Here is a 288,358-nt window from a genome sequence, read left to right on the forward strand (position 1 = left end):
GCCGAAATCTTTTAATGAAAATTTTCAACTTTTTTGAAGCCAAAATCTTTTCATGAAAATGTTCAACTTTTTTGAAGCCGAAATCTTTTCATGAAAATGTTACATTTTTTTGAAGCCGAAATACTTCATGAAAATTTTCAACTTTTTTGAAGCCGAAATCTTTTCATGAAAATGTTTAACTTTTTTGAAGCCGAAATCTTTTCATGAAAATTTTCAACTTTTTGAAACCAAAATCTTTTCATGAAAATTTTCAACTTTTTTGAAGCAGAAATCTTTTCATGAAAATGTTCAACTTTTTTGAAGCCGAAATCTTTTCATGAAAATTTTCAACTTTTTTGAAGCAGAAATCTTTTCATGAAAATGTTCCATTTTTTTGAAGCCGAAATCTTTTCATGAAAATGTTCCATTTTTTTGGAGCCGAAATACTTCATGAAAATTTTCAAATTTTTTGAAAGCCGAAATCTTTTCATGAATATGTTCAACTTTTTTGAAGCCGAAATCTTTTCATGAGAATGTTACATTTTTTTGAAGCCGAAATACTTCATGAAAATTTTCAACTTTTTTGAAGCCGAAATCTTTTCATGAAAATGTTACATTTTTTTGAAGCCGAAATACTTCATGAAAATTTTCAACTTTTTTGAAGCCGAAATCTTTTCATGAATATGTTCAACTTTTTTGAAGCCGAAATCTTTTCATGAGAATGTTACATTTTTTTGAAGCCGAAATACTTCATGAAAATTTTCAACTTTTTTGAAGCCGAAATCTGTTCATGAAAATTTTCAACTTTTTGAAACCAAAATCTTTTCATGAAAATTTTCAACTTTTTTGAAGCCAAAATCTTTTCATGAAAATGTTCAACTTTTTTGAAGCCGAAATCTTTTCATGAAAATTTTCATCTTTTTGAAAACCGAAATCTTTTCATGACAATTTTCAACTTTTTTGAAGCTTAAATCTTTTCATGAAAATGGTCAACTTTTTTGAAGCCGAAATCTTTTCATGAAAATTTTCTACTTTTTGAAGCCGAAATCTTTTCATGAAAATCTTCAACTTTTTTGAAGCAGAAATCTTTTCATGAAAATCTTCGACTTTTTTGAAGCCGAAATACTTGATGAAAATATTCAACTTTTTTGAAGTCTAAATCTTTTCATGAAAATTTTCAACTTTTTTGAAGCAGAAATCTTTTCATAAAAATTTTCAACTTTTTTGAAGCCGAAATCTTTTCATGAAAATTTCCAACTTTTTTGAAGCCGAAATAGTTCATGAAAATTTTAGACTTTTTTGAAGCCGAAATACTTCATGAAAATTTTCAACTTTTTTGAGACCTAAATCTTTTCATGAAAATTTTCAACTTTTTTGAAGCCGAAATCTTTTCATGAAAATGGTCAACTTTTTTGAAGCCGAAATCTTTTCATGAAAATTTTCAACTTTTTGAAGCCGAAATCTTTTCATGAAAATTTTCAACTTTTTTGAAGCAGAAATCTTTTCATGAAAATGTTCAACTTTTTTGAAGCCAAAATACTTCATGAAAATTTTCAACTTTTTTGAAGCCGAAATCTTTTCATGAAAATGTTCAACTTTTTTGAAGCCGAGATCTTTTCATGAAAATTTTCAATTTTTTGAAACCTAAATCTTTTCATGAAAATTTTCAACTTTTTTGATGCCGAAATAGTTCATGAAAATTTTCGACTTTTTTGAAGCCGAAATACTTCATGAAAATTTTCAACTTTTTTGAAACCAAAATCTTTTCATGTAATTTTTCAACTTTTTTGAAGCAGAAATCTTTTCATGAAAATTTTCAACCTTTTTGAAGCCGAAATCTTTTCATGAAAATGGTCAACTTTTTTGAAGCCGAAATCTTTTCATGAAAATGTTCAACTTTTTTGAAACCTAAATCTTTTCATGAAAATTTTCAACTTTTTTGATGCCGAAATAGTTCATGAAAATTTTCGACTTTTTTGAAGCCGAAATACTTCATGAAAATATACAACTTTTTTGAAACCTAAATCTTTTCATGAAAATTTTCAACTTTTTTGATGCCGAAATAGTTCATGAAAGTTTTCAACCTTTTTGAAGACGAGATCTTTTCATGAAAATTTTCAACTTTTTGAAACCGAAATCTTTTCATGAAAATTTTCAACTTTTTGAAGCCGAAATCTTTTCATGAAAATGTTCAACTTTTTGAAGCCGAAATCTTTTCATGAAAATTTTCAACTTTTTTGAAGCAGAAATCTTTTCATGAAAATCCTAGACTTTTTTGAAGTCGAAATCTTTTCATGTAAATTTTCAACTTTTTTGAAGCAGAAATCTTTTCATGAAAATGTTCCATTTTTTTGAAGCCGAAATAATTCATGAAAATTTTTTGACTTTTTTGAAGCCGAAATCTTTTCATGTAATTTTTCAACTTTTTTGAAGCAGAAATCTTTTCATGAAAATGTTCAACTTTTTTGAAGCCGAAATCTTTTCATGAAAATTTTCAACTTTTTGAAACCAAAATCTTTTCATGTAATTTTTCAACTTTTTTGAAGCAGAAATCTTTTCATGAAAATGGTCAACTTTTTTGAAGCCGAAATCTTTTCATGAAAATGTTCAACTTTTTTGAAGCCGAGATCTTTTCATGAAAATTTTCAACTTTTTTGAAGCCGAAATCTTTTCATGAAAATGTTCAAGTTTTTTGAAGCCGAAATCTTTTCATGAAAATGTTCCATTTTTTTGAAGCCGAAATACTTCATGAAAATGTTCAACTTTTTTGAAGCCGAAATCTTTTCATGAAAATGGTCAACTTTTTGAAGCCGATATCTTTTCATGAAAATTTTCAACTTTTTTAAAGCCGAAATCTTTTCATGAAAATTTTAAAGTTTTTTGAAGCCGAAATCTTTTCATGAAAATTTTCAACTTTTTTGAAGCCGAAATCTTTTAATGAAAATTTTCAACTTTTTTGAAGCCAAAATCTTTTCATGAAAATGTTCAACTTTTTTGAAGCCGAAATCTTTTCATGAAAATGTTACATTTTTTTGAAGCCGAAATACTTCATGAAAATTTTCAACTTTTTTGAAGCCGAAATCTTTTCATGAAAATGTTTAACTTTTTTGAAGCCGAAATCTTTTCATGAAAATTTTCAACTTTTTGAAACCAAAATCTTTTCATGAAAATTTTCAACTTTTTTGAAGCAGAAATCTTTTCATGAAAATGTTCAACTTTTTTGAAGCCAAAATCTTTTCATGAAAATTTTCAACTTTTTTGAAGCAGAAATCTTTTCATGAAAATGTTCAACTTTTTTGAAGCCGAGATCTTTTCATGAAAATTTTCAACTTTTTGAAACCGAAATCTTTTCATGAAAATGTTACATTTTTTTGAAGCCGAAATCTTTTCATGAAAATTTTCAACTTTTTTGAATCCGAAATCTTTTCATGAAAATGTTTAACTTTTTTGAAGCCGAAATCTTTTCATGAAAATTTTCAACTTTTTGAAACCAAAATCTTTTCATGAAAATTTTCAACTTTTTTGAAGCAGAAATCTTTTCATGAAAATGTTCAACTTTTTTGAAGCCGAAATCTTTTCATGAAAATTTTCAACTTTTTTGAAGCAGAAATCTTTTCATGAAAATGTTCCATTTTTTTGGAGCCGAAATACTTCATGAAAATTTTCAACTTTTTTGAAGCCGAAATCTTTACATGAAAATGTTACATTTTTTTGAAGCCGAAATACTTCATGAAAATTTTCAAATTTTTTGAAAGCCGAAATCTTTTCATGAATATGTTCAACTTTTTTGAAGCCGAAATCTTTTCTTGAGAATGTTACATTTTTTTGAAGCCGAAATACTTCATGAAAATTTTCAACTTTTTTGAAGCCGAAATCTTTTCATGAAAATGTTACATTTTTTTGAAGCCGAAATACTTCATGAAAATTTTCAACTTTTTTGAAGCCGAAATCTTTTCATGAATATGTTCAACTTTTTTGAAGCCGAAATCTTTTCATGAGAATGTTACATTTTTTTGAAGCCGAAATACTTCATGAAAATTTTCAACTTTTTTGAAGCCGAAATCTGTTCATGAAAATTTTCAACTTTTTGAAACCAAAATCTTTTCATGAAAATTTTCAACTTTTTTGAAGCCAAAATCTTTTCATGAAAATGTTCAACTTTTTTGAAGCCGAAATCTTTTCATGAAAATTTTCATCTTTTTGAAAACCGAAATCTTTTCATGACAATTTTCAACTTTTTTGAAGCTTAAATCTTTTCATGAAAATGGTCAACTTTTTTGAAGCCGAAATCTTTTCATGAAAATTTTCTACTTTTTGAAGCCGAAATCTTTTCATGAAAATCTTCAACTTTTTTGAAGCAGAAATCTTTTCATGAAAATCTTCGACTTTTTTGAAGCCGAAATACTTGATGAAAATATTCAACTTTTTTGAAGTCTAAATCTTTTCATGAAAATTTTCAACTTTTTTGAAGCAGAAATCTTTTCATAAAAATTTTCAACTTTTTTGAAGCCGAAATCTTTTCATGAAAATTTCCAACTTTTTTGAAGCCGAAATAGTTCATGAAAATTTTAGACTTTTTTGAAGCCGAAATACTTCATGAAAATTTTCAACTTTTTTGAGACCTAAATCTTTTCATGAAAATTTTCAACTTTTTTGAAGCCGAAATCTTTTCATGAAAATGGTCAACTTTTTTGAAGCCGAAATCTTTTCATGAAAATTTTCAACTTTTTGAAGCCGAAATCTTTTCATGAAAATTTTCAACTTTTTTGAAGCAGAAATCTTTTCATGAAAATGTTCAACTTTTTTGAAGCCAAAATACTTCATGAAAATTTTCAACTTTTTTGAAGCCGAAATCTTTTCATGAAAATGTTCAACTTTTTTGAAGCCGAGATCTTTTCATGAAAATTTTCAACTTTTTTGAAACCAAAATACTTCATGAAAATTTTCGACTTTTTTGAAGCCGAAATACTTCATGAAAGTTTTTGACTTTATTGAAGCCGTAATCTTTTAAGGTAAATTTTCAACTTTTTTCAAGCCGAAATACTTCATGAAAATGTTCAACTTTTTTGAAGCCGAAATCTTTTCATGAAAATCTTCGACTTTTTTGAAGTCGAAATAGTTCATGAAAGTTTTCAACCTTTTTGAAGCCGAAATCTTTTCATGAAAATGTTCAACTTTTTTGAAGCCGAAATCTTTTCATGAAAATCTTCGACTTTTTTGAAGTCGAAATAGTTCATGAAAGTTTTCAACCTTTTTGAAGCCGAAATCTTTTCATGAAAATGTTCAACTTTTTTGAAGCCGAAATCTTTTCATGAAAATTTTCAACTTTTTGAAACCGTAATCTTTTCATGAAAATTTTCAACTTTTTTGAAGCCGAAATCTTTTCATGAAAATGGTCATCTTTTTTGAAGCCGAAATCTTTTCATGAAAATTTTCAACTTTTTGAAGCCGAAATCTTTTCATGAAAATTTTCAACTTTTATGAAGCAGAAATCTTTTCATGAAAATGTTCAACTTTTTTGAAGCAGAAATCTTTTCATGAAAATCTTCGCCTTTTTGCAGCCGAAATACTTCATGAAAATGTTCAACTTTTTTGAAGCCGAAAACTTTTCATGAAAATCTTCGACTTTTTTGAAGTCGAAATAATTCATGAAAGTTTTCAACCTTTTTGAAGCTGAAATCTTTTCATGAAAATTTTCAACTTTTTGAAACCAAAATCTTTTCATGAAAATTTTCAACTTTTTTGAAGCCGAAATCTTTTAATGAAAATTTTCAACTTTTTGAAACCGAAATCTTTTCATGAAAATTTTCAACTTTTTTGAAGCCGAAATCTTTTCATGAAAATGGTCAACTTTTTTGAAGCCGAAATCTTTTCATGAAAAATTTCAACTTTTTGAAGCCGAAATCTTTTCATGAAAATTTTCAACTTTTTTGAAGCAGAAATCTTTTCATGAAAATCTTAGACTTTTTTGAAGTCGAAATCTTTTCATGTAAATTTTCAACTTTTTTGAAGCAGAAATCTTTTCATGAAAATCTTCGACTTTTTTGAAGCCGAAATCTTTTCATGAAAGTTTTCATCCTTTTTGAAGCCGAAATACTTTATGAAAATTTCTACTTTTTTTAAAGCCAAAATCCTGTCATGAAAATTTTCAACTTTTTTGAAGAGAAATCTTTTCATGAAAATCTTCAACTTTTTTGAAGTCGAAATCTTTTCATGAAAATGTTCAACTTTTTTGAAGCAGAAATCTTTTCATGAAAATCTTCGACTTTTTTGCAGCCGAAATACTTCATGAAAATTTTTACTTTTTTGAAGCCGAAATCTTTTCATGAAAATCTTCGACTTTTTTGAAGTCGAAATAGTTCATGAAAGTTTTCAACCTTTTTGAAGCTGAAATCTTTTCATGAAAATTTTCAACTTTTTGAAGTAGAAATCTTTTCATGAAAATTTTCAACTTTTTTGAAGCCGAAATACTTCATGAAAGTTTTTGACTTTATTGAAGCCGAAATCTTTTAATGTAAATTTTCAACTTTTTTCAAGCCGAAATACTTCATGAAAATTTTCAACTTTTTTGAAGCCGAAATCTTTTCATGAAAATTTTCAACTTTTTTGAAGCCGAAATCTTTTCATGAAAATCTTCGACTTTTTTGAAGCTGAAATCGTTTCATGAAAATGGTCAACTTTTTTGAAGCCGAAATCTTTTCATGAAAATTTTCAACTTTTTGAAGCCGAAATCTTTTCATGAAAATTTTCAACTATTTTGAAGCCGAAATCTTTTCATGAAAATTTTCAACTTTTTTGAAGCAGAAATCTTTTCATGAAAATCTTCAACTTTTTTGCAGCCGAAATACTTCATGAAAATGTTCAACTTTTTTGAAGCCGAAAACTTTTCATGAAAATGTTCAACTTTTTTGAAGCCGAAATCTTTTCATGAAAATGGTCAACTTTTTTGAAGCCGAAATCTTTTCATGAAAATTTTCAACTTTTTGAAGCCGAAATCTTTTCATGAAAATTTTCAACTTTTTTGAAGCAGAAATCTTTTCATGAAAATCTTAGACTTTTTTGAATAGAAATCTTTTCATGTAAATTTTCAACTTTTTTGAAGCAGAAATCTTTTCATGAAAATCTTCGACTTTTTAGAAGCCGAAATAGTTCATGAAAGTTTTCAACCTTTTTGAAGCCGAAATACTTTATGAAAATTTCTACTTTTTTTAAAGCCAAAATCCTGTCATGAAAATTTTCAACTTTTTTGAAGCAGAAATCTTTTCATGAAAATGTTCAACTTTTTTGAAGCCGAAATCTTTTCATGAAAATCTTCGACTTTTTTGAAGTCGAAATAGTTCATGAAAGTTTTCAACCTTTTTGAAGCTGAAATCTTTTCATGAAAATTTTCAACTTTTTGAAGTAGAAATCTTTTCATGAAAATTTTCAACTTTTTTGAAGCCGAAATACTTCATGAAAGTTTTTGACTTTATTGAAGCCGAAATCTTTTCATGAAAATTTTCAACTTTTTTGAAGCAGAAATCTTTTCATGAAAATCTTCGACTTTTTAGAAGCCGAAATAGTTCATGAAAGTTTTCAACCTTTTTGAAGCCGAAATACTTTATGAAAATTTCTACTTTTTTTAAAGCCAAAATCCTGTCATGAAAATTTTCAACTTTTTTGAAGCCGAAATCTTTTCATGAAAATGTTCAACTTTTTTGAAGCCGAAATCTTTTCATGAAAATCTTCGACTTTTTTGAAGTCGAAATCTTTTCATGAAAATCTTCGACTTTTTTGAAGTCGAAATAGTTCATGAAAATTTTCAACTTTTTGAAACCGAAATCTTTTCATGTAAATTTTCAACTTTTTTGAAGCAGAAATCTTTTCATGAAAATCTTCGACTTTTTTGCAGCCGAAATACTTCATGAAAATTTTTACTTTTTTGAAGCCGAAATCTTTTCATGAAAATCTACGACTTTTTTGAAGTCGAAATAGTTCATGAAAGTTTTCAACCTTTTTGAAGCTGAAATCTTTTCATGAAAATTTTCAACTTTTTGAAGTAGAAATCTTTTCATGAAAATTTTCAACTTTTTTGAAGCCGAAATACTTCATGAAAGTTTTTGATTTTATTGTAGCCGAAATCTTTTAATGTAAATTTTCAACTTTTTTCAAGCCGAAATCTTTTCATGAAAATTTTCAACTTTTTTGAAGCAGAAATCTTTTCATGAAAATCTTAGACTTTTTTGAAGTCGAAATCTTTTCATGTAAATTTTCAACTTTTTTGAAGCAGAAATCTTTTCATGAAAATCTTCGACTTTTTAGAAGCCGAAATAGTTCATGAAAGTTTTCAACCTTTTTGAAGCCGAAATACTTTATGAAAATTTCTACTTTTTTTAAAGCCAAAATCCTGTCATGAAAATTTTCAACTTTTTTGAAGCCGAAATCTTTTCATGAAAATCTTCGACTTTTTTGAAGTCGAAATCTTTTCATGAAAATCTTCGACTTTTTTGAAGTCGAAATAGTTCATGAAAGTTTTCAACCTTTTTGAAGCCGAAATACTTTATGAAAATTTCTACTTTTTTTAAAGCCAAAATCCTGTCATGAAAATTTTCAACTTTTTTGAAGCCGAAATCTTTTCATGAAAATCTTCGACTTTTTTGAAGTCGAAATCTTTTCATGAAAATCTTCGACTTTTTTGAAGTCGAAATAGTTCATGAAAGTTTTCAACCTTTTTGAAGCTGAAATCTTTTCATGAAAATTTTCAACTTTTTGAAACCGAAATCTTTTCATGAAAATTTTCAACTTTTTTGCAGCCGAAATACTTCATGAAAATGTTCAACTTTTTTGAAGCCGAAAACTTTTCATGAAAATGTTCAACTTTTTTGAAGCCGAAATCTTTTCATGAAAATTTTCAACTTTTTTGAAGCAGAAATCTTTTCATGAAAATCTTAGACTTTTTTGAAGTCGAAATCTTTTCATGTAAATTTTCAACTTTTTTGAAGCAGAAATCTTTTCATGAAAATCTTCGACTTTTTTGCAGCCGAAATACTTCATGAAAATTTTTACTTTTTTGAAGCCGAAATCTTTTCATGAAAATCTACGACTTTTTTGAAGTCGAAATCTTTTCATGAAAATCTTTGACTTTTTTGAAGTCGAAATAGTTCATGAAAGTTTTCAACCTTTTTGAAGCTGAAATCGTTTCATGAAAATGGTCAACTTTTTTGAAGCAGAAATCTTTTCATGAAAATCTTCAACTTTTTTGCAGCCGAAATACTTCATGAAAATTTTCAACTTTTTTGAAGCCGAAAACTTTTCATGAAAATGTTCAACTTTTTTGAAGCCGAAATCTTTTCATGAAAATGGCCAACTTTTTTGAAGCCGAAATCTTTTCATGAAAATTTTCAACTTTTTTGAAGCAGAAATCTTTTCATGAAAATCTTAGACTTTTTTGAAGTCGAAATCTTTTCATGTAAATTTTCAACTTTTTTGAAGCAGAAATCTTTTCATGAAAATCTTCGACTTTTTAGAAGCCGAAATAGTTCATGAAAGTTTTCAACCTTTTTGAAGCCGAAATACTTTATGAAAATTTCTACTTTTTTTAAAGCCAAAATCCTGTCATGAAAATTTTCAACTTTTTTGAAGCAGAAATCTTTTCATGAAAATCTTCAACTTTTTTGAAGCCGAAATCTTTTCATGAAAATGTTCAACTTTTTTGAAGCCGAAATCTTTTCATGAAAATCTTCGACTTTTTTGAAGTCGAAATCTTTTCATGAAAATCTTCGACTTTTTTGAAGTCGAAATAGTTCATGAAAGTTTTCAACCTTTTTGAAGCTAAAATCTTTTCATGAAAATTTTCAACTTTTTGAAACCGAAATCTTTTCATGAAAATGTTCAACTTTTTTGAAGCCGAAAACTTTTCATGAAAATGGTCAACTTTTTTGAAGCCGAAATCTTTTCATGAAAATCTTAGACTTTTTTGAAGTCGAAATCTTTTCATGTAAATTTTCAACTTTTTTGAAGCCGAAATCTTTTCATGAAAATCTTCGACTTTTTTGAAGCCGAAATCTTTTCATGAAAGTTTTCATCCTTTTTGAAGCCGAAATACTTTATGAAAATTTCTACTTTTTTTAAAGCCAAAATCCTGTCATGAAAATTTTCAACTTTTTTGAAGAGAAATCTTTTCATGAAAATCTTCAACTTTTTTGAAGCCGAAATCTTTTCATGAAAATGTTCAACTTTTTTGAAGCCGAAAACTTTTCATGAAAATCTTCGACTTTTTTGAAGTCGAAATAGTTCATGAAAATCTTAGACTTTTTTGAAGCAGAAATCTTTTCATGAAAATTTTAAACTTTTTTGAAGCCGAAATCTTTTCATGAAAATGTTCAACTTTTTTGAAGCAGAAATCTTTTCATGAAAATCTTCAACTTTTTTGCAGCCGAAATACTTCATGAAAATGTTCAACTTTTTTGAAGCCGAAAACTTTTCATGAAAATGTTCAACTTTTTTGAAGCCGAAATCTTTTCATGAAAATGGTCAACTTTTTTGAAGCCGAAATCTTTTCATGAAAATTTTCAACTTTTTGAAGCCGAAATCTTTTCATGAAAATTTTCAACTTTTTTGAAGCAGAAATCTTTTCATGAAAATCTTAGACTTTTTTGAAGTCGAAATCTTTTCATGTAAATTTTCAACTTTTTTGAAGCAGAAATCTTTTCATGAAAATCTTCGACTTTTTTGAAGTCGAAATAGTTCATGAAAGTTTTCAACCTTTTTGAAGCTGAAATCTTTTCATGAAAATTTTCAACTTTTTGAAGTAGAAATCTTTTCATGAAAATTTTCAACTTTTTTGAAGCCGAAATACTTCATGAAAGTTTTTGACTTTATTGAAGCCGAAATCTTTTAATGTAAATTTTCAACTTTTTTCAAGCCGAAATACTTCATGAAAATTTTCAACTTTTTTGAAGCCGAAATCTTTTCATGAAAATTTTAAACTTTTTTGAAGCCGAAATCTTTTCATGAAAATGTTCAACTTTTTTGAAGCCGAAATCTTTTCATGAAAATCTTCGACTTTTTTGAAGTCGAAATAGTTCATGAAAGTTTTCAACCTTTTTGAAGCTGAAATCGTTTCATGAAAATGGTCAACTTTTTTGAAGCCGAAATCTTTTCATGAAAATTTTCAACTTTTTTGAAGCCGAAATCTTTTCATGAAAATTTTCAACTATTTTGAAGCCGAAATCTTTTCATGAAAATTTTCAACTTTTTTGAAGCAGAAATCTTTTCATGAAAATCTTCAACTTTTTTGCAGCCGAAATACTTCATGAAAATGTTCAACTTTTTTGAAGCCGAAAACTTTTCATGAAAATGTTCAACTTTTTTGAAGCCGAAATCTTTTCATGAAAATGGTGAACTTTTTTGAAGCCGAAATCTTTTCATGAAAATTTTCAACTTTTTGAAGCCGAAATCTTTTCATGAAAATTTTCAACTTTTTTGAAGCAGAAATCTTTTCATGAAAATCTTAGACTTTTTTGAAGTCGAAATCTTTTCATGTAAATTTTCAACTTTTTTGAAGCAGAAATCTTTTCATGAAAATCTTCGACTTTTTAGAAGCCGAAATAGTTCATGAAAGTTTTCAACCTTTTTGAAGCCGAAATACTTTATGAAAATTTCTACTTTTTTTAAAGCAAAAATCCTGTCATGAAAATTTTCAACTTTTTTGAAGCAGAAATCTTTTCATGAAAATGTTCAACTTTTTTGAATCCGAAATCTTTTCATGAAAATCTTCGACTTTTTTGAAGTCGAAATAGTTCATGAAAGTTTTCAACCTTTTTGAAGCTGAAATCTTTTCATGAAAATTTTCAACTTTTTGAAGTAGAAATCTTTTCATGAAAATTTTCAACTTTTTTGAAGCCGAAATACTTCATGAAAGTTTTTGACTTTATTGAAGCCGAAATCTTTTAATGTAAATTTTCAACTTTTTTCAAGCCGAAATACTTCATGAAAATTTTCAACTTTTTTGAAGCCGAAATCTTTTCATGAAAATTTTCAACTTTTTTGAAGCAGAAATCTTTTCATGAAAATCTTCGACTTTTTAGAAGCCGAAATAGTTCATGAAAGTTTTCAACCTTTTTGAAGCCGAAATACTTTATGAAAATTTCTACTTTTTTTAAAGCCAAAATCCTGTCATGAAAATTTTCAACTTTTTTGAAGCCGAAATCTTTTCATGAAAATGTTCAACTTTTTTGAAGCCGAAATCTTTTCATGAAAATCTTCGACTTTTTTGAAGTCGAAATCTTTTCATGAAAATCTTCGACTTTTTTGAAGTCGAAATAGTTCATGAAAGTTTTCAACCTTTTTGAAGCTGAAATCTTTTCATGAAAATTTTCAACTTTTTGAAACCGAAATCTTTTCATGAAAATTTTCAACTTTTTTGCAGCCGAAATACTTCATGAAAATGTTCAACTTTTTTGAAGCCGAAAACTTTTCATGAAAATGTTCAACTTTTTTGAAGCCGAAATCTTTTCATGAAAATTTTCAACTTTTTGAAGCCGAAATCTTTTCATGAAAATTTTCAACTTTTTTGAAGCAGAAATCTTTTCATGAAAATCTTAGACTTTTTTGAAGTCGAAATCTTTTCATGTAAATTTTCAACTTTTTTGAAGCAGAAATCTTTTCATGAAAATCTTCGACTTTTTTGCAGCCGAAATACTTCATGAAAATTTTTACTTTTTTGAAGCCGAAATCTTTTCATGAAAATCTACGACTTTTTTGAAGTCGAAATAGTTCATGAAAGTTTTCAACCTTTTTGAAGCTGAAATCTTTTCATGAAAATTTTCAACTTTTTGAAGTAGAAATCTTTTCATGAAAATTTTCAACTTTTTTGAAGCCGAAATACTTCATGAAAGTTTTTGACTTTATTGTAGCCGAAATCTTTTAATGTAAATTTTCAACTTTTTTCAAGCCGAAATACTTCATGAAAATTTTCAACTTTTTTGAAGCCGAAATCTTTTCATGAAAATTTTAAACTTTTTTGAAGCCGAAATCTTTTCATGAAAATGTTCAACTTTTTTGAAGCCGAAATCTTTTCATGAAAATCTTCGACTTTTTTGAAGTCGAAATCTTTTCATGAAAATCTTCGACTTTTTTGAAGTCGAAATAGTTCATGAAAGTTTTCAACTTTTTTGAAGCTGATATCGTTTCATGAAAATGGTCAACTTTTTTGAAGCAGAAATCTTTTCATGAAAATTTTCAACTTTTTGAAGTAGAAATCTTTTCATGTAAATTTTCAACTTTTTTGAAGCCGAAATACTTCATGAAAGTTTTTGACTTTATTGAAGCCGAAATCTTTTAATGTAAATTTTCAACTTTTTTCAAGCCGAAATACTTCATGAAAATTTTCAACTTTTTTGAAGCCGAAATCTTTTCATGAAAATTTTCAACTTTTTTGAAGCAGAAATCTTTTCATGAAAATCTTCAACTTTTTTGCAGCCGAAATACTTCATGAAAATGTTCAACTTTTTTGAAGCCGAAAACTTTTCATGAAAATGTTCAACTTTTTTGAAGCCGAAATCTTTTCATGAAAATGGTCAACTTTTTTGAAGCCGAAATCTTTTCATGAAAATTTTCAACTTTTTGAAGCCGAAATCTTTTCATGAAAATTTTCAACTTTTTTGAAGCAGAAATCTTTTCATGAAAATCTTAGACTTTTTTGAAGTCGAAATCTTTTCATGTAAATTTTCAACTTTTTTGAAGCAGAAATCTTTTCATGAAAATCTTCGACTTTTTAGAAGCCGAAATAGTTCATGAAAGTTTTCAACCTTTTTGAAGCCGAAATACTTTATGAAAATTTCTACTTTTTTTAAAGCCAAAATCCTGTCATGAAAATTTTCAACTTTTTTGAAGCCGAAATCTTTTCATGAAAATCTTCGACTTTTTTGAAGTCGAAATCTTTTCATGAAAATCTTCGACTTTTTTGAAGTCGAAATAGTTCATGAAAGTTTTCAACCTTTTTGAAGCCGAAATACTTTATGAAAATTTCTACTTTTTTTAAAGCCAAAATCCTGTAATGAAAATTTTCAACTTTTTTGAAGCCGAAATCTTTTCATGAAAATTTTCAACTTTTTTGAAGCAGAAATCTTTTCATGAAAATCTTAGACTTTTTTGAAGCCGAAATCTTTTCATGAAAATGTTCAACTTTTTTGAAGCCGAAATCTTTTCATGAAAATGTTCAACTTTTTTGATGCCGAAAACTTTTCATGAAAATTTTCAACTTTTTGAAGCCCAAATCTTTTCATGAAAATTTTCATCTTTTTTGAAACATAAATCTTTTCATGAAAATTTTAGACTTTTTTGTAGTCGAAATACTTCATGAAAATTTTCAACTTTTTTGAAGCAGAAATCTTTTCATGAAAATGTTCAACTTTTTTGAAGCCGAAATCTTTTCATGAAAATTTTCAACTTTTTTGAAGCCGAAATCTTTTCATGAAAATGGTCAACTTTTTTGAAGCCGAAATCTTTTCATGAAAATTTTCTACTTTTTTGAAGCAGAAATCTTTTCATGAAAATCTTCAACTTTTTTGAAACCGAAATCTTTTCATGAAAATTTTCAACTTTTTTGAAGCCGAAATACTTCATGAAAATTTTAGACTTTTTTGAAGTCGAAATACTTCATGAAAATTTTCAACTTTTTTGAAACCTAAATCTTTTTATGAAAATTTTCAACTTTTTTGATGCCGAAATAGTTCATGAAAATTTTCAACTTTTTTGAAGCCGAAATCTTTTGATGAAAATCTTCGACTTTTTTGAAGTCGAAATAGTTCATGAAAGTTTTCAACCTTTTTGAAGCTGAAATCTTTTCATGAAAATTTTCAACTTTTTGAAACCGAAATCTTTTCATGAAAATTTTCAACTTTTTTGAAGCTGAAATCTTTTCATGAAAATGGTCAACTTTTTTGAAGCCGAAATCTTTTCATGAAAATTTTCAACTTTTTTGAAGCAGAAATCTTTTCATGAAAATCTTAGACTTTTTTGAAGTCGAAATCTTTTCATGTAAATTTTCAACTTTTTGAAGCAGAAATCTTTTCATGAAAATGTTCAACTTTTTTGAAGCCGAGATCTTTTCATGAAAATTTTCAACTTTTTGAAACCAAAATCTTTTCATGAAAATTTTCAATTTTTTTGAAGCCGAAATCTTTTCATGAAAATTTTCAACTTTTTTGAAGAAGAAATCTTTTCATGAAAATGTTCAACTTTTTTGAAGCCGAAATCTTTTCATGAAAATGTCCAACTTTTTTGAAGCCAAAATCCTGTCATGAAAATTTTCAACTTTTTTGAAGCAGAAATCTTTTCATGAAAATGGTCAACTTTTTTGAAGCCGAAATCTTTTCATGAAAATCTTCAACATTTTTGAAGCCGAGATCTTTTCATGATAATTTTCAACTTTTTGAAACCGAAATCTTTTCATGAAAATTTTCAACTTTTTTGAAGCCGAAATCTTTTCATGAAAATGGTCAACTTTTTTGAAGCTGAAATCTTTTCATGAAAATGTTCCATTTTTTTGAAGCCGAAATACTTCATGAAAATTTTCAACTTTTTTGAAGCCGAAATCTTTTCATGAAAATTTTCAACTTTTTTGAAACCGAAATCTTTTCATGAAAATTTTCAACTTTTTTGAAGCAGAAATCTTTTCATGAAAATCTTAGACTTTTTTGAAGTCGAAATCTTTTCATGTAAATTTTCAAATTTTTTGAAGCAGAAATCTTTTCATGAAAATTTTCAACTTTTTTTAAGCCGATATCTTTTCATGAAAATTTTCAACTTTTTTGAAGCCAAAATCCTGTCATGAAAATTTTCAACTTTTTTGAAGCAGAAATCTTTTCATGAAAATCTTCGACTTTTTTGAAGCCGAAATACTTGATGAAAATATTCAACTTTTTTGAAGTCTAAATCTTTTCATGAAAATTTACAACTTTTTTGAAGCCGAAATCTTTTCATGAAAATGTTCAACTTTTTTGAAACAGAAATCTTTTCATGAAAATTTTCAACTTTTTTGATGCCGAAATAGTTCATGAAAATTTTCAACTTTTTTGAAGCCGAAATCTTTTCATGAAAATGTTCAACTTTTTTGATGCCGAAATCTTTTTATGAAAATTTTCAACTTTTTGAAGCAGAAATCTTTTCATGAAAATTTTCATCTTTTTGAAACATAAATCTTTTCATGAAAATTTTAGACTTTTTTGTAGTCGAAATACTTCATGAAAATTTTCAACTTTTTTGAAGCCGAAATCTTTTCATGAAAATCTTCGACTTTTTTGAAGTCGAAATAGTTCATGAAAGTTTTCAACCTTTTTGAAGCTGAAATCTTTTTCATGAAAATTTTCAACTTTTTTGAAGCCGAAATCTTTTCATGAAAAGTTTAAACTTTTTGAAACCGAAATCTTTTCATGAAAATTTTCAACTTTTTTGAAGCTGAAATCTTTTCATGAAAATCTTAGACTTTTTTGAAGTCGAAATCTTTTCATGTAAATTTTCAACTTTTTTGAAGCAGAAATCTTTTCATGAAAATTTTCAACTTTTTTGAAGCCGAAATACTTCATGAAAATTTTCAACTTTTTTGAAGCAGAAATCTTTTCATGAAAATGTTCAACTTTTTTGAAACCGAAATCTTTTCATGAAAATGTTCAACTTTTTTGAAGCCGAAATCTTTTCATGAAAATGTTCCATTTTTTTGAAGCCGAAATACTTCATGAAAATTTTCAACTTTTTTGAAGCCGAAATCTTTTCATGAAAATGTTCAACTTTTTTGAAGCCGAAATCTTTTCATGAAAATGTTCAACTTTTTTGATGCCGAAAACTTTTCATGAAAATTTTCAACTTTTTGAAGCCCAAATCTTTTCATGAAAATTTTCATCTTTTTTGAAACATAAATCTTTTCATGAAAATTTTAGACTTTTTTGTAGTCGAAATACTTCATGAAAATTTTCAACTTTTTTGAAGCAGAAATCTTTTCATGAAAATGTTCAACTTTTTTGAAGCCGAAATCTTTTCATGAAAATTTTCAACTTTTTTGAAGCCGAAATCTTTTCATGAAAATGGTCAACTTTTTTGAAGCCGAAATCTTTTCATGAAAATTTTCTACTTTTTTGAAGCAGAAATCTTTTCATGAAAATCTTCAACTTTTTTGAAACCGAAATCTTTTCATGAAAATTTTCAACTTTTTTGAAGCCGAAATCTTTTCATGAAAATGGTCAACTTTTTTGAAGCTGAAATCTTTTCATGAAAATGTTCCATTTTTTTGAAGCCGAAATACTTCATGAAAATTTTCAACTTTTTTGAAGCCGAAATCTTTTCATGAAAATTTTCAACTTTTTTGAAACCGAAATCTTTTCATGAAAATTTTCAACTTTTTTGAAGCAGAAATCTTTTCATGAAAATTTACAACTTTTTTGAAGCCGAAATCTTTTCATGAAAATGTTCAACTTTTTTGAAACAGAAATCTTTTCATGAAAATTTCCAACTTTTTTGATGCCGAAATAGTTCATGAAAATATTCAACTTTTTTGAAACATAAATCTTTTCATGAAAATTTTCTACTTTTTTGAAGCAGAAATCTTTTCATGAAAATCTTCAACTTTTTTGAAACCGAAATCTTTTCATGAAAATTTTCAACTTTTTTGAAGCCGAAATCTTTTCATGAAAATGGTCAACTTTTTTGAAGCTGAAATCTTTTCATGAAAATGTTCCATTTTTTTGAAGCCGAAATACTTCATGAAAATTTTCAACTTTTTTGAAGCCGAAATCTTTTCATGAAAATTTTCAACTTTTTTGAAACCGAAATCTTTTCATGAAAATTTTCAACTTTTTTGAAGCAGAAATCTTTTCATGAAAATCTTAGACTTTTTTGAAGTGGAAATCTTTTCATGTAAATTTTCAAATTTTTTGAAGCAGAAATCTTTTCATGAAAATGTTCAACTTTTTTTAAGCCGATATCTTTTCATGAAAATTTTCAACTTTTTTGAAGCCAAAATCCTGTCATGAAAATTTTCAACTTTTTTGAAGCAGAAATCTTTTCATGAAAATCTTCGACTTTTTTGAAGCCGAAATACTTGATGAAAATATTCAACTTTTTTGAAGTCTAAATCTTTTCATGAAAATTTACAACTTTTTTGAAGCCGAAATCTTTTCATGAAAATGTTCAACTTTTTTGAAACAGAAATCTTTTCATGAAAATTTCCAACTTTTTTGATGCCGAAATAGTTCATGAAAATATTCAACTTTTTTGAAACATAAATCTTTTCATGAAAATTTTAGACTTTTTTGTAGTCGAAATACTTCATGAAAGTTTTCAACCTTTTTGAAGCTGAAATCTTTTTCATGAAAATTTTCAACTTTTTTGAAGCCGAAATCTTTTCATGAAAAGTTTAAACTTTTTGAAACCGAAATCTTTTCATGAAAATTTTCAACTTTTTTGAAGCTGAAATCTTTTCATGAAAATCTTAGACTTTTTTGAAGTCGAAATCTTTTCATGTAAATTTTCAACTTTTTTGAAGCAGAAATCTTTTCATGAAAATTTTCAACTTTTTTGAAGCCGAAATACTTCATGAAAATTTTCAACTTTTTTGAAGCCGAAATCTTTTCATGAAAATGTTCAACTTTTTTGAAACCAAAATCTTTTCATGAAAATTTTCAACTTTTTTGAAACCGAAATCTTTTCATGAAAATTTTCAACTTTTTTGAAGCCGAAATCTTTTCATGAAAATGGTCAACTTTTTTGAAGCCGAAATCTTTTCATGAAAATTTTCTACTTTTTTGAAGCAGAAATCTTTTCATGAAAATGTTCAACTTTTTTGAAGCCGAAATCTTTTCATGAAAATGTTCAACTTTTTTGAAGCCGAAATCTTTTCATGAAAATGTTCAACTTTTTTGATGCCGAAAACTTTTCATGAAAATTTTCAACTTTTTGAAGCCCAAATCTTTTCATGAAAATGTTCAACTTTTTTGAAACCAAAATCTTTTCATGAAAATTTTCAACTTTTTTGAAACCGAAATCTTTTCATGAAAATTTTCAACTTTTTTGAAGCCGAAATCTTTTCATGAAAATGGTCAACTTTTTTGAAGCCGAAATCTTTTCATGAAAATTTTCTACTTTTTTGAAGCAGAAATCTTTTCATGAAAATCTTCAACTTTTTTGAAGCCGAAATCTTTTCATGAAAATGTTCAACTTTTTTGAAGCCGAAATCTTTTCATGAAAATGTTCCATTTTTTTGAAGCCGAAATACTTCATGAAAATTTTCAACTTTTTTGAAGCCGAAATCTTTTCATGAAAATGTTCAACTTTTTTGAAGCCGAAATCTTTTCATGAAAATTTTCAACTTTTTGAAGCCCAAATCTTTTCATGAAAATTTTCATCTTTTTTGAAACATAAATCTTTTCATGAAAATTTTAGACTTTTTTGTAGTCGAAATACTTCATGAAAATTTTCAACTTTTTTAAAGCCGAAATCTTTTCATGAAAATGTTCATCTTTTTTGAAGCATAAATCTTTTCATGAAAATTTTAGACTTTTTTGCAGCCGAAATACTTCATGAAAATTTTCAACTTTTTTGAAGCCGAAATCTTTTCATGAAAATCTTCGACTTTTTTGAAGTCGAAATAGTTCATGAAAGTTTTCAACCTTTTTGAAGCTGAAATCTTTTCATGAAAATTTTCAACTTTTTTGAAGCTGAAATCTTTTCATGAAAATGGTCAACTTTTTTGAAGCCGAAATCTTTTCATGAAAATTTTCAACTTTTTTGAAGTCGAAATCTTTTCATGTAAATTTTCAACTTTTTGAAGCAGAAATCTTTTCATGAAAATTTTCAACTTTTTTGAAGCAGAAATCTTTTCATGAAAATGTTCAAGTTTTTTGAAGCCGAAATCTTTTCATGAAAATCTTAGACTTTTTTGAAGTCGAAATCTTTTCATGTAAATTTTCAACTTTTTGAAGCAGAAATCTTTTCATGAAAATTTTCAACTTTTTTGAAGCAGAAATCTTTTCATGAAAATGTTCAAGTTTTTTGAAGCCGAAATCTTTTCATGAAAATGTTCCATTTTTTTGAAGCCGAAATACTTCATGAAAATTTTCAACTTTTTTGAAGCCGAAATCTTTTCATGAAAATTTTCAACTTTTTTGAAGCCGAAATCTTTTCATGAAAATTTTCAACTTTTTTGAAGCCGAAATCTTTTCATGAAAATGTTCCATTCTTTTGAAGCCGAAATACTTCATGAAAATTTTCAACTTTTTTGAAGCCGAAATCTTTTCATGAAAATTTTCAACTTTTTTGAAGCCGAAATCTTTTCATGAAAATGGTCAACTTTTTTGAAGCTGAAATCTTTTCATGAAAATGTTCCATTTTTTTGAAGCCGAAATACTTCATGAAAATTTTCAACTTTTTTGAAGCCGAAATCTTTTCATGAAAATTTTCAACTTTTTTGAAACCGAAATCTTTTCATGAAAATTTTCAACTTTTTTGAAGCAGAAATCTTTTCATGAAAATCTTAGACTTTTTTGAAGTGGAAATCTTTTCATGTAAATTTTCAAATTTTTTGAAGCAGAAATCTTTTCATGAAAATGTTCAACTTTTTTTAAGCCGATATCTTTTCATGAAAATTTTCAACTTTTTTGAAGCCAAAATCCTGTCATGAAAATTTTCAACTTTTTTGAAGCAGAAATCTTTTCATGAAAATCTTCGACTTTTTTGAAGCCGAAATACTTGATGAAAATATTCAACTTTTTTGAAGTCTAAATCTTTCCATGAAAATTTACAACTTTTTTGAAGCCGAAATCTTTTCATGAAAATGTTCAACTTTTTTGAAACAGAAATCTTTTCATGAAAATTTCCAACTTTTTTGATGCCGAAATAGTTCATGAAAATATTCAACTTTTTTGAAACATAAATCTTTTCATGAAAATTTTAGACTTTTTTGTAGTCGAAATACTTCATGAAAGTTTTCAACCTTTTTGAAGCTGAAATCTTTTTCATGAAAATTTTCAACTTTTTTGAAGCCGAAATCTTTTCATGAAAAGTTTAAACTTTTTGAAACCGAAATCTTTTCATGAAAATTTTCAACTTTTTTGAAGCTGAAATCTTTTCATGAAAATCTTAGACTTTTTTGAAGTCGAAATCTTTTCATGTAAATTTTCAACTTTTTTGAAGCAGAAATCTTTTCATGAAAATTTTCAACTTTTTTGAAGCCGAAATACTTCATGAAAATTTTCAACTTTTTTGAAGCCGAAATCTTTTCATGAAAATGTTCAACTTTTTTGAAACCAAAATCTTTTCATGAAAATTTTCAACTTTTTTGAAACCGAAATCTTTTCATGAAAATTTTCAACTTTTTTGAAGCCGAAATCTTTTCATGAAAATGGTCAACTTTTTTGAAGCCGAAATCTTTTCATGAAAATTTTCTACTTTTTTGAAGCAGAAATCTTTTCATGAAAATGTTCAACTTTTTTGAAGCCGAAATCTTTTCATGAAAATGTTCAACTTTTTTGAAGCCGAAATCTTTTCATGAAAATGTTCAACTTTTTTGATGCCGAAAACTTTTCATGAAAATTTTCAACTTTTTGAAGCCCAAATCTTTTCATGAAAATGTTCAACTTTTTTGAAACCAAAATCTTTTCATGAAAATTTTCAACTTTTTTGAAACCGAAATCTTTTCATGAAAATTTTCAACTTTTTTGAAGCCGAAATCTTTTCATGAAAATGGTCAACTTTTTTGAAGCCGAAATCTTTTCATGAAAATTTTCTACTTTTTTGAAGCAGAAATCTTTTCATGAAAATCTTCAACTTTTTTGAAGCCGAAATCTTTTCATGAAAATGTTCAACTTTTTTGAAGCCGAAATCTTTTCATGAAAATGTTCCATTTTTTTGAAGCCGAAATACTTCATGAAAATTTTCAACTTTTTTGAAGCCGAAATCTTTTCATGAAAATGTTCAACTTTTTTGAAGCCGAAATCTTTTCATGAAAATTTTCAACTTTTTGAAGCCCAAATCTTTTCATGAAAATTTTCATCTTTTTTGAAACATAAATCTTTTCATGAAAATTTTAGACTTTTTTGTAGTCGAAATACTTCATGAAAATTTTCAACTTTTTTAAAGCCGAAATCTTTTCATGAAAATGTTCATCTTTTTTGAAGCATAAATCTTTTCATGAAAATTTTAGACTTTTTTGCAGCCGAAATACTTCATGAAAATTTTCAACTTTTTTGAAGCCGAAATCTTTTCATGAAAATCTTCGACTTTTTTGAAGTCGAAATAGTTCATGAAAGTTTTCAACCTTTTTGAAGCTGAAATCTTTTCATGAAAATTTTCAACTTTTTTGAAGCTGAAATCTTTTCATGAAAATGGTCAACTTTTTTGAAGCCGAAATCTTTTCATGAAAATTTTCAACTTTTTTGAAGTCGAAATCTTTTCATGTAAATTTTCAACTTTTTGAAGCAGAAATCTTTTCATGAAAATTTTCAACTTTTTTGAAGCAGAAATCTTTTCATGAAAATGTTCAAGTTTTTTGAAGCCGAAATCTTTTCATGAAAATCTTAGACTTTTTTGAAGTCGAAATCTTTTCATGTAAATTTTCAACTTTTTGAAGCAGAAATCTTTTCATGAAAATTTTCAACTTTTTTGAAGCAGAAATCTTTTCATGAAAATGTTCAAGTTTTTTGAAGCCGAAATCTTTTCATGAAAATGTTCCATTTTTTTGAAGCCGAAATACTTCATGAAAATTTTCAACTTTTTTGAAGCCGAAATCTTTTCATGAAAATTTTCAACTTTTTTGAAGCCGAAATCTTTTCATGAAAATTTTCAACTTTTTTGAAGCCGAAATCTTTTCATGAAAATGTTCCATTCTTTTGAAGCCGAAATACTTCATGAAAATTTTCAACTTTTTTGAAGCCGAAATCTTTTCATGAAAATTTTCAACTTTTTTGAAGCCGAAATCTTTTCATGAAAATGGTCAACTTTTTTGAAGCTGAAATCTTTTCATGAAAATGTTCCATTTTTTTGAAGCCGAAATACTTCATGAAAATTTTCAACTTTTTTGAAGCCGAAATCTTTTCATGAAAATTTTCAACTTTTTTGAAACCGAAATCTTTTCATGAAAATTTTCAACTTTTTTGAAGCAGAAATCTTTTCATGAAAATCTTAGACTTTTTTGAAGTGGAAATCTTTTCATGTAAATTTTCAAATTTTTTGAAGCAGAAATCTTTTCATGAAAATGTTCAACTTTTTTTAAGCCGATATCTTTTCATGAAAATTTTCAACTTTTTTGAAGCCAAAATCCTGTCATGAAAATCTTCAACTTTTTTGAAGCAGAAATCTTTTCATGAAAATCTTCGACTTTTTTGAAGCCGAAATACTTGATGAAAATATTCAACTTTTTTGAAGTCTAAATCTTTCCATGAAAATTTACAACTTTTTTGAAGCCGAAATCTTTTCATGAAAATGTTCAACTTTTTTGAAACAGAAATCTTTTCATGAAAATTTCCAACTTTTTTGATGCCGAAATAGTTCATGAAAATATTCAACTTTTTTGAAACATAAATCTTTTCATGAAAATTTTAGACTTTTTTGTAGTCGAAATACTTCATGAAAGTTTTCAACCTTTTTGAAGCTGAAATCTTTTTCATGAAAATTTTCAACTTTTTTGAAGCCGAAATCTTTTCATGAAAAGTTTAAACTTTTTGAAACCGAAATCTTTTCATGAAAATTTTCAACTTTTTTGAAGCTGAAATCTTTTCATGAAAATCTTAGACTTTTTTGAAGTCGAAATCTTTTCATGTAAATTTTCAACTTTTTTGAAGCAGAAATCTTTTCATGAAAATTTTCAACTTTTTTGAAGCCGAAATACTTCATGAAAATTTTCAACTTTTTTGAAGCCGAAATCTTTTCATGAAAATGTTCAACTTTTTTGAAACCAAAATCTTTTCATGAAAATTTTCAACTTTTTTGAAACCGAAATCTTTTCATGAAAATTTTCAACTTTTTTGAAGCCGAAATCTTTTCATGAAAATGGTCAACTTTTTTGAAGCCGAAATCTTTTCATGAAAATTTTCTACTTTTTTGAAGCAGAAATCTTTTCATGAAAATGTTCAACTTTTTTGAAGCCGAAATCTTTTCATGAAAATGTTCAACTTTTTTGAAGCCGAAATCTTTTCATGAAAATGTTCAACTTTTTTGATGCCGAAAACTTTTCATGAAAATTTTCAACTTTTTGAAGCCCAAATCTTTTCATGAAAATGTTCAACTTTTTTGAAACCAAAATCTTTTCATGAAAATTTTCAACTTTTTTGAAACCGAAATCTTTTCATGAAAATTTTCAACTTTTTTGAAGCCGAAATCTTTTCATGAAAATGGTCAACTTTTTTGAAGCCGAAATCTTTTCATGAAAATTTTCTACTTTTTTGAAGCAGAAATCTTTTCATGAAAATCTTCAACTTTTTTGAAGCCGAAATCTTTTCATGAAAATGTTCAACTTTTTTGAAGCCGAAATCTTTTCATGAAAATGTTCCATTTTTTTGAAGCCGAAATACTTCATGAAAATTTTCAACTTTTTTGAAGCCGAAATCTTTTCATGAAAATGTTCAACTTTTTTGAAGCCGAAATCTTTTCATGAAAATTTTCAACTTTTTGAAGCCCAAATCTTTTCATGAAAATTTTCATCTTTTTTGAAACATAAATCTTTTCATGAAAATTTTAGACTTTTTTGTAGTCGAAATACTTCATGAAAATTTTCAACTTTTTTAAAGCCGAAATCTTTTCATGAAAATGTTCATCTTTTTTGAAGCATAAATCTTTTCATGAAAATTTTAGACTTTTTTGCAGCCGAAATACTTCATGAAAATTTTCAACTTTTTTGAAGCCGAAATCTTTTCATGAAAATCTTCGACTTTTTTGAAGTCGAAATAGTTCATGAAAGTTTTCAACCTTTTTGAAGCTGAAATCTTTTCATGAAAATTTTCAACTTTTTTGAAGCTGAAATCTTTTCATGAAAATGGTCAACTTTTTTGAAGCCGAAATCTTTTCATGAAAATTTTCAACTTTTTTGAAGTCGAAATCTTTTCATGTAAATTTTCAACTTTTTGAAGCAGAAATCTTTTCATGAAAATTTTCAACTTTTTTGAAGCAGAAATCTTTTCATGAAAATGTTCAAGTTTTTTGAAGCCGAAATCTTTTCATGAAAATCTTAGACTTTTTTGAAGTCGAAATCTTTTCATGTAAATTTTCAACTTTTTGAAGCAGAAATCTTTTCATGAAAATTTTCAACTTTTTTGAAGCAGAAATCTTTTCATGAAAATGTTCAAGTTTTTTGAAGCCGAAATCTTTTCATGAAAATGTTCCATTTTTTTGAAGCCGAAATACTTCATGAAAATTTTCAACTTTTTTGAAGCCGAAATCTTTTCATGAAAATTTTCAACTTTTTTGAAGCCGAAATCTTTTCATGAAAATTTTCAACTTTTTTGAAGCCGAAATCTTTTCATGAAAATGTTCCATTCTTTTGAAGCCGAAATACTTCATGAAAATTTTCAACTTTTTTGAAGCCGAAATCTTTTCATGAAAATTTTCAACTTTTTTGAAGCCGAAATCTTTTCATGAAAATTTTCAACTTTTTTGAAGCAGAAATCTTTTCATGAAAATGTTCAACTTTTTTGAAGCCGAAATCTTTTCATGAAAATGTTGAACTTTTTTGAAGCAGAAATCTTTTAATGAAAATGTTCAACTTTTTGAAGCAAAAATCTTTTCATGAAAATTTTCAACCTTTTTGAAGCTGAAATCTTTTCATGAAAATTTTCAACTTTTTGAAACCGAAATCTTTTCATGAAAATTTTCAACTTTTTTGAAGCAGAAATCTTTTCATGAAAATGTTCAAGTTTTTTGAAGCCGAAATCTTTTCATGAAAATGTTCCATTGTTTTGAAGCCGAAATACTTCATGAAAATTTTAGACTTTTTTGAAGCCGAAATACTTCATGAAAATTTTCAACTTTTTTGAAGCAGAAATCTTTTCATGAAAATCTTAGACTTTTTTGACGTCGAAATCTTTTCATGTAAATTTTCAACTTTTTTAAAGAAGAAATCTTTTCATGAAAATGTTCAACTTTTTTGAAGCCGAAATCCTGTCATGAAAATGTTCAACTTTTTTGAAGCAGAAATCTTTTCATGAAAATCTTCGACTTTTTTGAAGCCGAAATACTTGATGAAAATATTCAACTTTTTTGAAGTCTAAATCTTTTCATGAAAATGTTCAACTTTTTTGATGCCGAAATAGTTCATGAAAATTTTCAACTTTTTTGAAGCCGAAATCTTTTCATGAAAATATTTCATTTTTTTGAAGCTGAAATCTTTTCATGAAAATGTTCAACTTTTTTGAAGCCAAAATCTTTTCATGAAAATGTTACATTTTTTTGAAGCCGAAATACTTCATGAAAATTTTCAACTTTTTTGAAGCCGAAATCTTTTCATGAAAATGTTCAACTTTTTTGAAGCCGAATTCTTTTCATGAAAATTTTCAACCTTTTGACACCAAAATCTTTTCATGTAATTTTTCAACTTTTTTGAAGCCGAAATCTTTTCATGAAAATTTTCAACTTTTTTGAAGCAGAAATCCTGTCATGAAAATTTTCAACTTTTTTGAAGCAGAAATCTTTTCATAAAAATCTTCGACTTTTTTGAAGCCGAAATCTTTTCATGAAAATTTTCAACTTTTTTGAAGTCTAAATCTTTTCATGAAAATTTTCAACTTTTTTGAAGCCGAAATCTTTTCATGAAAATTTTCAACTTTTTGAAGCCGAAATCTTTTCATGAAAATTTTCATCTTTTTTGAAGCATAAATCTTTTCATGAAAATTTTAGACTTTTTTGCAGCCAAAATACTTCATGAAAATTTTCAACTTTTTTGAAGCCGAAATCTTTTCATGAAAATTTTCAACTTTTTGAAACCGAAATCTTTTCATGAAAATTTTCAACTTTTTTGAAGATGAAATCTTTTCATGAAAATGGTCAACTTTTATGAAGCCGAAATCTTTTCATGAAAATGTTCAACTTTTTTGATGCTGAAATCTTTTCATGAAAATGTTCAAGTTTTTTGAAGCCGAAATCTTTTCATGAAAATCTTCGACTTTTTTGAAGTCGAAATAGTTTATGAAAGTTTTCAACCTTTTTGAAGCTGAAATCTTTTCATGAAAATTTTCAACTTTTTGAAACCGAAATCTTTTCATGAAAATTTTCAACTTTTTTGAAGCAGAAATCTTTTCATGAAAATGTTCAACTTTTTTGAAGCAGAAATCTTTTCATGAAAATGTTCAAGTTTTTTGAAGCCGAAATCTTTTCATGAAAATGTTCCATTTTTTTGAAGCCGAAATACTTCATGAAAATTTTAGACTTTTTTGAAGCCGAAATACTTCATGAAAATTTTCAACTTTTTTGATACCTAAATCTTTTCATGAAAATTTTCAACTTTTTTGATGCCGAAATAGTTCATGAAAATTTTCAACTTTTTTGAAGCCGAAATCTTTTCATGAAAATGTTCAACTTTTTTGAAGTCGAAATAGTTCATGAAAGTTTTCAACCTTTTTGAAGCTGAAATCTTTTCATGAAAATTTTCAACTTTTTGAAACCGAAATCTCTTCATGAAAATTTTCAAATTTTTTGAAGCTGAAATCTTTTCATGAAAATGGTCAACTTTTTTGAAGCCGAAATCTTTTCATGAAAATTTTCAACTTTTTTGAAGCCGAAATCTTTTCATGAAAATGTTCAACTTTTTGAAGCCGAAATCTTTTCATGAAAATTTTCAACTTTTTTGAAGCTGAAATCTTTTCATGAAAATGGTCAACTTTTATGAAGCCGAAATCTTTTCATGAAAATGTTCCATTTTTTTGAAGCCGAAATACTTCATGAAAATTTTAGACTTTTTTGAAGCCGAAATACTTCATGAAAATTTTCAACTTTTTTGAAACCTGAATCTTTTCATGAAAATTTTCAACTTTTTTGATGCTGAAATAGTTCATGAAAATTTTCAACTTTTTTTAAGCCGAAATCTTTTCATGAAAATCTTCGACTTTTTTGAAGTCGAAATAGTTCATGAAAGTTTTCAACCTTTTTGAAGCTGAAATCTTTTCATGAAAATTTTCAACTTTTTGAAACCGAAATCTCTTCATGAAAATTTTCAACTTTTTTGAAGCTGAAATTTTTTCATGAAAATGGTCAACTTTTTTGAAGCCGAAATCTTTTCATGAAAATTTTCAACTTTTTGAAACCGAAATCTTTTCATAAAAATTTTCAAATTTTTTGAAGCCGAAATCTTTTCATGAAAATTGTCAACTTTTTTAAGCCGAAATCTTTTCATGTAAATTTTCAACTTTTTTGAAGCAGAAATCTTTTCATGAAAATCTTAGACTTTTTTGAAGTCGAAATCTTTTCATGTAAATTTTCAACTTTTTTGAAGCAGAAATCTTTTCATGAAAATGTTCAACTTTTTTGAAGCAGAAATCTTTTCATGAAAATGTTCAAGTTTTTTGAAGCCGAAATCTTTTCATGAAAATGTTCCATTTTTTTGAAGCCAAAATACTTCATGAAAATTTTAGACTTTTTTGAAGCCGAAATACTTCATGAAAATTTTCAACTTTTTTGATACCTAAATCTTTTCATGAAAATTTTCAACTTTTTTGATGCCGAAATAGTTCATGAAAATTTTCAACTTTTTTGAAGCCGAAATCTTTTCATGAAAATCTTCGACTTTTTTGAAGTCGAAATAGTTCATGAAAGTTTTCAACCTTTTTGAAGCTGAAATCTTTTCATGAAAATTTTCAACTTTTTGAAACCGAAATCTCTTCATGAAAATTTTCAACTTTTTTGAAGCTGAAATCTTTTCATGAAAATGGTCAACTTTTTTGAAGCCGAAATCTTTTCATGAAAATTTTCAACTTTTTGAAACCGAAATCTTTTCATGAAAATTTTCAACTTTTTTGGAGCCGAAATCTTTTCATGAAAATTGTCAACTTTTTTAAGCCGAAATCTTTTCATGTAAATTTTCAACTTTTTTGAAGCAGAAATCTTTTCATGAAAATCTTAGACTTTTTTGAAGTCGAAATCTTTTCATGTAAATTTTCAACTTTTTTGAAGCAGAAATCTTTTCATGAAAATGTTCAACTTTTTTGAAGCAGAAATCTTTTCATGAAAATGTTCAAGTTTTTTGAAGCCGAAATCTTTTCATGAAAATGTTCCATTTTTTTGAAGCCAAAATACTTCATGAAAATTTTAGACTTTTTTGAAGCCGAAATACTTCATGAAAATTTTCAACTTTTTTGATACCTAAATCTTTTCATGAAAATTTTCAACTTTTTTGATGCCGAAATACTTCATGAAAATTTTCAACTTTTTTGAAACCTAAATCTTTTCATGAAAATTTTCAACTTTTTTGAAGCCGAAATCTTTTCATGAAAATGTTCAACTTTTTTGAAGCAGAAATCTTTTCATGAAAATGTTCAACTTTTTTGAAGCCGAAATCTTTTCATGAAAATGTTCAACTTTTTTGAAGCCGAAATCTTTTCATGAAAATGTTCAACTTTTTGAAGCCGAAATCTTTTCATGAAAATTTTCAACGTTTTTGAAGCTGAAATCTTTTCATAAAAATTTTCAACTTTTTTGAAGCCGAAATCTTTTCATGAAAATCTTAGACTTTTTTGAAGTCGAAATCTTTTCATGTAAATTTTCAACTTTTTTGAAGTCGAAATCTTTTCATGTAAATGTTCAACTTTTTTGAAGCTGAAATCTTTTCATGAAAATTTTCAACTTTTTGAAACCGAAATCTTTTCATGAAAATTTTCAACGTTTTTGAAGCTGAAATCTTTTCATGAAAATCTTAGACTTTTTTGAAGTCGAAATCTTTTCATGTAAATTTTCAACTTTTTTGAAGTAGAAATCTTTTCATGAAAATGTTCAACTTTTTTGAAGCAGAAATCTTTTCATGAAAATGTTCCATTTTTTTGAAGCCGAAATACTTCATGAAAATTTTGGACTTTTTTGAAGCCGAAATACTTCATGAAAATTTTCAACTTTTTTGAAACCTAAATCTTTTCATGAAAATTTTCAACTTTTTTGAAGCCGAAATCTTTTCATGAAAATGTTCAACTTTTTTGAAGCCGAAATCTTTTCATGAAAATGTTCCATTTTTTTGAAGCCGAAATCTTTTCATGAAAATGTTCCATTTTTTTGAAGCCCAAATACTTAATAAAAATTTTCAACTTTTTGAAACCAAAATCTTTTCATGAAAATTTTAGACTTTTTTGAAGCCAAAATCCTGTCATGAAAATTTTCAACTTTTTTGAAGCAGAAATCTTTTCATGAAAATCTTCGACTTTTTTGAAGTCGAAATAGTTCATGAAAGTTTTCAACCTTTTTGAAGCTGAAATCTTTTCATGAAAATTTTCAACTTTTTGAAACCAAAATCTTTTCATGAAAATTTTCAACTTTTTTGAAGCCGAAATCTTTTCATGAAAATCTTTGACTTTTTTGAAGTCGAAATAGTTCATGAAAGTTTTCAACCTTTTTGAAGCTGAAATCTTTTCATGAAAATTTTCAACTTTTTGAAACCAAAATCTTTTCATGAAAATTTTCAACTTTTTTGAAGCCGAAATCTTTTCATGAAAATGTTCAACTTTTTTGATGCCGAAATCTTTTCATGTAAATTTTCAACTTTTTTGAAGTAGAAATCTTTTCATGAAAATGGTCCATTTTTTTGAAGCCGAAATACTTCATGAAAATTTTAGACTTTTTTGAAGCCGAAATACTTCATGAAAATTTTCAACTTTTTGAAACCAAAATCTTTTCATGAAAATTTTAGACTTTTTTGAAGCCAAAATCCTGTCATGAAAATTTTCAACTTTTTTGAAGCAGAAATCTTTTCATGAAAATCTTCGACTTTTTTGAAGTCGAAATAGTTCATGAAAGTTTTCAACCTTTTTGAAGCTGAAATCTTTTCATGAAAATTTTCAACTTTTTGAAACCAAAATCTTTTCATGAAAATTTTCAACTTTTTTGAAGCCGAAATCGTTTCATGAAAATCTTTGACTTTTTTGAAGTCGAAATAGTTCATGAAAGTTTTCAACCTTTTTGAAGCTGAAATCTTTTCATGAAAATTTTCAACTTTTTGAAACCAAAATCTTTTCATGAAAATTTTCAACTTTTTTGAAGCCGAAATCTTTTCATGAAAATGTTCAACTTTTTTGATGCCGAAATCTTTTCATGTAAATTTTCAACTTTTTTGAAGTAGAAATCTTTTCATGAAAATGGTCCATTTTTTTGAAGCCGAAATACTTCATGAAAATTTTAGACTTTTTTGAAGCCGAAATACTTCATGAAAATTTTCAACTTTTTTGAAACCTAAATCTTTTCATGAAAGTTTTCAACTTTTTTGATGCCGAAAAAGTTCATGAAAATGTTCAACTTTTTTGAAGCCGAAATCTTTTCATGAAAATTTTCAACTTTTTTGAAGCAGAAATCTTTTCATGAAAATGTTCAACTTTTTTGAAGCCGAAATCTTTTCATGAAAATGTTCAACTTTTTTGAAGCCGAAATCTTTTCATGAAAATGTTCAACTTTTTTGAAGCCGAAATCTTTTCATGAAAAATTTCAACTTTTTTGAAGCAGAAATCTTTTCATGAAAATTTTCAACTTTTTTGAAGTCGAAATCTTTTCATGTAAATTTTCAACTTTTTTGAAGCCGAAATACTTCATGAAAATTTTCAACTTTTTTGAAACCTAAATCTTTTCATGAAAATTTTCAACTTTTTTGAAGTCGAAATAGTTCATGAAAGTTTTCAACCTTTTTGAAGCCAAAATCTTTTCATGAAAATTTTCAACTTTTTTGAAGCAGAAATCTTTCCATGAAAATCTTCAACTTTTTGAAACCAAAATCTTTTCATGAAAATTTTCAACTTTTTGAAACCGAAATCTTTTCATGAAAATTTTCAACTTTTTTGAAGCTGAAATCTTTTCATGAAAATGGTCAACTTTTATGAAGCCGAAATCTTTTCATGAAAATTTTCAACTTTTTTGAAGCCGAGATTTTTTCATGAAAATTTTCAACTTTTTGAAACCGAAATCTTTTCATGAAAATTTTCAACCTTTTTGAAGCTGAAATCTTTTCATGAATATTTTCAACCTTTTTGAAACCAAAATCTTTTCATGATAATTTTCAACTTTTTTGAAGCTGAAATCTTTTCATGAAAATGTTCCATTTTTTTGAAGCCGAAATACTTCATGAAAATTTTAGACTTTTTTGAAGCCGAAATACTTCATGAAAATTTTCAACTTTTTTGAAACCTAAATCTTTTCATGAAAATTTTCAACTTTTTTGATGCTGAAATAGTTCATGAAAATTTTCAACTTTTTTGAATCCGAAATCTTTTCATGAAAATCTTCGACTTTTTTGAAGTCGAAATAGTTCATGAAAGTTTTCAACCTTTTTGAAGCTGAAATCTTTTCATGAAAATTTTCAACTTTTTGAAACCGAAATCTCTTCATGAAAATTTTCAACTTTTTTGAAGCTGAAATTTTTTCATGAAAATGGTCAACTTTTTTGAAGCCGAAATCTTTTCATGAAAATTTTCAACTTTTTGAAACCGAAATCTTTTCATGAAAATTTTCAACTTTTTTGAAGCCGAAATCTTTTCATGAAAATTGTCAACTTTTTTAAGCCGAAATCTTTTCATGTAAATTTTCAACTTTTTTGAAGCAGAAATCTTTTCATGAAAATCTTAGACTTTTTTGAAGTCGAAATCTTTTCATGTAAATTTTCAACTTTTTTGAAGCAGAAATCTTTTCATGAAAATGTTCAACTTTTTTGAAGCAGAAATCTTTTCATGAAAATGTTTAAGTTTTTTGAAGCCGAAATCTTTTCATGAAAATGTTCCATTTTTTTGAAGCCAAAATACTTCATGAAAATTTTCAACTTTTTTGATACCTAAATCTTTTCATGAAAATTTTCAACTTTTTTGATGCCGAAATAGTTCATGAAAATTTTCAACTTTTTTGAAGCCGAAATCTTTTCATGAAAATTTTCAACTTTTTGAAACCGAAATCTCTTCATGAAAATTTTCAACTTTTTTGAAGCTGAAATCTTTTCATGAAAATGGTCAACTTTTTTGAAGCCGAAATCTTTTCATGAAAATTTTCAACTTTTTGAAACCGAAATCTTTTCATGAAAATTTTCAACTTTTTTGAAGCTGAAATCTTTTCATGAAAATGGTCAACTTTTATGAAGCCGAAATCTTTTCATGAAAATGTTCAACTTTTTTGATGCCGAAATCTTTTCATGAAAATCTTCGACTTTTTTGAAGTCGAAATAGTTCATGAAAGTTTTCAACCTTTTTGAAGCTGAAATCTTTTCATGAATATTTTCAACCTTTTTGAAACCAAAATCTTTTCATGATTATTTTCAACTTTTTTGAAGCTGAAATCTTTTCATGAAAATGTTCCATTTTTTTGAAGCCGAAATACTTCATGAAAATTTTAGACTTTTTTGAAGCCGAAATACTTCATGAAAATTTTCAACTTTTTTGAAACCTAAATCTTTTCATGAAAATTTTCAACTTTTTTGATGCTGAAATCTTTTCATGAAAATGGTCAACTTTTTTGAAGCCGAAATCTTTTCATGAAAATCTTAGACTTTTTTGAAGTCGAAATCTTTTCATGTAAATTTTCAACTTTTTTGAAGCTGAAATCTTTTCATGGAAATGTTCAACTTTTTTGATGCCGAAATCTTTTCATGAAAATGTTCAAGTTTTTTGAAGCCGAAATCTTTTCATGAAAATGTTCCATTTTTTTGAAGCCGAAATACTTCATGAAAATTTTAGACTTTTTTGAAGCCGAAATACTTCATGAAAATTTTCAACTTTTTTGAAACCTAAATCTTTTCATGAAAATTTTCAACTTTTTTGATGCCGAAATAGTTCATGAAAATTTTCAACTTTTTTGAAGCCGAAATCTTTTCATGAAAATCTTCGACTTTTTTGAAGTCGAAATAGTTCATGAAAGTTTTCAACCTTTTTGAAGCTGAAATCTTTTCATGAAAATGTTCAACTTTTTTGAACCCGAAATCTTTTCATGAAAATGTTCAACTTTTTTGAAGCCGAAATCTTTTCATGAAAATGTTCCATTTTTTTGAAGCCGAAATACTTAATAAAAATTTTCAACTTTTTGAAACCGAAATCTTTTCATGAAAATTTTCAACGTTTTTGAAGCCGAAATCTTTTCATGAAAATTTTCAACTTTTTTGAAGCAGAAATCTTTTCATGAAAATCTTAGACTTTTTTGACGCCGAGATCTTTTCATGAAAATTTTCAACTTTTTTGAAGAAGAAATCTTTTCATGAAAATGTTCAACTTTTTTGTAGCCGAAATCTTTTCATGAAAATTTTCAACTTTTTTGAAGCCAAAATCCTGTCATGAAAATTTTCAACTTTTTTGAAGCAGAAATCTTTTCATGAAAATCTTCGACTTTTTTGAAGCCGAAATACTTGATGAAAATATTCAACTTTTTTGAAGTCTAAATCTTTTCATGAAAATTTTCAACTTTTTTGAAGCCGAAATCTTTTCATGAAAATTTTCAACTTTTTTGAAGCAGAAATCTTTTCATGAAAATTTTCAACTTTTTTGATGCCGAAATAGTTCATGAAAATTTTCAACTTTTTTGAAGCCGAAATCTTTTCATGAAAATTTTCATCTTTTTTGAAGCATAAATATTTTCATGAAAATTTTAGACTTTTTTGCAGCCGAAATACTTCATGAAAATTTTCAACTTTTTTGAAGCCGAAATCTTTTCATGAAAATCTTTGACTTTTTTGAAGTCGAAATAGTTCATGAAAATTTTCAACCTTTTTGAAGCTGAAATCTTTTCATGAAAATTTTCAACTTTTTTGAAGCAGAAATCTTTTCATGAAAATCTTAGACTTTTTTGAAGTCGAAATCTTTTCATGTAAATTTTCAACTTTTTTGAAGTCGAAATCTTTTCATGAAAATGTTCCATTTTTTTGAAGCCGAAATACTTAATAAAAATTTTCAACTTTTTGAAACCAAAATCTTTCCATGAAAATGTTCAACTTTTTTGAAGCCGAGATCTTTTCATGAAAATTTTCAACTTTTTGAAACCGAAATCTTTTCATGAAAATTTTCAACTTTTTTGAAGCCGAAATCTTTTCATGAAAATGGTCAACTTTTTTGAAGCCGAAATCTTTTCATGAAAATTTTCAACTTTTTGAAGCCGAAATCTTTTCATGAAAATGTTCAACTTTTTTGAAGCAGAAATCTTTTCATGAAAATTTTCAACTTTTTTGAAGCCGAAATCTTTTCATGAAAATGTTCAACTTTTTTGAAGCCGAAATCTTTTCATGAAAATTTTCAACTTTTTGAAGCCGAAATCTTTTCATGAAAATTTTCAACCTTTTTGAAGCTGAAATCTTTTCATGAATATTTTCAACTTTTTGAAACCAAAATCTTTTCATGAAAATTTTCAACTTTTTTGAAGCAGAAATCTTTTCATGAAATTCTTAGACTTTTTTGACGCCGAGATCTTTTCATGAAAATTTTCAACTTTTTTGAAGAAGAAATCTTTTCATGAAAATGTTCAACTTTTTTGTAGCCGAAATCTTTTCATGAAAATTTTCAACTTTTTTGAACCAAAAATCCTGTCATGAAAATTTTCAACTTTTTTGAAGCAGAAATCTTTTCATGAAAATCTTCGACTTTTTTGAAGCCGAAATACTTGATGAAAATATTCAACTTTTTTCAAGTCTAAATGTTTTCATGAAAATTTTCAACTTTTTTGAAGCTGAAATCTTTTCATGAAAATTTTCAACTTTTTTGATGCCGAAATAGTTCATGAAAATTTTCAACTTTTTTGAAGCCGAGATCTTTTCATGAAAATTTTCAACTTTTTCAAGCCGAAATCTTTTCATGAAAATGTTCAACTTTTTTGAAGCAGAAATCTTTTCATGAAAATGTTCAACTTTTTTGAAGCCGAAATCTTTTCATGAAAATGTTCAACTTTTTTGAAGCCGAAATCTTTTCATGAAAATGTTCAACTTTTTGAAGCCGAAATCTTTTCATGAAAATTTTCAACTTTTTTGAAGCCGAAATCTTTTCATGAAAATGTTCCATTTTTTTGAAGCCGAAATCTTTTCATGAAAATTTTCCATTTTTTTGAAGCCCAATACTTAATGAAAATTTTCAACTTTTTGAAACCGAAATCTTTTCATGAAAATTTTCAACTTTTTTGAAGCCGAAATCTTTTCATGAAAATGTTCCATTTTTTTGAAGCAGAAATCTTTTCATGAAAATGTTCAACTTTTTTGAAGCCGAAATCTTTTCATGAAAATTTTCAACTTTTTTGAAGCAGAAATCTTTTCATGAAAATGTTGAACTTTTTTGAAGCAGAAATCTTTTCATGAAAATCTTAGACTTTTTTGAAGTCGAAATCTTTTCATGTAAATTTTCAACTTTTTTGAAGCAGAAATCTTTTCATGAAAATGTTCAACTTTTTTGAAGCCGAAATCTTTTCATGAAAATGTTCCATTTTTTTGAAGCCGAAATCTTTTCATGAAAATGTTCAACTTTTTTGAAGCCGAAATCTTTTCATGAAAATTTTCAACTTTTTTGAAGCAGAAATCTTTTCATGAAAATCTTAGACTTTTTTGAAGTCGAAATCTTTTCATGTAAATTTTCAACTTTTTTGAAGCAGAAATCTTTTCATGAAAATGTTCAACTTTTTTGAAGCCGAAATCTTTTCATGAAAATGTTCCATTTTTTTGAAGCCGAAATACTTCATGAAAATTTTCAACTTTTTTGAAAACTAAATCTTTTCATGAAAATTTTCAACTTTTTTGATGCCGAAATAGTTCATGAAAATTTTCAACTTTTTTGAACCCGAAATCTTTTCATGAAAATTTTCAACTTTTTTGAAGCCGAAATCTTTTCATGAAAATGTTCCATTTTTTTGAAGCCGAAATCTTTTCATGAAAATGTTCAACTTTTTTGAAGCCGAAATCTTTTCATGAAAATTTTCAACTTTTTTGAAGCAGAAATCTTTTCATGAAAATCTTAGACTTTTTTGACACCGAGATCTTTTCATGAAAATTTTCAACTTTTTTGAAGAAGAAATCTTTTCATGAAAATGTTCAACTTTTTTGAAGCCGAAATCTTTTCATGAAAATTTTCAACTTTTTTGAAGCCAAAATCCTGTCATGAAAATTTTCAACTTTTTGAAGCCGAAATCTTTTCATGAAAATGTTCAACTTTTTTGAAGCAGAAATCTTTTCATGAAAATGTTCAACTTTTTTGAAGCCGAAATCTTTTCATGAAAATGTTCAACTTTTTTGAAGCCGAAATCTTTTCATGAAAATGTTCAACTTTTTGAAGCCGAAATCTTTTCATGAAAATTTTCAACTTTTTTGAAGCCGAAATCTTTTCATGAAAATGTTCCATTTTTTTGAAGCCGAAATACTTCATGAAAATTTTGGACTTTTTTGAAGCCGAAATACTTCATGAAAATTTTCAACTTTTTTGAAACCTAAATCTTTTCATGAAAATTTTCAACTTTTTTGAAGCCGAAATCTTTTCATGAAAATGTTCAACTTTTTTGAAGCCGAAATCTTTTCATGAAAATGTTCCATTTTTTTGAAGCCGAAATCTTTTCATGAAAATGTTCCATTTTTTTGAAGCCCAAATACTTAATGAAAATTTTTAACTTTTTGAAACCAAAATCTTTTCATGAAAATTTTCAACTTTTTTGAAGCCGAAATCTTTCCATGAAAATGTTCAACTTTTTTGAAGCCGAGATCTTTTCATGAAAATTTTCAACTTTTTGAAACTGAAATCTTTTCATGAAAATGTTCAACTTTTTTGAAGCAGAAATCTTTTCATGAAAATGTTCAACTTTTTTGAAGCCGAAATCTTTTCATGAAAATGTTCAACTTTTTGAAGCCGAAATCTTTTCATGAAAATGTTCAACTTTTTGAAGCCGAAATCTTTTCATGAAAATGTTCAACTTTTTGAAGCCGAAATCTTTTCATGAAAATGTTCAACTTTTTGAAGCCGAAATCTTTTCATGAAAATTTTCAACTTTTTTGAAGCCGAAATCTTGTCATGAAAATATTCCATTTTTTTGAAGCTGAAATACTTCATGAAAATTTTGGACTTTTTTGAAGCCGAAATACTTCATGAAAATTTTCATCTTTTTTGAAGCCGAAATCTTTTCATGAAAATTTTCAACTTTTTTGAAGCCGAAATCTTTTCATGAAAATGTTCAACTTTTTGAAGCCGAAATCTTTTCATGAAAATGTTCAACTTTTTGAAGCCGAAATCTTTTCATGAAAATTTTCAACTTTTTTGAAGCCGAAATCTTTTCATGAAAATGTTCCATTTTTTTGAAGCCGAAATACTTCATGAAAATTTTGGACTTTTTTGAAGCCGAAATACTTCATGAAAATTTTCAACTTTTTTGAAACCTAAATCTTTTCATGAAAATTTTCAACTTTTTTGAAGCCGAAATCTTTTCATGAAAATGTTCAACTTTTTTGAAACCGAAATCTTTTCATGAAAATGTTCCATTTTTTTGAAGCCGAAATCATTTCATGAAAATGTTCCATTTTTTTGAAGCCCAAATACTTAATAAAAATTTTCAACTTTTTGAAACCAAAATCTTTTCATGAAAATTTTCAACTTTTTTGAAGCCAAAATCCTGTCATGAAAATTTTCAACTTTTTTGAAGCAGAAATCTTTTCATGAAAATCTTCGACTTTTTTGAAGTCGAAATAGTTCATGAAAGTTTTCAACCTTTTTGAAGCTGAAATCTTTTCATGAAAATTTTCAACTTTTTGAAACCGAAATCTTTTCATGAAAATTTTCAACTTTTTTGAAGCCGAAATCTTTTCATGAAAATGTTCAACTTTTTTGATGCCGAAATAGTTCATGAAAATTTTCAACTTTTTGAAACCGAAATCTTTTCATGAAAATTTTCAACTTTTTTGAAGCCGAAATCTTTTCATGAAAATGTTCAACTTTTTTGAAGCAGAAATCTTTTCATGTAAATTTTCAACTTTTTTGAAGTAGAAATCTTTTCATGAAAATGTTCCATTTTTTTGAAGCCGAAATACTTCATGAAAATTTTAGACTTTTTTGAAGCCGAAATACTTCATGAAAATTTTCAACTTTTTTGAAACCTAAATCTTTTCATGAAAATGTTCAACTTTTTTGAAGCCGAAATCTTTTCATGAAAATTTTCAACTTTTTGAAGCCGAAATCTTTTCATGAAAATTGTCAACTTTTTTAAGCCGAAATCTTTTCATGTAAATTTTCAACTTTTTTGAAGCAGAAATCTTTTCATGAAAATCTTAGACTTTTTTGAAGTCGAAATCTTTTCATGTAAATTTTCAACTTTTTTGAAGCAGAAATCTTTTCATGAAAATGTTCAACTTTTTTGAAGCAGAAATCTTTTCATGAAAATGTTTAAGTTTTTTGAAGCCGAAATCTTTTCATGAAAATGTTCCATTTTTTTGAAGCCAAAATACTTCATGAAAATTTTCAACTTTTTTGATACCTAAATCTTTTCATGAAAATTTTCAACTTTTTTGATGCCGAAATAGTTCATGAAAATTTTCAACTTTTTTGAAGCCGAAATCTTTTCATGAAAATTTTCAACTTTTTGAAACCGAAATCTCTTCATGAAAATTTTCAACTTTTTTGAAGCTGAAATCTTTTCATGAAAATGGTCAACTTTTTTGAAGCCGAAATCTTTTCATGAAAATTTTCAACTTTTTGAAACCGAAATCTTTTCATGAAAATTTTCAACTTTTTTGAAGCTGAAATCTTTTCATGAAAATGGTCAACTTTTATGAAGCCGAAATCTTTTCATGAAAATGTTCAACTTTTTTGATGCCGAAATCTTTTCATGAAAATCTTCGACTTTTTTGAAGTCGAAATAGTTCATGAAAGTTTTCAACCTTTTTGAAGCTGAAATCTTTTCATGAATATTTTCAACCTTTTTGAAACCAAAATCTTTTCATGATTATTTTCAACTTTTTTGAAGCTGAAATCTTTTCATGAAAATGTTCCATTTTTTTGAAGCCGAAATACTTCATGAAAATTTTAGACTTTTTTGAAGCCGAAATACTTCATGAAAATTTTCAACTTTTTTGAAACCTAAATCTTTTCATGAAAATTTTCAACTTTTTTGATGCTGAAATCTTTTCATGAAAATGGTCAACTTTTTTGAAGCCGAAATCTTTTCATGAAAATCTTAGACTTTTTTGAAGTCGAAATCTTTTCATGTAAATTTTCAACTTTTTTGAAGCTGAAATCTTTTCATGGAAATGTTCAACTTTTTTGATGCCGAAATCTTTTCATGAAAATGTTCAAGTTTTTTGAAGCCGAAATCTTTTCATGAAAATGTTCCATTTTTTTGAAGCCGAAATACTTCATGAAAATTTTAGACTTTTTTGAAGCCGAAATACTTCATGAAAATTTTCAACTTTTTTGAAACCTAAATCTTTTCATGAAAATTTTCAACTTTTTTGATGCCGAAATAGTTCATGAAAATTTTCAACTTTTTTGAAGCCGAAATCTTTTCATGAAAATCTTCGACTTTTTTGAAGTCGAAATAGTTCATGAAAGTTTTCAACCTTTTTGAAGCTGAAATCTTTTCATGAAAATGTTCAACTTTTTTGAACCCGAAATCTTTTCATGAAAATGTTCAACTTTTTTGAAGCCGAAATCTTTTCATGAAAATGTTCCATTTTTTTGAAGCCGAAATACTTAATAAAAATTTTCAACTTTTTGAAACCGAAATCTTTTCATGAAAATTTTCAACGTTTTTGAAGCCGAAATCTTTTCATGAAAATTTTCAACTTTTTTGAAGCAGAAATCTTTTCATGAAAATCTTAGACTTTTTTGACGCCGAGATCTTTTCATGAAAATTTTCAACTTTTTTGAAGAAGAAATCTTTTCATGAAAATGTTCAACTTTTTTGTAGCCGAAATCTTTTCATGAAAATTTTCAACTTTTTTGAAGCCAAAATCCTGTCATGAAAATTTTCAACTTTTTTGAAGCAGAAATCTTTTCATGAAAATCTTCGACTTTTTTGAAGCCGAAATACTTGATGAAAATATTCAACTTTTTTGAAGTCTAAATCTTTTCATGAAAATTTTCAACTTTTTTGAAGCCGAAATCTTTTCATGAAAATTTTCAACTTTTTTGAAGCAGAAATCTTTTCATGAAAATTTTCAACTTTTTTGATGCCGAAATAGTTCATGAAAATTTTCAACTTTTTTGAAGCCGAAATCTTTTCATGAAAATTTTCATCTTTTTTGAAGCATAAATATTTTCATGAAAATTTTAGACTTTTTTGCAGCCGAAATACTTCATGAAAATTTTCAACTTTTTTGAAGCCGAAATCTTTTCATGAAAATCTTTGACTTTTTTGAAGTCGAAATAGTTCATGAAAATTTTCAACCTTTTTGAAGCTGAAATCTTTTCATGAAAATTTTCAACTTTTTTGAAGCAGAAATCTTTTCATGAAAATCTTAGACTTTTTTGAAGTCGAAATCTTTTCATGTAAATTTTCAACTTTTTTGAAGTCGAAATCTTTTCATGAAAATGTTCCATTTTTTTGAAGCCGAAATACTTAATAAAAATTTTCAACTTTTTGAAACCAAAATCTTTCCATGAAAATGTTCAACTTTTTTGAAGCCGAGATCTTTTCATGAAAATTTTCAACTTTTTGAAACCGAAATCTTTTCATGAAAATTTTCAACTTTTTTGAAGCCGAAATCTTTTCATGAAAATGGTCAACTTTTTTGAAGCCGAAATCTTTTCATGAAAATTTTCAACTTTTTGAAGCCGAAATCTTTTCATGAAAATGTTCAACTTTTTTGAAGCAGAAATCTTTTCATGAAAATTTTCAACTTTTTTGAAGCCGAAATCTTTTCATGAAAATGTTCAACTTTTTTGAAGCCGAAATCTTTTCATGAAAATTTTCAACTTTTTGAAGCCGAAATCTTTTCATGAAAATTTTCAACCTTTTTGAAGCTGAAATCTTTTCATGAATATTTTCAACTTTTTGAAACCAAAATCTTTTCATGAAAATTTTCAACTTTTTTGAAGCAGAAATCTTTTCATGAAATTCTTAGACTTTTTTGACGCCGAGATCTTTTCATGAAAATTTTCAACTTTTTTGAAGAAGAAATCTTTTCATGAAAATGTTCAACTTTTTTGTAGCCGAAATCTTTTCATGAAAATTTTCAACTTTTTTGAAGCCAAAATCCTGTCATGAAAATTTTCAACTTTTTTGAAGCAGAAATCTTTTCATGAAAATCTTCGACTTTTTTGAAGCCGAAATACTTGATGAAAATATTCAACTTTTTTCAAGTCTAAATGTTTTCATGAAAATTTTCAACTTTTTTGAAGCTGAAATCTTTTCATGAAAATTTTCAACTTTTTTGATGCCGAAATAGTTCATGAAAATTTTCAACTTTTTTGAAGCCGAGATCTTTTCATGAAAATTTTCAACTTTTTCAAGCCGAAATCTTTTCATGAAAATGTTCAACTTTTTTGAAGCAGAAATCTTTTCATGAAAATGTTCAACTTTTTTGAAGCCGAAATCTTTTCATGAAAATGTTCAACTTTTTTGAAGCCGAAATCTTTTCATGAAAATGTTCAACTTTTTGAAGCCGAAATCTTTTCATGAAAATTTTCAACTTTTTTGAAGCCGAAATCTTTTCATGAAAATGTTCCATTTTTTTGAAGCCGAAATCTTTTCATGAAAATTTTCCATTTTTTTGAAGCCCAAATACTTAATGAAAATTTTCAACTTTTTGAAACCGAAATCTTTTCATGAAAATTTTCAACTTTTTTGAAGCCGAAATCTTTTCATGAAAATGTTCCATTTTTTTGAAGCAGAAATCTTTTCATGAAAATGTTCAACTTTTTTGAAGCCGAAATCTTTTCATGAAAATTTTCAACTTTTTTGAAGCAGAAATCTTTTCATGAAAATGTTGAACTTTTTTGAAGCAGAAATCTTTTCATGAAAATCTTAGACTTTTTTGAAGTCGAAATCTTTTCATGTAAATTTTCAACTTTTTTGAAGCAGAAATCTTTTCATGAAAATGTTCAACTTTTTTGAAGCCGAAATCTTTTCATGAAAATGTTCCATTTTTTTGAAGCCGAAATCTTTTCATGAAAATGTTCAACTTTTTTGAAGCCGAAATCTTTTCATGAAAATTTTCAACTTTTTTGAAGCAGAAATCTTTTCATGAAAATCTTAGACTTTTTTGAAGTCGAAATCTTTTCATGTAAATTTTCAACTTTTTTGAAGCAGAAATCTTTTCATGAAAATGTTCAACTTTTTTGAAGCCGAAATCTTTTCATGAAAATGTTCCATTTTTTTGAAGCCGAAATACTTCATGAAAATTTTCAACTTTTTTGAAAACTAAATCTTTTCATGAAAATTTTCAACTTTTTTGATGCCGAAATAGTTCATGAAAATTTTCAACTTTTTTGAACCCGAAATCTTTTCATGAAAATTTTCAACTTTTTTGAAGCCGAAATCTTTTCATGAAAATGTTCCATTTTTTTGAAGCCGAAATCTTTTCATGAAAATGTTCAACTTTTTTGAAGCCGAAATCTTTTCATGAAAATTTTCAACTTTTTTGAAGCAGAAATCTTTTCATGAAAATCTTAGACTTTTTTGACACCGAGATCTTTTCATGAAAATTTTCAACTTTTTTGAAGAAGAAATCTTTTCATGAAAATGTTCAACTTTTTTGAAGCCGAAATCTTTTCATGAAAATTTTCAACTTTTTTGAAGCCAAAATCCTGTCATGAAAATTTTCAACTTTTTGAAGCCGAAATCTTTTCATGAAAATGTTCAACTTTTTTGAAGCAGAAATCTTTTCATGAAAATGTTCAACTTTTTTGAAGCCGAAATCTTTTCATGAAAATGTTCAACTTTTTTGAAGCCGAAATCTTTTCATGAAAATGTTCAACTTTTTGAAGCCGAAATCTTTTCATGAAAATTTTCAACTTTTTTGAAGCCGAAATCTTTTCATGAAAATGTTCCATTTTTTTGAAGCCGAAATACTTCATGAAAATTTTGGACTTTTTTGAAGCCGAAATACTTCATGAAAATTTTCAACTTTTTTGAAACCTAAATCTTTTCATGAAAATGTTCCATTTTTTTGAAGCCGAAATCTTTTCATGAAAATGTTCCATTTTTTTGAAGCCCAAATACTTAATGAAAATTTTTAACTTTTTGAAACCAAAATCTTTTCATGAAAATTTTCAACTTTTTTGAAGCCGAAATCTTTCCATGAAAATGTTCAACTTTTTTGAAGCCGAGATCTTTTCATGAAAATTTTCAACTTTTTGAAACTGAAATCTTTTCATGAAAATGTTCAACTTTTTTGAAGCAGAAATCTTTTCATGAAAATGTTCAACTTTTTTGAAGCCGAAATCTTTTCATGAAAATGTTCAACTTTTTGAAGCCGAAATCTTTTCATGAAAATGTTCAACTTTTTGAAGCCGAAATCTTTTCATGAAAATGTTCAACTTTTTGAAGCCGAAATCTTTTCATGAAAATGTTCAACTTTTTGAAGCCGAAATCTTTTCATGAAAATTTTCAACTTTTTTGAAGCCGAAATCTTGTCATGAAAATGTTCCATTTTTTTGAAGCTGAAATACTTCATGAAAATTTTGGACTTTTTTGAAGCCGAAATACTTCATGAAAATTTTCAACTTTTTTGAAGCCGAAATCTTTTCATGAAAATTTTCAACTTTTTTGAAGCCGAAATCTTTTCATGAAAATGTTCAACTTTTTTGAAACCGAAATCTTTTCATGAAAATGTTCCATTTTTTTGAAGCCGAAATCATTTCATGAAAATGTTCCATTTTTTTGAAGCCCAAATACTTAATAAAAATTTTCAACTTTTTGAAACCAAAATCTTTTCATGAAAATTTTCAACTTTTTTGAAGCCAAAATCCTGTCATGAAAATTTTCAACTTTTTTGAAGCAGAAATCTTTTCATGAAAATCTTCGACTTTTTTGAAGTCGAAATAGTTCATGAAAGTTTTCAACCTTTTTGAAGCTGAAATCTTTTCATGAAAATTTTCAACTTTTTGAAACCGAAATCTTTTCATGAAAATTTTCAACTTTTTTGAAGCCGAAATCTTTTCATGAAAATGTTCAACTTTTTTGATGCCGAAATAGTTCATGAAAATTTTCAACTTTTTGAAACCGAAATCTTTTCATGAAAATTTTCAACTTTTTTGAAGCCGAAATCTTTTCATGAAAATGTTCAACTTTTTTGAAGCAGAAATCTTTTCATGTAAATTTTCAACTTTTTTGAAGTAGAAATCTTTTCATGAAAATGTTCCATTTTTTTGAAGCCGAAATACTTCATGAAAATTTTAGACTTTTTTGAAGCCGAAATACTTCATGAAAATTTTCAACTTTTTTGAAACCTAAATCTTTTCATGAAAATGTTCAACTTTTTTGAAGCCGAAATCTTTTCATGAAAATTTTCAACTTTTTGAAGCCGAAATCTTTTCATGAAAAATTTCAACTTTTTTGAAGCAGAAATCTTTTCATGAAAATTTTCAACTTTTTTGAAGCCGAAATAGTTCATGAAATTTTTAGACTTTTTTGAAGCCGAAATCTTTTCATGAAAATTTTCAACTTTTTTGAAACCTAAATCTTTTCATGAAAATTTTCAACTTTTTTGAAGTCGAAATAGTTCATGAAAGTTTTCAACCTTTTTGAAGCCAAAATCCTGTCATGAAAATTTTCAACTTTTTTGAAGCAGAAATCTTTCCATGAAAATTTTCAACTTTTTGAAACCAAAATCTTTTCATGAAAATTTTCAACTTTTTGAAGCCCAAATCTTTTCATGAAAATTTTCATCTTTTTTGAAACATAAATCTTTTCATGAAATTTTAGACTTTTTTGTATTCGAAATACTTCATGAAAATGTTCAACTTTTTTAAAGCCGAAATCTTTTCATGAAAATTTTCATCTTTTTTGAAGCATAAATCTTTTCATGAAAATTTTAGACTTTTTTGAAGCCGAAATCCTGTCGTGAAAATTTTCAACTTTTTTGAAGCAGAAATCTTTTCATGAAAATCTTCGACTTTTTTGAAGCCGAAATCTTTTCATGAAAATTTTCAACTTTTTTGAAGCCGAAATAGTTCATGAAAATTTTCGACTTTTTTGAAGCCGAAATACTTCATGAAAATGTTCAACTTTTTTGAAACCTAAATCTTTTCATGAAAATTTTCAACTTTTTTGATGCCGAAATAGTTCATGAAAATTTTCAACTTTTTTGATGCCGAAGTAGTTCATGAAAATTTTCAACTTTTTTAAAGCCGAAATCTTTTCATGAAAATTTTCATCTTTTTTAAGCATAAATCTTTTCATGAAAATTTTAGACTTTTTTGCAGCCGAAATACTTCATGAAAATCTTCGACTTTTTTGAAGTCGAAATAGTTCATGAAAGTTTTCAACCTTTTTGAAGCCAAAATCCTGTCATGAAAATTTTCAACTTTTTTGAAGCAGAAATCTTTTCATGAAAATCTTCGACTTTTTTGAAGCCTTAATACTTGATGAAAATTTTCAACTTTTTTGAAGCCGAAATCTTTTCATGAAAATTTTCAACTTTTTGAAATCGAAATCTTTTCATGAAAAATTTCAACTTTTTTGAAGCTGAAATCTTTTCATGAAAATGTTCAACTTTTTTGAAGCCGAAATCTTTTCATGAAAATTTTCAACTTTTTTGAAGCAGAAATCTTTTCATGAAAATCTTAGACTTTTTTGAAGTCGAAATCTTTTCATGTAAATTTTCAACTTTTTTGAAGCCGAGATCTTTTCATGAAAATTTTCAAGTTTTTGAAACCGAAATCTTTTCATGAAAATTTTCAACTTTTTTGAAGCCGAAATCTTTTCATGAAAATGGTCAACTTTTTTGAAGCCGAAATCTTTTCATGAAAATTTTCAACTTTTTTGAAGCAGAAATCTTTTCATGAAAATGTTCAACTTTTTTGAAGCCGAAATCTTTTCATGAAAATGTTCAACTTTTTTGAAGCCGAAATCTTTTCATGAAAATGTTCCATTTTTTTGAAGCCGAAATATTTCATGAAAATTTTCATCTTTTTTGAAGCATAAATCTTTTCATGAAAATTTTAGACTTTTTTGCAGCCGAAATACTTCATGAAAATCTTCGACTTTTTTGAAGTCGAAATAGTTCATGAAAGTTTTCAACCTTTTTGAAGCCAAAATCCTGTCATGAAAATTTTCAACTTTTTTGAAGCAGAAATCTTTTCATGAAAATCTTCGACTTTTTTGAAGCCTTAATACTTGATGAAAATATTCAACTTTTTTGAAGCCGAAATCTTTTCATGAAAATTTTAAACTTTTTGAAACCGAAATCTTTTCATGAAAAATTTCAACTTTTTTGAAGCTGAAATCTTTTCATGAAAATGGTCAACTTTTTTGAAGCCGAAATCTTTTCATGAAAATGTTCAACTTTTTTGAAGCAGAAATCTTTTCATGAAAATCTTAGACTTTTTTGAAGTCGAAATCTTTTCATGTAAATTTTCAACTTTTTTGAAGCTGAAATCTTTTCATGAAAATGGTCAACTTTTTTGAAGCATAAATCTTTTCATGAAAATTTTAGACTTTTTTGCAGCCGAAATACTTCATGAAAATCTTCGACTTTTTTGAAGTCGAAATAGTTCATGAAAGTTTTCAACCTTTTTGAAGCCAAAATCCTGTCATGAAAATTTTCAACTTTTTTGAAGCAGAAATCTTTTCATGAAAATCTTCGACTTTTTTGAAGCCTTAATACTTGATGAAAATATTCAACTTTTTTGAAGCCGAAATCTTTTCATGAAAATTTTAAACTTTTTGAAACCGAAATCTTTTCATGAAAAATTTCAACTTTTTTGAAGCTGAAATCTTTTCATGAAAATGGTCAACTTTTTTGAAGCCGAAATCTTTTCATGAAAATGTTCAACTTTTTTGAAGCCGAAATCTTTTCATGAAAATCTTAGACTTTTTTGAAGTCGAAATCTTTTCATGTAAATTTTCAACTTTTATGAAACCAAAATCTTTTCATGAAAATTTTCAACTTTTTTGAAGCAGAAATCTTTTCATGAAAATCTTAGACTTTTTTGAAGTCGAAATCTTTTCATGTAAATTTTCAACTTTTTGAAACCGAAATCTTTTCATGAAAATTTTCAACTTTTTTGAAGCAGAAATCTTTTCATGAAAATTTTCAACTTTTTGAAACCGAAATCTTTTCATGAAAATTTTCAACTTTTTTGAAGCCGAAATCTTTTCATGAAAATGTTCAACTTTTTTGAAGCCGAAATCTTTTCATGAAAATTTTCAACTTTTTGAAGCCGAAATCTTTTCATGAAAAATTTCAACTTTTTTGAAGCAGAAATCTTTTCATGAAAATTTTCAACTTTTTTGAAGCCGAAATACTTCATGAAAATTTTCAACTTTTTTGAAGCAGAAATCTTTTCATGAAAATCTTAGACTTTTTTGAAGTCGAAATCTTTTCATGTAAATTTTTAACTTTTTGAAGCAGAAATCTTTTCATGAAAATGTTCAACTTTTTTGAAGCCGAAATCTTTTCATGAAAATCTTCGACTTTTTTGAAGCTGAAATCTTTTCATGAAAATCGTCAACTTTTTTGAAGCCGAAATCTTTTCATGAAAATTTTCAACTTTTTTGAAGCAGAAATCTTTTCATGAAAATCTTAGACTTTTTTGAAGTCGAAATCTTTTCATGTAAATTTTCAACTTTTTTGAAGCAGAAATCTTTTCATGAAAATGTTGAACTTTTTTGAAGCCGAAATCTTGTCATGAAAATGTTGAACTTTTTTGAAAACGAGATCTTTTCATGAAAATTTTCAACTTTTTTGAAAACGAGATCTTTTCATGAAAATTTTCAACTTTTTTGAAGCCGAAATCTTTTCATGAAAATGGTCAACTTTTTTGAAGCCGAAATCTTTTCATGAAAATGGTCAACTTTTTTGAAGCAGAAATCTTTTCATGAAAATCTTTGACTTTTTTGAAGCCGAAATCTTTTCATGAAAATCTTCGACTTTTTTGGAGTCGAAATAGTTCATGAAAGTTTTCAACCTTTTTGAAGCTGAAATCTTTTCATGAAAATTTTCAACTTTTTTGAAGCCGAAATCTTTTCATGAAAATGTTCAACTTTTTTGAAGCTGAGATCTTTTCATGAAAATTTTCAACTTTTTGAAACCAAAATCTTTTCATGAAAATTTTCAACTTTTTTGAAGCCGAAATCTTTTCATGAAAATGGTCAACTTTTTTGATGAAGAAATCTTTTCATGAAAATTTTCAACTTTTTGAAGCCGAAATCTTTTCATGAAAATTTTCCACTTTTTTGAAGCAGAAATCTTTTCATGAAAATCTTAGACTTTTTTGAAGTCGAAATCTTTTCATGTAAATTTTCAACTTTTTTGAAACCAAAATCTTTTCATGAAAATTTTCAACTTTTTTGAAGCAGAAATCTTTTCATGAAAATCTTAGACTTTTTTGAAGTCGAAATCTTTTCATGTAAATTTTCAACTTTTTTGAAGCAGAAATCTTTTCATGAAAATTTTCAACTTTTTTGAAGCAGAAATCTTTTCATGAAAATTTTCAACTTTTTGAAACCGAAATCTTTTCATGAAAATTTTCAACTTTTTTGAAGCCGAAATCTTTTCATGAAAATGTTCAACTTTTTTGAAGCCGAAATCTTTTCATGAAAATTTTCAACTTTTTGAAGCCGAAATCTTTTCATGAAAAATTTCAACTTTTTTGAAGCAGAAATCTTTTCATGAAAATTTTCAACTTTTTTGAAGCCGAAATAGTTCATGAAATTTTTAGACTTTTTTGAAGCCGAAATACTTCATGAAAATTTTTAACTTTTTTGAAACCTAAATCTTTTCATGAAAATTTTCAACTTTTTTGAAATCGAAATAGTTCATGAAAGTTTTCAACCTTTTTGAAGCCAAAATCCTGTCATGAAAATTTTCAACTTTTTTGAAGCAGAAATCTTTCCATGAAAATTTTCAACTTTTTGAAGCCGAAATCTTTTCATGAAAATTTTCATGAAAATTTTCAACTTTTTTGAAGCAGAAATCTTTTCATGAAAATCTTAGACTTTTTTGAAGTCGAAATCTTTTCATGAAAATTTTCAACTTTTTTGAAGCCGAAATCTTTTCATGAAAATCTTCGACTTTTTTGAAGCAGAAATCTTTTCATGAAAATCTTAGACTTTTTTGAAGTCGAAATCTTTTCATGTAAATTTTCAACTTTTTTGAAGCCGAAATCTTTTCATGAAAATCTTCGACTTTTTTGAAGTCGAAATACTTGATGAAAGTATTCAACTTTTTTGAAGTCTAAATCTTTTCATGAAAATTTTCAACTTTTTTGAAGCAGAAATCTTTTCATGAAAATGTTCCATTTTTTTGCAGCCGAAATACTTCATGAAAATGTTCAACTTTTTTGAAGCAGAAATCTTTTCATGAAAATGTTCCATTTTTTTGCAGCCGAAATACTTCATGAAAATTTTCAACCTTTTTGAAGCCAAAATCCGGTCATTAAAATTTTCAACTTTTTTGAAGCAGAAATCTTTTCATGAAAATTTTCAACTTTTTGAAACCGAAATCTTTTCATGAAAATTTTCAACTTTTTTGAAGCCGAAATCTTTTCATGAAAATGTTCAACTTTTTTGAAGCCGAAATCTTTTCATGAAAATTTTCAACTTTTTGAAGCCGAAATCTTTTCATGAAAAATTTCAACTTTTTTGAAGCAGAAATCTTTTCATGAAAATTTTCAACTTTTTTGAAGACGAAATAGTTCATGAAATTTTTAGACTTTTTTGAAGCCGAAATACTTCATGAAAATTTTCAACTTTTTTGAAACCTAAATCTTTTCATGAAAATTTTCAACTTTTTTGAAGTCGAAATAGTTCATGAAAGTTTTCAACCTTTTTGAAGCCAAAATCCTGTCATGAAAATTTTCAACTTTTTTGAAGCAGAAATCTTTCCATGAAATTTTTCAACTTTTTGAAACCGAAATCTTTTCATGAAAATTTTCAACTTTTTTGAAGCCGAAATCTCTTGATAAAAATGGTCAACTTTTTTGAAGCCGAAATCTTTTCATGAAAATTTTCAACTTTTTGAAGCCGAAATCTTTTCATGAAAATTTTCATGAAAATTTTCAACTTTTTTGAAGCAGAAATCTTTTCATGAAAATGGTCAACTTTTTTGAAGCAGAAATCTTTTCATGAAAATCTTAGACTTTTTTGAAGCCGAAATCTTTTCATGAAAATCTTCGACTTTTTTGGAGTCGAAATAGTTCATGAAAGTTTTCAACCTTTTTGAAGCTGAAATCTTTTCATGAAAATTTTCAACTTTTTTGAAGCCGAAATCTTTTCATGAAAATGTTCAACTTTTTTGAAGCCGAGATCTTTTCATGAAAATGGTCAACTTTTTTGATGCCGAAATCTTTTCATGAAAATTTTCAACTTTTTGAAGCCGAAATCTTTTCATGAAAATTTTCCACTTTTTTGAAGCAGAAATCTTTTCATGAAAATCTTAGACTTTTTTGAAGTCGAAATCTTTTCATGTAAATTTTCAACTTTTTTGAAACCAAAATCTTTTCATGAAAATTTTCAACTTTTTTGAAGCCGAAATCTTTTCATGAAAATCTTAGACTTTTTTGAAGTCGAAATCTTTTCATGTAAATTTTCAACTTTTTTGAAGCAGAAATCTTTTCATGAAAATGTTCAACTTTTTTGAAGCTGAAATCTTTTCATGAAAATCTTCGACTTTTTTGAAGCTGAAATCTTTTCATGAAAATGGTCAACTTTTTTGAAGCCGAAATCTTTTCATGAAAATTTTCAACTTTTTTGAAGCCGAAATCTTTTCATGAAAATGTTGAACTTTTTTGAAGCCGAAATCTTGTCATGAAAATGTTGAACTTTTTTGAAAACGAGATCTTTTCATGAAAATTTTCAACTTTTTTGAAAACGAGATCTTTTCATGAAAATTTTCATCTTTTTTGAAGCCGAAATCTTTTCATGAAAATGTTCAACTTTTTGAAGCCGAAATCTTTTCATGAAAATTTTCATGAAAATTTTCAACTTTTTTGAAGCAGAAATCTTTTCATGAAAATCTTAGACTTTCATAAATTTTTCATAAATCTTTTCATGAAAAATTTCAACTTTTTGAAACCGAAATCTTTTCATGAAAATTTTCAACTTTTTTGAAGCCTAAATCTTTTCATGAAAATGGTCAACTTTTTTGAAGCCGAAATCTTTTCATGAAAATTTTCAACTTTTTGAAGCCGAAATCTTTTCATGAAAATTTTCAACTTTTTTGAAGCAGAAATCTTTTCATGAAAATCTTCGACTTTTTTGAAGCCGAAATACTTGATGAAAATATTCAACTTCTTTGAAGTCTTAATCTTTTCATGAAAATTTTCAACTTTTTTGTAGCCGAAATCTTTTCATGAAAATTTTCAACTTTTTTGAAGCAGAAATCTTTTCATGAAAATTTTTTACTTTTTTGAAGCCGAAATAGTTCATGAAAATTTTAGACTTTTTTGAAGCCGAAATACTTCATGAAAATTTTAGACTTTTTTGTAGTCGAAATAATTCATGAAAATTTTAAACTTTTTTAAAGCCGAAATCTTTTCATGAAAATCTTCAACTTTTTTGAAGTCGAAATAGTTCATGAAAGTTTTCAACCTTTTTGAAGCCTAAATCTTTTCATGAAAATTTTCAACTTTTTGAAACCAAAATCTTTTCATGAAAATTTTCAACTTTTTTGAAGCAGAAATCTTTTCATGAAAATCTTAGACTTTTTTGAAGTCGAAATAGTTCATGAAAATTTTCAACTTTTTTGAAACCTAAATCTTTTCATGAAAATTTTCAACTTTTTTGATGCCGAAATAGTTCATGAAAATTTTCAACTTTTTTGAAGCCGAAATCTTTTCATGAAAATGTTCAACTTTTTTGATGCCGAAATCTTTTCATGAAAATTTTCAACTTTTTGAAGCCCAAATCTTTTCATGAAAATTTTGATCTTTTTTGAAACATAAATCTTTTCATGAAAATTTTAGACTTTTTTGTAGTCGAAATACTTCATGAAAATTTTCAACTTTTTTAAAGCCGAAATCTTTTCATGAAAATTTTCAACTTTTTTGAAGCCGAAATCTTTTCATGAAAATGGTCAACTTTTTTGAAGCAGAAATCTTTTCATGAAAATTTTCAACTTTTTGAAGCCGAAATCTTTTCATGAAAATTTTCAACTTTTTTGAAGCAGAAATCTTTTCATGAAAATCTTCGACTTTTTTGAAGCCGAAATACTTGATGAAAATATTCAACTTCTTTGAAGTCTAAATCTTTTCATGAAAATTTTCAACTTTTTTGTAGCCGAAATCTTTTCATGAAAATTTTCAACTTTTTTGAAGCAGAAATCTTTTCATGAAAATTTTTAACTTTTTTGAAGCCGAAATAGTTCATGAAAATTTTAGACTTTTTTGAAGCCGAAATACTTCATGAAAATTTTAGACTTTTTTGTAGTCGAAATACTTCATGAAAATTTTCAACTTTTTTAAAGCCGAAATCTTTTCATGAAAATCTTCAACTTTTTTGAAGTCGAAATAGTTCATGAAAGTTTTCAACCTTTTTGAAGCCTAAATCTTTTCATGAAAATTTTCAACTTTTTGAAACCAAAATCTTTTCATGAAAATTTTCAACTTTTTTGAAGCCGAAATCTTTTCATGAAAATGGTCAACTTTTTTGAAGCCGAAATCTTTTCATGAAAATGGTCAACTTTTTTGAAGCCGAAATCTTTTCATGAAAATTTTAAACTTTTTGAAGCCGAAATCTTTTCATGAAAATTTTCAACTTTTTTGAAGCAGAAATCTTTTCATGAAAATCTTAGACTTTTTTGAAGTCGAAATCTTTTCATGTAAATTTTCAACTTTTTTGAAACCTAAATCTTTTCATGAAAATTTTCAACTTTTTTGATGCCGAAATAGTTCATGAAAATTTTAGACTTTTTTGAAGCCGAAATACTTCATGAAAATTTTCAACTTTTTTGAAACCGAAATCTTTTCATGAAAATGGTCAACTTTTTTGAAGCCGAAATCTTTTAATGAAAATTTTCAACTTTTTTGAAGCAGAAATCTTTTCATGAAAATCTTAGACTTTTTTGAAGTCGAAATCTTTTCATGTAAATTTTCAACTTTTTTGAAGCCGAAATCTTTTCATGAAAATGTTCAACTTTTTTGAAGCCGAAATCTTTTCATGAAAATGTTCAACTTTTTTGAAGCAGAAATCTTTTCATGAAAATTTTCAACTTTTTGAAACCAAAATCTTTTCATGAAAATTTTCAACTTTTTTGAAGCCGAAATCTTTTCATGAAAATGTTCAACTTTTTTGAAGCCGAAATCTTTTCATGAAAATTTTCAACTTTTTGAAACCAAAATCTTTTCATGAAAATTTTCAACTTTTTTGAAGCAGAAATCTTTTCATGAAAATCTTAGACTTTTTTGAAGTCGAAATAGTTCATGAAAATTTTCAACATTTTTGAAACCTAAATCTTTTCATGAAAATTTTCAACTTTTTTGATGCCGAAATAGTTCATGAAAATTTTCAACTTTTTTGAAGCCGAAATCTTTTCATGAAAATGTTCAACTTTTTTGATGCCGAAATCTTTTCATGAAAATTTTCAACTTTTTGAAGCCCAAATCTTTTCATGAAAATTTTCATCTTTTTTGAAACATAAATCTTTTCATGAAAATTATAGACTTTTTTGTAGTCGAAATAATTCATGAAAATTTTCAACTTTTTTAAAGCCGAAATCTTTTCATGAAAATTTTCAACTTTTTTGAAGCCGAAATACTTGATGAAAATATTCAACTTTTTTTGAAGCAGAAATCTTTTCATGAAAATTTTCAACTTTTTGAAACCGAAATCTTTTCATGAAAATTTTCAACTTTTTTGAAGCCGAAATCTTTTCATGAAAATGGTCAACTTTTTTGAAGCCGAAATCTTTTCATGAAAATTTTCAACTTTTTGAAGGCGAAATATTTTCATGAAAATTTTCATCTTTTTTGAAGCATAAATCTTTTCATGAAAATTTTCAACTTTTTTGCAGCCGAAATAATTTATGAAAATTTTCAACTTTTTTGAAGCCGAAATCTTTTCATGAAAATCTTCGACTTTTTTGAAGTCGAAATAGTTCATGAAAGTTTTCAACTTTTTTGAAGTCGAAATCTTTTCATGAAAATGTTCAACTTTTTTGAAGCCGAAATCTTTTCATGAAAATGTTCCATTTTTTTGCAGCCGAAATACTTCATGAAAATTTTCAACTTTTTTGAAGCAGAAATCTTTTCATGAAAATCTTCGACTCTTTTGAAGCCGAAATACTTGATGAAAATATTCAACTTTTTTGAAGTCTAAATCTTTTCATGAAAATTTTCAACTTTTTTGTAGCCGAAATCTTTTCATGAAAATTTTCAACTTTTTTGAAGCTGAAATCTTTTCATGAAAATTTTCAACTTTTTTGAAGCCGAAATAGTTCATGAAAATTTTAGACTTTTTTGAAGCCGAAATACTTCATGAAAATTTTCAACTTTTTTGAAACCTAAATCTTTTCATGAAAATTTTCAACTTTTTTGATGCCGAAATAGTTCATGAAAATTTTCAACTTTTTTGAAGCCGAAATCTTTTCATGAAAATGTTCAACTTTTTTGAAGCAGAAATCTTTTCATGAAAATCTTAGACTTTTTTGAAGCCGAAATCTTTTCATGAAAATCTTCGACTTTTTTGAAGTCGAAATAGTTCATGAAAATATTCAACTTTTTGAAACCGAAATCTTTTCATGAAAATGGTCAACTTTTTTAAAGCCGAAATCTTTTCATGAAAATGGTCAACTTTTTTGAAGCAGAAATCTTTTCATGAAAATCTTAGACTTTTTTGAAGTCGAAATCTTTTCATGAAAATGTTCAACTTTTTTGAAGCCGAAATCTTTTCATGAAAATTTTCAACTTTTTTGAAGCCGAAAACTTTTCATGAAAATTTTCAACTTTTTTGAAGCCGAAATAGTTCATGAAAATTTTCAACTTTTTTGAAGCAGAAATCTTTTCATGAAAATGGTCAACTTTTTTGAAGCCGAAATCTTTTCATGAAAATTTTCAACTTTTTGAAACCAAAATCTTTTCATGTAAATTTTCAACTTTTTTGAAGCAGAAATCTTTTCATGAAAATGGTCAACTTTTTTGAAGCCGAAATCTTTTCATGAAAATTTTCAACTTTTTTGAAGCCGAAAACTTTTCATGAAAATTTTCAACTTTTTTGAAGCCGAAATAGTTCATGAAAATTTTCAACTTTTTTGAAGCAGAAATCTTTTCATGAAAATGGTCAACTTTTTTGAAGCCGAAATCTTTTCATGAAAATTTTCAACTTTTTGAAACCAAAATCTTTTCATGTAAATTTTCAACTTTTTTGAAGCAGAAATCTTTTCATGAAAATGGTCAACTTTTTTGAAGCAGAAATCTTTTCATGAAAATGTTCAACTTTTTTGAAGCCAAAATCCTGTCATGAAAATTTTCAACTTTTTTGAAGCAGAAATCTTTTTATGAAAATCTTCAACTTTTTTGAAGCCGAAATACTTGATGAAAATGTTCAACTTTTTTGAAGTCTAAATCTTTTCATGAAAATTTTCAACTTTTTGAAACCAAAATCTTTTCATGTAAATTTTCAACTTTTTTGAAGCAGAAATCTTTTCATGAAAATGTTCAACTTTTTTGAAGCCGAAATCTTTTCATGAAAATGTTCAACTTTTTTGAAGCCAAAATCCTGTCATGAAAATTTTCAACTTTTTTGAAGCCGAAATCTTTTCATGAAAATGTTCAACTTTTTTGAAGCAGAAATCTTTTCATGAAAATCTTAGACTTTTTTGAAGCCGAAATCTTTTCATGAAAATCTTCGACTTTTTTGAAGTCGAAATAGTTCATGAAAATATTCAACTTTTTGAAACCGAAATCTTTTCATGAAAATGGTCAACTTTTTTAAAGCCAAAATCTTTTCATGAAAATGGTCAACTTTTTTGAAGCAGAAATCTTTTCATGAAAATCTTAGACTTTTTTGAAGTCGAAATCTTTTCATGTAAATTTTCAACTTTTTTGAAGCCGAAATCTTTTCATGAAAATGTTCAACTTTTTTGAAGCCGAAATCTTGTCATGAAAATTTTCAACTTTTTTGAACCCGAAATCTTTTCATGAAAATGTTCCATTTTTTTGAAGCCGAAATACTTCATGAAAATTTTCAACTTTTTTGAAGCCGAAATCTTTTCATGAAAATGTTCAACTTTTTTGAAGCCGAAATCTTTTCATGAAAATTTTCAACTTTTTTGAAGCCAAAATCCTATCATGAAAATTTTCAACTTTTTTGCAGCAGAAATCTTTTCATGAAAATCTTCGACTTTTTTGAAGCCGAAATACTTGATGAAAATATTCAACTTTTTTGAAGTCGAAATCTTTTCATGAAAATGTTCAGCTTTTTTGAAGCCGAGATCTTTTCATGAAAATTTTCAACTTTTTGAAACCGAAATCTTTTCATGAAAATTTTCAACTTTTTTGAAGCCGAAATCTTTTCATGAAAATGTTCCATTTTTTTGAAGCCGAAATACTTCATGAAAATTTTCAACTTTTTTGAAGCAGAAATCTTTTCATGTAAATTTTCAACTTTTTTGAAGCAGAAATTTTTTCATGAAAATCTTAGACTTTTTTGAAGTCGAAATCTTTTTATGTAAATTTTCAACTTTTTTGAAGTCATAATCTTTTCATGTAAATTTTCAACTTTTTGAAACCAAAATCTTTTCATGAAAATTTTCAACTTTTTTGAAGCAGAAATCTTTTCATGAAAATGTTCAACTTTTTTGAAGCCGAAATCTTTTCATGAAAATGTTCAACTTTTTTGAAGCCGAAATCTATTCATGAAAATGTTACATTTTTTTGAAGCCGAAATACTTCATGAAAATTTTCAACTTTTTGAAAACGAAATCTTTTCATGAAAATGGTCAACCTTTTTGAAGCCGAAATCTTTTCATGAAAATTTTCAACTTTTTTGAAGCAGAAATCTTTTCATGAAAATCTTAGACTTTTTTGAAGTCGAAATCTTTTCATGTAACTTTTCAACTTTTTTGAAGCAGAAATCTTTTCATGAAAATGTTCCACTTTTTTGAAGCCGAAATCTTTTCATGAAAATCTTCGACTTTTTTGAAGCCGAAATACTTCATGAAAATTTTCAACTTTTTTGAAGCCGCAATCTTTTCATGAAAATGTTCAACTTTTTTGAAGCAGAAATCTTTTCATGAAAATCTTCGACTTTTTTGAAGCCGAAATAGTTCATGAAAGTTTTCAACCTTTTTGAAGCCGAAATACTTCATGAAAGTTTTCAACCTTTTTGAATCCGAAATACTTCATGAAAATCTTAAACTTTTTTGAAGCAGAAATCTTTTCATGAAAATGGTCAACTTTTTTGAAGCCAAAATCCTGTCATGAAAATTTTCAACTTTTTTGAAGCAGAAATCTTTTCATGAAAATCTTCGACTTTTTTGAAGCCGAAATACTTGATGAAAATATTCAACTTTTTTGAAGTCTAAATCTTTTCATGAAAATGTTCAACTTTTTTGAAGCCGAGATCTTTTCATGAAAATTTTCAACTTTTTGAAACCGAAATCTTTTCATGAAAATTTTCAACTTTTTTGAAGCCGAAATCTTTTCATGAAAATGGTCAACCTTTTTGAAGCCGAAATCTTTTCATGAAAATTTTCAAGTTTTTGAAGCCGAAATCTTTTCATGAAAATCTTAGACTTTTTTGAAGTCGAAATCTTTTCATGTAAATTTTCAACTTTTTTGATGCCGAAATAGTTCATGAAAATTTTCAACTTTTTTGATGCCGAAATCTTTTCATGAAAATTTTCACCTTTCTGAAGCCCAAATCTTTTCATGAAAATTTTCATCATTTTTGAAACATAAATCTTTTCATGAAAATGTTCAACTTTTTTGAAGCCGAGATCTTTTCATGAAAATTTTCAACTTTTTTAAAACAGAAATCTTTTCATGAAAATTTTCAACTTTTTTGATGCCGAAATAGTTCATGAAAATTTTCAACTTTTTTGATGCCGAATTCTTTTCATGAAAATTTTCAACTTTTTGAAGCCCAAATCTTTTCATGAAAATTTTCATCTTTTTTGAAACATAAATCTTTTCATGAAAATTTTAGACTTTTTTGAAGCAGAAATCTGTTCATGAAAATGGTCAACTTTTTTGAAGCCGTAATCTATTCATGAAAATGTTACATTTTTTTGAAGCTGAAATACTTCATGAAAATTTTCAACTTTTTGAAACCAAAATCTTTTCATGAAAATTTTCAACTTTTTTGAAGCAGAAATCTTTTCATGAAAATCTTCGACTTTTTTGATGCCGAAATCTTTTCATGAAAATTTTCAACTTTTTGAAACCAAAATCTTTTCATGTAAATTTTCAACTTTTTTGAAGCAGAAATCTTTTCATGAAAATGGTCAACTTTTTTGAAGACGAAATCTTTTCATGAAAATGTTCAACTTTTTGAAGCCGAAATCTTTTCATGAAAATGTTCAACTTTTTTGAAGCCGAAATCTTTTCATGAAAATGTTCCATTTTTTTGAAGCCGAAATACTTCATGAAAATTTTCAACTTTTTTGAAGCCGAAATCTTTTCATGAAAATGTTCAACTTTTTTGAAGCCGAAATCTTTTCATGAAAATTTTCAACTTTTTGAAACCAAAATCTTTTCATGAAAATTTTCAACTTTTTTGAAGCCGAAATCTTTTCATGAAAATCTTCGACTTTTTTGAAGCCGAAATACTTCATGAAAATTTTCAACTTTTTTGAAGCCGCAATCTTTTCATGAAAATGTTCAACTTTTTTGAAGCAGAAATCTTTTCATGAAAATCTTCGACTTTTTTGAAGCCGAAATAGTTCATGAAAGTTTTCAACCTTTTTGAAGCCGAAATACTTCATGAAAGTTTTCAACCTTTTTGAATCCGAAATACTTCATGAAAATCTTAAACTTTTTTGAAGCAGAAATCTTTTCATGAAAATTTTCAACTTTTTTGAAGCCGAAATCTTTTCATGAAAATTTTCAACTTTTTGAAACCGAAATCTTTTCATGAAAATTTTCAACTTTTTTGAAGCCGAAATCTTTTCATGAAAATGTTCAACTTTTTTGAAGCCGAAATCTTTTCATGAAAATCTTAGACTGTTTTGAAGTCAAAATTTTTTCATGTAAATTTTCAACTTTTTTAAAGTCGAAATCTTTTCATGTAAATTTTCAACTTTTTTGAAGCAGAAATCTTTTCATGAAAATGTTCAACTTTTTTGAAGCCGAAATCTTTTCATGAAAATGTTACATTTTTTTGAAGCCGAAATACTTCATGAAAATTTTCAACTTTTTTGAAGCCGAAATCTTTTCTTGAAAATTTTCAACTTTTTGAAGCCGAAATCTTTTCATGAAAATTTTCAACTTTTTGAAACCAAAATCTTTTCATGTAAATTTTCAACTTTTTTGAAGCAGAAATCTTTTCATGAAAATGTTCAACTTTTTTGAAGCCGAAATCTTTTCATGAAAATTTTCAACTTTTTGAAGCCGAAATCTTTTCATGAAAATTTTCAACTTTTTGAAACCAAAATCTTTTCATGTAAATTTTCAACTTTTTTGAAGCAGAAATCTTTTCATGAAAATGTTCAACTTTTTTGAAGCCGAAATCTTTTCATGAAAAATTTCTACTTTTTTGAAGCCAAAATCCTGTCATGAAAATTTTCAACTTTTTTGAAGCAGAAATCTTTTCATGAAAATGGTCAACTTTTTTGAAGCCGAAATCTTTTCATGAAAATGTTCAACTTTTTTGAAGCCGTAATCTATTCATGAAAATGTTACATTTTTTTGAAGCCGAAATACTTCATGAAAATTTTCAACTTTTTGAAACCAAAATCTTTTCATGAAAATTTTCAACTTTTTTGAAGCAGAAATCTTTTCATGAAAATCTTCGACTTTTTTGATGCCGAAATCTTTTCATGAAAATTTTCAACTTTTTGAAACCAAAATCTTTTCATGTAAATTTTCAACTTTTTTGAAGCAGAAATCTTTTCATGAAAATGGTCAACTTTTTTGAAGACGAAATCTTTTCATGAAAATGTTCAACTTTTTGAAGCCGAAATCTTTTCATGAAAATGTTCAACTTTTTTGAAGCCGAAATCTTTTCATGAAAATGTTCCATTTTTTTGAAGCCGAAATACTTCATGAAAATTTTCAACCTTTTTGAAGCCGAAATACTTCATGAAAATCTTAAACTTTTTTGAAGCAGAAATCTTTTCATGAAAATCTTCGACTTTTTTGAAGCCGAAATCTTTTCATGAAAATTTTCAACTTTTTGAAACCAAAATCTTTTCATGTAAATTTTCAACTTTTTTGAAGCCGAAATCTTTTCATGAAAATTTTCAACTTTTTTGAAGCCAAAATCCTGTCATGAAAATTTTCAACTTTTTTGAAGTCGAAATCTTTTCATGAAAATGTTCAACTTTTTTGAAGCCGAAATCTTTTCATGAAAATTTTCAACTTTTTTGAAGCCAAAATCCTGTCATGAAAATTTTCAACTTTTTTGAAGCAGAAATCTTTTCATGAAAATCTTCGACTTTTTTGAAGCCGAAATACTTGATGAAAATATTCAACTTTTTTGAAGTCTAAATCTTTTCATGAAAATGTTCAACTTTTTTGAAGCCGAGATCTTTTCATGAAAATTTTCAACTTTTTGAAACCGAAATCTTTTCATGAAAATTTTCAACTTTTTTGAAGCCGAAATCTTTTCATGAAAATCTTAGACTTTTTTGAAGTCGAAATCTTTTCATGTAAATTTTCAACTTTTTTGATGCCGAAATAGTTCATGAAAATTTTCAACTTTTTTGATGCCGAAATCTTTTCATGAAAATTTTCACCTTTCTGAAGCCCAAATCTTTTCATGAAAATTTTCATCATTTTTGAAACATAAATCTTTTCATGAAAATGTTCAACTTTTTTGAAGCCGAGATCTTTTCATGAAAATTTTCAACTTTTTTAAAACAGAAATCTTTTCATGAAAATTTTCAACTTTTTTGAAGCCGAAATCTTTTCATGAAAATTTTCAACTTTTTTGAAGCAGAAATCTTTTCATGAAAATCTTAGACTTTTTTGAAGTCGATATCTTTTCATGTAAATTTTCAAGTTTTTTGAAGCCGAAATCTTTTCATGAAAATTTTCAACTTTTTGAAACCGAAATCTTTTCATGAAAATTTTCAACTTTTTTGAAACCGAAATCTTTTCATGAAAATGGTCAACTTTTTTGAAGCCGAAATCTTTTCATGAAAATTTTCAACTTTTTGAAGCCGAAATCTTTTCATGAAAATGTTCAACTTTTTTGAAGCCGAAATCTTTTCATGAAAATCTTAGACTGTTTTGAAGTCAAAATTTTTTCATGTAAATTTTCAACTTTTTTAAAGTCGAAATCTTTTCATGTAAATTTTCAACTTTTTTAAAGAAGAAATCTTTTCATGAAAATGTTCAACTTTTTTGAAGCCGAAATCTTTTCATGAAAATGTTACATTTTTTTGAAGCCGAAATACTTCATGAAAATTTTCAACTTTTTTGAAGCCGAAATCTTTTCATGAAAATGGTCAACCTTTTTGAAGCCGAAATCTTTTCATGAAAATTTTCAACTTTTTGAAGCCGAAATCTTTTCATGAAAATCTTAGACTTTTTTGAAGTCGAAATCTTTTCATGTAAATTTTCAACTTTTTTGATGCCGAAATAGTTCATGAAAATTTTCAACTTTTTTGATGCCGAAATCTTTTCATGAAAATTTTCACCTTTCTGAAGCCCAAATCTTTTCATGAAAATTTTCATCATTTTTGAAACATAAATCTTTTCATGAAAATGTTCAACTTTTTTGAAGCCGAGATCTTTTCATGAAAATTTTCAACTTTTTTAAAACAGAAATCTTTTCATGAAAATTTTCAACTTTTTTGATGCCGAAATAGTTCATGAAAATTTTCAACTTTTTTGATGCCGAATTCTTTTCATGAAAATTTTCAACTTTTTGAAGCCCAAATCTTTTCATGAAAATTTTCATCTTTTTTGAAACATAAATCTTTTCATGAAAATTTTAGACTTTTTTGAAGCAGAAATCTGTTCATGAAAATGGTCAACTTTTTTGAAGCCGAAATCTTTTCATGAAAATGTTCAACTTTTTTGAAGCCGTAATCTATTCATGAAAATGTTACATTTTTTTGAAGCCGAAATACTTCATGAAAATTTTCAACTTTTTGAAACCAAAATCTTTTCATGAAAATTTTCAACTTTTTTGAAGCAGAAATCTTTTCATGAAAATCTTCGACTTTTTTGATGCCGAAATCTTTTCATGAAAATTTTCAACTTTTTGAAACCAAAATCTTTTCATGTAAATTTTCAACTTTTTTGAAGCAGAAATCTTTTCATGAAAATGGTCAACTTTTTTGAAGACGAAATCTTTTCATGAAAATGTTCAACTTTTTGAAGCCGAAATCTTTTCATGAAAATGTTCAACTTTTTTGAAGCCGAAATCTTTTCATGAAAATGTTCCATTTTTTTGAAGCCGAAATACTTCATGAAAATTTTCAACTTTTTTGAAGCCGAAATCTTTTCATGAAAATGTTCAACTTTTTTGAAGCCGAAATCTTTTCATGAAAATGTTCAACTTTTTGAAACCAAAATCTTTTCATGTAAATTTTCAACTTTTTTGAAGCAGAAATCTTTTCATGAAAATGTTCAACTTTTTTGAAGCCGAAATCTTTTCATGAAAATTTTCTACTTTTTTGAAGCCAAAATCCTGTCATGAAAATTTTCAACTTTTTTGAAGCAGAAATCTTTTCATGAAAATCTTCGACTTTTTTGAAGCCGAAATACTTGATGAAAATATTCAACTTTTTTGAAGTCTAAATCTTTTCATGAAAATTTTCAACTTTTTTGAAGCCGAAATCTTTTCATGAAAATTTTCAACTTTTTTGATGCCGAAATAGTTCATGAAAATTTTCGACTTTTTTGAAGCCGAAAATACTTCATGAAAATTTTCAACTTTTTTGAAACCTAAATCTTTTCATGAAAATTTTCAACTTTTTTGATGCCGAAATAGTTCATGAAAATTTTCAACTTAATTGATGCCGAATTCTTTTCATGAAAATCTTCGACTTTTTTGAAGCCGAAATCTATTCATGAAAATTTTCAACTTTTTGAAACCAAAATCTTTTCATGGAAATTTTCAACTTTTTTGAAGCCGAAATTTTTTCATGAAAATCTTCGACTTTTTTGAAGCCGAAATACTTGATGAAAATATTCAACTTTTTTGAAGTCTAAGTCTTTTCATGAAAATGTTCAACTTTTTTGAAGCCGAGATCTTTTCATGAAAATTTTCAACTTTTTTGAAGCCGAAATCTTTTCATGAAAATGGTCAACCTTTTTGAAGCCGAAATCTTTTCATGAAAATTTTCAACTTTTTGAAGCCGAAATCTTTTCATGAAAATTTTCAACTTTTTTGAAGCAGAAATCTTTTCATGAAAATCTTAGACTTTTTTGAAGTCGAAATCTTTTCATGTAAATTTTCAACTTTTTTGATGCCGAAATAGTTCATGAAAATTTTCAACTTTTTTGAAGCCGAAATCTTTTCATGAAAATGTTCAACTTTTTTGAAGCCGAAATCTTTTCATGAAAATGTTCCATTTTTTTTGAAGCCGAAATACTTCATAAAAATTTTCAACTTTTTTGAAGCCGAAATCTTTTCTTGAAAATTTTCAACTTTTTTGAAGCCGAAATCTTTTCATGAAAATGTTCCATTTTTTTTGAAGCCGAAATACTTCATGAAAATTTTCAACTTTTTTGAAGCAGAAATCTTTTCATGAAAATGTTCAACTTTTTTGAAGCCGAAATCTTTTCATGAAAATGTTCGACTTTTTTGAAGCCGTAATCTATTCATGAAAATGTTACATTTTTTTGAAGCCGAAATACTTCATGAAAATTTTCAACTTTTTGAAACCAAAATCTTTTCATGAAAATTTTCAACTTTTTTGAAGCAGAAATCTTTTCATGAAAATCTTCGACTTTTTTGATGCCGAAATCTTTTCATGAAAATTTTCAACTTTTTGAAACCAAAATCTTTTCATGTAAATTTTCAACTTTTTTGAAGCAGAAATCTTTTCATGAAAATGGTCAACTTTTTTGAAGACGAAATCTTTTCATGAAAATGTTCAACTTTTTGAAGCCGAAATCTTTTCATGAAAATTTTCAACTTTTTTGAAGCAGAAATCTTTTCATGAAATGTTCAACTTTTTTGAAGCCGAAATGTTTTCATGAAAATGTTCAACTTTTTTGAAGCCGAAATCTTTTCATGAAAATGTTCCATTTTTTTGAAGCCGAAATACTTCATGAAAATTTTCAACTTTTTTGATGCCGAAATCTTTTCTTGAAAATTTGCAACTTTTTGAAACCGAAATCTTTTCATGAAAATGGTCAACTTTTTTGAAGCCGAAATCTTTTCATGAAAATTTTCAACTTTTTAAGCCAAAATCTTTTCATGAAAATTTTCAACTTTTTTGAAGCCGAAATCTTTTCATGAAAATATTCAACTTTTTTGAAGTGTAAATCTTTTCATGAAAATCTTCGACTTTTTTGAAGCCGAAATCTTTTCATGAAAATTTTCAACTTTTTGAAACCAAAATCTTTTCATGTAAATTTTCAACTTTTTTGAAGCAGAAATCTTTTCATGAAAGTGGTCAACTTTTTTGAAGCCGAAATCTTTTCATGAAAATGTTCAACTTTTTGAAGCCGAAATCTTTTCATGAAAATTTTCAACTTTTTTGAAGCAGAAATCTTTTCATGAAATGTTCAACTTTTTTGAAGCCGAAATCTTTTCATGAAAATTTTCAACTTTTTTGAAGCAGAAATCTTTTCATGAAATGTTCAACTTTTTTGAAGCCGAAATCTTTTCATGAAAATGTTCAACTTTTTTGAAGCCGAAATCTTTTCATGAAAATGTTCAACTTTTTTGAAGCCGAAATCTTTTCATGAAAATGTTCCATTTTTTTGAAGCCGAAATACTTCATGAAAATTTTCAACTTTTTTGAAGCCGAAATCTTTTCTTGAAAATTTTCAACTTTTTGAAACCGAAATCTTTTCATGAAAATGGTCAACTTTTTTGAAGCCGAAATCTTTTCATGAAAATTTTCAACTTTTTAAGCCGAAATCTTTTCATGAAAATTTTCAACTTTTTTGAAGCAGAAATCTTTTCATGAAAATCTTAGACTTTTTTGAAGTCGAAATCTTTTCATGAAAATTTTCAACTTTTTTGAAGCAGAAATCTTTTCATGAAATGTTCAACTTTTTTGAAGCCGAAATCTTTTCATGAAAATGTTCAACTTTTTTGAAGCCGAAATCTTTTCATGAAAATGTTCAACTTTTTTGAAGCCGAAATCTTTTCATGAAAATGTTCCATTTTTTTGAAGCCGAAATACTTCATGAAAATTTTCAACTTTTTTGAAGCCGAAATCTTTTCTTGAAAATTTGCAACTTTTTGAAACCGAAATCTTTTCATGAAAATGGTCAACTTTTTTGAAGCCGAAATCTTTTCATGAAAATTTTCAACTTTTTAAGCCAAAATCTTTTCATGAAAATTTTCAACTTTTTTGAAGCCGAAATCTTTTCATGAAAATATTCAACTTTTTTGAAGTGTAAATCTTTTCATGAAAATCTTCGACTTTTTTGAAGCCGAAATCTTTTCATGAAAATTTTCAACTTTTTGAAACCAAAATCTTTTCATGTAAATTTTCAACTTTTTTGAAGCAGAAATCTTTTCATGAAAATGGTCAACTTTTTTGAAGCCGAAATCTTTTCATGAAAATGTTCAACTTTTTGAAGCCGAAATCTTTTCATGAAAATTTTCAACTTTTTTGAAGCAGAAATCTTTTCATGAAATGTTCAACTTTTTTGAAGCCGAAATCTTTTCATGAAAATTTTCAACTTTTTTGAAGCAGAAATCTTTTCATGAAATGTTCAACTTTTTTGAAGCCGAAATCTTTTCATGAAAATGTTCAACTTTTTTGAAGCCGAAATCTTTTCATGAAAATTTTCAACTTTTTTGAAGCCGAAATCTTTTCATGAAAATGTTCCATTTTTTTGAAGCCGAAATACTTCATGAAAATTTTCAACTTTTTTGAAGCCGAAATCTTTTCTTGAAAATTTTCAACTTTTTGAAACCGAAATCTTTTCATGAAAATGGTCAACTTTTTTGAAGCCGAAATCTTTTCATGAAAATTTTCAACTTTTTAAGCCGAAATCTTTTCATGAAAATTTTCAACTTTTTTGAAGCAGAAATCTTTTCATGAAAATCTTAGACTTTTTTGAAGTCGAAATCTTTTCATGAAAATTTTCAACTTTTTTGAAGCAGAAATCTTTTCATGAAATGTTCAACTTTTTTGAAGCCGAAATCTTTTCATGAAAATGTTCAACTTTTTTGAAGCCGAAATCTTTTCATGAAAATGTTCAACTTTTTTGAAGCCGAAATCTTTTCATGAAAATGTTCCATTTTTTTGAAGCCGAAATACTTCATGAAAATTTTCAACTTTTTTGAAGCCGAAATCTTTTCTTGAAAATTTTCAACTTTTTGAAACCGAAATCTTTTCATGAAAATGGTCAACTTTTTTGAAGCCGAAATCTTTTCATGAAAATTTTCAACTTTTTAAGCCGAAATCTTTTCATGAAAATTTTCAACTTTTTTGAAGCAGAAATCTTTTCATGAAAATCTTAGACTTTTTTGAAGTCGAAATCTTTTCATGAAAATTTTCAACTTTTTTGAAGCCGAAATCTTTTCATGAAAATCTTCAACTTTTTTTTAGCCGAAATACTTCATGAAAATTTTCAACTTTTTTGAAGCCGAAATCTTTTCATGAAAATTTTCAACTTTTTGAAGCCGAAATCTTTTCATGAAAATTTTCAACTTTTTGAAGCCGAAATCTTTTCATGAAAATTTTCAACTTTTTTGAAGCAGAAATCTTTTCATGAAAATCTTAGACTTTTTTGAAGTCGAAATCTTTTCATGTAAATTTTCAACTTTTTTGATGCCGAAATAGTTCATGAAAATTTTCAACTTTTTTGAAGCCGAAATCTTTTCATGAAAATGTTCAACTTTTTTGAAGCCGAAATCTTTTCATGAAAATGTTCCATTTTTTTTGAAGCCGAAATACTTCATAAAAATTTTCAACTTTTTTGAAGCCGAAATCTTTTCTTGAAAATTTTCAACTTTTTTGAAGCCGAAATCTTTTCATGAAAATGTTCCATTTTTTTTGAAGCCGAAATACTTCATGAAAATTTTCAACTTTTTTGAAGCAGAAATCTTTTCATGAAAATGTTCAACTTTTTTGAAGCCGAAATCTTTTCATGAAAATGTTCGACTTTTTTGAAGCCGTAATCTATTCATGAAAATGTTACATTTTTTTGAAGCCGAAATACTTCATGAAAATTTTCAACTTTTTGAAACCAAAATCTTTTCATGAAAATTTTCAACTTTTTTGAAGCAGAAATCTTTTCATGAAAATCTTCGACTTTTTTGATGCCGAAATCTTTTCATGAAAATTTTCAACTTTTTGAAACCAAAATCTTTTCATGTAAATTTTCAACTTTTTTGAAGCAGAAATCTTTTCATGAAAATGGTCAACTTTTTTGAAGACGAAATCTTTTCATGAAAATGTTCAACTTTTTGAAGCCGAAATCTTTTCATGAAAATTTTCAACTTTTTTGAAGCAGAAATCTTTTCATGAAATGTTCAACTTTTTTGAAGCCGAAATGTTTTCATGAAAATGTTCAACTTTTTTGAAGCCGAAATCTTTTCATGAAAATGTTCCATTTTTTTGAAGCCGAAATACTTCATGAAAATTTTCAACTTTTTTGATGCCGAAATCTTTTCTTGAAAATTTGCAACTTTTTGAAACCGAAATCTTTTCATGAAAATGGTCAACTTTTTTGAAGCCGAAATCTTTTCATGAAAATTTTCAACTTTTTAAGCCAAAATCTTTTCATGAAAATTTTCAACTTTTTTGAAGCCGAAATCTTTTCATGAAAATATTCAACTTTTTTGAAGTGTAAATCTTTTCATGAAAATCTTCGACTTTTTTGAAGCCGAAATCTTTTCATGAAAATTTTCAACTTTTTGAAACCAAAATCTTTTCATGTAAATTTTCAACTTTTTTGAAGCAGAAATCTTTTCATGAAAGTGGTCAACTTTTTTGAAGCCGAAATCTTTTCATGAAAATGTTCAACTTTTTGAAGCCGAAATCTTTTCATGAAAATTTTCAACTTTTTTGAAGCAGAAATCTTTTCATGAAATGTTCAACTTTTTTGAAGCCGAAATCTTTTCATGAAAATTTTCAACTTTTTTGAAGCAGAAATCTTTTCATGAAATGTTCAACTTTTTTGAAGCCGAAATCTTTTCATGAAAATGTTCAACTTTTTTGAAGCCGAAATCTTTTCATGAAAATGTTCAACTTTTTTGAAGCCGAAATCTTTTCATGAAAATGTTCCATTTTTTTGAAGCCGAAATACTTCATGAAAATTTTCAACTTTTTTGAAGCCGAAATCTTTTCTTGAAAATTTTCAACTTTTTGAAACCGAAATCTTTTCATGAAAATGGTCAACTTTTTTGAAGCCGAAATCTTTTCATGAAAATTTTCAACTTTTTAAGCCGAAATCTTTTCATGAAAATTTTCAACTTTTTTGAAGCAGAAATCTTTTCATGAAAATCTTAGACTTTTTTGAAGTCGAAATCTTTTCATGAAAATTTTCAACTTTTTTGAAGCAGAAATCTTTTCATGAAATGTTCAACTTTTTTGAAGCCGAAATCTTTTCATGAAAATGTTCAACTTTTTTGAAGCCGAAATCTTTTCATGAAAATGTTCAACTTTTTTGAAGCCGAAATCTTTTCATGAAAATGTTCCATTTTTTTGAAGCCGAAATACTTCATGAAAATTTTCAACTTTTTTGAAGCCGAAATCTTTTCTTGAAAATTTGCAACTTTTTGAAACCGAAATCTTTTCATGAAAATGGTCAACTTTTTTGAAGCCGAAATCTTTTCATGAAAATTTTCAACTTTTTAAGCCAAAATCTTTTCATGAAAATTTTCAACTTTTTTGAAGCCGAAATCTTTTCATGAAAATATTCAACTTTTTTGAAGTGTAAATCTTTTCATGAAAATCTTCGACTTTTTTGAAGCCGAAATCTTTTCATGAAAATTTTCAACTTTTTGAAACCAAAATCTTTTCATGTAAATTTTCAACTTTTTTGAAGCAGAAATCTTTTCATGAAAATGGTCAACTTTTTTGAAGCCGAAATCTTTTCATGAAAATGTTCAACTTTTTGAAGCCGAAATCTTTTCATGAAAATTTTCAACTTTTTTGAAGCAGAAATCTTTTCATGAAATGTTCAACTTTTTTGAAGCCGAAATCTTTTCATGAAAATTTTCAACTTTTTTGAAGCAGAAATCTTTTCATGAAATGTTCAACTTTTTTGAAGCCGAAATCTTTTCATGAAAATGTTCAACTTTTTTGAAGCCGAAATCTTTTCATGAAAATTTTCAACTTTTTTGAAGCCGAAATCTTTTCATGAAAATGTTCCATTTTTTTGAAGCCGAAATACTTCATGAAAATTTTCAACTTTTTTGAAGCCGAAATCTTTTCTTGAAAATTTTCAACTTTTTGAAACCGAAATCTTTTCATGAAAATGGTCAACTTTTTTGAAGCCGAAATCTTTTCATGAAAATTTTCAACTTTTTAAGCCGAAATCTTTTCATGAAAATTTTCAACTTTTTTGAAGCAGAAATCTTTTCATGAAAATCTTAGACTTTTTTGAAGTCGAAATCTTTTCATGAAAATTTTCAACTTTTTTGAAGCAGAAATCTTTTCATGAAATGTTCAACTTTTTTGAAGCCGAAATCTTTTCATGAAAATGTTCAACTTTTTTGAAGCCGAAATCTTTTCATGAAAATGTTCAACTTTTTTGAAGCCGAAATCTTTTCATGAAAATGTTCCATTTTTTTGAAGCCGAAATACTTCATGAAAATTTTCAACTTTTTTGAAGCCGAAATCTTTTCTTGAAAATTTTCAACTTTTTGAAACCGAAATCTTTTCATGAAAATGGTCAACTTTTTTGAAGCCGAAATCTTTTCATGAAAATTTTCAACTTTTTAAGCCGAAATCTTTTCATGAAAATTTTCAACTTTTTTGAAGCAGAAATCTTTTCATGAAAATCTTAGACTTTTTTGAAGTCGAAATCTTTTCATGAAAATTTTCAACTTTTTTGAAGCCGAAATCTTTTCATGAAAATCTTCAACTTTTTTTTAGCCGAAATACTTCATGAAAATTTTCAACTTTTTTGAAGCCGAAATCTTTTCATGAAAATTTTCAACTTTTTGAAACCAAAATCTTTTCATGAAAATTTTCAACTTTTTTGAAGCCGAAATCTTTTCATGAAAATGTTCAACTTTTTTGAAGCCGAAATCTTTTCATGAAAATGTTCCATTTTTTTGAAGCCGAAATACTTCATGAAAATTTTCAACTTTTTTGAAGCCGAATTCTTTTCTTGAAAATTTTCAACTTTTTGAAACCGAAATCTTTTCATGAAAATTTTCAACTTTTTGAAACCAAAATCTTTTCATGAAAATTTTCAACTTTTTGAAACCAAAATCTTTTCATGAAAATTTTCAACTTTTTTGAAGCCGAAATCTTTTCATGAAAATTTTCAACTTTTTGAAACCAAAATCTTTTCATGTAAATTTTCAACTTTTTTGAAGCCGAAATCTTTTCATGAAAATGGTCAACTTTTTTGAAGCCGAAATCTTTTCATGAAAATGTTCAACTTTTTGAAGCCGAAATCTTTTCATGAAAATTTTCAACTTTTTTGAAGCAGAAATCTTTTCATGAAAATCTTAGACTTTTTTGAAGTCGAAATCTTTTCATGTAAATTTTCAACTTTTTTGAAGCAGAAATCTTTTCATGAAAATCTTCAACTTTTTTTTAGCCGAAATCTCTTCATGAAAATTTTCAACTTTTTTGAAGCCGAAATCTTTTCATGAAAATTTTCAACTTTTTGAGACCAAAATCTTTTCATGAAAATTTTCAACTTTTTTGAAGCCGAAATCTTTTCATGAAAATTTTCAACTTTTTTGAAGCCGAAATCTTTTCATGAAAATTTTCAACTTTTTGAAACCAAAATCTTTTCATGAAAATTTTCAACTTTTTTGAAGCAGAAATCTTTTCATGAAAATCTTCGACTTTTTTGAAGCCGAAATCTATTCATGAAAATTTTCAAGTTTTTGAAACCGAAATCTTTTCATGTAAATTTTCAACTTTTTTGAAGCAGAAATCTTTTAATGAAAATCTTAGACTTTTTTTAAGTTGAAATCTTTTCATGTAAATTTTCAACTTTTTTGAAGCAGAAATCTTTTCATGAAAATGGTCAACTTTTTTGAAGACGAAATCTTTTCATGAAAATCTTAGACTTTTTTGAAGTCGAAATCTTTTCATGAAAATTTTCAACTTTTTTGAAGCAGAAATCTTTTCATGAAATGTTCAACTTTTTTGAAGCCGAAATCTTTTCATGAAAATGTTCAACTTTTTTGAAGCCGAAATCTTTTCATGAAAATGTTCAACTTTTTTGAAGCCGAAATCTTTTCATGAAAATGTTCCATTTTTTTGAAGCCGAAATACTTCATGAAAATTTTCAACTTTTTTGAAGCCGAATTCTTTTCTTGAAAATTTTCAACTTTTTGAAACCGAAATCTTTTCATGAAAATTTTCAACTTTTTTGAAGCCGAAATCTTTTCATGAAAATTTTCAACTTTTTGAAACCAAAATCTTTTCATGAAAATTTTCAACTTTTTTGAAGCCGAAATCTTTTCATGAAAATTTTCAACTTTTTGAAACCAAAATCTTTTCATGTAAATTTTCAACTTTTTTGAAGCAGAAATCTTTTCATGAAAATGGTCAACTTTTTTGAAGCCGAAATCTTTTCATGAAAATGTTCAACTTTTTGAAGCCGAAATCTTTTCATGAAAATTTTCAACTTTTTTGAAGCAGAAATCTTTTCATGAAAATCTTAGACTTTTTTGAAGTCGAAATCTTTTCATGTAAATTTTCAACTTTTTTGAAGCAGAAATCTTTTCATGAAAATCGTCAACTTTTTTTTAGCCGAAATCTCTTCATGAAAATTTTCAACTTTTTTGAAGCCGAAATCTTTTCATGAAAATTTTCAACTTTTTGAAACCAAAATCTTTTCATGAAAATTTTCAACTTTTTTGAAGCCGAAATCTTTTCATGAAAATTTTCAACTTTTTTGAAGCCGAAATCTTTTCATGAAAATTTTCAACTTTTTGAAACCAAAATCTTTTCATGAAAATTTTCAACTTTTTTGAAGCAGAAATCTTTTCATGAAAATCTTCGACTTTTTTGAAGCCGAAATCTATTCATGAAAATTTTCAAGTTTTTGAAACCAAAATCTTTTCATGTAAATTTTCAACTTTTTTGAAGCAGAAATCTTTTAATGAAAATCTTAGACTTTTTTTAAGTTGAAATCTTTTCATGTAAATTTTCAACTTTTTTGAAGCAGAAATCTTTTCATGAAAATTTTCAACTTTTTGAAACCAAAATCTTTTCATGTAAATTTTCAACTTTTTTGAAGCAGAAATCTTTTCATGAAAATGGTCAACTTTTTTGAAGACGAAATCTTTTCATGAAAATGTTCAACTTTTTGAAGCCGAAATCTTTTCATGAAAATCTTAGACTTTTTTGAAGTCGAAATCTTTTCATGTAAATTTTCAACTTTTTTGAAGCAGAAATCTTTTCATGAAATGTTCAACTTTTTTGAAGCCGAAATGTTTTCATGAAAATGTTCAACTTTTTTGAAGCCGAAATCTTTTCATGAAAATGTTCCATTTTTTTGAAGCCGAAATACTTCATGAAAATTTTCAACTTTTTTGAAGCCGAAATCTTTTCTTGAAAATTTGCAACTTTTTGAAACCGAAATCTTTTCATGAAAATGGTCAACTTTTTTGAAGCCGAAATCTTTTCATGAAAATTTTCAACTTTTTAAGCCAAAATCTTTTCATGAAAATTTTCAACTTTTTTGAAGCCGAAATCTTTTCATGAAAATATTCAACTTTTTTGAAGTGTAAATCTTTTCATGAAAATCTTCGACTTTTTTGAAGCCGAAATCTTTTCATGAAAATTTTCAACTTTTTGAAACCAAAATCTTTTCATGTAAATTTTCAACTTTTTTGAAGCAGAAATCTTTTCATGAAAATGGTCAACTTTTTTGAAGCCGAAATCTTTTCATGAAAATTTTCAACTTTTTGAAGCCGAAATCTTTTCATGAAAATTTTCAACTTTTTTGAAGCAGAAATCTTTTCATGAAATGTTCAACTTTTTTGAAGCCGAAATCTTTTCATGAAAATTTTCAACTTTTTTGAAGCAGAAATCTTTTCATGAAATGTTCAACTTTTTTGAAGCCGAAATCTTTTCATGAAAATGTTCAACTTTTTTGAAGCCGAAATCTTTTCATGAAAATGTTCAACTTTTTTGAAGCCGAAATCTTTTCATGAAAATGTTCCATTTTTTTGAAGCCGAAATACTTCATGAAAATTTTCAACTTTTTTGAAGCCGAAATCTTTTCTTGAAAATTTTCAACTTTTTGAAACCGAAATCTTTTCATGAAAATGGTCAACTTTTTTGAAGCCGAAATCTTTTCATGAAAATTTTCAACTTTTTAAGCCGAAATCTTTTCATGAAAATTTTCAACTTTTTTGAAGCAGAAATCTTTTCATGAAAATCTTAGACTTTTTTGAAGTCGAAATCTTTTCATGAAAATTTTCAACTTTTTTGAAGCAGAAATCTTTTCATGAAATGTTCAACTTTTTTGAAGCCGAAATCTTTTCATGAAAATGTTCAACTTTTTTGAAGCCGAAATCTTTTCATGAAAATGTTCAACTTTTTTGAAGCCGAAATCTTTTCATGAAAATGTTCCATTTTTTTGAAGCCGAAATAATTCATGAAAATTTTCAACTTTTTTGAAGCCGAAATCTTTTCTTGAAAATTTTCAACTTTTTGAAACCGAAATCTTTTCATGAAAATGGTCAACTTTTTTGAAGCCGAAATCTTTTCATGAAAATTTTCAACTTTTTAAGCCGAAATCTTTTCATGAAAATTTTCAACTTTTTTGAAGCCGAAATCTTTTCATGAAAATCTTCAACTTTTTTTTAGCCGAAATACTTCATGAAAATTTTCAACTTTTTTGAAGCCGAAATCTTTTCATGAAAATTTTCAACTTTTTGAAACCAAAATCTTTTCATGAAAATTTTCAACTTTTTTGAAGCCGAAATCTTTTCATGAAAATTTTCAACTTTTTGAAACCAAAATCTTTTCATGTAAATTTTCAACTTTTTTGAAGCAGAAATCTTTTCATGAAAATGGTCAACTTTTTTGAAGCCGAAATCTTTTCATGAAAATGTTCAACTTTTTGAAGCCGAAATCTTTTCATGAAAATTTTCAACTTTTTTGAAGCAGAAATCTTTTCATGAAAATCTTAGACTTTTTTGAAGTCGAAATCTTTTCATGTAAATTTTCAACTTTTTTGAAGCAGAAATCTTTTCATGAAAATCTTCAACTTTTTTTTAGCCGAAATCTCTTCATGAAAATTTTCAACTTTTTTGAAGCCGAAATCTTTTCATGAAAATTTTCAACTTTTTGAAACCAAAATCTTTTCATGAAAATTTTCAACTTTTTTGAAGCCGAAATCTTTTCATGAAAATTTTCAACTTTTTTGAAGCCGAAATCTATTCATGAAAATTTTCAACTTTTTTGAAGCCGAAATCTTTTCATGAAAATTTTCAACTTTTTGAAACCAAAATCTTTTCATGAAAATTTTCAACTTTTTTGAAGCCGAAATCTTTTCATGAAAATTTTCAACTTTTTTGAAGCCGAAATCTTTTCATGAAAATTTTCAACTTTTTGAAACCAAAATCTTTTCATGAAAATTTTCAACTTTTTTGAAGCAGAAATCTTTTCATGAAAATCTTCGACTTTTTTGAAGCCGAAATCTATTCATGAAAATTTTCAAGTTTTTGAAACCAAAATCTTTTCATGTAAATTTTCAACTTTTTTGAAGCAGAAATCTTTTAATGAAAATCTTAGACTTTTTTTAAGTCGAAATCTTTTCATGTAAATTTTCAACTTTTTTGAAGCAGAAATCTTTTCATGAAAATCTTCAACTTTTTTTTAGCCGAAATCTTTTCATGAAAATTTTCAACTTTTTTGAAGCAGAAATCTTTTCATGAAAATCTTCAACTTTTTTTTAGCCGAAATCTTTTCATGAAAATTTTCAACTTTTTTGAAGCCGAAATCTTTTCATGAAAATATTCAACTTTTTTGAAGTGTAAATCTTTTCATGAAAATTTTCAACTTTTTTGAAGCCGAAATCTTTTCATGAAAATATTCAACTTTTTTGAAGTGTAAATCTTTTCATGAAAATTTTCAACTTTTTTGAAGCAGAAATCTTTTCATGAAAATGTTCAACTTTTTTGAAGCAGAAATCTTTTCATGAAAATTTTCAACTTTTTGAAACCAAAATCTTTTCATGAAAATTTTCAACTTTTTTGAAGCCGAAATCTTTTCATGAAAATTTTCAACTTTTTGAAACCAAAATCTTTTCATGTAAATTTTCAACTTTTTTGAAGCAGAAATCTTTTCATGAAAATGGTCAACTTTTTTGAAGCCGAAATCTTTTCATGAAAATGTTCAACTTTTTGAAGCCGAAATCTTTTCATGAAAATTTTCAACTTTTTTGAAGCAGAAATCTTTTCATGAAAATCTTAGACTTTTTTGAAGTCGAAATCTTTTCATGTAAATTTTCAACTTTTTTGAAGCAGAAATCTTTTCATGAAAATCTTCAACTTTTTTTTAGCCGAAATCTCTTCATGAAAATTTTCAACTTTTTTGAAGCCGAAATCTTTTCATGAAAATTTTCAACTTTTTGAAACCAAAATCTTTTCATGAAAATTTTCAACTTTTTTGAAGCCGAAATCTTTTCATGAAAATTTTCAACTTTTTTGAAGCCGAAATCTATTCATGAAAATTTTCAACTTTTTTGAAGCCGAAATCTTTTCATGAAAATTTTCAACTTTTTGAAACCAAAATCTTTTCATGAAAATTTTCAACTTTTTTGAAGCCGAAATCTTTTCATGAAAATTTTCAACTTTTTTGAAGCAGAAATCTTTTCATGAAAATCTTCGACTTTTTTGAAGCCGAAATCTATTCATGAAAATTTTCAAGTTTTTGAAACCAAAATCTTTTCATGTAAATTTTCAACTTTTTTGAAGCAGAAATCTTTTAATGAAAATCTTAGACTTTTTTTAAGTCGAAATCTTTTCATGTAAATTTTCAACTTTTTTGAAGCAGAAATCTTTTCATGAAAATCTTCAACTTTTTTTTAGCCGAAATCTTTTCATGAAAATTTTCAACTTTTTTGAAGCAGAAATCTTTTCATGAAAATCTTCAACTTTTTTTTAGCCGAAATCTTTTCATGAAAATTTTCAACTTTTTTGAAGCCGAAATCTTTTCATGAAAATATTCAACTTTTTTGAAGTGTAAATCTTTTCATGAAAATTTTCAACTTTTTTGAAGCCGAAATCTTTTCATGAAAATATTCAACTTTTTTGAAGTGTAAATCTTTTCATGAAAATTTTCAACTTTTTTGAAGCAGAAATCTTTTCATGAAAATGTTCAACTTTTTTGAAGCAGAAATCTTTTCATGAAAATCTTCGACTTTTTTGAAGCCGAAATCTATTCATGAAAATGTTACATTTTTTTGAAGCCGAAATACTTCATGAAAATTTTCAACTTTTTGAAACCAAAATCTTTTCATGAAAATTTTCAACTTTATTGAAGCAGAAATCTTTTCATGAAAATTTTCAACTTTTTGAAACCAAAATCTTTTCATGAAAATTTTCAACTTTTTTGAAGCCGAAATCTTTTCATGAAAATTTTCAACTTTTTTGAAGCCGAAATCTTTTCATGAAAATTTTCAACTTTTTTGAAGCCGAAATCTTTTCATGAAAATGTTCAACTTTTTTGAAGCCGAGATCTTTTCATGTAAATTTTCAACTTTTTGAAACCAAAATCTTTTCATGAAAATTTTCAACTTTTTTGAAGACGAAATCTTTTCATGAAAATTTTCAACTTTTTGAAACCAAAATCTTTTCATGAAAATTTTCAACTTTTTTGAAGCAGAAATTTTTTCATGAAAATGTTACATTTTTTTGAAGCCGAAATACTTCATGAAAATTTTCAACTTTTTTGAAGCCGAAATCTTTTCATGAAAATTTTCAACTTTTTGAAACCAAAATCTTTTCATGAAAATTTTCAACTTTTTTGAAGCCGAAATCTTTTCATGAAAATTTTCAACTTTTTGAAACCAAAATCTTTTCATGTAAATTTTCAACTTTTTTGAAGCAGAAATCTTTTCATGAAAATGGTCAACTTTTTTGAAGCCGAAATCTTTTCATGAAAATGTTCAACTTTTTGAAGCCGAAATCTTTTCATGAAAATTTTCAACTTTTTTGAAGCAGAAATCTTTTCATGAAAATCTTAGACTTTTTTGAAGTCGAAATCTTTTCATGTAAATTTTCAACTTTTTTGAAGCAGAAATCTTTTCATGAAAATCTTCAACTTTTTTTTAGCCGAAATCTCTTCATGAAAATTTTCAACTTTTTTGAAGCCGAAATCTTTTCATGAAAATTTTCAACTTTTTGAAACCAAAATCTTTTCATGAAAATTTTCAACTTTTTTGAAGCCGAGATCTTTTCATGTAAATTTTCAACTTTTTGAAACCAAAATCTTTTCATGAAAATGTTCAACTTTTTTGAAGCAGAAATCTTTTCATGAAAATCTTCGACTTTTTTGAAGCCGAAATCTTTTCATGAAAATTTTCAACTTTTTTGAAGCAGAAATCTTTTCATGAAAATGATCAACTTTTTTGAAGCCGAAATCTTTTCATGAAAATCTTCGACTTTTTTGAAGCCGAAATACTTGATGAAAATATTCAACTTTTTTGAAGTCTAAATCTTTTCAAGAAAATTTTCAACTTTTTTGAAGCAGAAATCATTTCATGAAAATGTTCAACTTTTTTGAAGCCGAAATCTTTTCATGAAAATGTTCAACTTTTTTGAAGCCGAAATCTATTCATGAAAATGTTCAACTTTTTTGAAGCCGAAATCTATTCATGAAAATGTTACATTTTTTTGAAGCCGAAATACTTCATGAAAATTTTCAACTTTTTGAAACCAAAATCTTTTCATGAAAATTTTCAACTTTTTTGAAGCAGAAATCTTTTCATGAAAATCTTCGACTTTTTTGAAGCCGAAATCTTTTCATGAAAATTTTCAACTTTTTGAAACCAAAATCTTTTCATGTAAATTTTCAACTTTTTTGTAGCAGAAATCTTTTCATGAAAATTTTCAACTTTTTGAAACCAAAATCTTTTCATGAAAATTTTCAACTTTTTTGAAGCAGAAATTTTTTCATGAAAATGTTACATTTTTTTGAAGCCGAAATCTTTTCATGAAAATGGTCAACTTTTTTGAAGCCGAAATCTTTTCATGAAAATCTTCAACTTTTTGAAGCAGAAATCTTTTCATGAAAATTTTCAACTTTTTTGAAGACGAAATCTTTTCATGAAAATTTTCAACTTTTTGAAACCAAAATCTTTTCATGTAAATTTTCAACTTTTTTGAAGCAGAAATCTTTTCATGAAAATGGTCAACTTTTTTGAAGACGAAATCTTTTCATGAAAATGTTCAACTTTTTTGAAGCCGAAATCTTTTCATGAAAATGTTCCATTTTTTTGAAGCCGAAATACTTCATGAAAATTTTCAACTTTTTTGAAGCCGAAATCTTTTCTTGAAAATTTGCAACTTTTTGAAACCAAAATCTTTTCATGAAAATGGTCAACTTTTTTGAAGCCGAAATCTTTTCATGAAAATTTTCAACTTTTTAAGCCAAAATCTTTTCATGAAAATTTTCAACTTTTTTGAAGCCGAAATCTTTTCATGAAAATATTCAACTTTTTTGAAGTGTAAATCTTTTCATGAAAATCTTCGACTTTTTTGAAGCCGAAATCTTTTCATGAAAATTTTCAACTTTTTGAAACCAAAATCTTTTCATGTAAATTTTCAACTTTTTTGAAGCAGAAATCTTTTCATGAAAATGGTCAACTTTTTTGAAGCCGAAATCTTTTCATGAAAATGTTCAACTTTTTGAAGCCGAAATCTTTTCATGAAAATTTTCAACTTTTTTGAAGCAGAAATCTTTTCATGAAAATTTTCAACTTTTTTGAAGCAGAAATCTTTTCATGAAATGTTCAACTTTTTTGAAGCCGAAATCTTTTCATGAAAATGTTCAACTTTTTTGAAGCCGAAATCTTTTCATGAAAATGTTCAACTTTTTTGAAGCCGAAATCTTTTCATGAAAATGTTCCATTTTTTTGAAGACGAAATACTTCATGAAAATTTTCAACTTTTTTGAAGCCGAAATCTTTTCATGAAAATTTTCAACTTTTTTGAAGCCGAAATCTTTTCATGAAAATGTTCAACTTTTTTGAAGACGAAATCTTTTCATGAAAATTTTCAACTTTTTGAAACCAAAATCTTTTCATGAAAATTTTCAACTTTTTTGAAGCAGAAATTTTTTCATGAAAATGTTACATTTTTTTGAAGCCGAAATACTTCATGAAAATTTTCAACTTTTTTGAAGCCGAAATCTTTTCATGAAAATTTTCAACTTTTTGAAACCAAAATCTTTTCATGAAAATTTTCAACTTTTTTGAAGCCGAAATCTTTTCATGAAAATTTTCAACTTTTTTGAAGCAGAAATCTTTTCATGAAAATGGTCAACTTTTTTGAAGCCGAAATCTTTTCATGAAAATGTTCAACTTTTTGAAGCCGAAATCTTTTCATGAAAATTTTCAACTTTTTTGAAGCAGAAATCTTTTCATGAAAATCTTAGACTTTTTTGAAGTCGAAATCTTTTCATGTAAATTTTCAACTTTTTTGAAGCAGAAATCTTTTCATGAAAATCTTCAACTTTTTTTTAGCCGAAATCTCTTCATGAAAATTTTCAACTTTTTTGAAGCCGAAATCTTTTCATGAAAATTTTCAACTCTTTGAAACCAAAATCTTTTCATGAAAATTTTCAACTTTTTTGAAGCCGAGATCTTTTCATGTAAATTTTCAACTTTTTGAAACCAAAATCTTTTCATGAAAATGTTCAACTTTTTTGAAGCAGAAATCTTTTCATGAAAATCTTCGACTTTTTTGAAGCCGAAATCTTTTCATGAAAATTTTCAACTTTTTTGAAGCAGAAATCTTTTCATGAAAATGATCAACTTTTTTGAAGCCGAAATCTTTTCATGAAAATCTTCGACTTTTTTGAAGCCGAAATACTTGATGAAAATATTCAACTTTTTTGAAGTCTAAATCTTTTCAAGAAAATTTTCAACTTTTTTGAAGCAGAAATCATTTCATGAAAATGTTCAACTTTTTTGAAGCCGAAATCTTTTCATGAAAATGTTCAACTTTTTTGAAGCCGAAATCTATTCATGAAAATGTTCAACTTTTTTGAAGCCGAAATCTATTCATGAAAATGTTACATTTTTTTGAAGCCGAAATACTTCATGAAAATTTTCAACTTTTTGAAACCAAAATCTTTTCATGAAAATTTTCAACTTTTTTGAAGCAGAAATCTTTTCATGAAAATCTTCGACTTTTTTGAAGCCGAAATCTTTTCATGAAAATTTTCAACTTTTTGAAACCAAAATCTTTTCTTGTAAATTTTCAACTTTTTTGTAGCAGAAATCTTTTCATGAAAATTTTCAACTTTTTGAAACCAAAATCTTTTCATGAAAATTTTCAACTTTTTTGAAGCAGAAATTTTTTCATGAAAATGTTACATTTCTTTGAAGCCGAAATCTTTTCATGAAAATGGTCAACTTTTTTGAAGCCGAAATCTTTTCATGAAAATCTTCAACTTTTTGAAGCAGAAATCTTTTCATGAAAATTTTCAACTTTTTTGAAGACGAAATCTTTTCATGAAAATTTTCAACTTTTTGAAACCAAAATCTTTTCATGTAAATTTTCAACTTTTTTGAAGCAGAAATCTTTTCATGAAAATGGTCAACTTTTTTGAAGACGAAATCTTTTCATGAAAATGTTCAACTTTTTTGAAGCCGAAATCTTTTCATGAAAATGTTCCATTTTTTTGAAGCCGAAATACTTCATGAAAATTTTCAACTTTTTTGAAGCCGAAATCTTTTCTTGAAAATTTGCAACTTTTTGAAACCAAAATCTTTTCATGAAAATGGTCAACTTTTTTGAAGCCGAAATCTTTTCATGAAAATTTTCAACTTTTTAAGCCAAAATCTTTTCATGAAAATTTTCAACTTTTTTGAAGCCGAAATCTTTTCATGAAAATATTCAACTTTTTTGAAGTGTAAATCTTTTCATGAAAATCTTCGACTTTTTTGAAGCCGAAATCTTTTCATGAAAATTTTCAACTTTTTGAAACCAAAATCTTTTCATGTAAATTTTCAACTTTTTTGAAGCAGAAATCTTTTCATGAAAATGGTCAACTTTTTTGAAGCCGAAATCTTTTCATGAAAATGTTCAACTTTTTGAAGCCGAAATCTTTTCATGAAAATTTTCAACTTTTTTGAAGCAGAAATCTTTTCATGAAAATTTTCAACTTTTTTGAAGCAGAAATCTTTTCATGAAATGTTCAACTTTTTTGAAGCCGAAATCTTTTCATGAAAATGTTCAACTTTTTTGAAGCCGAAATCTTTTCATGAAAATGTTCAACTTTTTTGAAGCCGAAATCTTTTCATGAAAATGTTCCATTTTTTTGAAGACGAAATACTTCATGAAAATTTTCAACTTTTTTGAAGCCGAAATCTTTTCTTGAAAATTTTCAACTTTTTGAAACCGAAATCTTTTCATGAAAATGGTCAACTTTTTTGAAGCCGAAATCTTTTCATGAAAATTTTCAACTTTTTAAGCCGAAATCTTTTCATGAAAATTTTCAACTTTTTTGAAGCAGAAATCTTTTCATGAAAATCTTAGACTTTTTTGAAGTCGAAATCTTTTCATGAAAATTTTCAACTTTTTTGAAGCAGAAATCTTTTCATGAAATGTTCAACTTTTTTGAAGCCGAAATCTTTTCATGAAAATGTTCAACTTTTTTGAAGCCGAAATCTTTTCATGAAAATGTTCAACTTTTTTGAAGCCGAAATCTTTTCATGAAAATGGTCAACTTTTTTGAAGCCGAAATCTTTTCATGAAAATGTTCAACTTTTTGAAGCCGAAATCTTTTCATGAAAATTTTCAACTTTTTTGAAGCAGAAATCTTTTCATGAAAATCTTAGACTTTTTTGAAGTCGAAATCTTTTCATGTAAATTTTCAACTTTTTTGAAGCAGAAATCTTTTCATGAAAATCTTCAACTTTTTTTTAGCCGAAATCTCTTCATGAAAATTTTCAACTTTTTTGAAGCCGAAATCTTTTCATGAAAATTTTCAACTTTTTGAAACCAAAATCTTTTCATGAAAATTTTCAACTTTTTTGAAGCCGAAATCTTTTCATGAAAATTTTCAACTTTTTTGAAGCCGAAATCTTTTCATGAAAATTTTCAACTTTTTGAAACCAAAATCTTTTCATGAAAATTTTCAACTTTTTTGAAGCAGAAATCTTTTCATGAAAATCTTCGACTTTTTTGAAGCCGAAATCTTTTCATGAAAATTTTCAAGTTTTTGAAACCAAAATCTATTCATGTAAATTTTCAACTTTTTTGAAGCAGAAATCTTTTCATGAAAATCTTCAACTTTTTTTTAGCCGAAATCTCTTCATGAAAATTTTCAACTTTTTTGAAGCCGAAATCTTTTCATGAAAATTTTCAACTTTTTGAAACCAAAATCTTTTCATGAAAATTTTCAACTTTTTTGAAGCCGAGATCTTTTCATGTAAATTTTCAACTTTTTGAAACCAAAATCTTTTCATGAAAATGTTCAACTTTTTTGAAGCAGAAATCTTTTCATGAAAATCTTCGACTTTTTTGAAGCCGAAATCTTTTCATGAAAATTTTCAACTTTTTTGAAGCAGAAATCTTTTCATGAAAATGATCAACTTTTTTGAAGCCGAAATCTTTTCATGAAAATCTTCGACTTTTTTGAAGCCGAAATACTTGATGAAAATATTCAACTTTTTTGAAGTCTAAATCTTTTCAAGAAAATTTTCAACTTTTTTGAAGCAGAAATCATTTCATGAAAATGTTCAACTTTTTTGAAGCCGAAATCTTTTCATGAAAATGTTCAACTTTTTTGAAGCCGAAATCTATTCATGAAAATGTTCAACTTTTTTGAAGCCGAAATCTATTCATGAAAATGTTACATTTTTTTGAAGCCGAAATACTTCATGAAAATTTTCAACTTTTTGAAACCAAAATCTTTTCATGAAAATTTTCAACTTTTTTGAAGCAGAAATCTTTTCATGAAAATCTTCGACTTTTTTGAAGCCGAAATCTTTTCATGAAAATTTTCAACTTTTTGAAACCAAAATCTTTTCATGTAAATTTTCAACTTTTTTGTAGCAGAAATCTTTTCATGAAAATTTTCAACTTTTTGAAACCAAAATCTTTTCATGAAAATTTTCAACTTTTTTGAAGCAGAAATTTTTTCATGAAAATGTTACATTTTTTTGAAGCCGAAATCTTTTCATGAAAATGGTCAACTTTTTTGAAGCCGAAATCTTTTCATGAAAATCTTCAACTTTTTGAAGCAGAAATCTTTTCATGAAAATTTTCAACTTTTTTGAAGACGAAATCTTTTCATGAAAATTTTCAACTTTTTGAAACCAAAATCTTTTCATGTAAATTTTCAACTTTTTTGAAGCAGAAATCTTTTCATGAAAATGGTCAACTTTTTTGAAGACGAAATCTTTTCATGAAAATGTTCAACTTTTTTGAAGCCGAAATCTTTTCATGAAAATGTTCCATTTTTTTGAAGCCGAAATACTTCATGAAAATTTTCAACTTTTTTGAAGCCGAAATCTTTTCTTGAAAATTTGCAACTTTTTGAAACCAAAATCTTTTCATGAAAATGGTCAACTTTTTTGAAGCCGAAATCTTTTCATGAAAATTTTCAACTTTTTAAGCCAAAATCTTTTCATGAAAATTTTCAACTTTTTTGAAGCCGAAATCTTTTCATGAAAATATTCAACTTTTTTGAAGTGTAAATCTTTTCATGAAAATCTTCGACTTTTTTGAAGCCGAAATCTTTTCATGAAAATTTTCAACTTTTTGAAACCAAAATCTTTTCATGTAAATTTTCAACTTTTTTGAAGCAGAAATCTTTTCATGAAAATGGTCAACTTTTTTGAAGCCGAAATCTTTTCATGAAAATGTTCAACTTTTTGAAGCCGAAATCTTTTCATGAAAATTTTCAACTTTTTTGAAGCAGAAATCTTTTCATGAAAATTTTCAACTTTTTTGAAGCAGAAATCTTTTCATGAAATGTTCAACTTTTTTGAAGCCGAAATCTTTTCATGAAAATGTTCAACTTTTTTGAAGCCGAAATCTTTTCATGAAAATGTTCCATTTTTTTGAAGACGAAATACTTCATGAAAATTTTCAACTTTTTTGAAGCCGAAATCTTTTCTTGAAAATTTTCAACTTTTTGAAACCGAAATCTTTTCATGAAAATGGTCAACTTTTTTGAAGCCGAAATCTTTTCATGAAAATTTTCAACTTTTTAAGCCGAAATCTTTTCATGAAAATTTTCAACTTTTTTGAAGCAGAAATCTTTTCATGAAATGTTCAACTTTTTTGAAGCCGAAATCTTTTCATGAAAATGTTCAACTTTTTTGAAGCCGAAATCTTTTCATGAAAATGTTCAACTTTTTTGAAGCCGAAATCTTTTCATGAAAATGGTCAACTTTTTTGAAGCAGAAATCTTTTCATGAAATGTTCAACTTTTTTGAAGCCGAAATCTTTTCATGAAAATGTTCAACTTTTTTGAAGCCGAAATCTTTTCATGAAAATGGTCAACTTTTTTGAAGCCGAAATCTTTTCATGAAAATGTTCAACTTTTTGAAGCCGAAATCTTTTCATGAAAATTTTCAACTTTTTTGAAGCAGAAATCTTTTAATGAAAATCTTAGACTTTTTTTAAGTCGAAATCTTTTCATGTAAATTTTCAACTTTTTTGAAGCAGAAATCTTTTCATGAAAATCTTCAACTTTTTTTTAGCCGAAATCTTTTCATGAAAATTTTCAACTTTTTTGAAGCCGAAATCTTTTCATGAAAATATTCAACTTTTTTGAAGTGTAAATCTTTTCATGAAAATTTTCAACTTTTTTGAAGCAGAAATCTTTTCATGAAAATGTTCAACTTTTTTGAAGCCGAAATCTTTTCATGAAAATGTTCAACTTTTTTGAAGCCGAAATCTATTCATGAAAATGTTACATTTTTTTGAAGCCGAAATACTTCATGAAAATTTTCAACTTTTTGAAACCAAAATCTTTTCATGAAAATTTTCAACTTTTTTGAAGCAGAAATCTTTTCATGAAAATTTTCAACTTTTTTGAAGCCGAAATCTTTTCATGAAAATTTTCAACTTTTTTGAAGCCGAAATCTTTTCATGAAAATGTTCAACTTTTTTGAAGCCGAGATCTTTTCATGTAAATTTTCAACTTTTTGAAACCAAAATCTTTTCATGAAAATTTTCAACTTTTTTGAAGCAGAAATCTTTTCATGAAAATCTTCGACTTTTTTGAAGCCAAAATCTTTTCATGAAAATTTTCAACTTTTTTGAAGCAGAAATCTTTTCATGAAAATGGTCAACTTTTTTGAAGCCGAAATCTTTTCATGAAAATCTTCGACTTTTTTGAAGCCGAAATACTTGATGAAAATATTCAACTTTTTTGAAGTCTAAATCTTTTCAAGAAAATTTTCAACTTTTTTGAAGCAGAAATCATTTCATGAAAATGTTCAACTTTTTTGAAGCCGAAATCTTTTCATGAAAATGTTCAACTTTTTTGAAGCCGAAATCTATTCATGAAAATGTTACATTTTTTTGAAGCCGAAATACTTCATGAAAATTTTCAACTTTTTGAAACCAAAATCTTTTCATGAAAATTTTCAACTTTTTTGAAGCAGAAATCTTTTCATGAAAATCTTCGACTTTTTTGAAGCCGAAATCTTTTCATGAAAATTTTCAACTTTTTTGAAGCCGAAATCTTTTCATGAAAATGTTCAACTTTTTTGAAGCCGAGATCTTTTCATGTAAATTTTCAACTTTTTGAAACCAAAATCTTTTCATGAAAATTTTCAACTTTTTTGAAGCAGAAATCTTTTCATGAAAATCTTCGACTTTTTTGAAGCCAAAATCTTTTCATGAAAATTTTCAACTTTTTTGAAGCAGAAATCTTTTCATGAAAATGGTCAACTTTTTTGAAGCCGAAATCTTTTCATGAAAATCTTCGACTTTTTTGAAGCCGAAATACTTGATGAAAATATTCAACTTTTTTGAAGTCTAAATCTTTTCAAGAAAATTTTCAACTTTTTTGAAGCAGAAATCATTTCATGAAAATGTTCAACTTTTTTGAAGCCGAAATCTTTTCATGAAAATGTTCAACTTTTTTGAAGCCGAAATCTATTCATGAAAATGTTACATTTTTTTGAAGCCGAAATACTTCATGAAAATTTTCAACTTTTTGAAACCAAAATCTTTTCATGAAAATTTTCAACTTTTTTGAAGCAGAAATCTTTTCATGAAAATCTTCGACTTTTTTGAAGCCGAAATCTTTTCATGAAAATTTTCAACTTTTTGAAACCAAAATCTTTTCATGTAAATTTTCAACTTTTTTGTAGCAGAAATCTTTTCATGAAAATTTTCAACTTTTTGAAACCAAAATCTTTTCATGAAAATTTTCAACTTTTTTGAAGCAGAAATTTTTTCATGAAAATGTTACATTTTTTTGAAGCCGAAATCTTTTCATGAAAATGGTCAACTTTTTTGAAGCCGAAATCTTTTCATGAAAATCTTCAACTTTTTGAAGCCGAAATCTTTTCATGAAAATTTTCAACTTTTTTGAAGACGAAATCTTTTCATGAAAATTTTCAACTTTTTGAAACCAAAATCTTTTCATGTAAATTTTCAACTTTTTTGAAGACGAAATCTTTTCATGAAAATGTTCAACTTTTTGAAGCCGAAATCTTTTCATGAAAATTTTCAACTTTTTTGAAGCAGAAATCTTTTCATGAAAATCTTAGACTTTTTTGAAGTCGAAATCTTTTCATGTAAATTTTCAACTTTTTTGAAGCAGAAATCTTTTCATGAAATGTTCAACTTTTTTGAAGCCGAAATGTTTTCATGAAAATGTTCAACTTTTTTGAAGCCGAAATCTTTTCATGAAAATGTTCCATTTTTTTGAAGCCGAAATACTTCATGAAAATTTTCAACTTTTTTGAAGCCGAAATCTTTTCTTGAAAATTTTCAACTTTTTGAAACCGAAATCTTTTCATGAAAATGGTCAACTTTTTTGAAGTCGAAATCTTTTCATGAAAATTTTCAACTTTTTTGAAGCAGAAATCTTTTCATGAAATGTTCAACTTTTTTGAAGCCGAAATCTTTTCATGAAAATGTTCAACTTTTTTGAAGCCGAAATCTTTTCATGAAAATGTTCAACTTTTTTGAAGCCGAAATCTTTTCATGAAAATGTTCCATTTTTTTGAAGCCGAAATAATTCATGAAAATTTTCAACTTTTTTGAAGCCGAAATCTTTTCTTGAAAATTTTCAACTTTTTGAAACCGAAATCTTTTCATGAAAATGGTCAACTTTTTTGAAGCCGAAATCTTTTCATGAAAATTTTCAACTTTTTAAGCCGAAATCTTTTCATGAAAATTTTCAACTTTTTTGAAGCCGAAATCTTTTCATGAAAATCTTCAACTTTTTTTTAGCCGAAATACTTCATGAAAATTTTCAACTTTTTTGAAGCCGAAATCTTTTCATGAAAATTTTCAACTTTTTGAAACCAAAATCTTTTCATGAAAATTTTCAACTTTTTTGAAGCCAAAATCTTTTCATGAAAATTTTCAACTTTTTGAAACCAAAATCTTTTCATGTAAATTTTCAACTTTTTTGAAGCAGAAATCTTTTCATGAAAATGGTCAACTTTTTTGAAGCCGAAATCTTTTCATGAAAATGTTCAACTTTTTGAAGCCGAAATCTTTTCATGAAAATTTTCAACTTTTTTGAAGCAGAAATCTTTTCATGAAAATCTTCAACTTTTTTTTAGCCGAAATCTCTTCATGAAAATTTTCAACTTTTTTGAAGCCGAAATCTTTTCATGAAAATTTTCAACTTTTTGAAACCAAAATCTTTTCATGAAAATTTTCAACTTTTTTGAAGCCGAAATCTTTTCGTGAAAATTTTCAACTTTTTTGAAGCCGAAATCTTTTCATGAAAATTTTCAACTTTTTGAAACCAAAATCTTTTCATGAAAATTTTCAACTTTTTTGAAGCAGAAATCTTTTCATGAAAATCTTCGACTTTTTTGAAGCCGAAATCTATTCATGAAAATTTTCAAGTTTTTGAAACCAAAATCTTTTCATGTAAATTTTCAACTTTTTTGAAGCAGAAATCTTTTAATGAAAATCTTAGACTTTTTTTAAGTTGAAATCTTTTCATGTAAATTTTCAACTTTTTTGAAGCAGAAATCTTTTCATGAAAATTTTCAACTTTTTTGAAGACGAAATCTTTTCATGAAAATGTTCAACTTTTTTGAAGCAGAAATCTTTTCATGAAAATGGTCAACTTTTTTGAAGACGAAATCTTTTCATGAAAATGTTCAACTTTTTGAAGCCGAAATCTTTTCATGAAAATTTTAAACTTTTTTGAAGCAGAAATCTTTTCATGAAAATCTTAGACTTTTTTGAAGTCGAAATCTTTTCATGTAAATTTTCAACTTTTTTGAAGCAGAAATCTTTTCATGAAATGTTCAACTTTTTTGAAGCCGAAATGTTTTCATGAAAATGTTCAACTTTTTTGAAGCCGAAATCTTTTCATGAAAATGTTCAACTTTTTTGAAGCCGAAATCTTTTCATGAAAATGTTCCATTTTTTTGAAGCCGAAATAATTCATGAAAATTTTCAACTTTTTTGAAGCCGAAATCTTTTCTTGAAAATTTTCAACTTTTTGAAACCGAAATCTTTTCATGAAAATGGTCAACTTTTTTGAAGCCGAAATCTTTTCATGAAAATTTTCAACTTTTTAAGCCGAAATCTTTTCATGAAAATTTTCAACTTTTTTGAAGCCGAAATCTTTTCATGAAAATCTTCAACTTTTTTTTAGCCGAAATACTTCATGAAAATTTTCAACTTTTTTGAAGCCGAAATCTTTTCATGAAAATTTTCAACTTTTTGAAACCAAAATCTTTTCATGAAAATTTTCAACTTTTTTGAAGCCGAAATCTTTTCATGAAAATGTTCAACTTTTTTGAAGCCGAAATCTTTTCATGAAAATGTTCCATTTTTTTGAAGCCGAAATACTTCATGAAAATTTTCAACTTTTTTGAAGCCGAATTCTTTTCTTGAAAATTTTCAACTTTTTGAAACCGAAATCTTTTCATGAAAATTTTCAACTTTTTTGAAGCCGAAATCTTTTCATGAAAATTTTCAACTTTTTGAAACCAAAATCTTTTCATGAAAATTTTCAACTTTTTTGAAGCCGAAATCTTTTCATGAAAATTTTCAACTTTTTGAAACCAAAATCTTTTCATGTAAATTTTCAACTTTTTTGAAGCAGAAATCTTTTCATGAAAATGGTCAACTTTTTTGAAGCCGAAATCTTTTCATGAAAATGTTCAACTTTTTGAAGCCGAAATCTTTTCATGAAAATTTTCAACTTTTTTGAAGCAGAAATCTTTTCATGAAAATCTTAGACTTTTTTGAAGTCGAAATCTTTTCATGTAAATTTTCAACTTTTTTGAAGCAGAAATCTTTTCATGAAAATCTTCAACTTTTTTTTAGCCGAAATCTCTTCATGAAAATTTTCAACTTTTTTGAAGCCGAAATCTTTTCATGAAAATTTTCAACTTTTTGAAACCAAAATCTTTTCATGAAAATTTTCAACTTTTTTGAAGCCGAAATCTTTTCATGAAAATTTTCAACTTTTTTGAAGCCGAAATCTTTTCATGAAAATTTTCAACTTTTTGAAACCAAAATCTTTTCATGAAAATTTTCAACTTTTTTGAAGCAGAAATCTTTTCATGAAAATCTTCGACTTTTTTGAAGCCGAAATCTATTCATGAAAATTTTCAAGTTTTTGAAACCAAAATCTTTTCATGTAAATTTTCAACTTTTTTGAAGCAGAAATCTTTTAATGAAAATCTTAGACTTTTTTTAAGTCGAAATCTTTTCATGTAAATTTTCAACTTTTTTGAAGCAGAAATCTTTTCATGAAAATCTTCAACTTTTTTTTAGCCGAAATCTTTTCATGAAAATTTTCAACTTTTTTGAAGCCGAAATCTTTTCATGAAAATATTCAACTTTTTTGAAGTGTAAATCTTTTCATGAAAATTTTCAACTTTTTTGAAGCAGAAATCTTTTCATGAAAATGTTCAACTTTTTTGAAGCCGAAATCTTTTCATGAAAATGTTCAACTTTTTTGAAGCCGAAATCTATTCATGAAAATGTTACATTTTTTTGAAGCCGAAATACTTCATGAAAATTTTCAACTTTTTGAAACCAAAATCTTTTCATGAAAATTTTCAACTTTTTTGAAGCAGAAATCTTTTCATGAAAATTTTCAACTTTTTGAAACCAAAATCTTTTCATGAAAATTTTCAACCTTTTTGTAGCCGAAATCTTTTCATGAAAATTTTCAACTTTTTTGAAGCCGAAATCTTTTCATGAAAATTTTCAACTTTTTTGAAGCCGAAATCTTTTCATGAAAATGTTCAACTTTTTGAAACCAAAATCTTTTCATGAAAATTTTCAACTTTTTTGAAGCAGAAATTTTTTCATGAAAATGTTACATTTTTTTGAAGCCGAAATACTTCATGAAAATTTTCAACTTTTTTGAAGCCGAAATCTTTTCATGAAAATTTTCAACTTTTTGAAACCAAAATCTTTTCATGAAAATTTTCAACTTTTTTGAAGCCGAAATCTTTTCATGAAAATTTTCAACTTTTTGAAACCAAAATCTTTTCATGTAAATTTTCAACTTTTTTGAAGCAGAAATCTTTTCATGAAAATGGTCAACTTTTTTGAAGCCGAAATCTTTTCATGAAAATGTTCAACTTTTTGAAGCCGAAATCTTTTCATGAAAATTTTCAACTTTTTTGAAGCAGAAATCTTTTCATGAAAATCTTAGACTTTTTTGAAGTCGAAATCTTTTCATGTAAATTTTCAACTTTTTTGAAGCAGAAATCTTTTCATGAAAATTTTCAACTTTTTGAAACCAAAATCTTTTCATGAAAATTTTCAACTTTTTTGAAGCCGAAATCTTTTCATGAAAATTTTCAACTTTTTTGAAGCCGAAATCTTTTCATGAAAATTTTCAACTTTTTGAAACCAAAATCTTTTCATGAAAATGTTCAACTTTTTTGAAGCAGAAATCTTTTCATGAAAATCTTCGACTTTTTTGAAGCCGAAATCTTTTCATGAAAATTTTCAAGTTTTTGAAACCAAAATCTTTTCATGTAAATTTTCAACTTTTTTGAAGCAGAAATCTTTTAATGAAAATCTTAGACTTTTTTTAAGTCGAAATCTTTTCATGTAAATTTTCAACTTTTTTGAAGCAGAAATCTTTTCATGAAAATCTTCAACTTTTTTTTAGCCGAAATCTTTTCATGAAAATTTTCAACTTTTTTGAAGCAGAAATCTTTTCATGAAAATGTTCAACTTTTTTGAAGCCGAAATCTTTTCATGAAAATGTTCAACTTTTTTGAAGCCGAAATCTATTCATGAAAATGTTACATTTTTTTGAAACCAAAATCTTTTCATGAAAATTTTCAACTTTTTTGAAGCAGAAATCTTTTCATGAAAATTTTCAACTTTTTGAAACCAAAATCTTTTCATGAAAATTTTCAACTTTTTTGAAGCCGAAATCTTTTCATGAAAATTTTCAACTTTTTTGAAGCCGAAATCTTTTCATGAAAATTTTCAACTTTTTTGAAGCCGAAATCTTTTCATGAAAATGTTCAACTTTTTTGAAGCCGAGATCTTTTCATGTAAATTTTCAACTTTTTGAAACCAAAATCTTTTCATGAAAATTTTCAACTTTTTTGAAGCAGAAATCTTTTCATGAAAATCTTCGACTTTTTTGAAGCCGAAATCTTTTCATGAAAATTTTCAACTTTTTTGAAGCAGAAATCTTTTCATGAAAATGGTCAACTTTTTTGAAGCCGAAATCTTTTCATGAAAATCTTCGACTTTTTTGAAGCCGAAATACTTGATGAAAATATTCAACTTTTTTGAAGTCTAAATCTTTTCAAGAAAATTTTCAACTTTTTTGAAGCAGAAATCATTTCATGAAAATGTTCAACTTTTTTGAAGCCGAAATCTTTTCATGAAAATGTTCAACTTTTTTGAAGCCGAAATCTATTCATGAAAATGTTACATTTTTTTGAAGCCGAAATACTTCATGAAAATTTTCAACTTTTTGAAACCAAAATCTTTTCATGAAAATTTTCAACTTTTTTGAAGCAGAAATCTTTTCATGAAAATCTTCGACTTTTTTGAAGCCGAAATCTTTTCATGAAAATTTTCAACTTTTTGAAACCAAAATCTTTTCATGTAAATTTTCAACTTTTTTGTAGCAGAAATCTTTTCATGAAAATTTTCAACTTTTTGAAACCAAAATCTTTTCATGAAAATTTTCAACTTTTTTGAAGCAGAAATTTTTTCATGAAAATGTTACATTTTTTTGAAGCCGAAATCTTTTCATGAAAATGGTCAACTTTTTTGAAGCCGAAATCTTTTCATGAAAATCTTCAACTTTTTGAAGCAGAAATCTTTTCATGAAAATTTTCAACTTTTTTGAAGACGAAATCTTTTCATGAAAATTTTCAACTTTTTGAAACCAAAATCTTTTCATGAAAATGTTCAACTTTTTTGAAGCAGAAATTTTTTCATGAAAATGTTACATTTTTTTGAAGCCGAAATACTTCATGAAAATTTTCAACTTTTTGAAACCAAAATCTTTTCATGAAAATTTTCAACTTTTTTGAAGCAGAAATCTTTTCATGAAAATCTTCGACTTTTTTGAAGCAGAAATCTTTTCATGAAAATGGTCAACTTTTTTGAAGCCGAAATCTTTTCATGAAAATGTTCAACTTTTTTGAAGCAGAAATCTTTTCATGAAAATGGTCAACTTTTTTGAAGCCGAAATCTTTTCATGAAAATCTTCGACTTTTTTGAAGCCGAAATACTTGATGAAAATATTCAACTTTTTTGAAGTCTAAATCTTTTCATGAAAATTTTCAACTTTTTTGAAGCAGAAATCTTTTCATGAAAATGTTCAACTTTTTTGAAGCCGAAATCTTTTCATGAAAATGTTCAACTTTTTTGAAGCCGAAATCTATTCATGAAAATGTTACATTTTTTTGAAGCCGAAATACTTCATGAAAATTTTCAACTTTTTGAAACCAAAATCTTTTCATGAAAATTTTCAACTTTTTTGAAGCAGAAATCTTTTCATGAAAATCTTCGACTTTTTTGAAGCCGAAATCTTTTCATGAAAATTTTCAACTTTTTGAAACCAAAATCTTTTCATGTAAATTTTCAACTTTTTTGTAGCAGAAATCTTTTCATGTAAATTTTCAACTTTTTTGAAGCAGAAATCTTTTCATGAAAATGGTCAACTTTTTTGAAGCCGAAATCTTTTCATGAAAATGTTCAACTTTTTTGAAGCAGAAATCTTTTCATGAAAATCTTCGACTTTTTTGAAGCCGAAATCTTTTCATGAAAATTTTCAACTTTTTGAAACCAAAATCTTTTCATGTAAATTTTCAACTTTTTTGAAGCAGAAATCTTTTCATGAATATGGTCAACTTTTTTGAAGCCGAAATCTTTTCATGAAAATGTTCAACTTTTTGAAGCCGAAATCTTTTCATGAAAATTTTCAACTTTTTTGAAGCAGAAATCTTTTCATGAAAATCTTAGACTTTTTTGAAGTCGAAATCTTTTCATGTAAATTTTCAACTTTTTTGAAGCAGAAATCTTTTCATGAAATGTTCAACTTTTTTGAAGCCGAAATCTTTTCATGAAAATCTTCCATTTTTTTGAAGCCGAAATACTTCATGAAAATTTTCAACTTTTTTGAAGCCGAAATCTTTTCATGAAAATTTTCAACTTTTTGAAACCAAAATCTTTTCATGAAAATGTTCAACTTTTTTGAAGCCGAAATCTTTTCATGAAAATGTTCCATTTTTTTGAAGCCGAAATCTTTTCATGAAAATGGTCAACTTTTTTGAAGCCGAAATCTTTTCATGAAAATGTTCCATTTTTTTGAAGCCGAAATCTTTTCATGAAAATGGTCAACTTTTTTGAAGCAGAAATCTTTTCATGAAAATTTTCAACTTTTTGAAGCCGAAATCTTTTCATGAAAATCTTCAACTTTTTTGAAGCAGAAATCTTTTCATGAAAATTTTCAACTTTTTTGAAGACGAAATCTTTTCATGAAAATTTTCAACTTTTTGAAACCAAAATCTTTTCATGAAAATTTTCAACTTTTTTGAAGCAGAAATTTTTTCATGAAAATTTTCAACTTTTTGAAACCAAAATCTTTTCATGAAAATCTTCGACTTTTTTGAAGCAGAAATACTTCATGAAAATTTTCAACTTTTTAGAAGCCGAAATCTTTTCATGAAAATGGTCAACTTTTTTGAAGCAGAAATCTTTTCATGAAAATTTTCAACTTTTTTGAAGCCGAAATCTTTTCATGAAAATGGTCAACTTTTTTGAAGCAGAAATCTTTTCATGAAAATTTTCAACTTTTTGAGGCCGAAATCTTTTCATGAAAATTTTCAACTTTTTTGAAGCAGAAATCTTGTCATGAAAATGTTCAACTTTTTTGAAGCAGAAATCTTTTCATGAAAATTTTCAACTTTTTTGAAGCCGAAATCTTTTCATGAAAATGTTCAACTTTTTGAAACCAAAATCTTTTCATGAAAATTTTCAACTTTTTTGAAGCAGAAATCTTTTCATGAAAATCTTCGACTTTTTTGAAGCAGAAATCTTTTCATGAAAATGGTCAACTTTTTTGAAGCCGAAATCTTTTCATGAAAATCTTCAACTTTTTGAAGCAGAAAACTTTTCATGAAAATTTTCAACTTTTTTGAAGACGAAATCTTTTCATGAAAATTTTCAACTTTTTGAAACCAAAATCTTTTCATGAAAATTTTCAACTTTTTTGAAGCAGAAATTTTTTCATGAAAATGTTACATTTTTTTGAAGCCGAAATCTTTTCATGAAAATGTTCAACTTTTTTGAAGCAGAAATCTTTTCATGAAAATCTTGGACTTTTTTGAAGCCGAAATTCTTGATGAAAATATTCAACTTTTTTGATGCCGAAATAGTTCATGAAAATTTTCAACTTTTTTGAAGCCGAAATCTTTTCATGAAAATTTTCAACTTTTTTGATGCCGAAATAGTTCATGAAAATTTTCGACTTTTTTGAAGTCGAAAATACTTCAAGAAAATGTTCAACTTTTTTGAAACCCAAATCTTTTCATGAAAATTTTCAACTTTTTTGATGCCAAAATAGTTCATGAAAATTTTCAACTTTTTTGAAGCCGAAATCTTTTCATGAAAATGTTCAACTTTTTTGAAACCAAAATCTTTTCATGAAAATTTTCAACTTTTTTGAAGACGAAATCTTTTCATGAAAATGTTCAACTTTTTTGAAGCCGAAATCTTTTCATGAAAATGTTCAACTTTTTGAAGCCGAAATCTTTTCATGAAAATTTTCAACTTTTTTGAAGCAGAAATACTTCATGAAAATTTTCAACTTTTTAGAAGCCGAAATCTTTTCATGAAAATGGTCAACTTTTTTGAAGCAGAAATCTTTTCATGAAAATTTTCAACTTTTTTGAAGCAGAAATCTTGTCATGAAAATGTTCAACTTTTTTGAAGCAGAAATCTTTTCATGAAAATTTTCAACTTTTTTGAAGCCGAAATCTTTTCATGAAAATGTTCAACTTTTTTGAAGCAGAAATCTTTTCATGAAAATGTTCAACTTTTTTGAAGCCGAAATCTTTTCATGAAAATTTTCAACTTTTTTGAAGCAGAAATCTTTTCATGAAAATTTTCAACTTTTTTGAAGCCGAAATCTTTTCATGAAAATGGTCAACTTTTTTGAAGCAGAAATCTTTTCATGAAAATTTTCAACTTTTTTGAAGCAGAAATCTTTTCATGAAAATGTTCAACTTTTTTGAAGCCGAAATCTTTTCATGAAAATGTTCAACTTTTTTGAAGCCGAAATCTTTTCATGAAAATGTTAAACTTTTTGAAGCCGAAATCTTTTCATGAAAATTTTCAACTTTTTTGAAGCAGAAATACTTCATGAAAATTTTCAACTTTTTAGAAGCCGAAATCTTTTCATGAAAATGGTAAACTTTTTTGAAGCAGAAATCTTTTCATGAAAATTTTCAACTTTTTGAAGACGAAAACTTTTCATGAAAATTTTCAACTTTTTTGAAGCAGAAATCTTTTCATGAAAATGTTCAACTCTTTTGAAGCCGAAATCTTTTCATGAAAATGTTCAACTTTTTTGAAGCAGAAATCTTTTCATGAAAATGTTCCATTTTTTTGAAGCCGAAATACTTCATGAAAATTTTCAACTTTTTTGAAGCCGAAATCTTTTCATGAAAATGGTCAACTTTTTTGAAGCAGAAATCTTTTCATGAAAATGTTACATTTTTTTGAAGCCGAAATACTTCATGAAAATTTTCAACTTTTTAGAAGCCGAAATCTTTTCATGAAAATCTTCGACTTTTTTAAAGTCGAAATAGTTCATGAAAGTTTTCAACCTTTTTGAAGCCAAAATCCTGTCATGAAAATTTTCAACTTTTTTGAAGCAGAAATCTTTTCATGAAAATTTTTAACTTTTTGAAACCGAAATCTTTTCATGAAAATTTTCAACTTTTTTGAAGCAGAAATCGTTTCATGAAAATCTTAGACTTTTTTGAAACCGAAATCTTTTCATGAAAATTTTCAACTTTTTTGAAGCAGAAATCTTTTCATGAAAATCTTAGACTTTTTTGAAGTCGAAATCTTTTCATGTAAATTTTCAACTTTTTTGAAGCCGAAATCTTTTCATGAAAATGTTCAACTTTTTTGAAGCCGAAATCTTTTCATGAAAATGTTACATTTTTTTGAAGCCGAAATACTTCATGAAAATTTTCAACTTTTTAGAAGCCGAAATCTTTTCATGAAAATCTTCGACTTTTTTAAAGCAGAAATCTTTTCATGAAAATTTTCAACTTTTTGAAGCCGAAATCTTTTCATGAAAATCTTAGACTTTTTTGAAGCCGAAATACTTCATGAAAATTTTCAACTTTTTTGAAACCTAAATCTTTTCATGAAAATTTTCAACTTTTTTGAAGCCGAAATCTTTTCATGAAAATTTTCAACTTTTTTGATGCCGAAATAGTTCATGAAAATTTTCAACTTTTTTGATGCCGAAATAGTTCATGAAAATTTTCAACTTTTTTGAAGCCGAGATCTTTTCATGAAAATTTTCAACTTTTTTGAAGCCAAAATCCTGTCATGAAAATTTTCAAGTTTTTTGAAGCAGAAATCTTTTCATGAAAATCTTCGACTTTTTTGAAGCTGAAATACTTCATGAAAATTTTCAACTTTTTAGAAGCCGAAATCTTTTCATGAAAATCTTCGACTTTTTCAAAGTCGAAATAGATCATGAAAGTTTTCAACCTTTTTGAAGCCAAAATCCTGTCATGAAAATTTTCAACTTTTTGAAGCAGAAATCTTTTCATGAAAATTTTCAACTTTTTTGAAGTCGAAATCTTTTCATGTAAATTTTCAACTTTTTGAAACCAAAATCTTTTCATGAAAATTTTCAACTTTTTTGAAGCAGAAATTTTTTCATGAAAATGTTACATTTTTTTGAAGCCGAAATCTTTTCATGAAAATGTTCAACTTTTTTGAAGCAGAAATCTTTTCATGAAAATCTTGGACTTTTTTGAAGCCGAAATTCTTGATGAAAATATTCAACTTTTTTGATGCCGAAATAGTTCATGAAAATTTTCAACTTTTTTGAAGCCGAAATCTTTTCATGAAAATTTTCAACTTTTTTGATGCCGAAATAGTTCATGAAAATTTTCGACTTTTTTGAAGCCGAAATCTTTTCATGAAAATTTTCAACTTTTTTGATGCCAAAATAGTTCATGAAAATTTTCAACTTTTTTGAAGCCGAAATCTTTTCATGAAAATGTTCAACTTTTTTGAAACCAAAATCTTTTCATGAAAATTTTCAACTTTTTTGAAGCCGAAATCTTTTCATGAAAATGTTCAACTTTTTTGAAGCCGAAATCTTTTCATGAAAATGTTCAACTTTTTGAAGCCGAAATCTTTTCATGAAAATTTTCAACTTTTTTGAAGCCGAAGTCTTTTCATGAAAATTTTCAACTTTTTGAAACCGAAATCTTTTCATGAAAATTTTCAACTTTTTTGAAGCAGAAATCTTTTCATGAAAATCTTAGACTTTTTTGAAACCGAAATCTTTTCATGAAAATTTTCAACTTTTTTGAAGCAGAAATCTTTTCATGAAAATCTTAGACTTTTTTGAAGTCGAAATCTTTTCATGTAAATTTTCAACTTTTTTGAAGCCGAAATCTTTTCATGAAAATGTTCAACTTTTTTGAAGCCGAAATCTTTTCATGAAAATGTTACATTTTTTTGAAGCCGAAATACTTCATGAAAATTTTCAACTTTTTAGAAGCCGAAATCTTTTCATGAAAATCTTCGACTTTTTTAAAGCAGAAATCTTTTCATGAAAATTTTCAACTTTTTGAAGCCGAAATCTTTTCATGAAAATCTTAGACTTTTTTGAAGCCGAAATACTTCATGAAAATTTTCAACTTTTTTGAAACCTAAATCTTTTCATGAAAATTTTCAACTTTTTTGAAGCCGAAATCTTTTCATGAAAATTTTCAACTTTTTTGATGCCGAAATAGTTCATGAAAATTTTCAACTTTTTTGATGCCGAAATAGTTCATGAAAATTTTCAACTTTTTTGAAGCCGAGATCTTTTCATGAAAATTTTCAACTTTTTTGAAGCCAAAATCCTGTCATGAAAATTTTCAAGTTTTTTGAAGCAGAAATCTTTTCATGAAAATCTTCGACTTTTTTGAAGCTGAAATACTTCATGAAAATTTTCAACTTTTTAGAAGCCGAAATCTTTTCATGAAAATCTTCGACTTTTTCAAAGTCGAAATAGATCATGAAAGTTTTCAACCTTTTTGAAGCCAAAATCCTGTCATGAAAATTTTCAACTTTTTGAAGCAGAAATCTTTTCATGAAAATTTTCAACTTTTTTGAAGTCGAAATCTTTTCATGTAAATTTTCAACTTTTTGAAACCAAAATCTTTTCATGAAAATTTTCAACTTTTTTGAAGCAGAAATTTTTTCATGAAAATGTTACATTTTTTTGAAGCCGAAATCTTTTCATGAAAATGTTCAACTTTTTTGAAGCAGAAATCTTTTCATGAAAATCTTGGACTTTTTTGAAGCCGAAATTCTTGATGAAAATATTCAACTTTTTTGATGCCGAAATAGTTCATGAAAATTTTCAACTTTTTTGAAGCCGAAATCTTTTCATGAAAATTTTCAACTTTTTTGATGCCGAAATAGTTCATGAAAATTTTCGACTTTTTTGAAGCCGAAATCTTTTCATGAAAATTTTCAACTTTTTTGATGCCAAAATAGTTCATGAAAATTTTCAACTTTTTTGAAGCCGAAATCTTTTCATGAAAATGTTCAACTTTTTTGAAACCAAAATCTTTTCATGAAAATTTTCAACTTTTTTGAAGCCGAAATCTTTTCATGAAAATGTTCAACTTTTTTGAAGCCGAAATCTTTTCATGAAAATGTTCAACTTTTTGAAGCCGAAATCTTTTCATGAAAATTTTCAACTTTTTTGAAGCAGAAATACTTCATGAAAATTTTCAACTTTTTAGAAGCCGAAATCTTTTCATGAAAATGGTCAACTTTTTTGAAGCAGAAATCTTTTCATGAAAATTTTCAACTTTTTTGAAGCAGAAATCTTGTCATGAAAATGTTCAACTTTTTTGAAGCAGAAATCTTTTCATGAAAATTTTCAACTTTTTTGAAGCCGAAATCTTTTCATGAAAATGTTCAACTTTTTTGAAGCAGAAATCTTTTCATGAAAATGTTCAACTTTTTTGAAGCCGAAATCTTTTCATGAAAATTTTCAACTTTTTTGAAGCAGAAATCTTTTCATGAAAATTTTCAACTTTTTTGAAGCCGAAATCTTTTCATGAAAATGGTCAACTTTTTTGAAGCAGAAATCTTTTCATGAAAATTTTCAACTTTTTTGAAGCAGAAATCTTTTCATGAAAATGTTCAACTTTTTTGAAGCCGAAATCTTTTCATGAAAATGTTCAACTTTTTTGAAGCCGAAATCTTTTCATGAAAATGTTAAACTTTTTGAAGCCGAAATCTTTTCATGAAAATTTTCAACTTTTTTGAAGCAGAAATACTTCATGAAAATTTTCAACTTTTTAGAAGCCGAAATCTTTTCATGAAAATGGTAAACTTTTTTGAAGCAGAAATCTTTTCATGAAAATTTTCAACTTTTTGAAGACGAAAACTTTTCATGAAAATTTTCAACTTTTTTGAAGCAGAAATCTTTTCATGAAAATGTTCAACTCTTTTGAAGCCGAAATCTTTTCATGAAAATGTTCAACTTTTTTGAAGCAGAAATCTTTTCATGAAAATGTTCCATTTTTTTGAAGCCGAAATACTTCATGAAAATTTTCAACTTTTTTGAAGCCGAAATCTTTTCATGAAAATGGTCAACTTTTTTGAAGCAGAAATCTTTTCATGAAAATGTTACATTTTTTTGAAGCCGAAATACTTCATGAAAATTTTCAACTTTTTAGAAGCCGAAATCTTTTCATGAAAATCTTCGACTTTTTTAAAGTCGAAATAGTTCATGAAAGTTTTCAACCTTTTTGAAGCCAAAATCCTGTCATGAAAATTTTCAACTTTTTTGAAGCAGAAATCTTTTCATGAAAATTTTTAACTTTTTGAAACCGAAATCTTTTCATGAAAATTTTCAACTTTTTTGAAGCAGAAATCGTTTCATGAAAATCTTAGACTTTTTTGAAACCGAAATCTTTTCATGAAAATTTTCAACTTTTTTGAAGCAGAAATCTTTTCATGAAAATCTTAGACTTTTTTGAAGTCGAAATCTTTTCATGTAAATTTTCAACTTTTTTGAAGCCGAAGTCTTTTCATGAAAATTTTCAACTTTTTGAAACCGAAATCTTTTCATGAAAATTTTCAACTTTTTTGAAGCAGAAATCTTTTCATGAAAATCTTAGACTTTTTTGAAACCGAAATCTTTTCATGAAAATTTTCAACTTTTTTGAAGCAGAAATCTTTTCATGAAAATCTTAGACTTTTTTGAAGTCGAAATCTTTTCATGTAAATTTTCAACTTTTTTGAAGCCGAAATCTTTTCATGAATATGTTCAACTTTTTTGAAGCCGAAATCTTTTCATGAAAATGTTACATTTTTTTGAAGCCGAAATACTTCATGAAAATTTTCAACTTTTTAGAAGCCGAAATCTTTTCATGAAAATCTTCGACTTTTTTAAAGCAGAAATCTTTTCATGAAAATTTTCAACTTTTTGAAGCCGAAATCTTTTCATGAAAATCTTAGACTTTTTTGAAGCCGAAATACTTCATGAAAATTTTCAACTTTTTTGAAACCTAAATCTTTTCATGAAAATTTTCAACTTTTTTGAAGCCGAAATCTTTTCATGAAAATTTTCAACTTTTTTGATGCCGAAATAGTTCATGAAAATTTTCAACTTTTTTGATGCCGAAATAGTTCATGAAAATTTTCAACTTTTTTGAAGCCGAGATCTTTTCATGAAAATTTTCAACTTTTTTGAAGCCAAAATCCTGTCATGAAAATTTTCAAGTTTTTTGAAGCAGAAATCTTTTCATGAAAATCTTCGACTTTTTTGAAGCTGAAATACTTCATGAAAATTTTCAACTTTTTAGAAGCCGAAATCTTTTCATGAAAATCTTCGACTTTTTCAAAGTCGAAATAGATCATGAAAGTTTTCAACCTTTTTGAAGCCAAAATCCTGTCATGAAAATTTTCAACTTTTTGAAGCAGAAATCTTTTCATGAAAATTTTCAACTTTTTTGAAGTCGAAATCTTTTCATGTAAATTTTCAACTTTTTTGGAGCAGAAATCTTTTCATGAAAATGTTCAACTTTTTTGAAGCCGAAATCTTTTCATGAAAATGTTCCATTTTTTTGAAGCAGAAATACTTCATGAAAATTTTCAACTTTTTTGAAGTCGAAATCTTTTCATGTAAATTTTCAACTTTTTTGAAGCAGAAATCTTTTCATGAAAATGTTCAACTTTTTTGAAGCCGAAATCTTTTCATGAAAATTTTCAACTTTTTTGAAGCCGAAATCTTTTCATGAAAATCTTAGACTTTTTTGAAGTCGAAATCTTTTCATGAAAATTTTCAACTTTTTAAAACCAATATCTTTTCATGAAAATTTTCAACTTTTTTGAAACATAAATTTTTTCATGAAAATTTTCAACTTTTTTGAAACATAAATTTTTTCATGAAAATTTTCAACTTTTTTGAAACATAAATCTTTTCATGAAAATTTTCAACTTTTTTGAAGCCGAAATCTTTTCATGAAAATCTAAGACTTTTTTGAAGCCGAAATACTTCATGAAAATTTTCAACTTTTTTGAAACCTAAATCTTTTCATGTAAATTTTCAACTTTTTTGATGCCGAAATAGTTCATGAAAATTTTCAACTTTTTTGAACCCGAAATCTTTTCATGAAAATGTTCAACTTTTTTGAACACGAAATCTTTTCATGAAAATTTTCAACTTTTTTGATGCCGAAATAGTTCATGAAAATTTTCAACTTTTTTGAAGCCGAGATCTTTTCATGAAAATTTTCAACTTTTTGAAACCGAAATCTTTTCATGAAAATCTTCGACTTTTTTGAAGCAGAAATCTTTTCATGAAAATGTTCAACTTTTTTGAAGCCAAAATCCTGTCATGAAAATTTTCAACTTTTTTGAAGCAGAAATCTTTTCATGAAAATCTTCGACTTTTCTTGAAGCCGAAATACTTGATGAAAATATTTAACTATTTTGAAGTCTAAATCTTTTCATGAAAATTTTCAACTTTTTTGAAGCCGAAATCTTTTCATGAAAATTTTCAACTTTTTTGAAGCAGAAATCTTTTCATGAAAATTTTCAACTTTTTTGAAGCCGAAATAGTTCATGAAAATTTTAGACTTTTTTGAAGCCGAAATACTTCATGAAAATTTTCAACTTTTTTGAAACCTAAATCTTTTCATGAAAATTTTCAACTTTTTTGATGCCGAAATAGTTCATGAACATTTTCAACTTTTTTGAAACCGAAATCTTTTCATGAAAATTTTCAACTTTTTTGAAGCCGAAATCTTTTCATGAAAATGTTCAATGTTTTTGAAGCCGAATTACTTCATGAAAATTTTCAACTTTTTGAAGCAGAAATCTTTTCATGAAAATCTTAGACTTTTTTGAAGTCGAAATTTTTTCATGTAAATTTTCAACTTTTTTGAAGCCGAAATCTTTTCATGAAAATGGTCAACTTTTTTGAAGCCGAAATCTTTTCATGAAAATTTTCAACTTTTTGAAGCCGAAATTTTTTCATGTAAATTTTCAACTTTTTTGAAACCGAAATCTTTTCATGAAAATGTTCAACTTTTTTGAAGCCGAAATCTTTTCATGAAAATGTTCCATTTTTTTGAAGCAGAAATACTTCATGAAAATTTTCAACTTTTTTGAAGTCGATATCTTTTCATTAAAATATTTTCAACTTTTTTGAAGCAGAAATCTTTTCATGAAAATCTTAGACTTTTTTGAAGTCGAAATTTTTTCATGTAAATTTTCAACTTTTTTGAAGCAGAAATCTTTTCATGAAAATGGTCAACTTTTTTGAAGCCGAAATCTTTTCATGAAAATTTTCAACTTTTTGAAGCCGAAATCTTTTCATGAAAATTTTCAACTTTTTTGAAGCAGAAACCTTTTCATGAAAATCTTAGACTTTTTTGAAGCCGAAATTTTTTCATGTAAATTTTCAACTTTTTTGAAGCAGAAATCTTTTCATGAAAATGTTCAACTTTTTTGAAGCCGAAATCTTTTCATGAAAATTTTCCATTTTTTTGAAGCAGAAATACTTCATGAAAATTTTCAACTTTTTTGAAGTCGAAATCTTTTCATGTAAATTTTCAACTTTTTTGAAGCAGAAATCTTTTCATGAAAATGTTCCATTTTTTTGAAGCCGAAATACTTCATGAAAATTTTCAACTTTTTTGAAGCCGAAATCTTTTCATGTAAAATTTCAACTTTCTTGAAGCAGAAATCATTTCATGAAAATGTTCAACTTTTTTGAAGCAGAAATCTTTTCATGAAAATCTTCGACTTTTTTGAAGCCGAAATAGTTCATGAAAGTTTTCAACCTTTTTGAAGCCGAAATAATTTATGAAAATTTCTACTTTTTTTAAAGCCAAAATCCTGTCATGAAAATTTTCAACTTTTTTGAAGCAGAAATCTTTTCATGAAAATCTTCGACTTTTTTGAAGCTGAAATACTTCATGAAAGTTTTCAACCTTTTTGAAGCTGAAATCTTTTCATGAAAATTTTCAACTTTTTGAAACCAAAATCTTTTCATGAAAATTTTCAACTTTTTTGAAGCCGAAATCTTTTCATGAAAATTTTCAACTTTTTGAAACCAAAATCTTTTCATGAACATTTTCAACTTTTTTGAAGCTGAAATCTTTTCATGAAAATGGTCAACTTTTTTGAAGCCAAAATCTTTTCATGAAAATGTTCAACTTTTTTGAAGCAGAAATCTTTTCATGAAAATCTTCGACTTTTTTGAAGCCGAAATAGTTCATGAAAGTTTTCAACCTTTTTGAAGCCGAAATAATTTATGAAAATTTCTACTTTTTTTAAAGCCAAAATCCTGTCATGAAAATTTTCAACTTTTTTGAAGCAGAAATCTTTTCATGAAAATCTTCGACTTTTTTGAAGCTGAAATACTTCATGAAAGTTTTCAACCTTTTTGAAGCTGAAATCTTTTCATGAAAATTTTCAACTTTTTGAAACCAAAATCTTTTCATGAAAATTTTCAACTTTTTTGAAGCCGAAATCTTTTCATGAAAATTTTCAACTTTTTGAAACCAAAATCTTTTCATGAACATTTTCAACTTTTTTGAAGCTGAAATCTTTTCATGAAAATGGTCAACTTTTTTGAAGCCAAAATCTTTTCATGAAAATGTTCCATTTTTTTGAAGCCGAAATCTTTTCATGAAAATTTTCAACTTTTTTGAAGCCGAAATCTTTTCATGAAAATGTTCAACTTTTTGAAACCAAAATCTTTTCATGAAAATTTTCAACTTTTTGAAACCGAAATCTTTTCATGAAAATTTTCAACTTTTTTGAAGCCGAAATCTTTTCATGAAAATGGTCAACTTTTTTGAAGCCGAAATCTTTTCATGAAAATTTTCAACTTTTTTGAAGCAGAAATCTTTTCATGAAAATGGTCAACTTTTTTGAAGCCGAAATCTTTTCATGAAAATTTTCAACTTTTTGAAGCCGAAATCTTTTCATGAAAATTTTCAACTTTTTTGAAGCAGAAACCTTTTCATGAAAATCTTAGACTTTTTTGAAGCCGAAATTTTTTCATGTAAATTTTCAACTTTTTTGAAGCAGAAATCTTTTCATGAAAATGTTCAACTTTTTTGAAGCCGAAATCTTTTCATGAAAATGTTCCATTTTTTTGAAGCAGAAATACTTCATGAAAATTTTCAACTTTTTTGAAGTCGAAATCTTTTCATGTAAATTTTCAACTTTTTTGAAGCAGAAATCTTTTCATGAAAATGTTCCATTTATTTGAAGCCGAAATACTTCATGAAAATTTTCAACTTTTTTGAAGCCGAAATCTTTTCATGAAAATTTTCAACTTTTTTGAAGCCGAAATCTTTTCATGAAAATTTTCAACTTTTTTGAAGCAGAAACCTTTTCATGAAAATCTTAGACTTTTTTGAAGCCGAAATTTTTTCATGTAAATTTTCAACTTTTTTGAAGCAGAAATCTTTTCATGAAAATGTTCAACTTTTTTGAAGCAGAAATCTTTTCATGAAAATGTTCCATTTTTTTGAAGCAGAAATACTTCATGAAAATTTTCAACTTTTTTGAAGTCGAAATCTTTTCATGTAAATTTTCAACTTTTTTGAAGCAGAAATCTTTTCATGAAAATGTTCCATTTATTTGAAGCCGAAATACTTCATGAAAATTTTCAACTTTTTTGAAGCAGAAATCTTTTCATGAAAATTTTCAACTTTTTTGAAGCAGAAATCTTTTCATGAAAATCTTCGACTTTTTTGAAGCTGAAATACTTCATGAAAGTTTTCAACCTTTTTGAAGAAGAAATCTTTTCATGAAAATTTTCAACTTTTTGAAACCAAAATCTTTTCATGAAAATTTTCAACTTTTTTGAAGCCGAAATCTTTTCATGAAAATTTTCAACTTTTTGAAACCGAAATCTTTTCATGAACATTTTCAACTTTTTTGAAGCTGAAATCTTTTCATGAAAATGGTCAACTTTTTTGAAGTCGAAATCTTTTCATGTAAATTTTCAACTTTTTTGAAGCTGAAATTTTTTCATGAAAATGTTCCATTTTTTTGAAGCCGAAATACTTCATGAAAATTTTCAACTTTTTTGAAGCCGAAATCTTTTCATGAAAATGTTCAACTTTTTTGAAGCCGAAATCTTTTCATGAAAATTTTCAACTTTTTGAAGCAGAAATCTTTTCATGAAAATTTTCAACTTTTTTGAAGTCGAAATCTTTTCATGTAAATTTGCAACTTTTTTGAAGCCGAAATCTTTTCATGAAAATCTTAGACTTTTTTGAAGTCGAAATCTTTTCATGAAAATTTTCAACTTTTTGAAACCAATATCTTTTCATGAAAATTTTCAACTTTTTTGAAACATAAATCTTTTCATGAAAATTTTCAACTTTTTTGAAACATAAATCTTTTTATGAAAATTTTAGACTTTTTTGTAGTCGAAATACTTCATGAAAATTTTCAACTTTTTTAAAGCCGAAATCTTTTCATGAAAATTTTCAACTTTTTTAAAACCGAAATCTTTTCATGAAAATGTTCAACTTTTTTGAAGCCGAAATCTTTTCATGAAAATGGTCAACTTTTTTGAAGCCGAAATCTTTTCATGAAAATTTTCAACTTTTTTGAAGCCGAAATCTTTTCATGAAAATCTTAGAATTTTTTGAAGCCGAAATACTTCATGAAAATTTTCAACTTTTTTGAAACCTAAATCTTTTCATGAAAATTTTCAACTTTTTTGATGCCGAAATAGTTCATGAACATTTTCAACTTTTTTGAACCCGAAATCTTTTCATGAAAATGTTCAACTTTTTTGAAGCCGAAATCTTTTCATGAAAATTTTCAACTTTTTTGATGCCGAAATAGTTCATGAAAATTTTCAACTTTTTTGAAGCCGAGATCTTTTCATGAAAATTTTCAACTTTTTGAAACCGAAATCTTTTCATGAAAATCTTCGACTTTTTTGAAGCAGAAATCTTTTCATGAAAATGTTCAACTTTTTTGAAGCCAAAATCCTGTCATGAAAATTTTCAACTTTTTTGAAGCAGAAATCTTTTCATGAAAATCTTCGACTTTTTTGAAGCCGAAATACTTGATGAAAATATTTAACTATTTTGAAGTCTAAATCTTTTCATGAAAATTTTCAACTTTTTTGAATCCGAAATCTTTTCATGAAAATTTTCAACTTTTTTGAAGCAGAAATCTTTTCATGAAAATTTTCAACTTTTTTGAAGCCGAAATAGTTCATGAAAATTTTAGACTTTTTTGAAGCCGAAATACTTCATGAAAATTTTCAACTTTTTTGAAACCTAAATCTTTTCATGAAAATTTTCAACTTTTTTGATGCCGAAATAGTTCATGAACATTTTCAACTTTTTTGAACCCGAAATCTTTTCATGAAAATTTTCAACTTTTTTGAAGCCGAAATCTTTTCATGAAAATGTTCAATGTTTTTGAAGCCGAATTACTTCATGAAAATTTTCAACTTTTTGAAGCAGAAATCTTTTCATGAAAATCTTAGACTTTTTTGAAGTCGAAATTTTTTCATGTAAATTTTCAACTTTTTTGAAGCCGAAATCTTTTCATGAAAATGGTCAACTTTTTTGAAGCCGAAATCTTTTCATGAAAATTTTCAACTTTTTGAAGCCGAAATTTTTTCATGTAAGTTTTCAACTTTTTTGAAACCGAAATCTTTTCATGAAAATGTTCAACTTTTTTGAAGCCGAAATCTTTTCATGAAAATGTTCCATTTTTTTGAAGCAGAAATACTTCATGAAAATTTTCAACTTTTTTGAAGTCGATATCTTTTCATGTAAATTTTCAACTTTTTTGAAGTCGATATCTTTTCATTAAAATATTTTCAACTTTTTTGAAGCAGAAACCTTTTCATGAAAATCTTAGACTTTTTTGAAGCCGAAATTTTTTCATGTAAATTTTCAACTTTTTTCAAGTCTAAATCTTTTCATGAAAATTTTCAACTTTTTTGAAGCCGAAATCTTTTCATGAAAATTTTCAACTTTTTTGATGCCGAAATAGTTCATGAAAATTTTCGACTTTTTTGAAGCCGAAATACTTCATGAAAATGTTCAACTTTTTTTGAAACCGAAATCTTTTCATGAAAATTTTCAACTTTTTTGATGCGGAAACAGTTCATGAAAATTTTCAACTTTTTTGAAGCCGAAATCTTTTCATGAAAATGTTCAACTTTTTTGATGCCGAAATCTTTTCATGAAAATTTTCAACTTTTTGAAGCCCAAATCTTTTCATGAAAATTTTCAACTTTTTTGAAACATAAATCTTTTCATTAAAATTTTAGACTTTTTTGTAGTCGAAATACTTCATGAAAATTTTCAACTTTTTTAAAGCCGAAATCTTTTCATGAAAATTTTCAACTTTTTTGAAGCCGAAATCTTTTCATGAAGATCTTAGACTTTTTTGAAGTCGAAATCTTTTCATGAAAATTTTCAACTTTTTGAAACCAATATCTTTTCATGAAAATTTTCAACTTTTTTGAAGCAGAAATCTTTTCATGAAAATGTTCAACGTTTTTGAAGCCGAAATCTTTTCATGAAAATCTTCGACTTTTTTGAAGCCGAAATACTTGATGAAAATATTCAACTTTTTTCAAGTCTAAATCTTTTCATGAAAATTTTCAACTTTTTTGAAGCCGAAATCTTTTCATGAAAATTTTCAACTTTTTTGATGCCGAAATAGTTCATGAAAATTTTCGACTTTTTTGAAGCCGAAATACTTCATGAAAATGTTCAACTTTTTTGATGCCGAAATCTTTTCATGAAAATTTTCAACTTTTTGAAGCCCAAATCTTTTCATGAAAATCTTCAACTTTTTTGAAACATAAATCTTTTCATGAAAATTTTCAACTTTTTTGATGCGGAAATATTTCATGAAAATTTTCAACTTTTTTGAAGCCGAAATCTTTTCATGAAAATGTTCAACTTTTTTGATGCCGAAATCTTTTCATGAAAATTTTCAACTTTTTGAAGCCCAAATCTTTTCATGAAAATCTTCAACTTTTTTGAAACATAAATCTTTTCATGAAAACTTTAGACTTTTTTGTAGTCGAAATCTTTTCATGAAAATGGTCAACTTTTTTGAAGCCGAAATCTTTTCATGAAAATTTTCAACTTTTTTGAAACCGAAATCTTTTCATGAAAATTTTCAACTTTTTTGAAGCCGAAATCTTTTCATGAAAATTTTCAACTTTTTGAAACCGAAATCTTTTCATGAACATTTTCAACTTTTTTGAAGCCGAAATCTTTTCATGAAAATGGTCAACTTTTTTGAAGCCGAAATCTTTTCATGAAAATGTTCCATTTTTTTGAAGCCGAAATCTTTTCATGAAAATTTTCAACTTTTTTGAAGCCGAAATCTTTTCATGAAAATGTTCAACTTTTTGAAACCAAAATCTTTTCATGAAAATTTTCAACTTTTTTGAAGCCGAAATCTTTTCATGAAAATGGTCAACTTTGTTGAAGCCGAAATCTTTTCATGAAAATTTTCAACTTTTTTGAAGCAGAAATCTTTTCATGAAAATCTTAGACTTTTTTGAAGTCGAAATCTTTTCATGTAAATTTTCAACTTTTTTGAAGCAGAAATCTTTTCATGAAAATCTTCGACTTTTTTGAAGCCGAAATACTTGATGAAAATATTCAACTTTTTTCAAGTCTAAATCTTTTCATGAAAATTTTCAACTTTTTTGAAGCCGAAATCTTTTCATGAAAATTTTCAACTTTTTTGATGCCGAAATAGTTCATGAAAATTTTCGACTTTTTTGAAGCAGAAATACTTCATGAAAATTTTCAACTTTTTTTGAAACCTAAATCTTTTCATGAAAATTTTCAACTTTTTTGATGCGGAAATATTTCATGAAAATTTTCAACTTTTTTGAAGCCGAAATCTTTTCATGAAAATGTTCAACTTTTTTGATGCCGAAATCTTTTCATGAAAATTTTCAACTTTTTGAAGCCCAAATCTTTTCATGAAAATTTTCAACTTTTTTGAAACAGAAATCTTTTCATGAAAATTTTAGACTTTTTTGAAACAGAAATCTTTTCATGAAAATCTTAGACTTTTTTGAAGTCGAAATCTTTTCATGTAAATTTTCAACTTTTTTGAAGTCGAAATCTTTTCATGTAAATTTTCAACTTTTTTGAAGCAGAAATCTTTTCATGAAAATGTTCAACTTTTTTGAAGCCGAAATCTTTTCATGAAAATGTTCCTTTTTTTTGAAGCCGAAATTCTTCATGAAAATTTTCAACTTTTTGAAGCCGAAATCTTTTCATGAAAATTTTCAACTTTTTTGAAGCAGAAATCTTTTCATGAAAATGGTCAACTTTTTTGAAGCCGAAATCTTTTCATGAAAATTTTCAACTTTTTGAAGCCGAAATCTTTTCATGAAAATTTTCAACTTTTTTGAAGTCGAAATCTTTTCATGAAAATCTTAGAATTTTTTGAAGTCGAAATCTTTTCATGTAAATTTTCAACTTTTTTGAAGCCGAAATCTTTTCATGAAAATTTTAGACTTTTTGAAACCAATATCTTTTTATTTAAATTTTCAACTTTTTTGAAGTCGAAATCTTTTCATGTAAATTTTCAACTTTTTTGAAGCAGAAATCTTTTCATGAAAATGGTCAACTTTTTTGAAGCCGAAATCATTTCATGAAAATTTTAGACTTTTTTGAAGCAGAAATCTTTTCATGAAAATCTTAGACTTTTTTGAAGTCGAAATCTTTTCATGTAAATTTTCAACTTTTTTGAAGCAGAAATCTTTTCATGAAAATCTTAGACTTTTTTGAAGCCGAAATCTTTTCATGAAAATTTTCAACTTTTTGAAGCCGAAATCTTTTCATGAAAATTTTAGACTTTTTTGAAGCAGAAATCTTTTCATGAAAATTTTCAACTTTTTTGAAGCCGAAATCTTTTCATGAAAATTTTCAACTTTTTTGAAGCCGAAATCTTTTCATGAAAATGTTCAACTTTTTTGAAGCCGAAATCTTTTCATGAAAATTTTCAACTTTTTGAAGCCGAAATCTTTTCATGAAAATGTTCAACTTTTTTGAAGCCGAAATCTTTTCATGAAAATTTTCAACTTTTTGAAGCCGAAATCTTTTCATGAAAATGTTCAACTTTTTTGAAGCCGAAATCTTTTCATGAAAATGTTACATTTTTTTGAAGCCGAAATACTTCATGAAAATTTTCAACTTTTTTGAAGCCGAAATCTTTTCATGAAAATGTTCAACTTTTTTGAAGCCGAAATCTTTTCATGAAAATCTTAGACTTTTTTGAAGTCGAAATCTTTTCATGTAAATTTTCAACTTTTTTGAAGCAGAAATCTTTTCATGAAAATTTTCAACTTTTTTGAAGCCGAAATCTTTTCATGAAAATGTTCCATTTTTTTGAAGCCGAAATACTTCATGAAAATTTTAGACTTTTTTGAAGTCGAAATCTTTTCATGTAAATTTTCAACTTTTTTGAAGCCGAAATCTTTTCATGAAAATGTTCAACTTTTTTGAAGCCGAAATCTTTTCATGAAAATCTTAGACTTTTTTGAAGTCGAAATCTTTTCATGTAAATTTTCAACTTTTTTGAAGCAGAAATCTTTTCATGAAAATTTTCAACTTTTTTGAAGCCGAAATCTTTTCATGAAAATGTTCCATTTTTTTGAAGCCGAAATCTTTTCATGAAAATTTTCAACTTTTTGAAGCCGAAATCTTTTCATGAAAATTTTCAACTTTTTTGAAGCAGAAATCTTTTCATGAAAATGTTCCATTTTTTTGAAGACGAAATACTTCATGAAAATTTTCAACTTTTTTGAAGCCGAAATAGTTCATGAAAGTTTTCAACCTTTTTGAAGCCAATATCCTGTCATGAAAATTTTCAACTTTTTTGAAGCAGAAATCTTTTCATGAAAATTTTCAACTTTTTGAAACCGAAATCTTTTCATGAAAATTTTCAACTTTTTTGAAGCCGAAATCTTTTCATGAAAATGGTCAACTTTTTGAAGCCGAAATCTTTTCATGAAAATTTTCAACTTTTTGAAGCCGAAATCTTTTCATGAAAATTTTCAACTTTTTTGCAGCCGAAATCTTTTCATGAAAATCTTAGACTTTTTTGAAGTCGAAATCTTTTCATGAAAATTTTCAACTTTTTTGAAGCCGAAATCTTTTCATGAAAATGGTCAACTTTTTTGAAGCCGAAATCTTTTCATGAAAATTTTCAACTTTTTGAAGCCGAAATCTTTTCATGAAAATTTTCAACTTTTTTGAAGCAGAAATCTTTTCATGAAAATCTTAGACTTTTTTGAAGTCGAAATCTTTACATGTAAATTTTCAACTTTTTTGAAGCCGAAATCTTTTCATGAAAATGTTCAACTTTTTTGAAGCCGAAATCTTTTCATGAAAATTTTCAACTTTTTTGAAGCTGAAATCTTTTCATGAAAATGTTCAACTTTTTTGAAGCTGAGATTTTTTCATGAAAATTTTCAACTTTTTTGAAGCCGAAATCTTTTCATGAAAATGTTCAACTTTTTTGAAGCCGAGATCTTTTCATGAAAATTTTCAACTTTTTGAAACCGAAATCTTTTCATGAAAATTTTCAACTTTTTTGAAGCCGAGATCTTTTCATGAAAATTTTCAACTTTTTGAAACCGATATCTTTTCATGAAAATTTTCAACTTTTTTGAAGCCGAAATCTTTTCATGAAAATGGTCAACTTTTTGAAGCCGAAATCTTTTCATGAAAATTTTCAACTTTTTGAAGCCGAAATCTTTTCATGAAAATGTTCAACTTTTTTGAAGCCGAAATCTTTTCATGAAAATGTTACATTTTTTTGAAGCCGAAATACTTCATGAAAATTTTCAACTTTTTTGAAGCCGAAATCTTTTCATGAAAATGTTCAACTTTTTTGAAGCCGAAATCTTTTCATGAAAATTTTCAACTTTTTGAAAACAAAATCTTTTCATGAAAATTTTCAACTTTTTTGAAGCAGAAATCTTTTCATGAAAATGTTCAAGTTTTTTGAAGCCCAAATCTTTTCATGAAAATGTTCAACTTTTTTGAAACCAAAATCTTTTCATGAAAATGTTCAACTTTTTTGAAGCCGAAATTTTTTCATGAAAATGTTCAACTTTTTTGAAGCCGAGATCTTTTCATGAAAATTTTCAACTTTTTGAAACCGAAATCTTTTCATGAAAATGTTCAACTTTTTTGAAGCCGAAATCTTTTCATGAAAATGGTCAACTTTTTGAAGCCGAAATCTTTTCATGAAAATGTTCAACTTTTTGAAGCCGAAATCTTTTCATGAAAATTTTCAACTTTTTTGAAGCTGAAATCTTTTCATGAAAATGTTCAACTTTTTTGAAGCTGAGATCTTTTCATGAAAATTTTCAACTTTTTTGAAGCCGAAATCTTTTCATGAAAATGTTCAACTTTTTTGAAGCCGAGATCTTTTCATGAAAATTTTCAACTTTTTGAAACCGAAATCTTTTCATGAAAATTTTCAACTTTTTTGAAGCCGAAATCTTTTCATGAAAATGGTCAACTTTTTGAAGCCGAAATCTTTTCATGAAAATTTTCAACTTTTTGAAGCCGAAATCTTTTCATGAAAATTTTCAACTTTTTTGAAGCCGAAATCTTTTCATGAAAATGGTCAACTTTTTTGAAGCCGAAATCTTTTCCTGAAAATTTTCAACTTTTTGAAGCCGAAATCTTTTCATGAAAATGTTCAACTTTTTTGAAGCAGAAATCTTTTCATGAAAATCTTAGACTTTTTTGAAGTCGTAATCTTTTCATGTAAATTTTCAACTTTTTTGAAGCCGAAATCTTTTCATGAAAATGTTCAACTTTTTTGAAGCCGAAATCTTTTCATGAAAATGTTCCATTTTTTTGAAGCCGAAATAGTTCATGAAAATTTTCAACTTTTTTGAAGCCAAAATCTTTTCATGAAAATGTTCAACTTTTTTGAAGCCGAAATCTTTTCATGAAAATGTTACATTTTTTTGAAGCCGAAATACTTCATGAAAATTTTCAACTTTTTTGAAGCCGAAATCTTTTAATGAAAATGTTCAACTTTTTTGAAGCCGAAATCTTTTCATGAAAATTTTCAACCTTTTGAAACCAAAATCTTTTCATGAAAATTTTCAACTTTTTTGAAGCAGAAATCTTTTCATGAAAATGTTCAAGTTTTTTGAAGCCCAAATCTTTTCATGAAAATGTTCAACTTTTTTGAAACCAAAATCTTTTCATGAAAATTTTCCACTTTTTTGAAGCCGAAATCTTTTCATGAAAATGTTCAACTTTTTTGAAGCCGAGATCTTTTCATGAAAATTTTCAACTTTTTGAAACCGAAATCTTTTCATGAAAATTTTCAACTTTTTTGAAGCCGAAATCTTTTCATGAAAATGGTCAACGTTTTTGAAGCCGAAATCTTTTCATGAAAATCTTAGACTTTTTTGAAGTCGAAATCTTTTCATGTAAATTTTCAACTTTTTTGAAGCAGAAATCTTTTCATGAAAATTTTCAACTTTTTTGAAGCCGAAATCTTTTCATGAAAATGTTCCATTTTTTTGAAGCCGAAATACTTCATGAAAATTTTAGACTTTTTTGAAGTCGAAATCTTTTCATGTAAATTTTCAACTTTTTTGAAGCAGAAATCTTTTCATGAAAATGTTCAACTTTTTTGAAGCCGAAATCTTTTCATGAAAATGGTCAACTTTTTTGAAGCTGAAATCTTTTCATGAAAATTTTCAACTTTTTGAAGCCGAAATCTTTTCATGAAAATTTTCAACTTTTTTGAAGGAGAAATCTTTTCATGAAAATGTTCCATTTTTTTGAAGCCGAAATACTTCATGAAAATTTTCAACTTTTTTGAAGCCGAAATAGTTCATGAAAGTTTTCAACTTTTTTGAAGCCGAAATCTTTTCATGAAAATGGTCAACTTTTTGAAGCCGAAATCTTTTCATGAAAATTTTCAACTTTTTTGAAGCCGAAATCTTTTCATGAAAATTTTCAACTTTTTTGAAGCCGAGATCTTTTCATGAAAATTTTCAACTTTTTTGAAGCCGAAACCTTTTCATGAAAATGTTCAACTTTTTTGAAGCCGAGATCTTTTCATGAAAATTTTCAACTTTTTGAAACCGAAATCTTTTCATGAAAATTTTCAACTTTTTTGAAGCCGAAATCTTTTCATGAAAATCTTAGACTTTTTTGAAGTAGAAATCTTTTCATGAAAATTTTCAACTTTTTTGAAGCCGAAATCTTTTCATGAAAATGGTCAACTTTTTTGAAGCCGAAATCTTTTCATGAAAATGGTCAACTTTTTGAAGTCGAAATCTTTTCATGAAAATTTTCAACTTTTTTGAAGCCGAAATCTTTTCATGAAAATTTTCAACTTTTTTGAAGCAGAAATCTTTTCATGAAAATCTTAGACTTTTTTGAAGTCGAAATTTTTTCATGTAAATTTTCAACTTTTTTGAAGCAGAAATCTTTTCATGAAAATGGTCAACTTTTTTGAAGCCGAAATCTTTTCATGAAAATTTTCAACTTTTTGAAGCCGAAATCTTTTCATGAAAATTTTCAACTTTTTTGAAGCAGAAACCTTTTCATGAAAATCTTAGACTTTTTTGAAGCCGAAATTTTTTCATGTAAATTTTCAACTTTTTTGAAGCAGAAATCTTTTCATGAAAATGTTCAACTTTTTTGAAGCCGAAATCTTTTCATGAAAATTTTCCATTTTTTTGAAGCAGAAATACTTCATGAAAATTTTCAACTTTTTTGAAGTCGAAATCTTTTCATGTAAATTTTCAACTTTTTTGAAGCAGAAATCTTTTCATGAAAATGTTCCATTTTTTTGAAGCCGAAATACTTCATGAAAATTTTCAACTTTTTTGAAGCCGAAATCTTTTCATGTAAAATTTCAACTTTCTTGAAGCAGAAATCATTTCATGAAAATGTTCAACTTTTTTGAAGCAGAAATCTTTTCATGAAAATCTTCGACTTTTTTGAAGCCGAAATAGTTCATGAAAGTTTTCAACCTTTTTGAAGCCGAAATAATTTATGAAAATTTCTACTTTTTTTAAAGCCAAAATCCTGTCATGAAAATTTTCAACTTTTTTGAAGCAGAAATCTTTTCATGAAAATCTTCGACTTTTTTGAAGCTGAAATACTTCATGAAAGTTTTCAACCTTTTTGAAGCTGAAATCTTTTCATGAAAATTTTCAACTTTTTGAAACCAAAATCTTTTCATGAAAATTTTCAACTTTTTTGAAGCCGAAATCTTTTCATGAAAATTTTCAACTTTTTGAAACCAAAATCTTTTCATGAACATTTTCAACTTTTTTGAAGCTGAAATCTTTTCATGAAAATGGTCAACTTTTTTGAAGCCAAAATCTTTTCATGAAAATGTTCAACTTTTTTGAAGCAGAAATCTTTTCATGAAAATCTTCGACTTTTTTGAAGCCGAAATAGTTCATGAAAGTTTTCAACCTTTTTGAAGCCGAAATAATTTATGAAAATTTCTACTTTTTTTAAAGCCAAAATCCTGTCATGAAAATTTTCAACTTTTTTGAAGCAGAAATCTTTTCATGAAAATCTTCGACTTTTTTGAAGCTGAAATACTTCATGAAAGTTTTCAACCTTTTTGAAGCTGAAATCTTTTCATGAAAATTTTCAACTTTTTGAAACCAAAATCTTTTCATGAAAATTTTCAACTTTTTTGAAGCCGAAATCTTTTCATGAAAATTTTCAACTTTTTGAAACCAAAATCTTTTCATGAACATTTTCAACTTTTTTGAAGCTGAAATCTTTTCATGAAAATGGTCAACTTTTTTGAAGCCAAAATCTTTTCATGAAAATGTTCCATTTTTTTGAAGCCGAAATCTTTTCATGAAAATTTTCAACTTTTTTGAAGCCGAAATCTTTTCATGAAAATGTTCAACTTTTTGAAACCAAAATCTTTTCATGAAAATTTTCAACTTTTTGAAACCGAAATCTTTTCATGAAAATTTTCAACTTTTTTGAAGCCGAAATCTTTTCATGAAAATGGTCAACTTTTTTGAAGCCGAAATCTTTTCATGAAAATTTTCAACTTTTTTGAAGCAGAAATCTTTTCATGAAAATTTTCAACTTTTTTGAAGCCGAAATCTTTTCATGAAAATGTTCCATTTTTTTGAAGCCGAAATACTTCATGAAAATTTTAGACTTTTTTGAAGTCGAAATCTTTTCATGTAAATTTTCAACTTTTTTGAAGCAGAAATCTTTTCATGAAAATGTTCAACTTTTTTGAAGCCGAAATCTTTTCATGAAAATGGTCAACTTTTTTGAAGCTGAAATCTTTTCATGAAAATTTTCAACTTTTTGAAGCCGAAATCTTTTCATGAAAATTTTCAACTTTTTTGAAGGAGAAATCTTTTCATGAAAATGTTCCATTTTTTTGAAGCCGAAATACTTCATGAAAATTTTCAACTTTTTTGAAGCCGAAATAGTTCATGAAAGTTTTCAACTTTTTTGAAGCCGAAATCTTTTCATGAAAATGTTCAACTTTTTTGAAACCAAAATCTTTTCATGAAAATTTTCCACTTTTTTGAAGCCGAAATCTTTTCATGAAAATGTTCAACTTTTTTGAAGCCGAGATCTTTTCATGAAAATTTTCAACTTTTTGAAACCGAAATCTTTTCATGAAAATTTTCAACTTTTTTGAAGCCGAAATCTTTTCATGAAAATGGTCAACGTTTTTGAAGCCGAAATCTTTTCATGAAAATCTTAGACTTTTTTGAAGTCGAAATCTTTTCATGTAAATTTTCAACTTTTTTGAAGCAGAAATCTTTTCATGAAAATTTTCAACTTTTTTGAAGCCGAAATCTTTTCATGAAAATGTTCCATTTTTTTGAAGCCGAAATACTTCATGAAAATTTTAGACTTTTTTGAAGTCGAAATCTTTTCATGTAAATTTTCAACTTTTTTGAAGCAGAAATCTTTTCATGAAAATTTTCAACTTTTTTGAAGCCGAAATCTTTTCATGAAAATGTTCCATTTTTTTGAAGCCGAAATACTTCATGAAAATTTTAGACTTTTTTGAAGTCGAAATCTTTTCATGTAAATTTTCAACTTTTTTGAAGCCGAAATCTTTTCATGAAAATGTTCCATTTTTTTGAAGCCGAAATACTTCATGAAAATTTTAGACTTTTTTGAAGTCGAAATCTCTTCATGTAAATTTTCAACTTTTTTGAAGCAGAAATCTTTTCATGAAAATGTTCCATTTTTTTGAAGCCGAAATACTTCATTAAAATTTTCAACTTTTTTGAAGCCGAAATCTTTTCATGAAAATGTTACATTTTTTTGAAGCCGAAATACTTAATCAAAATTTTCAACTTTTTTGAAGCCGAAATCTTTTCATGAAAATGTTCAACTTTTTTGAAGCCGAAATCTTTTCATGAAAATGGTCAACTTTTTTGAAGCTGAAATCTTTTCATGAAAATTTTCAACTTTTTGAAGCCGAAATCTTTTCATGAAAATTTTCAACTTTTTTGAAGGAGAAATCTTTTCATGAAAATGTTCCATTTTTTTGAAGCCGAAATACTTCATGAAAATTTTCAACTTTTTTGAAGCCGAAATAGTTCATGAAAGTTTTCAACCTTTTTGAAGCCAATATCCTGTCATGAAAATTTTCAACTTTTTTGAAGCAGAAATCTTTTCATGAAAATTTTCAACTTTTTGAAACCAAAATCTTTTCATGAAAATTTTCAACTTTTTTGAAGCCGAAATCTTTTCATGAAAATGGTCAACTTTTTGAAGCCGAAATCTTTTCATGAAAATGGTCAACTTTTTTGAAGCCGAAATCTTTTCATGAAAATGGTCAACTTTTTGAAGTCGAAATCTTTTCATGAAAATTTTCAACTTTTTGAAGCCGAAATCTTTTCATGAAAATTTTCAACTTTTTTGAAGCAGAAATCTTTTCATGAAAATCTTAGACTTTTTTGAAGTCGAAATCTTTTCATGAAAATTTTCATCTTTTTTGAAGCCGAAATCTTTCATGAAAATGTTCCATTTTTTTGAAGCCGAAATACTTCATGAATATTTTCAACTTTTTTGAAGCCGAAATACTTCATGAAAATTTTCAACTTTTTTGAAGCCGAAATCTTTTCATGAAAATGGTCAACTTTTTTGAAGCTGAAATCTTTTCATGAAAATTTTCAACTTTTTGAAGCCGAAATCTTTTCATGAAAATTTTCAACTTTTTTGAAGGAGAAATCTTTTCATGAAAATGTTCCATTTTTTTGAAGCCGAAATACTTCATGAAAATTTTCAACTTTTTTGAAGCCGAAATAGTTCATGAAAGTTTTCAACTTTTTTGAAGCCGAAATCTTTTCATGAAAATGGTCAACTTTTTGAAGCCGAAATCTTTTCATGAAAATTTTCAACATTTTTGAAGCAGAAATCTTTTCATGAAAATGGTCAACTTTTTGAAGCCGAAATCTTGTCATGAAAATTTTCAACTTTTTGAAACCGAAATCTTTTCATGAAAATTTTCAACTTTTTTGAAGCCGAAATCTTTTCATGAAAATTTTCAACTTTTTTGAAGCCGAGATCTTTTCATGAAAATTTTCAACTTTTTTGAAGCCGAAACCTTTTCATGAAAATGTTCAACTTTTTTGAAGCCGAGATCTTTTCATGAAAATTTTCAACTTTTTGAAACCGAAATCTTTTCATGAAAATTTTCAACTTTTTTGAAGCCGAAATCTTTTCATGAAAATGGTCAACTTTTTGAAGCCGAAATCTTTTCATGAAAATTTTCAACTTTTTGAAGCCGAAATCTTTTCATGAAAATTTTCAACATTTTTGAAGCAGAAATCTTTTCATGAAAATCTTAGACTTTTTTGAAGTAGAAATCTTTTCATGAAAATTTTCAACTTTTTTGAAGCCGAAATCTTTTCATGAAAATGGTCAACTTTTTTGAAGCCGAAATCTTTTCATGAAAATGGTCAACTTTTTGAAGTCGAAATCTTTTCATGAAAATTTTCAACTTTTTTGAAGCCGAAATCTTTTCATGAAAATTTTCAACTTTTTTGAAGCAGAAATCTTTTCATGAAAATCTTAGACTTTTTTGAAGTCGAAATCTTTTCATGAAAATTTTCATCTTTTTTGAAGCCGAAATCTTTTCATGAAAATGTTCCATTTTTTTGAAGCCGAAATACTTCATGAAAATTTTCAACTTTTTTGAAGCCGAAATACTTCATGAAAATTTTCAACTTTTTTGAAGCCGAAATCTTTTCATGAAAATGTTCAACTTTTTTGAAGCAGAAATCTTTTCATGAAAATTTTCAACTTTTTTGAAGCCGAAATCTTTTCATGAAAATGTTCAACTTTTTTGAAGCTGAGATCTTTTCATGAAAATTTTCCACTTTTTTGAAGCCGAAATCTTTTCATGAAAATGTTCAACTTTTTTGAAGCCGAGATCTTTTCATGAAAATTTTCAACTTTTTGAAACCGAAATCTTTTCATGAAAATTTTCAACTTTTTTGAAGCCGAAATCTTTTCATGAAAATGGTCAACGTTTTTGAAGCCGAAATCTTTTCATGAAAATCTTAGACTTTTTTGAAGTCGAAATCTTTTCATGTAAATTTTCAACTTTTTTGAAGCAGAAATCTTTTCATGAAAATTTTCAACTTTTTTGAAGCCGAAATCTTTTCATGAAAATGTTCCATTTTTTTGAGGCCGAAATACTTCATGAAAATTTTAGACTTTTTTGAAGTCGAAATCTTTTCATGTAAATTTTCAACTTTTTTGAAGCAGAAATCTTTTCATGAAAATGTTCCATTTTTTTGAAGCCGAAATACTTCATGAAAATTTTCAACTTTTTTGAAGCCGAAATCTTTTCATGAAAATGTTACATTTTTTTGAAGCCGAAATACTTCATGAAAATTTTCAACTTTTTTGAAGCCGAAATCTTTTCATGAAAATTTTCAACTTTTTTGAAGCCGAAATCTTTTCATGAAAATGGTCAACTTTTTTGAAGCTGAAATCTTTTCATGAAAATTTTCAACTTTTTGAAGCCGAAATCTTTTCATGAAAATTTTCAACTTTTTTGAAGGAGAAATCTTTTCATGAAAATGTTCCATTTTTTTGAAGCCGAAATACTTCATGAAAATTTTCAACTTTTTTGAAGCCGAAATAGTTCATGAAAGTTTTCAACCTTTTTGAAGCCAATATCCTGTCATGAAAATTTTCAACTTTTTTGAAGCAGAAATCTTTTCATGAAAATTTTCAACTTTTTGAAACCGAAATCTTTTCATGAAAATTTTCAACTTTTTTGAAGCCGAAATCTTTTCATGAAAATGGTCAACTTTTTGAAGCCGAAAACTTTTCATGAAAATTTTCAACTTTTTGAAGCCGAAATCTTTTCATGAAAATTTTCAACATTTTTGAAGCAGAAATCTTTTCATGAAAATCTTAGACTTTTTTGAAGCCGAAATCTTTTCATGAAAATTTTCAACCTTTTTGAAGCCGAAATCTTTTCATGAAAATTTTCAACTTTTTTGAAGCAGAAATCTTTTCATGAAAATCTTAGACTTTTTTGAAGTCGAAATCTTTACATGTAAATTTTCAACTTTTTTGAAGCAGAAATCTTTTCATGAAAATGTTCCATTTTTTTGAAGCCGAAATAATTCATGAAAATTTTCAACTTTTTTGAAGCCGAAATACTTCATGAAAATTTTCAACTTTTTTGAAGCCGAAATCTTTTCATGAAAATGTTCAACTTTTTTGAAGCCGAAATCTTTTCATGAAAATTTTCAACTTTTTTGAAGCCGAAATCTTTTCATGAAAATGTTCAACTTTTTTGAAGCTGAGATCTTTTCATGAAAATTTTCAACTTTTTTGAAGCCGAAATCTTTTCATGAAAATGTTCAACTTTTTTGAAGCCGAGATCTTTTCATGAAAATTTTCAACTTTTTGAAACCGAAATCTTTTCATGAAAATTTTCAACTTTTTTGAAGCCGAAATCTTTTCATGAAAATGGTCAACGTTTTTGAAGCCGAAATCTTTTCATGAAAATCTTAGACTTTTTTGAAGTCGAAATCTTTTCATGTAAATTTTCAACTTTTTTGAAGCAGAAATCTTTTCATGAAAATTTTCAACTTTTTTGAAGCCGAAATCTTTTCATGAAAATGTTCCATTTTTTTGAAGCTGAGATCTTTTCATGAAAATTTTCCACTTTTTTGAAGCCGAAATCTTTTCATGAAAATGTTCAACTTTTTTGAAGCCGAGATCTTTTCATGAAAATTTTCAACTTTTTGAAACCGAAATCTTTTCATGAAAATTTTCAACTTTTTTGAAGCCGAAATCTTTTCATGAAAATGGTCAACGTTTTTGAAGCCGAAATCTTTTCATGAAAATCTTAGACTTTTTTGAAGTCGAAATCTTTTCATGTAAATTTTCAACTTTTTTGAAGCAGAAATCTTTTCATGAAAATTTTCAACTTTTTTGAAGCCGAAATCTTTTCATGAAAATGTTCCATTTTTTTGAGGCCGAAATACTTCATGAAAATTTTAGACTTTTTTGAAGTCGAAATCTTTTCATGTAAATTTTCAACTTTTTTGAAGCAGAAATCTTTTCATGAAAATGTTCCATTTTTTTGAAGCCGAAATACTTCATGAAAATTTTCAACTTTTTTGAAGCCGAAATCTTTTCATGAAAATGTTACATTTTTTTGAAGCCGAAATACTTCATGAAAATTTTCAACTTTTTTGAAGCCGAAATCTTTTCATGAAAATTTTCAACTTTTTTGAAGCCGAAATCTTTTCATGAAAATGGTCAACTTTTTTGAAGCTGAAATCTTTTCATGAAAATTTTCAACTTTTTGAAGCCGAAATCTTTTCATGAAAATTTTCAACTTTTTTGAAGGAGAAATCTTTTCATGAAAATGTTCCATTTTTTTGAAGCCGAAATACTTCATGAAAATTTTCAACTTTTTTGAAGCCGAAATAGTTCATGAAAGTTTTCAACCTTTTTGAAGCCAATATCCTGTCATGAAAATTTTCAACTTTTTTGAAGCAGAAATCTTTTCATGAAAATTTTCAACTTTTTGAAACCGAAATCTTTTCATGAAAATTTTCAACTTTTTTGAAGCCGAAATCTTTTCATGAAAATGGTCAACTTTTTGAAGCCGAAATCTTTTCATGAAAATTTTCAACTTTTTGAAGCCGAAATCTTTTCATGAAAATTTTCAACTTTTTGAAGCCAAAATCTTTTCATGAAAATGTTCAACTTTTTTGAAGCCGAAATCTTTTCATGAAAATTTTCAACTTTTTTGAAGCCGAAATCTTTTCATGAAAATGTTCAACTTTTTTGAAGCTGACATCTTTTCATGAAAATTTTCAACTTTTTTGAAGCCGAAATCTTTTCATGAAAATGTTCAACTTTTTTGAAGCCGAAATGTTTTCATGAAAATGTTCCATTTTTTTGAAGCCGAAATAATTCATGAAAATTTTCAACTTTTTTGAAGCCGAAATACTTCATGAAAATTTTCAACTTTTTTGAAGCCGAAATCTTTTCATGAAAATGTTCAACTTTTTTGAAGCCGAAATCTTTTCATGAAAATTTTCAACTTTTTTGAAGCCGAAATCTTTTCATGAAAATGTTCAACTTTTTTGAAGCTGAGATCTTTTCATGAAAATTTTCCACTTTTTTGAAGCCGAAATCTTTTCATGAAAATGTTCAACTTTTTTGAAGCTGAGATCTTTTCATGAAAATTTTCAACTTTTTTGAAGCCGAAATCTTTTCATGAAAATCTTAGACTTTTTTGAAGTCGAAATCTTTTCATGTAAATTTTCAACTTTTTTGAAGTAGAAATCTTTTCATGAAAATCTTAGACTTTTTTGAAGTCTAAATCTTTTCATGTAAATTTTCAACTTTTTTTAAGCAGAAATCTTTTCATGAAAATTTTCAACTTTTTTGAAGCCGAAATAGTTCATGAAAGTTTTCAACCTTTTTGAAGCCGAAATCTTTTCATGAAAATTTTCAACTTTTTGAAGCCGAAATCTTTTCATGAAAATCTTAGACTTTTTTGAAGTCGAAATCTTTTCATGTAAATTTTCAACTTTTTTGAAGCAGAAATCTTTTCATGAAAATCTTAGACTTTTTTGAAGTCTAAATCTTTTCATGTAAATTTTCAACTTTTTTTAAGCAGAAATCTTTTCATGAAAATTTTCAACTTTTTTGAAGCCGAAGTCTTTTCATGAAAATGTTACATTTTTTTGAAGCCGAAATACTTCATGAAAATTTTCAACTTTTTTGAAGCAGAAATCTTTTCATGAAAATCTTAGACTTTTTTGAAGTCGAAATCTTTTCATGTAAATTTTCAACTTTTTTGAAGCAGAAATCTTTTCATGAAAATTTTCAACTTTTTGAAACCGAAATCTTTTCATGAAAATTTTCAACTTTTTTGAAGCCGAAATCTTTTCATGAAAATGGTCAACTTTTTGAAGCCGAAATCTTTTCATGAAAATTTTCAACTTTTTGAAGCCGAAATCTTTTCATGAAAATTTTCAACTTTTTGAAGCCGAAATCTTTTCATGAAAATTTTCAACTTTTTTGAAGCAGAAATCTTTTCATGAAAATCTTAGACTTTTTTGAAGTCGAAATCTTTACATGTAAATTTTCAACTTTTTTGAAGCAGAAATCTTTTCATGAAAATGTTCCATTTTTTTGAAGCCGAAATAATTCATGAAAATTTTCAACTTTTTTGAAGCCGAAATACTTCATGAAAATTTTCAACTTTTTTGAAGCCGAAATCTTTTCATGAAAATGTTCAACTTTTTTGAAGCCGAAATCTTTTCATGAAAATTTTCAACTTTTTTGAAGCCGAAATCTTTTCATGAAAATGTTCAACTTTTTTGAAGCTGAGATCTTTTCATGAAAATTTTCAACTTTTTTGAAGCAGAAATCTTTTCATGAAAATCTTAGACTTTTTTGAAGTCGAAATCTTTACATGTAAATTTTCAACTTTTTTGAAGCAGAAATCTTTTCATGAAAATGTTCCATTTTTTTGAAGCCGAAATAATTCATGAAAATTTTCAACTTTTTTGAAGCCGAAATACTTCATGAAAATTTTCAACTTTTTTGAAGCCGAAATCTTTTCATGAAAATGTTCAACTTTTTTGAAGCCGAAATCTTTTCATGAAAATTTTCAACTTTTTTGAAGCCGAAATCTTTTCATGAAAATGTTCAACTTTTTTGAAGCTGAGATCTTTTCATGAAAATTTTCAACTTTTTTGAAGCCGAAATCTTTTCATGAAAATGTTCAACTTTTTTGAAGCCGAAATGTTTTCATGAAAATTTTCAACTTTTTTGAAGCTGAAATCTTTTCATGAAACTTTTCAACTTTTTTGAAGCCGAAATCTTTTCATGAAAATCTTAGACTTTTTTGAAGTCGAAATCTTTTCATGTAAATTTTCAACTTTTTTGAAGCAGAAATCTTTTCATGAAAATCTTAGACTTTTTTGAAGTCTAAATCTTTTCATGTAAATCTTCAACTTTTTTTAAGCAGAAATCTTTTCATGAAAATTTTCAACTTTTTTGAAGCCGAAATAGTTCATGAAAGTTTTCAACCTTTTTGAAGCCGAAATCTTTTCATGAAAATTTTCAACTTTTTGAAGCCGAAATCTTTTCATGAAAATCTTAGACTTTTTTGAAGTCGAAATCTTTTCATGTAAATTTTCAACTTTTTTGAAGCAGAAATCTTTTCATGAAAATCTTAGACTTTTTTGAAGTCTAAATCTTTTCATGTAAATTTTCAACTTTTTTTAAGCAGAAATCTTTTCATGAAAATGGTCAACTTTTTGAAGCCGAAATCTTTTCATGAAAATTTTCAACTTTTTAAAGCCGAAATCTTTTCATGAAAATTTTCAACTTTTTGAAGCCGAAATCTTTTCATGAAAATTTTCAACTTTTTTGAAGCAGAAATCTTTTCATGAAAATCTGAGACTTTTTTGAAGTCGAAATCTTTACATGTAAATTTTCAACTTTTTTGAAGCAGAAATCTTTTCATGAAAATGTTCCATTTTTTTGAAGCCGAAATAATTCATGAAAATTTTCAACTTTTTTGAAGCCGAAATACTTCATGAAAATTTTCAACTTTTTTGAAGCCGAAATCTTTTCATGAAAATGTTCAACTTTTTTGAAGCCGAAATCTTTTCATGAAAATGTTCAACTTTTTTGAAGCCGAAATGTTTTCATGAAAATTTTCAACTTTTTTGAAGCCGAAATCTTTTCATGAAAATGTTCAACTTTTTTGAAGCTGAGATCTTTTCATGAAAATTTTCAACTTTTTTGAAGCCGAAATCTTTTCATGAAAATGTTCAACTTTTTTGAAGCCGAAATCTTTTCATGAAAATGTTCAACTTTTTTGAAGCCGAAATCTTTTCATGAAAATTTTCGACTTTTTTGAAGCCGAAATAGTTCATGAAAGTTTTCAACCTTTTTGAAGCTGAAATCTTTTCATGAAACTTTTCAACATTTTGAAGCCGAAATCTTTTCATGAAAATTTTCAACTTTTTTGAAGCCGAAATCTTTTCATGAAAATGTTCAACGTTTTTGAAGCCGAAATCTTTTCATGAAAATTTTCAACTTTTTGAAGCCGAAATCTTTTCATGAAAATCTTAGACTTTTTTGAAGTCGAAATCTTTTCATGTAAATTTTCAACTTTTTTGAAGCAGAAATCTTTTCATGAAAATGTTCAACTTTTTTGAAGCCGAAATCCTTTCATGAAAATGTTCCATTTTTTTGAAGCCGAAATACTTCATGAAAATTTTCAACTTTTTTGAAGTCAAAATCTTTTCATGTAAATTTTCAACTTTTTTGAACCCGAAATCTTTTCATGAAAATGTTCAACTTTTTTGAAGCCGAGATCTTTTCATGAAAATTTTCAACTTTTTTGAAGCCGAAATCTTTTCATGAAAATGTTCAACTTTTTTGAAGCAGAAATCTTTTCATGAAAATCTTAGACTTTTTTGAAGTCGAAATCTTTTCATGTAAATTTTCAACTTTTTGAAACCGAAATCTTTTCATGAAAATGGTCAACTTTTTTGAAGCCGAAATCTTTTCATGAAAATTTTCAACTTTTTAAGCCAAAATCTTTTCATGAAAATTTTCAGCTTTTTTGAAGCCGAAATCTTTTCATGAAAATTTTCAACTTTTTTGAAGTCGAAATCTTTTCATGTAAATTTTCAACTTTTTTGAACCCGAAATCTTTTCATGAAAATGTTCAACTTTTTTGAAGCCGAAATCTTTTCATGAAAATGTTCCATTTTTTTGAAGCCGAAATACTTGATGAAAATTTTCAACTTTTTTGAAGCAGAAATCTTTTCATGAAAATCTTAGACTTTTTTGAAGTCGAAATCTTTTCATGTAAATTTTCAACTTTTTTGAAGTAGAAATCTTTTCATGAAAATCTTAGACTTTTTTGAAGTCTAAATCTTTTCATGTAAATTTTCAACTTTTTTTAAGCAGAAATCTTTTCATGAAAATTTTCAACTTTTTTGAAGCCGAAATAGTTCATGAAAGTTTTCAACCTTTTTGAAGCCGAAATCTTTTCATGAAAATTTTCAACTTTTTGAAGCCGAAACCTTTTCATGAAAATCTTAGACTTTTTTGAAGTCGAAATCTTTTCATGTAAATTTTCAACTTTTTTGAAGCAGAAATCTTTTCATGAAAATCTTAGACTTTTTTGAAGTCTAAATCTTTTCATGTAAATTTTCAACTTTTTTTAAGCAGAAATCTTTTCATGAAAATTTTCAACTTTTTTGAAGCCGAAGTCTTTTCATGAAAATGTTACATTTTTTTGAAGCCGAAATACTTCATGAAAATTTTCAACTTTTTTGAAGCAGAAATCTTTTCATGAAAATCTTAGACTTTTTTGAAGTCGAAATCTTTTCATGTAAATTTTCAACTTTTTTGAAGCAGAAATCTTTTCATGAAAATTTTCAACTTTTTGAAACCGAAATCTTTTCATGAAAATTTTCAACTTTTTTGAAGCCGAAATCTTTTCATGAAAATGGTCAACTTTTTGAAGCCGAAATCTTTTCATGAAAATTTTCAACTTTTTGAAGCCGAAATCTTTTCATGAAAATTTTCAACTTTTTGAAGCCGAAATCTTTTCATGAAAATTTTCAACTTTTTTGAAGCAGAAATCTTTTCATGAAAATCTTAGACTTTTTTGAAGTCGAAATCTTTACATGTAAATTTTCAACTTTTTTGAAGCAGAAATCTTTTCATGAAAATGTTCCATTTTTTTGAAGCCGAAATAATTCATGAAAATTTTCAACTTTTTTGAAGCCGAAATAATTCATGAAAATTTTCAACTTTTTTGAAGCCGAAATCTTTTCATGAAAATGTTCAACTTTTTTGAAGCCGAAATCTTTTCATGAAAATTTTCAACTTTTTTGAAGCCGAAATCTTTTCATGAAAATGTTCAACTTTTTTGAAGCTGAGATCTTTTCATGAAAATTTTCAACTTTTTTGAAGCAGAAATCTTTTCATGAAAATCTTAGACTTTTTTGAAGTCGAAATCTTTACATGTAAATTTTCAACTTTTTTGAAGCAGAAATCTTTTCATGAAAATGTTCCATTTTTTTGAAGCCGAAATAATTCATGAAAATTTTCAACTTTTTTGAAGCCGAAATACTTCATGAAAATTTTCAACTTTTTTGAAGCCGAAATCTTTTCATGAAAATGTTCAACTTTTTTGAAGCCGAAATCTTTTCATGAAAATTTTCAACTTTTTTGAAGCCGAAATCTTTTCATGAAAATGTTCAACTTTTTTGAAGCTGAGATCTTTTCATGAAAATTTTCAACTTTTTTGAAGCCGAAATCTTTTCATGAAAATGTTCAACTTTTTTGAAGCCGAAATGTTTTCATGAAAATTTTCAACTTTTTTGAAGCTGAAATCTTTTCATGAAACTTTTCAACTTTTTTGAAGCCGAAATCTTTTCATGAAAATCTTAGACTTTTTTGAAGTCGAAATCTTTTCATGTAAATTTTCAACTTTTTTGAAGCAGAAATCTTTTCATGAAAATCTTAGACTTTTTTGAAGTCTAAATCTTTTCATGTAAATCTTCAACTTTTTTTAAGCAGAAATCTTTTCATGAAAATTTTCAACTTTTTTGAAGCCGAAATAGTTCATGAAAGTTTTCAACCTTTTTGAAGCCGAAATCTTTTCATGAAAATTTTCAACTTTTTGAAGCCGAAATCTTTTCATGAAAATCTTAGACTTTTTTGAAGTCGAAATCTTTTCATGTAAATTTTCAACTTTTTTGAAGCAGAAATCTTTTCATGAAAATCTTAGACTTTTTTGAAGTCTAAATCTTTTCATGTAAATTTTCAACTTTTTTTAAGCAGAAATCTTTTCATGAAAATTTTCAACTTTTTTGAAGCCGAAGTCTTTTCATGAAAATGTTACATTTTTTTGAAGCCGAAATACTTCATGAAAATTTTCAACTTTTTTGAAGCAGAAATCTTTTCATGAAAATCTTAGACTTTTTTGAAGTCGAAATCTTTTCATGTAAATTTTCAACTTTTTTGAAGCAGAAATCTTTTCATGAAAATTTTCAACTTTTTGAAACCGAAATCTTTTCATGAAAATTTTCAACTTTTTTGAAGCCGAAATCTTTTCATGAAAATGGTCAACTTTTTGAAGCCGAAATCTTTTCATGAAAATTTTCAACTTTTTTGAAGCCGAAATCTTTTCATGAAAATTTTCAACTTTTTGAAGCCGAAATCTTTTCATGAAAATTTTCAACTTTTTTGAAGCAGAAATCTTTTCATGAAAATCTGAGACTTTTTTGAAGTCGAAATCTTTACATGTAAATTTTCAACTTTTTTGAAGCAGAAATCTTTTCATGAAAATGTTCCATTTTTTTGAAGCCGAAATAATTCATGAAAATTTTCAACTTTTTTGAAGCCGAAATACTTCATGAAAATTTTCAACTTTTTTGAAGCCGAAATCTTTTCATGAAAATGTTCAACTTTTTTGAAGCCGAAATCTTTTCATGAAAATGTTCAACTTTTTTGAAGCCGAAATGTTTTCATGAAAATTTTCAACTTTTTTGAAGCCGAAATCTTTTCATGAAAATGTTCAACTTTTTTGAAGCTGAGATCTTTTCATGAAAATTTTCAACTTTTTTGAAGCCGAAATCTTTTCATGAAAATGTTCAACTTTTTTGAAGCCGAAATCTTTTCATGAAAATGTTCAACTTTTTTGAAGCCGAAATCTTTTCATGAAAATTTTCGACTTTTTTGAAGCCGAAATAGTTCATGAAAGTTTTCAACCTTTTTGAAGCTGAAATCTTTTCATGAAACTTTTCAACTTTTTTGAAGCCGAAATCTTTTCATGAAAATGGTCAACGTTTTTGAAGCCGAAATCTTTTCATGAAAATTTTCAACTTTTTGAAGCCGAAATCTTTTCATGAAAATCTTAGACTTTTTTGAAGTCGAAATCTTTTCATGTAAATTTTCAACTTTTTTGAAGCAGAAATCTTTTCATGAAAATGTTCAACTTTTTTGAAGCCGAAATCCTTTCATGAAAATGTTCCATTTTTTTGAAGCCGAAATACTTCATGAAAATTTTCAACTTTTTTGAAGTCGAAATCTTTTCATGTAAATTTTCAACTTTTTTGAACCCGAAATCTTTTCATGAAAATGTTCAACTTTTTTGAAGCCGAAATCTTTTCATGAAAATGTTCCATTTTTTTGAAGCCGAAATACTTGATGAAAATTTTCAACTTTTTTGAAGCAGAAATCTTTTCATGAAAATCTTGGACTTTTTTGAAGCCGAAATACTAGATGAAAATATTCAACTTTTTTGAAGTCTAAATCTTTTCATGAAAATTTTCAACTTTTTTGAAGTCGAAATCTTTTCATGAAAATCTTCAACTTTTTTGAAGCCGAAATCTTTTCATGAAAATTTTCAACTTTTTTGAAGCAGAAATCTTTTCATGAAAATTTTCAACTTTTTTGAAGCCAAAATAGTTCATGAAAATTTTAGACTTTTTGAAACCAAAATCTTTTCATGAAAATTTTCAACTTTTTTGAAGCAGAAATCTTTTCATGAAAATCTTCGACTTTTTTGAAGCCGAAATACTTGATTTAAATATTCAACTTTTTTGAAGTCTAAATCTTTTCATGAAAATTTTCAACTTTTTTGAAGCCGAAATCTTTTCATGAAAATGTTCCATTTTTTTGAAGCCGAAATACTTCATGAAAATTTTCAACTTTTTTGAAGTCGAAATCTTTTCATGTAAATTTTCAACTTTTTTGAAGCAGAAATCTTTTCATGAAAATGTTCCATTTTTTTGAAGCCGAAATACTTCATGAAAATTTTCAACTTTTTTGAAGCAGAAATCTTTTCATGAAAATCTTAGACTTTTTTGAAGTCGAAATCTTTTCATGTAAATTTTCAACTTTTTTGAAGCAGAAATCTTTTCATGAAAATGTTCAACTTTTTTGAAGCAGAAATCTTTTCATGAAAATCTTCAACTTTTTTGAAGCCGAAATAGTTGATGAAAGTTTTCAACCTTTTTGAAGCCGAAATACTTCATGAAAATTTTTACCTTTTTTAAAGCTAAAATCCTGTCATGAAAATTTTCAACTTTTTTGAAGCAGAAATCTTTTCATGAAAATGTTCAACTTTTTTGAAGCCGAAATCTTTTCATGAAAATGTTCAACTTTTTGAAACCGAAATCTTTTCATGAAAATGTTCCATTTTTTTGAAGCCGAAATACTTCATGAAAATTTTCAACTTTTTTGAAGCAGAAATCTTTTCATGAAAATTTTCAACTTTTTTGAAACATAAATCATTTCATGAAAATTTTAGACTTTTTTGTAGTCGAAATACTTCATGAAAATTTTCAACTTTTTTAAAGCCGAAATCTTTTCATGAAAATCTTCGACTTTTTTGAAGTCGAAATAGTTCATGAAAGTTTTCAACCTTTTTGAAGCCGAAATCTTTTCATGAAAATTTTCAACTTTTTGAAACCAAAATCTTTTCATGAAAATTTTCAACTTTTTTGAAGCCGAAATCTTTTCATGAAAATTTTCAACTTTTTGAAACCGATATCTTTTCATGAAAATTTTCAACTTTTTTGAAGCTGAAATCTTTTCATGAAAATGGTCAACTTTTTTGAAGCCGAAATCTTTTCATGAAAATGTTCAAGTTTTTTGAAGCCGAGATCTTTTCATGAAAATTTTCAACTTTTTGAAACCGAAATCTTTTCATGAAAATTTTCAACTTTTTTGAAGCCGAAATCTTTTCATGAAAATGTTCCATTTTTTTGAAGCCGAAATACTTCATGAAAATTTTCAACTTTTTTGAAGCAGAAATCTTTTCATGAAAATGTTCAACTTTTTTGAAAACGAGATCTTTTCATGAAAATTTTCAACTTTTTGAAACCAAAATCTTTTCATGAAAATTTTTAACTTTTTGAAGCAGAAATCTTTTCATGAAAATGTTCAACTTTTTTGAAACCAAAATCTTTTCATGAAAATGTTCAACTTTTTTGAAGCCGAAATCTTTTCATGAAAATGTTCCATTTTTTTGAAGCCGAAATACTTCATGAAAATTTTCAACTTTTTTGAAGCAGAAATCTTTTCATGAAAATGTTCAACTTTTTTGAAACAAAAATCTTTTCATGAAAATTTTCAACTTTTTTGAAGCCGAAATACTTCATGAAAATGTTCAAGTTTTTTGAAGCCGAAATCTTTTTATGAAAATTTTCAACTTTTTGAAACCGAAATCTTTTCATGAAAATTTTCAACTTTTTTGAAGCAGAAATCTTTTCATGAAAATTTTAAACTTTTTTGAAGTCGAAATCTTTTCATGTAAATTTTCAACTTTTTTGAAGCAGAAATCTTTTCATGAAAATGTTCAAGTTTTTTGAAGCCGAAATCTTTTCATGAAAATGTTCCATTTTTTTGAAGCCGAAATACTTCATGAAAATTTTCAACTTTTTTGAAGCAGAAATCTTTTCATGAAAATGTTCAACTTTTTTGAAAACAAGATCTTTTCATGAAAATTTTCAACTTTTTGAAACCAAAATCTTTTCATGAAAATTTTTAACTTTTTGAAGCAGAAATCTTTTCATGAAAATGTTCAACTTTTTTGAAACCAAAATCTTTTCATGAAAATGTTCAACTTTTTTGAAGCCGAAATCTTTTCATGAAAATGTTCCATTTTTTTGAAGCCGAAATACTTCATGAAAATTTTCAACTTTTTTGAAGCCGAAATCTTTTCATAAAAATATTCAACTTTTTGAAACCGAAATCTTTTCATGAAAATGGTCAACTTTTTTGAAGCCGAAATCTTTTCATGAAAATTTTCAACTTTTTGAAACCGAAATCTTTTCATGAAAATGTTCAACTTTTTTGAAGCCGAAATCTTTTTATGAAAATGATCAACTTTTTGAAGCCGAAATCTTTTCATGAAAATTTTCAACTTTTTGAAGCCGAAATCTTTTCATGAAAATTTTCAACTTTTTTGAAGCAGAAATCTTTTCATGAAAATGTTCAACTTTTTTGAAGCCGAAATCTTTTCATGAAAATGTTCAACTTTTTGAAACCGAAATCTTTTCATGAAAATGTTCCATTTTTTTGAAGCCGAAATACTTCATGAAAATTTTCAACTTTTTTGAAGCAGAAATCTTTTCATGAAAATTTTCAACTTTTTTGAAACATAAATCATTTCATGAAAATTTTAGACTTTTTTGTAGTCGAAATACTTCATGAAAATTTTCAACTTTTTTAAAGCCGAAATCTTTTCATGAAAATCTTCGACTTTTTTGAAGTCGAAATAGTTCATGAAAGTTTTCAACCTTTTTGAAGCCGAAATCTTTTCATGAAAATTTTCAACTTTTTGAAACCAAAATCTTTTCATGAAAATTTTCAACTTTTTTGAAGCCGAAATCTTTTCATGAAAATTTTCAACTTTTTGAAACCGATATCTTTTCATGAAAATTTTCAACTTTTTTGAAGCTGAAATCTTTTCATGAAAATGGTCAACTTTTTTGAAGCCGAAATCTTTTCATGAAAATGTTCAAGTTTTTTGAAGCCGAGATCTTTTCATGAAAATTTTCAACTTTTTGAAACCGAAATCTTTTCATGAAAATTTTCAACTTTTTTGAAGCCGAAATCTTTTCATGAAAATGTTCCATTTTTTTGAAGCCGAAATACTTCATGAAAATTTTCAACTTTTTTGAAGAAGAAATCTTTTCATGAAAATGTTCAACTTTTTTGAAAACGAGATCTTTTCATGAAAATTTTCAACTTTTTGAAACCAAAATCTTTTCATGAAAATTTTTAACTTTTTGAAGCAGAAATCTTTTCATGAAAATGTTCAACTTTTTTGAAACCAAAATCTTTTCATGAAAATGTTCAACTTTTTTGAAGCCGAAATCTTTTCATGAAAATGTTCCATTTTTTTGAAGCCGAAATACTTCATGAAAATTTTCAACTTTTTTGAAGCAGAAATCTTTTCATGAAAATGTTCAACTTTTTTGAAACAAAAATCTTTTCATGAAAATTTTCAACTTTTTTGAAGCCGAAATACTTCATGAAAATGTTCAAGTTTTTTGAAGCCGAAATCTTTTTATGAAAATTTTCAACTTTTTGAAACCGAAATCTTTTCATGAAAATTTTCAACTTTTTTGAAGCAGAAATCTTTTCATGAAAATTTTAAACTTTTTTGAAGTCGAAATCTTTTCATGTAAATTTTCAACTTTTTTGAAGCAGAAATCTTTTCATGAAAATGTTCAAGTTTTTTGAAGCCGAAATCTTTTCATGAAAATGTTCCATTTTTTTGAAGCCGAAATACTTCATGAAAATTTTCAACTTTTTTGAAGCAGAAATCTTTTCATGAAAATGTTCAACTTTTTTGAAAACAAGATCTTTTCATGAAAATTTTCAACTTTTTGAAACCAAAATCTTTTCATGAAAATTTTTAACTTTTTGAAGCAGAAATCTTTTCATGAAAATGTTCAACTTTTTTGAAACCAAAATCTTTTCATGAAAATGTTCAACTTTTTTGAAGCCGAAATCTTTTCATGAAAATGTTCCATTTTTTTGAAGCCGAAATACTTCATGAAAATTTTCAACTTTTTTGAAGCCGAAATCTTTTCATAAAAATATTCAACTTTTTGAAACCGAAATCTTTTCATGAAAATGGTCAACTTTTTTGAAGCCGAAATCTTTTCATGAAAATTTTCAACTTTTTGAAACCGAAATCTTTTCATGAAAATGTTCAACTTTTTTGAAGCCGAAATCTTTTTATGAAAATGATCAACTTTTTGAAGCCGAAATCTTTTCATGAAAATTTTCAACTTTTTGAAGCCGAAATCTTTTCATGAAAATTTTCAACTTTTTTGAAGCCGAAATCTTTTCATGAAAATCTTCGACTTTTTTGAAGTCGAAATAGTTCATGAAAGTTTTCAACCTTTTTGAAGCTGAAATCTTTTCATGAAAATTTTCAACTTTTTGAAAACAAAATCTTTTCATGAAAATTTTCAACTTTTTTGAAGCCGAAATCTTTTCATGAAAATTTTCAACTTTTTGAAACCGAAATCTTTTCATGAAAATTTTCAACTTTTTTGAAGCCGAAATCTTTTCATGAAAATGGTCAACTTTTTTGAAGCCGAAATCTTTTCATGAAAATGTTCAACTTTTTGAAACCGAAATCTTTTCATGAAAATGGTCAACTTTTTTGAAGCCGAAATCTTTTCATGAAAATGTTCAACTTTTTGAAGCCGAAATACTTCATGAAAATGTTCAACTTTTTTGAAGCCGAGATCTTTTCATGAAAATTTTCAACTTTTTGAAACCGAAATCTTTTCATGAAAATGTTCAACTTTTTAAGCCGAAATCTTTTCATGAAAATTTTCAACTTATTTGAAGCCGAAATCTTTTCATGAAAATTTTCAACTTTTTTGAAATAGATATCTTTTCATGAAAATTTTCAACTTTTTTGAAGCAGAAATCTTTTCATGAAAATCTTAAACTTTTTTGAAGCAGAAATCTTTTCATGTAAATTTTCAACTTTTTTGAAGCAGAAATCTTTTCATGAAAATGTTCAAGTTTTTTGAAGCCGAAATCTTTTCATGAAAATGTTCCATTTTTTTGAAGCCGAAATACTTCATGAAAATTTTCAACTTTTTTGAAGCAGAAATCTTTTCATGAAAATGTTCAACTTTTTTGAAAACGAGATCTTTTCATGAAAACTTTCAACTTTTTGAAACCAAAATCTTTTCATGAAAATGTTCAACTTTTTGAAGCAGAAATCTTTTCATGAAAATGTTCAACTTTTTTGAAGCCGAAATCTTTCCATGAAAATGTTCAACTTTTTTGAAGCCGAAATCTTTTCATGAAAATGTTCCATTTTTTTGAAGCCGAAATACTTCATGAAAATTTTCAACTTTTTTGAAGCAGAAATCTTTTCATGAAAATGTTCAACTTTTTTGAAACAAAAATCTTTTCATGAAAATTTTCAACTTTTTTGAAGCAGAAATCTTTTCATGAAAATGTTCAACTTTTTGAAGCCGAAATCTTTTCATGAAAATTTTCAACTTTTTTGAAGCCGAAATCTTTTCATGAAAATCTTCGACTTTTTTGAAGTCGAAATAGTTCATGAAAGTTTTCAACCTTTTTGAAGCTGAAATCTTTTCATGAAAATTTTCAACTTTTTGAAAACAAAATCTTTTCATGAAAATTTTCAACTTTTTTGAAGCCGAAATCTTTTCATGAAAATTTTCAACTTTTTGAAACCGAAATCTTTTCATGAAAATGGTCAACTTTTTTGAAGCCGAAATCTTTTCATGAAAATGTTCAACTTTTTGAAACCGAAATCTTTTCATGAAAATGGTCAACTTCTTTGAAGCAGAAATCTTTTCATGAAAATGTTCAACTTTTTGAAGCCGAAATACTTCATGAAAATGTTCAACTTTTTTGAAGCCGAGATCTTTTCATGAAAATTTTCAACTTTTTGAAACCGAAATCTTTTCATGAAAATTTTCAACTTATTTGAAGCCGAAATCTTTTCATGAAAATTTTCAACTTATTTGAAGCCGAAATCTTTTCATGAAAATTTTCAACTTTTTTGAAGCAGATATCTTTTCATGAAAATTTTCAACTTTTTTGAAGCAGAAATCTTTTCATGAAAATCTTAAACTTTTTTGAAGTCGAAATCTTTTCATGTAAATTTTCAACTTTTTTGAAGCAGAAATCTTTTCATGAAAATGTTCAAGTTTTTTGAAAACGAGATCTTTTCATGAAAACTTTCAACTTTTTGAAACCAAAATCTTTTCATGAAAATGTTCAACTTTTTGAAGCAGAAATCTTTTCATGAAAATGTTCAACTTTTTTGAAGCCGAAATCTTTCCATGAAAATGTTCAAGTTTTTTGAAGCCGAAATCTTTTCATGAAAATGTTCCATTTTTTTGAAGCCGAAATACTTCATGAAAATTTTCAACTTTTTTGAAGCAGAAATCTTTTCATGAAAATGTTCAACTTTTTTGAAACAAAAATCTTTTCATGATAATTTTCAACTTTTTTGAAGCAGAAATCTTTTCATGAAAATGTTCAACTTTTTTGAAACAAAAATCTTTTCATGAAAATGTTCAACTTTTTTGAAAACGAGATCTTTTCATGAAAATTTTCAACTTTTTGAAACCGAAATCTTTTCATGAAAATCTTGGACTTTTTTGAAGTCGAAATAGTTCATGAAAGTTTTCAACCTTTTTGAAGCTGAAATCTTTTCATGAAAATTTTCAACTTTTTGAAAACAAAATCTTTTCATGAAAATTTTCAACTTTTTTGAAGCCGAAATCTTTTCATGAAAATCTTCGACTTTTTTGAAGTCGAAATAGTTCATGAAAGTTTTCAACCTTTTTGAAGCTGAAATCTTTTCATGAAAATTTTCAACTTTTTGAAAACAAAATCTTTTCATGAAAATTTTCAACTTTTTTGAAGCCGAAATCTTTTCATGAAAATTTTCAACTTTTTGAAACCGAAATCTTTTCATGAAAATTTTCAACTTTTTTGAAGCCGAAATCTTTTCATGAAAATGGTCAACTTTTTTGAAGCCGAAATCTTTTCATGAAAATGTTCAACTTTTTGAAACCGAAATCTTTTCATGAAAATGGTCAACTTTTTTGAAGCCGAAATCTTTTCATGAAAATGTTCAACTTTTTGAAGCCGAAATACTTCATGAAAATGTTCAACTTTTTTGAAGCCGAGATCTTTTCATGAAAATTTTCAACTTTTTGAAACCGAAATCTTTTCATGAAAATGTTCAACTTTTTAAGCCGAAATCTTTTCATGAAAATTTTCAACTTATTTGAAGCCGAAATCTTTTCATGAAAATTTTCAACTTTTTTGAAGCAGATATCTTTTCATGAAAATTTTCAACTTTTTTGAAGCAGAAATCTTTTCATGAAAATCTTAAACTTTTTTGAAGCAGAAATCTTTTCATGTAAATTTTCAACTTTTTTGAAGCAGAAATCTTTTCATGAAAATGTTCAAGTTTTTTGAAGCCGAAATCTTTTCATGAAAATGTTCCATTTTTTTGAAGCCGAAATACTTCATGAAAATTTTCAACTTTTTTGAAGCAGAAATCTTTTCATGAAAATGTTCAACTTTTTTGAAAACGAGATCTTTTCATGAAAACTTTCAACTTTTTGAAACCAAAATCTTTTCATGAAAATGTTCAACTTTTTGAAGCAGAAATCTTTTCATGAAAATGTTCAACTTTTTTGAAGCCGAAATCTTTCCATGAAAATGTTCAACTTTTTTGAAGCCGAAATCTTTTCATGAAAATGTTCCATTTTTTTGAAGCCGAAATACTTCATGAAAATTTTCAACTTTTTTGAAGCAGAAATCTTTTCATGAAAATGTTCAACTTTTTTGAAACAAAAATCTTTTCATGAAAATTTTCAACTTTTTTGAAGCAGAAATCTTTTCATGAAAATGTTCAACTTTTTGAAGCCGAAATCTTTTCATGAAAATTTTCAACTTTTTTGAAGCCGAAATCTTTTCATGAAAATCTTCGACTTTTTTGAAGTCGAAATAGTTCATGAAAGTTTTCAACCTTTTTGAAGCTGAAATCTTTTCATGAAAATTTTCAACTTTTTGAAAACAAAATCTTTTCATGAAAATTTTCAACTTTTTTGAAGCCGAAATCTTTTCATGAAAATTTTCAACTTTTTGAAACCGAAATCTTTTCATGAAAATGGTCAACTTTTTTGAAGCCGAAATCTTTTCATGAAAATGTTCAACTTTTTGAAACCGAAATCTTTTCATGAAAATGGTCAACTTTTTTGAAGCAGAAATCTTTTCATGAAAATGTTCAACTTTTTGAAGCCGAAATACTTCATGAAAATGTTCAACTTTTTTGAAGCCGAGATCTTTTCATGAAAATTTTCAACTTTTTGAAACCGAAATCTTTTCATGAAAATTTTCAACTTATTTGAAGCCGAAATCTTTTCATGAAAATTTTCAACTTATTTGAAGCCGAAATCTTTTCATGAAAATTTTCAACTTTTTTGAAGCAGATATCTTTTCATGAAAATTTTCAACTTTTTTGAAGCAGAAATCTTTTCATGAAAATCTTAAACTTTTTTGAAGTCGAAATCTTTTCATGTAAATTTTCAACTTTTTTGAAGCAGAAATCTTTTCATGAAAATGTTCAAGTTTTTTGAAAACGAGATCTTTTCATGAAAACTTTCAACTTTTTGAAACCAAAATCTTTTCATGAAAATGTTCAACTTTTTGAAGCAGAAATCTTTTCATGAAAATGTTCAACTTTTTTGAAGCCGAAATCTTTCCATGAAAATGTTCAAGTTTTTTGAAGCCGAAATCTTTTCATGAAAATGTTCCATTTTTTTGAAGCCGAAATACTTCATGAAAATTTTCAACTTTTTTGAAGCAGAAATCTTTTCATGAAAATGTTCAACTTTTTTGAAACAAAAATCTTTTCATGAAAATTTTCAACTTTTTTGAAGCAGAAATCTTTTCATGAAAATGTTCAACTTTTTTGAAACAAAAATCTTTTCATGAAAATGTTCAACTTTTTTGAAAACGAGATCTTTTCATGAAAATTTTCAACTTTTTGAAACCGAAATCTTTTCATGAAAATCTTGGACTTTTTTGAAGTCGAAATAGTTCATGAAAGTTTTCAACCTTTTTGAAGCTGAAATCTTTTCATGAAAATTTTCAACTTTTTGAAAACAAAATCTTTTCATGAAAATTTTCAACTTTTTTGAAGCCGAAATCTTTTCATGAAAATTTTCAACTTTTTGAAGCCGAAATCTTTTCATGAAAATGGTCAACTTTTTTGAAGCCGAAATCTTTTCATGAAAATTTTCAACTTTTTTGAAGCAGATCTCTATTCATGAAAATCTTAGACTTTTTTGAAGTCGAAATCTTTTCATGTAAATTTTCAACTTTTTTGAAGCAGAAATCTTTTCATGAAGATGTTCAACTTTTTTGAAGACGAAATACTTCATGAAAATGTTCAACTTTTTTGAAGCCGAGATCTTTTCATGAAAATTTTCAACTTTTTGAAACCGAAATCTTTTCATGAAAATTTTCAACTTTTTGAAGCCGAAATCTTTTCATGAAAATTTTCAACTTTTTTGAAGCAGAAATCTTTTCATGAAAATCTTAGACTTTTTTGAAGTCGAAATCTTTTCATGTAAATTTTCAACTTTTTTGAAGCAGAAATCTTTTCATGAAAATGTTCCATTTTTTTGCAGCCGAAATACTTCATGAAAATTTTCAACTTTTTTGATGCCGAAATCTTTTCATGAAAATCTTCGACTTTTTTGAAGTCGAAATAGTTCATGAAAGTTTTCAACCTTTTTGAAGCCAAAATCCTGTCATGAAAATTTTCAACTTTTTTGAAGCAGAAATCTTTTCATGAAAATTTTCAACTTTTTTGAAGCCGAAATCTTTTCATGAAAATGGTCAACTTTTTTGAAGCCGAAATCTTTTCATGAAAATTTTCAACTTTTTGAAGCCGAAATCTTTTCATGAAAATTTTCATCTTTTTTGAAGCATAAATCTTTTCATGAAAATTTTAGACTTTTTTGCAGCCGAAATACTTCATGAAAATTTTCAACTTTTTTGAAGCCGAAATCTTTTCATGAAAATTTTCAACTTTTTTGAAGCAGATATCTATTCATGAAAATCTTAGACTTTTTTGAAGTCGAAATCTTTTCATGTTAATTTTCAACTTTTTTGAAGCAGAAATCTTTTCATGAAGATATTCAACTTTTTTGAAGACGAAATACTTCATGAAAATGTTCAACTTTTTTGAAGCCGAGATCTTTTCATGAAAATTTTCAACTTTTTGAAACCGAAATCTTTTCATGAAAATGTTCAACTTTTTGAAGCCGAAATCTTTTCATGAAAATTTTCAACTTTTTTGAAGCAGAAATCTTTTCATGAAAATCTTAGACTTTTTTGAAGTCGAAATCTTTTCATGTAAATTTTCAACTTTTTTGAAGCAGAAATCTTTTCATGAAAATGTTCCATTTTTTTGCAGCCGAAATACTTCATGAAAATTTTCAACTTTTTTGAAGCCGAAATCTTTTCATGAAAATCTTCGACTTTTTTGAAGTCGAAATAGTTCATAAAACTTTTCAACCTTTTTGAAGCCAAAATCCTGTCATGAAAATTTTCAACTTTTTTGAAGCAGAAATCTTTTCATGAAAATTTTCAACTTTTTTGAAGCCGAAATCTTTTCATGAAAATGGTCAACTTTTTTGAAGCCGAAATCTTTTCATGAAAATTTTCAACTTTTTTGAAGCATAAATCTTTTCATGAAAATTTTAGACTTTTTTGCAGCCGAAATACTTCATGAAAATTTTCAACTTTTTTGAAGCCGAAATCTTTTCATGAAAATTTTCAACTTTTTTGAAGCAGATATCTATTCATGAAAATCTTAGACTTTTTTGAAGTCGAAATCTTTTCATGTAAATTTTCAACTTTTTTGAAGCAGAAATCTTTTCATGAAGATGTTCAACTTTTTTGAAGACGAAATACTTCATGAAAATGTTCAACTTTTTTGAAGCCGAGATCTTTTCATGAAAATTTTCAACTTTTTGAAACCGAAATCTTTTCATGAAAATGTTCAACTTTTTGAAGCCGAAATCTTTTCATGAAAATTTTCAACTTTTTTGAAGCAGAAATCTTTTCATGAAAATCTTAGACTTTTTTGAAGTCGAAATCTTTTCATGTAAATTTTCAACTTTTTTGAAGCAGAAATCTTTTCATGAAAATGTTCAACTTTTTTGAAGCCGAAATACTTCATGAAAATTTTCAACTTTTTTGAAGCCGAAATCTTTTCATGAAAATCTTCGACTTTTTTGAAGTCGAAATAGTTCATAAAAGTTTTCAACCTTTTTGAAGCCGAAATCTTTTCATGAAAATTTTCAACTTTTTTGAAAACGAGATATTTTCATGAAAATTTTCAACTTTTTGAAGCCGTAATCTTTTCATTAAAATTTTCAACTTTTTTGAAGCAGAAATCTTTTCATGAAAATGTTCAAGTTTTTTGAAGCCGAAATCTTTTCATGAAAATGTTCCATTTTTTTGAAGCCGAAATACTTCATGAAAATTTTCAACTTTTTTGAAGCAGAAATATTTTCATGAAAATGTTCAACTTTTTTGAAAACGAGATCTTTTCATGAAAATTTTCAACTTTTTGAAACCAAAATCTTTTCATGAAAATTTTCAACTTTTTGAAGCAGAAATCTTTTCATGAAAATGTTCAACTTTTTTGAAACCAAAATCTTTTCATGAAAATTTTTAACTTTTTTGAAGCCGAAATCTTTTCATGAAAATGTTCCATTTTTTTGAAGCCGAAATACTTCATGAAAATTTTCAACTTTTTTGAAGCAGAAATCTTTTCATGAAAATGTTCAACTTTTTTGAAGCCGAAATCTTTTCATGAAAATGTTCCATTTTTTTGAAGCCGAAATACTTCATGAAAATTTTCAACTTTTTTGAAGCAGAAATCTTTTCATGAAAATGTTCAACTTTTTTGAAGCCGAAATCTTTTCATGAAAATGTTCCATTTTTTTGAAGCCGAAATACTTCATGAAAATTTTCAACTTTTTTGAAGCCGAAATCTTTTCATGAAAATTTTCAACTTTTTAAGCCGAAATCTTTTCATGAAAATGTTCGACTTTTTTGAAGTCGAAATAGTTCATGAAAGTTTTCAACCTTTTTGAAGCCAAAATCCTGTCATGAAAATTTTCAACTTTTTTGAAGCAGAAATCTTTTCATGAAAATTTTCAACTTTTTTGAAGCCGAAATCTTTTCATGAAAATTTTCAACTTTTTGAAGCCGAAATCTTTTCATGAAAATTTTCATCTTTTTTGAAGCATAAATCTTTTCATGAAAATTTTAGACTTTTTTGAAACCAAAATCTTTTCATGAAAATGTTCAACTTTTTTGAAGCCGAAATCTTTTTATGAAAATGGTCAACTTTTTGAAGCCGAAATCTTTTCATTAAAATTTTCAACTGTTTGAAGCCGAAATCTTTTCATGAAAATTTTCAACTTTTTTGAAGCCGAAATCTTTTCATGAAAATCTTCGACTTTTTTGAAGTCGAAATAGTTCATGAAAGTTTTCAACCTTTTTGAAGCTGAAATCTTTTCATGAAAATTTTCAACTTTTTGAAAACAAAATCTTTTCATGAAAATTTTCAACTTTTTTGAAGCCGAAATCTTTTCATGAAAATTTTCAACTTTTTGAAGCCGAAATCTTTTCATGAAAATGGTCAACTTTTTTGAAGCCGAAATCTTTTCATGAAAATTTTCAACTTTTTTGAAGCAGATCTCTATTCATGAAAATCTTAGACTTTTTTGAAGTCGAAATCTTTTCATGTAAATTTTCAACTTTTTTGAAGCAGAAATCTTTTCATGAAGATGTTCAACTTTTTTGAAGACGAAATACTTCATGAAAATGTTCAACTTTTTTGAAGCCGAGATCTTTTCATGAAAATTTTCAACTTTTTGAAACCGAAATCTTTTCATGAAAATTTTCAACTTTTTGAAGCCGAAATCTTTTCATGAAAATTTTCAACTTTTTTGAAGCAGAAATCTTTTCATGAAAATCTTAGACTTTTTTGAAGTCGAAATCTTTTCATGTAAATTTTCAACTTTTTTGAAGCAGAAATCTTTTCATGAAAATGTTCCATTTTTTTGCAGCCGAAATACTTCATGAAAATTTTCAACTTTTTTGATGCCGAAATCTTTTCATGAAAATCTTCGACTTTTTTGAAGTCGAAATAGTTCATGAAAGTTTTCAACCTTTTTGAAGCCAAAATCCTGTCATGAAAATTTTCAACTTTTTTGAAGCAGAAATCTTTTCATGAAAATTTTCAACTTTTTTGAAGCCGAAATCTTTTCATGAAAATGGTCAACTTTTTTGAAGCCGAAATCTTTTCATGAAAATTTTCAACTTTTTGAAGCCGAAATCTTTTCATGAAAATTTTCATCTTTTTTGAAGCATAAATCTTTTCATGAAAATTTTAGACTTTTTTGCAGCCGAAATACTTCATGAAAATTTTCAACTTTTTTGAAGCCGAAATCTTTTCATGAAAATTTTCAACTTTTTTGAAGCAGATATCTATTCATGAAAATCTTAGACTTTTTTGAAGTCGAAATCTTTTCATGTTAATTTTCAACTTTTTTGAAGCAGAAATCTTTTCATGAAGATATTCAACTTTTTTGAAGACGAAATACTTCATGAAAATGTTCAACTTTTTTGAAGCCGAGATCTTTTCATGAAAATGTTCAACTTTTTGAAACCGAAATCTTTTCATGAAAATGTTCAACTTTTTGAAGCCGAAATCTTTTCATGAAAATTTTCAACTTTTTTGAAGCAGAAATCTTTTCATGAAGATATTCAACTTTTTTGAAGACGAAATACTTCATGAAAATGTTCAACTTTTTTGAAGCCGAGATCTTTTCATGAAAATTTTCAACTTTTTGAAACCGAAATCTTTTCATGAAAATGTTCAACTTTTTGAAGCCGAAATCTTTTCATGAAAATTTTCAACTTTTTTGAAGCAGAAATCTTTTCATGAAAATCTTAGACTTTTTTGAAGTCGAAATCTTTTCATGTAAATTTTCAACTTTTTTGAAGCAGAAATCTTTTCATGAAAATGTTCCATTTTTTTGCAGCCGAAATACTTCATGAAAATTTTCAACTTTTTTGAAGCCGAAATCTTTTCATGAAAATCTTCGACTTTTTTGAAGTCGAAATAGTTCATAAAACTTTTCAACCTTTTTGAAGCCAAAATCCTGTCATGAAAATTTTCAACTTTTTTGAAGCAGAAATCTTTTCATGAAAATTTTCAACTTTTTTGAAGCCGAAATCTTTTCATGAAAATGGTCAACTTTTTTGAAGCCGAAATCTTTTCATGAAAATTTTCAACTTTTTTGAAGCATAAATCTTTTCATGAAAATTTTAGACTTTTTTGCAGCCGAAATACTTCATGAAAATTTTCAACTTTTTTGAAGCCGAAATCTTTTCATGAAAATTTTCAACTTTTTTGAAGCAAATATCTATTCATGAAAATCTTAGACTTTTTTGAAGTCGAAATCTTTTCATGTAAATTTTCAACTTTTTTGAAGCAGAAATCTTTTCATGAAGATGTTCAACTTTTTTGAAGACGAAATACTTCATGAAAATGTTCAACTTTTTTGAAGCCGAGATCTTTTCATGAAAATTTTCAACTTTTTGAAACCGAAATCTTTTCATGAAAATGTTCAACTTTTTGAAGCCGAAATCTTTTCATGAAAATTTTCAACTTTTTTGAAGCAGAAATCTTTTCATGAAAATCTTAGACTTTTTTGAAGTCGAAATCTTTTCATGTAAATTTTCAACTTTTTTGAAGCAGAAATCTTTTCATGAAAATGTTCAACTTTTTTGAAGCCGAAATACTTCATGAAAATTTTCAACTTTTTTGAAGCCGAAATCTTTTCATGAAAATCTTCGACTTTTTTGAAGTCGAAATAGTTCATAAAAGTTTTCAACCTTTTTGAAGCCGAAATCTTTTCATGAAAATTTTCAACTTTTTTGAAAACGAGATATTTTCATGAAAATTTTCAACTTTTTGAAGCCGTAATCTTTTCATTAAAATTTTCAACTTTTTTGAAGCAGAAATCTTTTCATGAAAATCTTCGACTTTTTTGAAGCTGAAATCTTTTCATGAAAATCTTAGACTTTTTTGAAGTCGAAATCTTTTCATGTAAATTTTCAACTTTTTTGAAGTCGAAATCTTTTCATGTAAATTTTCAACTTTTTTGAAGCCGAAATCTTTTCATGAAAATCTTCGACTTTTTTGAATTCGAAATAGTTCATGAAAGTTTTCAACCCTTTTTGAGGCCAAAATCCTGTCATGAAAATTTTCAACTTTTTTGAAGCCGAAATCTTTTCATGAAAATGTTCCATTTTTTTGAAGACGAAATACTTCATGAAAATGTTCAACTTTTTTGAAGCCGAGATCTTTTCATGAAAATTTTCAACTTTTTGATGCCGAAATCTTTTCATGAAAATTTTCAACTTTTTGATGCCGAAATCTTTTCATGAAAATTTTCAACTTTTTTGAAGCAGAAATCTTTTCATGAAAATGTTCAACTTTTTTGAAGCAGAAATCTTTTCATGAAAATCTTAGACTTTTTTGAAGTCGAAATCTTTTCATGTAAATTTTCAACTTTTTTGAAGCCGAAATCTTTTCATGAAAATCTTCGACTTTTTTGAAGTCGAAATAGTTCATGAAAGTTTTCAACCCTTTTTGAGGCCAAAATCCTGTCATGAAAATTTTCAACTTTTTTGAAGCCGAAATCTTTTCATGAAAATGTTCAATTTTTTTGAAGACGAAATACTTCATGAAAATGTTCAACTTTTTTGAAGCCGAGATCTTTTCATGAAAATTTTCAACTTTTTGAAACCGAAATCTTTTCATGAAAATTTTCAACTTTTTGATGCCGAAATCTTTTCATGAAAGTTTTCAACCTTTTTGAAGCAGAAATCTTTTCATGAAAATGTTCCATTTTTTTGCAGCCGAAATACTTCATGAAAATTTTCAACTTTTTTGAAGCCGAAATCTTTTCATGAAAATCTTCGACTTTTTTGAAGTCGAAATAGTTCATGAAAGTTTTCAACCTTTTTGAAGCCGAAATCTTTTCATGAAAATGTTCAACTTTTTGAAGCCGAAATCTTTTCAAGAAAATGTTCCATTTTTTTGCAGCCGAAATACTTCATGAAAATTTTCAACTTTTTTGAAGCCGAAATCTTTTCATGAAAATCTTCGACTTTTTTGAAGTCAAAATAGTTCATGAAAGTTTTCAACCTTTTTGAAGCCGAAATCTTTTCATGAAAATGTTCAACTTTTTGAAGCCGAAATCTTTTCATGAAAATTTTCAACTTTTTTGAAGCAGACATCTTTTCATGAAAATCTTAGACTTTTTTGAAGTCGAAAACTTTTATGTAAATTTTCAACTTTTTTGAAGCAGAAATCTTTTCATGAAAATTTTCAACTTTTTTGAAGCAGAAATCTTTTCATGAAAATCTTAGACTTTTTTGAAGTCTAAATCTTTTCATGAAAATTTTAGACTTTTTTGAAGCCGAAATACTTCATGAAAATTTTCAACTTTTTTGAAGCCGAAGTACTTCATGAAAATTTTCAACTTTTTTGAAACCTAAATCTTTTCATGAAAATTTTCAACTTTTTTGATGCCGAAATAGTTCATGAAAATTTTCAACTTTTTTGAACCCGAAATCTTTTCATGAAAATTTTCAACTTTTTTGAAGTCGAAATCTTTTCATGTTAAATTTTTTTGAAGCCGAAATACTTCACGAAAATTTTCAACTTTTTGAAAACAAAATCTTTTCATGAAAATTTTCAACTTTTTTGAAGCCGAAATCTTTTCATGAAAATGTTCAACTTTTTTGAAGCCGAAATCTTTTCATGAAAATCTTCGACTTTTTTGCAGCCGAAATACTTCATGAAAATTTTCAACTTTTTTGAAGCCGAAATCTTTTCATGAAAATGTTCAACTTTTTTGAAGCCGAAATACTTCATGAAAATATTCAACTTTTTTGAAGTCTAAATCTTTTCATGAAAAGTTTCAACTTTTTTGAAGCCGAAATCTTTTCATGAAAATTTTCAACTTTTTTGATGCCGAAATAGTTAATGAAAATTTTCAACTTTTTTGAAGCTGAAATACTTCATGAAAATTTTCAACTTTTTTGAAACCTAAATCTTTTATGAAAATTTTCAACTTTTTTGAAACCTAAATCTTTTATGAAAATTTTCAACTTTTTTGATGCCGAAATAGTTCATGAAAATTTTCACCTTTTTGAAGCCCAAATCTTTTCATGAAAATTTTCATCTTTTTTGAAACATAAATCTTTTCATGAAAATTTTAGACTTTTTTGTAGTCGAAATACTTCATGAAAATTTTCAACTTTTTTAAAGCCGAAATCTTTTCATGAAAATCTTCGACTTTTTTGAAGTCGAAATAGTTCATGAAAGTTTTCAACCTTTTTGAAGCTGAAATCTTTTCATGAAAATTTTCAACTTTTTGAAACCAAAATCTTTTCATGAAAATTTTCAACTTTTTTGATGCCAAAATCCTGTCATGAAAATGTTCAACTTTTTTGAAGCAGAAATCTTTTCATGAAAATCTTCAACTTTTTTGAAGCCGAAATCTTTTCATGAAAATGTTCCATTTTTTTGAAGCAGAAATACTTCATGAAAATGTTCAACTTTTTTGAAGTCGAAATCTTTTCATGTAAATTTTCAACTTTTTTGAAGCAGAAATCTTTTCTTGAAAATGTTCCATTTTTTTGAAGCCGAGATACTTCATGAAAATTTTCAACTTTTTTGAAGCCGAAATCTTTTCATGAAAATGTTCAACTTTTTTGAAGCCGAAATCTTTTCATGAAAATTTTCAACTTTTTGAAGCCGAAATCTTTTCATGAAAATTTTCAACTTTTTTGAAGCAGAAATACTTTATGAAAATTTCTACTTTTTTTAAAGCCAAAATCCTGTCATGAAAATTTTCAACTTTTTTGAAGCAGAAATCTTTTCATGAAAATCTTCGACTTTTTTGAAGCTGAAATACTTCATGAAAGTTTTCAACCTTTTTGAAGCCGAAATACTTCATGAAAATTTTCAACTTTTTTGAAGCCGAAATACTTCATGAAAATGTTCAACTTTTTTGAAGCCGAAATCTTTTCATGAAAATTTTTAACTTTTTTGAAGCCGAAATCTTTTCATGAAAATGTTCAACTTTTTTGAAGCCGAAATATTTTCATGAAAATCTTAGACTTTTTTGAAGCAGAAATCTTTTCATGAAAATTTTCAACTTTTTTGAAGCCGAAATAGTCCATGAAAATGTTCCATTTTTTTGCAGCCGAAATACTTCATGAAAATTTTCAACTTTTTGAAGCCGAAATCTTTTCATGAAAATTTTCATCTTTTTTGAAGCATAAATCTTTTCATGAAAATTTTAGACTTTTTTGCAGCCGAAAAACTTCATGAAAATTTTCAACTTTTTTGAAGCCGAAATCTTTTCATGAAAATTTTCAACTTTTTTGAAGCCGATATCTATTCATGAAAATCTTAGACTTTTTTGAAGTCGAAATCTTTTCATGTAAATTTTCAACTTTTTTGAAGCCGAAATCTTTTCATGAATATGGTCAACTTTTTTGAAGCCGAAATCTTTTCATGAAAATTTTCAACTTTTTGAAGCCGAAATCTTTTCATGAAAATTTTGAAATTTTTGAAGCCGAAATCTTTTCATGAAAATGTTCAACTTTTTTGAAACCAAAATCTTTTCATGAAAATGTTCAACTTTTTTGAAGCCGAAATCTTTTCATGAAAATGTTCCATTTTTTTGAAGCCAAAATACTTCATGAAAATTTTCAACTTTTTTGAAGCCGAAATCTTTTCATGAAAATTTTCAACTTTTTTGAAACCGAAATCTTTTCATGAAAATGTTCCAATTTTTTGCAGCCGAAATACTTCATGAAAATTTTCAACTTTTTTGAAGCCGAAATCTTTTCATGAAAATCTTCGACTTTTTTGAAGTCGAAATAGTTCATGAAAGTTTTCAACCATTTTTGAACCCAAATCTTTTCATGAAAATTTTCAACTTTTTTGAAGCCGAAATCTTTTCATGAAAATGGTCAACTTTTTTGAAGCCGAAATCTTTTCATGAAAATTTTGAACTTTTTGAAGCCGAAATACTTCATGAAAATGTTCAACTTTTTTGAAGCCGAGATCTTTTCATGAAAATTTTCAACTTTTTGAAACCGAAATCTTTTCATGAAAATTTTCAACTTATTTGAAGCCGAAATCTTTTCATGAAAATTTTCAACTTTTTTGAAGCAGATATCTTTTCATGAAAATTTTCAACTTTTTTGAAGCCGAAATCTTTTCATGAAAATTTTCAACTTTTTGAAACCAAAATCTTTTCATGAAAATTTTCAACTTTTTTGAAGCAGAAATCTTTTCATGAAAATCTTAGACTTTTTTGAAGTCGAAATCTTTTCATGTAAATTTTAAACTTTTTTGAAGACGAAATACTTCATGAAAATGTTCAACTTTTTTGAAGCCGAGATCTTTTCATGAAAATTTCCAATTTTTTAAACCGAAATCTTTTCATGAAAATTTTCAACTTTTTTGAAGCCGAAATCTTTTCATGAAAATGTACACCTTTTTTGAAGCCGAAATCTTTTCATGAAAATGTTCAACTTTTTTGAAGCCGAAATCTTTTCATGAAAATTTTCAACCTTTTGAAACCAAAATCTTTTCATGAAAATGTTCAACTTTTTTGAAGCCGAAATCTTTTCATGAAAATGTTCCATTTTTTTAAAGCCGAAATAATTCATGAAAATTTTCAACTTTTTTGAAGCCGAAATCTTTTCATGAAAATGTTCAACTTTTTTGAAGCCGAAATCTTTTCATGAAAATCTTAGACTTTTTTGAAGTCGAAATCTTTTCATGTAAATTTTAAACTTTTTTGAAGAAGAAATCTTTTCATGAAAATGTTCAACTTTTTTGAAGCCGAAATCTTTTCATGAAAATCTTCGACTTTTTTGAAGCCGAAATACTTGATGAAAATATTCAACTTTTTTGAAGTCTAAATCTTTTCATGAAAATTTTCAACTTTTTTGATGCCGAAATAGTTCATGAAAATTTTCGACTTTTTTGAAGCCGAAATACTTCATGAAAATTTTCAACTTTTTTGAAACCTAAATCTTTTCATGAAAATTTTCAACTTTTTTGATGCCGAAATAGTTCATTAAAATTTTCAAATTTTTTGAAGCCGAAATCTTTTTATGAAAATGTTCAACTTTTTTGATGCCGAAATAGTTCATTAAAATTTTCAAATTTTTTGAAGCCGAAATCTTTTCATGAAAATGTTCAACTTTTTTGATGCAGAAATCTTTTCATGAAAATTTTCAACTTTTTGAAGCCCAAATCTTTTCATGAAAATTTTCACCTTTTTTGAAGCCGAAATCTTTTCATGAAAATGGTCAACTTTTTTGAAGCCGAAATCTTTTCATGAAAATTTTCAACTTTTTGAAACCGAAATCTTTTCATGAAAATTTTCAACTTTTTTGAAGCCGAAATCTTTTCATGAAAATGGTCAACTTTTTTGAAGCCGAAATCTTTTCATGAAAATTTTCAACTTTTTGAAGCCGAAATCTTTTCATGAAAATTTTGAAATTTTTGAAGCCGAAATCTTTTCATGAAAATGTTCAACTTTTTTGAAACCAAAATCTTTTCATGAAAATGTTCAACTTTTTTGAAGCCGAAATCTTTTCATGAAAATGTTCCATTTTTTTGAAGCCAAAATACTTCATGAAAATTTTCAACTTTTTTGAAGCCGAAATCTTTTCATGAAAATTTTCAACTTTTTTGAAACCGAAATCTTTTCATGAAAATGTTCCATTTTTTTGCAGCCGAAATACTTCATGAAAATTTTCAACTTTTTTGAAGCCGAAATCTTTTCATGAAAATCTTCGACTTTTTTGAAGTCGAAATAGTTCATGAAAGTTTTCAACCATTTTTGAACCCAAATCTTTTCATGAAAATTTTCAACTTTTTTGAAGCCGAAATCTTTTCATGAAAATGGTCAACTTTTTTGAAGCCGAAATCTTTTCATGAAAATTTTCAACTTTTTGAAGCCGAAATACTTCATGAAAATGTCCAACTTTTTTGAAACCGAAATCTTTTCATGAAAATTTTCAACTTATTTGAAGCCGAAATCTTTTCATGAAAATTTTCAACTTTTTTGAAGCCGAAATCTTTTCATGAAAATGTTCAAATTTTTTGAAGCAGAAATCTTTTCATGAAAATCTTAAACTTTTTTGAAGCCGAAATCTTTTCATGAAAATGTTCAACTTTTTTGATGCAGAAATCTTTTCATGAAAATTTTCAACTTTTTGAAGCCCAAATCTTTTCATGAAAATTTTCACCTTTTTTGAAGCCGAAATCTTTTCATGAAAATGGTCAACTTTTTTGAAGCCGAAATCTTTTCATGAAAATTTTCAACTTTTTGAAACCGAAATCTTTTCATGAAAATTTTCAACTTTTTTGAAGCCGAAATCTTTTCATGAAAATGTTCAAATTTTTTGAAGCAGAAATCTTTTCATGAAAATCTTAAACTTTTTTGAAGCAGAAATCTTTTCATGAAAATGTTCAAGTTTTTTGATGCCGAAATCTTTTCATGAAAATGTTCCATTTTTTTGAAGCAGATATCTTTTCATGAAAATTTTCAACTTTTTTGAAGCAGAAATCTTTTCATGAAAATGTTCAACTTTTTTGAAAACGAGATCTTTTCATGAAAATATTCAACTTTTTGAAACCGAAATCTTTTCATGAAAATTTTCAACTTTTTGAAGCAGAAATCTTTTCATGAAAATGTTCAACTTTTTTGAAACCAAAATCTTTTCATGAAAATGTTCAACTTTTTTGAAGCCGAAATCTTTCCATGAAAATGTTCCCTTTTTTTGAAGCCGAAATCTTTTCATGAAAATGTTCAACTTTTTTGAACACGAGATCTTTTCATGAAAATTTTCAACTTTTTGAAACCGAAATCTTTTCATGAAAATTTTCAACTTTTTGAAGCAGAAATCTTTTCATGAAAATGTTCAACTTTTTTTGAAACCAAAATCTTTTCATGAAAATGTTCAACTTTTTGAAACCAAAATCTTTGCATGAAAATGGTCAACTCTTTTGAAGCCGAAATCTTTTCATGAAAATTTTCAACTTTTTGAAACCGAAATCTTTTCATGAAAATTTTCAACTTTTTTGAAGCCGAAATCTTTTCATGAAAATCTTCGAGTTTTTTGAAGCCGAAATAATTCATGAAAATTTTCAACTTTTTTGAAGCCGAAATCTTTTCATAAAAATTTTCAACTTTTTGAAACCGAAATCTTTTCATGAAAATGGTCAACTCTTTTGAAGCCGAAATCTTTTCATGAAAATTTTCAACTTTTTGAAGCCGAAATCTTTTCATGAAAATATTCAACTTTTTTGAAGTCTAAATCTTTTCATGAAAATTTTCAACTTTTTTGATGCCGAAATAGTTCATGAAAATTTTCAACTTTTTTGAAGCCGAAATCTTTTCATGAAAATGTTCAACTTTTTTGATGCAGAAATCTTTTCATGAAAATTTTCAACTTTTTGAAGCCCAAATCTTTTCATGAAAATTTTCATCTTTTTTGAAACATAAATCTTTTCATGAAAATTTTAGCCTTTTTTGTAGTCGAAATACTTCATGAAAATTTTCAACTTTTTTAATGCAGAAATCTTTTCATAAAAATTTTCAACTTTTTGAAACCGAAATCTTTTCATGAAAATGGTCAACTCTTTTGAAGCCGAAATCTTTTCATGAAAATTTTCAACTTTTTGAAACCGAAATCTTTTCATGAAAATTTTCAACTTTTTGAAACCGAAATCTTTTCATGAAAATTTTCAACTTTTTTGAAGTCTAAATCTTTTCATGAAAATTTTCAACTTTTTTGAAGCCGAAATAGTTCATGAAAATTTTCAACTTTTTTGAAGCCGAAATCTTTTCATGAAAATGTTCAACTTTTTTGATGCAGAAATCTTTTCATGAAAATTTTCAACTTTTTGAAGCCCAAATCTTTTCATGAAAATTTTCATCTTTTTTGAAACATAAATCTTTTCATGAAAATTTTAGACTTTTTTGTAGTCGAAATACTTCATGAAAATTTTCAACTTTTTTAAAGCAGAAATCTTTTCATGAAAATCTTCGACTTTTTTGAAGTCAAAATAGTTCATGAAAGTTTTCAACCTTTTTGAAGCTGAAATCTTTTCATGAAAATGGTCAACTTTTTTGAAGCCGAAATCTTTTCATGAAAATTTTGAAATTTTTGAAGCCGAAATCTTTTCATGAAAATGTTCAACTTTTTTGAAACCAAAATCTTTTCATGAAAATGTTCAACTTTTTTGAAGCCGAAATCTTTTCATGAAAATGTTCCATTTTTTTGAAGCCGAAATACTTCATGAAAATTTTCAACTTTTTTGAAGCCGAAATCTTTTCATGAAAATTTTCAACTTTTTGAAACCGAAATCTTTTCATGAAAATGTTCCATTTTTTTGAAGCCGAAATACTTCATGAAAATTTTCAACTTTTTTGAAGCCAAAATCCTGTCATGAAAATTTTCAACTTTTTTGAAGCAGAAATCTTTTCATGAAATGTTCAAGTTTTTTGAAGCAGAAATCTTTTCATGAAAATGTTCAACTTTTTTGAAACCAAAATCTTTTCATGAAAATGTTCAACTTTTTTGAAGCCGAAATCTTTTCATGAAAATGTTCCATTTTTTTGAAGCCGAAATACTTCATGAAAATTTTCAACTTTTTTGAAGCAGAAATCTTTTCATGAAAATTTTCAACTTTTTTGAAACAAAAATCTTTTCATGAAAATTTTCAACTTTTTTGAAGCCGAAATCTTTTCATGAAAATGTTCAACTTTTTTGAAAACGAGATCTTTTCATGAAAATTTTCAACTTTTTGAAACCGAAATCTTTTCATGAAAATTTTGAACTTTTTTGAAGCCGAAATCTTTTCATGAAAATGTTCCATTTTTTTGAAGCCGAAATACTTCATGAAAATTTTCAACTTTTTTGAAGCCGAAATCTTTTCATGAAAATTTTCAACTTTTTGAAACCGAAATCTTTTCATGAAAATGTTCCATTTTTTTGAAGCCGAAATACTTCATGAAAATTTTCAACTTTTTTGAAGCCAAAATCCTGTCATGAAAATTTTCAACTTTTTTGAAGCAGAAATCTTTTCATGAAATGTTCAAGTTTTTTGAAGCAGAAATCTTTTCATGAAAATGTTCAACTTTTTTGAAACCAAAATCTTTTCATGAAAATGTTCAACTTTTTTGAAGCCGAAATCTTTTCATGAAAATGTTCCATTTTTTTGAAGCCGAAATACTTCATGAAAATTTTCAACTTTTTTGAAGCAGAAATCTTTTCATGAAAATGTTCAACTTTTTTGAAACCAAAATCTTTTCATGAAAATTTTCAACTTTTTTGAAGCCGAAATCTTTTCATGAAAATGTTCCATTTTTTTGAAGCCGAAATACTTCATGAAAATTTTCAACTTTTTTGAAGCCGAAATCTTTTCATGAAAATTTTCAACTTTTTGAAACCGAAATCTTTTCATGAAAATGGTCAACTTTTTTGAAGCCGAAATCTTTTCATGAAAATGGTCAACTTTTTGAAGCCGAAATCTTTTCATGAAAATTTTCAACTTTTTTGAAGCCGAAATCTTTTCATAAAAATTTTCAACTTTTTGAAACCGAAATCTTTTCATGAAAATTTTCAACTTTTTTGAAGCCGAAATCTTTTCATGAAAATGTTCAACTTTTTTGATGCAGAAATCTTTTCATGAAAATTTTCAACTTTTTGAAGCCCAAATCTTTTCATGAAAATTTTCATCTTTTTTGAAACATAAATCTTTTCATGAAAATTTTAGACTTTTTTGTAGTCGAAATACTTCATGAAAATTTTCAACTTTTTTAAAGCAGAAATCTTTTCATGAAAATCTTCGACTTTTTTGAAGTCAAAATAGTTCATGAAAGTTTTCAACCTTTTTGAAGCCGAAATCTTTTCATGAAAATTTTGAAATTTTTGAAGCCGAAATCTTTTCATGAAAATGTTCAACTTTTTTGAAACCAAAATCTTTTCATGAAAATGTTCAACTTTTTTGAAGCCGAAATCTTTTCATGAAAATGTTCCATTTTTTTGAAGCCGAAATACTTCATGAAAATTTTCAACTTTTTTGAAGCCGAAATCTTTTCATGAAAATTTTCAACTTTTTGAAACCGAAATCTTTTCATGAAAATGTTCCATTTTTTTGAAGCCGAAATACTTCATGAAAATTTTCAACTTTTTTGAAGCCAAAATCCTGTCATGAAAATTTTCAACTTTTTTGAAGCAGAAATCTTTTCATGAAATGTTCAAGTTTTTTGAAGCAGAAATCTTTTCATGAAAATGTTCAACTTTTTTGAAACCAAAATCTTTTCATGAAAATGTTCAACTTTTTTGAAGCCGAAATCTTTTCATGAAAATGTTCCATTTTTTTGAAGCCGAAATACTTCATGAAAATTTTCAACTTTTTTGAAGCAGAAATCTTTTCATGAAAATTTTCAACTTTTTGAAGCAGAAATCTTTTCATGAAAATGTTCAACTTTTTTGAAACCAAAATCTTTTCATGAAAATTTTCAACTTTTTTGAAGCCGAAATCTTTTCATGAAAATGTTCCATTTTTTTGAAGCCGAAATACTTCATGAAAATTTTCAACTTTTTTGAAGCCGAAATCTTTTCATGAAAATTTTCAACTTTTTGAAACCGAAATCTTTTCATGAAAATGGTCAACTTTTTTGAAGCCGAAATCTTTTCATTAAAATGGTCAACTTTTTGAAGCCGAAATCTTTTCATGAAAATTTTCAACTTTTTTGAAGCCGAAATCTTTTCATAAAAATTTTCAACTTTTTGAAACCGAAATCTTTTCATGAAAATGGTCAACTTTTTTGAAGCCGAAATACTTCATGAAAATTTTCAACTTTTTTGAAGCCGAAATCTTCTCATGAAAATCTTCGACTTTTTTAAAGTCGAAATAGTTCATGAAAGTTTTCAACCATTTTTGAAGCCAAAATCCTGTCATGAAAATTTTCAACTTTTTTGAAGCAGAAATATTTTCATGAAAATGTTCAAGTTTTTTGATGCCGAAATCTTTTCATGAAAATGTTCCATTTTTTTGAAGCCGAAATACTTCATGAAAATGTTCAACTTTTTTGAAGCAGAAATCTTTTCATGAAAATGTTCAAATTTTTGAAAACGAGATCTTTTCATGAAAATATTCAACTTTTTGAAACCGAAATCTTTTCATGAAAATTTTCAACTTTTTGAAGCAGAAATCTTTTCATGAAAATGTTCAACTTTTTTGAAACCAAAATCTTTTCATGAAAATGTTCAACTTTTTTGAAGCCGAAATCTTTTCATGAAAATGTTCCATTTTTTTGAAGCCGAAATACTTCATGAAAATCTTAGACTTTTTTGAAGTCGAAATCTTCTCATGAAAATGTTCCATTTTTTTGAAACAAAAATCTTTTCATGAAAATTTTCAACTTTTTTGAAGCCGAAATCTTTTCATGAAAATGTTCAACTTTTTTGAAAACGAGATCTTTTCATGAAAATTTTCAACTTTTTGAAACCGAAATCTTTTCATGAAAATTTTGAACTTTTTGAAGCAGAAATCTTTTCATGAAAATGTTCAACTTTTTTGAAACCAAAATCTTTTCATGAAAATGTTCAACTTTTTTGAAGCCGAAATCTTTTCATGAAAATGTTCCATTTTTTTGAAGCCGAAATCTTTTCATGAAAATTTTCAACTTTTTGAAACCAAAATCTTTTCATGAAAATGTTCAACTTTTTTGAAGCCGAAATCTTTTCATGAAAATGTTCCATTTTTTTGAAGCCGAAATACTTCATGAAAATCTTAGACTTTTTTGAAGTCGAAATCTTTTTATGAAAATGTTCCATTTTTTTGAAGCCGAAATACTTCATGAAAATTTTCAACTTTTTTGAAGCAGAAATCTTTTCATGAAAATGTTCAACTTTTTTGAAACAAAAATCTTTTCATGAAAATTTTCAACTTTTTTGAAGCCGAAATCTTTTCATGAAAATGTTCAACTTTTTTGAAAACGAGATCTTTTCATGAAAATTTTCAACTTTTTGAAGTCGAAATCTTTTCATGAAAATTTTCAACTTTTTGAAGCCGAAATCTTTTCATGAAAATTTTCAACTTTTTGAAGCCGAAATCTTTTCATGAAAATTTTCAACTTTTTGAAGCCGAAATCTTTTCATGAAAATGTTCAACTTTTTTGAAGCAGAAATCTATTCATGAAAATTTTCAACTTTTTGAAACCGAAATCTTTTCATGAAAATTTTCAACTTTTTTGAAGCCGAAATCTTTTCATGAAAATGGTCAACTTTTTTGAAGCCGAAATCTTTTCATGAAAATTTTCAACTTTTTGAAACCGAAATCTTTTCATGAAAATGTTCCATTTTTTTGAAGCCAAAATACTTTATGAAAATTTTCAACTTTTTTGAAGCCGAGATCTTTTCATGAAAATTTTCAACTTTTTGAAACCGAAATCTTTTCATGAAAATTTTCAACTTTTTTGAAGCCGAAATCTTTTCATGAAAATGGTCAACTTTTTTGAAGCCAAAATCTTTTCATGAAAATATTCAACTTTTTGAAACCGAAATCTTTTCATGAAAATTTTCAACTTTTTTGAAGCCGAAATCTTTTCATGAAAATGGTCAACTTTTTTGAAGCCGAAATCTTTTCATGAAAATCTTCGACTTTTTTGAAGTCGAAATAGTTCATGAAAGTTTTCAACTATTTTTGAAGCCAAAATCCTGTCATGAAAATGTTCAACTTTTTTGAAGCAGAAATCTTTTCATGAAAATTTTCAACTTTTTGAAACCGAAATCTTTTCATGAAAATTTTCAACTTTTTTGAAGCCGAAATCTTTTCATGAAAATGGTCAACTTTTTTGAAGCCGAAATCTTTTCATGAAAATTTTCAACTTTTTGAAGCCGAAATCTTTTCATGAAAATTTTGAAATTTTTGAAGCCGAAATCTTTTCATGAAAATGTTCCATTTTTTTGAAGCCAAAATACTTCATGAAAATTTTCAACTTTTTGAAACCGAAATCTTTTCATGAAAATTTTCAACTTTTTTGAAGCCGAAATCTTTTCATGAAAATGATCAACTTTTTTGAAGCCGAAATCTTTTCATGAAAATTTTCAACTTTTTGAAACCGAAATCTTTTCATGAAAATTTTCAACTTTTTTGAAGCCGAAATCTTTTCATGAAAATGGTCAACTTTTTTGAAGCCGAAATCTTTTCATGAAAATTTTCAACTTTTTGAAGCCGAAATCTTTTCATGAAAATTTTCAACTTTTTTGAAGCCGAAATCTTTTCATGAAAATGTTCAACTTTTTTGAAGCCGAAATCTTTTCATGAAAATGTTCAACTTTTTGAAACCGAAATCTTTTCATGAAAATGGTCAACTTTTTTGAAGCCGAAATCTTTTCATGAAAATGTTCAACTTTTTGAAGCCGAAATACTTCATGAAAATGTTCAACTTTTTTGAAGCCGAGATCTTTTCATGAAAATTTTCAACTTTTTGAAACCGAAATCTTTTCATGAAAATTTTCAACTTATTTGAAGCCGAAATCTTTTCATGAAAATTTTCAACTTTTTTGAAGCAGATATCTTTTCATGAAAATGTTCAACTTTTTTGAAGCAGAAATCTTTTCATGAAAATCTTAACATTTTTTGAAGTCGAAATCTTTTCATGTAAATTTTCAACTTTTTTGAAGCAGAAATCTTTTCATGAAAATTTTCAACTTTTTGAAGCATAAATCTTTTCATGAAAATTTTAGACTTTTTTGCAGCCGAAATACTTCATGAAAATGGTCAACTTTTTTGAACCCGAAATCTTTTCATGAAAATGTTCAAGTTTTTTGAAGCCGAGATCTTTTCATGAAAATTTTCAACTTTTTGAAACCGAAATCTTTTCATGAAAATTTTCAACTTTTTTGAAGCCGAAATCTTTTCATGAAAATGTTCAACTTTTTTGAAGCCGAAATCTTTTCATGAAAATGTTCAACTTTTTGAAACCGAAATCTTTTCATGAAAATGGTCAACTTTTTTGAAGCCGAAATCTTTTCATGAAAATGTTCAACTTTTTGAAGCCGAAATACTTCATGAAAATGTTCAACTTTTTTGAAGCCGAGATCTTTTCATGAAAATTTTCAACTTTTTGAAACCGAAATCTTTTCATGAAAATTTTCAACTTATTTGAAGCCGAAATCTTTTCATGAAAATTTTCAACTTTTTTGAAGCAGATATCTTTTCATGAAAATGTTCAACTTTTTTGAAGCAGAAATCTTTTCATGAAAATCTTAACATTTTTTGAAGTCGAAATCTTTTCATGTAAATTTTCAACTTTTTTGAAGCAGAAATCTTTTCATGAAAATTTTCAACTTTTTGAAGCATAAATCTTTTCATGAAAATTTTAGACTTTTTTGCAGCCGAAATACTTCATGAAAATTTTCAACTTTTTTGAAGCCGAAATCTTTTCATGAAAATTTTCAACTTTTTTGAAGCAGATATCTATTCATGAAAATCTTAGACTTTTTTGAAGTCGAAATCTTTTCATGTAAATTTTCAACTTTTTTGAAACCGAAATCTTTTCATGAAAATTTTCAACTTGTTGAAGCAGAAATCTTTTCATGAAAATTTTCAACTTGTTGAAGCAGAAATCTTTTCATGAAAATGTTCAACTTTTTTGAAGCAGAAATCTTTTCATGAAAATGTTCAACTTTTTTGAAACCAAAATCTTTTCATGAAAATGTTCAACTTTTTTGAAGCCGAAATCTTTTCATGAAAATTTTCAACTTTTTGAAACCGAAATCTTTTCATGAAAATTTTCAACTTTTTTGAAGCCGAAATCTTTTTATGAAAATGGTCAACTTTTTGAAGCCGAAATCTTTTCATGAAAATTTTCAACTTTTTGAAGCCGAAATCTTTTCTTGAAAATTTTCAACTTTTTTGAAGCCGAAATCTTTTCATGAAAATCTTCGACTTTTTTGAAGTCGAAATAGTTCATGAAAGTTTTCAACCTTTTTGAAGCTGAAATCTTTTCATGAAAATTTTCAACTTTTTGAAAACAAAATCTTTTCATGAAAATTTTCAACTTTTTTGAAGCCGAAATCTTTTCATGAAAATTTTCAACTTTTTGAAACCGAAATCTTTTCATGAAAATTTTCAACTTTTTTGAAGCTGAAATCTTTTCATGAAAATGGTCAACTTTTTTGAAGCCGAAATACTTCATGAAAATTTTCAACATTTTTGAAGCCGAAATCTTTTCATGAAAATTTTCACCTTTTTTGAAGCAGATCTCTATTCATGAAAATCTTAGACTTTTTTGAATTCGAAATCTTTTCATGTAAATTTTCAACTTTTTTGAAGCCGAGATCTTTTCATGTAAATTTTCAACTTTTTGAAACCGAAATCTTTTCATGAAAATTTTCAACTTTTTGAAGCCGAAATCTTTTCATGAAAATTTTCAACTTTTTGAAGCCGAAATCTTTTCATGAAAATTTTCAACTTTTTTGAAGCAGAAATCTTTTCATGAAAATCTTAGACTTTTTTGAAGTCGAAATCTTTTCATGTAAATTTTCAACTTTTTTGAAGCAGAAATCTTTTCATGAAAATGTTCCATTTTTTTGATGCCGAAATCTTTACATGAAAATCTTCGACTTTTTTGAAGTCGAAATAGTTCATGAAAGTTTTCAACCTTTTTGAAGCCAAAATCCTGTCATGAAAATTTTCAACTTTTTTGAAGCAGAAATCTTTTCATGAAAATTTTCAACTTTTTTGAAGCCGAAATCTTTTCATGAAAATGGTCAACTTTTTTGAAGCCGAAATCTTTTCATGAAAATTTTCAACTTTTTTGAAGCCGAAATCTTTTCATGAAAATTTTCATCTTTTTTGAAGCATAAATCTTTTCATGAAAATTTTAGACTTTTTTGCAGCCGAAATACTTCATGAAAATTTTCAACTTTTTTGAAACCGAAATCTTTTCATGAAAATTTTCAACTTTTTTGAAGCAGATATCTATTCATGAAAATCTTAGACTTTTTTGAAGTCGAAATCTTTTCATGTAAATTTTCAACTTTTTTGAAGCAGAAATCTTTTCATGAAGATATTCAACTTTTTTGAAGACGAAATACTTCATGAAAATGTTAAACTTTTTTGAAGCCGAGATCTTTTCATGAAAATTTTCAACTTTTTGAAACCGAAATCTTTTCATGAAAATGTTCAACTTTTTGAAGCCGAAATCTTTTCATGAAAATTTTCAACTTTTTTGAAGCAGAAATCTTTTCATGAAAATCTTAGACTTTTTTGAAGTCGAAATCTTTTCATGTAAATTTTCAACTTTTTTGAAGCAGAAATCTTTTCATGAAAATGTTCCATTTTTTTGCAGCCGAAATACTTCATGAAAATTTTCAACTTTTTTGAAGCCGAAATCTTTTCATGAAAATCTTCGACTTTTTTGAAGTCGAAATAGTTCATAAAAGTTTTCAACCTTTTTGAAGCCGAAATCTTTTCATGAAAATTTTCAACTTTTTGAAGCCGAAATCTTTTCATGAAAATTTTCAACTTTTTGAAGCCGAAATCTTTTCATGAAAATTTTCAACTTTTTTGAAGCATAAATCTTTTCATGAAAATTTTAGACTTTTTTGCAGCCGAAATACTTCATGAAAATTTTCAACTTTTTTGAAGCCGAATTCTTTTCATGAAAATTTTCAACTTTTTTGAAGCAGATATCTATTCATGAAAATCTTAGACTTTTTTGAAGTCGAAATCTTTTCATGAAAATTTTCAACTTTTTGAAACCGAAATCTTTTCATGAAAATGTTCAACTTTTTAAAGCCGAAATCTTTTCATGAAAATTTTCAACTTTTTTGAAGCAGAAATCTTTTCATGAAAATCTTAGACTTTTTTGAAGTCGAAATCTTTTCATGTAAATTTTCAACTTTTTTGAAGCAGAAATCTTTTCATGAAAATGTTCCATTTTTTTGCAGCCGAAATACTTCATGAAAATTTTCAACTTTTTTGAAGCCGAAGTACTTCATGAAAATTTTCAACTTTTTTGAAACCTAAATCTTTTCATGAAAATTTTCAACTTTTTTAAAGCAGAAATCTTTTCATGAAAATCTTAGACTTTTTTGAAGTCTAAATCTTTTCATGTAAATTTTCAACTTTTTTGAAGCAGAAATCTTTTCATGAAAATCTTTGACTTTTTTGAAGCCGAAATACTTGATGAAAATATTCAACTTTTTTGAAGTCTAAATCTTTTCATGAAAATTTTCAACTTTTTTGAAGCCGAAATCTTTTCATGAAAATTTTCAACTTTTTTGAAGCAGAAATCTTTTCATGAAAATCTTAGACTTTTTTGAAGTCGAAATCTTTTCATGTAAATTTTCAACTTTTTTGAAGCAGAAATCTTTTCATGAAAATGTTCCATTTTTTTGATGCCGAAATCTTTACATGAAAATCTTCGACTTTTTTGAAGTCGAAATAGTTCATGAAAGTTTTCAACCTTTTTGAAGCCAAAATCCTGTCATGAAAATTTTCAACTTTTTTGAAGCAGAAATCTTTTCATGAAAATTTTCAACTTTTTTGAAGCCGAAATCTTTTCATGAAAATGGTCAACTTTTTTGAAGCCGAAATCTTTTCATGAAAATTTTCAACTTTTTTGAAGCCGAAATCTTTTCATGAAAATTTTCATCTTTTTTGAAGCATAAATCTTTTCATGAAAATTTTAGACTTTTTTGCAGCCGAAATACTTCATGAAAATTTTCAACTTTTTTGAAACCGAAATCTTTTCATGAAAATTTTCAACTTTTTTGAAGCAGATATCTATTCATGAAAATCTTAGACTTTTTTGAAGTCGAAATCTTTTCATGTAAATTTTCAACTTTTTTGAAGCAGAAATCTTTTCATGAAGATATTCAACTTTTTTGAAGACGAAATACTTCATGAAAATGTTAAACTTTTTTGAAGCCGAGATCTTTTCATGAAAATTTTCAACTTTTTGAAACCGAAATCTTTTCATGAAAATGTTCAACTTTTTGAAGCCGAAATCTTTTCATGAAAATTTTCAACTTTTTTGAAGCAGAAATCTTTTCATGAAAATCTTAGACTTTTTTGAAGTCGAAATCTTTTCATGTAAATTTTCAACTTTTTTGAAGCAGAAATCTTTTCATGAAAATGTTCCATTTTTTTGCAGCCGAAATACTTCATGAAAATTTTCAACTTTTTTGAAGCCGAAATCTTTTCATGAAAATCTTCGACTTTTTTGAAGTCGAAATAGTTCATAAAAGTTTTCAACCTTTTTGAAGCCGAAATCTTTTCATGAAAATTTTCAACTTTTTGAAGCCGAAATCTTTTCATGAAAATTTTCAACTTTTTGAAGCCGAAATCTTTTCATGAAAATTTTCAACTTTTTTGAAGCAGAAATCTTTTCATGAAAATCTTAGACTTTTTTGAAGTCGAAATCTTTTCATGTAAATTTTCAACTTTTTTGAAGCAGAAATCTTTTCATGAAAATGTTCCATTTTTTTGCAGCCGAAATACTTCATGAAAATTTTCAACTTTTTTGATGCCGAAATCTTTTCATGAAAATCTTCGACTTTTTTGAAGTCGAAATAGTTCATGAAAGTTTTCAACCTTTTTGAAGCCAAAATCCTGTCATGAAAATTTTCAACTTTTTTGAAGCAGAAATCTTTTCATGAAAATGGTCAACTTTTTTGAAGCCGAAATCTTTTCATGAAAATTTTCAACTTTTTTGAAGCATAAATCTTTTCATGAAAATTTTAGACTTTTTTGCAGCCGAAATACTTCATGAAAATTTTCAACTTTTTTGAAGCCGAATTCTTTTCATGAAAATTTTCAACTTTTTTGAAGCAGATATCTATTCATGAAAATCTTAGACTTTTTTGAAGTCGAAATCTTTTCATGAAAATTTTCAACTTTTTGAAACCGAAATCTTTTCATGAAAATGTTCAACTTTTTAAAGCCGAAATCTTTTCATGAAAATTTTCAACTTTTTTGAAGCAGAAATCTTTTCATGAAAATCTTAGACTTTTTTGAAGTCGAAATCTTTTCATGTAAATTTTCAACTTTTTTGAAGCAGAAATCTTTTCATGAAAATGTTCCATTTTTTTGCAGCCGAAATACTTCATGAAAATTTTCAACTTTTTTGAAGCCGAAGTACTTCATGAAAATTTTCAACTTTTTTGAAACCTAAATCTTTTCATGAAAATTTTCAACTTTTTTAAAGCAGAAATCTTTTCATGAAAATCTTAGACTTTTTTGAAGTCTAAATCTTTTCATGTAAATTTTCAACTTTTTTGAAGCAGAAATCTTTTCATGAAAATCTTTGACTTTTTTGAAGCCGAAATACTTGATGAAAATATTCAACTTTTTTGAAGTCTAAATCTTTTCATGAAAATTTTCAACTTTTTTGAAGCCGAAATCTTTTCATGAAAATTTTCAACTTTTTTGAAGCCGAAATCTTTTCATGAAAATCTTAGACTTTTTTGAAGTCGAAATCTTTTCATGTAAATTTTCAACTTTTTTGAAGCAGAAATCTTTTCATGAAAATGTTCAACTTTTTTGAAGCAGAAATCTTTTCATGAAAATCTTAGACTTTTTTGAAGTCGAAATCTTTTCATGTAAATTTTCAACTTTTTTGAAGCCGAAATCTTTTCATGAAAATCTTCGACTTTTTTGAAGTCGAAATAGTTCATGAAAGTTTTCAACCCTTTTTGAGGCCAAAATCCTGTCATGAAAATTTTCAACTTTTTTGAAGCCGAAATCTTTTCATGAAAATGTTCCATTTTTTTGAAGACGAAATACTTCATGAAAATGTTCAACTTTTTTGAAGCCGAGATCTTTTCATGAAAATTTTCAACTTTTTGAAACCTTAATCTTTTCAAGAAAATTTTCAACTTTTTGATGCCGAAATCTTTTCATGAAAATTTTCAACTTTTTTGAAGCAGAAATCTTTTCATGAAAATCTTAGACTTTTTTGAAGTCGAAATCTTTTCATGTAAATTTTCAACTTTTTTGAAGCAGAAATCTTTTCATGAAAATGTTCAACTTTTTTGAAGCAGAAATCTTTTCATGAAAATCTTAGACTTTTTTGAAGTCGAAATCTTTTCATGTAAATTTTCAACTTTTTTGAAGCCGAAATCTTTTCATGAAAATCTTCTACTTTTTTGAAGTCGAAATAGTTCATGAAAGTTTTCAACCCTTTTTGAGGCCAAAATCCTGTCATGAAAATTTTCAACTTTTTTGAAGCCGAAATGTTTTCATGAAAATGTTCCATTTTTTTGAAGACGAAATACTTCATGAAAATGTTCAACTTTTTTGAAGCCGAGATCTTTTCATGAAAATTTTCAACTTTTTGAAACCGAAATCTTTTCATGAAAATTTTCAATTTTTTGATGCCGAAATCTTTTCATGAAAATTTTCAACTTTTTTGAAGCAGAAATCTTTTCATGAAAATGTTCCATTTTTTTGCAGCCGAAATACTTCATGAAAATTTTCGACTTTTTTGAAGCAGAAATCTTTTCATGAAAATCTTCGACTTTTTTGAAGTCGAAATAGTTCATGAAAGTTTTCAACCTTTTTGAAGCCGAAATCTTTTCATGAAAATGTTCAACTTTTTGAAGCCGAAATCTTTTCATGAAAATTTTCAACTTTTTTGAAGCAGATATCTTTTCATGAAAATCTTAGACTTTTTTGAAGTCGAAAACTTTTATGTAAATTTTCAACTTTTTTGAAGCAGAAATCTTTTCATGAAAATTTTCAACTTTTTTGAAGCAGAAATCTTTTCATGAAAATCTTAGACTTTTTTGAAGTCTAAATCTTTTCATGAAAATTTTAGAGTTTTTTGAAGCCGAAATACTTCATGAAAATTTTCAACTTTTTTGAAGCCGAAGTACTTCATGAAAATTTTCAACTTTTTTGAAAACTAAATCTTTTCATGAAAATTTTCAACTTTTTTGATGCCGAAATAGTTCATGAAAATTTTCAACTTTTTTGAACCCGAAATCTTTTCATGAAAATTTTCAACTTTTTTGAAGTCGAAATCTTTTCATGTAAATGTTAAATTTTTTTGAAGCCGAAATACTTCATGAAAATTTTCAACTTTTTGAAAACAAAATCTTTTCATGAAAATTTTCAACTTTTTTGAATCCGAAATCTTTTCATGAAAATGTTCAACTTTTTTGAAGCCGAAATCTTTTCATGAAAATCTTCGACTTTTTTGCAGCCGAAATACTTCATGAAAATTTTCAACTTTTTTGAAGCCAAAATCTTTTCATGAAAATCTTCAACTTTTTTGAAGCCGAAATACTTCATGAAAATATTCAACTTTTTTGAAGTCTAAATCTTTTCATGAAAAGTTTCAACTTTTTTGAAGCCGAAATCTTTTCATGAAAATTTTCAACTTTTTTGATGCCGAAATAGTTCATGAAAATTTTCGACTTTTTTGAAGCCGAAATTCTTCATGAAAATTTTCAACTTTTTTGAAACCTAAATCTTTTCATGAAAATTTTCAACTTTTTGAAGCCCAAATCTTTTCATGAAAATTTTCATCTTTTTTGAAACATAAATCTTTTCATGAAAATTTTAGACTTTTTTGTAGTCGAAATAGTTCATGAAAATTTTCAACTTTTTTGAAACCTAAATCTTTTCATGAAAATTTTCAAATTTTTTGAAGCCGAACACTTTTCATGAAAATGTTCAACTTTTTTGAAGTCGAAATCTTTTCATGAAAATGTTCAACTTTTTTGAAGCCGAAGTCTTTTCATGAAAATGTTCCATTTTTTTGAAGCCGAAATACTTCATGAAAATTTTCAACTTTTTTGAAGCAGAAATCTTTTCATGAAAATTTTCAACTTTTTTGAAGTCGAAATCTTTTCATGAAAATTTTTAACTTTTTTGAAGCCGAAATCTTTTCATGAAAATGTTCAACTTTTTTGAAGCCGAAATCTTTTCATAAAAAATTTTCAACTTTTTGAAACCAAAATCTTTTCATGAAAATGTTCAACTTTTTTGAAGCCGAAATCTTTTCATGAAAATCTTCGACTTTTTTGAAGCCGAAATACTTGATGAAAATATTCAACTTTTTTGAAGTCTAAATCTTTTCATGAAAATTGTCAACTTTTTTGAAGCCCAAATCTTTTCATGAAAATTTTCAACTTTTTTGAAGCAGAAATCTTTTCATGAAAATTTTCAACTTTTTTGATGCCGAAATAGTTAATGAAAATTTTCGACTTTTTTGAAGCTGAAATACTTCATGAAAATGTTCAACTTTTTTGAAACCTAAATCTTTTATGAAAATTTTCAACTTTTTTGAAACCTATATCTTTTATGAAAATTTTCAACTTTTTTGATGCCGAAATAGTTCATGAAAATTTTCAACTTTTTTGAAGCCGAAATCTTTTCATGAAAATTTTCAACTTTTTTGATGCCGAAATCTTTTCATGAAAATTTTCACCTTTTTGAAGCCCAAATCTTTTCATGAAAATTTTCATCTTTTTTGAAACATAAATCTTTTCATGAAAATTTTCAACTTTTTGAAGCCGAAATCTTTTCATGAAAATTTTCAACTTTTTTGAAGCAGAAATCTTTTCATGAAAATGTTAAACTTTTTTGAAGCCGAAATCTTTTCATGAAAATTTTCAACTTTTTTGAAGCCGAAATCTTTTCATGAAAATGGTCAACTTTTTTGAAGCAGAAATCTTTTCATGAAAATCTTAGACTTTTTTGAAGTCGAAATCTTTTCATGTAAATTTTCAACTTTTTTGAAGCCGAAATCTTTTCATAAAAATCTTCGACTTTTTTGAAGTCGAAATAGTTCATGAAAGTTTTCAACCCTTTTTGAAGCCAAAATCCTGTCATGAAAATTTTCAACTTTTTTGAAGCCGAGATCTTTTCATGAAAATTTTCAACTTTTTGATGCCGAAATCTTTTCATGAAAGTTTTCAACTTTTTTGAAGCCGAAATCTTTTCATGAAAATGTTCAACTTTTTGAAGCCTAAATCTTTTCATGAAAATTTTCAACTTTTTTGAAGTCGAAATAGTTCATGAAAGTTTTCAACCCTTTTTGAAGCCAAAATCCTGTCATGAAAATTTTCAACTTTTTTGAAGCAGAAATCTTTTCATGAAAATTTTCAACTTTTTTGAAGCCGAAATCTTTTCATGAAAATGTTCCATTTTTTTGAAGACGAAATACTTCATGAAAATGTTCAACTTTTTTGGAGCCGAAATCTTTTCATAAAAATCTTCGACTTTTTTGAAGTCGAAATAGTTCATGAAAGTTTTCAACCCTTTTTGAAGCCAAAATCCTGTCATGAAAATTTTCAACTTTTTTGAAGCAGAAATCTTTTCATGAAAATTTTCAACTTTTTTGAAGCCGAAATCTTTTCATGAAAATGTTCCATTTTTTTGAAGACGAAATACTTCATGAAAATGTTCAACTTTTTTGGAGCCGAAATCTTTTCATAAAAATCTTCGACTTTTTTGAAGTCGAAATAGTTCATGAAAGTTTTCAACCCTTTTTGAAGCCAAAATCCTGTCATGAAATTTTTCAACTTTTTTGAAGCAGAAATCTTTTCATGAAAATTTTCAACTTTTTGATGCCGAAATCTTTTCATGAAAATTTTCAACTTTTTTGAAGCAGAAATCTTTTCATGAAAATGTTCCATTTTTTTGCAGCCGAAATACTTCATGAAAATGTTCAACTTTTTTGAAGCCGAAATCTTTTCATGAAAATTTTCAACTTTTTGAAACCGAAATCTTTTCATGAAAATTTTCAACTTTTTGATGCCGAAATCTTTTCATGAAAATTTTCAACTTTTTTGAAGCAGAAATCTTTTCATGAAAATGTTCCATTTTTTTGAAGCCGAAATACTTCATGAAAATTTTGAACTTTTTTGAAGCCGAAATCTTTTCATGAAAATCTTCGACTTTTTTGAAGCCGAAATAGTTCATGAAAATTTTCAACTTTTTTGAAGCAGAAATCTTTTCATGAAAATTTTCAACTTTTTGAAACCGAAATCTTTTCATGAAAATTTTCAACTTTTTTGAAGCCGAAATCTTTTCATGAAAATGGTCAATTTTTTTGAAGCCGAAATCTTTTCATGAAAATTTTCAACTTTTTTGAAGCAGAAGTCTTTTCATGAAAATTTTCAACTTTTTTGATGCCGAAATAGTTCATGAAAATTTTCGACTTTTTTGAAGCCGAAATACTTCATGAAAATTTTCAACTTTTTTGAAACCTAAATCTTTTCATAAAAATTTTCAACTTTTTTGATGCCGAAATAGTTCATGAAAATTTTTGACTTTTTTGAAGCCGAAATACTTCATGAAAATTTTCAACTTTTTTGAAGCCGAAATCTTTTCATGAAAATTTTCAACTTTTTGAAGCCGAAATGTTTTCATGAAAATTTTCATCTTTTTTGAAGCATAGATCTTTTCATGAAAATTTTAGACTTTTTTGCAGCCGAAATCTTTTCATGAAAATTTTCAACTTTTTGAAGCCGAAATCTTTTCATGAAAATCTTCGACTTTTTTGAAGTCGAAATAGTTCATGAAAGTTTTCAACCTTTTTGAAGCTGAAATCTTTTCATGAAAATGTTCAACTTTTTTGAAACCAAAATCTTTTCATGAAAATTTTCAACTTTTTTGAAGCTGAAATCTTTTCATGAAAATGGTCAACTTTTTTGAAGCCGAAATCTTTTCATGAAAATGGTCAATTTTTTTGAAGCCGAAATACTTCATGAAAATTTTCAACTTTTTTGAAGCAGAAATCTTTTCATGAAAATGTTACATTTTTTTGAAGCCGAAATACTTCATGAAAATTTTCAACTTTTTTGAAGCAGAAATCTTTTCATGAAAATTTTCAACTTTTTTGAAGCAGAAATCTTTTCATGAAAATGTTCAACTTTTTTGAAGCCGAAATCTTTTCATGAAAATGTTCCATTTTTTTGAAGCCGAAATACTTCATGAAAATTTTCAACTTTTTTGAAGCCGAAATCTTTTCATGAAAATGTTACATTTTTTTGAAGCCGAAATACTTCATGAAAATTTTCATCTTTTTTGAAGCCGAAATCTTTTCATGAAAATGTTCAACTTTTTTGAAGCCTTAATCTTTTCATGAAAATCTTAAACTTTTTTGAAGTCGAAATAGTTCATGAAAGTTTTCAACCTTTTTGAAGTCGAAATAGTTCATGAAAGTTTTCAAACTTTTTGAAGCCGAATTCTTTTCATGAAAATTTTCAACTTTTTTGAAGCAGAAATCTTTTCATGTAAATTTTCAACTATTTTGAAGCAGAAATCTTTTCATGAAAATGGTCAACTTTTTTGAAGCCGAAATCTTTTCATGAAAATGTTACATTTTTTTGAAGCCGAAATACTTCATGAAAATTTTCATCTTTTTTGAAGCCGAAATCTTTTCATGAAAATGTTCAACTTTTTTGAAGCCTTAATCTTTTCATGAAAATCTTAAACTTTTTTGAAGTCGAAATAGTTCATGAAAGTTTTCAACCTTTTTGAAGTCGAAATAGTTCATGAAAGTTTTCAAACTTTTTGAAGCCGAATTCTTTTCATGAAAATTTTCAACTTTTTTGAAGCAGAAATCTTTTCATGTAAATTTTCAACTATTTTGAAGCAGAAATCTTTTCATGAAAATGGTCAACTTTTTTGAAGCCGAAATCTTTTCATGAAAATGTTCCATTTTTTTGAAGCCGAAATACTTCATGAAAATTTTCAACTTTTTTGAAGCAGAAATCTTTTCATGAAAATGTTACATTTTTTTGAAGCCGAAATACTTCATGAAAATTTTCAACTTTTTTGAAGCCGAAGTCTTTTCATGAAAATTTTCAACTTTTTTGAAGCAGAAATCTTTTCATGAAAATGTTCAACTTTTTTGAAGCCGAAATCTTTTCATGAAAATTTTCAAATTTTTGAAACCAAAATCTTTTCATGTAATTTTTCAACTTTTTTGAAGCAGAAATCTTTTCATGAAAATTTTCAACTTTTTTGAAGCCGAAATCTTTTCATGTAAATTTTCAACTTTTTTAAAGCAGAAATCTTTTCATGAAAATGTTCAACTTTTTTGAAGCCGAAATCTTTTCATGAAAATGTTCTATTTTTTTGAAGCCGAAATACTTCATGAAAATTTTCAACTTTTTGAAGCAGAAATCTTTTCATGAAAATGTTCAACTTTTTTGAAGCCGAAATCTTTTCATGAAAATTTTCAACTTTTTTGAAGCCAAAATCCTGTCATGAAAATTTTCAACTTTTTTGAAGCAGAAATCTTTTCTTGAAAATCTTCGACTTTTTTGAAGCCGAAATAATTGATGAAAATATTCAACTTTTTTGAAGAATAAATCTTTTCATGAAAATTTTCAACTTTTTTGAAGCCGAAATCTTTTCATGAAAATTTTCAACTTTTTTGAAGCAGAAATCTTTTCATGAAAATGTTCAACTTTTTTGAAGCCGAAATAGTACATGAAAATTTTAGACTTTTTTGAAGCCGAAATACTTCATGAAAATTTTCAACTTTTTTGAAACCTAAATCTTTTCATGAAAATTTTCAACTTTTTTGATGCCGAAATAGTTCATGAAAATTTTCAACTTTTTTGAACCCGAAATCTTTTCATGAAAATGTTCAACTTTTTTAAAGCCGAAATCTTTTCATGAAAATTTTCAACTTTTTTGAAGCCAAAATCTTTTCATGAAAATCTTCGACTTTTTTGAAGTCGAAATAGTTCATGAAAGTTTTCAACCTTTTTGAAGTCGAAATAGTTCATGAAAGTTTTCAAACTTTTTGAAGCCGAATTCTTTTCATGAAAATTTTCAACTTTTTTGAAGCAGAAATCTTTTCATGTAAATTTTCAACTATTTTGAAGCAGAAATCTTTTCATGAAAATTTTCAACTTTTTTGAAGCCGAAATCTTTTCATGAAAATGTTCCATTTTTTTGAAGCCGAAATACTTCATGAAAATTTTCAACTTTTTTGAAGGCGAAATCTTTTCATGAAAATGTTCAACTTTTTTGAAACCAAAATCTTTTCATGAAAATTTTCAACTTTTTTGAACCCGAAATCTTTTCATGAAAATGTTCAACTTTTTTGAAGCTGAGATCTTTTCATGAAAATTTTCAACTTTTTGAAACCGAAATCTTTTCATGAAAATTTTCAACTTTTTTGATGCCGAAATAGTTCATGAAAATTTTTGACTTTTTTGAAGCCGAAATACTTCATGAAAATTTTCAACTTTTTTGAAGCCGAAATCTTTTCATGAAAATTTTCAACTTTTTGAAGCCGAAATGTTTTCATGAAAATTTTCATCTTTTTTGAAGCATAGATCTTTTCATGAAAATTTTCAACTTTTTTGAAGCCAAAATCTTTTCATGAAAATCTTCGACTTTTTGAAGTCGAAATAGTTCATGAAAGTTTTCAACCTTTTTGAAGTCGAAATAGTTCATGAAAGTTTTCAAACTTTTTGAAGCCGAAATCTTTTCATGAAAATTTTCAACTTTTTTGAAGCAGAAATCGTTTCATGTAAATTTTCAACTATTTTGAAGCAGAAATCTTTTCATGAAAATTTTCAACTTTTTTGAAGCCGAAATCTTTTCATGAAAATGTTCCATTTTTTTGAAGCCGAAATACTTCATGAAAATTTTCAACTTTTTTGAAGCCGAAATCTTTTCATGAAAATGTTCAACTTTTTTGAAGCCTTAATCTTTTCATGAAAATTTTCAACTTTTTGAAACCAAAATCTTTTCATGAAAATTTTCAACTTTTTTGAAGCAGAAATCTTTTCATGAAAATGTTCAAGTTTTTTGAAGCCGAAATCTTTTCATGAAAATGTTCCATTTTTTTGAAGCCGAAATACTTCATGAAAATTTTCAACTTTTTTGAAGGCGAAATCTTTTCATGAAAATGTTCAACTTTTTTGAAACCAAAATCTTTTCATGAAAATTTTCAACTTTTTTGAACCCGAAATCTTTTCATGAAAATGTTCAACTTTTTTGAAGCAGAAATCTTTTCATGAAAATCTTCAACTTTTTTGAAGCCAAAATCTTTTCATGAAAATGTTCAACTTTTTTGATGCCGAAATAGTTCATGAAAATTTTCAACTTTTTTGAACCCGAAATCTTTTCATGAAAATTTTCAACTTTTTTGAAGCCGAAATCTTTTTATGAAGATGTTCCATTTTTTTGAAGCCGAAATACTTCATGAAAATTTTAGACTTTTTTGAAGTCGAAATCTTTTCATGTAAATTTTCAACTTTTTTGAAGCAGAAATCTTTTCATGAAAATGTTCAACTTTTTTGAAGCCGAAATCTTTTCATGAAAATGTTCCATTTTTTTGAAGCCGAAATACTTCATGAAAATTTTCATCTTTTTTGAAGCCGAAATCTTTTCATGAAAATTTTCAACTTTTTGAAGCCGAAATCTTTTCATGAAAATTTTCAACTTTTTTGAAGCAGAAATCTTTTCATGAAAATCTTAGACTTTTTTGAAGCAGGAATCTTTTCATATAAATATTCAACTTTTTTGAAGCCGAAATCTTTTCATGAAAATCTTCAACTTTTTTGAAGCCGAAATCTTTTCATGAAAATGTTCAACTTTTTTGAAGCCGAAATCTTTTCATGAATATGTTCCATTTTTTTGAAGCCGAAATACTTCATGAAAATGTTCAACTTTTTTGAAGCCGAAATCTTTTCATGAAAATGTTCAACTTTTTTGAAGCCGAGATCTTTTCATGAAAATTTTCAAATTTTTGAAAACGAAATCTTTTCATGAAAATTTTCAACTTTTTTGAAGCCGAAATCTTTTCATGAAAATCTTAAACTTTTTTGAAGCCGAGATCTTTTCATGAAAATTTTCAAATTTTTGAAAACGAAATCTTTTCATGAAAATTTTCAAATTTTTGAAAACGAAATCTTTTCATGAAAATTTTCAACTTTTTTGAAGCCGAAATCTTTTCATGAAAATCTTAAACTTTTTTGAAGCCGAAATCTTTTCATGAAAATGTTACATTTTTTTGTAGCCGAAATACTTCGTGAAAATTTTCATCTTTTTTGAAGCCGAAATCTTTTCATGAAAATTTTCAACTTTTTGAAGCCGAAATCTTTTCATGAAAATTTTCAACTTTTTTGAAGCAGAAATCTTTTCATGAAAATCTTAGACTTTTTTGAAGCAGGAATCTTTTCATATAAATATTCAACTTTTTTGAAGCCGAAATCTTTTCATGAAAATCTTCAACTTTTTTGAAGCCGAAATCTTTTCATGAAAATGTTCAACTTTGTTGAAGCCGAAATCTTTTCATGAATATGTTCCATTTTTTTGAAGCCGAAATACTTCATGAAAATGTTCAACTTTTTTGAAGCCGAAATCTTTTCATGAAAATGTTCAACTTTTTTGAAGCCGAGATCTTTTCATGAAAATTTTCAAATTTTTGAAAACGAAATCTTTTCATGAAAATTTTCAACTTTTTTGAAGCCGAAATCTTTTCATGAAAATCTTAAACTTTTTTGAAGTCGAAATCTTTTCATGAAAATTTTCAACTTTTTTGAAGCTGAAATCTTTTCATGAAAATGGTCAACTTTTTTGAAGCCGAAATCTTTTCATGAAAATTTTCATCTTTTTGAAGCCGAAATCTTTTCATGAAAATTTTCAACTTTTTTGAAGCAGAAATCTTTTCATGAAAATGTTCAACTTTTTGAAGCCGAAATCTTTTCATGTAAATTTTCAACTTTTTTCAAGCCGAAATCTTTTCATGAAAATCTTAGACTTTTTTGAAGTCGAAATCTTTTCATGTAAATTTTCAACTATTTTGAAGCAGAAATCTTTTCATGAAAATGGTCAACTTTTTGAAGCCGAAATCTTTTCATGAAAATTTTCAACTTTTTTAAAGCAGAAATCTTTTCATGAAAATGGTCAACTTTTTTGAAGCCGAAATCTTTTCATGAAAATGTTCCATTTTTTTGAAGCCGAAATACTTCATGAAAATTTTAGACTTTTTTGAAGTCGAAATCTTTTCATGAAAATGTTCAACTTTTTTGAAGCCGAAATCTTTTCATGAAAATGTTCCATTTTTTTGAAGCCGAAATACTTCATGAAAATTTTCAACTTTTTTGAAGCCGAAATCTTTTCATGAAAATGTTACATTTTTTTGAAGCCGAAATACTTCATGAAAATTTTCATCTTTTTTTAAGCCGAAATCTTTTCATGAAAATGTTCAACTTTTTTGAAGCCTTAATCTTTTCATGAAAATTTTCAACTTTTTGAAACCAAAATCTTTTCATGAAAATTTTCAACTTTTTTGAAGCAGAAATCTTTTCATGAAAATGTTCAAGTTTTTTGAAGCCGAAATCTTTTCATGAAAATGTTCCTTTTTTTTTAAGCCGAAATACTTCATGAAAATTTTCAACTTTTTTGAAGGCGAAATCTTTTCATGAAAATGTTCAACTTTTTTGAAACCAAAATCTTTTCATGAAAATTTTCAACTTTTTTGAACCCGAAATCTTTTCATGAAAATGTTCAACTTTTTTGAAGCTGAGATCTTTTCATGAAAATTTTCAACTTTTTGAAACCGAAATCTTTTCATGAAAATTTTCAACTTTTTTGATGCCGAAATAGTTCATGAAAATTTTTGACTTTTTTGAAGCCGAAATACTTCATGAAAATTTTCAACTTTTTTGAAGCCGAAATCTTTTCATGAAAATTTTCAACTTTTTGAAGCCGAAATGTTTTCATGAAAATTTTCATCTTTTTTGAAGCATAGATCTTTTCATGAAAATTTTCAACTTTTTTGAAGCCAAAATCTTTTCATGAAAATCTTCGACTTTTTGAAGTCGAAATAGTTCATGAAAGTTTTCAACCTTTTTGAAGTCGAAATAGTTCATGAAAGTTTTCAAACTTTTTGAAGCCGAAATCTTTTCATGAAAATTTTCAACTTTTTTGAAGCAGAAATCGTTTCATGTAAATTTTCAACTATTTTGAAGCAGAAATCTTTTCATGAAAATTTTCAACTTTTTTGAAGCCGAAATCTTTTCATGAAAATGTTCCATTTTTTTGAAGCCGAAATACTTCATGAAAATTTTCAACTTTTTTGAAGCCGAAATCTTTTCATGAAAATGTTCAACTTTTTTGAAGCCTTAATCTTTTCATGAAAATTTTCAACTTTTTGAAACCAAAATCTTTTCATGAAAATTTTCAACTTTTTTGAAGCAGAAATCTTTTCATGAAAATGTTCAAGTTTTTTGAAGCCGAAATCTTTTCATGAAAATGTTCCATTTTTTTGAAGCCGAAATACTTCATGAAAATTTTCAACTTTTTTGAAGGCGAAATCTTTTCATGAAAATGTTCAACTTTTTTGAAACCAAAATCTTTTCATGAAAATTTTCAACTTTTTTGAACCCGAAATCTTTTCATGAAAATGTTCAACTTTTTTGAAGCAGAAATCTTTTCATGAAAATCTTCAACTTTTTTGAAGCCAAAATCTTTTCATGAAAATGTTCAACTTTTTTGATGCCGAAATAGTTCATGAAAATTTTCAACTTTTTTGAACCCGAAATCTTTTCATGAAAATTTTCAACTTTTTTGAAGCCGAAATCTTTTCATGAAAATGTTCCATTTTTTTGAAGCCGAAATACTTCATGAAAATTTTAGACTTTTTTGAAGTCGAAATCTTTTCATGTAAATTTTCAACTTTTTTGAAGCAGAAATCTTTTCATGAAAATGTTCAACTTTTTTGAAGCCGAAATCTTTTCATGAAAATGTTCCATTTTTTTGAAGCCGAAATACTTCATGAAAATTTTCATCTTTTTTGAAGCCGAAATCTTTTCATGAAAATTTTCAACTTTTTGAAGCCGAAATCTTTTCATGAAAATTTTCAACTTTTTTGAAGCAGAAATCTTTTCATGAAAATCTTAGACTTTTTTGAAGCAGGAATCTTTTCATATAAATATTCAACTTTTTTGAAGCCGAAATCTTTTCATGAAAATCTTCAACTTTTTTGAAGCCGAAATCTTTTCATGAAAATGTTCAACTTTTTTGAAGCCGAAATCTTTTCATGAATATGTTCCATTTTTTTGAAGCCGAAATACTTCATGAAAATGTTCAACTTTTTTGAAGCCGAAATCTTTTCATGAAAATGTTCAACTTTTTTGAAGCCGAGATCTTTTCATGAAAATTTTCAAATTTTTGAAAACGAAATCTTTTCATGAAAATTTTCAACTTTTTTGAAGCCGAAATCTTTTCATGAAAATCTTAAACTTTTTTGAAGCCGAGATCTTTTCATGAAAATTTTCAAATTTTTGAAAACGAAATCTTTTCATGAAAATTTTCAAATTTTTGAAAACGAAATCTTTTCATGAAAATTTTCAACTTTTTTGAAGCCGAAATCTTTTCATGAAAATGTTACATTTTTTTGTAGCCGAAATACTTCGTGAAAATTTTCATCTTTTTTGAAGCCGAAATCTTTTCATGAAAATTTTCAACTTTTTGAAGCCGAAATCTTTTCATGAAAATTTTCAACTTTTTTGAAGCAGAAATCTTTTCATGAAAATCTTAGACTTTTTTGAAGCAGGAATCTTTTCATATAAATATTCAACTTTTTTGAAGCCGAAATCTTTTCATGAAAATCTTCAACTTTTTTGAAGCCGAAATCTTTTCATGAAAATGTTCAACTTTGTTGAAGCCGAAATCTTTTCATGAATATGTTCCATTTTTTTGAAGCCGAAATACTTCATGAAAATGTTCAACTTTTTTGAAGCCGAAATCTTTTCATGAAAATGTTCAACTTTTTTGAAGCCGAGATCTTTTCATGAAAATTTTCAACTTTTTTGAAGCCGAAATCTTTTCATGAAAATCTTAAACTTTTTTGAAGTCGAAATCTTTTCATGAAAATTTTCAACTTTTTTGAAGCTGAAATCTTTTCATGAAAATGGTCAACTTTTTTGAAGCCGAAATCTTTTCATGAAAATTTTCATCTTTTTGAAGCCGAAATCTTTTCATGAAAATTTTCAACTTTTTTGAAGCAGAAATCTTTTCATGAAAATGTTCAACTTTTTGAAGCCGAAATCTTTTCATGTAAATTTTCAACTTTTTTCAAGCCGAAATCTTTTCATGAAAATCTTAGACTTTTTTGAAGTCGAAATCTTTTCATGTAAATTTTCAACTATTTTGAAGCAGAAATCTTTTCATGAAAATGGTCAACTTTTTGAAGCCGAAATCTTTTCATGAAAATTTTCAACTTTTTTAAAGCAGAAATCTTTTCATGAAAATGGTCAACTTTTTTGAAGCCGAAATCTTTTCATGAAAATGTTCAACTTTTTGAAGCCGAAATCTTTTCATGTAAATTTTCAACTTTTTTCAAGCCGAAATCTTTTCATGAAAATGTTCAACTTTTTTGAAGCCGAAATCTTTTCATGAAAATGTTCCATTTTTTTGAAGCCGAAATACTTCATGAAAATTTTCTACTTTTTTGAAGTCGAAATCTTTTCATGTAAATTTTCAACTTTTTTGAAGCCGAAATCTTTTCATGAAAATGTTCCATTTTTTTGAAGCCGAAATACTTCATGAAAATTTTCAACTTTTTTGAAGCCGAAATCTTTTCATGAAAATGTTACATTTTTTTGAAGCCGAAATACTTCATGAAAATTTTCAACTTTTTTGAAGCAGAAATCTTTTCATGAAAATTTTCAACTTTTTTGAAGCCAAAATCCTGTCATGAAAATGTTAAACTTTTTTGAAGTCTAAATCTTTTCATGAAAATTTTCAACTTTTTGAAGCCGAAATCTTTTCATGAAAATTTTCAACTTTTTTGAAGCAGAAATCTTTTCATGAAAATTTTCAACTTTTTGAAGCCGAAATCTTTTCATGAAAATCTTCAACTTTTTTGAAGCCAAAATCTTTTCATGAAAATTTTCAACTTTTTTGAAGCAGAAATCTTTTCATGAAAATGGTCAACTTTTTTGAAGTCGAAATCTTTTCATGAAAATCTTCGACTTTTTTGAAGTCGAAATACTTGATGAAAATATTCAACTTTTTTGAAGTCTAAATCTTTTCATGAAAATTTTCAACTTTTTTGAAGCCAAAATCCTGTCATGAAAATTTTCAACTTTTTTGAAGCAGAAATCTTTTCTTGAAAATCTTCGACTTTTTTGAAGCCGAAATAATTGATGAAAATATTCAACTTTTTTGAAGTCTAAATATTTTCATGAAAATGTTCAACTTTTTTGAAGCCGAAATCTTTTCATGAAAATTTTCAACTTTTTTGAAGCAGAAATCTTTTCATGAAAATGTTCAACTTTTTTGAAGCCGAAATAGTACATGAAAATTTTAGACTTTTTTGAAGCCGAAATACTTCATGAAAATTTTCAACTTTTTTGAAACCTAAATCTTTTCATGAAAATTTTCAACTTTTTTGATGCCGAAATAGTTCATGAAAATTTTCGACTTTTTTGAAGCCGAAATACTTCATGAAAATTTTCAACTTTTTTGAAACCTAAATCTTTTCATAAAAATTTTCAACTTTTTTGATGCCGAAATAGTTCATGAAAATTTTTGACTTTTTTGAAGCCGAAATACTTCATGAAAATTTTCAACTTTTTTGAAGCCGAAATCTTTTCATGAAAATTTTCAACTTTTTGAAGCCGAAATGTTTTCATGAAAATTTTCATCTTTTTTGAAGCATAGATCTTTTCATGAAAATTTTCAACTTTTTTGAAGCCAAAATCTTTTCATGAAAATCTTCGACTTTTTGAAGTCGAAATAGTTCATGAAAGTTTTCAACCTTTTTGAAGTCGAAATAGTTCATGAAAGTTTTCAAACTTTTTGAAGCCGAAATCTTTTCATGAAAATTTTCAACTTTTTTGAAGCAGAAATCGTTTCATGTAAATTTTCAACTATTTTGAAGCAGAAATCTTTTCATGAAAATTTTCAACTTTTTTGAAGCCGAAATCTTTTCATGAAAATGTTCCATTTTTTTGAAGCCGAAATACTTCATGAAAATTTTCAACTTTTTTGAAGCCGAAATCTTTTCATGAAAATGTTCAACTTTTTTGAAGCCTTAATCTTTTCATGAAAATTTTCAACTTTTTGAAACCAAAATCTTTTCATGAAAATTTTCAACTTTTTTGAAGCAGAAATCTTTTCATGAAAATGTTCAAGTTTTTTGAAGCCGAAATCTTTTCATGAAAATGTTCCATTTTTTTGAAGCCGAAATACTTCATGAAAATTTTCAACTTTTTTGAAACCAAAATCTTTTCATGAAAATTTTCAACTTTTTTGAACCCGAAATCTTTTCATGAAAATGTTCAACTTTTTTGAAGCAGAAATCTTTTCATGAAAATCTTCAACTTTTTTGAAGCCAAAATCTTTTCATGAAAATGTTCAACTTTTTTGATGCCGAAATAGTTCATGAAAATTTTCAACTTTTTTGAACCCGAAATCTTTTCATGAAAATTTTCAACTTTTTTGAAGCCGAAATCTTTTCATGAAAATGTTCCATTTTTTTGAAGCCGAAATACTTCATGAAAATTTTAGACTTTTTTGAAGTCGAAATCTTTTCATGTAAATTTTCAACTTTTTTGAAGCAGAAATCTTTTCATGAAAATGTTCAACTTTTTTGAAGCCGAAATCTTTTCATGAAAATGTTCCATTTTTTTGAAGCCGAAATACTTCATGAAAATTTTCATCTTTTTTGAAGCCGAAATCTTTTCATGAAAATTTTCAACTTTTTGAAGCCGAAATCTTTTCATGAAAATTTTCAACTTTTTTGAAGCAGAAATCTTTTCATGAAAATCTTAGACTTTTTTGAAGCAGGAATCTTTTCATATAAATATTCAACTTTTTTGAAGCCGAAATCTTTTCATGAAAATCTTCAACTTTTTTGAAGCCGAAATCTTTTCATGAAAATGTTCAACTTTTTTGAAGCCGAAATCTTTTCATGAATATGTTCCATTTTTTTGAAGCCGAAATACTTCATGAAAATGTTCAACTTTTTTGAAGCCGAAATCTTTTCATGAAAATGTTCAACTTTTTTGAAGCCGAGATCTTTTCATGAAAATTTTCAACTTTTTGAAAACGAAATCTTTTCATGAAAATTTTCAACTTTTTTGAAGCCGAAATCTTTTCATGAAAATGGTCAACTTTTTGAAGCCGAAATCTTTTCATGAAAGTTTTCAACTTTTTTGAAGCAGAAATCTTTTCATGAAAATCTTAAACTTTTTTGAAGTCGAAATCTTTTCATGAAAATTTTCAACTTTTTTGAAGCTGAAATCTTTTCATGAAAATGTTCAACTTTTTTGAAGCAGAAATCTTTTCATGAAAATCTTCAACTTTTTTGAAGCCAAAATCTTTTCATGAAAATGTTCAACTTTTTTGATGCCGAAATAGTTCATGAAAATTTTCAACTTTTTTGAACCCGAAATCTTTTCATGAAAATTTTCAACTTTTTTGAAGCCGAAATCTTTTCATGAAAATGTTCCATTTTTTTGAAGCCGAAATACTTCATGAAAATTTTAGACTTTTTTGAAGTCGAAATCTTTTCATGTAAATTTTCAACTTTTTTGAAGCAGAAATCTTTTCATGAAAATGTTCAACTTTTTTGAAGCCGAAATCTTTTCATGAAAATGTTCCATTTTTTTGAAGCCGAAATACTTCATGAAAATTTTCAACTTTTTTGAAGCCGAAATCTTTTCATGAAAATGTTACATTTTTTTGTAGCCGAAATACTTCGTGAAAATTTTCATCTTTTTTGAAGCCGAAATCTTTTCATGAAAATTTTCAACTTTTTGAAGCCGAAATCTTTTCATGAAAATTTTCAACTTTTTTGAAGCAGAAATCTTTTCATGAAAATCTTAGACTTTTTTGAAGCAGGAATCTTTTCATATAAATATTCAACTTTTTTGAAGCCGAAATCTTTTCATGAAAATCTTCAACTTTTTTGAAGCCGAAATCTTTTCATGAAAATGTTCAACTTTTTTGAAGCCGAAATCTTTTCATGAATATGTTCCATTTTTTTGAAGCCGAAATACTTCATGAAAATGTTCAACTTTTTTGAAGCCGAAATCTTTTCATGAAAATGTTCAACTTTTTTGAAGCCGAGATCTTTTCATGAAAATTTTCAACTTTTTGAAAACGAAATCTTTTCATGAAAATTTTCAACTTTTTTGAAGCCGAAATCTTTTCATGAAAATGGTCAACTTTTTGAAGCCGAAATCTTTTCATGAAAGTTTTCAACTTTTTTGAAGCAGAAATCTTTTCATGAAAATCTTAAACTTTTTTGAAGTCGAAATCTTTTCATGAAAATTTTCAACTTTTTTGAAGCTGAAATCTTTTCATGAAAATGGTCAACTTTTTTGAAGCCGAAATCTTTTCATGAAAATTTTCATCTTTTTGAAGCCGAAATCTTGTCATGAAAATTTTCAACTTTTTGAAACCAAAATCTTTTCATGTAATTTTTCAACTTTTTTGAAGCCGAAATAGTTCATGAAAATTTTAGACTTTTTTGAAGCCGAAATAGTTCATGAAAATTTTAGACTTTTTTGAAACCTAAATCTTTTCATGAAAATTTTCAACTTTTTTGATGCCGAAATAGTTCATGAAAATTTTCAACTTTTTTGAACCCGAAATCTTTTCATGAAAATGTTCAACTTTTTTGAAGCCGAAATCTTTTCATGAAAATGTTCCATTTTTTTGAAGCCAAAATACTTCATGAAAATGTTCAACTTTTTTGAAGCCGAAATCTTTTCATGAAAATGTTCAACTTTTTTGAAGCCGAAATCTTTTCATGAAAATGTTCCATTTTTTTGAAGCCGAAATACTTGTTGAAAATGTTAAACTTTTTTGAAGTCTAAATCTTTTCATGAAAATTTTCAACTTTTTTGAAGCCGAAATCTTTTCATGAAAATTTTCAACTTTTTTGAAGCAGAAATCTTTTCATGAAAATTTTCAACTTTTTGAAGCCGAAATCTTTTCATGAAAATGGTCAACTTTTTGAAACCAAAATCTTTTCATGTAATTTTTCAACTTTTTTGAAGCAGAAATCTTTTCATGAAAATTTTCAACTTTTTGAAGCCGAAATCTTTTCATGAAAATTTTCAACTTTTTTGAAGCAGAAATCTTTTCATGAAAATTTTCAACTTTTTGAAGCCGAAATCTTTTCATGAAAATCTTCAACTTTTTTGAAGCCAAAATCTTTTCATGAAAATTTTCAACTTTTTTGAAGCAGAAATCTTTTCATGAAAATGTTCCATTTTTTTGAAGCCGAAATACTTCATGAAAATTTTCAACTTTTTTGAAGTCGAAATCTTTTCATGTAAATTTTCAACTTTTTTGAAGCTGAAATCTTTTCATGAAAATGGTCAACTTTTTTGAAGCCGAAATCTTTTCATGAAAATTTTCAACTTTTTTGAAGCAGAAATCTTTTCATGAAAATGTTCAACTTTTTGAAGCCGAAATCTTTTCATGTAAATTTTCAACTTTTTTCAAGCCGAAATCTTTTCATGAAAATGTTCAACTTTTTTGAAGCCGAAATCTTTTCATGAAAATGTTCCATTTTTTTGAAGCCGAAATACTTCATGAAAATTTTCAACTTTTTTGAAGCCGAAATCTTTTCATGAAAATGTTACATTTTTTTGAAGCCGAAATACTTCATGAAAATTTTCAACTTTTTTGAAGCAGAAATCTTTTCATGAAAATTTTCAACTTTTTTGAAGCCAAAATCCTGTCATGAAAATGTTAAACTTTTTTGAAGTCTAAATCTTTTCATGAAAATTTTCAACTTTTTGAAGCCGAAATCTTTTCATGAAAATTTTCAACTTTTTTGAAGCAGAAATCTTTTCATGAAAATTTTCAACTTTTTGAAGCCGAAATCTTTTCATGAAAATCTTCAACTTTTTTGAAGCCAAAATCTTTTCATGAAAATTTTCAACTTTTTTGAAGCAGAAATCTTTTCATGAAAATGGTCAACTTTTTTGAAGTCGAAATCTTTTCATGAAAATCTTCGACTTTTTTGAAGTCGAAATACTTGATGAAAATATTAAACTTTTTTGAAGTCTAAATCTTTTCATGAAAATTTTCAACTTTTTTGAAGCTGAAATCTTTTCATGAAAATGGTCAACTTTTTTGAAGCCGAAATCTTTTCATGAAAATTTTCAACTTTTTTGAAGCCAAAATCCTGTCATGAAAATTTTCAACTTTTTTGAAGCAGAAATCTTTTCTTGAAAATCTTCGACTTTTTTGAAGCCGAAATAATTGATGAAAATATTCAACTTTTTTGAAGTCTAAATCTTTTCATGAAAATTTTCAACTTTTTTGAAGCCGAAATCTTTTCATGAAAATTTTCAACTTTTTTGAAGCAGAAATCTTTTCATGAAAATGTTCAACTTTTTTGAAGCCGAAATAGTACATGAAAATTTTAGACTTTTTTGAAGCCGAAATACTTCATGAAAATTTTCAACTTTTTTGAAACCTAAATCTTTTCATGAAAATTTTCAACTTTTTTGATGCCGAAATAGTTCATGAAAATTTTCGACTTTTTTGAAGCCGAAATACTTCATGAAAATTTTCAACTTTTTTGAAACCTAAATCTTTTCATAAAAATTTTCAACTTTTTTGATGCCGAAATAGTTCATGAAAATTTTTGACTTTTTTGAAGCCGAAATACTTCATGAAAATTTTCAACTTTTTTGAAGCCGAAATCTTTTCATGAAAATTTTCAACTTTTTGAAGCCGAAATGTTTTCATGAAAATTTTCATCTTTTTTGAAGCATAGATCTTTTCATGAAAATTTTCAACTTTTTTGAAGCCAAAATCTTTTCATGAAAATCTTCGACTTTTTGAAGTCGAAATAGTTCATGAAAGTTTTCAACCTTTTTGAAGTCGAAATAGTTCATGAAAGTTTTCAAACTTTTTGAAGCCGAAATCTTTTCATGAAAATTTTCAACTTTTTTGAAGCAGAAATCGTTTCATGTAAATTTTCAACTATTTTGAAGCAGAAATCTTTTCATGAAAATTTTCAACTTTTTTGAAGCCGAAATCTTTTCATGAAAATGTTCCATTTTTTTGAAGCCGAAATACTTCATGAAAATTTTCAACTTTTTTGAAGCCGAAATCTTTTCATGAAAATGTTCAACTTTTTGAAACCAAAATCTTTTCATGAAAATTTTCAACTTTTTTGAAGCAGAAATATTTTCATGAAAATGTTCAAGTTTTTTGAAGCCGAAATCTTTTCATGAAAATGTTCCATTTTTTTGAAGCCGAAATACTTCATGAAAATTTTCAACTTTTTTGAAGGCGAAATCTTTTCATGAAAATGTTCAACTTTTTTGAAACCAAAATCTTTTCATGAAAATTTTCAACTTTTTTGAACCCGAAATCTTTTCATGAAAATGTTCAACTTTTTTGAAGCAGAAATCTTTTCATGAAAATCTTCAACTTTTTTGAAGCCAAAATCTTTTCATGAAAATGTTCAACTTTTTTGATGCCGAAATAGTTCATGAAAATTTTCAACTTTTTTGAACCCGAAATCTTTTCATGAAAATTTTCAACTTTTTTGAAGCCGAAATCTTTTCATGAAAATGTTCCATTTTTTTGAAGCCGAAATACTTCATGAAAATTTTAGACTTTTTTGAAGTCGAAATCTTTTCATGTAAATTTTCAACTTTTTTGAAGCAGAAATCTTTTCATGAAAATGTTCAACTTTTTTGAAGCCGAAATCTTTTCATGAAAATGTTCCATTTTTTTGAAGCCGAAATACTTCATGAAAATTTTCAACTTTTTTGAAGCCGAAATCTTTTCATGAAAATGTTACATTTTTTTGTAGCCGAAATACTTCGTGAAAATTTTCATCTTTTTTGAAGCCGAAATCTTTTCATGAAAATTTTCAACTTTTTGAAGCCGAAATCTTTTCATGAAAATTTTCAACTTTTTTGAAGCAGAAATCTTTTCATGAAAATCTTAGACTTTTTTGAAGCAGGAATCTTTTCATATAAATATTCAACTTTTTTGAAGCCGAAATCTTTTCATGAAAATCTTCAACTTTTTTGAAGCCGAAATCTTTTCATGAAAATGTTCAACTTTTTTGAAGCCGAAATCTTTTCATGAATATGTTCCATTTTTTTGAAGCCGAAATACTTCATGAAAATGTTCAACTTTTTTGAAGCCGAAATCTTTTCATGAAAATGTTCAACTTTTTTGAAGCCGAGATCTTTTCATGAAAATTTTCAACTTTTTGAAAATGAAATCTTTTCATGAAAATTTTCAACTTTTTTGAAGCCGAAATCTTTTCATGAAAATGGTCAACTTTTTGAAGCCGAAATCTTTTCATGAAAGTTTTCAACTTTTTTGAAGCAGAAATCTTTTCATGAAAATCTTAAACTTTTTTGAAGTCGAAATCTTTTCATGAAAATTTTCAACTTTTTTGAAGCTGAAATCTTTTCATGAAAATGGTCAACTTTTTTGAAGCCGAAATCTTTTCATGAAAATTTTCATCTTTTTGAAGCCGAAATCTTGTCATGAAAATTTTCAACTTTTTGAAACCAAAATCTTTTCATGTAATTTTTCAACTTTTTTGAAGCCGAAATAGTTCATGAAAATTTTAGACTTTTTTGAAGCCGAAATAGTTCATGAAAATTTTAGACTTTTTTGAAACCTAAATCTTTTCATGAAAATTTTCAACTTTTTTGATGCCGAAATAGTTCATGAAAATTTTCAACTTTTTTGAACCCGAAATCTTTTCATGAAAATGTTCAACTTTTTTGAAGCCGAAATCTTTTCATGAAAATGTTCCATTTTTTTGAAGCCAAAATACTTCATGAAAATGTTCAACTTTTTTGAAGCCGAAATCTTTTCATGAAAATGTTCAACTTTTTTGAAGCCGAAATCTTTTCATGAAAATGTTCCATTTTTTTGAAGCCGAAATACTTGTTGAAAATGTTAAACTTTTTTGAAGTCTAAATCTTTTCATGAAAATTTTCAACTTTTTTGAAGCCGAAATCTTTTCATGAAAATTTTCAACTTTTTTGAAGCAGAAATCTTTTCATGAAAATTTTCAACTTTTTGAAGCCGAAATCTTTTCATGAAAATGGTCAACTTTTTGAAACCAAAATCTTTTCATGTAATTTTTCAACTTTTTTGAAGCAGAAATCTTTTCATGAAAATTTTCAACTTTTTGAAGCCGAAATCTTTTCATGAAAATTTTCAACTTTTTTGAAGCAGAAATCTTTTCATGAAAATTTTCAACTTTTTGAAGCCGAAATCTTTTCATGAAAATCTTCAACTTTTTTGAAGCCAAAATCTTTTCATGAAAATTTTCAACTTTTTTGAAGCAGAAATCTTTTCATGAAAATGTTCCATTTTTTTGAAGCCGAAATACTTCATGAAAATTTTCAACTTTTTTGAAGTCGAAATCTTTTCATGTAAATTTTCAACTTTTTTGAAGCTGAAATCTTTTCATGAAAATGGTCAACTTTTTTGAAGCCGAAATCTTTTCATGAAAATTTTCAACTTTTTTGAAGCAGAAATCTTTTCATGAAAATGTTCAACTTTTTGAAGCCGAAATCTTTTCATGTAAATTTTCAACTTTTTTCAAGCCGAAATCTTTTCATGAAAATGTTCAACTTTTTTGAAGCCGAAATCTTTTCATGAAAATGTTCCATTTTTTTGAAGCCGAAATACTTCATGAAAATTTTCAACTTTTTTGAAGCCGAAATCTTTTCATGAAAATGTTACATTTTTTTGAAGCCGAAATACTTCATGAAAATTTTCAACTTTTTTGAAGCAGAAATCTTTTCATGAAAATTTTCAACTTTTTTGAAGCCAAAATCCTGTCATGAAAATGTTAAACTTTTTTGAAGTCTAAATCTTTTCATGAAAATTTTCAACTTTTTGAAGCCGAAATCTTTTCATGAAAATTTTCAACTTTTTTGAAGCAGAAATCTTTTCATGAAAATTTTCAACTTTTTGAAGCCGAAATCTTTTCATGAAAATCTTCAACTTTTTTGAAGCCAAAATCTTTTCATGAAAATTTTCAACTTTTTTGAAGCAGAAATCTTTTCATGAAAATGGTCAACTTTTTTGAAGTCGAAATCTTTTCATGAAAATCTTCGACTTTTTTGAAGTCGAAATACTTGATGAAAATATTCAACTTTTTTGAAGTCTAAATCTTTTCATGAAAATTTTCAACTTTTTTGAAGCTGAAATCTTTTCATGAAAATGGTCAACTTTTTTGAAGCCGAAATCTTTTCATGAAAATTTTCAACTTTTTTGAAGCCAAAATCCTGTCATGAAAATTTTCAACTTTTTTGAAGCAGAAATCTTTTCTTGAAAATCTTCGACTTTTTTGAAGCCGAAATAATTGATGAAAATATTCAACTTTTTTGAAGTCGAAATCTTTTCATGAAAATGTTCCATTTTTTTGAAGCCGAAATACTTCATGAAAATTTTAGACTTTTTTGAAGTCGAAATCTTTTCATGTAAATTTTCAACTTTTTTGAAGCAGAAATCTTTTCATGAAAATGTTCAACTTTTTTGAAGCCGAAATCTTTTCATGAAAATGTTCCATTTTTTTGAAGCCGAAATACTTCATGAAAATTTTCAACTTTTTTGAAGCCGAAATCTTTTCATGAAAATGTTACATTTTTTTGTAGCCGAAATACTTCGTGAAAATTTTCATCTTTTTTGAAGCCGAAATCTTTTCATGAAAATTTTCAACTTTTTGAAGCCGAAATCTTTTCATGAAAATTTTCAACTTTTTTGAAGCAGAAATCTTTTCATGAAAATCTTAGACTTTTTTGAAGCAGGAATCTTTTCATATAAATATTCAACTTTTTTGAAGCCGAAATCTTTTCATGAAAATCTTCAACTTTTTTGAATCCGAAATCTTTTCATGAAAATGTTCAACTTTTTTGAAGCCGAAATCTTTTCATGAATATGTTCCATTTTTTTGAAGCCGAAATACTTCATGAAAATGTTCAACTTTTTTGAAGCCGAAATCTTTTCATGAAAATGTTCAACTTTTTTGAAGCCGAGATCTTTTCATGAAAATTTTCAACTTTTTGAAAACGAAATCTTTTCATGAAAATTTTCAACTTTTTTGAAGCCGAAATCTTTTCATGAAAATGGTCAACTTTTTGAAGCCGAAATCTTTTCATGAAAGTTTTCAACTTTTTTGAAGCAGAAATCTTTTCATGAAAATCTTAAACTTTTTTGAAGTCGAAATCTTTTCATGAAAATTTTCAACTTTTTTGAAGCCGAAATCTTTTCATGAAAATGGTCAACTTTTTGAAGCCGAAATCTTTTCATGAAAGTTTTCAACTTTTTTGAAGTCGAAATCTTTTCATGAAAATTTTCAACTTTTCTGAAGCTGAAATTATTTCATGAAAATTTTCAACTTTTTTGAAGCCGAAATCTTTTCATGAAAATGTTCAACTTTTTTGAAGCCGAAATCTTTTCATGAAAATGTTCCATTTTTTTGAAGCCGAAATACTTGTTGAAAATGTTAAACTTTTTTGAAGTCTAAATCTTTTCATGAAAATTTTCAACTTTTTTGAAGCCGAAATCTTTTCATGAAAATTTTCAACTTTTTTGAAGAAGAAATCTTTTCATGAAAATTTTCAACTTTTTGAAGCCAAAATCTTTTCATGAAAATGGTCAACTTTTTGAAACCAAAATCTTTTCATGTAATTTTTCAACTTTTTTGAAGCAGAAATCTTTTCATGAAAATTTTCAACTTTTTGAAGCCGAAATCTTTTCATGAAAATTTTCAACTTTTTTGAAGCAGAAATCTTTTCATGAAAATTTTCAACTTTTTGAAGCCGAAATCTTTTCATGAAAATCTTCAACTTTTTTGAAGCCAAAATCTTTTCATGAAAATTTTCAACTTTTTTGAAGCAGAAATCTTTTCATGAAAATGTTCCATTTTTTTGAAGCCGAAATACTTCATGAAAATTTTCAACTTTTTTGAAGTCGAAATCTTTTCATGTAAATTTTCAACTTTTTTGAAGCTGAAATCTTTTCATGAAAATGGTCAACTTTTTTGAAGCCGAAATCTTTTCATGAAAATTTTCAACTTTTTTGAAGCAGAAATCTTTTCATGAAAATGTTCAACTTTTTGAAGCCGAAATCTTTTCATGTAAATTTTCAACTTTTTTCAAGCCGAAATCTTTTCATGAAAATGTTCAACTTTTTTGAAGCCGAAATCTTTTCATGAAAATGTTCCATTTTTTTGAAGCCGAAATACTTCATGAAAATTTTCAACTTTTTTGAAGCCGAAATCTTTTCATGAAAATGTTACATTTTTTTGAAGCCGAAATACTTCATGAAAATTTTCAACTTTTTTGAAGCAGAAATCTTTTCATGAAAATTTTCAACTTTTTTGAAGCCAAAATCCTGTCATGAAAATGTTAAACTTTTTTGAAGTCTAAATCTTTTCATGAAAATTTTCAACTTTTTGAAGCCGAAATCTTTTCATGAAAATTTTCAACTTTTTTGAAGCAGAAATCTTTTCATGAAAATTTTCAACTTTTTGAAGCCGAAATCTTTTCATGAAAATCTTCAACTTTTTTGAAGCCAAAATCTTTTCATGAAAATTTTCAACTTTTTTGAAGCAGAAATCTTTTCATGAAAATGGTCAACTTTTTTGAAGTCGAAATCTTTTCATGAAAATCTTCGACTTTTTTGAAGTCGAAATACTTGATGAAAATATTCAACTTTTTTGAAGTCTAAATCTTTTCATGAAAATTTTCAACTTTTTTGAAGCTGAAATCTTTTCATGAAAATGGTCAACTTTTTTGAAGCCGAAATCTTTTCATGAAAATTTTCAACTTTTTTGAAGCCAAAATCCTGTCATGAAAATTTTCAACTTTTTTGAAGCAGAAATCTTTTCTTGAAAATCTTCGACTTTTTTGAAGCCGAAATAATTGATGAAAATATTCAACTTTTTTGAAGTCTAAATCTTTTCATGAAAATTTTCAACTTTTTTGAAGCCGAAATCTTTTCATGAAAATTTTCAACTTTTTTGAAGCAGAAATCTTTTCATGAAAATGTTCAACTTTTTTGAAGCCGAAATAGTACATGAAAATTTTAGACTTTTTTGAAGCCGAAATACTTCATGAAAATGTTCAACTTTTTTGAAACCTAAATCTTTTCATGAAAATTTTCAACTTTTTTGATGCCGAAATAGTTCATGAAAATTTTCGACTTTTTTGAAGCCGAAATACTTCATGAAAATTTTCAACTTTTTTGAAACCTAAATCTTTTCATAAAAATTTTCAACTTTTTTGATGCCGAAATAGTTCATGAAAATTTTTGACTTTTTTGAAGCCGAAATACTTCATGAAAATTTTCAACTTTTTTGAAGCCGAAATCTTTTCATGAAAATTTTCAACTTTTTGAAGCCGAAATGTTTTCATGAAAATTTTCATCTTTTTTGAAGCATAGATCTTTTCATGAAAATTTTCAACTTTTTTGAAGCCAAAATCTTTTCATGAAAATCTTCGACTTTTTGAAGTCGAAATAGTTCATGAAAGTTTTCAACCTTTTTGAATTCGAAATAGTTCATGAAAGTTTTCAAACTTTTTGAAGCCGAAATCTTTTCATGAAAATTTTCAACTTTTTTGAAGCAGAAATCGTTTCATGTAAATTTTCAACTATTTTGAAGCAGAAATCTTTTCATGAAAATTTTCAACTTTTTTGAAGCCGAAATCTTTTCATGAAAATGTTCAACTTTTTTGAAGCCTTAATCTTTTCATGAAAATTTTCAACTTTTTGAAACCAAAATCTTTTCATGAAAATTTTCAACTTTTTTGAAGCAGAAATCTTTTCATGAAAATGTTCAAGTTTTTTGAAGCCGAAATCTTTTCATGAAAATGTTCCATTTTTTTGAAGCCGAAATACTTCATGAAAATTTTCAACTTTTTTGAAGGCGAAATCTTTTCATGAAAATGGTCAACTTTTTTGAAACCAAAATCTTTTCATGAAAATTTTCAACTTTTTTGAACCCGAAATCTTTTCATGAAAATGTTCAACTTTTTTGAAGCAGAAATCTTTTCATGAAAATCTTAAACTTTTTTGAAGCCAAAATCTTTTCATGAAAATGTTCAACTTTTTTGATGCCGAAATAGTTCATGAAAATTTTCAACTTTTTTGAACCCGAAATCTTTTCATGAAAATTTTCAACTTTTTCGAAGCCGAAATCTTTTCATGAAAATGTTCCATTTTTTTGAAGCCGAAATACTTCATGAAAATTTTAGACTTTTTTGAAGTCGAAATCTTTTCATGTAAATTTTCAACTTTTTTGAAGCAGAAATCTTTTCATGAAAATGTTCAACTTTTTTGAAGCCGAAATCTTTTCATGAAAATGTTCCATTTTTTTGAAGCCGAAATACTTCATGAAAATTTTCAACTTTTTTGAAGCCGAAATCTTTTCATGAAAATGTTACATTTTTTTGTAGCCGAAATACTTCGTGAAAATTTTCATCTTTTTTGAAGCCGAAATCTTTTCATGAAAATTTTCAACTTTTTGAAGCCGAAATCTTTTCATGAAAATTTTCAACTTTTTTGAAGCAGAAATCTTTTCATGAAAATCTTAGACTTTTTTGAAGCAGGAATCTTTTCATATAAATATTCAACTTTTTTGAAGCCGAAATCTTTTCATGAAAATCTTCAACTTTTTTGAAGCCGAAATCTTTTCATGAAAATGTTCAACTTTTTTGAAGCCGAAATCTTTTCATGAATATGTTCCATTTTTTTGAAGCCGAAATACTTCATGAAAATGTTCAACTTTTTTGAAGCCGAAATCTTTTCATGAAAATGTTCAACTTTTTTGAAGCCGAGATCTTTTCATGAAAATTTTCAACTTTTTGAAAACGAAATCTTTTCATGAAAATTTTCAACTTTTTTGAAGCCGAAATCTTTTCATGAAAATGGTCAACTTTTTGAAGCCGAAATCTTTTCATGAAAGTTTTCAACTTTTTTGAAGCAGAAATCTTTTCATGAAAATCTTAAACTTTTTTGAAGTCGAAATCTTTTCATGAAAATTTTCAACTTTTTTGAAGCTGAAATCTTTTCATGAAAATGGTCAACTTTTTTGAAGCCGAAATCTTTTCATGAAAATTTTCATCTTTTTGAAGCCGAAATCTTGTCATGAAAATTTTCAACTTTTTGAAACCAAAATCTTTTCATGTAATTTTTCAACTTTTTTGAAGCCGAAATAGTTCATGAAAATTTTAGACTTTTTTGAAGCCGAAATAGTTCATGAAAATTTTAGACTTTTTTGAAACCTAAATCTTTTCATGAAAATTTTCAACTTTTTTGATGCCGAAATAGTTCATGAAAATTTTCAACTTTTTTGAACCCGAAATCTTTTCATGAAAATGTTCAACTTTTTTGAAGCCGAAATCTTTTCATGAAAATGTTCCATTTTTTTGAAGCCAAAATACTTCATGAAAATGTTCAACTTTTTTGAAGCCGAAATCTTTTCATGAAAATGTTCAACTTTTTTGAAGCCGAAATCTTTTCATGAAAATGTTCCATTTTTTTGAAGCCGAAATACTTGTTGAAAATGTTAAACTTTTTTGAAGTCTAAATCTTTTCATGAAAATTTTCAACTTTTTTGAAGCCGAAATCTTTTCATGAAAATTTTCAACTTTTTTGAAGCAGAAATCTTTTCATGAAAATTTTCAACTTTTTGAAGCCGAAATCTTTTCATGAAAATCTTCAACTTTTTTGAAGCCAAAATCTTTTCATGAAAATTTTCAACTTTTTTGAAGCAGAAATCTTTTCATGAAAATGTTCTATTTTTTTTTAAGCCGAAATACTTCATGAAAATTTTCAACTTTTTTGAAGTCGAAATCTTTTCATGTAAATTTTCAACTTTTTTGAAGCTGAAATCTTTTCATGAAAATGGTCAACTTTTTTGAAGCCGAAATCTTTTCATGAAAATTTTCAACTTTTTTGAAGCAGAAATCTTTTCATGAAAATGTTCAACTTTTTGAAGCCGAAATCTTTTCATGTAAATTTTCAACTTTTTTCAAGCCGAAATCTTTTCATGAAAATGTTCAACTTTTTTGAAGCCGAAATCTTTTCATGAAAATGTTCCATTTTTTTGAAGCCGAAATACTTCATGAAAATTTTCTACTTTTTTGAAGTCGAAATCTTTTCATGTAAATTTTCAACTTTTTTGAAGCAGAAATCTTTTCATGAAAATGTTCAACTTTTTTGAAGCCGAAATCTTTTCGTGAAAATGTTCCATTTTTTTGAAGCCGAAATACTTCATGAAAATTTTCAACTTTTTGAAAACGAAATCTTTTCATGAAAATTTTCAACTTTTTTGAAGCCGAAATCTTTTCATGAAAATGGTCAACTTTTTGAAGCCGAAATCTTTTCATGAAAGTTTTCAACTTTTTTGAAGCAGAAATCTTTTCATGAAAATCTTAAACTTTTTTGAAGTCGAAATCTTTTCATGAAAATTTTCAACTTTTTTGAAGCTGAAATCTTTTCATGAAAATGGTCAACTTTTTTGAAGCCGAAATCTTTTCATGAAAATTTTCATCTTTTTGAAGCCGAAATCTTGTCATGAAAATTTTCAACTTTTTGAAACCAAAATCTTTTCATGTAATTTTTCAACTTTTTTGAAGCCGAAATAGTTCATGAAAATTTTAGACTTTTTTGAAGCCGAAATAGTTCATGAAAATTTTAGACTTTTTTGAAACCTAAATCTTTTCATGAAAATTTTCAACTTTTTTGATGCCGAAATAGTTCATGAAAATTTTCAACTTTTTTGAACCCGAAATCTTTTCATGAAAATGTTCAACTTTTTTGAAGCCGAAATCTTTTCATGAAAATGTTCCATTTTTTTGAAGCCAAAATACTTCATGAAAATGTTCAACTTTTTTGAAGCCGAAATCTTTTCATGAAAATGTTCAACTTTTTTGAAGCCGAAATCTTTTCATGAAAATGTTCCATTTTTTTGAAGCCGAAATACTTGTTGAAAATGTTAAACTTTTTTGAAGTCTAAATCTTTTCATGAAAATTTTCAACTTTTTTGAAGCCGAAATCTTTTCATGAAAATTTTCAACTTTTTTGAAGCAGAAATCTTTTCATGAAAATTTTCAACTTTTTGAAGCCGAAATCTTTTCATGAAAATCTTCAACTTTTTTGAAGCCAAAATCTTTTCATGAAAATTTTCAACTTTTTTGAAGCAGAAATCTTTTCATGAAAATGTTCTATTTTTTTTTAAGCCGAAATACTTCATGAAAATTTTCAACTTTTTTGAAGTCGAAATCTTTTCATGTAAATTTTCAACTTTTTTGAAGCTGAAATCTTTTCATGAAAATGGTCAACTTTTTTGAAGCCGAAATCTTTTCATGAAAATTTTCAACTTTTTTGAAGCAGAAATCTTTTCATGAAAATGTTCAACTTTTTGAAGCCGAAATCTTTTCATGTAAATTTTCAACTTTTTTCAAGCCGAAATCTTTTCATGAAAATGTTCAACTTTTTTGAAGCCGAAATCTTTTCATGAAAATGTTCCATTTTTTTGAAGCCGAAATACTTCATGAAAATTTTCTACTTTTTTGAAGTCGAAATCTTTTCATGTAAATTTTCAACTTTTTTGAAGCAGAAATCTTTTCATGAAAATGTTCAACTTTTTTGAAGCCGAAATCTTTTCGTGAAAATGTTCCATTTTTTTGAAGCCGAAATACTTCATGAAAATTTTCAACTTTTTGAAAACGAAATCTTTTCATGAAAATTTTCAACTTTTTTGAAGCCGAAATCTTTTCATGAAAATGGTCAACTTTTTGAAGCCGAAATCTTTTCATGAAAGTTTTCAACTTTTTTGAAGCAGAAATCTTTTCATGAAAATCTTAAACTTTTTTGAAGTCGAAATCTTTTCATGAAAATTTTCAACTTTTTTGAAGCTGAAATCTTTTCATGAAAATGGTCAACTTTTTTGAAGCCGAAATCTTTTCATGAAAATTTTCATCTTTTTGAAGCCGAAATCTTGTCATGAAAATTTTCAACTTTTTGAAACCAAAATCTTTTCATGTAATTTTTCAACTTTTTTGAAGCCGAAATAGTTCATGAAAATTTTAGACTTTTTTGAAGCCGAAATAGTTCATGAAAATTTTAGACTTTTTTGAAACCTAAATCTTTTCATGAAAATTTTCAACTTTTTTGATGCCGAAATAGTTCATGAAAATTTTCAACTTTTTTGAACCCGAAATCTTTTCATGAAAATGTTCAACTTTTTTGAAGCCGAAATCTTTTCATGAAAATGTTCCATTTTTTTGAAGCCAAAATACTTCATGAAAATGTTCAACTTTTTTGAAGCCGAAATCTTTTCATGAAAATGTTCAACTTTTTTGAAGCCGAAATCTTTTCATGAAAATGTTCCATTTTTTTGAAGCCGAAATACTTGTTGAAAATGTTAAACTTTTTTGAAGTCTAAATCTTTTCATGAAAATTTTCAACTTTTTTGAAGCCGAAATCTTTTCATGAAAATTTTCAACTTTTTTGAAGCAGAAATCTTTTCATGAAAATTTTCAACTTTTTGAAGCCGAAATCTTTTCATGAAAATCTTCAACTTTTTTGAAGCCAAAATCTTTTCATGAAAATTTTCAACTTTTTTGAAGCAGAAATCTTTTCATGAAAATGTTCTATTTTTTTTTAAGCCGAAATACTTCATGAAAATTTTCAACTTTTTTGAAGTCGAAATCTTTTCATGTAAATTTTCAACTTTTTTGAAGCTGAAATCTTTTCATGAAAATGGTCAACTTTTTTGAAGCCGAAATCTTTTCATGAAAATTTTCAACTTTTTTGAAGCAGAAATCTTTTCATGAAAATTTTCAACTTTTTTGAAGCTGAAATCTTTTCATGAAAATGTTCCATTTTTTTGAAGCCGAAATACTTCATGAAAATTTTCAACTTTTTTGAAGCAGAAATCTTTTCATGAAAATGTTACATTTTTTTGAAGCCGAAATACTTCATGAAAATTTTCAACTTTTTTGAAGCAGAAATCTTTTCATGAAAATTTTCAACTTTTTTGAAGCCAAAATCCTGTCATGAAAATGTTAAACTTTTTTGAAGTCTAAATATTTTCATGAAAATTTTCAACTTTTTGAAGCCGAAATCTTTTCATGAAAATTTTCAACTTTTTTGAAGCAGAAATCTTTTCATGAAAATTTTCAACTTTTTGAAGCCGAAATCTTTTCATGAAAATCTTCAACTTTTTTGAAGCCAAAATCTTTTCATGAAAATTTTCAACTTTTTTGAAGCAGAAATCTTTTCATGAAAATGGTCAACTTTTTTGAAGTCGAAATCTTTTCATGAAAATCTTCGACTTTTTTGAAGTCGAAATACTTGATGAAAATATTCAACTTTTTTGAAGTCTAAATCTTTTCATGAAAATTTTCAACTTTTTTGAAGCTGAAATCTTTTCATGAAAATGGTCAACTTTTTTGAAGCCGAAATCTTTTCATGAAAATTTTCAACTTTTTTGAAGCCAAAATCCTGTCATGAAAATTTTCAACTTTTTTGAAGCAGAAATCTTTTCTTGAAAATCTTCGACTTTTTTGAAGCCGAAATAATTGATGAAAATATTCAACTTTTTTGAAGTCTAAATCTTTTCATGAAAATTTTCAACTTTTTTGAAGCCGAAATCTTTTCATGAAAATTTTCAACTTTTTTGAAGCAGAAATCTTTTCATGAAAATGTTCAACTTTTTTGAAGCCGAAATAGTACATGAAAATTTTAGACTTTTTTGAAGCCGAAATACTTCATGAAAATTTTCAACTTTTTTGAAACCTAAATCTTTTCATGAAAATTTTCAACTTTTTTGATGCCGAAATAGTTCATGAAAATTTTCGACTTTTTTGAAGCCGAAATACTTCATGAAAATGTTCAACTTTTTTGAAACCTAAATCTTTTCATGAAAATTTTCAACTTTTTTGATGCCGAAATAGTTCATGAAAATTTTTGACTTTTTTGAAGCCGAAATACTTCATGAAAAATTTCAACTTTTTTGGAGCCGAAATCTTTTCATGAAAATTTTCAACTTTTTGAAGCCGAAATGTTTTCATGAAAATTTTCATCTTTTTTGAAGCATAGATCTTTTCATGAAAATTTTCAACTTTTTTGAAGCCAAAATCTTTTCATGAAAATCTTCGACTTTTTGAAGTCGAAATAGTTCATGAAAGTTTTCAACCTTTTTGAAGTCGAAATAGTTCATGAAAGTTTTCAAACTTTTTGAAGCCGAAATCTTTTCATGAAAATTTTCAACTTTTTTGAAGCAGAAATCGTTTCATGTAAATTTTCAACTATTTTGAAGCAGAAATCTTTTCATGAAAATTTTCAACTTTTTTGAAGCCGAAATCTTTTCATGAAAATGTTCCATTTTTTTGAAGCCGAAATACTTCATGAAAATTTTCAACTTTTTTGAAGCCGAAATCTTTTCATGAAAATGTTCAACTTTTTTGAAGCAGAAATCTTTTCATGAAAATCTTCAACTTTTTTGAAGCCAAAATCTTTTCATGAAAATGTTCAACTTTTTTGATGCCGAAATAGTTCATGAAAATTTTCAACTTTTTTGAACCCGAAATCTTTTCATGAAAATTTTCAACTTTTTTGAAGCCAAAATCTTTTCATGAAAATGTTCAACTTTTTTGAAGCCGAAATACTTCATGAAAATTTTAGACTTTTTTGAAGTCGAAATCTTTTCATGTAAATTTTCAACTTTTTTGAAGCAGAAATCTTTTCATGAAAATGTTCAACTTTTTTGAAGCCGAAATCTTTTCATGAAAATGTTCCATTTTTTTGAAGCCGAAATACTTCATGAAAATTTTCAACTTTTTTGAAGCCGAAATCTTTTCATGAAAATGTTACATTTTTTTGTAGCCGAAATACTTCGTGAAAATTTTCATCTTTTTTGAAGCCGAAATCTTTTCATGAAAATTTTCAACTTTTTGAAGCCGAAATCTTTTCATGAAAATTTTCAACTTTTTTGAAGCAGAAATCTTTTCATGAAAATCTTAGACTTTTTTGAAGCAGGAATCTTTTCATATAAATATTCAACTTTTTTGAAGCCGAAATCTTTTCATGAAAGTTTTCAACTTTTTTGAAGCAGAAATCTTTTCATGAAAATCTTAAACTTTTTTGAAGTCGAAATCTTTTCATGAAAATTTTCAACTTTTTTGAAGCTGAAATCTTTTCATGAAAATGGTCAACTTTTTTGAAGCCGAAATCTTTTCATGAAAATTTTCATCTTTTTGAAGCCGAAATCTTGTCATGAAAATTTTCAACTTTTTGAAACCAAAATCTTTTCATGTAATTTTTCAACTTTTTGGAAGCCGAAATAGTTCATGAAAATTTTAGACTTTTTTGAAGCCGAAATAGTTCATGAAAATTTTAGACTTTTTTGAAACCTAAATCTTTTCATGAAAATTTTCAACTTTTTTGATGCCGAAATAGTTCATGAAAATTTTCAACTTTTTTGAACCCGAAATCTTTTCATGAAAATGTTCAACTTTTTTGAAGCCGAAATCTTTTCATGAAAATGTTCCATTTTTTTGAAGCCAAAATACTTCATGAAAATGTTCAACTTTTTTGAAGCCGAAATCTTTTCATGAAAATGTTCCATTTTTTTGAAGCCGAAATACTTGTTGAAAATGTTAAACTTTTTTGAAGTCTAAATCTTTTCATGAAAATTTTCAACTTTTTTGAAGCCGAAATCTTTTCATGAAAATTTTCAACTTTTTTGAAGCAGAAATCTTTTCATGAAAATTTTCAACTTTTTGAAGCCGAAATCTTTTCATGAAAATGGTCAACTTTTTGAAACCAAAATCTTTTCATGTAATTTTTCAACTTTTTTGAAGCAGAAATCTTTTCATGAAAATTTTCAACTTTTTGAAGCCGAAATCTTTTCATGAAAATGTTCAACTTTTTGAAACCAAAATCTTTTCATGTAATTTTTCAACTTTTTTGAAGCAGAAATCTTTTCATGAAAATTTTCAACTTTTTGAAGCCGAAATCTTTTCATGAAAATTTTCAACTTTTTTGAAGCAGAAATCTTTTCATGAAAATTTTCAACTTTTTGAAGCCGAAATCTTTTCATGAAAATCTTCAACTTTTTTGAAGCCAAAATCTTTTCATGAAAATTTTCAACTTTTTTGAAGCAGAAATCTTTTCATGAAAATCTTCGACTTTTTTGAAGTCGAAATACTTGATGAAAATATTCAACTTTTTTGAAGTCTAAATCTTTTCATGAAAATTTTCAACTTTTTTGAAGCAGAAATCTTTTCATGAAAATGGTCAACTTTTTTGAAGTCGAAATCTTTTCATGAAAATTTTCAACTTTTTTGAAGCCAAAATCTTTTCATGAAAATGTTCAACTTTTTTGAAGCCGAAATCTTTTCATGAAAATGTTCCATTTTTTTGAAGCCGAAATACTTGTTGAAAATGTTAAACTTTTTTGAAGTCTAAATCTTTTCATGAAAATTTTCAACTTTTTTGAAGCCGAAATCTTTTCATGAAAATCTTCAACTTTTTTGAAGCCAAAATCTTTTCATGAAAATTTTCAACTTTTTTGAAGCAGAAATCTTTTCATGAAAATCTTCGACTTTTTTGAAGTCGAAATACTTGATGAAAATATTCAACTTTTTTGAAGTCTAAATCTTTTCATGAAAATTTTCAACTTTTTTGAAGCAGAAATCTTTTCATGAAAATGGTCAACTTTTTTGAAGTCGAAATCTTTTCATGAAAATTTTCAACTTTTTTGAAGCCAAAATCTTTTCATGTAATTTTTCAACTTTTTTGAAGCCGAAATAGTTCATGAAAATTTTAGACTTTTTTGAAGCCGAAATACTTCATGAAAATTTTCAGCTTTTTTGAAACCTAAATCTTTTCATGAAAATTTTCAACTTTTTTGATGCCGAAATAGTTCATGAAAATTTTCAACTTTTTTGAACCCGAAATCTTTTCAAGAAAATGTTCAACTTTTTTGAAGCCGAAATCTTTTCATGAAAATGTTCCATTTTTTTGAAGCCAAAATACTTCATGAAAATGTTCAACTTTTTTGAAGCCGAAATCTTTTCATGAAAATGTTCAACTTTTTTGAAGCCGAAATCTTTTCATGAAAATGTTACATTTTTTTGAAGCCGAAATACTTCATGAAAATTTTCAACTTTTTTGAAGCCGAAATCTTTTCATGAAAATTTTCAACTTTTTTGAAGCCGAAATCTTTTCATTAAAATTTTCAACTTTTTGAAACCATAATCTTTTCATGTAATTTTTCAACTTTTTTAAGCAGAACTCTTTTCATGAAAATTTTCAACTTTTTTGAAGCCAAAATCCTGTCATGAAAATTTTCAACTTTTTTGAAGCAGAAATCTTTTCATGAAAATTTTCAACTTTTTTGAAGTCGAAATCTTTTCATGAAAATTTTCAACTTTTTTGAAGCCGAAATCTTTTCATGAAAATGGTCAACTTTTTTGAAGCCGAAATAGTTCATGAAAATTTTCAACTTTTTTGATGCCGAAATCTTTTCATGAAAATTTTCAACTTTTTTGACGCCGAAATACTTGATGAAATTATTCAACTTTTTTGAAGCCGAAATCTTTTCATGAAAATGTTCCATTTTTTTGAAGCCGAAATACTTCATGAAAATTTTCAACTTTTTGAAACCAAAATCTTTTCATGAAAATTTTCAACTTTTTTGAAGCCGAAATCTTTTCATGAAAATGTTCAACTTTTTTGAAGCCGAGATCTTTTCATGAAAATTTTCAACTTTTTGAAACCGAAATCTTTTCATGAAAATTTTCAACTTTTTTGAAGCTGAAATCTTTTCATGAAAATGGTCAACTTTTTTGAAGCCGAAATCTTTTCATGAAAATTTTCAACTTTTTGAAACCAAAATCTTTTCATGAAAATGTTCAACTTTTTGAAACCAAAATCTTTTCATGAAAATTTTCAACTTTTTGAAACCAAAATCTTTTCATGAAAATTTTCAACTTTTTTGAAGCCGAAATCTTTTCATGAAAATTTTCAACTTTTTTGAAGCCAAAATCCTGTCATGAAAATTTTCAACTTTTTTGAAGCAGAAATCTTTTCATGAAAAATTTTCAACTTTTTGAAACCAAAATCTTTTCATGAAAATTTTCAACTTTTTTGAAGCCGAAATCTTTTCATGAAAATGTTCAACTTTTTTGAAGCCGAGATCTTTTCATGAAAATGGTCAACTTTTTTGAAGCCGAAATCTTTTCATGAAAATTTTCAACTTTTTGAAACCAAAATCTTTTCATGAAAATTTTCAACTTTTTGAAACCAAAATCTTTTCATGAAAATTTTCAACTTTTTGAAACCAAAATCTTTTCATGAAAATTTTCAACTTTTTTGAAGCCGAAATCTTTTCATGAAAATTTTCAACTTTTCTGAAGCTGAAATCTTTTCATGAAAATGTTCAACTTTTTTGAAGCCGAAATCTTTTCATGAAAATTTTCAACTTTTTTGACGCCGAAATACTTGATGAAATTATTCAACTTTTTTGAAGCCGAAATCTTTTCATGAAAATGTTCCATTTTTTTGAAGCCGAAATACTTCATGAAAATTTTCAACTTTTTGAAACCAAAATCTTTTCATGAAAATTTTCAACTTTTTTGAAGCCGAAATCTTTTCATGAAAATGTTCAACTTTTTTGAAGCCGAGATCTTTTCATGAAAATTTTCAACTTTTTGAAACCGAAATCTTTTCATGAAAATTTTCAACTTTTTTGAAGCTGAAATCTTTTCATGAAAATGGTCAACTTTTTTGAAGCCGAAATCTTTTCATGAAAATTTTCAACTTTTTGAAACCAAAATCTTTTCATGAAAATGTTCAACTTTTTGAAACCAAAATCTTTTCATGAAAATTTTCAACTTTTTGAAACCAAAATCTTTTCATGAAAATTTTCAACTTTTTTGAAGCCGAAATCTTTTCATGAAAATTTTCAACTTTTTTGAAGCCAAAATCCTGTCATGAAAATTTTCAACTTTTTTGAAGCAGAAATCTTTTCATGAAAATTTTCAACTTTTTGAAACCAAAATCTTTTCATGAAAATTTTCAAGTTTTTTGAAGCCGAAATCTTTTCATGAAAATGTTCAACTTTTTTGAAGCCGAGATCTTTTCATGAAAATGGTCAACTTTTTTGAAGCCGAAATCTTTTCATGAAAATTTTCAACTTTTTGAAACCAAAATCTTTTCATGAAAATTTTCAACTTTTTGAAACCAAAATCTTTTCATGAAAATTTTCAACTTTTTGAAACCAAAATCTTTTCATGAAAATGTTACATTTTTTTGAAGCCGAAATACTTCATGAAAATTTTCAACTTTTTTGAAGCCGAAATCTTTTCATGAAAATGTTCAACTTTTTTGAAGCCGAAATCTTTTCATTAAAATTTTCAACTTTTTGAAACCAAAATCTTTTCATGTAATTTTTCAACTTTTTTTAAGCAGAACTCTTTTCATGAAAATGTTCAACTTTTTTGAAGCCGAAATCTTTTCATGAAAATTTTCAACTTTTTTGAAGCCGAAATCTTTTCATGAAAATGCTCCATTTTTTTGAAGCCGAAATACTTCATGAAAATCTTCATCTTTTTGAAACCGAAATCTTTTCATGAAAATTTTCAACTTTTTTGAAGCCGAAATCTTTTCATGAAAATGTTCCATTTTTTTGAAGCCGAAATACTTCATGAAAATTTTCAACATTTTTGAAGCCGAAATCTTTTCATGAAAATGTTCAACTTTTTTGAAGCCGAAATCTTTTCATGAAAATGTTACATTTTTTTGAAGCCGAAATACTTCATGAAAATTTTCAACTTTTTTGAAGCCGAAATCTTTTCATGAAAATGTTCAACTTTTTTGAAGCCGAAATCTTTTCATGAAAATTTTCAACTTTTTGAAAACAAAATCTTTTCATGTAATTTTTCAACTTTTTTGAAGCAGAAATCTTTTCATGAAAATGTTCAACTTTTTTGAAGCCGAGATCTTTTCATGAAAATTTTCAACTTTTTGAAACCGAAATCTTTTCATGAAAATTTTCAACTTTTTTGAAGGTGAAATCTTTTCATAAAAATGGTCAACTTTTTTGAAGCCGAAATCTTTTCATGAAAATTTTCAACTTTTTGAAACCAAAATATTTTCATGAAAATTTTCAACTTTTTGAAACCAAAATCTTTTCATGAAAATTTTCAACTTTTTTGAAGCCAAATTCCTGTCATGAAAATTTTCAACTTTTTTGAAGCAGAAATCTTTTCATGAAAATCTTCGACTTTTTTGAAGCCGAAATACTTGATGAAAATATTCAACTTTTTTGAAGTCTAAATCTTTTCATGAAAATTTTCAACTTTTTTGAAGCAGAACTCTTTTCCTGAAAATGTTCAACTTTTTTGAAGCCGAAATCTTTTCATGAAAATTTTCAACTTTTTGAAACCAAAATCTTTTCATGTAATTTTTCAACTTTTTTGAAGCAGAACTCTTTTCATGAAAATCTTTAACTTTTTTGAAGCCGAAATCTTTTCATGTAATTTTTCAACTTTTTTGAAGCAGAACTCTTTTCATGAAAATGTTCAACTTTTTTGAAGCCGAAATCTTTTCATGAAAATTTTCAACTTTTTGAAACCAAAATCTTTTGATGTAAATTTTCAACTTTTTTGAAGCAGAAATCTTTTCATGAAAATGGTCAACTTTTTTGAAGCCGAAATCTTTTTATGAAAATTTTCAACTTTTTTGAAGCATAAATCTTTTCATGAAAATTTTCAACTTTTTTGAAGCAGAAATCTTTTCATGAAAATTTTCAACTTTTTTGAAGCCGAAATAGTTCATGAAAGTTTTAGACTTTTTTGGAGCCGAAATCTTTTCATGAAAATTTTCAACTTTTTTGAAGCCGAAATAGTTCATGAAAGTTTTAGACTTTTTTGGAGCCGAAATACTTCATGAAAATTTTAAACTTTTTTGAAACATAAATCTTTTCATGAAAATTTTCAACTTTTTTGATGCCGAAATATTTCATGAAAATTTTCAACTTTTTTTCAACCCGAAATCTTTTCATGAAAATGTTCAACTTTTTTGAAGCCGAAATCTTTTCATGAAAATGTTCCATTTTTTTGAAGCCAAAATACTTCATGAAAATGTTCAACTTTTTTGAAGCCGAAATCTTTTCATGAAAATTTTCAACTTTTTTGAAGCCGAAATCTTTTCATGAAAATGTTACATTTTTTTGAAGCCGAAATACTTCATGAAAATTTTCAACTTTTTTGAAGCAGAAATCTTTTCATGAAAATGTTCAACTTTTTTGAAGCCGCAATCTTTTCATGAAAATTTTCAACTTTTTGAAACCAAAATCTTTTCATGTAATTTTTCAACTTTTTTGAAGCAGAAATCTTTTCATGAAAATGTTCAACTTTTTTGAAGCCGAGATCTTTTCATGAAAATTTTCAAATTTTTGAAACCGAAATCTTTTCATGAAAATTTTCAACTTTTTTGAAGGTGAAATCTTTTCATGAAAATGGTCAACTTTTTTGAAGCCGAAATCTTTTCATGAAAATTTTCAACTTTTTGAAACCAAAATCTTTTCATGAAAATTTTCAACTTTTTTGAAGCCAAATTCCTTTCATGAAAATTTTCAACTTTTTTGAACCAGAAATCTTTTCATGAAAATCTTCGACTTTTTTGAAGCCGAAATACTTGATGAAAATATTCAACTTTTTTGAAGTCTAAATCTTTTCATGAAAATTTTCAACTTTTTTGAAGCCGAAATCTTTTCATGAAAATGTTCAACTTTTTTGAAGCCGAAATCTTTTCATGAAAATTTTCAACTTTTTGAAACCAAAATCTTTTCATGTAATTTTTCAACTTTTTTGAAGCAGAACTCTTTTCCTGAAAATGTTAAACTTTTTTGAAGCCGAAATCTTTTCATGAAAATTTTCAACTTTTTGAAACCAAAATCTTTTCATGTAATTTTTCAACTTTTTTGAAGCAGAACTCTTTTCATGAAAATCTTTAACTTTTTTGAAGCCGAAATCTTTTCATGTAATTTTTCAACTTTTTTGAAGCAGAACTCTTTTCATGAAAATGTTCAACTTTTTTGAAGCCGAAATAGTTCATGAAAATTTTAGACTTTTTTGAAACCAAAATCTTTTCATGAAAATTTTCAACTTTTTTGAAGCAGAAATCTTTTCATGAAAATGTTCAACTTTTTTGAAGCCGAAATCTTTTCATGAAAATGTTCCATTTTTTTGAAGCCGAAATACTTCATAAAAATTTTCAACTTTTTTGAAGCCGAAATCTTTTCATGAAAATGTTCAACTTTTTGAAACCAAAATCTTTTCATGAAAATTTTCAACTTTTTTGAAGCCGAAATCTTTTCATGAAAATGTTCAACTTTTTTGAAGCCGAGATCTTTTCATGAAAATTTTCAACTTTTTGAAACCGAAATCTGTTCATGAAAATTTTCAACTTTTTTGAAGCCGAAATCTTTTCATGAAAATGGTCAACTTTTTTGAAGCCGAGATCTTTTCATGAAAATTTTCAACTTTTTGAAACCGAAATCTTTTCATGAAAATGTTCAAGTTTTTTGAAGCCGAAATCTTTTCATGAAAATGTTAGACTTTTTTGAAGCCGAAATACTTCATGAAAATTTTCAACTTTTTTGAAACCTAAATCTTTTCATGAAAATTTTCAACTTTTTTGAAGCCGAAAATAGTTAATGAAAATTTTCAACTTTTTTGAAGCAGAAATCTTTTCATGAAAATGTTCCATTTTTTTGAAGCCGAAAAACCTTTCATGAAAATGTTCAACTTTTTTGAAACCGAAATCTTTTCATGAAAATTTTCAACTTTTTTGAAGCCGAAATACTTCATGAAAATTTTCAACTTTTTTGAAGCCGAAATCTTTTCATGAAAATTTTCAACTTTTTTGAAGCCGAAATACTTCATGAAAATTCTTACCTTTTTTAAAGCCATAATCCTGTCATGAAAATTTTCAACTTTTTTGAAGCTGAAATTATTTCATGAAAATATTCAACTTTTTTGAAGCCGAAATCTTTTCATGAAAATCTTCAACTTTTTTGATGTCTGAATCTTTTTATGAAAATCTTCAACTTTTTTGAAGCCGAAATACTTCATGAAAATTTTCAACTTTTTTGTAACATAAATCTTTTCATGAAAATTTTCAACTTTTTTGATGCCGAAATAGTTCATGTAAATTCTCAACTTTTTTGAAGCCGAAAATAGTTAATGAAAATTTTCGACTTTTTTGAAGCCGAAAAACCTTTCATGAAAATGTTCAACTTTTTTGAAACCGAAATCTTTTCATGAAAATTTTCAACTTTTTTGAAGCCGAAATACTTCATGAAAATTTTCAACTTTTTTGAAGCCGAAATCTTTTAATGTAAATTTTCAACTTTTTTGAAGCCGAAATACTTCATGAAAATTTTCAACTTTTTTGAAACCTAAATCTTTTCATGAAAATTTTCAACTTTTTTGATGCCGAAATAGTTCATGAAAATTTTCAACTTTTTTGAAGCCGAAATCTTTTCATGAAAATTTTCATCTTTTTTGAAGCATAAATCTTTTCATGAAAATTTTAGACTTTTTTGAAGTCCAAAAAATTCATGGACATTTTCAACTTTTTTGAAGACGAAATATTTCATGAAATTTTTCAACTTTTTTGAAGCCGAAAGACTTCATGAAAATTTTTACCTTTTTTAAAGCCAAAATCCTGAAATGAAAAATGTACACCTTTTTGAAGCAGAAATCTTTTCATGAAAATTTTCGACTTTATTCAAACTGATATTCTACATTTTCTAACTCAAAGTGTAGTTTCAAAGTAAAAGTACTGTTAGAAGGAGTGATTCAGACAAAATTAGATGAAACAGCTGTACTGGTAACAAACAATGATATTAACAGCTTTAGTGATCAAATTGAGCGTATCTTGGTGTTAGTACGAATTTTCATGAAATTCATTAATCTTGTAACTTCGTGAAATGTATTAATCAAGTCTGCCTACCACCTGTTAACACTCCTACTTCAGGTGTCTGAAGCTGTAACCTTATATGAGTGAAGCACCTAAGTAGTAGCAGATCTATGTTTGGATAGGAGCCAACCATATATTGTCAGCAACTGTTTGCTAGACAGAGAGTCTACAGTTGTTACGTATACAAATCAGTGTCATGTCATCTTTATTGTTTTATGGTGATGTACCCAAATGGAAAGGAATTTGTGGGTTGCACCTTTTTGACAGAATATAAGCAGCACTGTGAACACTGTTACTTTGTCAGCACTTTGTCAGTCAAGTGATTTGGAAGCATGCTTGTTTGATGAAGTTGTCTGACCTCGGCCGATTAAACGGTGTTATAATCTCCAGTCTGTTTCACGATTTCTTCATTGGATTTATACAAACAGAAACAACCCCCACCTAACACTTGGGAAGCTGAGCTCGAAAGTGACATGAAACATGTTTTTCAGACATAAAGTGACACTTACAGTGAATACCTGTTCTGACTACATTTTCTAACTCAAAGTGTCGTTTAAAAGTAAAAATGCTGTTAGAAGGAGTGATTCAGACAAAATTAGATGAAACAGCTGTACTGGTCACAAATGAGCGCAGTTACATGAAATGACATCAAAATCAACATTCCCTGAGCCTGACAACGCTATAAACAGCTTTAGTGATCAAATTGAGCGTATCTTGCGAAGCTGAGCTCGAAAGTGACATGAAACATGTTTTTGGGACATAAAGTGACACTTACTTTTCAGACTACATTTTCAAAAAAGTTGAAAATTTTCATGAAAAGATTTCGGATTCAAAAAAGTTGAAAATTTACATGAAAAGATTTCGGCTTCAAAAAAGTTGAAAATTTTCATGAAAAGATTTCTGCTTAAAAAAATTGAAAATTTTCATGAAAAGATTTCTGCTTGAAAATTTTCATGAAAATATTTCTGCATTAAAAAAGTCAAAGATTTTCATGAAAAGATTTCGGATTTAAAAAAGTTGAAAATTTTCATAAAAAGATTTCTGCTTCAAAAAAGTTGAAAATTTTCATGAAAAGATTTAGTCTTCAAAAAAGTCGAAGATTTTCATGAAAAGATTTCGGCTTCAAAAAAGTTGAAAAGTTTCATGACAGGATTTTGGCTTTAAAAAAGTTAAAAATTTACATGAAAAGATTTCTGCTTCAAAAAAGTTGAAAAGTTTCATGAATAGATTTTGGCTTCAAAAAAGTTGAAAATTTTCATGAAGTTTTTCGGCTTCAAAAAAGTTGAAAACTTTCATGAAAAGATTTCTGCTTCAACAAAGTTGAAAATTTTAATGAAAAGATTTAGGCTTCAAAAAAGTTGAAAATTCTCATGAAAAGATTTCTGCTTCAAAAAAGTTGAACATTTTCATGAAAAAATTTCATCTTCAAAAAAGTTGATAATTTTCATGAAAAGATTTCTGCTTCAAAAAAGTTGAAAATTTACATGAAAAGATTTCTGCTTCAAAAAAGTTGAAAATTTTCATGACAGGATTTTCGCTTTAAAAAAGGTAAAAATTTTCATGAAGTATTTCAGCTTCAAAAAGGTTGAATACTTTCATGAAGTATTTCGGCTTCAAAAAATTTGAAAATTTTGATGAAAAGATTTCTGCTTCAAAAAAGTTCAAAATTTTCATGAAAAGATTTCGGCTTTAAAAAAGTTGAAAACTTTCATGAAAAGATTTCGGCTTCAAAAAAGTTGAAAATTTTCATGAAAATCTTCGACTTTCTTCATGCAATTTATTTTATGATTGAATATTCCAAGTATTCTTTAAATATCTTGTTTTTGATTACCACCAATCACTCTTTCCATTTTTACTTTCATGCTTTATGAACAAAAATAGTTTTTTTATTACTACATCAAGTTTACACACATGGGTCAAAAATGACCCATACATCCAAGTGTGATTTAAAATTAAATGAATTAATACTATAATAATAATTTGTTTCAAGTAATTACTTTAGCAGTGAGTGGAGCCAAACACTTATGTATTTCATATTTGCAACATGTTTATTTGTCATTTTGTCACACATACACATACCTCTGATAACAGATAACACGGCTGTTGAACTGAACTGTATCTGTAATTTAACAACTGTAAACTGGTGAATGTGACCAAACAAAATGAAATACAACTGAACACATCACTAGAGCACAAATTGCCATCTCAATTTTGACATGCCTCACAAATGATCACTAAGAGTTTGTGCTCCTTGCACACAGGCCTGGTGCACTGGGAACACTAGCTGCTGACTTTTCTGTCTTTGGTAACTGGGCAGATCGTGCACCTCTTCCTCTTCCTTTGGCCCTCCTGTCTGATGTCCTCTTGTGGCTGGGTGGTGGCTGTGTTTTGTTTTTTAAACCCACATCTTCCCATTGTTTCTTCTTCTGACTGCTGTCATCCACTGCTTTGTCATCATGCATAGTGCTCAGGAGGACAACAGCTTTTCCCTTCTTCTGCACATAGCTCACCATGGTCATGTTGCCATTGAATCCGAATTCTGAGCTATGAATCTCCCGTGATTTGGATGGCTTCATGATAGGTGGTATGTCCGATTTGTTCTGGCAAAGAGTCCCAACAATGGTCAGGTTCTTCTCGAGGAGCTTCTCAGCCAGCGGGACACTGGTGAAGAAGTTGCTAATTGTGATGTTGCGACCTATGAGAGGGGGAAAAGATTGTAAATTTACTCAACATGGAATTCTTTAAACTCTAACGCCATAATCTGTTGCATTGCATTGCATTTTATTCTGTTTTACTATTTTGCTTACAGAGAAATCAAATAAAAAAATAAAATACACATTATTAAAGATTGGGAAAAAGTATGTAGGTATTGTGCTAAAACTTAATACATTAGTTTCTCTATTGTACTTTACATTCACCTGTCTGTCTGATTCCACTGCACAATTGCTGGACGACATTCTCTCCAAGGTTCCTCTGAACCTGGCTGTCTCCCGGTATAGACAATTCCATCTATTGCATAAGGTACCCTTGCGTCGCACATCCAGAAGATTTTTATCCCATATTTTGCAGGCTTGCTGGGCATGTGTTGCCGTAACTTGCACCTGCCTCGGAATGGCACAAGCTGCTCATCTATGGTGACACAGTCACTGGGGATGAACTTTCTTCTGCAGTTGTCCAGGAAACAGTCCCACACGTACCTAAATGTCGCCATGTGGTGTGTTTCCAGTCGCAGAGCCCTGGTCCTCTTGTCGTCAAACCGTATGACGCGGCGGATATCTTCATATCTCCTAAGCCCCATGGTGGCCTTGTAAATTGGATTTTGCAGCGGATCCACAAACAGCTCCCGCAAGGCCACATCCCAGCTCTTCTCCCCCCTGCAAGAATTGATGAAGGCCATCAATTCTTCTTTATCAATGCTTCTCCACTCTTTCCCTTTTGCTGTGGCTGTTCTTCGTCCCTCTAAGTTGGTACATATTAGAACCTCCTCAATGATGTTGTCACTCATGAACATATCCCAGGCATCTTTTGGTGAAACAGCTGGTGATCCAGGTGTAGGTCCTGGGCAGCTCCTCAGAATGTTATGGCTTCTTGTTCTGCCATGAATGGGGGGATTCTCATTCCAGTAAGATCCGTTTTTACTCAATCTATTGGACTGGGTCTGAGTTTCCTCTTCAGAGGACTCATCAGATGAGTCTTCTGTATCATCAGAGGAGTCTTCTTCATGGATTCCCAGACACACCCACAACTCCAGCTTGACCCTCTGGCAAATATTCTGGGTCATCATCATCAGAAATTTCAGACTCTGAATCAAGACAAATTGCCTCCTCATCTGGTTCTTCCTGCAGCATCAGATGCACATCAATATACATACACATACATAGAGTTTTATTTTGGTGACTTGGCTAAGTAGCTTAGCTAAGTACTTTGCTAAGTAGCCTAGCAATCTACATAATAGTTAGCTAACTACAATAGAATTAGCTAACTAAAATAGAAGTGTCAACAGCTAGCTAGCTAATAGTAATTACTTGTAACTTTCTGACAAGTAATGTACTCACTCTCAAGGTAACCTAAACCTAATCAAATGTTATGTACAGTTATCTTTCACAATTGTCATCAAATATTTTCTAAAGTGATGTTAGAACAATTTAAAAACAATACTTACATGTATTAGATGTTCCAAGGGAGCTGTGCTGAGCTGTGAAATGTCTGAAACAACCACGTTTCACAGCAAATGCTATAGTAAATGCATGTGGGTCGTTTCTGGGGTCGTTTCTGACTTGATGTAGAAATACAAAAGCTGTGCTCGTTCATAAAGTAAGAAAGGAAAAATACAAATGATGATTTGTGCTTAACAAAAACAAGATATTTACTGCATACTTGGAAAAGAAAATGATAAAATGTATTTATTTCAAAGATATATCATAGAAACACTCAGCCATACATGAAATAACATAGAAAGTGGATTCATTTTTGACCCATGTTGTGCATTAGAAGGGTAATGATACAAAAATGTTTTTTATTCAAAAAGTAAGAAAGGAAAAAATAAAATAAGGATGTATGATGATCAAAAACAAGTTAATTGAGGAATACCTTGAATACTGAATGAAGAGATGAATTTATTGCAAAGATGTAGAAAATAAAAACTCAACCGGGTCACTTTGACATTTTTAAAGCAGAAATACTTCATGAAAGTTTTCAACCTTTTTGAAGCTGAAATCTTTTCATGAAAATTTTCAACTTTTTGAAAACAAAATCTTTTCATGAAAATTTTCAACTTTTTTGAAGCCGAAATCTTTTCATGAAAATTTTCAACTTTTTGAAACCGAAATCTTTTCATGAAAATTTTCAACTTTTTTGAAGCTGAAATCTTTTCATGAAAATGGTCAACTTTTATGAAGCCGAAATCTTTTCATGAAAATTTTCAACTTTTTTGAAGCCAAAATCCTGTCATGAAAATTTTCAACTTTTTTGAAGTCGAAATCTTTTCATGTAAATTTTCACATTTTTTGAAGCCGAAATCTTTTCATGAAAATTTTCATCTTTTTTGAAACCTAAATCTTTTCATGAAAATTTTCAACTTTTTTGATGCTGAATTAGTTCATGAAAATTTTCAACTTTTTTGAAGCCGAAATCATTTCATGAAAATTTTCAACTTTTTGAAGCCGAAATCTTTTCATGAAAATTTTCATCTTTTTTGAAGCATAAATCTTTTCATGAAAATTTTAGACTTTTTTGAAGTCGAAAAAATTCATGAACATTTTCAACTTTTTTGAAGCCGAAATACTTCATGAAAATTCTAACCTTTTTTAAAGCCATAATCCTGTCATGAAAATTTTCAACTTTTCTGAAGCTGAAATTATTTCATGAAAATTTTCAACTTTTTTGAAATCTGAATCTTTTTATGAAAATTTTCAACTTTTTTGAAACCGAAATCTTTTCATCAAAATTTTCAACTTTTTTGAAGCCGAAATACTTCATGAAAATTCTTACCTGTTTTAAAGCCATAATCCTGTCATGAAAATTTTCAACTTTTTTGAAGCCGAAATCTTTTCATGAAAATTGTTGACTTTTTTTTAGCCTAAATCTTTTAATGTAAATTTTCAACTTTTTTGAAACCTAAATCTTTTCATGAAAATTTTCAACTTTTCTGATGCCGAAATAGTTCATGAAAATTTTCAACTTTTTTGAAGCCGAAATCTTTTCATGAAAATTTTCAAATTTTTTGATGCCGAAATCTTTTCATGAAAATTTTCAACTTTTTAAAGCCGAAATCTTTTCATGAACATTTTCAACTTTTTTGAAGTCGAAATCTTTTCATGAAAATTTTCAACTTTTTTGATGCCGAAATAGTTCATGAAAATGTTCAACTTTTTTGAAGCCGAAATCTTTTCATGAAAATTTTCAACTTTTTTGAAGCTGAAATCTTTTCATGAAAATGTTCCATTTTTTTGAAGCCGAAATACTTCATGAAAATTTTCAACTTTTTTGAAGCCGAAATCTTTTCATGAAAATGTTCAACTTTTTTGAAGCCGAAATCTTTTCATGAAAATTTTCAACTTTTTGAAGCCGAAATCTTTTCATGAAAATTTTCAACTTTTTTGAAGCAGAAATACTTTATGAAAATTTCTACTTTTTTTAAAGCCAAAATCCTGTCATGAAAATTTTCAACTTTTTTGAAGCCGAAATCTTTTCATGAAAATCTTAGACTTTTTTGAAGTCTAAATCTTTTCATGAAAATTTTCAACTTTTTTGATGCCGAAATCTTTTCATGAAAATTTTCAACTTTTTGAAGCCGAAATCTTTTCATGAACATTTTCAACTTTTTTGAAGTCGAAATCTTTTCATGAAAATTTTCAACTTTTTTGATGCCGAAATAGTTCATGAAAATGTTCAACTTTTTTGAAGCCGAAATCTTTTCATGAAAATGTTCCATTTTTTTGAACCAGAAATACTTCATGAAAATTTTCAACTTTTTTGAATTCGAAATCTTTTCATGAAAATCTTAGACTTTTTTGAAGCTGAAATCTTTTCATGAAAATGTTCCATTTTTTTGAAGCCGAAATACTTCATGAAAATTTTCAACTTTTTTGAAGTCGAAATCTTTTCATGAAAATGTTCAACTTTTTTGAAGCCGAAATCTTTTCATGAAAATTTTCAACTTTTTGAAGCCGAAATCTTTTCATGAAAATTTTCAACTTTTTTGAAGCAGAAATACATTATGAAAATTTCTACTTTTTTTAAAGCCAAAATCCTGTCATGAAAATTTTCAACTTTTTTGAAGCCGAAATCTTTTCATGAAAATCTTCGACTTTTTTGAAGTCTAAATCTTTTCATGAAAATTTTCAACTTTTTTGATGCCGAAATCTTTTCATGAAAATTTTCAACTTTTTGAAGCCGAAATCTTTTCATGAACATTTTCAACTTTTTTGAAGTCGAAATCTTTTCATGAAAATTTTCAACTTTTTTGATGCCGAAATAGTTCATGAAAATTTTCAACTTTTTTGAAGCCGAAATCTTTTCATGAAAATGTACGACTTTTTTGAAGCCGAAATCTTTTCATGAAAATTTTCAACATTCTTGAAGCCGAAATCTTTTCATGAAAATTTTCAACTTTTTGAAGCCGAAATCTTTTCATGAAAATTTTCATCTTTTTTGAAGCATAAATCTTTTCATGAAAATTTTAGACTTTTTTGAAGTCGAAAAAATTCATGAACATTTTCAACTTTTTTGAAGCCGAAATACTTCATGAAAATTCTAACCTTTTTTAAAGCCATAATCCTGTCATGAAAATTTTCAACTTTTCTGAAGCTGAAATTATTTCATGAAAATTTTTAACTTTTTTGAAATTTGAATCTTTTTATGAAAATCTTAGACTTTTTTGAAACCGAAATCTTTTCATAAAAATTTTCAACTTTTTTGAAGCCGAAATACTTCATGAAAATTCTTACCTGTTTTGAAGCCACAATCCTGTCATGAAAATTTTCAACTTTTCTGAAGCTGAAATTATTTCATGAAAATTTTAAACTTTTTTGAAGCACAAATCTTTTCATGAAAATCTTAGACTTTTTTGAAGTCGAAATCTTTTCATGAAAATGTTCAACTTTTTTGAAGCCGAAATCTTTTCATGAAAATCTTCGACTTTTTTGATGCCGAAATACTTGATGAAAATATTCAACTTTTTTGAAGTCTAAATCTTTTCATGAAAATTTTCAACTTTTTCTAAGCCGAAATCTTTTCATGAAAATTTTCAACTTTTTTGATGCCGAAATAGTTCATGAAAATTTTCAACTTTTTTGAAGCCGAAATCTTTTCATGAAAATGTTCAACTTTTTTTATGCCGAAATCTTTTCATGAAAATTTTCAACTTTTTGAAGCCCATATCTTTTCATGAAAATTTTCATCTTTTTTGAAACATAAATCTTTTCATGAAAATTTTCAACTTTTTTGTAGTCGAAATACTTCATGAAAATTTTCAACTTTTTTAAGCCGAAATCTTTTCATGAAAATCTTCGACTTTTTTGAATTTGAAATAGTTCATGAAAGTTTTCAACCTTTTTGAAGCTGAAATCTTTTCATGAAAATTTTCAACTTTTTGAAACCAAAATCTTTTCATGAAAATTTTCAACTTTTTTGAAGCCGAAATCTTTTCATGAAAATTTTCAACTTTTTGAAACCGAAATCTTTTCATGAAAATTTTCATCTTTTTTGAAGCATAAATCTTTTCATGAAAATTTTAGACTTTTTTGAAGTCGAAAAAATTCATGAACATTTTCAACTTTTTTGAAGCCGAAATACTTCATGAAAATTCTAACCTTTTTTAAAGCCATAATCCTGTCATGAAAATTTTCAACTTTTCTGAAGCTGAAATTATTTCATGAAAATTTTTAACTTTTTTGAAATTTGAATCTTTTTATGAAAATTTTCAACTTTTTTGAAACCGAAATCTTTTCATAAAAATTTTCAACTTTTTTGAAGCCGAAATACTACATGAAAATTCTTACCTGTTTTAAAGCCACAATCCTGTCATGAAAATTTTCAACTTTTCTGAAGCTGAAATTATTTCATGAAAATTTTAAACTTTTTTGAAGCCCAAATCTTTTCATGAAAATCTTAGACTTTTTTGAAGTCGAAATCTTTTCATGAAAATGTTCAACTTTTTTGAAGCCGAAATCTTTTCATGAAAATCTTCGACTTTTTTGATGCCGAAATACTTGATGAAAATATTCAACTTTTTTGAAGTCTAAATCTTTTCATGAAAATTTTCAACTTTTTCTAAGCCGAAATCTTTTCATGAAAATTTTCAACTTTTTTGATGCCGAAATAGTTCATGAAAATTTTCAACTTTTTTGAAGCCGAAATCTTTTCATGAAAATGTTCAACTTTTTTTATGCCGAAATCTTTTCATGAAAATTTTCAACTTTTTGAAGCCCATATCTTTTCATGAAAATTTTCATCTTTTTTGAAACATAAATCTTTTCATGAAAATTTTCAACTTTTTTGTAGTCGAAATACTTCATGAAAATTTTCAACTTTTTGAAGCCGAAATCTTTTCATGAAAATCTTCGACTTTTTTGAAGTCGAAATAGTTCATGAAAGTTTTCAACCTTTTTGAAGCTGAAATCTTTTCATGAAAATTTTCAACTTTTTGAAACCAAAATCTTTTCATGAAAATTTTCAACTTTTTTGAAGCCGAAATCTTTTCATGAAAATTTTCAACTTTTTGAAACCGAAATCTTTTCATGAAAATTTTCAACTTTTTTGATGCCGAAATAGTTCATGAAAATGTTCAACTTTTTTGAAGCCGAAATCTTTTCATGAAAATGTTCCATTTTTTTGAAGCCGAAATACTTCATGAAAATTTTCAACTTTTTTGAAGCCGAAATCTTTTCATGAAAATGTTCAACTTTTTTGAAGCCGAAATCTTTTCATGAAAATTTTCAACTTTTTGAATCCGAAATCTTTTCATGAAAATTTTCAACTTTTTTGAAGCAGAAATACATTATGAAAATTTCTACTTTTTTTAAAGCCAAAATCCTGTCATGAAAATTTTCAACTTTTTTGAAGCCGAAATCTTTTCATGAAAATCTTCGACTTTTTTGAAGTCTAAATCTTTTCATGAAAATTTTCAACTTTTTTGATGCCGAAATCTTTTCATGAAAATTTTCAACTTTTTGAAGCCGAAATCTTTTCATGAACATTTTCAACTTTTTTGAAGTCGAAATCTTTTCATGAAAATTTTCAACTTTTTTGATGCCGAAATAGTTCATGAAAATGTTCAACTTTTTTGAAGCCGAAATCTTTTCATGAAAATGTACGACTTTTTTGAAGCCGAAATCTTTTCATGAAAATTTTCAACATTCTTGAAGCCGAAATCTTTTCATGAAAATTTTCAACTTTTTGAAGCCGAAATCTTTTCATGAAAATTTTCATCTTTTTTGAAGCATAAATCTTTTCATGAAAATTTTAGACTTTTTTGAAGTCGAAAAAATTCATGAACATTTTCAACTTTTTTGAAGCCGAAATACTTCATGAAAATTCTAACTTTTTTTAAAGCCATAATCCTGTCATGAAAATTTTCAACTTTTCTGAAGCTGAAATTATTTCATGAAAATTTTTAACTTTTTTGAAATTTGAATCTTTTTATGAAAATTTTCAACTTTTTTGAAACCGAAATCTTTTCATAAAAATTTTCAACTTTTTTGAAGCCGAAATACTTCATGAAAATTCTTACCTGTTTTAAAGCCACAATCCTGTCATGAAAATTTTCAACTTTTCTGAAGCTGAAATTATTTCATGAAAATTTTAAACTTTTTTGAAGCCCAAATCTTTTCATGAAAATCTTAGACTTTTTTGAAGTCGAAATCTTTTCATGAAAATGTTCAACTTTTTTGAAGCCGAAATCTTTTCATGAAAATCTTCGACTTTTTTGATGCCGAAATACTTGATGAAAATATTCAACTTTTTTGAAGTCTAAATCTTTTCATGAAAATTTTCAACTTTTTCTAAGCCGAAATCTTTTCATGAAAATTTTCAACTTTTTTGATGCCGAAATAGTTCATGAAAATTTTCAACTTTTTTGAAGCCGAAATCTTTTCATGAAAATGTTCAACTTTTTTCATGCCGAAATCTTTTCATGAAAATTTTCAACTTTTTGAAGCCCATATCTTTTCATGAAAATTTTCATCTTTTTTGAAACATAAATCTTTTCATGAAAATTTTCAACTTTTTTGTAGTCGAAATACTTCATGAAAATTTTCAACTTTTTTAAGCCGAAATCTTTTCATGAAAATCTTCGACTTTTTTGAAGTCGAAATAGTTCATGAAAGTTTTCAACCTTTTTGAAGCTGAAATCTTTTCATGAAAATTTTCAACTTTTTGAAACCAAAATCTTTTCATGAAAATTTTCAACTTTTTTGAAGCCGAAATCTTTTCATGAAAATTTTCAACTTTTTGAAACCGAAATCTTTTCATGACAATTTTCAACTTTTTTGAAGCTGAAATCTTTTCATGAAAATGGTCAACTTTTTTGAAGCCGAAATCTTTTCATGAAAATTTTCAACTTTTTTGATGCCGAAATAGTTCATGAAAATTTTCAACTTTTTTGAAGCCGAAATCTTTTCATGAAAATGTTCAACTTTTTTATGCCGAAATCTTTTCATGAAAATTTTCAACTTTTTGAAGCCCATATCTTTTCATGAAAATTTTCATCTTTTTTGAAACATAAATCTTTTCATGAAAATTTTCAACTTTTTTGAAGCCCAAATCTTTTCATGAAAATCTTAGACTTTTTTGAAGTCGAAATCTTTTCATGAAAATGTTCAACTTTTTTGAAGCCGAAATCTTTTCATGAAAATCTTCGACTTTTTTGATGCCGAAATACTTGATGAAAATATTCAACTTTTTTGAAGTCTAAATCTTTTCATGAAAATTTTCAACTTTTTCTAAGCCGAAATCTTTTCATGAAAATTTTCAACTTTTTTGATGCCGAAATAGTTCATGAAAATTTTCAACTTTTTTGAAGCCGAAATCTTTTCATGAAAATGTTCAACGTTTTTTATGCCGAAATCTTTTCATGAAAATTTTCAACTTTTTGAAGCCCATATCTTTTCATGAAAATTTTCATCTTTTTTGAAACATAAATCTTTTCATGAAAATTTTCAACTTTTTTGTAGTCGAAATACTTCATGAAAATTTTCAACTTTTTTAAGCCGAAATCTTTTCATGAAAATCTTCGACTTTTTTGAAGTCGAAATAGTTCATGAAAGTTTTCAACCTTTTTGAAGCTGAAATCTTTTCATGAAAATTTTCAACTTTTTGAAACCAAAATCTTTTCATGAAAATTTTCAACTTTTTTGAAGCCGAAATCTTTTCATGAAAATTTTCAACTTTTTGAAACCGAAATCTTTTCATGAAAATTTTCAACTTTTTTGAAGCTGAAATCTTTTCATGAAAATGGTCAACTTTTTTGAAGCCGAAATCTTTTCATGAAAATTTTCAACTTTTTTGATGCCGAAATAGTTCATGAAAATTTTCAACTTTTTTGAAGCCGAAATCTTTTCATGAAAATGTTCAACTTTTTTTATGCCGAAATCTTTTCATGAAAATTTTCAACTTTTTGAAGCCCATATCTTTTCATGAAAATTTTCATCTTTTTTGAAACATAAATCTTTACATGAAAATTTTCAACTTTTTTGAAGCCGAAATCTTTTCATGAAAATGTTCAACTTTTTTTATGCCGAAATCTTTTCATGAAAATTTTCAACTTTTTGAAGCCCATATCTTTTCATGAAAATTTTCATCTTTTTTGAAACATAAATCTTTTCATGAAAATTTTCAACTTTTTTGAAGTCGCAATCTTTTCATGAAAATTTTTAACTTTTTTGAAGCTGAAATCTTTTCATGAAAATGTTCCATTTTTTTGAAGCCGAAATACTTCATGAAAATTTTCAACTTTTTTGAAGCCGAAATCTTTTCATGAAAATGTTCAACTTTTTTGAAGCCGAAATCTTTTCATGAAAATTTTCAACTTTTTGAAGCCGAAATCTTTTCATGAAAATTTTCAACTTTTTTGAAGCAGAAATACATTATGAAAATTTCTACTTTTTTTAAAGCCAAAATCCTGTCATGAAAATTTTCAACTTTTTTGAAGTCTAAATCTTTTCATGAAAATTTTCAACTTTTTCTAAGCCGAAATCTTTTCATGAAAATTTTCAACTTTTTTGATGCCGAAATAGTTCATGAAAATTTTCAACTTTTTTGAAGCCGAAATCTTTTCATGAAAATCTTCGACTTTTTTGAAGTCGAAATAGTTCATGAAAGTTTTCAACCGTTTTGAAGCTGAAATCTTTTCATGAAAATCTTAGACTTTTTTGATGCCGAAATACTTGATGAAAATATTCAACTTTTTTGAAGTCTAAATCTTTTCATGAAAATTTTCAACTTTTTTGAAGTCGCAATCTTTTCATGAAAATTTTCATCTTTTTTGAAACATAAATCTTTTCATGAAAATTTTCAACTTTTTTGAAGTCGCAATCTTTTCATGAAAATTTTCAACTTTTTTGAAGCTGAAATCTTTTCATGAAAATGTTCCATTTTTTTGAAGCCGAAATACTTCATGAAAATTTTCAACTTTTTTGAAGCCCAAATCTTTTCATGAAAATGTTCAACTTTTTTGAAGCCGAAATCTTTTCATGAAAATTTTCAACTTTTTGAAGCCGAAATCTTTTCATGAAAATTTTCAACTTTTTTGAAGCAGAAATACATTATGAAAATTTCTACTTTTTTTAAAGCCAAAATCCTGTCATGAAAATTTTCAACTTTTTTGAAGCCGAAATCTTTTCATGAAAATCTTCGACTTTTTTGAAGTCTAAATCTTTTCATGAAAATTTTCAACTTTTTTGATGCCGAAATCTTTTCATGAAAATTTTCAACTTTTTGAAGCCGAAATCTTTTCATGAACATTTTCAACTTTTTTGAAGTCGAAATCTTTTCATGAAAATTTTCAACTTTTTTGATGCCGAAATAGTTCATGAAAATGTTCAACTTTTTTGAAGCCGAAATCTTTTCATGAAAATGTACGACTTTTTTGAAGCCGAAATCTTTTCATGAAAATTTTCAACATTCTTGAAGCCGAAATCTGTTCATGAAAATTTTCAACTTTTTGAAGCCGAAATCTTTTCATGAAAATTTTCATCTTTTTTGAAGCATAAATCTTTTCATGAAAATTTTAGACTTTTTTGAAGTCGAAAAAATTCATGAACATTTTCAACTTTTTTGAAGCCGAAATACTTCATGAAAATTCTAACCTTTTTTAAAGCCATAATCCTGTCATGAAAATTTTCAACTTTTCTGAAGCTGAAATTATTTCATGAAAATTTTTAACTTTTTTGAAATTTGAATCTTTTTATGAAAATTTTCAACTTTTTTGAAACCGAAATCTTTTCATAAAAATTTTCAACTTTTTTGAAGCCGAAATACTTCATGAAAATTCTTACCTGTTTTAAAGCCACAATCCTGTCATGAAAATTTTCAACTTTTCTGAAGCTGAAATTATTTCATGAAAATTTTCAACTTTTTTGAAGCCCAAATCTTTTCATGAAAATCTTAGACTTTTTTGAAGTCGAAATCTTTTCATGAAAATGTTCAACTTTTTTGAAGCCGAAATCTTTTCATGAAAATCTTCGACTTTTTTGATGCCGAAATACTTGATGAAAATATTCAACTTTTTTGAAGTCTAAATCTTTTCATGAAAATTTTCAACTTTTTCTAAGCCGAAATCTTTTCATGAAAATTTTCAACTTTTTTGATGCCGAAATAGTTCATGAAAATTTTCAACTTTTTTGAAGCCGAAATCTTTTCATGAAAATGTTCAACTTTTTTTATGCCGAAATCTTTTCATGAAAATTTTCAACTTTTTGAAGCCCATATCTTTTCATGAAAATTTTCATCTTTTTTGAAACATAAATCTTTTCATGAAAATTTTCAACTTTTTTGTAGTCGAAATACTTCATGAAAATTTTCAACTTTTTTAAGCCGAAATCTTTTCATGAAAATCTTCGACTTTTTTGAAGTCGAAATAGTTCATGAAAGTTTTCAACCTTTTTGAAGCTGAAATCTTTTCATGAAAATTTTCAACTTTTTGAAACCAAAATCTTTTCATGAAAATTTTCAACTTTTTTGAAGCCGAAATCTTTTCATGAAAATTTTCAACTTTTTGAAACCGAAATATTTTCATGAAAATTTTCAACTTTTTGGAAGCTGAAATCTTTTCATGAAAATGGTCAACTTTTTTGAAGCCGAAATCTTTTCATGAAAATTTTCAACTTTTTTGATGCCGAAATAGTTCATGAAAATTTTCAACTTTTTTGAAGCCGAAATCTTTTCATGAAAATGTTCAACTTTTTTTATGCCGAAATCTTTTCATGAAAATTTTCAACTTTTTGAAGCCCATATCTTTTCATGAAAATTTTCATCTTTTTTTAAACATAAATCTTTTCATGAAAATTTTCAACTTTTTTGAAGCCCAAATCTTTTCATGAAAATCTTCGACTTTTTTGATGCCGAAATACTTGATGAAAATATTCAACTTTTTTGAAGTCTAAATCTTTTCATGAAAATTTTCAACTTTTTCTAAGCCGAAATCTTTTCATGAAAATTTTCAACTTTTTTGATGCCGAAATAGTTCATGAAAATTTTCAACTTTTTTGAAGCCGAAATCTTTTCATGAAAATCTTCGACTTTTTTGAAGTCGAAATAGTTCATGAAAGTTTTCAACCTTTTTGAAGCTGAAATCTTTTCATGAAAATTTTCAACTTTTTGAAGCCGAAATCTTTTCATGAAAATGGTCAACTTTTTTGAAGCCGAAATCTTTTCATGAAAATTTTCAACTTTTTTGATGCCGAAATAGTTCATGAAAATTTTCAACTTTTTTGAAGCCGAAATCTTTTCATGAAAATGTTCAACTTTTTTTATGCCGAAATCTTTTCATGAAAATTTTCAACTTTTTGAAGCCCATATCTTTTCATGAAAATTTTCATCTTTTTTGAAACATAAATCTTTTCATGAAAATTTTCAACTTTTTTGAAGCCCAAATCTTTTCATGAAAATCTTAGACTTTTTTGATGCCGAAATACTTCATGAAAATATTCAACTTTTTTGAAGTCTAAATCTTTTCATGAAAATTTTCAACTTTTTCTAAGCCGAAATCTTTTCATGAAAATCTTCGACTTTTTTGAAGTCGAAATAGTTCATGAAAGTTTTCAACCTTTTTGAAGCTGAAATCTTTTCATGAAAATTTTCAACTTTTTGAAACCAAAATCTTTTCATGAAAATTTTCAACTTTTTTGAAGCCGAAATCTTTTCATGAAAATTTTCAACTTTTTGAAACCAAAATCTTTTCATGAAAATTTTCAACTTTTTTGAAGCCGAAATCTTTTCATGAAAATTTTCAACTTTTTGAAACCGAAATCTTTTCATCAAAATTTTCAACTTTTTTGAAGCTGAAATCTTTTCATGAAAATGGTCAACTTTTTTGAAGCCGAAATCTTTTCATGAAAATTTTCAACTTTTTTGATGCCGAAATAGTTCATGAAAATTTTCAACTTTTTTGAAGCCGAAATCTTTTCATGAAAATGTTCAACTTTTTTTATGCCGAAATCTTTTCATGAAAATTTTCAACTTTTTGAAGCCCATATCTTTTCATGAAAATTTTCATCTTTTTTGAAACATAAATCTTTTCATGAAAATTTCCAACTTTTTTGAAGCCGAAATCTTTTCATGAAAATGTTCAACTTTTTTTATGCCGAAATCTTTTCATGAAAATTTTCAACTTTTTGAAGCCCATATCTTTTCATGAAAATTTTCATCTTTTTTGAAACATAAATCTTTTCATGAAAATTTTCAACTTTTTTGAAGTCGAAATCTTTTCATGAAAATTTTCAACTTTTTTGAAGCAGAAATCTTTTCATGAAAATGTTCCATTTTTTTGAAGCCGAAATACTTCATGAAAATTTTCAACTTTTTTGAAGCCGAAATCTTTTCATGAAAATGTTCAACTTTTTTGAAGCCGAAATCTTTTCATGAAAATTTTCAACTTTTTGAAGCCGAAATCTTTTCATGAAAATTTTCAACTTTTTTGAAGCAGAAATACTCTATGAAAATTTCTACTTTTTTTAAAGCCAAAATCCTGTCATGAAAATTTTCAACTTTTTTGAAGCAGAAATCTTTTCATGAAAATGTTCGACTTTTTTGAAGTCGAAATAGTTCATGAAAGTTTTCAACCTTTTTGAAGCTGAAATCTTTTCATGAAAATTTTCAACTTTTTGAAACCAAAATCTTTTCATGAAAATTTTCAACTTTTTTGAAGCCGAAATCTTTTCATGAAAATTTTCAACTTTTTGAAACCGAAATCTTTTCATGAAAATTTTCAACTTTTTTGAAGCTGAAATCTTTTCATGAAAATGGTCAACTTTTTTGAAGCCGAAATCTTTTCATGAAAATTTTCAACTTTTTTGATGCCGAAATAGTTCATGAAAATTTTCAACTTTTTTGAAGCCGAAATCTTTTCATGAAAATGTTCAACTTTTTTTATGCCGAAATCTTTTCATGAAAATTTTCAACTTTTTGAAGCCCATATCTTTTCATGAAAATTTTCATCTTTTTTGAAACATAAATCTTTTCATGAAAATTTTCAACTTTTTTGAAGCCCAAATCTTTTCATGAAAATCTTAGACTTTTTTGATGCCGAAATACTTGATGAAAATATTCAACTTTTTTGAAGTCTAAATCTTTTCATGAAAATTTTCAACTTTTTCTAAGCGGAAATCTTTTCATGAAAATTTTCAACTTTTTTGATGCCGAAATAGTTCATGAAAATTTTCAACTTTTTTGAAGCCGAAATCTTTTCATGAAAATGTTCAACTTTTTTTATGCCGAAATCTTTTCATGAAAATTTTCAACTTTTTGAAGCCCATATCTTTTCATGAAAATTTTCATCTTTTTTGAAACATAAATCTTTTCATGAAAATTTTCAACTTTTTTGTAGTCGAAATACTTCATGAAAATTTTCAACTTTTTTAAGCCGAAATCTTTTCATGAAAATTTTCGACTTTTTTGAAGTCGAAATAGTTCATGAAAGTTTTCAACCTTTTTGAAGCTGAAATCTTTTCATGAAAATTTTCAACTTTTTGAAACCAAAATCTTTTCATGAAAATTTTCAACTTTTTTGAAGCCGAAATCTTTTCATGAAAATTTTCAACTTTTTGAAACCGAAATCTTTTCATGAAAATTTTCAACTTTTTTGAAGCTGAAATCTTTTCATGAAAATGGTCAACTTTTTTGAAGCCGAAATCTTTTCATGAAAATTTTCAACTTTTTTGATGCCGAAATAGTTCATGAAAATTTTCAACTTTTTTGAAGCCGAAATCTTTTCATGAAAATGTTCAACTTTTTTTATGCCGAAATCTTTTCATGAAAATTTTCAACTTTTTGAAGCCGCAATCTTTTCATGAAAATTTTCATCTTTTTTGAAACATAAATCTTTTCATGAAAATTTTCAACTTTTTTGAAGTCGAAATCTTTTCATGAAAATTTTCAACTTTTTTGACGCTTAAATCTTTTCATGAAAATGTTCCATTTTTTTGAAGCCGAAATACTTCATGAAAATTTTCAACTTTTTTGAAGCCGAAATCTTTTCATGAAAATGTTCAACTTTTTTGAAGCCGAAATCTTTTCATGAAAATTTTCAACTTTTTGAAGCCGAAATCTTTTCATGAAAATTTTCAACTTTTTTGAAGCAGAAATACTCTATGAAAATTTCTACTTTTTTTAAAGCCAAAATCCTGTCATGAAAATTTTCAACTTTTTTGAAGCAAAAATCTTTTCATGAAAATGTTCCATTTTTTTGAAGCCGAAATACTTCATGAAAATTTTCAACTTTTTTGAAGCCGAAATCTTTTCATGAAAATGTTCAACTTTTTTGAAGCCGAAATCTTTTCATGAAAATTTTCAACTTTTTGAAGCCGAAATCTTTTCATGAAAATCTTCGACTTTTTTGAAGCCGAAATAGTTCATGAAAGTTTTCAACTTTTTTGAAGCAGAAATACTCTATGAAAATTTCTACTTTTTTTAAAGCAAAAATCCTGTCATGAAAATTTTCAACTTTTTTGAAGCAGAAATCTTTTCATGAAAATCTTCGACTTTTTTGAAGCTGAAATACTTCATGAAAGTTTTCAACCTTTTTGAAGCCGAAATACTTCATGAAAATTTTTACCTTTTTTAAAGCTAAAATCCTGTCATGAAAATTTTCAACTTTTTTGAAGCAGAAATCTTTTCATGAAAATTTTCAGCTTTTTGAAACCGAAATCTTTTCATGAAAATTTTCAACTTTTTTGAAGCCGAAATCTTTTCATGAAAATGTTCAACTTTTTTGAAGCCGAGATCTTTTCATGAAAATTTTCAACTTTTTGAAACCGAAATCTTTTCATGAAAATGGTCAACTTTTTTGAAGCCGAAATCTTTTCATGAAAATCTTCGACTTTTTTGAAGCCGAAATAGTTCATGAAAGTTTTCAACTTTTTTGAAGCAGAAATACTTTATGAACATTTTTACTTTTTGTAAAGCCAAAATCCTGCCATGAAAATTTTCAACTTTTTTGAAGCTGAAATCTTTTCATGAAAATGTTCAACTTTTTTGAAGCCGAGATCTTTTCATGAAAATTTTCAACTTTTTTGAAGCCAAAATCTTTTCATGAAAACTTTCAACTTTTTTGAAGCCGAAATCTTTTCATGAAAATGTTCCATTTTTTTGAAGCCGAAATACTTCATGAAAATTTTCAACTTTTTTGAAGCCGAAATCTTTTCATGAAAATTTTCAGCTTTTTGAAACCGAAATCTTTTCATGAAAATTTTCAACTTTTTGAAGCGGAAATCTTTTCATGAAAATTTTCAACTTTTTTGAAGCAGAAATCTTTTCATGAAAATTGTCAACTTTTTTGAAGCCGAAATCTATCATGAAAATTTTCAACTTTTTTGAAGCAGAAATCTTTTCATGAAAATGTTCAACTTTTTTGAAAACGAGATCTTTTCATGAAAATTTTCAACTTTTTGAAGCAGAAATCTTTTCATGAAAATGTTCAACTTTTTTGAAACCAAAATCTTTTCATGAAAATGTTCAACTTTTTTGAAGCCGAAATCTTTTCATGAAAATGTTCCATTTTTTTGAAGCCGAAATACTTCATGAAAATTTTCAACTTTTTTGAAGCCGAAATCTTTTCATGAAAATTTTTAACTTTTTGAAACCGAAATCTTTTCATGAAAATGGTCAACTTTTTTTATGCCGAAATCTTTTCATGAAAATTTTCAACTTTTTGAAGCCGCAATCTTTTCATGAAAATTTTCATCTTTTTTGAAACATAAATCTTTTCATGAAAATTTTCAACTTTTTTGAAGTCGAAATCTTTTCATGAAAATTTTCAACTTTTTTGACGCTTAAATCTTTTCATGAAAATGTTCCATTTTTTTGAAGCCGAAATACTTCATGAAAATTTTCAACTTTTTTGAAGCCGAAATCTTTTCATGAAAATGTTCAACTTTTTTGAAGCCGAAATCTTTTCATGAAAATTTTCAACTTTTTGAAGCCGAAATCTTTTCATGAAAATTTTCAACTTTTTTGAAGCAGAAATACTCTATGAAAATTTCTACTTTTTTTAAAGCCAAAATCCTGTCATGAAAATTTTCAACTTTTTTGAAGCAAAAATCTTTTCATGAAAATGTTCCATTTTTTTGAAGCCGAAATACTTCATGAAAATTTTCAACTTTTTTGAAGCCGAAATCTTTTCATGAAAATGTTCAACTTTTTTGAAGCCGAAATCTTTTCATGAAAATTTTCAACTTTTTGAAGCCGAAATCTTTTCATGAAAATCTTCGACTTTTTTGAAGCCGAAATAGTTCATGAAAGTTTTCAACTTTTTTGAAGCAGAAATACTCTATGAAAATTTCTACTTTTTTTAAAGCAAAAATCCTGTCATGAAAATTTTCAACTTTTTTGAAGCAGAAATCTTTTCATGAAAATCTTCGACTTTTTTGAAGCTGAAATACTTCATGAAAGTTTTCAACCTTTTTGAAGCCGAAATACTTCATGAAAATTTTTACCTTTTTTAAAGCTAAAATCCTGTCATGAAAATTTTCAACTTTTTTGAAGCAGAAATCTTTTCATGAAAATTTTCAGCTTTTTGAAACCGAAATCTTTTCATGAAAATTTTCAACTTTTTTGAAGCCGAAATCTTTTCATGAAAATGTTCAACTTTTTTGAAGCCGAGATCTTTTCATGAAAATTTTCAACTTTTTGAAACCGAAATCTTTTCATGAAAATGGTCAACTTTTTTGAAGCCGAAATCTTTTCATGAAAATCTTCGACTTTTTTGAAGCCGAAATAGTTCATGAAAGTTTTCAACTTTTTTGAAGCAGAAATACTTTATGAACATTTTTACTTTTTGTAAAGCCAAAATCCTGCCATGAAAATTTTCAACTTTTTTGAAGCTGAAATCTTTTCATGAAAATGTTCAACTTTTTTGAAGCCGAGATCTTTTCATGAAAATTTTCAACTTTTTTGAAGCCAAAATCTTTTCATGAAAACTTTCAACTTTTTTGAAGCCGAAATCTTTTCATGAAAATGTTCCATTTTTTTGAAGCCGAAATACTTCATGAAAATTTTCAACTTTTTTGAAGCCGAAATCTTTTCATGAAAATTTTCAGCTTTTTGAAACCGAAATCTTTTCATGAAAATTTTCAACTTTTTGAAGCGGAAATCTTTTCATGAAAATTTTCAACTTTTTTGAAGCAGAAATCTTTTCATGAAAATTGTCAACTTTTTTGAAGCCGAAATCTATCATGAAAATTTTCAACTTTTTTGAAGCAGAAATCTTTTCATGAAAATGTTCAACTTTTTTGAAAACGAGATCTTTTCATGAAAATTTTCAACTTTTTGAAGCAGAAATCTTTTCATGAAAATGTTCAACTTTTTTGAAACCAAAATCTTTTCATGAAAATGTTCAACTTTTTTGAAGCCGAAATCTTTTCATGAAAATGTTCCATTTTTTTGAAGCCGAAATACTTCATGAAAATTTTCAACTTTTTTGAAGCCGAAATCTTTTCATGAAAATTTTTAACTTTTTGAAACCGAAATCTTTTCATGAAAATGGTCAACTTTTTTGAAGCCGAAATCTTTTCATGAAAATTTTCAACTTTTTAAGCCGAAATCTTTTCATGAAAATTTTCAACTTTTTTGAAGCAGAAATCTTTTCATGAAAATGTTCAACTTTTTAAGCCGAAATCTTTTCATGAAAATTTTCAACTTTTTTGAAGCAGAAATCTTTTCATGAAAATGTTCAACTTTTTTGAAGCCGAAATCTTTTCATGAAAATGTTCCATTTTTTTGAAGCCGAAATACTTCATGAAAATTTTCAACTTTTTTGAAGCAGAAATCTTTTCATGAAAATGTTCAACTTTTTTGAAACCAAAATCTTTTCATGAAAATTTTCAACTTTTTGAAGCAGAAATCTTTTCATGAAAATGTTCAACTTTTTTGAAACCAAAATCTTTTCATGAAAATGTTCAACTTTTTTGATGCCGAAATCTTTTCATGAAAATGTTCCATTTTTTTGAAACCGAAATCTTTTCATGAAAATGGTCAACTTTTTTGAAGCCGAAATCTATTCATGAAAATTTTCAACTTTTTTGAAGCCGAAATACTTCATGAAAATTTTCAACTTTTTTGAAGCCGAAATCTTTTCATGAAAATGTTCAACTTTTTGAAACCTAAATCTTTTCATGAAAATTTTCAACTTTTTTGAAGCCCAAATCTTTTCATGAAAATGGTCAACTTTTTGAAGCCGAAATCTTTTCATGAAAATTTTCAACTTTTTTGAAGCCGAAATCTTTTCATGAAAATCTTCGACTTTTTTGAAGTCGAAGTAGTTCATGAAAGTTTTCAACCCTTTTTGAAGCCAAAATCCTGTCATGAAAATTTTCAACTTTTTTGAAGCAGAAATCTTTTCATGAAAATTTTCAACTTTTTGAAACCGAATTCTTTTCATGAAAATTTTCAACTTTTTTGAAGCCGAAATCTTTTCATGAAAATGGTCAACTTTTTTGAAGCCGAAATCTTTTCATGAAATACTTTGACTTTTTTGAAGCCGAAATCTTTTCATGAAAATTTTCATCTTTTTTGAAGCATAAATCTTTTCATGAAAATCTTAAACTTTTTTGAAGCCGAAATCTTTTCATGAAAATTTTCAACTTTTTTGAAGCCGAAATCTTTTCATGAAAATGGTCAACTTTTTTGAAGCCGAAATCTTTTCATTAAAATTTTCAACTTTTTGAAGCCGAAATCTTTTCATGAAAATCTTCGACTTTTTTGAAGTCGAAATAGTTCATGAAAGTTTTCAACCTTTTTGAAGCCAAAATCCTGTCATGAAAATGGTCAACTTTTTTGAAGCCGAAATCTTTTCATGAAAATTTTCAACTTTTTGAAGCCGAAATCTTTTCATGAAAATTTTCATCTTTTTTGAAGCATAAATCTTTTCATGAAAATTTTAATCTTTTTTGCAGCCGAAATACTTCATGAAAATTTTCAACTTTTTTGAAGCCGAAATCTTTTCATGAAAATCTTCGACTTTTTTGAAGCCGAAATAGTTCATGAAAGTTTTCAACCTTTTTGAAGCCGAAATCTTTTCATGAAAATTTTCAACTTTTTGAAACCAAAATCTTTTCATGAAAATTTTCAACTTCTTTGAAGCCGAAATCTTTTCATGAAAATTTTCAAGTTTTTTGAAGCAGAAATCTTTTCATGAAAATGTTCAACTTTTTTGAAGTCGAAATAGTTCATGAAAGTTTTCAACCCTTTTTGAAGCCAAAATCCTGTCATGAAAATTTTCAACTTTTTTGAAGTAGAAATCTTTTCATGAAAATTTTCAACTTTTTGAAACCGAATTCTTTTCATGAAAATTTTCATCTTTTTTGAAGCATAAATCTTTTCATGAAAATTTTAGACTTTTTTGCAGCCGAAATCTTTTCATGAAAATTTTCAACTTTTTTGAAGCCGAAATCTTTTCATGAAAATGTTCAACTTTTTTGCAGCCGAAATCTTTTCATGAAAATGTTCAACTTTTTTGAAGCAGAAATCTTTTCATGAAAATCATAGACTTTTTTGAAGTCGAAATCTTTTCATGTAAATTTTCAACTTTTTTGAAGCCGAAATCTTTTCATGAAAATCTTAAACTTTTTTGAAGTCGAAATCTTTTCATGTAAATTTTCAACTTTTTTGAAGCAGAAATCTTTTCATGAAAATTGTCAACTTTTTTGAAGCCGAAATCTATCATGAAAATTTTCAACTTTTTTGAAGCAGAAATCTTTTCATGAAAATGTTCAACTTTTTTGAAAACGAGATCTTTTCATGAAAATTTTCAACTTTTTGAAGCCGAAATCTTTTCATGAAAATTTTCAAGTTTTTTGAAGCAGAAATCTTTTCATGAAAATGTTCCATTTTTTTGAAGCCGAAATACTTCATGAAAATGTTCAACTTTTTTGAAGTCGAAATAGTTCATGAAAGTTTTCAACCCTTTTTGAAGCCAAAATCCTGTCATGAAAATTTTCAACTTTTTTGAAGTAGAAATCTTTTCATGAAAATTTTCAACTTTTTGAAACCGAATTCTTTTCATGAAAATTTTCATCTTTTTTGAAGCAGAAATCTTTTCATGAAAATTTTCAACTTTTTGAAACCGAAATCTTTTCATGAAAATTTTCAACTTTTTTGAAGCCGAAATCTTTTCATGAAAATTTTCAACTTTTTTGAAGCCGAAATCTTTTCATGAAAATTTTCAGCTTTTTGAAACCGAAATCTTTTCATGAAAATGTTCAACTTTTTTGAAGCCGAAATCTTTTCATGAAAATGTTCCATTTCTTTGAAGCCGAAATTCTTCATGAAAATTTTCAACTTTTTTGAAGCCGAAATCTTTTCATGAAAATTTTCAACTTTTTGAAGCCGAAATCTTTTCATGAAAATGTTCAACTTTTTTGAAGCAGAAATACTTCATGAAAATTTTCAACTTTTTTGAAGCGGAAATCTTTTCATGAAAATTTTCAACTTTTTGAAACCGAAATCTTTTCATGAAAATTTTCAACTTTTTTGAAGCCGAAATCTTTTCATGAAAATGGTCAACTTTTTGAAGCCGAAATCTTTTCATGAAAATTTTCAACTTTTTGAAGCCGAAATCTTTTCATTAAAAATTTTCAACTTTTTTGAAGCAGAAATCTTTTCATGAAAATCTTAGACTTTGTTGAAGTCGAAATCTTTTCATGTAAATTTTCAACTTTTTTGAAGCAGAAATACTTTCATGAAAATGTTCCATTTTTTTGCAGCCGAAATACTTCATGAAAGTTTTCAACTTTTTTGAAGCCGAAATCTTTTCATGAAAATCTTCGACTTTTTTGAAGTCGAAATAGTTCATGAAAGTTTTCAACCTTTTTGAAGCCAAAATCCTGTCATGAAAATTTTCAACTTTTTTGAAGCAGAAATCTTTTCATGAAAATTTTCAACTTTTTGAAACAGAAATCTTTTCATGAAAATCTTAAACTTTTTTGAAGCCGAAATCTTTTCATGAAAATTTTCAACTTTTTTGAAGCCGAAATCTTTTCATGAAAATGGTCAACTTTTTTGAAGCCGAAATCTTTTCATGAAAATTTTCAACTTTTTGAAGCCGAAATCTTTTCATGAAAATTTTCAACCTTTTTGAATCAGAAATCTTTTCATGAAAATCTTAGACTTTTTTGAAGTCGAAATCTTTTCATGTAAATTTTCAACTTTTTTGAAGCAGAAATACTCTATGAAAATTTCTACTTTTTTTAAAGCCAAAATCCTGTCATGAAAATTTTCAACTTTTTTGAAGCAGAAATCTTTTCATGAAAATGTTCGACTTTTTTGAAGTCGAAATAGTTCATGAAAGTTTTCAACCTTTTTGAAGCTGAAATCTTTTCATGAAAATTTTCAACTTTTTGAAACCAAAATCTTTTCATGAAAATTTTCAACTTTTTGAAGCCGAAATCTTTTCATGAAAATTTTCAACTTTTTGAAACCGAAATCTTTTCATGAAAATTTTCAACTTTTTTGAAGCTGAAATCTTTTCATGAAAATGGTCAACTTTTTTGAAGCCGAAATCTTTTCATGAAAATTTTCAACTTTTTTGATGCCGAAATAGTTCATGAAAATTTTCAACTTTTTTGAAGCCGAAATCTTTTCATGAAAATGTTCAACTTTTTTTATGCCGAAATCTTTTCATGAAAATTTTCAACTTTTTTGAAGCCCAAATCTTTTCATGAAAATCTTAGACTTTTTTGATGCCGAAATACTTGATGAAAATATTCAACTTTTTTGAAGTCTAAATCTTTTCATGAAAATTTTCAACTTTTTCTAAGCGGAAATCTTTTCATGAAAATTTTCAACTTTTTTGATGCCGAAATAGTTCATGAAAATTTTCAACTTTTTTGAAGCCGAAATCTTTTCATGAAAATGTTCAACTTTTTTTATGCCGAAATCTTTTCATGAAAATTTTCAACTTTTTGAAGCCCATATCTTTTCATGAAAATTTTCATCTTTTTTGAAACATAAATCTTTTCATGAAAATTTTCAACTTTTTTGAAGCCGAGATCTTTTCATGAAAATTTTCAACTTTTTGAAACCGAAATCTTTTCATGAAAATGGTCAACTTTTTTGAAGCCGAAATCTTTTCATGAAAATCTTCAACTTTTTTGAAGCCGAAATCTTTTCATGAAAATTTTCAACTTTTTTAAGCCGAAATCTTTTCATGAAAATGGTCAACTTTTTTGAAGCCAAAATCTTTTCATGAAAATGTTCCATTTTTTTGAAGCCGAAATACTTCATGAAAATTTTCAACTTTTTTGAAGACGAAATCTTTTCATGAAAATTTTCAGCTTTTTGAAACCGAAATCTTTTCATGAAAATTTTCAACTTTTTGAAGCGGAAATCTTTTCATGAAAATTTTCAACATTTTTGAAGCAGAAATCTTTTCATGAAAATCTTAGACTTTTTTGAAGCCAAAATCTTTTCATGAAAATTTTCAACTTTTTGAAGCCGAAATCTTTTCATGAAAATTTTCAACTTTTTTGAAGCAGAATTCTTTTCATGAAAATCTTGAACTTTTTTGAAGCCGAAATCTTTTCATGAAAATGTTCCATTTTTTTGCAGCCGAAATAGTTCATGAAAGTTTTCAACCCTTTTTGAATCCAAAATCCTGTCATGAAAATTTTCAACTTTTTTGAAGCAGAAATCTTTTCATGAAAATTTTCAACTTTTTGAAACCGAAATCTTTTCATGAAAATTTTCAACTTTTTTGAAGCCGAAATCTTTTCATGAAAATTTTCAACTTTTTTGAAGCCGAAATCTTTTCATGAAAATTTTCAGCTTTTTGAAACCGAAATCTTTTCATGAAAATGTTCAACTTTTTTGAAGCCGAAATCTTTTCATGAAAATGTTCCATTTCTTTGAAGCCGAAATTCTTCATGAAAATTTTCAACTTTTTTGAAGCCGAAATCTTTTCATGAAAATTTTCAACTTTTTGAAGCCGAAATCTTTTCATGAAAATGTTCAACTTTTTTGAAGCAGAAATACTTCATGAAAATTTTCAACTTTTTTGAAGCGGAAATCTTTTCATGAAAATTTTCAACTTTTTGAAACCGAAATCTTTTCATGAAAATTTTCAACTTTTTTGAAGCCGAAATCTTTTCATGAAAATGGTCAACTTTTTGAAGCCGAAATCTTTTCATGAAAATTTTCAACTTTTTGAAGCCGAAATCTTTTCATTAAAAATTTTCAACTTTTTTGAAGCAGAAATCTTTTCATGAAAATCTTAGACTTTGTTGAAGTCGAAATCTTTTCATGTAAATTTTCAACTTTTTTGAAGCAGAAATACTTTCATGAAAATGTTCCATTTTTTTGCAGCCGAAATACTTCATGAAAGTTTTCAACTTTTTTGAAGCCGAAATCTTTTCATGAAAATCTTCGACTTTTTTGAAGTCGAAATAGTTCATGAAAGTTTTCAACCTTTTTGAAGCCAAAATCCTGTCATGAAAATTTTCAACTTTTTTGAAGCAGAATTCTTTTCATGAAAATCTTGAACTTTTTTGAAGCCGAAATCTTTTCATGAAAATGTTCCATTTTTTTGCAGCCGAAATAGTTCATGAAAGTTTTCAACCCTTTTTGAATCCAAAATCCTGTCATGAAAATTTTCAACTTTTTTGAAGCAGAAATCTTTTCATGAAAATTTTCAACTTTTTGAAACCGAAATCTTTTCATGAAAATTTTCAACTTTTTTGAAGCCGAAATCTTTTCATGAAAATTTTCAACTTTTTTGAAGCCGAAATCTTTTCATGAAAATTTTCAGCTTTTTGAAACCGAAATCTTTTCATGAAAATGTTCAACTTTTTTGAAGCCGAAATCTTTTCATGAAAATGTTCCATTTCTTTGAAGCCGAAATTCTTCATGAAAATTTTCAACTTTTTTGAAGCCGAAATCTTTTCATGAAAATTTTCAACTTTTTGAAGCCGAAATCTTTTCATGAAAATGTTCAACTTTTTTGAAGCAGAAATACTTCATGAAAATTTTCAACTTTTTTGAAGCGGAAATCTTTTCATGAAAATTTTCAACTTTTTGAAACCGAAATCTTTTCATGAAAATTTTCAACTTTTTTGAAGCCGAAATCTTTTCATGAAAATGGTCAACTTTTTGAAGCCGAAATCTTTTCATGAAAATTTTCAACTTTTTGAAGCCGAAATCTTTTCATTAAAAATTTTCAACTTTTTTGAAGCAGAAATCTTTTCATGAAAATCTTAGACTTTGTTGAAGTCGAAATCTTTTCATGTAAATTTTCAACTTTTTTGAAGCAGAAATACTTTCATGAAAATGTTCCATTTTTTTGCAGCCGAAATACTTCATGAAAGTTTTCAACTTTTTTGAAGCCGAAATCTTTTCATGAAAATCTTCGACTTTTTTGAAGTCGAAATAGTTCATGAAAGTTTTCAACCTTTTTGAAGCCAAAATCCTGTCATGAAAATTTTCAACTTTTTTGAAGCAGAAATCTTTTCATGAAAATTTTCAACTTTTTGAAACAGAAATCTTTTCATGAAAATCTTAAACTTTTTTGAAGCCGAAATCTTTTCATGAAAATTTTCAACTTTTTTGAAGCCGAAATCTTTTCATGAAAATGGTCAACTTTTTTGAAGCCGAAATCTTTTCATGAAAATTTTCAACTTTTTGAAGCCGAAATCTTTTCATGAAAATTTTCAACCTTTTTGAAGCAGAAATCTTTTCATGAAAATCTTAGACTTTTTTGAAGTCGAAATCTTTTCATGTAAATTTTCAACTTTTTTGAAGCAGAAATCTTTTCATGAAAATGTTCCATTTTTTTGAAGCCGAAATACTTCATGAAAATTTTCAACTTTTTTGAAGCCGAAATCTTTTCATGAAAATCTTCGACTTTTTTGAAGTCGAAATAGTTCATGAAAGTTTTCAACCTTTTTGAAGCCAAAATCCTGTCATGAAAATGTTCAACTTTTTTGAAGCCGAAATCTTTTCATGAAAATTTTCAACTTTTTGAAGCCGAAATCTTTTCATGAAAATTTTCATCTTTTTTGAAGCATAAATCTTTTCATGAAAATTTTAGACTTTTTTGCAGCCGAAATACTTCATGAAAATTTTCAACTTTTTTGAAGCCGAAATCTTTTCATGAAAATCTTCGACTTTTTTGAAGCCGAAATAGTTCATGAAAGTTTTCAACCTTTTTGAAGCTGAAATCTTTTCATGAAAATTTTCAACTTTTTGAAGCCGAAATCTTTTCATGAAAATTTTCAAGTTTTTTGAAGCAGAAATCTTTTCATGAAAATGTTCCATTTTTTTGAAGCCGAAATACTTCATGAAAATGTTCAACTTTTTTGAAGTCGAAATAGTTCATGAAAGTTTTCAACCCTTTTTGAAGCCAAAATCCTGTCATGAAAATTTTCAACTTTTTTGAAGCAGAAATCTTTTCATGAAAATTTTCAACTTTTTGAAACCGAATTCTTTTCATGAAAATTTTCAACATTTTTGAAGCCGAAATCTTTTCATGAAAATGATCAACTTTTTTGAAACCAAAATCTTTTCATGAAAATGTTCAACTTTTTTGATGCCGAAATCTTTTCATGAAAATGTTCCATTTTTTTGAAGCCGAAATACTTCATGAAAATTTTCAACTTTTTTGAAGCAGAAATCTTTTCATGAAAATTTTCAACTTTTAAAAACCGAAATCTTTTCATGAAAATGGTCAACTTTTTTGAAGCCGAAATCTTTTCATGAAAATTTTCAACTTTTTTGAAGCAGAAATCTTTTCATGAAAATTTTCAACTTTTTGAAGCAGAAATCTTTTCATGAAAATGTTCAACCTTTTTGAAGCAGAAATCTTTTCATGAAAATCTTAGACTTTTTTGAAGTCGAAATCTTTTCATGTAAATTTTCAACTTTTTTGAAGCAGAAATCTTTTCATGAAAATGTTCCATTTTTTTGAAGCCGAAATCTTTTCATTAAAATCTTCGACTTTTTTGAAGTCGAAATAGTTCATGAAAGTTTTCAACCTTTTTGAAGCCAAAATCCTGTCATGAAAATGTTCAACTTTTTTGAAGCCGAAATCTTTTCATGAAAATTTTCAACTTTTTGAAGCCGAAATCTTTTCATGAAAATTTTCATCTTTTTTGAAGCATAAATCTTTTCATGAAAATTTTAGACTTTTTTGCAGCCGAAATACTTCATGAAAATTTTCAACTTTTTTGAAGCCGAAATCTTTTCATGAAAATCTTCGACTTTTTTGAAGCCGAAATAGTTCATGAAAGTTTTCAACCTTTTTGAAGCTGAAATCTTTTCATGAAAATTTTCAACTTTTTGAAACCAAAATCTTTTCATGAAAATTTTCAACTTCTTTGAAGCCGAAATCTTTTCATGAAAATTTTCAAGTTTTTTGAAGCAGAAATCTTTTCATGAAAATGTTCCATTTTTTTGAAGCCGAAATACTTCATGAAAATGTTCAACTTTTTTGAAGTCGAAATAGTTCATGAAAGTTTTCAACCCTTTTTGAAGCCAAAATCCTGTCATGAAAATTTTCAACTTTTTTGAAGCAGAAATCTTTTCATGAAAATTTTCAACTTTTTGAAACCGAATTCTTTTCATGAAAATTTTCAACATTTTTGAAGCCGAAATCTTTTCATGAAAATGATCAACTTTTTTGAAACCAAAATCTTTTCATGAAAATGTTCAACTTTTTTGATGCCGAAATCTTTTCATGAAAATGTTCCATTTTTTTGAAGCCGAAATACTTCATGAAAATTTTCAACTTTTTTGAAGCAGAAATCTTTTCATGAAAATTTTCAACTTTTAAAAACCGAAATCTTTTCATGAAAATGGTCAACTTTTTTGAAGCAGAAATCTTTTCATGAAAATTTTCAACTTTTTGAAGCAGAAATCTTTTCATGAAAATGTTCAACTTTTTTGAAGCCGAAATCTTTTCATAAAAATGTTCCATTTCTTTAAAGCCGAAATACTTCATGAAAATTTTCAACTTTTTTGAAGCCGAAATCTTTTCATGAAAATTTTCAACTTTTTGAAACCGAAATCTTTTCATGAAAATGTTCAACTTTTTTGAAGCCGAAATCTTTTCATAAAAATGTTCCATTTCTTTAAAGCCGAAATACTTCATGAAAATTTTCAACTTTTTTGAAGCCGAAATCTTTTCATGAAAATTTTCAACTTTTTGAAACCGAAATCTTTTCATGAAAATGTTCAACTTTTTTGAAGCCGAAATCTTTTCATGAAAATTTTCAACTTTTTTGAAGCCGAAATCTTTTCATGAAAATTTTCAACTTTTTGAAGCCGAAATCTTTTCATGAAAATGTTCCATTTTTTTGAAGCCGAAATACTTCATGAAAATTTTCAACTTTTTTGAAGCGGAAATCTTTTCATGAAAATTTTCAACTTTTTGAAACCGAAATCTTTTCATGAAAATTTTCAACTTTTTTGAAGCCGAAATCTTTTCATGAAAATGGTCAACTTTTTGAAGCCGAAATCTTTTCATGAAAATTTTCAACTTTTTGAAGCCGAAATCTTTTCATGAAAATTTTCAACTTTTTTGAAGCCGAAATCTTTTCATGAAAATGGTCAACTTTTTTGAAGCCGAAATCTTTTCATGAAAATTTTCAACTTTTTGAAGCCGAAATCTTTTCATGAAAATTTTCAACCTTTTTGAAGCAGAAATCTTTTCATGAAAATCTTAGACTTTTTTGAAGTCGAAATCTTTTCATGTAAATTTTCAACTTTTTTGAAGCAGAAATCTTTTCATGAAAATGTTCCATTTTTTTGAAGCCGAAATACTTCATGAAAATTTTCAACTTTTTTGAAGCCGAAATCTTTTCATGAAAATCTTCGACTTTTTTGAAGTCGAAATAGTTCATGAAAGTTTTCAACCTTTTTGAAGCCAAAATCCTGTCATGAAAATTTTCAACTTTTTTGAAGCAGAAATCTTTTCATGAAAATTTTCAACTTTTTGAAACAGAAATCTTTTCATGAAAATCTTAAACTTTTTTGAAGCCGAAATCTTTTCATGAAAATTTTCAACTTTTTTGAAGCCGAAATCTTTTCATGAAAATGGTCAACTTTTTTGAAGCCGAAATCTTTTCATGAAAATTTTCAACTTTTTTGAAGCCGAAATCTTTTCATGAAAATTTTCAACCTTTTTGAAGCAGAAATCTTTTCATGAAAATGTTCCATTTTTTTGCAGCCGAAATACTTCATGAAAATTTTCAACTTTTTTGAAGCCGAAATCTTTTCATGAAAATCTTCGACTTTTTTGAAGTCGAAATAGTTCATGAAAGTTTTCAACCTTTTTGAAGCCAAAATCCTGTCATGAAAATGGTCAACTTTTTTGAAGCCGAAATCTTTTCATGAAAATTTTCAACTTTTTGAAGCCGAAATCTTTTCATGAAAATTTTCATCTTTTTTGAAGCATAAATCTTTTCATGAAAATTTTAGACTTTTTTGCAGCCGAAATACTTCATGAAAATTTTCAACTTTTTTGAAGCCGAAATCTTTTCATGAAAATCTTCGACTTTTTTGAAGCCGAAAAAGTTCATGAAAGTTTTCAACCTTTTTGAAGCTGAAATCTTTTCATGAAAATTTTCAACTTTTTGAAACCAAAATCTTTTCATGAAAATTTTCAACTTCTTTGAAGCCGAAATCTTTTCATGAAAATTTTCAAGTTTTTTGAAGCAGAAATCTTTTCATGAAAATGTTCCATTTTTTTGAAGCCGAAATACTTCATGAAAATGTTCAACTTTTTTGAAGTCGAAATAGTTCATGAAAGTTTTCAACCCTTTTTGAAGCCAAAATCCTGTCATGAAAATTTTCAACTTTTTTGAAGTAGAAATCTTTTCATGAAAATTTTCATCTTTTTTGAAGCATAAATCTTTTCATGAAAATTTTAGACTTTTTTGCAGCCGAAATCTTTTCATGAAAATTTTCAACTTTTTTGAAGCCGAAATCTTTTCATGAAAATGTTCAACTTTTTTGCAGCCGAAATCTTTTCATGAAAATTTTCAACTTTTTTGAAGCAGAAATCTTTTCATGAAAATCTTAGACTTTTTTGAAGTCGAAATCTTTTCATGTAAATTTTCAACTTTTTTGAAGCCGAAATCTTTTCATGAAAATCTTAAACTTTTTTGAAGTCGAAATCTTTTCATGTAAATTTTCAACTTTTTTGAAGCAGAAATCTTTTCATGAAAATTTTAGACTTTTTTGCAGCCGAAATACTTCATGAAAATTTTCAACTTTTTTGAAGCCGAAATCTTTTCATGAAAATCTTCGACTTTTTTGAAGCCGAAATAGTTCATGAAAGTTTTCAACCTTTTTGAAGCTGAAATCTTTTCATGAAAATTTTCAACTTTTTGAAGCCGAAATCTTTTCATGAAAATTTTCAAGTTTTTTGAAGCAGAAATCTTTTCATGAAAATGTTCCATTTTTTTGAAGCCGAAATACTTCATGAAAATGTTCAACTTTTTTGAAGTCGAAATAGTTCATGAAAGTTTTCAACCCTTTTTGAAGCCAAAATCCTGTCATGAAAATTTTCAACTTTTTTGAAGCAGAAATCTTTTCATGAAAATTTTCAACTTTTTGAAACCGAATTCTTTTCATGAAAATTTTCAACATTTTTGAAGCCGAAATCTTTTCATGAAAATGATCAACTTTTTTGAAACCAAAATCTTTTCATGAAAATGTTCAACTTTTTTGATGCCGAAATCTTTTCATGAAAATGTTCCATTTTTTTGAAGCCGAAATACTTCATGAAAATTTTCAACTTTTTTGAAGCAGAAATCTTTTCATGAAAATTTTCAACTTTTAAAAACCGAAATCTTTTCATGAAAATGGTCAACTTTTTTGAAGCCGAAATCTTTTCATGAAAATTTTCAACTTTTTTGAAGCAGAAATCTTTTCATGAAAATTTTCAACTTTTTGAAGCAGAAATCTTTTCATGAAAATGTTCAACCTTTTTGAAGCAGAAATCTTTTCATGAAAATCTTAGACTTTTTTGAAGTCGAAATCTTTTCATGTAAATTTTCAACTTTTTTGAAGCAGAAATCTTTTCATGAAAATGTTCCATTTTTTTGAAGCCGAAATCTTTTCATTAAAATCTTCGACTTTTTTGAAGTCGAAATAGTTCATGAAAGTTTTCAACCTTTTTGAAGCCAAAATCCTGTCATGAAAATGTTCAACTTTTTTGAAGCCGAAATCTTTTCATGAAAATTTTCAACTTTTTGAAGCCGAAATCTTTTCATGAAAATTTTCATCTTTTTTGAAGCATAAATCTTTTCATGAAAATTTTAGACTTTTTTGCAGCCGAAATACTTCATGAAAATTTTCAACTTTTTTGAAGCCGAAATCTTTTCATGAAAATCTTCGACTTTTTTGAAGCCGAAATAGTTCATGAAAGTTTTCAACCTTTTTGAAGCTGAAATCTTTTCATGAAAATTTTCAACTTTTTGAAACCAAAATCTTTTCATGAAAATTTTCAACTTCTTTGAAGCCGAAATCTTTTCATGAAAATTTTCAAGTTTTTTGAAGCAGAAATCTTTTCATGAAAATGTTCCATTTTTTTGAAGCCGAAATACTTCATGAAAATGTTCAACTTTTTTGAAGTCGAAATAGTTCATGAAAGTTTTCAACCCTTTTTGAAGCCAAAATCCTGTCATGAAAATTTTCAACTTTTTTGAAGCAGAAATCTTTTCATGAAAATTTTCAACTTTTTGAAACCGAATTCTTTTCATGAAAATTTTCAACATTTTTGAAGCCGAAATCTTTTCATGAAAATGATCAACTTTTTTGAAACCAAAATCTTTTCATGAAAATGTTCAACTTTTTTGATGCCGAAATCTTTTCATGAAAATGTTCCATTTTTTTGAAGCCGAAATACTTCATGAAAATTTTCAACTTTTTTGAAGCAGAAATCTTTTCATGAAAATTTTCAACTTTTAAAAACCGAAATCTTTTCATGAAAATGGTCAACTTTTTTGAAGCAGAAATCTTTTCATGAAAATTTTCAACTTTTTGAAGCAGAAATCTTTTCATGAAAATGTTCAACTTTTTTGAAGCCGAAATCTTTTCATAAAAATGTTCCATTTCTTTAAAGCCGAAATACTTCATGAAAATTTTCAACTTTTTTGAAGCCGAAATCTTTTCATGAAAATTTTCAACTTTTTGAAACCGAAATCTTTTCATGAAAATGTTCAACTTTTTTGAAGCCGAAATCTTTTCATAAAAATGTTCCATTTCTTTAAAGCCGAAATACTTCATGAAAATTTTCAACTTTTTTGAAGCCGAAATCTTTTCATGAAAATTTTCAACTTTTTGAAACCGAAATCTTTTCATGAAAATGTTCAACTTTTTTGAAGCCGAAATCTTTTCATGAAAATTTTCAACTTTTTTGAAGCCGAAATCTTTTCATGAAAATTTTCAACTTTTTGAAGCCGAAATCTTTTCATGAAAATGTTCCATTTTTTTGAAGCCGAAATACTTCATGAAAATTTTCAACTTTTTTGAAGCGGAAATCTTTTCATGAAAATTTTCAACTTTTTGAAACCGAAATCTTTTCATGAAAATTTTCAACTTTTTTGAAGCCGAAATCTTTTCATGAAAATGGTCAACTTTTTGAAGCCGAAATCTTTTCATGAAAATTTTCAACTTTTTGAAGCCGAAATCTTTTCATGAAAATTTTCAACTTTTTTGAAGCCGAAATCTTTTCATGAAAATGGTCAACTTTTTTGAAGCCGAAATCTTTTCATGAAAATTTTCAACTTTTTGAAGCCGAAATCTTTTCATGAAAATTTTCAACCTTTTTGAAGCAGAAATCTTTTCATGAAAATCTTAGACTTTTTTGAAGTCGAAATCTTTTCATGTAAATTTTCAACTTTTTTGAAGCAGAAATCTTTTCATGAAAATGTTCCATTTTTTTGAAGCCGAAATACTTCATGAAAATTTTCAACTTTTTTGAAGCCGAAATCTTTTCATGAAAATCTTCGACTTTTTTGAAGTCGAAATAGTTCATGAAAGTTTTCAACCTTTTTGAAGCCAAAATCCTGTCATGAAAATTTTCAACTTTTTTGAAGCAGAAATCTTTTCATGAAAATTTTCAACTTTTTGAAACAGAAATCTTTTCATGAAAATCTTAAACTTTTTTGAAGCCGAAATCTTTTCATGAAAATTTTCAACTTTTTTGAAGCCGAAATCTTTTCATGAAAATGGTCAACTTTTTTGAAGCCGAAATCTTTTCATGAAAATTTTCAACTTTTTTGAAGCCGAAATCTTTTCATGAAAATTTTCAACCTTTTTGAAGCAGAAATCTTTTCATGAAAATGTTCCATTTTTTTGCAGCCGAAATACTTCATGAAAATTTTCAACTTTTTTGAAGCCGAAATCTTTTCATGAAAATCTTCGACTTTTTTGAAGTCGAAATAGTTCATGAAAGTTTTCAACCTTTTTGAAGCCAAAATCCTGTCATGAAAATGGTCAACTTTTTTGAAGCCGAAATCTTTTCATGAAAATTTTCAACTTTTTGAAGCCGAAATCTTTTCATGAAAATTTTCATCTTTTTTGAAGCATAAATCTTTTCATGAAAATTTTAGACTTTTTTGCAGCCGAAATACTTCATGAAAATTTTCAACTTTTTTGAAGCCGAAATCTTTTCATGAAAATCTTCGACTTTTTTGAAGCCGAAAAAGTTCATGAAAGTTTTCAACCTTTTTGAAGCTGAAATCTTTTCATGAAAATTTTCAACTTTTTGAAACCAAAATCTTTTCATGAAAATTTTCAACTTCTTTGAAGCCGAAATCTTTTCATGAAAATTTTCAAGTTTTTTGAAGCAGAAATCTTTTCATGAAAATGTTCCATTTTTTTGAAGCCGAAATACTTCATGAAAATGTTCAACTTTTTTGAAGTCGAAATAGTTCATGAAAGTTTTCAACCCTTTTTGAAGCCAAAATCCTGTCATGAAAATTTTCAACTTTTTTGAAGTAGAAATCTTTTCATGAAAATTTTCATCTTTTTTGAAGCATAAATCTTTTCATGAAAATTTTAGACTTTTTTGCAGCCGAAATCTTTTCATGAAAATTTTCAACTTTTTTGAAGCCGAAATCTTTTCATGAAAATGTTCAACTTTTTTGCAGCCGAAATCTTTTCATGAAAATTTTCAACTTTTTTGAAGCAGAAATCTTTTCATGAAAATCTTAGACTTTTTTGAAGTCGAAATCTTTTCATGTAAATTTTCAACTTTTTTGAAGCCGAAATCTTTTCATGAAAATCTTAAACTTTTTTGAAGTCGAAATCTTTTCATGTAAATTTTCAACTTTTTTGAAGCAGAAATCTTTTCATGAAAATTGTCAACTTTTTTGAAGCCGAAATCTTTTCATGAAAATTTTCAACTTTTTTGAAGCAGAAATCTTTTCATGAAAATGTTCAACTTTTTTGAAAACGAGATCTTTTCATGAAAATTTTCAACTTTTTGAAGCAGAAATCTTTTCATGAAAATGTTCAACTTTTTTGAAACCAAAATCTTTTCATGAAAATGTTCAACTTTTTTGAAGCCGAAATCTTTTCATGAAAATGTTCCATTTTTTTGAAGCCGAAATACTTCATGAAAATTTTCAACTTTTTTGAAGCCGAAATCTTTTCATGAAAATTTTTAACTTTTTGAAACCGAAATCTTTTCATGAAAATGGTCAACTTTTTTGAAGCCGAAATCTTTTCATGAAAATTTTCAACTTTTTAAGCCGAAATCTTTTCATGAAAATTTTCAACTTTTTTGAAGCAGAAATCTTTTCATGAAAATGTTCAACTTTTTAAGCCGAAATCTTTTCATGAAAATTTTCAACTTTTTTGAAGCAGAAATCTTTTCATGAAAATGTTCAACTTTTTTGAAGCCGAAATCTTTTCATGAAAATGTTCCATTTTTTTGAAGCCGAAATACTTCATGAAAATTTTCAACTTTTTTGAAGCAGAAATCTTTTCATGAAAATGTTCAATTTTTTTGAAACCAAAATCTTTTCATGAAAATTTTCAACTTTTTGAAGCAGAAATCTTTTCATGAAAATGTTCAACTTTTTTGAAACCAAAATCTTTTCATGAAAATGTTCAACTTTTTTGATGCCGAAATCTTTTCATGAAAATGTTCCATTTTTTTGAAACCGAAATACTTCATGAAAATTTTCAACTTTTTTGAAGCCGAAATCTTTTCATGAAAATTTTCAACTTTTTGAAACCGAAATCTTTTCATGAAAATGGTCAACTTTTTTGAAGCCGAAATCTATTCATGAAAATTTTCAACTTTTTTGAAGCCGAAATACTTCATGAAAATTTTCAACTTTTTTGAAGCCGAAATCTTTTCATGAAAATGTTCAACTTTTTGAAACCGAAATCTTTTCATGAAAATTTTCAACTTTTTTGAAGCCCAAATCTTTTCATGAAAATGGTCAACTTTTTGAAGCCGAAATCTTTTCATGAAAATTTTCAACTTTTTTGAAGCCGAAATCTTTTCATGAAAATCTTCGACTTTTTTGAAGTCGAAATAGTTCATGAAAGTTTTCAACCCTTTTTGAAGCCAAAATCCTGTCATGAAAATTTTCAACTTTTTTGAAGCAGAAATCTTTTCATGAAAATTTTCAACTTTTTGAAACCGAATTCTTTTCATGAAAATTTTCAACTTTTTTGAAGCCGAAATCTTTTCATGAAAATGGTCAACTTTTTTGAAGCCGAAATCTTTTCATGAAAATTTTCAACTTTTTGAAGCCAAAATCTTTTCATGAAAATTTTCATCTTTTTTGAAGCATAAATCTTTTCATGAAAATCTTAAACTTTTTTGAAGCCGAAATCTTTTCATGAAAATTTTCAACTTTTTTGAAGCCGAAATCTTTTCATGAAAATGGTCAACTTTTTTGAAGCCGAAATCTTTTCATTAAAATTTTCAACTTTTTGAAGCCGAAATCTTTTCATGAAAATCTTCGACTTTTTTGAAGTCGAAATAGTTCATGAAAGTTTTCAACCTTTTTGAAGCCAAAATCCTGTCATGAAAATGGTCAACTTTTTTGAAGCCGAAATCTTTTCATGAAAATTTTCAACTTTTTGAAGCCGAAATCTTTTCATGAAAATTTTCATCTTTTTTGAAGCATAAATCTTTTCATGAAAATTTTAGACTTTTTTGCAGCCGAAATACTTCATGAAAATTTTCAACTTTTTTGAAGCCGAAATCTTTTCATGAAAATCTTCGACTTTTTTGAAGCCGAAATAGTTCATGAAAGTTTTCAACCTTTTTGAAGCTGAAATCTTTTCATGAAAATTTTCAACTTTTTGAAACCAAAATCTTTTCATGAAAATTTTCAACTTCTTTGAAGCCGAAATCTTTTCATGAAAATTTTCAAGTTTTTTGAAGCAGAAATCTTTTCATGAAAATGTTCCATTTTTTTGAAGCCGAAATACTTCATGAAAATGTTCAACTTTTTTGAAGTCGAAATAGTTCATGAAAGTTTTCAACCCTTTTTGAAGCCAAAATCCTGTCATGAAAATTTTCAACTTTTTTGAAGTAGAAATCTTTTCATGAAAATTTTCAACTTTTTGAAACCGAATTCTTTTCATGAAAATTTTCATCTTTTTTGAAGCATAAATCTTTTCATGAAAATTTTAGACTTTTTTGCAGCCGAAATCTTTTCATGAAAATTTTCAACTTTTTTGAAGCCGAAATCTTTTCATGAAAATGTTCAACTTTTTTGCAGCCGAAATCTTTTCATGAAAATTTTCAACTTTTTTGAAGCAGAAATCTTTTCATGAAAATCATAGACTTTTTTGAAGTCGAAATCTTTTCATGTAAATTTTCAACTTTTTTGAAGCAGAAATATTTTCATGAAAATCTTAAACTTTTTTGAAGTCGAAATCTTTTCATGTAAATTTTCAACTTTTTTGAAGCAGAAATCTTTTCATGAAAATTGTCAACTTTTTTGAAGCCGAAATCTATCATGAAAATTTTCAACTTTTTTGAAGCAGAAATCTTTTCATGAAAATGTTCAACTTTTTTGAAAACAAGATCTTTTCATAAAAATGTTCCATTTCTTTAAAGCCGAAATACTTCATGAAAATTTTCAACTTTTTTGAAGCCGAAATCTTTTCATGAAAATGTTCAACTTTTTGAAACCGAAATCTTTTCATGAAAATGTTCAACTTTTTTGAAGCCGAAATCTTTTCATGAAAATGTTCCATTTCTTTGAAGCCAAAATTCTTCATGAAAATTTTCAACTTTTTTGAAGCCGAAATCTTTTCATGAAAATTTTCAACTTTTTGAAGCCGAAATCTTTTCATGAAAATGTTCCATTTTTTTGAAGCCGAAATACTTCATGAAAATTTTCAACTTTTTTGAAGCGGAAATCTTTTCATGAAAATTTTCAACTTTTTGAAACCGAAATCTTTTCATGAAAATTTTCAATTTTTTTGAAGCCGAAATCTTTTCATGAAAATGGTCAACTTTTTGAAGCCGAAATCTTTTCATGAAAATTTTCAACTTTTTGAAGCCGAAATCTTTTCATGAAAATTTTCAACTTTTTTGAAGCAGAAATCTTTTCATGAAAATCTTAGACTTTGTTGAAGTCGAAATCTTTTCATGTAAATTTTCAACTTTTTTGAAGCAAAAATATTTTCATGAAAATGTTCCATTTTTTTGCAGCCGAAATACTTCATGAAAATTTTCAACTTTTTTGAAGCCGAAATCTTTTCATGAAAATCTTCGACTTTTTTGAAGTCGAAATAGTTTATGAAAGTTTTCAACCTTTTTGAAGCCAAAATCCTGTCATGAAAATTTTCAACTTTTTTGAAGCAGAAATCTTTTCATGAAAATTTTCAACTTTTTGAAACAGAAATCTTTTCATGAAAATCTTAAACTTTTTTGAAGCCGAAATCTTTTCATGAAAATTTTCAACTTTTTTGAAGCCGAAATCTTTTCATGAAAATGGTCAACTTTTTTGAAGCCGAAATCTTTTCATGAAAATTTTCAACTTTTTGAAGCCGAAATCTTTTCATGAAAATTTTCAACCTTTTTGAAGCAGAAATCTTTTCATGAAAATGTTCCATTTTTTTGCAGCCGAAATACTTCATGAAAATTTTCAACTTTTTTGAAGCCGAAATCTTTTCATGAAAATCTTCGACTTTTTTGAAGTCGAAATAGTTCATGAAAGTTTTCAACCTTTTTGAAGCCAAAATCCTGTCATGAAAATGGTCAACTTTTTTGAAGCCGAAATCTTTTCATGAAAATTTTCAACTTTTTGAAGCCGAAATCTTTTCATGAAAATTTTCATCTTTTTTGAAGCATAAATCTTTTCATGAAAATTTTAGACTTTTTTGCAGCCGAAATACTTCATGAAAATTTTCAACTTTTTTGAAGCCGAAATCTTTTCATGAAAATCTTCGACTTTTTTGAAGCCGAAATAGTTCATGAAAGTTTTCAACCTTTTTGAAGCTGAAATCTTTTCATGAAAATTTTCAACTTTTTGAAACCAAAATCTTTTCATGAAAATTTTCAACTTCTTTGAAGCCGAAATCTTTTCATGAAAATTTTTAACTTTTTGAAACCGAAATCTTTTCATGAAAATTTTCAACTTTTTAAGCCGAAATCTTTTCATGAAAATTTTCAACTTTTTTGAAGCCGAAATCTTTTCATGAAAATCTTAGACTTTTTTGAAGTCGAAATCTTTTCATGTAAATTTTCAACTTTTTTGAAGCCGAAATCTTTTCATGAAAATCTTAAACTTTTTTGAAGTCGAAATCTTTTCATGTAAATTTTCAACTTTTTTGAAGCAGAAATCTTTTCATGAAAATTGTCAACTTTTTTGAAGCCGAAATCTTTTCATGAAAATTTTCAACTTTTTTGAAGCAGAAATCTTTTCATGAAAATGTTCAACTTTTTTGAAAACGAGATCTTTTCATGAAAATTTTCAACTTTTTGAAGCAGAAATCTTTTCATGAAAATGTTCAACTTTTTTGAAACCAAAATCTTTTCATGAAAATGTTCAACTTTTTTGAAGCCGAAATCTTTTCATGAAAATGTTCCATTTTTTTGAAGCCGAAATACTTCATGAAAATTTTCAACTTTTTTGAAGCCGAAATCTTTTCATGAAAATTTTTAACTTTTTGAAACCGAAATCTTTTCATGAAAATGGTCAACTTTTTTGAAGCCGAAATCTTTTCATGAAAATTTTCAACTTTTTAAGCCGAAATCTTTTCATGAAAATTTTCAACTTTTTTGAAGCAGAAATCTTTTCATGAAAATGTTCCATTTTTTTGAAGCCGAAATACTTCATGAAAATTTTCAACTTTTTTGAAGCAGAAATCTTTTCATGAAAATGTTCAATTTTTTTGAAACCAAAATCTTTTCATGAAAATTTTCAACTTTTTGAAGCAGAAATCTTTTCATGAAAATGTTCAACTTTTTTGAAACCAAAATCTTTTCATGAAAATGTTCAACTTTTTTGATGCCGAAATCTTTTCATGAAAATGTTCCATTTTTTTGAAACCGAAATACTTCATGAAAATGTTCAACTTTTTTGATGCCGAAATCTTTTCATGAAAATGTTCCATTTTTTTGAAACCGAAATACTTCATGAAAATTTTCAACTTTTTTGAAGCAGAAATCTTTTCATGAAAATTTTCAACTTTTTGAAACCGAAATCTTTTCATGAAAATTTTCAACTTTTTTGAAGCCCAAATCTTTTCATGAAAATGGTCAACTTTTTGAAGCCGAAATCTTTTCATGAAAATTTTAAACTTTTTTGAAGCCGAAATCTTTTCATGAAAATTTTAAACTTTTTTGAAGCCGAAATCTTTTCATGAAAATCTTCGACTTTTTTGAAGTCGAAATAGTTCATGAAAGTTTTCAACCCTTTTTGAAGCCAAAATCCTGTCATGAAAATTTTCAACTTTTTTGAAGCAGAAATCTTTTCATGAAAATTTTCAACTTTTTGAAACCGAATTCTTTTCATGAAAATTTTCAACTTTTTGAAGCAGAAATCTTTTCATGAAAATGTTCAACTTTTTTGAAACCGAAATACTTCATGAAAATGTTCCATTTTTTTGAAGCCGAAATACTTCATGAAAATTTTCAACTTTTTTGAAGCCGAAATCTTTTCATGAAAATTTTTAACTTTTTGAAACCGAAATCTTTTCATGAAAATGGTCAACTTTTTTGAAGCCGAAATCTTTTCATGAAAATTTTCAACTTTTTAAGCCGAAATCTTTTCATGAAAATTTTCAACTTTTTTGAAGCAGAAATCTTTTCATGAAAATGTTCAACTTTTTAAGCCGAAATCTTTTCATGAAAATTTTCAACTTTTTTGAAGCAGAAATCTTTTCATGAAAATGTTCAACTTTTTTGAAGCCGAAATCTTTTCATGAAAATGTTCCATTTTTTTGAAGCCGAAATACTTCATGAAAATTTTCAACTTTTTTGAAGCAGAAATCTTTTCATGAAAATGTTCAATTTTTTTGAAACCAAAATCTTTTCATGAAAATTTTCAACTTTTTGAAGCAGAAATCTTTTCATGAAAATGTTCAACTTTTTTGAAACCAAAATCTTTTCATGAAAATGTTCAACTTTTTTGATGCCGAAATCTTTTCATGAAAATGTTCCATTTTTTTGAAACCGAAATACTTCATGAAAATGTTCAACTTTTTTGATGCCGAAATCTTTTCATGAAAATGTTCCATTTTTTTGAAACCGAAATACTTCATGAAAATTTTCAACTTTTTTGAAGCCGAAATCTTTTCATGAAAATGTTCAACTTTTTGAAACCGAAATCTTTTCATGAAAATTTTCAACTTTTTTGAAGCCCAAATCTTTTCATGAAAATGGTCAACTTTTTGAAGCCGAAATCTTTTCATGAAAATTTTAAACTTTTTTGAAGCCGAAATCTTTTCATGAAAATCTTCGACTTTTTTGAAGTCGAAATAGTTCATGAAAGTTTTCAACCCTTTTTGAAGCCAAAATCCTGTCATGAAAATTTTCAACTTTTTTGAAGCAGAAATCTTTTCATGAAAATTTTCAACTTTTTGAAACCGAATTCTTTTCATGAAAATTTTCAACTTTTTTGAAGCCGAAATCTTTTCATGAAAATTTTCAACTTTTTTGAAGCCGAAATCTTTTCATGAAAATTTTCAACTTTTTGAAGCCGAAATCTTTTCATGAAAATTTTCATCTTTTTTGAAGCATAAATCTTTCATGAAAATCTTAAACTTTTTTGAAGCCGAAATCTTTTCATGAAAATTTTCAACTTTTTTGAAGCCGAAATCTTTTCATGAAAATGGTCAACTTTTTTGAAGCCGAAATCTTTTCATTAAAATTTTCAACTTTTTGAAGCCGAAATCTTTTCATGAAAATCTTCGACTTTTTTGAAGTCGAAATAGTTCATGAAAGTTTTCAACCTTTTTGAAGCCAAAATCCTGTCATGAAAATGGTCAACTTTTTTGAAGCCGAAATCTTTTCATGAAAATTTTCAACTTTTTGAAGCCGAAATCTTTTCATGAAAATTTTAATCTTTTTTGAAGCATAAATCTTTTCATGAAAATTTTAGACTTTTTTGCAGCCGAAATACTTCATGAAAATTTTCAACTTTTTTGAAGCCGAAATCTTTTCATGAAAATCTTCGACTTTTTTGAAGCCGAAATAGTTCATGAAAGTTTTCAACCTTTTTGAAGCTGAAATCTTTTCATGAAAATTTTCAAGTTTTTTGAAGCAGAAATCTTTTCATGAAAATGTTCCATTTTTTTGAAGCCGAAATACTTCATGAAAATGTTCAACTTTTTTGAAGTCGAAATAGTTCATGAAAGTTTTCAACCCTTTTTGAAGCCAAAATCCTGTCATGAAAATTTTCAACTTTTTTGAAGTAGAAATCTTTGCATGAAAATTTTCAACTTTTTGAAACCGAATTCTTTTCATGAAAATTTTCATCTTTTTTGAAGCATAAATCTTTTCATGAAAATTTTAGACTTTTTTGCAGCCGAAATCTTTTCATGAAAATTTTCAACTTTTTTGAAGCCGAAATCTTTTCATGAAAATGTTCAAATTTTTTGCAGCCGAAATCTTTTCATGAAAATTTTCAACTTTTTTGAAGCAGAAATCTTTTCATGAAAATCATAGACTTTTTTGAAGTCGAAATCTTTTCATGTAAATTTTCAACTTTTTTGAAGCCGAAATCTTTTCATGAAAATCTTAAACTTTTTTGAAGTCGAAATCTTTTCATGTAAATTTTCAACTTTTTTGAAGCAGAAATCTTTTCATGAAAATTGTCAACTTTTTTGAAGCCGAAATCTATCATGAAAATTTTCAACTTTTTTGAAGCAGAAATCTTTTCATGAAAATGTTCAACTTTTTGAAGCAGAAATCTTTTCATGAAAATGTTCAACTTTTTTGAAACCAAAATCTTTTCATGAAAGTTTTCAACCTTTTTGAAGCTGAAATCTTTTCATGAAAATTTTCAACTTTTTGAAACCAAAATCTTTTCATGAAAATTTTCAACTTCTTTGAAGCCGAAATCTTTTCATGAAAATTTTCAAGTTTTTTGAAGCAGAAATCTTTTCATGAAAATGTTCCATTTTTTTGAAGCCGAAATACTTCATGAAAATGTTCAACTTTTTTGAAGTCGAAATAGTTCATGAAAGTTTTCAACCCTTTTTGAAGCCAAAATCCTGTCATGAAAATTTTCAACTTTTTTGAAGTAGAAATCTTTTCATGAAAATTTTCAACTTTTTGAAACCGAATTCTTTTCATGAAAATTTTCATCTTTTTTGAAGCATAAATCTTTTCATGAAAATTTTAGACTTTTTTGCAGCCGAAATCTTTTCATGAAAATTTTCAACTTTTTTGAAGCCGAAATCTTTTCATGAAAATGTTCAACTTTTTTGCAGCCGAAATCTTTTCATGAAAATTTTCAACTTTTTTGAAGCAGAAATCTTTTCATGAAAATCATAGACTTTTTTGAAGTCGAAATCTTTTCATGAAAATCTTAAACTTTTTTGAAGTCGAAATCTTTTCATGTAAATTTTCAACTTTTTTGAAGCAGAAATCTTTTCATGAAAATTGTCAACTTTTTTGAAGCCGAAATCTATCATGAAAATTTTCAACTTTTTTGAAGCAGAAATCTTTTCATGAAAATGTTCAACTTTTTTGAAAACGAGATCTTTTCATGAAAATTTTCAACTTTTTGAAGCAGAAATCTTTTCATGAAAATGTTCAACTTTTTTGAAACCAATATCTTTTCATGAAAATGTTCAACTTTTTTGAAGCCGAAATCTTTTCATGAAAATGTTCCATTTTTTTGAAGCCGAAATACTTCATGAAAATTTTCAACTTTTTTGAAGCAGAAATCTTTTCATGAAAATGTTCAGCTTTTTAAGCCGAAATCTTTTCATGAAAATTTTCAACTTTTTTGAAGCAGAAATCTTTTCATGAAAATGTTCAACTTTTTTGAAGCCGAAATCTTTTCATGAAAATGTTCAAGTTTTTTGAAGCCGAAATCTTTTCATGAAAATGTTCCATTTTTTTGAAGCCGAAATACTTCATGAAAATGTTCAACTTTTTTGAAGCCGAAATCTTTTCATGAAAATGTTCCATTTCTTTGAAGCCGAAATTCTTCATGAAAATTTTCAACTTTTTTGAAGCCGAAATCTTTTCATGAAAATTTTCAACTTTTTGAAGCCGAAATCTTTTCATGAAAATGTTCCATTTTTTTGAAGCCGAAATACTTCATGAAAATTTTCAACTTTTTTGAAGCGGAAATCTTTTCATGAAAATTTTCAACTTTTTGAAGCCGAAATCTTTTCATGAAAATGTTCCATTTTTTTGAAGCCGAAATACTTCATGAAAATTTTCAACTTTTTTGAAGCCGAAATCTTTTCATGAAAATTTTCAACTTTTTGAAGCCGAAATCTTTTCATGAAAATGTTCCATTTTTTTGAAGCCGAAATACTTCATGAAAATTTTCAACTTTTTGAAACCGAAATCTTTTCATGAAAATTTTCAACTTTTTTGAAGCCGAAATCTTTTCATGAAAATGGTCAACTTTTTGAAGCCGAAATCTTTTCATGAAAATTTTCAACTTTTTGAAGCCGAAATTGTTTCATGAAAATTTTCAACTTTTTTGAAGCAGAAATCTTTTCATGAAAATCTTAGACTTTGTTGAAGTCGAAATCTTTTCATGTAAATTTTCAACTTTTTTGAAGCAGAAATATTTTCATGAAAATGTTCCATTTTTTTGCAGCAGAAATACTTCATGAAAATTTTCAACTTTTTTGAAGCAGAAATCTTTTCATGAAAATCTTCGACTTTTTTGAAGTCGAAATAGTTCATGAAAGTTTTCAACCTTTTTGAAGCCAAAATCCTGTCATGAAAATTTTCAACTTTTTTGAAGCAGAAATCTTTTCATGAAAATTTTCAACTTTTTGAAACAGAAATCTTTTCATGAAAATCTTAAACTTTTTTGAAGCCGAAATCTTTTCATGAAAATGTTTCATTTTTTTGAAGCCGAAATACTTCATGAAAATTTTCAACTTTTTTGAAGCAGAAATCTTTTCATGAAAATTTTCAACTTTTAAAAACCGAAATCTTTTCATGAAAATGGTCAACTTTTTTGAAGCCGAAATCTTTTCATGAAAATTTTCAACTTTTTTGAAGCAGAAATCTTTTCATGAAAATTTTCAACTTTTTGAAGCAGAAATCTTTTCATGAAAATGTTCAACTTTTTTGAAACCAAAATCTTTTCATGAAAATGTTCAACTTTTTTGAAGCCGAAATCTTTTCATAAAAATGTTCCATTTCTTTAAAGCCGAAATACTTCATGAAAATTTTCAACTTTTTTGAAGCCGAAATCTTTTCATGAAAATGTTCAACTTTTTGAAACCGAAATCTTTTCATGAAAATGTTCAACTTTTTTGAAGCCGAAATCTTTTTATGAAAATGTTCCATTTCTTTGAAGCCGAAATTCTTCATGAAAATTTTCAACTTTTTTGAAGCCGAAATCTTTTCATGAAAATTTTCAACTTTTTGAAGCCGAAATCTTTTCATGAAAATGTTCCATTTTTTTGAAGCCGAAATACTTCATGAAAATTTTCAACTTTTTTGAAGCGGAAATCTTTTCATGAAAATTTTCAACTTTTTGAAACCGAAATCTTTTCATGAAAATTTTCAATTTTTTTGAAGCCGAAATCTTTTCATGAAAATGGTCAACTTTTTGAAGCCGAAATCTTTTCATGAAAATTTTCAACTTTTTGAAGCCGAAATCTTTTCATGAAAATCTTAGACTTTGTTGAAGTCGAAATCTTTTCATGTAAATTTTCAACTTTTTTGAAGCAGAAATATTTTCATGAAAATGTTCCATTTTTTTGCAGCCGAAATACTTCATGAAAATTTTCAACTTTTTTGAAGCCGAAATCTTTTCATGAAAATCTTCGACTTTTTTGAAGTCGAAATAGTTCATGAAAGTTTTCAACCTTTTTGAAGCCAAAATCCTGTCATGAAAATTTTCAACTTTTTTGAAGCAGAAATCTTTTCATGAAAATTTTCAACTTTTTGAAACAGAAATCTTTTCATGAAAATCTTAAACTTTTTTGAAGCCGAAATCTTTTCATGAAAATTTTCAACTTTTTTGAAGCCGAAATCTTTTCATGAAAATGGTCAACTTTTTTGAAGCCGAAATCTTTTCATGAAAATTTTCAACTTTTTGAAGCCGAAATCTTTTCATGAAAATTTTCAACCTTTTTGAAGCAGAAATCTTTTCATGAAAATGTTCCATTTTTTTGCAGCCGAAATACTTCATGAAAATTTTCAACTTTTTTGAAGCCGAAATCTTTTCATGAAAATCTTCGACTTTTTTGAAGTCGAAATAGTTCATGAAAGTTTTCAACCTTTTTGAAGCCAAAATCCTGTCATGAAAATGGTCAACTTTTTTGAAGCCGAAATCTTTTCATGAAAATTTTCAACTTTTTGAAGCCGAAATCTTTTCATGAAAATTTTCATCTTTTTTGAAGCATAAATCTTTTCATGAAAATTTTAGACTTTTTTGCAGCCGAAATACTTCATGAAAATTTTCAACTTTTTTGAAGCCGAAATCTTTTCATGAAAATCTTCGACTTTTTTGAAGCCGAAATAGTTCATGAAAGTTTTCAACCTTTTTGAAGCTGAAATCTTTTCATGAAAATTTTCAACTTTTTGAAACCAAAATCTTTTCATGAAAATTTTCAACTTCTTTGAAGCCGAAATCTTTTCATGAAAATTTTCAAGTTTTTTGAAGCAGAAATCTTTTCATGAAAATGTTCCATTTTTTTGAAGCCGAAATACTTCATGAAAATGTTCAACTTTTTTGAAGTCGAAATAGTTCATGAAAGTTTTCAACCCTTTTTGAAGCCAAAATCCTGTCATGAAAATTTTCAACTTTTTTGAAGTAGAAATCTTTTCATGAAAATTTTCAACTTTTTGAAACCGAATTCTTTTCATGAAAATTTTCATCTTTTTTGAAGCATAAATCTTTTCATGAAAATTTTAGACTTTTTTGCAGCCGAAATCTTTTCATGAAAATTTTCAACTTTTTTGAAGCCGAAATCTTTTCATGAAAATGTTCAACTTTTTTGCAGCCGAAATCTTTTCATGAAAATTTTCAACTTTTTTGAAGCAGAAATCTTTTCATGAAAATCTTAGACTTTTTTGAAGTCGAAATCTTTTCATGTAAATTTTCAACTTTTTTGAAGCCGAAATCTTTTCATGAAAATCTTAAACTTTTTTGAAGTCGAAATCTTTTCATGTAAATTTTCAACTTTTTTGAAGCAGAAATCTTTTCATGAAAATTGTCAACTTTTTTGAAGCCGAAATCTATCATGAAAATTTTCAACTTTTTTGAAGCAGAAATCTTTTCATGAAAATGTTCAACTTTTTTGAAAACGAGATCTTTTCATGAAAATTTTCAACTTTTTGAAGCAGAAATCTTTTCATGAAAATGTTCAACTTTTTTGAAACCAAAATCTTTTCATGAAAATGTTCAACTTTTTTGAAGCCGAAATCTTTTCATGAAAATGTTCCATTTTTTTGAAGCCGAAATACTTCATGAAAATTTTGAACTTTTTTGAAGCCGAAATCTTTTCATGAAAATTTTTAACTTTTTGAAACCGAAATCTTTTCATGAAAATGGTCAACTTTTTTGAAGCCGAAATCTTTTCATGAAAATTTTCAACTTTTTAAGCCGAAATCTTTTCATGAAAATTTTCAACTTTTTTGAAGCAGAAATCTTTTCATGAAAATGTTCAACTTTTTTGAAGTCGAAATCTTTTCATGAAAATTTTCAACTTTTTTGAAGCAGAAATCTTTTCATGAAAATGGTCAACTTTTTTGAAGCCGAAATCTTTTCATGAAAATGTTCAAGTTTTTTGAAGCCGAAATCTTTTCATGAAAAAGTTCCATTTTTTTGAAGCCGAAATACTTCATGAAAATTTTCAACTTTTTTGAAGCCGAAATCTTTTCATGAAAATGTTCAACTTTTTGAAACCGAAATCTTTTCATGAAAATTTTCAACTTTTTTGAAGCCCAAATCTTTTCATGAAAATGGTCAACTTTTTGAAGCCGAAATCTTTTCATGAAAATTTTCAACTTTTTTGAAGCCGAAATCTTTTCATGAAAATCTTCGACTTTTTTGAAGTCGAAATAGTTCATGAAAGTTTTCAACCCTTTTTGAAGCCAAAATCCTGTCATGAAAATTTTCAACTTTTTTGAAGCAGAAATCTTTTCATGAAAATTTTCAACTTTTTGAAACCGAATTCTTTTCATGAAAATTTTCAACTTTTTTGAAGCCGAAATCTTTTCATGAAAATGGTCAACTTTTTTGAAGCCGAAATCTTTTCATGAAAATTTTCAACTTTTTGAAGCCGAAATCTTTTCATGAAAATGTTCATCTTTTTTGAAGCATAAATCTTTTCATGAAAATCTTAAACTTTTTTGAAGCCGAAATCTTTTCATGAAAATGTTCAACTTTTTTGAAGCCGAAATCTTTTCATGAAAATGGTCAACTTTTTTGAAGCCGAAATCTTTTCATGAAAATTTTCAACTTTTTTGAAGTCGAAATAGTTCATGAAAGTTTTCAACCTTTTTGAAGCCAAAATCCTGTCATGAAAATGGTCAACTTTTTTGAAGCCGAAATCTTTTCATGAAAATTTTCAACTTTTTGAAGCCGAAATCTTTTCATGAAAATTTTCATCTTTTTTGAAGCATAAATCTTTTCATGAAAATTTTAGACTTTTTTGCAGCCGAAATACTTCATGAAAATTTTCAACTTTGTTGAAGCCGAAATCTTTTCATGAAAATCTTCGACTTTTTTGAAGCCGAAATAGTTCATGAAAGTTTTCAACCTTTTTGAAGCTGAAATCTTTTCATGAAAATTTTCAACTTTTTGAAACCAAAATCTTTTCATGAAAATTTTCAACTTCTTTGAAGCCGAAATCTTTTCATGAAAATTTTCAAGTTTTTTGAAGCAGAAATCTTTTCATGAAAATGTTCCATTTTTTTGAAGCCGAAATACTTCATGAAAATGTTCAACTTTTTTGAAGTCGAAATAGTTCATGAAAGTTTTCAACCCTTTTTGAAGCCAAAATCCTGTCATGAAAATTTTCAACTTTTTTGAAGTAGAAATCTTTTCATGAAAATTTTCAACTTTTTGAAACCGAATTCTTTTCATGAAAATTTTCATCTTTTTTGAAGCATAAATCTTTTCATGAAAATTTTAGACTTTTTTGCAGCCGAAATCTTTTCATGAAAATTTTCAACTTTTTTGAAGCCGAAATCTTTTCATGAAAATGTTCAACTTTTTTGCAGCCGAAATCTTTTCATGAAAATTTTCAACTTTTTTGAAGCAGAAATCTTTTCATGAAAATCTTAGACTTTTTTGAAGTCGAAATCTTTTCATGTAAATTTTCAACTTTTTTGAAGCCGAAATCTTTTCATGAAAATCTTAAACTTTTTTGAAGTCGAAATCTTTTCATGTAAATTTTCAACTTTTTTGAAGCAGAAATCTTTTCATGAAAATTGTCAACTTTTTTGAAGCCGAAATCTATCATGAAAATTTTCAACTTTTTTGAAGCAGAAATCTTTTCATGAAAATGTTCAACTTTTTTGAAGCCGAGATCTTTTCATGAAAATTTTCAACTTTTTGAAGCAGAAATCTTTTCATGAAAATGTTCAACTTTTTTGAAACCAAAATCTTTTCATGAAAATGTTCAACTTTTTGAAACCGAAATCTTTTCATGAAAATGGTCCATTTTTTTGAAGCCGAAATACTTCATGAAAATTTTCAACTTTTTTGAAGCTGAAATCTTTTCATGAAAATTTTTAACTTTTTGAAACCGAAATCTTTTCATGAAAATGGTCAACTTTTTTGAAGCCGAAATCTTTTCATGAAAATTTTCAACTTTTTAAGCCGAAATCTTTTCATGAAAATTTTCAACTTTTTTGAAGCAGAAATCTTTTCATGAAAATGTTCAACTTTTTAAGCCGAAATCTTTTCATGAAAATTTTCAACTTTTTTGAAGCAGAAATCTTTTCATGAAAATGTTCAACTTTTTTGAAGCCGAAATCTTTTCATGAAAATGTTCAAGTTTTTTGAAGCCGAAATCTTTTCATGAAAATGGTCAACTTTTTAAGCCGAAATCTTTTCATGAAAATTTTCAACTTTTTTGAAGCAGAAATCTTTTCATGAAAATGTTCAACTTTTTAAGCCGAAATCTTTTCATGAAAATTTTCAACTTTTTTGAAGCAGAAATCTTTTCATGAAAATGTTCAACTTTTTTGAAGCCGAAATCTTTTCATGAAAATGGTCAACTTTTTGAAGCCGAAATCTTTTCATGAAAATGTGCAACTTTTTTGAAGCCGAAATCTTTTCATGAAAATGGTCAACTTTTTGAAGCCGAAATCTTTTCATGAAAATTTTCAACTTTTTTGAAGCCGAAATCTTTTCATGAAAATGGTCAACTTTTTTGAAGCCGAAATCTTTTCATGAAAATGGTCAACTTTTTTGAAGCCGAAATCTTTTCATGAAAATTTTCAACTTTTTTGAAGCCGAAATCTTTTCATGAAAATCTTCGACTTTTTTGAAGTCGAAATAGTTCATGAAAGTTTTCAACCCTTTTTGAAGCCAAAATCCTGTCATGAAAATTTTCAACTTTTTTGAAGCAGAAATCTTTTCATGAAAATTTTCAACTTTTTGAAACCGAATTCTTTTCATGAAAATTTTCAACTTTTTTGAAGCCGAAATCTTTTCATGAAAATGGTCAACTTTTTTGAAGCCGAAATCTTTTCATGAAAATTTTCAACTTTTTGAAGCCGAAATCTTTTCATGAAAATTTTCATCTTTTTTGAAGCATAAATCTTTTCATGAAAATCTTAAACTTTTTTGAAGCAGAAATCTTTTCATGAAAATTTTCAACTTTTTTGAAGCCGAAATCTTTTCATGAAAATGGTCAACTTTTTTGAAGCCGAAATCTTTTCATGAAAATTTTCAACTTTTTGAAGCCGAAATCTTTTCATGAAAATTTTCAACTTTTTTGAAGCAGAAATCTTTTCATGAAAATTTTCAACTTTTTTGAAGTGTAAATCTTTTCATGAAAATTTTCAACTTTTTTGAATTCGAAATCTTTTCATGTAAATTTTCAACTTTTTTGTAGCAGAAATCTTTTCATGAAAATGTTCCATTTTTTTGCAGCCGAAATACTTCATGAAAATTTTCAACTTTTTTGAAGCCGAAATCTTTTCATGAAAATCTTCAACTTTTTTGAAGTCGAAATAGTTCATGAAAGTTTTCAACCTTTTTGAAGCCAAAATCCTGTCATGAAAATTTTCAACTTTTTTGAAGCAGAAATCTTTTCATGAAAATTTTCAACTTTTTGAAACCGAAATCTTTTCATGAAAATTTTCAACTTTTTTGAAGCCGAAATCTTTTCATGAAAATGGTCAACTTTTTTGAAGCCGAAATCTTTTCATGAAAATTTTCATCTTTTTTGAAGCATAAATCTTTTCATGAAAATTTTAGACTTTTTTGCAGCCGAAATCTTTTCATGAAAATTTTCAACTTTTTTGCAGCCGAAATCTTTTCATGTAAATTTTCAACTTTTTTGAAGCCGAAATCTTTTCATGAAAATCTTAAACTTTTTTGAAGTCGAAATCTTTTCATGTAAATTTTCAACTTTTTTGAAGCAGAAATCTTTTCATGAAAATGGTCAACTTTTTTGAAGCCGAAATCTTTTCATGAAAATGTTCCATTTTTTTGAAGCCGAAATACTTCATGAAAATTTTCAACTTTTTTGAAGCCGAAATCTTTTCATGAAAATTTTCAACTTTTTTGAAGCCGAAATCTTTTCATGAAAATTTTCAACTTTTTTGAAGCAGAAATCTTTTCATGAAAATCTTAAACTTTTTTGAAGCCGAAATCTTTTCATGAAAATTTTCAACTTTTTTGAAGCCGAAATCTTTTCATGAAAATGGTCAACTTTTTTGAAGCCGAAATCTTTTCATGAAAATCTTAAACTTTTTTGAAGTCTAAATCTTTTCATGTAAATTTTCAACTTTTTTGAAGCAGAAATCTTTTCATGAAAATGGTCAACTTTTTTGAAGCCGAAATCTTTTCATGAAAATGTTCAAGTTTTTTGAAGCCGAAATCTTTTCATGAAAATGTTCCATTTTTTTGAAGCCGAAATACTTCATGAAAATGTTCAACTTTTTTGAAGCAGAAATCTTTTCATGAAAATGTTCAACTTTTTTGAAAACGAGATCTTTTCATGAAAATTTTCAACTTTTTTGAAGACGAAATCTTTTCATGAAAATGTTCAACTTTTTTGAAAACGAGATCTTTTCATGAAAATTTTCAACTTTTTGAAGCCGAAATCTTTTCATGAAAATTTTCAACTTTTTGAAGCCGAAATCTTTTCATGAAAATTTTCAACTTTTTTGAAGCAGAAATCTTTTCATGAAAATCTTAAACTTTTTTGAAGCCGAAATCTTTTCATGAAAATGGTCAACTTTTTTGAAGCCGAAATCTTTTCATGAAAATGGTCAACTTTTTTGAAGCCGAAATCTTTTCATGAAAATCTTAAACTTTTTTGAAGTCTAAATCTTTTCATGTAAATTTTCAACTTTTTTGAAGCAGAAATCTTTTCATGAAAATGGTCAACTTTTTTGAAGCCGAAATCTTTTCATGAAAATGTTCAAGTTTTTTGAAGCCGAAATCTTTTCATGAAAATGTTCCATTTTTTTGAAGCCGAAATACTTCATGAAAATGTTCAACTTTTTTGAAGCAGAAATCTTTTCATGAAAATGTTCAACTTTTTTGAAACCAAAATCTTTTCATGAAAATTTTCAACTTTTTTGAAGACGAAATCTTTTCATGAAAATGTTCAACTTTTTTGAAAACGAGATCTTTTCATGAAAATTTTCAACTTTTTGAAGCCGAAATCTTTTCATGTAAATTTTCAACTTTTTTGAAGCAGAAATCTTTTCATGAAAATGGTCAACTTTTTTGAAGCCGAAATCTTTTCATGAAAATGTTCAAGTTTTTTGAAGCCGAAATCTTTTCATGAAAATGTTCCATTTTTTTGAAGCCGAAATACTTCATGAAAATGTTCAACTTTTTTGAAGCAGAAATCTTTTCATGAAAATGTTCAACTTTTTTGAAACCAAAATCTTTTCATGAAAATTTTCAACTTTTTTGAAGACGAAATCTTTTCATGAAAATGTTCAACTTTTTTGAAAACGAGATCTTTTCATGAAAATTTTCAACTTTTTGAAGCCGAAATCTTTTCATGAAAATTTTCAACTTTTTGAAGCCGAAATCTTTTCATGAAAATTTTCAACTTTTTTGAAGCAGAAATCTTTTCATGAAAATCTTAAACTTTTTTGAAGCCGAAATCTTTTCATGAAAATGGTCAACTTTTTTGAAGCCGAAATCTTTTCATGAAAATTTTCAACTTTTTGAAGCCGAAATCTTTTCATGAAAATTTTTAACTTTTTGAAGCCGAAATCTTTTCATGAAAATTTTCAACTTTTTTGAAGCAGAAATCTTTTCATGAAAATCTTAAACTTTTTTGAAGCCGAAATCTTTTCATGAAAATTTTCAACTTTTTTGAAGCCGAAATCTTTTCATGAAAATTTTCAACTTTTTGAAACCGAAATCTTTTCATGAAAATGGTCAACTTTTTTGAAGCCGAAATCTTTTCATGAAAATTTTCAACTTTTTAAGCCGAAATCTTTTCATGAAAATTTTCAACTTTTTAAGCCGAAATCTTTTCATGAAAATGTTCAACTTTTTTGAAGCCGAAATCTTTTCATGAAAATGTTCAAGTTTTTTGAAGCCGAAATCTTTTCATGAAAATGTTCCATTTTTTTGAAGCCGAAATACTTCATGAAAATTTTCAACTTTTTTGAATCAGAAATTTTTCATGAAAATGTTCAATTTTTTTGAAACCAAAATCTTTTCATGAAAATTTTCAACTTTTTTGAAGCAGAACTCTTTTCATGAAAATCTTAAACTTTTTTGAAGTCTAAATCTTTTCATGTAAATTTTCAACTTTTTTGAAGCAGAAATCTTTTCATGAAAATGGTCAACTTTTTTGAAGCCGAAATCTTTTCATGAAAATGTTCAAGTTTTTTGAAGCCGAAATCTTTTCATGAAAATGTTCCATTTTTTTGAAGCCGAAATACTTCATGAAAATGTTCAACTTTTTTGAAGCAGAAATCTTTTCATGAAAATGTTCAACTTTTTTGAAACCAAAATCTTTTCATGAAAATTTTCAACTTTTTTGAAGACGAAATCTTTTCATGAAAATGTTCAACTTTTTTGAAAACGAGATCTTTTCATGAAAATTTTCAACTTTTTGAAGCCGAAATCTTTTCATGTAAATTTTCAACTTTTTTGAAGCAGAAATCTTTTCATGAAAATGGTCAACTTTTTTGAAGCCGAAATCTTTTCATGAAAATGTTCAAGTTTTTTGAAGCCGAAATCTTTTCATGAAAATGTTCCATTTTTTTGAAGCCGAAATACTTCATGAAAATGTTCAACTTTTTTGAAGCAGAAATCTTTTCATGAAAATGTTCAACTTTTTTGAAACCAAAATCTTTTCATGAAAATTTTCAACTTTTTTGAAGACGAAATCTTTTCATGAAAATGTTCAACTTTTTTGAAAACGAGATCTTTTCATGAAAATTTTCAACTTTTTGATGCCGAAATCTTTTCATGAAAATTTTCAACTTTTTGAAGCCGAAATCTTTTCATGAAAATTTTCAACTTTTTTGAAGCAGAAATCTTTTCATGAAAATCTTAAACTTTTTTGAAGCCGAAATCTTTTCATGAAAATGGTCAACTTTTTTGAAGCCGAAATCTTTTCATGAAAATTTTCAACTTTTTGAAGCCGAAATCTTTTCATGAAAATTTTTAACTTTTTGAAGCCGAAATCTTTTCATGAAAATTTTCAACTTTTTTGAAGCAGAAATCTTTTCATGAAAATCTTAAACTTTTTTGAAGCCGAAATCTTTTCATGAAAATTTTCAACTTTTTTGAAGCCGAAATCTTTTCATGAAAATTTTCAACTTTTTGAAACCGAAATCTTTTCATGAAAATGGTCAACTTTTTTGAAGCCGAAATCTTTTCATGAAAATTTTCAACTTTTTAAGCCGAAATCTTTTCATGAAAATTTTCAACTTTTTAAGCCGAAATCTTTTCATGAAAATGTTCAACTTTTTTGAAGCCGAAATCTTTTCATGAAAATGTTCAAGTTTTTTGAAGCCGAAATCTTTTCATGAAAATGTTCCATTTTTTTGAAGCCGAAATACTTCATGAAAATTTTCAACTTTTTTGAATCAGAAATCTTTTCATGAAAATGTTCAATTTTTTTGAAACCAAAATCTTTTCATGAAAATTTTCAACTTTTTTGAAGCAGAACTCTTTTCATGAAAATCTTAAACTTTTTTGAAGTCTAAATCTTTTCATGTAAATTTTCAACTTTTTTGAAGCAGAAATCTTTTCATGAAAATGGTCAACTTTTTTGAAGCCGAAATCTTTTCATGAAAATGTTCAAGTTTTTTGAAGCCGAAATCTTTTCATGAAAATGTTCCATTTTTTTGAAGCCGAAATACTTCATGAAAATGTTCAACTTTTTTGAAGCAGAAATCTTTTCATGAAAATGTTCAACTTTTTTGAAAACGAGATCTTTTCATGAAAATTTTCAACTTTTTTGAAGACGAAATCTTTTCATGAAAATGTTCAACTTTTTTGAAAACGAGATCTTTTCATGAAAATTTTCAACTTTTTGAAGCCGAAATCTTTTCATGAAAATTTTCAACTTTTTGAAGCCGAAATCTTTTCATGAAAATTTTCAACTTTTTTGAAGCAGAAATCTTTTCATGAAAATCTTAAACTTTTTTGAAGCCGAAATCTTTTCATGAAAATGGTCAACTTTTTTGAAGCCGAAATCTTTTCATGAAAATTTTCAAATTTTTTGAAGCAGAAATCTTTTCATGAAAATGTTCAATTTTTTTGAAACCAAAATCTTTTCATGAAAATTTTCAACTTTTTGAAGCCGAAATCTTTTCATGAAAATTTACAACTTTTTGAAACCGAAATCTTTTCATGAAATTTTTCAACTTTTTTGAAGCCGAAATCTTTTCATGAAAATTTTCAACTTTTTGAAGCCGAAATCTTTTCATGAAAATTTTCAAATTTTTTGAAGCAGAAATCTTTTCATGAAAATGGTCAACTTTTTTGAAGCCGAAATCTTTTCATGAAAATGTTCCATTTTTTTGAAGCCGAAATACTTCATGAAAATTTTCAACTTTTTTGAAGCCGAAATCTTTTCATGAAAATTTTCAACTTTTTGAAACCGAAATCTTTTCATGAAAATTTTCAACTTTTTTGAAGTCGAAATCTTTTCATGAAAATTTTCAACTTTTTTGAATCCGAAATCTTTTCATGAAAATTTTCAACTTTTTTGAAGCAGAAATCTTTTCATGAAAATCTTAAACTTTTTTGAAGCAGAAATCTTTTCATGAAAATTTTCAACTTTTTTGAAGCCGAAATCTTTTCATGAAAATGTTCAAGTTTTTTGAAGCCGAAATCTTTTCATGAAAATGTTCCATTTTTTTGAAGCCTAAATACTTCATGAAAATGTTCAACTTTTTTGAAGCCGAGATCTTTTCATGAAAATTTACAACTTTTTGAAACCGAAAACTTTTCATGAAATTTTTCAACTTTTTTGAAGCCGAAATCTTTTCATGAAAATTTTCAACTTTTTTGAAGCCGAAATCTTTTCATGAAAATGTTCCATTTTTTTGAAGCCGAAATACTTCATGAAAATTTTCAACTTTTTTGAAGCAGAAATCTTTTCATGAAAATGTTCAACTTTTTTGAAACCAAAATCTTTTCATGAAAATGTTCCATTTTTTTGAAGCCGAAATACTTCATGAAAATGTTCAACTTTTTTGAAGCCGAGATCTTTTCATGAAAATTTACAACTTTTTGAAACCGAAATCTTTTCATGAAAATGTTCCATTTTTTTGAAGCCTAAATACTTCATGAAAATGTTCAACTTTTTTGAAGCCGAGATCTTTTCATGAAAATTTACAACTTTTTGAAACCGAAATCTTTTCATGAAATTTTTCAACTTTTTTGAAGCCGAAATCTTTTCATGAAAATTTTCAACTTTTTGAAGCCGAAATCTTTTCATGAAAATTTTCAACTTTTTTGAAGCAGAAATCTTTTCATGAAAATCTTAAACTTTTTTGAAGCCGAAATCTTTTCATGAAAATGGTCAACTTTTTTGAAGCCGAAATCTTTTCATGAAAATGTTCCATTTTTTTGAAGCCGAAATACTTCATGAAAATTTTCATCTTTTTTGAAGCATAGATCTTTTCATGAAAATTTTAGACTTTTTTGCAGCGGAAATCTTTTCATGAAAATTTTCTACTTTTTGAAGCCGAAATCTTTTCATGAAAATCTTCGACTTTTTTGAAGTCGAAATAGTTCATGAAAGTTTTCAACCTTTTTGAAGCTGAAATCTTTTCATGAAAATTTTCAACTTTTTGAAACCAAAATCTTTTCATGAAAATTTTCAACTTTTTTGAAGCCGAAATCTTTTCATGAAAATTTTCAACTTTTTTGAAGCCGAAATCTTTTCATGAAAATGTTCCATTTTTTTGAAGCCTAAATACTTCATGAAAATGTTCAACTTTTTTGAAGCCGAGATCTTTTCATGAAAATTTACAACTTTTTGAAACCGAAATCTTTTCATGAAATTTTTCAACTTTTTTGAAGCCGAAATCTTTTCATGAAAATTTTCAACTTTTTGAAGCCGAAATCTTTTCATGAAAATTTTCAACTTTTTTGAAGCAGAAATCTTTTCATGAAAATCTTAAACTTTTTTGAAGCCGAAATCTTTTCATGAAAATGGTCAACTTTTTTGAAGCCGAAATCTTTTCATGAAAATCTTAAACTTTTTTGAAGTCGAAATCTTTTCATGTAAATTTTCAACTTTTTTGAAGCAGAAATCTTTTCATGAAAATTTTCAACTTTTTTGAAGCCGAAATCTTTTCATGAAAATGTTCCATTTTTTTGAAGCCGAAATACTTCATGAAAATTTTCAACTTTTTTGAAGCAGAAATCTTTTCATGAAAATGTTCAACTTTTTTGAAACCAAAATCTTTTCATGAAAATGTTCCATTTTTTTGAAGCCGAAATACTTCATGAAAATGTTCAACTTTTTTGAAGCCGAGATCTTTTCATGAAAATTTACAACTTTTTGAAACCGAAATCTTTTCATGAAAATGTTCCATTTTTTTGAAGCCTAAATACTTCATGAAAATGTTCAACTTTTTTGAAGCCGAGATCTTTTCATGAAAATTTACAACTTTTTGAAACCGAAATCTTTTCATGAAATTTTTCAACTTTTTTGAAGCCGAAATCTTTTCATGAAAATTTTCAACTTTTTGAAGCCGAAATCCTTTCATGAAAATTTTCAACTTTTTTGAAGCAGAAATCTTTTCATGAAAATCTTAAACTTTTTTGAAGCCGAAATCTTTTCATGAAAATGGTCAACTTTTTTGAAGCCGAAATCTTTTCATGAAAATGTTCCATTTTTTTGAAGCCGAAATACTTCATGAAAATTTTCAACTTTTTTGAAGCCGAAATCTTTTCATGAAAACCTTCAACTTTTTGAAACCGAAATCTTTTCATGAAAATTTTCAACTTTTTTGAAGCCGAAATCTTTTCATGAAAATTTTCAACTTTTTTGAAGCAGAAATCTTTTCATGAAAATGTTCCATTTTTTTGAAGCCGAAATACTTCATGAAAATTTTCAACTTTTTTGAAGCAGAAATCTTTTCATGAAAATGTTCAACTTTTTTGAAACCAAAATCTTTTCATGAAAATGTTCCATTTTTTTGAAGCCGAAATACTTCATGAAAATGTTCAACTTTTTTGAAGCCGAGATCTTTTCATGAAAATTTACAACTTTTTGAAACCGAAATCTTTTCATGAAAATGTTCCATTTTTTTGAAGCCTAAATACTTCATGAAAATGTTCAACTTTTTTGAAGCCGAGATCTTTTCATGAAAATTTACAACTTTTTGAAACCGAAATCTTTTCATGAAATTTTTAAACTTTTTTGAAGCCGAAATCTTTTCATGAAAATTTTCAACTTTTTGAAGCCGAAATCTTTTCATGAAAATTTTCAACTTTTTTGAAGCAGAAATCTTTTCATGAAAATCTTAAACTTTTTTGAAGCCGAAATCTTTTCATGAAAATGGTCAACTTTTTTGAAGCCGAAATCTTTTCATGAAAATGTTCCATTTTTTTGAAGCCGAAATACTTCATGAAAATTTTCAACTTTTTTGAAGCCGAAATCTTTTCATGAAAACCTTCAACTTTTTGAAGCCGAAATCTTTTCATGAAAATGTTCATCTTTTTTGAAGCATAGATCTTTTCATGAAAATTTTAGACTTTTTTGCAGCGGAAATCTTTTCATGAAAATTTTCAACTTTTTGAAGCCGAAATCTTTTCATGAAAATCTTCGACTTTTTTGAAGTCGAAATAGTTCATGAAAATTTTCAACTTTTTGAAACCAAAATCTTTTCATGAAAATTTTCAACTTTTTTGAAGCCGAAATCTTTTCATGAAAATTTTCAACTTTTTTGAAGCCGAAATCTTTTCATGAAAATGTTCCATTTTTTTGAAGATGAAATACTTCATGAAAATGTTCAACTTTTTTGAAGCCGAGATCTTTTCATGAAAATTTACAACTTTTTGAAACCGAAATCTTTTCATGAAAATTTTCAACTTTTTGAAGCCGAAATCTTTTCATGAAAATTTTCAACTTTTTTGAAGCAGAAATCTTTTCATGAAAATCTTAGACTTTTTTGAAGTCGAAATCTTTTCATGTAAATTTTCAACTTTTTTGAAGCAGAAATCTTTTCATGAAAATGTTAGACTTTTTTGAAGCCGAATTCTTTTCATGAAAATGTTCAAGTTTTTTGAAGCCAAAATCTTTTCATGAAAATGTTCCATTTTTTTGAAGACGAAATACTTCATGAAAATGTTCAACTTTTTTGAAGCCGAGATCTTTTCATGAAAATTTTCAACTTTTTGAAGCAGAAATCTTTTCATGAAAATTTTCAACTTTTTTGAAGCAGAAATCTTTTCATGAAAATTTTCAACTTTTTGAAGCCGAAATCTTTTCATGAAAATTTTCATCTTTTTTGAAGCATAGATCTTTTCATGAAAATTTTAGACTTTTTTGCAGCCGAAATCTTTTCATGAAAATGTTCAAGTTTTTTGAAGCCGAAATCTTTTTATGAAAATGTTCCATTTTTTTGAAGCCGAAATACTTCATGAAAATGTTCAACTTTTTTGAAGCCGAGATCTTTTCATGAAAATTTTCAACTTTTTGAAGCCGAATTCTTTTCATGAAAATTTTCAACTTTTTTGAAGCCGAAATCTTTTCATGAAAATGGTCAACTTTTTGAAGCCGAAATCTTTTCATGAAAATTTTAAACTTTTTTGAAGCCGAAATCTTTTCATGAAAATGGTCAACTTTTTTGAAGCCGAAATCTTTTCATGAAAATTTTCAACTTTTTTGAAGCACAAATCTTTTCATGAAAATTTTCAACTTTTTTGAAGCCGAAATCTTTTCATGAAAATGGTCAACTTTTTTGAAACCGAAATCTTTTCATGAAAATCATCGACTTTTTTGAAGTCGAAATAGTTCATGAAAGTTTTCAACCCTTTTTGAAGCCAAAATCCTGTCATGAAAATTTTCAACTTTTTTGAAGCAGAAATCTTTTCATGAAAATTTTCAACTTTTTGAAACCGAAATCTTTTCATGAAAATTTTCAACTTTTTTGAAGCCGAAATCTTTTTATGAAAATGGTCAACTTTTTTGAAGCCGAAATCTTTTCATGAAAATTTTCAACTTTTTGAAGCCGAAATCTTTTCATGAAAATTTTCATCTTTTTTGAAGCATAAATCTTTTCATGAAAATCTTAGACTTTTTTGAAGTCGAAATATTTTCATGTAAATTTTCAACTTTTTTGAAGCAGAAATCTTTTCATGAAAATGTTCCATTTTTTTGAAGCCGAAATCTTTTCATGAAAATGTTCCATTTTTTTGAAGCCGAAATACTTCATGAAAATGTTCAACTTTTTTGAAGCCGAGATCTTTTCATGAAAATTTTCAACTTTTTGAAACCGAAATCTTTTCATGAAAATTTTCAACTTTTTGAAGCCGAAATCTTTTCATGAAAATTTTCATCTTTTTTGAAGCATAGATCTTTTCATGAAAATTTTAGACTTTTTTGCAGCCGAAATCTTTTCATGAAAATTTTCAACTTTTTGAAGCCGAAATCTTTTCATGAAAATGTTCGACTTTTTTGAAGTCGAAATAGTTCATGAAAGTTTTCAACCTTTTTGAAGCCGAAATCTTTTCATGAAAATGTTCAACTTTTTTGAAGCCGAAATACTTCATGAAAATTTTCAACTTTTTTGAAGCCGAAATCTTTTCATGAAAATGTTCAACTTTTTTGAAAACGAGATCTTTTCATGAAAATTTTCATCTTTTTGAAGCAGAAATCTTTTCATGAAAATGTTCAACTTTTTTGAAACCAAAATCTTTTCATGAAAATGTTCCATTTTTTTGAAGCCGAAATACTTCATGAAAATTTTCAACTTTTTTGAAGCCGAAATCTTTTCATGAAAATTTTCAACTTTTTGAAACCGAAATCTTTTCATGAAAATCTTAAACGTTTTTGAAGCCGAAATCTTTTCATGAAAATGGTCAACTTTTTTGAAGCAGAAATCTTTTCATGAAAATCTTAAACTTTTTTGAAGCAGAAATCTTTTCATGAAAATCTTAGACTTTTTTGAAGTCGAAATCTTTTCATGAAAATTTTCAACGTTTTTGAAGCCGAAATAGTTCATGAAAGTTTTCAACCTTTTTGAAGCTGAAATCTTTTCATGAAAATTTTCAACTTTTTGAAACCAAAATCTTTTCATGAAAATTTTCAACTTTTTTGAAGCCGAAATCTTTTCATGAAAATGTTCCATTTTTTTGCAGCCGAAATACTTCATGTAAATTTTCAACTTTTTTGAAGCCGAAATCTTTTCATGAAAATGTTCCATTTTTTTGCAGCCGAAATACTTCATGAAAATTTTCAACTTTTTTGAAGCCGGAATCTTTTCATGAAAATCTTCGACTTTTTTGAAGTCGAAATAGTTCATGAAAGTTTTCAACCTTTTTGAAGCCAAAATCCTGTCATGAAAATTTTCAACTTTTTTGAAGCAGACATCTTTTCATGAAAATTTTCAACTTTTTGAAACCGAAATCTTTTCATGAAAATTTTCAACTTTTTTGAAGCCGAAATCTTTTCATGAAAATGGTCAACTTTTTTGAAGCCGAAATCTTTTCATGAAAATTTTCAACTTTTTGAAGCCGAAATCTTTTCATGAAAATTTTCATCTTTTTTGAAGCATAAATCTTTTCATGAAAATTTTAGACTTTTTTGAAGCCGAAATCTTTTCATGAAAATCTTCGACTTTTTTGAAGTCGAAATAGTTCATGAAAGTTTTCAACCTTTTTGATGCTGAAATCTTTTCATGAAAATTTTCAACTTTTTGAAACCGAAATCTTTTCATGAAAATTTTCAACTTTTTTGAAGCCGAAATCTTTTCATGAAAATGTTCAACTTTTTTGAAGCCGAAATCTTTTCATGAAAATGTTCAACTTTTTTGAAGCCGAGATCTTTTCATGAAAATTTTCAACTTTATGAAACCGAAATCTTTTCATGAAAATTTTCAACTTTTTTGAAGCCGAAATCTTTTCATGAAAATGGTCAACTTTTTTGAAGCCGAAATCTTTTCATGAAAATTTTCAACTTTTTTGAAGCCGAAATCTTTTCATGAAAATGTTCAACTTTTTTGAAGCCGAGATCTTTTCATGAAAATGTTCCAACTTTTTGAAACCGAAATCAGTTCATGAAAATTTTCAACTTTTTTGAAGCCGAAATCTTTTCATGAAAATGGTCAACTTTTTGAAGCCGAAATCTTTTCATGAAAATTTTCAACTTTTTGAAGCCGAAATCTTTTCATGAAAATCTTAGACTTTTTTGAAGTCGAAATCTTTTCATGAAAATTTTCAACTTTTTGAAGCCGAAATCTTTTCATGAAAATTTTCAACTTTTTTGAAGCAGAAATCTTTTCATGAAAATGTTCCATTTTTTTGAAGCCGAAAAACTTCATAAAAATTTTCAACTTTTTTGAAGCCGAAATCTTTTCATGAAAATGTTCCATTTTTTTGCAGCCGAAATACTTCATGAAAATTTTCAACTTTTTTGATGCCGGAATCTTTTCATGAAAATCTTCGACTTTTTTGAAGTCGAAATAGTTCATGAAAGTTTTCAACCTTTTTGAAGCCAAAATCCTGTCATGAAAATTTTCAACTTTTTTGAAGCAGACATCTTTTCATGAAAATTTTCAACTTTTTGAAACCGAAATCTTTTCATGAAAATTTTCAACGTTTTTGAAGCCGAAATCTTTTCATGAAAATGGTCAACTTTTTTGAAGCCGAAATAGTTCATGAAAGTTTTCAACCTTTTTGATGCTGAAATCTTTTCATGAAAATTTTCAACTTTTTGAAACCGAAATCTTTTCATGAAAATTTTCAACTTTTTTGAAGCCGAAATCTTTTCATGAAAATGTTCAACTTTTTTGAAGCCGAAATCTTTTCATGAAAATGTTCAACTTTTTTGAAGCCGAGATCTTTTCATGAAAATTTTCAACTTTTTGAAACGAAATCTGTTCATGAAAATTTTCAACTTTTTTGAAGCCGAAATCTTTTCATGAAAATGGTCAACTTTTTGAAGCCGAAATCTTTTCATGAAAATTTTCAACTTTTTGAAGCCGAAATCTTTTCATGAAAATCTTAGACTTTTTTGAAGTCGAAATCTTTTCATGAAAATTTTCAACTTTTTGTAGCCGAAATCTTTTCATGAAAATTTTCAACTTTTTTGAAGCAGAAATCTTTTCATGAAAATCTTAGACTTTTTTGAAGTCGAAATCTTTTCATGAAAATGTTCCATTTTTTTGCAGCCGAAATACTTCATGTAAATTTTCAACTTTTTTGAAGCCGAAATCTTTTCATGAAAATGTTCCATTTTTTTGCAGCCGAAATACTTCATGAAAATTTTCAACTTTTTTGAAGCCGGAATCTTTTCATGAAAATCTTCGACTTTTTTGAAGTCGAAATAGTTCATGAAAGTTTTCAACCTTTTTGAAGCCAAAATCCTGTCATGAAAATTTTCAACTTTTTTGAAGCAGACATCTTTTCATGAAAATTTTCAACTTTTTGAAACCGAAATCTTTTCATGAAAATTTTCAACTTTTTTGAAGCCGAAATCTTTTCATGAAAATGGTCAACTTTTTTGAAGCCGAAATCTTTTCATGAAAATTTTCAACTTTTTGAAGCCGAAATCTTTTCATGAAAATTTTCATCTTTTTTGAAGCCGAAATCTTTTCATGAAAATCTTCGACTTTTTTGAAGTCGAAATAGTTCATGAAAGTTTTCAACCTTTTTGATGCTGAAATCTTTTCATGAAAATTTTCAACTTTTTGAAACCGAAATCTTTTCATGAAATTTTTCAACTTTTTTGAAGCCGAAATCTTTTCATGAAAATGTTCAACTTTTTTGAAGCCGAAATCTTTTCATGAAAATGTTCAACTTTTTTGAAGCCGAGATCTTTTCATGAAAATGTTCAACTTTTTGAAACCGAAATCTGTTCATGAAAATTTTCAACTTTTTTGAAGCCGAAATCTTTTCATGAAAATGGTCAACTTTTTGAAGCCGAAATCTTTTCATGAAAATTTTCAACTTTTTGAAGCCGAAATCTTTTCATGAAAATCTTAGACTTTTTTGAAGTCGAAATCTTTTCATGAAAATTTTCAACTTTTTGAAGCCGAAATCTTTTCATGAAAATTTTAAACTTTTTTGAAGCAGAAATCTTTTCATGAAAATGTTCAACTTTTTTGAAGCCGAAATCTTTTCATGAAAATGTTAGACTTTTTTGAAACCGAAATACTTCATGAAAATGTTCAACTTTTTTGAAGCCGAAATCTTTTCATGAAAATGTTCAACTTTTTGAAACCAAAATCTTTTCATGAAATTTTTCAACTTTTTTGAAGCCGAAATCTTTACATGAAAATGTTCAACTTTTTTGAAGCCGAGATCTTTTCATGAAAATTTTCAACTTTTTTGAAGCCGAAATCTTTTCATGAAAATCTTAGACTTTTTTGAAGTCGAAATCTTTTCATGAAAATGTTCCATTTTTTTGAAGCCGAAATACTTCATGAAAATTTTCAACTTTTTTGAAGTCGAAATCTTTTCATGTAAATTTTCAACTTTTTTGAAGCAGAAATCTTTTCATGAAAATGTTCAAGTTTTTTGAAGCCGAAATCTTTTCATGAAAATTTTCAACTTTTTGAAGCCGAAATCTTTTCATGAAAATTTTCATCTTTTTTGAAGCCGAAATCTTTTCATGAAAATCTTCGACTTTTTTGAAGTCGAAATAGTTCATGAAAGTTTTCAACCTTTTTGATGCTGAAATCTTTTCATGAAAATTTTCAACTTTTTGAAACCGAAATCTTTTCATGAAATTTTTCAACTTTTTTGAAGCCGAAATCTTTTCATGAAAATGTTCAACTTTTTTGAAGCCGAAATCTTTTCATGAAAATGTTCAACTTTTTTGAAGCCGAGATCTTTTCATGAAAATGTTCAACTTTTTGAAACCGAAATCTTTTCATGAAAATTTTCAACTTTTTGAAGCCGAAATCTTTTCATGAAAATTTTCAACTTTTTGAAGCCGAAATCTTTTCATGAAAATCTTAGACTTTTTTGAAGTCGAAATCTTTTCATGAAAATTTTCAACTTTTTGAAGCCGAAATCTTTTCATGAAAATTTTAAACTTTTTTGAAGCAGAAATCTTTTCATGAAAATGTTCAACTTTTTTGAAGCCGAAATCTTTTCATGAAAATGTTAGACTTTTTTGAAACCGAAATACTTCATGAAAATGTTCAACTTTTTTGAAGCCGAAATCTTTTCATGAAAATGTTCAACTTTTTGAAACCAAAATCTTTTCATGAAATTTTTCAACTTTTTTGAAGCCGAAATCTTTACATGAAAATGTTCAACTTTTTTGAAGCCGAGATCTTTTCATGAAAATTTTCAACTTTTTTGAAGCCGAAATCTTTTCATGAAAATGGTCAACTTTTTGAAGCCGAAATCTTTTCATGAAAATTTTCAACTTTTTGAAGCCGAAATCTTTTCATGAAAATCTTAAACTTTTTTGAAGTCGAAATCTTTTCATGACAATTTTCAACTTTTTTGAAGCCGAAATCTTTTCATGAAAATGGTCAACTTTTTTGAAGCCGAAATCTTTTCATGAAAATGTTCAACTTTTTGAAGCCGAAATCTTTTCATGAAAATTTTCAACTTTTTTGAAGCAGAAATCTTTTCATGAAAATCTTCAACTTTTTGAAGCCGAAATCTTTTCATGAAAATTTTCATCTTTTTTGAAGCATAAATCTTTTCATGAAAATTTTAGACTTTTTTTAAGCCGAAATCTTTTCATGAAAATCTTCGACTTTTTTGAAGTCGAAATAGTTCATGAAAGTTTTCAACCTTTTTGATGCTGAAATCTTTTCATGAAAATTTTCAACTTTTTGAAACCGAAATCTTTTCATGAAAATTTTCAACTTTTTTGAAGCAGAAATCTTTTCATGAAAATCTTAGACTTTTTTGAAGTCGAAATCTTTTCATGAAAATGTTCCATTTTTTTGAAGCCGAAATACTTCATAAAAATTTTCAACTTTTTTGAAGCCGAAATCTTTTCATGAAAATGTTCCATTTTTTTGCAGCCGAAATACTTCATGTAAATTTTCAACTTTTTTGAAGCCGAAATCTTTTCATGAAAATGTTCCATTTTTTTGCAGCCGAAATACTTCATGAAAATTTTCAACTTTTTTGAAGCCGGAATCTTTTCATGAAAATCTTCGACTTTTTTGAAGTCGAAATAGTTAATGAAAGTTTTCAACCTTTTTGAAGCCAAAATCCTGTCATGAAAATTTTCAACTTTTTTGAAGCAGACATCTTTTCATGAAAATTTTCAACTTTTTGAAACCGAAATCTTTTCATGAAAATTTTCAACTTTTTTGAAGCCGAAATCTTTTCATGAAAATGGTCAACTTTTTTGAAGCCGAAATCTTTTCATGAAAATTTTCAACTTTTTGAAGCCGAAATCTTTTCATGAAAATTTTCATCTTTTTTGAAGCCGAAATCTTTTCATGAAAATCTTCGACTTTTTTGAAGTCGAAATAGTTCATGAAAGTTTTCAACCTTTTTGATGCTGAAATCTTTTCATGAAAATTTTCAACTTTTTGAAACCGAAATCTTTTCATGAAATTTTTCAACTTTTTTGAAGCCGAAATCTTTTCATGAAAATGTTCAACTTTTTTGAAGCCGAAATCTTTTCATGAAAATGTTCAACTTTTTTGAAGCCGAGATCTTTTCATGAAAATGTTCAACTTTTTGAAACCGAAATCTTTTCATGAAAATTTTCAACTTTTTGAAGCCGAAATCTTTTCATGAAAATTTTCAACTTTTTGAAGCCGAAATCTTTTCATGAAAATCTTAGACTTTTTTGAAGTCGAAATCTTTTCATGAAAATTTTCAACTTTTTGAAGCCGAAATCTTTTCATGAAAATTTTAAACTTTTTTGAAGCAGAAATCTTTTCATGAAAATGTTCAACTTTTTTGAAGCCGAAATCTTTTCATGAAAATGTTAGACTTTTTTGAAACCGAAATACTTCATGAAAATGTTCAACTTTTTTGAAGCCGAAATCTTTTCATGAAAATGTTCAACTTTTTGAAACCAAAATCTTTTCATGAAATTTTTCAACTTTTTTGAAGCCGAAATCTTTACATGAAAATGTTCAACTTTTTTGAAGCCGAGATCTTTTCATGAAAATTTTCAACTTTTTTGAAGCCGAAATCTTTTCATGAAAATGGTCAACTTTTTGAAGCCGAAATCTTTTCATGAAAATTTTCAACTTTTTGAAGCCGAAATCTTTTCATGAAAATCTTAAACTTTTTTGAAGTCGAAATCTTTTCATGACAATTTTCAACTTTTTTGAAGCCGAAATCTTTTCATGAAAATGGTCAACTTTTTTGAAGCCGAAATCTTTTCATGAAAATGTTCAACTTTTTGAAGCCGAAATCTTTTCATGAAAATTTTCAACTTTTTTGAAGCAGAAATCTTTTCATGAAAATCTTCAACTTTTTGAAGCCGAAATCTTTTCATGAAAATTTTCATCTTTTTTGAAGCATAAATCTTTTCATGAAAATTTTAGACTTTTTTTAAGCCGAAATCTTTTCATGAAAATCTTCGACTTTTTTGAAGTCGAAATAGTTCATGAAAGTTTTCAACCTTTTTGATGCTGAAATCTTTTCATGAAAATTTTCAACTTTTTGAAACCGAAATCTTTTCATGAAAATGTTCAACTTTTTTGAAGCCGAGATCTTTTCATGAAAATTTTCAACTTTATGAAACCGAAATATTTTCATGAAAATTTTCAACTTTTTTGAAGCCGAAATCTTTTCATGAAAATGGTCAACTTTTTTGAAGTCGAAATCTTTTCATGAAAATTTTCAACTTTTTGAAGCCGAAATCTTTTCATGAAAATTTTCAACTTTTTGAAGCCGAAATCTTTTCATGAAAATTTTCAACTTTTTTGAAGCAGAAATCTTTTCATGAAAATCTTAGACTTTTTTGAAGTCGAAATCTTTTTCATGAAAATGTTCCATTTTTTTGAAGCCGAAATACTTCATGAAAATTTTCAACTTTTTTGAAGTCGAAATCTTTTCATGTAAATTTTCAACTTTTTTGAAGCAGAAATCTTTTCATGAAAATGTTCCATTTTTTTGAAGGCGAAATACTTCATAAAAATTTTCAACTTTTTTGAAGCCGAAATCTTTTCATGAAAATGTTCAACCTTTTTGAAGCCCAAATCTTTTCATGAAAATGTTCAACTTTTTGAAACCAAAATCTTTTCATGAAAATTTTCAACTTTTTTGAAGCCGAAATCTTTTCATGAAAATATTCAACTTTTTTGAAGCCAAAATCTTTTCATGAAAATGTTCAACTTTTTGAAACCAAAATCTTTTCATTAAAATTTTCAACTTTTTGAAGCCGAAATACTTCATGAAAATTTTCAACTTTTTTGAAGTCGAAATCTTTTCATGTAAATTTTCAACTTTTTTGAAGCAGAAATCTTTTCAAGAAAATTTTCAACTTTTTTGAAGCCAAAATCCTGTCATGAAAATTTTCAACTTTTTTGAAGCAGAAATCTTTTCATGAAAATCTTCGACTTTTTTGAAGCCGAAATACTTGATGAAAATATTCAACTTTTTTGAAGTCTAAATCTTTTAATGAAAATTTTCAACTTTTTTGAAGCCGAAATCTTTTCATGAAAATGTTCAACTTTTTTGAAGCCGAGATCTTTTCATGAAAATTTTCAACTTTTTGAAACCGAAATCTTTTCATGAAAATGTTCCATTTTTTTGCAGCCGAAATACTTCATGAAAATGTTCAACTTTTTTGAAGCCGAAATCTTTTCATGAAAATGTTCAACTTTTTGAAACCAAAATCTTTTCATGAAAATTTTCAACTTTTTTGAAGCCGAAATCTTTTCATGAAAATGTTGAACTTTTTTGAAGCCGAGATCTTTTCATGAAAGTTTTCAACCTTTTTGAAGCCGAAATACTTCATGAAAATTTTCAACTTTTTTGAAGTCGAAATCTTTTCATGAAAATCTTCGACTTTTTTGAAGTCGAAATAGTTCATGAAAGTTTTCAACCTTTTTGAAGCCAAAATCCTGTCATGAAAATTTTCAACTTTTTTGAAGCAGAAATCTTTTCATGAAAATTTTCAACTTTTTGAAACCGAAATCTTTTCATGAAAATTTTCAACTTTTTTGAAGCCGAAATCTTTTCATGAAAATGGTCAACTTTTTTGAAGCCGAAATCTTTTCATGAAAATTTTCAACTTTTTGAAGCCGAGATCTTTTCATGAAAATGTTCAACTTTTTTGAAGCCGAGATCTTTTCATGAAAATTTTCAACTTTTTGAAACCGAAATCTTTTCATGAAAATGTTCAACTTTTTTGAAGCCGAGATCTTTTCATGAAAATTTTCAACTTTTTGAAACCGAAATCTTTTCATGAAAATGTTCCATTTTTTTGCAGCCGAAATACTTCATGAAAATGTTCAACTTTTTTGAAGCCGAAATCTTTTCATGAAAATGTTCAACTTTTTGAAACCAAAATCTTTTCATGAAAATGTTCAACTTTTTTGAAGCCGAAATCTTTTCATGAAAATGTTCAACTTTTTGAAACCAAAATCTTTTCATGAAAATTTTCAACTTTTTTGAAGCCGAAATCTTTTCATGAAAATGTTGAACTTTTTTGAAGCCGAGATCTTTTCATGAAAATTTTCAACTTTTTGAAGCCGAAATCTTTTCATGAAAATTTTCATCTTTTTTGAAGCATAAATCTTTTCATGAAAATTTTAGACTTTTTTGAAGCCGAAATACTTCATGAAAATTTTCAACTTTTTTGAAGCCGAAATCTTTTCATGAAAATCTTCGACTTTTTTGAAGTCGAAATAGTTCATGAAAGTTTTCAACCTTTTTGAAGCTGAAATCTTTTCATGAAAATTTTCAACTTTTTGAAACCAAAATCTTTTCATGAAAATGGTCAACTTTTTTGAAGCCGAAATCTTTTCATGAAAATTTTCAACTTTTTGAAGCCGAAATCTTTTCATGAAAATTTTCATCTTTTTTGAAGCATAAATCTTTTCATGAAAATTTTAGACTTTTTTTGAAGCCGAAATCTTTTCATGAAAATCTTCGACTTTTTTGAAGTCGAAATAGTTCATGAAAGTTTTCAACCTTTTTGATGCTGAAATCTTTTCATGAAAATTTTCAACTTTTTGAAACCGAAATCTTTTCATGAAAATGTTCAACTTTTTTGAAGCCGAGATCTTTTCATGAAAATTTTCAACTTTATGAAACCGAAATCTTTTCATGAAAATTTTCAACTTTTTTGAAGCCGAAATCTTTTCATGAAAATGGTCAACTTTTTTGAAGTCGAAATCTTTTCATGAAAATTTTCAACTTTTTGAAGCCGAAATCTTTTCATGAAAATTTTCAACTTTTTTGAAGCAGAAATCTTTTCATGAAAATCTTAGACTTTTTTGAAGTCGAAATTTTTTTCATGAAAATGTTCCATTTTTTTGAAGCCGAAATACTTCATGAAAATTTTCAACTTTTTTGAAGTCGAAATCTTTTCATGTAAATTTTCAACTTTTTTGAAGCAGAAATCTTTTCATGAAAATGTTCCATTTTTTTGAAGGCGAAATACTTCATAAAAATTTTCAACTTTTTTGAAGCCGAAATCTTTTCATGAAAATGTTCAACCTTTTTGAAGCCCAAATCTTTTCATGAAAATGTTCAACTTTTTGAAACCAAAATCTTTTCATGAAAATTTTCAACTTTTTTGAAGCCGAAATCTTTTCATGAAAATGTTCAACTTTTTTAAAGCCGAAATCTTTTCATGAAAATGTTCAACTTTTTGAAACCAAAATCTTTTCATTAAAATGTTCAACTTTTTTGAAGCCGAAATCTTTTCATGAAAATGTTCAACTTTTTTGAAGCCGAGATCTTTTCATGAAAATTTTCAACTTTTTGAAGCCGAAATACTTCATGAAAATTTTCAACTTTTTTGAAGTCGAAATCTTTTCATGTAAATTTTCAACTTTTTTGAAGCAGAAATCTTTTCAAGAAAATTTTCAAGTTTTTTGAAGCCGAAATCTTTTCATGAAAATTTGCAACTTTTTTGAAGCCAAAATCCTGTCATGAAAATTTTGAACTTTTTTGAAGCAGAAATCTTTTCATGAAAATCTTCGACTTTTTTGAAGCCGAAATACTTGATGAAAATATTCAACTTTTTTGAAGTCTAAATCTTTTAATGAAAATTTTCAACTTTTTTGAAGCCGAAATCTTTTCATGAAAATGTTCAACTTTTTTGAAGCCGAGATCTTTTCATGAAAATTTTCAACTTTTTGAAACCGAAATCTTTTCATGAAAATGTTCCATTTTTTTGCAGCCGAAATACTTCATGAAAATGTTCAACTTTTTTGAAGCCGAAATCTTTTCATGAAAATGTTCAACTTTTTGAAACCAAAATCTTTTCATGAAAATTTTCAACTTTTTTGAAGCCGAGATCTTTTCATGAAAATTTTCAACTTTTTGAAACCGAAATCTGTTCATGAAAATTTTCAACTTTTTTGAAGCCGAAATCTTTTCATGAAAATGTTCCATTTTTTTGAAGCCGAAATACTTCATGAAAATTTTCAACTTTTTTGAAGTCGAAATCTTTTCATGAAAATCTTCGACTTTTTTGAAGTCGAAATAGTTCATGAAAGTTTTCAACCTTTTTGAAGCCAAAATCCTGTCATGAAAATTTTCAACTTTTTTGAAGCAGAAATCTTTTCATGAAAATTTTCAACTTTTTGAAACCGAAATCTTTTCATGAAAATTTTCAACTTTTTTGAAGCCGAAATCTTTTCATGAAAATGGTCAACTTTTTTGAAGCCGAAATCTTTTCATGAAAATTTTCAACTTTTTGAAGCCGAGATCTTTTCATGAAAATGTTCAACTTTTTTGAAGCCGAGATCTTTTCATGAAAATTTTCAACTTTTTGAAACCGAAATTTTTTCATGAAAATGTTCAACTTTTTGAAACCAAAATCTTTTCATGAAAATGTTCAACTTTTTTGAAGCCGAAATCTTTTCATGAAAATGTTCAACTTTTTGAAACCAAAATCTTTTCATGAAAATTTTCAACTTTTTTGAAGCCGAAATCTTTTCATGAAAATGTTGAACTTTTTTGAAGCCGAGATCTTTTCATGAAAATTTTCAACTTTTTGAAGCCGAAATCTTTTCATGAAAATTTTCATCTTTTTTGAAGCATAAATCTTTTCATGAAAATTTTAGACTTTTTTGAAGCCGAAATACTTCATGAAAATTTTCAACTTTTTTGAAGCCGAAATCTTTTCATGAAAATCTTCGACTTTTTTGAAGTCGAAATAGTTCATGAAAGTTTTCAACCTTTTTGAAGCTGAAATCTTTTCATGAAAATTTTCAACTTTTTGAAACCAAAATCTTTTCATGAAAATGGTCAACTTTTTTGAAGCATAAATCTTTTCATGAAAATTTTCAACTTTTTGAAGTCAAAAACTTTTCATGTAAATGTTCAACTTTTTTGAAGCAGAAATCATTTCATGAAAATTTTCAACTTTTTTGAAGCAGAAATCTTTTCATGAAAATCTTAGACTTTTTTGAAGTCGAAATCTTTTCATGTAAATGTTCAACTTTTTTGAAGCATAAATCATTTCATGAAAATGTTCAACTTTTTTGAAGCCGAAATCTTTTCATGAAAATGTTCAAGTTTTTTGAAGCCGAAATCTTTTCATGAAAATGTTCAACTTTTTTGAAGCCGAAATCTTTTCATGAAAATTTTCAACTTTTTGAAGCCGAAATCTTTTCATGAAAATTTTCAACTTTTTTGAAGCAGAATTCTTTTCATGAAAATCTTAGACTTTTTTGAAGTCGAAAAACTTCATGAAAATTTTCAGATTTTTTGAAGCCGAAATCTTTTCATGAAAATCGTCGACTTTTTTGAAGCCGAAATACTTGATGAAAATTTTCAACTTTTTTGAAGCAGAAATCTTTTCATGAAAATTTTCAACTTTTTTGATGCCGAAATCTTTTCATGAAAATTTTCAACTTTTTGAAGCCGAAATCTTTTCATGAAAATTTTCAACTTTTTGAAGCCGAAATCTTTTCATGAAAATTTTCATCTTTTTGAAGCAGAAATCTTTTCATGAAAATGTTCAACTTTTTTGAAGTCGAAAAAATTCATGGACATGTTCAACTGTTTTGAAGTCTAAATCTTTTCATTAAAATTTTCAACTTTTTTGATGCCGAAATAGTTCATGAAAATTTTCAACTTTTTTG

Source organism: Labrus bergylta, chromosome 24 (assembly GCF_963930695.1).
Source record: "Labrus bergylta chromosome 24, fLabBer1.1, whole genome shotgun sequence".
NCBI lineage: Eukaryota > Metazoa > Chordata > Actinopteri > Labriformes > Labridae > Labrus > Labrus bergylta.